At 42.0% G+C, this 288,358-nt stretch overlaps 8 protein-coding genes across 10 annotated transcripts; 5 read left to right on the top strand and 3 right to left on the bottom strand.

Moving 5' to 3' along the window:
• Window positions 1-17,527: 17,527 nt before the first annotated feature.
• Window positions 17,528-27,803, top strand: GHITM (growth hormone inducible transmembrane protein). The gene is made up of 9 exons (XM_082285957.1): window positions 17,528-17,639; window positions 19,009-19,168; window positions 20,691-20,790; window positions 21,022-21,133; window positions 22,389-22,530; window positions 23,575-23,683; window positions 24,785-24,973; window positions 25,545-25,716; window positions 26,542-27,803. Exons 2-9 carry the CDS (start codon window positions 19,040-19,042, stop codon window positions 26,627-26,629), a joined length of 1,041 nt encoding a protein of 346 aa, XP_082142083.1. The 5' UTR covers window positions 17,528-17,639; window positions 19,009-19,039; the 3' UTR covers window positions 26,630-27,803.
• A 26,709-nt stretch (window positions 27,804-54,512) lies between these two features.
• CDHR1 (cadherin related family member 1) lies at window positions 54,513-97,522 on the top strand (the record flags this gene model as incomplete). Its single annotated transcript, XM_082286671.1, has 17 exons — window positions 54,513-54,573; window positions 55,349-55,444; window positions 63,621-63,766; window positions 64,599-64,649; window positions 65,469-65,558; window positions 66,051-66,137; window positions 67,831-67,947; window positions 69,535-69,678; window positions 72,004-72,082; window positions 74,923-75,023; window positions 76,748-76,951; window positions 79,969-80,121; window positions 84,250-84,414; window positions 86,503-86,570; window positions 89,077-89,305; window positions 90,223-90,477; window positions 96,971-97,522. The coding sequence occupies 17 exons, from the start codon at window positions 54,513-54,515 to the stop codon at window positions 97,520-97,522; spliced, it is 2,598 nt and encodes an 865-aa protein (XP_082142797.1).
• A 4,829-nt stretch (window positions 97,523-102,351) lies between these two features.
• LRIT2 (leucine rich repeat, Ig-like and transmembrane domains 2) lies at window positions 102,352-105,884 on the bottom strand (the record flags this gene model as incomplete). The annotated part of the gene is made up of 3 exons (XM_082286344.1): window positions 102,352-103,163; window positions 104,603-105,384; window positions 105,775-105,884. The coding sequence occupies 3 exons, from the start codon at window positions 105,882-105,884 to the stop codon at window positions 102,352-102,354; spliced, it is 1,704 nt and encodes a 567-aa protein (XP_082142470.1).
• Window positions 105,885-112,266: 6,382 nt separating this feature from the next.
• LRIT1 (leucine rich repeat, Ig-like and transmembrane domains 1) lies at window positions 112,267-167,382 on the bottom strand (the record flags this gene model as incomplete). The annotated part of the gene is made up of 5 exons (XM_082285695.1): window positions 167,231-167,382; window positions 122,193-122,320; window positions 119,230-119,696; window positions 115,599-115,904; window positions 112,267-113,252 (listed from the first exon to the last, which is right to left on the bottom strand). The coding sequence occupies exons 2-5, from the start codon at window positions 122,312-122,314 to the stop codon at window positions 112,267-112,269; spliced, it is 1,881 nt and encodes a 626-aa protein (XP_082141821.1). The 5' UTR covers window positions 122,315-122,320; window positions 167,231-167,382.
• On the top strand, window positions 132,505-145,872 carry RGR (retinal G protein coupled receptor; the record flags this gene model as incomplete). The annotated part of the gene is made up of 7 exons (XM_082286214.1): window positions 132,505-132,583; window positions 135,398-135,554; window positions 136,273-136,394; window positions 142,403-142,556; window positions 143,131-143,248; window positions 144,697-144,810; window positions 145,729-145,872. The coding sequence occupies 7 exons, from the start codon at window positions 132,505-132,507 to the stop codon at window positions 145,870-145,872; spliced, it is 888 nt and encodes a 295-aa protein (XP_082142340.1).
• An 11,406-nt stretch (window positions 167,383-178,788) lies between the features above and the next one.
• On the top strand, window positions 178,789-180,375 carry SLC18A3 (solute carrier family 18 member A3; the record flags this gene model as incomplete). Its single annotated transcript, XM_082286677.1, has 1 exon — window positions 178,789-180,375. The coding sequence occupies one exon, from the start codon at window positions 178,789-178,791 to the stop codon at window positions 180,373-180,375; it is 1,587 nt and encodes a 528-aa protein (XP_082142803.1).
• Window positions 180,376-185,571: 5,196 nt separating this feature from the next.
• On the top strand, window positions 185,572-212,392 carry CHAT (choline O-acetyltransferase; the record flags this gene model as incomplete). Its single annotated transcript, XM_082285784.1, has 14 exons — window positions 185,572-185,634; window positions 187,543-187,734; window positions 189,829-189,947; window positions 191,374-191,427; window positions 192,963-193,143; window positions 194,135-194,312; window positions 198,752-198,921; window positions 200,881-200,981; window positions 201,114-201,242; window positions 202,486-202,608; window positions 204,073-204,214; window positions 207,326-207,388; window positions 210,320-210,457; window positions 212,123-212,392. The coding sequence occupies 14 exons, from the start codon at window positions 185,572-185,574 to the stop codon at window positions 212,390-212,392; spliced, it is 1,923 nt and encodes a 640-aa protein (XP_082141910.1).
• Window positions 212,393-231,420: 19,028 nt separating this feature from the next.
• On the bottom strand, window positions 231,421-275,078 carry OGDHL (oxoglutarate dehydrogenase L; the record flags this gene model as incomplete). 3 transcript variants are annotated; one of them, XM_082285660.1, is made up of 22 exons in its annotated part: window positions 231,421-231,544; window positions 232,263-232,417; window positions 232,968-233,131; window positions 235,157-235,229; window positions 235,844-235,969; window positions 237,279-237,350; window positions 241,033-241,211; window positions 247,523-247,650; window positions 249,702-249,852; window positions 251,852-251,980; window positions 252,578-252,680; window positions 253,996-254,148; window positions 254,417-254,596; window positions 254,975-255,103; window positions 255,485-255,664; window positions 256,160-256,250; window positions 256,840-256,986; window positions 259,598-259,752; window positions 261,444-261,610; window positions 264,833-264,935; window positions 268,126-268,305; window positions 274,872-275,078. In XM_082285660.1, 22 exons carry the CDS (start codon window positions 275,076-275,078, stop codon window positions 231,421-231,423), a joined length of 3,096 nt encoding a protein of 1,031 aa, XP_082141786.1. The 3 variants fall into 3 exon arrangements, with proteins under 3 accessions (XP_082141786.1, XP_082141787.1, XP_082141788.1); XM_082285661.1 differs by having other exon boundaries at window positions 261,444-261,559; XM_082285662.1 differs by lacking the exon at window positions 268,126-268,305 and having other exon boundaries at window positions 261,444-261,559; window positions 274,872-274,913.
• Between the last annotated feature and the right edge of the window lie 13,280 nt (window positions 275,079-288,358).

Raw genomic sequence — 288,358 nt, 5'->3', positions numbered from 1 at the left:
ACGCACTTTCTTTGAACTAAGGGGTTTTTATTGTCAAGATCCCTCAGGATCATAGTTTCTCATAAACTTCATGCAAGTTAAAAACCTACTTGAGTCTTTTCTTGGTGCTGGTACTTAAACAAGGCAGATTTCTTCAATTATTTAATTTCTATTTCCTACTAGCAGTGACTGGCTTCATTTTTTCTTTCAGCTGTTTGGTTTTGTTGCACCTCTGAAACCCTGGTATTGCAGGGTTTTAGATTGGGGTTTGTTGTTAGACAATTTTTTTTCTGAGGGTCACACCAAGGATAGCTCATCATATTGAAAAGCGACGCACTTAGCAGCTTACCTTCCCCCTCAGACTCTGAGTGAATAAAAACAAATCTAGAAAGACATTTAATTCTGGCACCTAGTGGCACGCCAGGACCAGTCACACACTACATACCAGATAAAGCAACAGCCACAACTGGGTGAAGGGGATGGGTCTCAAAATGAAGGGGTCTTTTTAATGTTCTTGTTGTTGCAGAACACCACAAAATATTAATAGAGACCAGTAAAGAAATAGTATCACTTCTATCAGGAAAATGAAAACCAAGTTCATTGCACAGTCACATGACTCTCATTAAGGGCTTAATAGAGATTCCCTTTACTGCTGGATCATGCTATAAATAAGCAGATGGTGATGATTTTGGGTCCAAATTGCTGGATTTACATACAAAATGTCTTTGGATAGCAGGAAAAAAGGTTGAATAGCTTCAAATTAAACAATAAAAGCATGCTGTATTTAAAAAAAGAAAAAAAAAAGATGGAAGCAAAAGCAACAATACTATCAGTATGAAAAGCCTCAAAGCCTGCAGTTCTGGCAATGTTTTAAAGCTGAGTGAGATAATACATAGTTAAGATTACTCAAATACAGTAAATTGGAAAATCAGTGGAGTCTTGCTGATTTATAGCAATAGAGTTTTGCTCTTACAATTTTATTTTCAAGGTAAGACTTCAAATACTCTCATTTAAAAATATTTAAAAAGCTGTAGCCATAAGCCTATTTTGGATGGTTCTAGTTACACAGCTTGCATCTGAAGTTTTAGGTAAGTAATATTTGTTTTTTGACTTACTTTTCAATCATTGATGAAAACCTCCCTACCATGATTTACACCCTCAGAAGGATTTGTGCCATAAGATCACTCCTGCCTGGTGTTGTAGTATGATCCTCCCCCAGCTCTAAAAGCACACACAAGTGGATAAACTCACGACAGTGTTGCCTACCTGATTGACTTCAGTCCTGAGCAGCAGTGCCTACTTACAAAGAGCTTTGTGCCAATGAAAAACCACGTTATATCGATGCCTTTTGCTTCTCTGGATTAATTGTGTCTCGCGTGGATGTCGCCTGGATGCTTCTACATCTAGATACTGATACAGTGTTTTCTAGAAGTATTAAGTATGCAGTATTTGAGAGCAGCGTGGGCAATAGCACATGGAGCATTTGTCTTGGAGTTCTGGCTGGTCTCCTTGCCATGAGAGTGACCCCACAGCTGCACCATGACCACTGTCAGTGCCTCTCTTAAACCATCTCAAGGAGGACTTGGACTTTCCCCTCTCCCTGTGACCCCAAAAGCAGATTGGTTCTCCTGATTTGCGGAAGCTCTAATCCAAAGGCTTTCCCAGGCGAGTGCCAGGCTTTCTCACAGACTCTTCAGTCAACAAAACTATTACATACAAATCTTCTTGGCAAGGAGCTGCCCAGAGCAAGCCACAGCAGTGCCTGGTCCCTGGTGCTCTGGGGTCCCCCAGGCACGGGACCGCAGTTCCTGTGCTGAAGGCTCAGTGGCAGCTGCAGGGCCAGCTGTGTCCATGGCAGAGCTTGCATTGCATCGCTTCTTATGAGGAGCTCTCTCAGCTCCTTCCTCGCCCAGGCCTCAGCAGCAGCAGCCTCACGTCCCTGTTACATCCAGGTGTAGCCATCCCTCTCAGCGCTGCCCTCGGATCTTCTCAGGGTCACAGTACTGAACTTCAGCGCCTTCAACTGAGGTACAATGAAGACCATCAAGAAGGTCACTTTGTATGCTGAATCCAGAGATGTGCTGGCATTAGCTTCACTTCCAGCCTCAGGGACAGCCTGTTAGAATTAGTCTGTTGGAGGGGTAGCCCTGTGTGCATGAGTTGAACACGGAGGCTGAGAGGAGGGGACTCATGGACCCGTTCAGACACCCTTGAATGACAAACTGACCCTCCAAGAGGGACGAAATGGGAAGGCAGCCACACAACCAAGACAGGATAACCCTGCCCAGCATCCCTCTGCAGCTCATGGCTAAATACCACATGTTGTTGCAGAGGAAGGTTGCTTGTAGCAGCTTATGTTCTCATACAGAGGATAAAACTACTTTGCCTGTCCTCCCAAGCATGAGCCTTGTGACCTCTTGAGAAGGGGACAGTGTTGCCTACATCTGCTGTTTTCATTTGGGTAGTTAAATTCCAAATGAAAGTAAACTACTGGAGGGGAGCAGGGAAGCCAGAGTTTGTCCAGGTAAATACTGGAATGTAATAATTGCAAGTGAGCTTATGTTTTCTTCTCTGGGAACAGTTCATGAAACTCATGCGCAGGCTTTGCCTTACCCACAGCTTAAATGCAGCTGTCTTGAGGGAAATATGGAGGTTATTTAATAGTGCCCAGCAATGACACAAAACAACTTAGGGCAGGAAGAGAAGGCACCATATTAAATTAAAACTGCACAAAGCAAAATTTAGGGAGACAGAATGTAATTACTCAGCTTGGACTGTGACCAAGGCACTGATGCTAACACCTTTATTATTAAAAAGAAGGAAAAAATGCCATGAGAGCCAGGAAAATCAAAAAGAGATGAGACCTTGCTTTCAAGTCTCTTTTCTGAAAGATGGCACCTCAAGCAGCACAGTGCCCGTTAGCACTATGCCAGCGTATTGATTCAGTACCTACTAAGAAAGAAGAAGGCCACCCACTGAAGAACATGCATAATTAAAGCTAAAAAATGAGCTGCTTTCTCTCTGAAATACAGAGTTCTCATAGCAGTGTTTCTCCAGGAATACACCATCAAGAAAAAAAAAATAGTTTGCCCTCCAGCTCCAAGGAATTTTGCAAAGGTCTAGCACTAGAGCCAGCTGGATGCATTATTTAGTGACTTGACCATTTTATTACTGAATATTTCATTGGGTTTGTTTTTACAATCAACTATTTCTGTTCGTGTTAAAAGGAGCTACCACTAAATCCCATTTTTACTGTGGTAGACAGTGAGACAGAGACAGCCAAAGGAAGCAGATATAACCAGCTGTCCTTGATGTTCAGCAGCTTCCAGTTCCTTTGGGTTCCTTCAGCAGCTCTCACCTTCCAGTGAGTTTCTCAGTGGTATTCTAAAAGTTTGCAACAGAAATCAGGATCCTTGAAGCTGCCCAGCAGAATTACTGCAAATGTGTTCTGCAGAAGTACTCCAAATTACACCCTGAGGTCCTGAAGATACATCATCAAGTACTTGCAAGGTTCCATGGGCATATGGGATAGGGAAAGAGAGAAAATGAGTTGAAGTCAGGTGCTGTGGTGGGAGCATAGTTTTATATTCTCTGTGCAAGCTAGAGACATACAGACTGGAAGTGACCCATATGTTCATCACAGTTATGATTTCAGCCACGCACTCAAATTCAATCTGGATGTAGCCATTTACCTTTTATAGAAAGTGTGTCTTCCTAAAGGAAAATCCAGAGATTTTACCTTGATCAGAAGTTCCATAGCTGACTGAGAAATCATTTGAGACTTTAAAGCCCGTGTTGTACACAAGTCCTTTTCAGGCTAAAATTCAATAAACCTGTCTAAGTTGGTTACTCAAATACATTTTTGATCTTCACCACTCCATTGTGCTGTTTTGCTGAATGGGTAGACCTAGAGTTGTAGGAAAACAGATGCAGAAGGTATAGATATTTCAGGTTCAAAAATATGGGCACCATTTATCTCAATTTCTTGCATGTTTACTTGGTTTGGTTTGGTTTTTTTGCTACTAGGATATTTCAGCTTTCCTGGGTGCATGCCAAATTATTTGTAAGATCCAAACTGCAGAGCAGAGCCTGCCTTTTATGAATAAATACTATTAAGCACACATTATCTAGTTATGCTAAGTCTTCACGGGCAGCAGCTTCCACTGTATAGCTTTTCTATATAATACGCCCTTCAGAGCCTGTGCATTTACCAATATGAGTTTACAGGTATCTGTAGTAAAGTGGAACATTTTAGATTAATAAATTACATAGCAGCATTATTATGAGCAGCTTGTGTTTGCTCCACAGTTACAGCTGAGAATGACTTGCCACTGTAAACCCAAAAAACATTGCCCCCTTTATATAATTAGAAAAGCTTTATCCACTTCAAGTTATGTGTAAGTAAAAAGTCATAGGACACAGGACAGGAGCATAAGAGGCTCTGTCTTCCTTGGGCCTCATCTTAAATGCAGAATTCTACACTGAGCTGAAAGAATTTCAGAATATAACAAATATAGCCAGAATATACTTACAATATCTGAGGAGAAAATTCTGCAATTAAAAGTGATTTTTGCAAACATAGATTTGCATGGGTCCTGCATGAGCAGGTCCTTAATACCATTAAGAACTTTTGTTTGAAAAACCACTGTATGTTTTCAATATTTATGATTTATCATGGAAGAAAGGTTTTTCTCTCCACAAGACGATTTCTCAACTTTTGGTAGCTCTTATTTTGATCAGTGCTGACCACTTTTCAGAGTCCTTACCTGTGATGTCTGCATGAAAAGAAACACAAACGTTTAATCAATCTTCCTTACATACAGAGTCTTCCTTTGTTAATGAGTAGAAAAGGCTAGAATGCTTTTCTCTTAATCATATAGTAATTTCACTAATTCCAGCCTTCTTAGTGATCATACTACAAGCCACAAGAAGATGTACTTTAAATTTCTTACGAGACAAAGAGAATACTGTATATGGTCTTCATTAAGATCTCAGGTGCTACCCATTAATGATGAAACATCATTAAAAAATGAGTGAATATGTTTGTAACCTTCTTGGCCAGTAGCACACAATTACTGCAAGCATATAAAAAGAAAAATAATGATCTGATGCTGCAGCATCACCGTGTGTACCAGAGATATGGATGTACACAGTGAGTCAAGATCCATTTTACATGTTGTCATTGCTCCGTTTGGAGCTTGGATGTGCAGGGGTTTCTGACAGCCTGACAGTGACAAAAAGGCAGCTTTGGTTCATAGCTCTGAGTTGGGATAACTTAGCTGGCTTGTCATCCACAGTGAAGACTCACCCCAGCCCTCCACAGTGCCTCTGCTGTGGAGCTCTTCTGCCATGCCCAAAGACAGCGTGCAGGAAGCTCCACAGATACTCGTACTTTTCATCCTACATTAGCACATGGAGGGTTGATAGTCCCAAAATGATCCTTTTCCTCATCGTAGCACCAAGCTATCCTACAGCAGGTTCTAGCAAAGCCATTCAGAGGGGACCGACCTCTGAACCATAGCCAGCCACTCCTGCTGCTGCGTGGGATGGCTGCAACATGGCCTCTGAACTATAGAAGCAATGCTTAAGAAGATAGTGACAAAAAAATATATGCAAAATCCATATATTGGGATTGCTCTAGAGGCTTCTTCAAGATTTTTTTTTTTTTTACAAGTTAAGTTCTTTCACAAAAGTGATCAATGCAAAAACATCACATTTTGTTGAAGAGGTACCATCATGGAAAAGGAGGTAGATGAGGGTACAGCCACATTCATACTTCAGAGTGATTGGGTTGGCATCATGCTCGGTATTTAAAGTAGAGGGAAGAAGGAGGAATGGAGGGATATTTGGAATGATGGTGTTTGTCTTCCCAAGTAACTGCTGGCTGTGATGGAGCCCTGCTTCCCTGGGGACAGCTGATTACCTGCTTGCGCATGGGAAGTGTTAAATTAATTTAGTGCTTTTTCTTTCCTTGCTTGTGTGGCTTTTACTTTCCCTGTTAAATTGCCTATATCTCAACCCATGAGTTCTCCAGCTTTTACCCATCTGATTGTTCCCCCGATCCTGCTGTTGGGGAAGTGAGTGAGTGCCTGTGTGGGGCTTGGCTGCTGGCTGGGGTTAAACCAGGACAAGGTTACTCCCTACCCAAAGAATAGCCCTGATTCAGCTAAAACTGTCACTCCCATAAAGAGGAAAATACTAGCTTTTCTCTGAGTCTTGGGATTTTCTTATTACTATTGATTTAATAATCACCTTTTCAGATACTGTGGTGACAAGAAAAAAATGACAAAGGGGGTAGATAATAGGTAGTATCCAGTCCAGGATTTCATCTGATTTCTTTCAGTCTGTTGTAGAGTGATGCAGCAAGATAATAGGACTGAATTCAGTGCAACCCACTGCAGTAGGGTGGAGAGTCAGAGCCAGTAACCTTCTCATGATAGCTGTATCAGCTCTAGTAAGTACTCCAGTATGCACTAAAAGAAGAAATCCCTCCTTGTCTTCTTTCTGGTGTTTTGTATCTTTTAGTTATGAACAAAAATGTAAAGAGCTTTGGTTGCCTTATTTTCCCAAAAGGAATGATTCTAAAGAAAACATCCAGTACTGCTTACTCTTTAACTAGATGTTATTCCCAAGTGCTGTGTAATCATTAAGTGAGCTTTAATTTAACAAGTGTGCTGCTGTTAGCACATTTTTACTTATGTAGTAGTAAATTAACTATAACAGATTGTAACTGTTCTCCATCATTTAGCAATAAGTAAGGCTTCCCATAAATATCTTTAAAACTAACCAAGGTATTTTTATGGCACTTGCTCACCACTCGTTCTTATTTCTCATCACAGCTTAAACAATATCCATTTCAAAGAAAAGATTATTTTTCATGCTGAGATTCAAAATTTGAGTTCATTTGCTTTCTGCTTACTGGGGAGGAAACTGCACCACCTGAGGTATGTCTCACCTGGCCACCTCTGGTAGATGAGCAATGCTTTGATAACAGGGATGGGAACACTTCAGTGGCCTAAGTGAATTTGCTGGATCAATGAGGCATCGCTGCATTTCCACAGTGATTTCTTTCAGTGTCTCATAGTTTCACACATTTATATCACAGATTTTGCTTTGGTAGTAATCAGCAGCAAGTTTCTGAACTACTACAATGCTAAGGGCCAGATCCTAAAAATACAGTAACCAAACCAGAGCCTGATATTTAGAGGAGCTCTCACCTTTTTTACCTGCAGCCTTCTGAGTGTGTGTTAAGTCAAGCCTCTATGCTTGTGTCTAAAGGGGGAAAACTCCTTCTGAAAGACTGTCCTTATGTGACACTTCTCTCTGTCTGCTGTCTATACAGATAGGGAATGACCATGATTAATTAGAATAGCTACTGAAGTAATTTCTTGAGAACAATGATGATATTTAACTTGAATATTGTTTTCTCCAGGGCTTTGCCCTGATCCTTTAGGATTGTGCACTTCAAAGGGAAAAAATGGATCTGGCACTTATATTTATGCTAGGCTGACATTGTTGGTTTGCTGCCAAAGAGGCAAATCACAGAGGCACCAGCTGAGGGATCTCAGCCACTGAACCTTGGTGCTAGCCTTACAAGAAATCACTTCAATGGTGACACGGAATATCTCTGTCCATTTTGTCCTTACAGTTACAGAAATGCCATCCCAAGTTAAGTTAAATCACAGCTTTCTCATATAGGTACATGACCCTTCAGAATCAAATTGATGCCATCAGCTTGTTTCACATTTCACAACCTGAAGCAAAGTCTTAGAGGAAGAAAATTTTGCTTAGAAAAATCCTGCTCTAGCTTCACCCTCTTATTGGCCCCTGCATATCACAGACCTCTTCAGAGGACATTATCCTTTTTCTGGAGTTTTCTATACTGTGGCTTTGTTTGGATTTTTAAGGGCAAAAATAAATATGACATTAAAAATAACTGTTATTCTTCTGACCTCAGAAAAAAAATGGGTTTGCATTCTAAAATAATTAAATTTTTATTTGAAAACTGTTTAACCATAATGGCCTCTTGTCAGTATTCTCACTCAGAAATGTTCTTCTGATTCTTTGACACCTCTTTCTCTCTCAGTTCATGGAGATTTCAGTCTCTAGCAGAAACCACCAGAGAACAAAATAGCTAAAAGAGGCTAGTGGAATTTGAGTTTCACAGGGCTGTTACATTAATTATTTTTCGAGTAAGTTCATATGTTCTTCTAAATATACAGAATGATGGCATTAGATGGGTAATAATAAGTGATTTCTCTCAGTAGTTTTAGCTGAACTATGGGATAGAATTGTTCCCTGGAAGCCTATTTTCACTTGGCAAAAGGAAATACCTTCATCTAGTCATGCAATGGCAAAAGCAAAACAGAACAGGAATTTGGCCAGCATTTTCAACACTTCCATTTTTTAACATGTAGAAACTTCTTTTTTTCTTTATATGCATCATCAGAACAAAGTCTTTCTTTTGGAATTTGGGAATTTTTTTGAGGGAGGGTGTTTTGGAAGTGGCCCACTGTCACTAGAAAATTCAATAAATAATGCTGTATTTAGAACCTGGATTTCTGTCTGGGTAATTTGTATGTACAACAGTACTCTGTCCACTCTTCTTAAGGATTTTATTTTGTCAATCCATGTTATTTAGATCTTTATTATTTCAGTTCTTATGCTATTCTGAAAATAGAGAGAAATATTTGTAGAGCATCTTATTTTTTCAAATATAAACATTTCTCATTTGTAAACAGTACCCCTTAGAGTCTGTAGAGAAAGGCATATGTGAGCAAGTCTAAGACAAGTTATTTTGCTCCTGCATCTCCATAATATAACCGTGTTCTCAGTTCATGTGATGCCTCTGTTTGTCTTGCCCCAGTGTATTAAGCTATGTCAGCAGAGGTTTGATCTGTGTGTATTATGTTTATGTGGCTCTGCTTAAAGTTACAAAAGGGCAAGTTCTTCAGGACAAACTTCTCTCAGTAGTGGTGCTTGTTTTACAATACTTTGAGAGCATGTGTGTTTCCCTCTCAGTCTTCTCATTGATAGCCACATGTCATGGAGTGCTGCAAGCAGATAGCCCAGAGTCATTAGAGGTATCCTGGTGATAAGACTGTGTTATGACTCTGATTGTAAAAAGATTTGAAATTTTCATCAGATATGTAATATTAAAAGCATGCTGGATAAATTATGAAAAGAAAAATGGAAAGTAGCTGAGTTGTTTAACACCTTAAATAAAAGGAGGAAAAACAGGTGGACCAAAGAAGCCTAAAAAGCAAGTCTGTTTGCTCTTTTTTCATCAGATGTTACTTGGATCCCAGGGGGTTTCATTATCCAGATGGAAAGTACGGGGCTTGTTTATCAGTGCTGAGGCTTACACTGAAATGACAGCCTGGCCTGCAATGCCCATGGGATGGTGTGGGCAGAGGCATGGCAGGGGTGAGCTCACTGACGCCTCGCCTAGAAGCCCTGGTCGCAATGTTCAACTCTTCACACTCTGTTTCCTCAGCCCTTCACTGAGAACAGGGCCTTTGACTGCAAACCCCTTTCACCAGCCTTTGAGCTCTTGTCTGCACCATGTGGCTGCTATCAGTATACAAATAAAGAAAAATTAAAATTGGTCTATGAGCTATTATAACCGAGTTCTGCTATTAGCTAGGTCTAAATGTTTTCATATATTCCACACCTCTGCTGCCCTTTGAGATTTTTAACTGTTGTTTTCTTGTACATTAATAATTTCCTTGTATAATTGTTCCCAAGAGAATGAGCTGAAAGAATTATGAATTAATTTGCATCTTTTAATGTACTAATAAACTTTGCAAGAAGAAAATTTCACTCCATCCAGGTGGAAACCAATCACTTTAAATCAAAGCTTACTGAATTTCAAATAGTTTTGGTTTTCAAGAAGTTGCAGAAGAACAGTGCTCTGCATGTTAGAAGTAATTAGAAAGCACAAAGAGCAATTTCAGAAAAAGCCCTGGGTCATTTTTTGCTGCAGTATAGAGTTCACAGGGACTCAGGAAAATGAGTATTTTTTGTATTTAAACAAAATGAATAGCAATTTCTTGAAGGCTGAGAGGCCTCAGGCTGTAAATGTAGGTTTCACCCTCTCACTGAAAAATATTTTTAAACTGTTTTAGTGGTTTTTGTTGTCTGATGTAAATCAATAATTCATGCTATAGCCTTTAAAACAGGGTTCAAGAAAAAGAAATGTCCTTTTATGTACAATTTATTCAAATAGAATCTTGAGTGAACAAAATGTTTTATCTCATGTATTCATTTATAACCGAACAATGTCAGGTCCTTGTTCACCAAAGCACCTGATTTTCATCTTCATTTATCTCTGAGCACTTGAGAAACCAAAGCTCTTCTCCTGAGTAACTAAAGAAACAGGTTCTGAGCACCTACTCTTAAGTTTAATATACACATAGTTACTCACAGGCTTAAGCAATTTACTGAACTGGTGATTTGACATCCAAGTTTATTTACTTTCATGTATTGTAGCCTTGGTTAAATCTGGGAATAGAAATGCATGCTCTAGCCCCCACTTTCCAAATGAGACACAAAATATATAATCAATGGAAAAGATACATCTTGATATCAAGCTTCTGATTTTGTAAGTTTATTTTAGTAGTTGATAAAGTTTAGCTCTACCATCTGACAGGGGGAAAGATCCATTTGTTTAAATAGCTACAAACTGTCAGGGCCAGAATGCATCCCAGCTGGTATGGGAAAGGGGGGACAGAGCAGAAGGGGGAAGGGACTGATGAAGGTCAGAGAGAAAGCAGGGATACAACACAGCAGGTTTGGAAGTAGGAAGAAGACTGCTGGAATCGTGACCCAGGCGAGGCCTGCGGGAATGTCACAAGAAGTGAGAAAAGGCCAGGTGGGCACTTGCTGGGGAAAGATGCAGAGAGGAAATGGGGGTGCTAGGCCAAACAAGGGGGCACTGCTAATAAGGCCAAGGGAGCTGTGCCTCTTCCCTAAGGGAGCAGATGCAGCTTCATCAGGATTATTGATATGGTCATAGAGAATCAAACCTACCAAAAAATGTTCACTACAACCTGGGTGATGTTTCCTCTCAGCAAAACAAAGTGAATGCAAGAATTTTTCAGTAGATCTGGATGTTTAGACTTTTTTCCCCCCTTAGGGCTTTGAAGAGCATAAGCTTCTTTATCAACACAGCTTGATGTGATGCTCCTTTCTTTAGCATGCCCAACAAGGAAAACATTGCATTGACTGAAGAAGCCCCCAACAGAACCTGTTTCCCCCATAAAGCTACCCCATGACTCACAGGTTTCCACACATTCTACCTGAAAGTGTTTTCCTGTTGTAAGTTTGAAGTTTGCAGAGTGCTTGCAGAGCAAACTTGTATGTGTGCTCAGAGCACTGTGTGTCATGAAAAGTACTGACAACAGCCAAACACCTCTAGCAGTATGAAAATGCACATTTAAAACTGATGCTATTTTTATTCTTTGAGATGGATTTTTTCATTTTCAGGCTGTTGCAGAGATTGCAAATAGATATATTGTTTGGTTTCCCTTTTTAAATTATTTTTTACACAACTGTATATGTAAATTAATTTTTTTAATGTCTGTGGTAATTAAAGGCTATTTTTCCTGTGCTCAAAACAGCATTTTTACACACAAAAACATCCAGCTATCCCTTAAACAGCCCAGAAGACACTATTTGACACCCGAAGTGTCTGCCATGATGGATTCATTTTATTTTAGCAACACATAAAACATTTTAAATTCTTCATAGCTGGTGCTTGTTATGACTGTGCGTAGGGAATTTTCTCACAAACACAGACAAACTTTCTCCAATTCCAGACTGGAATTACTTTTGCTTAATGTAAATATATATACAAGTCCTCAAAATACACAAGCTGCAGTACAAATTTCAGTGCAATGCTTTTTAAAACAAGCAAGGTGCAAACTTTGTAACAGAAAGAAGGCACATCTGCGTCAGCACAGTTCATTACCAATGAAATGAGGTTACTGTCTGTTTGAAATGTTTTGAGATCTGGCCAAATAATCCAAGACCCTGAAAATTATCACACCTGCAAAAATATGGATGCTGCTTCGCTTCTGGCACATTCCAGCCTGCTCTTGTTGCACAAATTCCTGCATGGAGGAGTCATTCTTCCATGGTAAAGCAATACTCTATTTAATGACATTTTTTTCTTGCCAGGCTTAAAGAAAGTCATCAGTACAGTCTTCCCAAATTCCCTCCACACTGCAGCGTTTAATGGTATCTAAAGTAAGAACATGTTGCTTAATGAATATGCATTTTTTTACATGAATACTAGGAACAGATTAAGTCCAAAAGTCCCCTCTAATCTACTGGGAGAGATATGAGGAGTGCTGGAGTCAGCACAGCCAGAAAACCTTCAAAATACTTTTCTTCAGCTCTAATTTGAAAACTTCAATGGCAAAGTTTACCCTAAGGAGAAATGGTGCTAAGCACAGATTTGTTTATTTCCTGCTGATGAACACAGCCATGTGAACAACTGAGATGTTTTTTCTTGCAGGAGGGTGCCAGAGCTGCCGAGTTAAAAGTTTAAGCTTCAAAATTGACATTGACCCTATTTATTAGCACAATAATGGGCTTGTTGTGGCTCCCGTGGCTTTCCAGGATTGCAGAGGCCTATATGTAAGTGTGTTTTTGCTGCCCCAATGCAGGGGGCTGGCAAGGCAGGGTGCATGGTTGAAAATACACCCCATGGTGCCTCCTGGAAGATGACTGCATTGCTCGTGATCCTCACCTTCAGGGCAAGGCAACAAAATCCCTTCAGAATTTATCCCTAAGAACAGGCTGGCTTTATTTTTTGAAAACACATGATGTTTCTCCTGCAGGACTTGGGGAGCAGAGCTTGGATGAGTCTCTTTTGGAGTCAGGCAGTCAGATCAGCTTCTCCTTTGGGCATGGCAGCTGGAGGCCACCATCCCTAAGCCCTGGAAACAGCCATTTATGGGGAATTTCACTGCTGGGAACTAGCAGGGCTGGGAAGCAGGTGAAGAAGAGGTGAAGAGAGGGCTTCTTCTCACCTGGTTCCTGCCTGGAAGAGAGGCAGGGTTTGGAGCCTGACTTCACACTTTCCTTCAGGATATTCAAGTCCTCTCACAATGGCATTTTCTGATCTTGCAGAATATCTAATTAGAAGTTAACCCTCTAACATCAAACTGTACTTGATCTTGTCAAAAGAAACGTAAGACTTCCAACAAATGCAAAACATGCTGTTGAAAACATGGCCTATTGAAAAATTTTAAGAAATTTTTATGTCAGTACAAGTTTTCCTATTTATATTTTTGATTAATGAGGAACTGTCCACCTATTTTCAAAAAACAGTATCTTCATGAAGTTTCTTTTTTATTATTACTATTTTTGTTGCTTTGAAAAGAATTTTTCTTTACATACTGCCTGGAGACAATGTTTACTGTTTTCCAAAAACCTCTTATTGGTGCATATCAGTCATAAAAACCAAAAGTGTTTCAGATCCTTCAGGAATCATCAATACTTCATAGACTGATAGAATAGCTGAGGCTGGCAGGGACCTCTGGAGATGATCTAGGCAGGTTGCTCAGGACTGTGTCCAGTCAGCTTTTGAAAATCTCCATAGAAGGACTCCACAATGCTCTGAGCAACCTGTCCTACTGTTCAACCACTCTTACTGTAAAAAAGAAAAAAAATCACAAAAAAATCCTTACGTTTAAAAAAAAAAAACCCTTGTATTTCAGTTTAGATCCATTGCCTATTGTCCTGTCACCAGAAATCGCTGAGAAGAGTCTGGCTCCTTCTCCTTTACTCCCTGCCATCAGCTATTTATACACTGATAAAGTGCCCTAAGCCCTCTCTTCTTCTGATGGAGCAGCCCCACCTTTCTCAGCCTGTCCTTGCCAGCCAATCACCCCTGTGGCCCTTTGTGGACTCTCTCCAGCGTGCCTGTATTTTTCTACTCTCCAGCTGGAGAGCCCCAGCCTGTGCTGGTGGATGGGATGTTCCTCCCCCAGTGCAGGGCTTTGCATTTCCTTCTGCTGAAGTGCAAGACATTCCTGTTTGCCCAATTCCCCGGCCAGTCGACCTCCCTCTGGATGGCAGCACAACCACCCGGTGCAGCACCCACCACCCCTTCGAGTTCTGTACCACCTGCAAACCTGAGGGCACCTCGGTGCCATCACCCCGGTCCTTAACAAAGGCACTGAGCAGCGCCAGATCCAGGTGCTGGCTGCATTTGAACGCGGTCCCATGAAGGAGCAGTGCACTGGAGTTAAAAAGCGGGTTTTTATGTGTGCATTTGGCTGCCATCTCCCCGCCAAGCCTCTCTGTCCTGCTGTTATCCCTGTTCTTGTCGGCAGGAGCTCCAAGTTCTGCAAAAAGCACAGCCGGCTGCTCGGCAGCTCTGCAGCATTCCCAGGTGGCACAGGGACTGGGGCACATCGCCTTCTTGCACCAGAGAGAGGTGCAGTGGTGCCAGCAGACAGGACCCAGCCTGCTGCTTCCAGCTGAGAAACTCCTCAGGACATCAGAGGCCACTGCTGCCCCGCTCACACACGGACTGGCCAGCATTTACAGGTGTTCACCATCTAGAAGGAAAGGAGTATCTCTTAGCAGGCAAATTTCTGTGAGAAGGCTTCAACTGCTGAGTTTGCTGCAGGGTGGGCCCTGTGTAGATTTGGGTTGCTTCTGACAAAATTATCTATTTAAGAAACAGTTTGGGGAAAAGCTAGGATGAGTATCTTATTTGAAAGTCTCAGGAGAGTTCTTTACATGATTATATGCTGTAGTAAAAGAGGTAAGTTTGATTCCTTGCATAAATTATTACTATTAATAACTTAATTAAAAATTTAAATATTAATTATTATAATGAATCCTTTAGTACCTAACAATTATAGAGTGTTACAAACTCTGAAATAAGCACTACAAGTCTCTAAATAAACAACATATTCATGGCCTGAAACTGACATTTTTTTTCTTGCATTGTAGGAGACCTCAATACAATAGACAGCAAAGCTCTGGATTTTCACTTACTCCAATAGAAAGCAAACAAGTGTCAGAGTAAGAATCAGATCTCAAACCCCAGTAGGTTTGGCCCCCTCTGATGGAATTTTCACCCTTCTGTCATGTATTCTTCTGCTTCATTCTTCTGAATTCAAATTCTTCTTCAAGATCTTACATGCTGGTGCACTTTCAGACCTCTTCCGTATCTGATCTCTCTTATCTTGACTTTCATTTTGTGAACTAGCAGCTCACTGTATTTCCTTTCTTATAGTTTAAACAAGAAGGCTCTGAGATACAGAAAGGTTAATCTCACAATTCTCAAAACCGTATCTGTCTTACTCTATTTCTGGCCTTAATTCTGTATTCAACACATCTTTTTTATTATATTTGTCTTTGATCCTGCTAAAGACTCTCACAGTCTGTTTTACTTGGCAGTGAAGAACCACAGCCATATTTAGCGTTAAGGCTGAAAGAAACTACAGAGCTGTGGCTGGAGTGGAGCTGGAAAAGGGCTCCCAAAGTAAAATTTGCTATAAATTTGAGGAATTGATAGTCCAGGGAAGTGCTGCTCTGCCCTTCCTAAGGCTCAGTTTAGGATTAGTTTTAAACTTGGAAAAAATCTCAGAGCTCTATTTGGAGAGAGGCTGGAAGGAAGCTGCCAGTAGAGAAACAGTTTAGGCCAAAGGGGAATGCTTAGCCCTGGGAAGGGCTGTGGAGCACGCCTGCAAGGCTGGGATTAGAGTCGGCATCGTCCATTTCTGTAATTTATGTACACAGCCCTGTATTTTGTGCTCATCTGGCATGTGAGCGCCAGCCTTAGAGCATGTACTATATCCACAAGGAAGAGAAGTGTGTATCTCCAAAGAGAGGTTACAGAGGGGGAGATTTACCTCCCGCTTCTAGAGTGCTGTGCTGCAAGGGAAGGAAATGCCAAGGTCCTGAGCTTTCTGACACACTGGCAAGGACAAATTCACACGCAGCGAGTGGCAGAGGTGGCGGAGGCCGTGAGCTGGGTGCAGGCAGTGTCAGCGAGCTGGCACTGTAGCACTCCTGGAACACTCACCTGCCGTGTCACACCGATACAGTGCTCCACTGCTCCTCTCACTGCCGTGTCACACCGATACACTGCTCCACTGCTCCTCTCTCTGCCGTGTCACACCCATACACTGCTCCACTGCTCCTCACTCACCTGCCGTGTCACACCCATACACTGCTCCACTGCTCCTCTCACTGCCGTGTCACACCCATACACTGCTCCACTGCTCCTCTCACTGCCCTGTCACACCCATACACTGCTCCTCTCTCACTGCCCTGTCACACCCATACACTGCTCCTCACTCACTGCCCTGTCACACCCATAGACTGCTCCTGTCTCACTGCCCTGTCACACCCATACACTGCTCCTCTCTCTGCCGTGTCACACCCATACACTGCTCCACTGCTCCTCACTCACCTGCCGTGTCACACCCATACACTGCTCCTCTCTCACTGCCCTGTCACACCCGTACACTGCTCCACTGCTCCTGTCTCACTCTCTCACACCCGTACACTGCTCCTGTCTCACTCTCTCACACCCGTACACTGCTCCTGTCTCACTCTCTCACACCCGTACACTGCTCCTGTCTCACTCTCTCACACCCGTACACTGCTCCTGTCTCACTCTCACACCCGTACACTGCTCCTGTCTCACTCTCTCACACCCGTACACTGCTCCTGTCTCACTCTCTCACACCCGTACACTGCTCCTCTCTCACTCTCACACCCGTACACTGCTCCTCTCACTCTCTCACACCCGTACACTGCTGCTCTCTCACTCTCTCACACCCGTACACTGCTCCTCTCTCACTCTCTCACACCCGTACACTGCTCCTCTCTCACTCTCTCACACCCGTACACTGCTCCTCTCACTCTCTCACACCCGTACACTGCTCCTCTCACTCTCACACCCGTACACTGCTCCTCTCACTCTCTCACACCCCTACACTGCTCCTCTCTCACTCTCTCACACCCCTACACTGCTCCTCTCTCACTCTCTCACACCCCTACACTGCTCCTGTCTCACTCTCTCACACCCGTACACTGCTCCTCTCTCACTCTCACACCCGTACACTGCTCCTCTCACTCTCTCACACCCGTACACTGCTGCTCTCTCACTCTCTCACACCCGTACACTGCTCCTCTCTCACTCTCACACCCGTACACTGCTCCTCTCTCACTCTCTCACACCCGTACACTGCTCCTCTCACTCTCTCACACCCGTACACTGCTCCTCTCTCACTCTCACACCCGTACACTGCTCCTCTCTCACTCTCTCACACCCGTACACTGCTCCTCTCACTCTCTCACACCCGTACACTGCTCCACTGCTCCTCTCCCACTGCCCCCCCCGTCCATCCCCGTACCCCCGGCCCCGCGCGCGCGCGCCCCCTGCCGGCCCGGCCAACCGCGGCCTTCCAGAACCTTCGCTGCCCTGGCCAAAGATGGCCGCCGCGCGCCGCGTCACCGCCCCCGCCGGCCAATGGCGCCCGCGGGCCCCGGGGTCACGTGGCGGGAGCGAGCCGGTCGCGGGGGCGCGCGGGGCGGCCTGGCGTCACTTCCGCTGCCGGGGGCCGGGCGCAGCGGGGCCGAGCGCGCAGGAGGCCGCGGGGACTGCGCGGGGCGGCTCGGGCCAGGTGCGGGGCTGGGGTGGGGCTGGAGCGGGGCTGGAGCGGGGCTGGAGCCGCTGGCCGGGCGTGGGCTGAAAACGGGAGAGGGCCTAGTCCGGGCTGAGGCGGGCACCGGCCGCCGCCGCCCTGCCGGGGCTGGGAGGGGTTTCTGCGTGCTGTGGTGCGGCAGTGACTCTGCAGCGCTACGTTACGCGTTTGCCAGTTAATATGTGGGAGTGTTGTTCTGTTTTTAGCTCTCGGGTCTCTGCTCTCCTTGCTCTTGACGAAGCGCTTGAAGTTACCTTGCTCTAAGTACTAGTTTCCAGACAGAAAAGTTACAATCACTGAGTTGGCCCTGTCAGTTCCTGCAGGCCGTGTCATCCCAGTGGAAGAGCTGCGTTTAGTGGCACAGTCAGGATGTACCTCATAAACTACTTCCAGTTACAAAAGCAGCATTTCGTAACTGCGCCGCAGAGCAAAATGACTTCCTAGCAGGCGGATTATGTTCTCTGTCGCTCTTCTGTGATTAATGCGAGCTGAGCAGCGCTGTGCGTGCTTGTTTCTCACCCGTGCTTGAATCTGCTTTTCTTTAGAATACTCTTAGGTTCTATTGGACACTGCACACGTAAGGAATGAGCGGTCGTTTGAAAAAAGGCACTGGTAGTTGGGGTGTTCTGTGAGATCAGGGGTTGTGTGTAATTGTAGTTAAAGTACACGTGCCTCTAAGGCCTTGGGGTGTTTCGTATTACGTGCACCATTTGTGGCAGTGAGCTGGCAGTTTTCGTGCTCCCAGTGGAACACACAGGCTGGTTCTGCTGGTGCTGCCCATTTACCCTTGAGTGGTGTCACTGTTCTCTTTGCTCAGGACGACCTGAGCTTGTGTTCTGGGCTGTGACCCTGACTGAATGCTGTGCCCATAAAGCTAACCGATTCTTTAAAGCATGGCTTACAATCTCTCTCCAGGTGTTTTCCCACCACGTATATTGTGCTGTTTGCTCATTTGGGTTTAGGCTTAGATAGAGTTTAAGTAAGTTTGGAGAGCAGAGTAGTCATGCAGTGTTGTGTCTCAAAAAGAAGGTTAGTTGCTAAAGCAACTCAAATGTAAGTATGTAAAGGGTGTTGATTTAATTCATATGTATGAAAAGTGGCCTGTTCTCCTCTTTTTGAGTAAACTGTGAGAGAGGAGTCTCTGATGAAACTGGGAAACACACAGGTAAAGCAAGGTTAAATAGTGTATTTAAGAAGGTTCTGCCTTCTGTTATACTGGTTTTACTCCAAGTTTTGTTTGTTTGGGGTTTTTTACTACTTTTACTGTAGTTGAGAATGAGTAGTAAGTGTACCTTGTCTGAAAACCCTGTAACAAAACAGTAAACGACATTTTCTTGTGCATTTGCAGGAACACAGTGTGTTAAGTTATCTCAGCAACCATGCTGGCTGCCAGGCTGGTGTGCCTGAGGGCACTGCCATGCCAGACTATCCGCCCCACCCTTACTCAGGCTCCCCCAGCCTTGAGGAGCTCCACTATAAAAGCACACAGGCTGTGGCAGCCTAGCCAGGTAAGGTAATTCTCTTTCTGATGGCCCTGACTGCACGTATTGTAAAGGGTTGAGTGTATTGCCAAAAGAATCACTTTGCATGGAGTACCTGCTGTAAATGAGCATGAGCCTTCTGCTTGTTTGAGGTACCTGCTCTAATTTACTGAAGGAAGAATGTTGCTCAGGGGTTTTAGAGCAATTGAAGTGAAATCTTCTGTTCCAATGACTGACCTGTGTCTTGGAAATTAATGGGCAAAAGAGCTTAAAAGAGGTAGTTAGGGATGGACAGGCCTTACTAAGTAAGGTGGGAGGAACAGAAATTCTTGTCCTGTCTCCCTGTTCCCAAATTAGAGTCTTAACTATAACATTAAGATAAACACTTTTCAATTGTTTTAGTCCCAATATGTGTTTAGAGCTGTAACCTAGGTTAGAGCAATTTCTGAGCTATGGCAGGACAATCACAGGTCTAACCAACTTTTTTAAAAACCAGACTGTCGTTATCCTGAGACACTGTTTATTCTTCATTGAGAGAGGAAGTCACAGACCTGCAACTCACAACTATTAGGGGCTGTTGTTGCTCTTCTGTCACTGTGATGGAAGTGCTAGTGGCAATTCTTCACCTCCTTTGTGTTTTCCTCTTAAGCATTTTAAGCTTGTAGGTGCATTGAGGGGTTTTTGTGTAAGTTTTCTAGCATTGGGCTGGATTTCATTAGTTGCTAAACACAACCACGCTGAAGGGCTCTGGTAAACCTCCTGAACTGTAGTGCTCTAATGGCTGATGAGAGTAATGCTTGTAGGTTTTGTGTTTTAGTGTTGAAACAAACTCACAGCTTGATGTGAGTCCTTGGCTGCTCAGATGCAATTTTAGTTTAAAAAAATCTTGTAAAAAATTGTCAGAAGACTTCAAAAGTTGTTCTTGGAGTTAAATATGACTGTATTCTGTGTTGCTCTTGCAACTCACTAAGACTTTGAGTAGAATACTATAATTACTTGGAGCCTGTCAGCCTTAAAAACCTTGAGTTTCTAGGCCTTTATTCAAGGTTTGTTCTATAAATCCATCTTAGACTTGAAAGCAAAAAATATTGTGCTGCTTTTCCAGCTGTAGTGTCTGTATAGTATAAGTATTGTGCAAGAATATTTTTTACATTAAAGTGTTTGCATGAAGAGTGTTTTAACATAGGAAACAAAATACTTTATTACAAACTAAAAAAGTAAAGGTTATGTTTTCATATTTAACAAAAAGGCTTGTGGCAGCGTTTAGTATGGTGGGACTAGAGTAGAAGAAATGCAGGCTGAAAATCCCAGCTTCTGGAATTCACTACACTGGTTCTCTACTTCTAGAATATGTGGATGTTTTTTCACTAAGATTCCTAAACTTGAATGTTCACTTGTTTTCCTTGAGCACAGTTGCTTCGTATGTATGAAAGTAAGCACAGATTAATAAAAGATTAATTGACAATTTTATGTGTTGCAAGTAAGTTGATAAGAATATCTTCTATTTTATTTCATTATATATTTCTTAAGTTATTTCTGAATTTAACAGAGTTATGCCACCAGAGTAAGAACGGGTGCAAGGCGTGGAAAACTCGGCCAGGAAGTGAAAGAAGCAGCATTTGAGCCATCTGCAGAAACTGCACTTAAAGGTTGAGTAGCTCTGCTTTAAATACTGAGAATTTTTGAAACTTAACTTAAAACTTCCTCGAAGGCATGTTTCCTTCAAACCATTGAAACTGACTTGAAATTAAAGTGGAGCTTTAAGAAAAAGACTAACATGGATCAGCTCTTGCAGATAAATCAAAATTCACATGAGGATGTCGTTAACTATCCAAGGAGAAGCCTAAATGAGAGTGTGTATTTTTTATTTCTTTATACAGCTGATCGCCTGGGGAAGTTCATTGTTGCTGGAGGGGCTGCTGTTGGCCTGGGAGCCCTTGGCTACTATGGGATGGGCATGTCCAGTGAGATTGGAGCTATTGAAAGAGCTGCGTAAGTAAGATGGCTTACTTCTCTAATGAAGCAAATCTCCTCCTCTTTATCTGTCTCTTCTTTAGCTGCTATCACCCAGTGTACACTCAGCTTATGCTTTTCTAAGCTGTGAAGAGAAGACCCCCCTACCTATGTTTCTGCAGGTTTTTAAAGCAAAATTAGAATTATTTGGCCTTAAATGGATAGTAACCTGAGTGAGTTTGTTTTGCTAAATCTTACACAAAGAGTATATGAATCTGTCTTACGAGGTGTGCTCCAGATAAGGAAGTGTGGTCTTCTGAAAAGCATTGCTGAGACCAGTTTCCCCAGTGTTCCTGTAAGACTGCTCATTAAACTTTAATACAGCTGTTGGAAAAAGTTTTCATTAAACACAATATCTTGGCTCAAGCTTTGACAAACATGTTCTTAAAATTTTGGTGAATTGCTTTTTGGTCAAAAAAAACCTGGCTGATGGCAAAACTATACTTAGACTTAAAAGATGTGTAGTAATAAGCATGGGCTTGGGAGAAATGTGTGTTGGAGACGTTTTACTTTATTTTGCATTTGTATTTGGAAGTGGCTGTCTGCATTTATACTGTGTGTGCTACTTGTGTCTATGAGAAGCTTGTCATAGAGCTGTGTCTAATTTTTTTTCTCCACGAGGTTTGAATAACAGGTCAAAAGAGTGAAATGGGAAAAAATGTGTGCGCTATGTTTAAATCTAGCGTTAACAGAGAAGCTTTTTGTCTGTAGTGTGAGCAAATGATACTGCACAAACTCATGTCCAGGTCTGTTGCTATTGTTAGAGCTCTCAAAATGACATTTGTGTCCTGTGGTGTCAGATAATCATGTGCACTGTGACTCAGCAATTTGGGAGCTGCTCAGCAGGCTGCTTAGTGCCCGTACATATTCTGTAGACCTTTTTCCTGAAACCAGTTTGTTATATTTAAACACCAGTCTCTTCTGGTGAGAAGAGATTTTTTTCTGTAGTTAAAAGCATTCATTATTCTGTTTTCAATGCATGCTTCTTCCTTCAAATTGAATTATAGTTAGCATTATGTATCATTTTCTACTGAGTTAACAGTAGACTAAACCAGCAAGATTGACAAGTTCAGTCCCCATTTTAAACTCGTGGCAGAAGTTGCTAGACACACTATTATGAAATCTCCCTTATATCCATAGCTACAAATGCATTTAACAGCTTGATTGTATTTTTAGCTGCTCTCCATCCTGAACCTGGTAACTGCACAGCTCTGTATGACTGCTTATTTTTCAGTATTTGGCCACAGTATGTGAAGGACAGAATTCAGTCTACGTACATGTACTTTGCGGGCAGCATTGGCATGACAGCTCTGTCTGCTGCAGCAGTGAGCAGATCTCCTGCACTCATGAACCTCATGACAAAGGGCTCCTGGCTGGTAAGCTTTGTTATAAAAACAGAAGTATTTATTGAGAAATGCCCCCTAATGTAATGGTTGGTATAAAAAAAATGCAAAATGTAAACTACTTGGTGGAAAGTAAGGCAAACTTTACCCTGCATTAGCATCCTTATCCATAAAGACTATTCAGGTATCCTAATGACACTTTGTGATGTAAGAGTTGGATTCTAGTCACATTCTAACATCCTTTTTCTATACTACTTTGATGGTTTGTCAAAGACAAACTGCATGACAAAAAAACCGCTGTGCTATCCTTAACAGCTGTATATATGGAAGTAAGAACCTCTTAGAAATAGCTACCTAAAGCTAATGGCACAGTTTCTGTTGCTGTCTGTAAACAGGCACGGAGGTCCCTGTGCATTCTTACTCCTCCCTGTGCTCTCCTATGTAGCTCTTTGAAAGCTGTCTCCTGTTTGCCAGGGAGGAAACAACATTGGTGGGTTTAGTACATATTCAGTGTGTTAAGTGGAGTGAAACAATAACAGTTAAATGCCAACACCTACATAACTGAGGGAGATTTATAAAGCATCATTGGTGATAAAAGTTGTACAGTTCTGACCAGTTTGGTAGATGCTGGATGATTCTGCTTGAAATCATCGGTAAGAAGAGGCAGTGAGGTTAAAAAAATCATTGGTAGCAAAAGCCTGTAAACTAGGTGTTGGCTTTGGGTGGAGAAACATACAAGAAAAGAAGGAAGGCTAACACATTTTAGGTGCCTTAATGAGAGTGAGGAGCAGAACTATGGGTTTTCCTTCTCTTACTTTACACAGCCAAGAGATTGTTGCCAACTTAACCATTAAATTTGGATTTCTAGAAAACTGAGTAAAAATAAAATGAAAATAACTGCAAGCTAAGATCTGCAAAGATTTGACTGTAACCTTACAGGAGTAAAATCAGTGAATACTCCCAACTGTGATTAGGTTGCTGTTTTCAGAATTCCAGTGTTGACTTTTACACTAGGAGATTAGAATGGAGGCCATATGTCCATATGCCAACTTCAGCTCTGTAATGCTGTTTCTTCAGGCAATTGGTGCAACTTTTGCAGCTATGATTGGTGCTGGAATGTTGGTCAGGTCCATATCCTATGAAGGTAATCCAGTAGCTAAACATGCAGCGTGGATGATGCATTCAGGTATGTGGTTTTAGTGTTTGTTGTAGAGTTGTCTGTGCTTCAGTGTGACCAGATGCTTGCTTTAACAAAACCTTGGCTTTAAAGTAAATTTTTATATATTGCTATAGGAGAGTTGAGATTTTTCAGAGATCAACAAGAACTCCTGAATGTCAGGGAAAGATGTCTTAAGTGTCCTTAACAGAACTCTAATGTTTTTCATAATCTAAAAGTCATGCTCAAGTTAAATTTGATGTATGTATGCTCCACATTGGGTAGAACTAGATGTTTTCATAACTGCTTTGGTTTTGTGACTGCCTGCTAATACTACAGCTTCTGCAAGCACTCTTGCCTACAGTAACCATTCTTCAGCTGTGCAGGATAGGAAGTATTTGAAAACCTGACTAGAAAAAAAAAGATATTTTAGTATCAGTTTACTTCTGAGATGTCTGTCCCTCAGGTATTTAAACTGTGAGCACAGATAAATTTCTCACTAACAACAGCTAATTCAGGTAACAGTGGCTCTCATTTTTCAAAACTTTTTTGCCAGAAATATTTTGTAGTTCAGAAAAGACATGTGGATGTTGGGCACTGGAATCATATTTGCCTCTCCAGAGCTAACATGTCTGGCAAGAAGAAGTTATGTTTATTTTAGTGATTGTTATTAAGTAAAACAACCTAATGTGATATTAATGACTAGATAGACATTTCCTACGAGACTCTAGCAAAAAATTACTTACTTGCCTAAGCAGTTGTTGAATCAGAAATCTGTCCTGCTTTTCAGTGTTCCATGCTCCTAATGCCACTTTGTAGTTGATTAGTCTGTGCTAAGTATCTCTTCTTACCAGCTCTGTTTTGAAACAATCAGTATGTTGACTTTTGTTAGTCGTTTTTTCCCAAGATGAGCTCCCTGAAGTATTCCAGTGCTAAATGAAAGTACATAGTGGAATTTAAGGTTGCTAATTTATTGTGCTCCCTTCTAGATAAGAGCACAGTCAAGTGCATTGGTGTTTTGTCGTGCATGGATCAGTTTGAGCCATGCCATCTGATTGGAGATGAAATAATCAAGTGGGTTTGGCATCTGGTGTTCCAAGTGTTATATGTGTTCTGTTTTCCTTTGCCTAGGTGTCATGGGTGCAGTGGTGGCTCCTCTGGCCTTCCTTGGGGGTCCTCTGCTGATCAGAGCTGCCTGGTACACTGCTGGAATCGTCGGGGGGCTCTCAACTGTGGCCATGTGTGCTCCAAGTGAAAAATTCCTGAACATGGGAGGACCACTTGGCATAGGCTTAGGCTTTGTTATTGCCTCTTCAATCGGTAAGATACTGTTTCAATACTGTCATACAAAGTAGTTTTTACAGTTAAGCTACTAAGGTGCAATTCACAGTTAGTTGCAGGCTGGTCTGTATAGTTAAGATTTGCCTTAAATATAGTCCTTGCTACTCCAGCACAGCAGAAAATACTCTGTCATATTTGTTCTTGAAAACAAATGTGAAGTTAAGGTTCTTGCAGATGTTAATCTGACAAACGGCTGATAGCGGTGCCTTGTATTTTAGTTACTGCCAGTCAGTATGGAAGGCAGTAAATGTGATCTTGGTTCTTGATCCACTTGTTTTCCTTCATGTGTTTTGAGGCATTGGTGTAGTCACAGGTTCTTTCACCTGAAGAAAAATACACAGTTCCCCTAGGGTGTTCAAAATTACTGGATCACATTGTGTATGTGACATCTTCAGTGTGCATGCTAAAACTCTTGGTATCAAAAACATACCACAAAGTGAGAATTGATTGCTTACTGAAAAATGTGTGCTCCAGTGACTGAAGTTTGACCTGACTCAGAGTAGCAGATACAACACAGTTACCTTTAACACTACTGTGCATTCCTCTCCAGGATCCATGTTCTTGCCTCCCACCTCTGCTTTTGGCGCTGGCTTGTATTCAGTAGCAGTCTATGGTGGCCTGGTGCTCTTCAGCATGTTCCTGCTCTATGATACACAGCTGGTGGTCAAACGGGCAGAAACTCTGCCCTTTTACGGAGTGACTAAATACGACCCCATCAATGCGTAAGTGTTCTCTTACCACAGCTGAGCTCAGTGTCTGGGTAAGAATTTCCCTCACGTTAGATTGAACTATGCTTTAAAAATAGCCTTTTGTGTATTGTTCAAAAGCGTATTGCTGTTAAATGTGAAAAATCACAGGGTTTGAAAACAACAATTAGAAAATAGCTACTAAAGTTAAAACTGAAATTGTTGTGAGAAACAGAATTGAGTGTGTGGTGTCACATGCCTCCAGCAGTACATTCTAAAAAGTATTTTTGTTTTCTAAAGCACTGCTGGCAGAATTTATAGCTGCTTTCTGAAAATAACTGTCAGCATCAGTTGAGAGAAAAAAAAAGTTAACCTTTCCATAGTCATTTAATATTTATTAGTCTTTGGCACTAAATAAAAAAGCTGCAATGGTGTGATAGATAGGGAAGGAAGGATTGACTCTCAGTAAAGACCAAGTCTAATAAGTAACTTTTGTATACATGTCTGTCTGATTCTAGGTGAATTCTTACCTCCTTGGTTCTGTTTTAGTCTAATTAATTTAGAATTATACCCACCTTCTTCAAAATTCTTGGAGATAAACAGATCAAAGTTCATTATAAGAGCAGAGGCTCCTGTATGAGAGCAGTATACTGTCTGTTAGGATTTCTGTAAATAGCTGTTGCTGGCAGAGGTGGTAGAAAAAAGTACAGGTGTTCTTTGACATACAAAGCACTGAGGACAGTCATAGCTGGGTTTTGTTACAGATGGTTCATGCAGGCTCTTAAAATGAAGTATAATGGTGTGAAACACCAAATAATTCTGTCTGTTAAACAGTACTAACTGTGATTTCTTGTTTCCTAGATGCATGGGTATCTACACCGATACACTGAACATCTTCATTCGTGTGGCCACCATGCTTGCAGGTGGTGGAGGTGGCAGGAAAAAGTAAACAGAGACTCCCCTTTGCAACTGATTGACAACCTACCTAGTGCACATATTAAATAAACACTCATGGTTAAAGCAGTAATGCTCCAAGTGAGAATTTTAAAGCATTTCAGCATATTGGTTCAGTGCAATGTGATTCAGTCTTTAGTTTTTCTTCAAACACTTTCCAGCTCTATGTTTAAAATAGTCTGAATTGCTTCTAATTGTTACATTATTTTGGGAAAGTAAATTATTTTTAATATATGAATAAAATAGTCCTATTTGCTTTTTAATGGGTTTGATGGCAGTTCAACTCCTTTTTTTTTTTTTTTTTTTTTTTTTTTACTGTTGTTGCATAGTAAAGAAAGTCATTTTTGAACTGATATCCCATTGGCAGATAGGGGCACAAGCTACTTCATGGGATGTTGCTTAGATGCATCAATTTTCAGTTAAGTTTCATAAAGTTTATTTCAGTGACATCTTCAGAAGAACTGAATAAATTGCATATGGCACTAAATGCAATCATGACTTTGGCCTGGGCAGAAATTTCAGAAAGGTTTAAGTAGTTGTCGGAAATGCATTGGATTTGACAGGTTAGCTGACCAAAAAGTCTAAAGGAGACAAGATGTGGGAACTATGCAGCATTTGTCCCATATGAACTTCAGTCTCTTTCTGGAGAAAGACATGAGAATTCCTTGCTTTAATGTTGACTGGCTATAATAGCTAGCTTATTTTGATACTAGATGTATAAAACTGTTGAATGGCAATATAGCTGTGTCTTTATTCTGGTGGCTTAATTTCTGTATTGTGGATGAAGGTCTCTCCTTCAGGAGAGCTCCTAGTGGTCGTCTCTTGGAAGCTTGTACAATTGGCACAGAAACTGGGAACTGAGGATGGCATGCTGTAAACCCCAGGATCATAAATTTGCCATATTGTTGTGTGCTTTAGTCTGTTTAACTCTTCTCCAAATTTATATGTTAAACTTGGTCTAAAAGATATGTTCCCTAACAGTGAAATTGGTTTAACAGTAAAAAATTTATACTTTGCAAACTCTATTGCTATATGGTGAAATAAAAGGTGAGTTCTTGGGCCAAGAAAATTTCGACCTAATGTCAACAGCTCAGATTTTCAGTTTCTGGTAAATATGCTATGTTTATGTATTGACCTATGAACAATAAAATTCTAGCCTCACAAGCTGACTACTTTGACTTTCCCTGTGTTAACAGAAATACTTTTTTCTGCAACTAAAAACTTGGTGAAGAGTAGTACAAATATTTTTTTGGTTATGGTTACAATCTCCTTTGTAAGAGAGTATATATTCTTCTGTGAAAAAATCTGCAAAGATGATGCTCAGTTTCACTGGCTAGCACCTTTTTGGGGGTGTTTCCCCAGTTGGAAGATAGTGAGTATACTTGAAATTGTTCTGTTGGTGTAACCTGTTGGCCACTGTTGCAGCCAATGCTGCTTTTATGTCTGTCACACACTGTAGTATTTTTTGACTCTTGAAACAGAGGGAAGAAAGAGTGGATTGTGAAGAACCTTGTTGCAGCTCCTTTGTGCCCAAAGATTATAAACACAGTCTAGTTCCTGGCACTATTACAGCTGGAGGGACATCTTTAGTCCTTAGAAGGAAGAAATCTCTGGTGGATCATGTCAGTTTTAAGTAGCCTGTTCAGAGAGTTTTATCTTTTTAAGCAATTTGATACCTGTAATTTATAAATACTGTTACTGTAGCTGAACACAGCAGTGTGCTTGTCCTCAAATTCTGAAATCTGCAGGGAGCTGTCTTAAAATTTGAACATTTGTGCTTGTTACAAAAGACCTTTTGTCTACATTCTGAGGCTGAAGTTTTAGAGGTTGACTATGAACCAAGGGAGGGATTGTGGACTGTTAGGAATAGTGAGGTGTAGAAATCAACACACTGCTTGCAGGAGGTGTTTGCATGGAAAGTGACCTGACCAACAGGAAATGTAAGAACCTTTTGAGAAATAGTGCCTGAAGAAACATGAGCATCACTTGTGCTCAATCTTGTGGAAATGTGTGATTTGGCTTCTGTGGATGAGATGACAGCACTAGCAGTATTTTCCTAGTGTTGGTCTCCAAAAAAGGAAAAAAAGTGGTGTTCTTTTACATTTGAAGTCTTTAGTCAAAAGCGAAGCTTTATCTTAATTAAGGCAGCTCTGATTTGATGGAAGATGAAAATCTAAAGCCAGTACTACAGTCAGTGACACTTGGCACACCTTACAGTCATAAAACTGGGCTTTCTTGCAGGTCCAGGCATGACTCATTGAGACATAAATCGATTCTGGCTAAAAATTCCCCACCTTTTACAGCAATTCCTTACTGTGTGTGCCAAAGGACATTAAAGGCATAAACATTATGTTTAGTCCACAATTTAATTAAATTCTGATCCTTGCTACTGATTATAGCTGGTTTCTAAGGATTTTCATGATGTTTCAAGTAATTCTCCTTTTAAATCATCATCTAAATAAGCGGCTACATAATATTTAATCATTTACTTGAATTTTATCAGGAACATAAACCAATTATTTTCATAAGAAAGTGTCCTTCACAGTCAGCTAGTATAATTAAGAATGCCAGATCTTACTGACACGTATTTTAAGTTTGCATAGCAGAATGCAACATGAAGTTTAGATCTCACCTCATTAAATTATTTAATGTAATTAGCTTTGCAATTTTCATCCAGTTTGCCCCACGTCTAATGCTGCTGAAGGCTGTCAGGCAATGCGCACTACTTTCATAAAACCTTTAGAACAGTTCACCTATAGCACAGTAACAGGTCATGCCTGGTGTCTTTATGCAACTCGAATTGGTCCCAAGAAGAAGATTATTCCTTCCTGTTCTTGCTGTCATTAAAGAGCAGAAAAAAAATTTTTTTAACTCTTCAATATTTGAAAATAATTCAGTAATGTAGCGTAATTTTCCTTGAACTTCAGTTTATAGCAAACTTGGAATTTAGAAATTGTTGCCATAAGTTCACTTCAAATTTTGGAATAGACCATCTGGAAATAAAAAAGAGGAATTCATTTAAATAACCCCTCAACATAGTATTTAAGAACTGGATTTTTATTTCAATATTCAGCCGTCTTGGTGACCTTTAGTCATCGTGAGAAAGTGAGATGGGGAAAGCAAGACAGACTCTTGCAACACAGGAAATGATCCATCAGTCTGGCAGCCACAGTGGGGGTGGCTGTTCAGACCTGTCACCTGGCACTGGAGGGGTAGCTGAGGCATGTGACCTTGTGGCACAAGGTGTGACATCAGGCACCAGCCCAGCATTCACCTGCCCTGTTCTCCCAAATAAGACACAGAACTGATACTGTTGAAACACAAAACTAACACGTCTGAGAGTGCTGGCTGTTGGATCTAACCACCTCTCCTTTGCCAATGATGAATAGGAATAATTCCTTCACTCAGTTTTGACACCATTAGGTGTGCTCCTGCAGACATCATTAAGCTTCTGAATCAATCTTTAGTACTGCTGTAAGGCATTTCTTTTATGAGCTTGTACACAGGAGTTAAGCCTTTACTGCAATGTAGTGGTGTTTGTTTTTCCTAGTATGAATGAGCAACCATGTAATACATTATGTATTACATAATTATATTTTGTATTCTTGCTGGTGAAGAACACCAAAAAGAACTACTGAAACTGTTTTTTTTAATTATCACAGTTTCCTTTAAAGAAAAAGCATGACAGCATGTTCTTGGAAGGTTGGCCAACAAAAAATTTAAGTGGGATAGGGAAGAAAACAAAAAGCTTCTAACCACTATCAGAGAAATTTAATAAAAATTTTAACTGGAAATATAACTCCCATGAAAAATACTAACTATCCCATTTTATAGATGGCGTGGGGGTCTGGGTATCAATGGATGTACCAGACTTCTTCTGAGACAGTAACTCAGCAGCACTGCAATGGTGAGATAGCAGAGGTATGATAATGTATCAAAGTAATGGCCTTGGAGTTACAGGTCTTCCTTTATTGAGTGCAAGTCTAAAATCATTGCATCATCCCACCTAGACTGGACACAGGGTGTTGCACATCTACTGACCCTACCAACTCACCTTATTCCTGACTGTAGTGATGGTCCACTCAAAGATGAGGATCACTTTTTTCTTCCCAGGCAGTGCAATACGTCCTCATCCATCACCATCTTTTCTAAGAAAAATGATGCTGTAAGTTAAAAAAATCCAACAAACTGCAAAACCAAACGTGAATTGCATGTCTTGTAGCACTACATTCCTTCAGGACTTCTGAAGAACTTGTAGGAGCAAGAGCCACTGATCAGATTTCCTCTTCCTGCCAAAGACAATGTTAGCAAACAAAATTCCACGTGTTTACAAATTATATTTGAGTCCCAAGGGTTTGAGAAGAACTCCCAGCTAATGTGAAACGCAAAAATCTCACTCTTCTGTCATTTATGGCTTATAAACAGATGGATTCATACAAAACTTGGTCTCTTAAAAGCTTCAGCAGAGTTCTCCTGTCCCATCAAACTTCTACCTAAAAGTAAGCCATTGCTGATTGTAGGATCAGGGGTGTTCAGTCTGGACCGGGCGTAGACGGATGGTGACGGGTGGAGATGGATGGTGACGAGAGATCTCTGTAGTCAGATCTTGGAACATGCGGTTTATTGCAAAGGGCGTGGGTACAGGGGCACTGCTTAGAGCTGCAGCTGGCAGCTCTGAGCAGGCCCAAGAGAGCAAGAGAGTAAGCAGGTAAGTAAAGAGAGAATAGTAAGAGTCTACAGTAAGAGTGTATAGTAAGAGTGTATAGTAAGAGAGAGCATGAGTGTCTGAAGTCCTGGTTACAATACAATAAATCATCTTCTGTACTGAATATTCTAATTGTCACTAACCAATCTAATACAAGATACAAATCCTATAGCATTTACATACAGCCTATAAGAGTTCTTATATTACCATAGAGTGTTACATCTTAACTTCTAAAAACTACTCTTTGGACCCCTTCTGCTGAGCTAGTAGGGTCTGCTCTGACCCTTGGACCTGCCTGCAAGCAGAGGGTATTGTTCAATCAAGAGGGGATTACCTTCAGTCGGCCATACCATTGTTTTCCAGTTGTTCAGTAACTAAGACTTGGTATCTCAAAGGTGGCTTTCATTTCGATGTCGCTTATAGTTTTCATATTCCCAAAATCTTTTGTCAGGCAATCATATTTATAAGGCTTTCCTGTTTCATCTTCCCCAACAGCTGATGATGAAGTCTTTTTTCTTCTACTCCTTCCTAGTCACATTAAGTACAACTGAGGTAACCATAAATGCTTTGGGGGACAGACTGTGTTCAGTGCATTGAAATGGTGCTCAGTAAACTGGATCATGGGATTAGCAAGATGACACTGAATAAACAATAGAACGTTCTCCTCAAATACCTCTCTGTAGGACGTGGCAGGAAGAAGAAAAGTTGAGATTCATACCCCTATAGAAATGGAAAGATCTTTAGCCTCTCCATTCCCTAGTTCAAGTTCTGGACATTATTACCAACTAATGTTGCTTGTATTAAATGATTAGCATGTCTACAATCTACAGAATAACCAGAAGTGACATGGCCAGGTAACAGCATCAGGACAAAAGACTTATTTATTATCATTGTTATCTGTGCAACCACCTCCTATCAGATAGCAGAGACAGGGCTTATTCAAGTTTTTAAGAAAGAGATGAATTTTAAGAACAATCTCAAGATCTTTCCAAAAGCCTAGGGGCTGACATCTGCACAGTATTTTCTGTTCTGGAGGCTTGCCAGCTGAAGTAAACACCTTATCTAGTCAGGAAGAAGAGTGAGATGCCTGCCCAGACATCTGTCAGTGTACCACTTCACTTCCTCTTACCAAGTTTTCTGGAACTAAGCATTGGGCAATGAGACTAGTTACTTTGTACAGAAGACCAGATAGACTGCATATCCTTTATCATCTTTCTGAAAGAGAAAGCAAAAAGTGCGGAGTGAAACAAGGATGAATCCTTTAGAGCCATGGTAAGTGGCAAGAGGGATAACCTTCCCTGCTTAGGTGCCTGTCTTTTCCCTACTTTGGGGGAAGTAACATGCAGTGGGAACAGATCTGCCCCCATAATGAGAAGGTTACATTCCATAATGAGAAGGTTACACAGCTCCTCTCATCACCCTGTCATGGAAGTGTGAGCTCTGGCAGATTAACTGTCAAAAACAGTCTCTTAAATCACATCTTGCCTGAACTAGAAGACTGGGCTACCACAAGAAAGGTTTCCATCATGCATGGCACACTGAGCACTGCATCCAATGTAAATGTTTCTGGCCTGAACCCTTGCCTCGTTTCATTATGCTGTTTAAGAGCCTACAGCAACCTCTATAAACCTCATCACATTTAAGACTTTGAAAAGCTAGAGAGAGACCACATTAAGTAAATAGGGGGAAAGGGGATGCATGTGTTGTTCCACCTTTACCACATTGCCAGCAGGAGAAAAGTTAAAACTAAGCAAAATAAGAAGAGCTGCAAGTTCCACTTTAATAGGACTATCCAGGACAGTGACCTGTGAGGAGAATGGAGTGAGCACAGAGAGCCTTACACCCTGAACAGCCCACGAGACTCACAGACACACCAGCTGGCAGCTCTGCAGAGGCTTTTACTTGCAGGCACAATCTGAGGAGTGTCAGGACACTTGTTGAAAAAGCTGTGTCAAAGATGCTATAAACCATGTTCCAGGACAGTCTTAAAAGTGTTTTATCAGCTCAGTATAAGCTGCTAGGAGAAATTATAACCTCGCTCTTCATTCTGATCTTTGTTAGTTAATGTATTGCAGATGTTGTCATTACTGTCTTTCATATAGACTCCTAGTACAGCCTTCAATTTCTACACTATGTTCCCTCCTTCAAAAACAGGCCAGCACATGCTCCTGGATAACTAGGTTGGTTCACCATAACTTGTCTATGTTGGATTAAATTGACTTTGTATCCTGAAAATTCTTAATGTTTCCTCCCTTCTCACAGCTCAAAAGTTAGTTTCATTTAGCTCTAAATTTAACAAGACCATTTGCTCCAACTGTGTTATTCTCCTTATGTTGCAAACAGCTGCTTCAACCTGGTTAAAAGAAATTTTCTTATACAAAATGCAGATTCTTTTTAGAATGGCGTGACCTTTAAAAAATATTAATGAATGCTATAGTAACATACCAGCTCCAGAAATAATGACTTTATGAAGATTGCAAATTTAAGAGTTTATCTAGTTTCTTTTTGGCAAGCACAAAAGGGGACTCTGGATCATGCCTTAATTTAATGTTAAGAAATCAAACTGCTTTCTTTAAGATTTTGAGAGCCTCTTATGTGGCTTTTGAACACCAGGTATTAATGCAAACATAATGCAAATCTCGGGATGCATCCCTTATTTGCCTGAATGACACAGAAATATCTCTGCACTCAGTTTCCTTCCCAGCCTTTTTTCCACTGAAGAGACGTACAGCAGCTATTGCTCCTTTCATAAAATCAATGCCTTAAAGAAGACTATCATACAGATGCCTCAGACTTCCAGCTGACAGCCTCTAAGGGCACAGGTTAGCAGGCTATTTAGTAATCTGTGTTTTTATTCCATCTCCAGTCTCCAGCCACGCCCTTGACACAGTTCTGTCTTATTATTTTGTATATTCTGCAACCTTATTTGGTAAAAACTTTTATCTCAGGACAAGTCTAAAGATTATGCTAGGTCATTGCTGCTAGTCTTCCATTTTCAGTTTGCTTAACTTTTCCTTTAATGTTAGCATTCATAGAAGCATATGAAACAGAGCATTAAGAATTAGAGGGTTCAGCCACAGCACTGATCAGCTTTTACAGTCTGAAATTTTAAGATATAAAGCACTTAAATTTCTTCTGAAGGTGTTCCATTTAGGAGAAAAAAAAATCTTCCTCAGCTGTGTTTGCTCTCAAAACTGCTAAGGAGGACATATTGCATGGACCCCAATACCTACTCAGAGGAATCTCTCAAGGTTTGCAACTAGACCTCTCACTTGGTGAAAATAAATAAATTGCTTACAATATCCTCACCCCAATAACTTCTATTGATAAATTCATACAGTATTTTAGTTTTAGAAAGTTTTCAGGTTTTCTTTTTGCGTTCCAAGACAAGCCTGACAGTAAGCCAGCACAAACCCTCCAATAGATGCTGTCCTTGAAAAAATAGGCATCTGTTCTTGTTCCAGTGAAACCCCTCTCTGGGGTTTTTGGGTGTGCGGTGATGACTGTACAGGTGTGCCTCATTTCCCATCACAGTAGCTGGAAGGCTTGGATTGCTGTAACAGGAGACCAAGTAGGAGCCTGCCTCTTCCACACAGAAAGCAAGTGGGGCATTCAGTTGGTACATGCTGTTCTCTTGCTTGGGGTGATTGGTAAAGTTACAGTGCAGTTATGTATATTTAGAAAAACAAGTCTTTGTAAATACTTCAGTTGCCAATATTATGTTGTAAATACTGCAGAAGAAAGATGGGGAGATTTGAGGTAGGTGTTGGCAGCACCTGTAGTACATTTAACATTCCAGCACTTTTTTGTTTAAATGAGCATAGTTGGAAATGTCAGTAGCCATCATGTGATGAGGTTCTGTTTTGCGAGTCCATCTCCCATCATACCTGGTTACTTTTCTGTATTCATTTTTTTATTTCTTATCATGCACACAGGAAGAGAAGGTGATCCTCCAAGTTAAGGCTAAAAAGACATGAAAAATAATTTGGGTATTGTTGTGGTTTAACCCCAGCGGGCAACTAGGCCCCATACAGCCATTCACTCACTTCCCCCAGTATGTGAGCTTGCCTAGAACTTTCTCAGAAAGTGTAATGAAGATAAAATACTGTAGTCACCAAGTGAGATACTTGCTTCAGTGCTACCACTACTCAGGCTGATTGAATGTTGCAGAAAAATTACTCTCCTACCAACCCTTTCATGTTCCTTATTGACATTTCAGATCTTCTGCAAACCTTTGTGAGTAGGCTGACCAGCTCCATTTTACATGCTCAGTTTATGTTGGGATTTATGTTATTTGATTCTGTGTTAACCAACAAAAGTGTTGACTTTAAAAGTACAAAATGAGGACTCACACATACATGTTTCAATATTCAAAAGAAGCCTGAGATTGATGCATGAAGATTTTTTGCCTTTTCTTTTATACCCCTGTTATCCCTTTTTACAACTTTTGTATTCCTAGTGCTTTTTGCCTACATTCTTAGACTTGTTTGTCAAGCTGAGAGACTCAACATTTTAGAAGCTTCATAGCTAGGGATCAGTGTGCCCCAGACCCCAAGGTCCTCTCCAGAACATATTCTGTAAACCAAGATAGAACCATCCAGGGGAAGGTTCCTTGGGGAGGGGGGCTCACTTGAGCCTCTCATTGGGGAATCTTTGATAGATCTGCTCATTAGTAAAATCTATAATGTTACACCCAATCTTTGGGGATACACTTGGCTGGGTGCATCTCGATGCACATGACCTGGACGTGTGCACCTAAGGATCCTTAAAATAAATACCAAGGTAAAATCCCTTTTCCCCTTCTAACCGTGTATGACTCTTGATTTTAAGACCAGGAAAAGGCATTGAGATCATAAAAACAACATTGCTGCTCTGTTGTCATTCATTTTTCTCTGCATTGACTGAACTGTAAAAAGTCCTTCCTGGCATGCTCAGCAGAGATGTGAACTAAAGGCCTTACTACAGGCTGAACAAGTGAGGTGTGCCAGTGGTGAGGAAGGGCTTTCTTAAAGCACTTTGAATATAGTACTATCTTGTAGCAAATTTTGTTAGTGATCTGATTCTTGAACCTTGCTGACGCCAGCCTTGGCAAACAAGAAAGGCTGTCAGGCATTAGCAATCTTCACAACATAGGACCGCAGAAATAAGCTTTTGGAGTTAAATTTGGTTAGATAAAGGGGCGACCCAATTTGGAAGGCTGCTGATACAGTGCAAGAAATGAGCCAAATCCCAAACCTGAAATAGGAAACCTTTGAAATTGGGGGTGGGGGCAATATATATGCACCAGAATGAAGCCTTCTATCCTGCTGTAATTCCAAGTCTGGATGGCTTGCAGATACTGCACCCACCTTTTAAGGCTACATATCTTATAACATATTCTGCTATTAGAGAATTAAAACTTATCAGATTAAGCTGTGAGAATTGGATGTAGCCAAACCTGAACTTTTTGCCTTTTTTAAGAGACTCTGCTCTGTAGTTTTTCCCTCCTTGAAGAACTTTTTTTTTTTTTCAAAGTACACTCTGTGAACCTTGATACTATGTTGAATTGATGACTTCTTAATCTTAACTGTTAGCTGGAATCTCCATAACTTAATTATTCAGATATAATAGATACTGAGAAGTTAATAATAAACTCAGAAATCTGCTGCTTAGCCAGCTGTCTTGTTAATTATGTTAGCAGCACACTGGCAATTTCTTTGATTGAAACAACCTGGGTTTGGTTTGCCTTTCAGGCCCCGATCACTGTCCATGCAGACTCAGTTCAGCTGTGCTCTCTGCCCTTCCAAGCATGCAGAGAAGCACACCAGGTCCCCTGGAGAGGCTAAAGTGAAGCACAGGACAAGGACTCTGCCTCAGAGCATCCCTGCATACTTTTAATACTCCAAGCTCCTCTGTAACTTGCAGGGGACTCGCTGCGCTGCCTGATTCTGAGTAAATTGCTTCTTGAAATAGGAAGTGCTGTTTCTTATCATCTATTGAAGTGCAATACAAAGGCCAAATCTCCACCCATTCTGAACATAACATTCCTTTTGCTCCATCTTATAAAAAGGTGAGGTTGGGCTGGAGGAGACCAGGACACTCCTTCAGCTTCCTTGGAAACATCTCGTGACTAGTTGGAAGCATGAAGCTCCTGGCACTTTGTGGCTTTTTGTTTGTCTGTCTTTTGTGCCTCAATGTCTTTGCTGCAGAAGGTATGGTATATATAATCTTCTAACACAGGTTTCTCTTCTCCCATTCTTTCAATTTTTGATATAAAATGCTTATTTACTATGTTGATTTTAATTAAGAGAAACAAACAGAGCTTGACAATGAAAAGAAAGATTGAACTTATAAAAGGACTTGGACTGCAGAATGTGGTAGCATATCAGTGCTTTGGTTTGTACAGTAGTGTTTCATCTGTTATTGTCTGTTGCCTGTAGTACAGAATGATTAACTTTTACCTTAATCTGTGTTCTGAAACCTGCTTTTCTGAAAATACTTCCTGTTATATTTTCCCAGTAGATAACCACCTACCAATCTAAGAATAATATAATTCTCTCAATAGTGGGAAATGTGTTAGTGGAAAAAGTTTCTACCCTAACTAAACAAGGCAACACGAATCAGGTCAACAGAGTATATGAGAAGTTCTTTTATAAAACAGTGAAACAGGTGAGAGTATCTCTTCTGACCTTCAATCAGTCTAAGGTTTTTTTCCTTTGTTTTTTTGTTGGTTGGTTGAGTTTTTTAAAGCTGATATTCCACACTTCAGTTGTACTACCCTGAGGCACTTAGTTACTTTTTGTAGTATTCCAAATTCACAGAGCAGTTAAAATCTTAAAAACAGATGATTTTCCATCTGTCTATAGCCACATCTTTGCAGATGTCATTCTGCATTTGCAGGAGAACAGTTTAGTAGATTTTTTTTTTAATTGAGAGGTCCAATCTAGAGTTACCTGTGCAGATTTGAGGTTTGATATTGTAAATCTCTGAGAATCACCATGATTTTTCACAGTGTGTATTTTAATACAAGATTTAGAAAATAAATGTGAGATAAGGGAAAACAAATAAGCTAAGTGTCCAGAGGTCAGAAACAGCAGACTTGCCATGCTTGATATTTCCTAGAAACCTTCTAAGAATTGCTTTGTGTATAAATACAAACATGGAGAAACATGTGGAAGCTGTTTTGTGATTGGTTGTCAGCTGCCCGGTTTTCTCGTTTACTGGAGTCTGTTCTGAATGGCAGAGCAATTTGCCAGAGCAGTGGTAGCCGAAGTCCTTCTGCTCCCTTTGCCTTTTCTACTTTTTATTCAAGTTTTTCCATGACCCTTAAAGAAAACTTAAGGACCAGTGCAAAGGGAGATGGAGAATTTCTAGATGTGTTTTCAGGAGCATAAAGGAAGCCTTTCCAGGAAGGACAGGAGATGGCCATATCAATAAAACACATGAATACCTGCAAGATCCTGTAATAGTGTTCCCTTTTTGTTTATGTGCATGGTACTTCAGTGAATCAGAAGGTGGGGAGGAAGCATGCAAAGGACACTGTTCCTTATCTGTAAGCACTGATGTGAAAGTAAAAGTGTCTGGGCTTGCAAGATAAATGTACTTTGCATGTTAAACCTGTTACATCAGAAGTAAATTATGATGACAAGACAGCTGAGCCTCCATCACCAGCCTTGGCTGTAAACTGTGCGTCAGTGATTTCCTGAAACATTAACCATATGTTAGATTTTGTTGATGAGAAATCACCTGCCTCTGTCCTTTCTGCTCCACCTCAGCTCCAGAGTAAACCTTTTTTTTTTTCCCCTTTATTGTGTCCAGCACGTACTATGTCAACTGCAGTCAACAGCTCACTTATTTAGGTGTGGTAGGGAAGGAATATTTCAGTGCTTTGGTCCATCCAAAGCAATTTATTCTACACTCCTGTGCATCTGGACACAGAGATGCTCTTTTTTCCTGCTGGCAATTTTTAATGTTTTCTTAAAGTGGTGTAACAGTAATTGTATTGCCTGCCAATGTGACATTTCAAAGGATGAAGAAATCTTCACAACGTATCTGATGTATCTATGAGTAATGATGGAAAAGAGCAAATAAGTTCCTGTTCCACACTAGGGACAAAGCAGAGATCTAAAAATCAGTCATGATAATCCTTTGTTTTACAGATCTCTCCATACAAGAATGTCAGTGGTAAATACAGTAATCAAAACGTCTGTGGACTCTGACACATTTAATGTATATGTAGTTATTTGCATTACCTGTCTCCACTGATAATGTATTATTTTTCACCCTTAGATCAGGTTAAAAGAATCTGCTGCTCAAAAGCATCCAAACTCAAGAAAAAAGCACATAAAGGTAAGCAGGTTTACGGTTTCATTACATGAATTAGGTAATCATTAGAGATAAATCACAGCACTCTGGGTTCTTTCCATCTGCAAACTTCACAAAATTTTCCATGCAGGTAAATATTATCTTCATTGTATCACTGAGAAATTGTTCTCTTTTTCTCAGGAAACTTACTGAGTATTTGGATCAGGAAGAAATAAAATTAGAAGAAATTAGAATCCATTTAATGCCCGTAGTGTAAAACAATCAAGAGAAATATGATCAAGTCTGATTAAAGGAGTATCAATGTTCCTCATTGATAAGAACAGCTGCAAAAGTGAAATATTATCCTGGCTTTGCCTGGTTGTATTCCATCACCATCCATCTGTGGCTGCATTCATCCTCATCTATTGAGAGATGAACCAAAGTGTGATTCTATAAATTCCCAAAAATCCAATTTTTGAACCCACAGCTCTACCAGGAACAAGAATTAACTGAGATTAAATTTGTCCTAAATATGTGTCTAAAGACTGCGAAAGTTAAAGTTCATAATATCCCTGGTTTCAGTAAGACCCCAGTGAAAAAAAATTAAACCATGAGCAAGTCTAGGATAAAAGGATTAGTATGCTCTTTAGAATCTTAACATCTTAAATCTTAATGTTTCTAAATGCAATAAAATGCCTAGCTGATAACTTTTGTTAAACTCTAAAGATAAAGAATTTGATCTAAAATAGTCTATTTCCTATTTCTAATCTTTTAACCATAAAATTACTAATTTGAAGTTCCAAGAAAATTCATTCTAGCTGATAAAATATCTTAAATGCTTTATTACTTTTTATATTTAGATAACTTAGGTGGAAATCTTTGTGTTTCTCTACAGTTTTCCTTTAAGTGGAGCCTTTCCTTCCCATCCAGTCTCCAAGTGCTGAATCATGGGCTCTGTTTTATAGGCAGAATCCCATTGGTACCAGGAGGAGTGAACAAATTGCAGCATTATTATGGGTTAGGGGTTTATAGCTGTCTGGGGCCCCTCATTTAATCAGCACATGTAGTAGCAGCTGAGGGCTTGAGCAATAGCAGGTTCCCAGTTGGCCCACAAGGCCTGGGTAGTGCAGTGCCAGAGGCACAGTGGTGGCTTCTGTCACTCCTGGCCTGACCTGGATCACACGTGCTGCTGCCTGCCTGATCCTGTCCCTTTTCCATGTTACTGAGACGTCGTGTGATAAGCACAGCTGTTACTTTTCAATCTGAGTACCTCCTGCTATCTGACAAAACAGGGGGTGTTTCAGGGTTTTTTACATGCAACAGGCATGAAATCTCTCTGATAAAAGTGCTTGCAAAGAGAATGTTCCTTTGAAAGCAGGCTGCTGTTTCCTGTGGATGAATTCAGTACACTGATGCTGGTCTCACAGAGCAATGGAAGGTACTGTGCTGAAGGGGAGAAAGGAGTACAAAGAAGCATTCCATTAAAACCTGTAAATTCACCACAGAGATCTCCTACAAAGGGAATCTGAAATGCTTTCCTCTGTTGCAAGCACAGAAATACTTTACAGTCTTTGCTAGTCCTGTTACACTCTGCCCTGCTCCCCTGAGCAGTCCAATATGCTTACTGTAATCGTCTCCTGTCCTTACCAGCAGCCAAACATTTTTTTAGGTCAGGGATTGTTGTTTATTTGCTTCCATATAGGGTGCATCTTTCTGCTGCAAATGACTTCCTCAGATCTGCTTGTGTCAAAATGCTTGATCTGAATTGGTTTCTGCTCTTACTGAGAGGCAGATGTGAAAGTTGGGCCTAATGCAGCAACTGCCCAAAGCTCAACTCTTCTGTTTAATGTGCAGTTCAGGACTGGAATTGTACAATGTTTGTTTTGTGTTGTTGCTATGAGATTTCTGGGTGACTTGTGCTGTCTTTTCTAGGGGGATGTTACTTGCTTTATAGTCTGCAGGCAAAGCACAGGGACTGTTTCTCAGCATTGCTCTGCCCTGTTCTTTGTACTGGGCATGTGCCATGGGCAAACTGCAAAGCCACTTGGAGGCCAACTCAGTGTAGCTTGAGGAGGGGGTTAATATAACCACACTGGTTACTTCTTTTGACGCAAAACCACTGATTCCCTAGGATGCTGTCATTCCATCAGAAATGACTGCTGTCCCAGAAAGCAAATGCTTCAAGCCAATGTCAGTTTGTGGCTTCTGTCCAGGAAATAGGGAGAATGTGATGATGGTACAGGGAAGATACTGTTTAATGTGTCAGTTGCAGAATTCAAGCTCTGAAAAGACAGTAGCATCATTCTATGTGTATGAAGACCTTCACCTGACTATGGAAACTTCCAGCAGCTGCAAACTTGCAGTGATTGTGTGCCTTCACTAAGAGAAAATAGGCTGCTGGGAGTCAGTGACCTCCAGCAACCTAATGAAAAGAAAAAAAAATGCCATCACATCCATCCCTTTCTATTTTCAGATCACTGCTGATCTAAGCCTGCCCATACAAACATGGCTGAACTTCAGATATTAAAGTTCTGTGCTACTGTACACACTCCCAATTAAACAAATCTCTCCATTTTCTGTCTTTTCCATGTTTGTTTTACAGGTACAAGTTTTAAAATTACTCAACTGGTAAAAAGGAAATACTGCAAGCCTTGTCCTCGGCCAGTCCCTCTGGTGATTTCTGGACCACTTCCACAGCTAAAATGAGCAGACTGAGTGGAGGGTGAAAAGCATCTGCCCACATGCCCAACTCACAGTGCTTTGCTTGAGGACCCTCCTTTCACAGATAGGACATGAGTGTATATTGCTGTTTTCTTTGGGGAAAGGCTTCGGTACTGTTTATTCATTCCCTCACTCAGGCACCTTTGTTAGTATTAACCTGGCAGAAAGAGCCAGGCAAAGCTGTCTGGCTGCCACCAGACTTTGTGTCAGTTGAATATGCCTCTGCACCAAACAGGGATTTAGCTCCTCAAGTAAGAGAATGAAGAGAGCTGGTTGAAGAGGTGGCTGAATTGTACTGGTTTGTATTTCTAGATTGCCTAAGAGGTGGCAAAAGGTTGATGCTTTGGTTTCTAGTTACCAGTATACATGCGTATTTAACCTTTTCTTTGAATGATTTATTTTATATTAACAAAGGTGTTTGTTTGTAGCCAGGCATCGATGATTTTTCCTGCAGCCTTTGTGCTTTGTGCCTGCAATCCACTTGGAAGTAGATTTCTACAAATGATAAAATTCTCATCATTTAGAAAGGGCTGAGAAACTAGATAAGCAGGTTGCTAAAATAGTGGGGATGGGCCAGATTCAAGTAAGCTTTTCAATATGTCTTCCAAGGGGGCTAAATCTGACTTTAAAATCAAAGTGGCCTGGTTCTTAACTTCCTTAAGAGTGTCTTCAGGTGGTTATTAAAGAACATACTGGAAAGATATGAAACCTAATCAGATTTCGTCTGTTCCTCTGAAGCCAGAAGACAGCTGTTCTTTCAAGACACCGGAGTTGTGTGATCACCTCAATAAACAAAGCTTACTGGAGCATGAAATAAATGCTAAGAATAATACCAAAGGGCTGAATAACAGAGACACTGAAGCACCTGCTGATACTTTACTCATGTATCTTCTGTCCTTTCCTAACTGTCCTCTGCATTGCTGCTATTTCTCTGCCTGGGGGAGAGTCCTTAAAACTGAATTACTTTTGTTCATAAATTCAGTTTTCCTTCTAGTGAATGTGAGGAGGAGTAGAAACCTTTTCTGCTGCTGGGAAAATTGCAGATTACAAATAGTAATTTTTCCCTCAGTACTCATAGTACTACTCTTTCTCTTAACATAATTGTCAGTATGATAGAAATTATTTCTGTGCCCTTCACAATTTGGGGGAGTTGAATGGGAACACTCAGAGATCTGTTGTAACACACACAGGCAAATGCAATTCTGAAAGGTCAAGTTTATGGGCACTTATTCACTGTCCTGCTCTTATTGAGAATGTTTCTATTGTACTGAGCAATTCTGGGTCTTCTGTGTGCTTGCTCTTACATTATTTTCATATTGGTTTTGAGAGTAGGTAGATCTGACACTCAGCTTCCTCTTTTTGAGACCTGACCATGCATAGCACTTTTATATCAAAGATAAAGGAGCTGCCAGTCCTCCTTGCAAGACCTCTGAATCAGGAGGTTGGTGAAGGAACTGTGTTTCATTGTTCTGTTGCTGGTCAGGCGGCCAACGTATTTTATTTCTATTGTTTTGTGGAGCTCACAGAAAGAATCTGTATAATATAAATGACAAGTAAATGTAAAAAGCATTTTTGGTATTGTTTGCAGCAGGGTTTTACTCTGTAAAATATGGCCATGTGTTTACAGCTCTGTACAAAGCACCACTAACAGATTTGAAGACTCTTTTCTCTAATGGGAGTTTAAGCCCTTCTCTTTTATATCTGAAAAATGCTGAATGATTTTCCTCTTTGCCTTACACCCTCCAAACAGCATTCTCCAACCTCTCCAACCCTCCTTCAGGAAAATTGTTCCCTCTGATAACAAAAGCATAAGCCCCAGAGACCATTAACACAATTATTACAGAAATACCCTGGATCTCTGGAGAGATCCCAGGAGATAATTTAATGCACTTAATTATTTTTACTCACCAAGTTTCCCAGACTGGCTTCAATCCCTGGTTGGGGGCTATTCAAGTTAAAGATGCTACTTGTGTGAGGTCCTAGGCTTGGCTGAGTAGACTAAAGCAGGAATCTCCAAATTATTTCAGCATGGATTGTGACTGCTGCCCAAATGATTTGTTGCTTCATATAGAGGTATCAGAATGTTGTGTGTCCTCTTGAAAGTAATTCCCCAACAGAGTTTGACTCTTATGTACCAGGCCATTTCCCCATGTGGTAGGACACAGCTACCATCTGATCATAGCTTCACTTACAGGCATCTGCTCTTCCTTTTGTTTTCCTTTCACTTCTACATGTATTTGTCTGGCATTACCAGAAGAGAAACATATTTGCTCAATGGCTTTTCAAAATACACAACCTGTATGCTTATATAAAGTAGTAAATTTATCTTGTCCAAGCTGACAAATGCATTTTTTTTGTGGTTTTGTGTGCATTCGGCTCTCAAGCAAGAAAATTGCCCAGCCCTTAAGTTGCAATAAGGATGTTTCTGAAGTGCCTCTATGCCTGACAGAACAGATGTTGAATCCTGGTCTGACCTTGTCAATTAAGTGAGCCAGGTGGCTCCTCACTTTGTTTACAGCTTAATACCACCAGCTAACACCAAATCAGTCTGTTTTATTTGGCACTATGACTGTGAATTGTCGGGAGCACAGGAAAAATGATCCCTGCTGACAGGGAGTATTGGTGTAGAAGTAAGTTTTGGGATTCCTTTTTTTTTTAAGTGGGTAGTAGGAGAAATAAAAATATGTATTTTTTTATACAAAATACTATCCCAAAAGTTGTAATGGGGGCTCTTGATGTTGGCTTTTCAGCCCTCTAGACTGTGTGGCTCACAACTGATGCAGGGACCCAGGTAGCCTCAAGGAAATCAGGATTTTGGCTCTGGAGAAGTTCTCTTTATCCAAAGCATGGACTACAGGGGCACAACTTCTTGTGATTCCATTTGCCAAGGAAAACTACAGTCCTCCATGAACTAGGTCATCTCAAACAATAAACTCAGCTGAAATATAAAAGCAGAAGGATAAATACTTCCTGTCTAGATACACAGCTAACTCTTGCCAAAGCTGAGTAAGAGACTCATGGTGGCTTCAGTATTCATTGACCAAGTCTGATGACCTGTTGCCTGACTCTGTTTTGTCGGAAGTTACTGCTAACTACTCCCTCATGAATAGCTTTAGGAAAATACTGAGAGATTGTGGAGTGCACATTTTACTGAAGTTTTTTCTGAGAAGAATTTATCCAAAGCTTGTCTCTTTTGTCCCTTGTTAGGTTGAGGGAAAAACCCACTTACACCGTCATTTTTTTACCTCAGTTGTTATTAGATGTAAGCAGTTTTCTTGACCATAGCTAATTGCTCTGCAGGACTCATTTTTTTAATTGCTGTTGGGGAGCAGAGAGAGCTCCCTAATGGCAGGAGCAAGGGCGTTGGTTCCACTCCACATATGCCTGTGGTTCACAGTAGCCTTCAGTATTATAAGACTTACAGCAGCCGTTGGATAATCTACCTTGGTTTTGAAAACATAACTGTTCTTTCATGCTTTGTCTTCTGATCTTAGGGCAGGGCTATTGGCTCAGAAGGAATTCCCAAAAATTACTTCTGTCTTCAATGGTGCATTGGTGGGATCTCTGCTAGAGTTCAGTGTCTGGATATGGATTTGTTCAAGTTGCCATTCAACATTTGTTTGTGTGTTTCAGATGTACTGACTGTGAATATCTTCCAAGTGTTAGGGATTTAATTCCACATTTTCAGGCTGATGCTCCACAAGGGAGCTAAGGACAGATTTCCTGTAGGTTAAGCACCTTACACTCACAATGCCATCTGGTCAGGCTCTGAACAGGTTATCAGGGAAATCAGGTCACTATGAGTGATCCTCAGGTGAACGTGACTGGTCCGGCTTCTGCAGCCTGAGAGCCACAACCACCTCAGTTCTCCCAAGAAGCTCTTGTACCAGGCCCAGTTTCTGTCAGACACTCAGGCTGCAGCTGGGATGTTCCTTTAAGAGCTGATTGCTCCCAGCTGCTGGTACAGCACAGGTACTCAGGGCTGGTGATTTACACCTGGTCTAGGAGGCACTGGAGTCTGAGCATTCAAAGGCACCGCACACAAAAATGCCTGGTCCTTAACTGCCCACCAGGCACCTGTATAATCATTTAACCCCATTGCTGTGTGCTCCATTTGTGATAAGCCTGGTGGAGTCACAGCAATGGATGCATCCTGGCTAAAGGATCTCCAGGTGCAAAAGCCAAACAGCAGCAGGGTTTCCTTCAAGCACGTGACAAGCAAGATGCTGCTTAGTCAGTGAAGAAGAGTGCTTTTCTGCTGGGTTTTGTCATGTTGTTTGGTCTTCAGTGCTGATGCCAACCTCAGGGGGAAAACAGACATATTCCTGAGGCACCCTTTGGTGTTTGCCTAATCTCTGAAAATCAAATCTCTGTAGAATGTGCTTCCAATTGTTTCCCAAAACTGAAGTGCACTGGAAAATTCTGTCTTTGCTAGGTGGGTCCTCCACGCAAAGCTTCCCGTTTGCATTGTCCCAGAACCCTGTGTCACGGTCAGTGCCAGTTGTGTGGCCTGTTCACCAAGCAGTGCTAAAACCTATCTGCATCACAGATTTCTCCCCAAGAGATCAATATGCCTGTAAAGGAAGATGTCTTCATAGGAAAAAAAAACGTGTGAAGAAGTCTATCTGTTTATGAATGCTATCAGAGAAACAGTGAGGTGGTTAAAAACAAGATTCTGTGTGAGCTGAGATAATGCAACAGTGTCTTCAAGTCCCTCTTTAAAGAATTCTTTTTGACTCAGTGGCTTTCCAGTTGTTTAACTTCCATTACTTGGGAAACAATAAATGATGGCAATTGTCACTGAGCTATTTAATGTTCTTTGAATGTACCAAGGTTAAACAATTCAGCATTTTCCTTTTACTTAGTTAGATATATACCAATACTGCTGCTTTATTCTGCACACATCTTCAGGTGTGTGGTTGATGAAAAGAGAGAAAGCACTATGTGCATGTTGACCTTAACCTCATAAGCTCCACCCTTGATAGTCTTTGAAAGGAACTCCTCTTAAATTTCCATTTAAATCAAGACTCAGCAGTTTTTAAAAAAGATCCTTGAGTCTGAGCAGTAAAGTCAACCTGCTCTTCATAATTTTATTATAAAATGTACTTTGCACTTTTTCATGTCTCTTGAACAGAACTTTCTATTTCCTTCCTCAACATTGTTTCCATGCTTTCTTTTGTTCCTAAACATGTCAATTTTCCTCCTTGTTGGTTCTCACTGAATAGGAAATTAATATTTTGTCTCTTGGCATGATGGTGCCCCACCCATTCTTTGTCTGTGTGGGATCTCAAAGAAATTATTCTGCTGTCTGAATTTCCTCAAGTGCTGAACTACATTAATTTGTCTCCATTAATTTCTGTCCATGAGACTGACTGGAGTGTACATTTTCAACAAATACGTTATAAAATGGTGCTGCATTGCCTTGTTTGTTTTCAGACATTAATTTTGTACCAAGGACACTTACAGGATTTGAACATCTCCATTTCGAGGCACCATATAATCATCTTAAAGCCACAGTATGAAAAGGGATTTTTACGTCATTTAATTTGTATTTCAGCATTCACTGCAATAACTTTGGATTATGTAATCTTAGCCGATGTGGAAGTCTCTTCTCAGGTATTTTATTCATTCTTCAACTTAACATCTATTGCTGAGATTCTTGCTATGTAGTTTTCTTGATTTATCTTATTGATAGATTGTTCAAACAAAAAAGGTAAGTAAGTACATCATTTTGAGATAAAGTACTGGAAATTGTGGAAGGAGACAGCGAAAGCACAGTGCTCACAGGTAGAGCTAGTAGAATGAAGAGACAATCTTTGGGCTCTAAACAGGTTAAACTACTTGATTTGAGAACCATCATACACACACTGATTGTAGAAATCTCTCCAGGCAAAGAGTAGATAGTTGATGTAAGTGGGAATAGAGTGATAGTCCCACATGTTTTGGAGGTAAATTACTTCAAAGCTGAGTATTTAATGTTCCTGTAATAGAAAATTTGTTGACATATATCTTGTTTTATAGGTTAAGGACAAGCACTGCTTTAGTGTAAGGTTGCCTGGATACTCAGGTTTCCTCTGGACACAGCAATCCAAGGGAAAGGCTGGAGTATGTCCTGGCCAGTTGGATCTCCATGTCCTAACAAGGTAAGTACCTCGTCACTTAGTCCAGCATGAGAGTTGCTGAGTTGTGGGATTCCCTTTTGAGAATGGTTTAAGGCACACCTCTGCATTCCCAAGAGAGGTCACAGGAAGAGCCACCTGTAGTCACAGTGTCATACATTTACCTGAGTAAAATCCAGGGCCTGCATCAGCCCCTGTGGCCCAAGTGCTGGTGTGGTCCAGAGCTGATCTCCAGCGAGGGCTTTCATTCACCTGTAGTGTTTGCATTCGTGCCATTCCTGTACTGAACAGCTGAGTTTGGTTAGACATGGCAGTGCAAGGAGCATGTCTCACTTTCATACGTCCCCTGGTTCAACAAGTCGTGTTACAGTCTTGTAAGCAGGACATCCACACAGGGATGTCCATGGCCTGCACACCAGCCAGGAGATTTATGGGGAGAACACAAGTGTTTCTTTGCTCTGCCTAAACAAGCCTTGTTAAATTTCTCAGCCACACTGAGTAAACTATAGAATTTTGATTTATTCATTATTCACACCCCAACTCTGAGTTATATGTATAATTTTTACAGGCAAAACAATGAACAATACTAGTTCTTCCATAAATAACTTGGACTGCATGTCTGCTGCTAAATGGCATCCTTCACACAGATCTGTGTCATGCTCCATGGCACCACATCCATCAGAGATAATGCTGCTGAAGTGAATGTAGGTTATCTAAATATACCTGGATATTCTAAGGACTATTTGTTCATTTTCTATCCCTGTCAAAAGAAGACAAGGTGAGTTGTTGCAGTGAACTATGAGTGATTCGTGGCTTCTAAAGAAGCAAAGTTACTGAATTGTAAATGGATTTTGCAGTGGTCTTTAAAAGCCTCTAAGCTAGTAAAATGGATATCAGGAACTTTAATTACTTAGCAGCTGCAGAAAATGTTCCCCTTTCTTCAGTTACCTGCAGCACCTTTTTTGCAAATGCTATAAAACACTTTTTGGCAGACTAAAACCAGGAGAAGCTGTATCTGAGATGAAGTTACTTCTTTTTCCCAGGAATTCCCCAAACCTCTGCTGCCACCCACAGTGAATGACAATAACTCATGATAAATCATGCAGGCAAATGCTCTGAGATTTTTGGTGTGCAAACTAGCATTTTTTTCTGCCGGGATGAAAGTGCCATATCTTTACCTGTGTGGAAAAAATTCCCACCACATTTTGTTTGGAAAGCACTTTGTTGTCTGTTTTAAAGCCACTGTGGAAATGCTAAAATTGCTGGATACTTGGTGTCTGCTCTCCCTCTGTTTTCCTGACATTGTAATTTCTTAATTCCTTTGGAGATAAGGAAATCATGGCTGAGTGTTTCTGTTCTTGTTATCCTAAAAAAGGGGGGTTCAAATCCAAGGGGTTTAAGGTGATGTAATTCTTGTAGTCACCTTTCTAAATCTTGGTTTTCCTTTCCATGCATGAGGAATGTTTTCCTTCTTCTGCTTTGTGGGTGTATCTTCCTGATACACCTGAATCAGTTGAGTTACAAAGTCTTTTTCATGCTATGTCTTTTATCAGACTAACTTTTTTCTGATGAGGGTGGTGAAATACTGGCTGCCCTGAGAAGCTGTAGATGCCCTGTCCCTGGAAACATTCAGGAGCAACCTGATCTAGTTGAAGATGTTCCTGCCCATTGCAGGGATTTGGACCAGATGAGCTTTAAAGGTCCCTTCCAACACAAACCATTCTGTGATACTACCTAGGTTTCACCATTCTCCTGCACACTGCTGAAGTTTAGCATAGCTGCTTAGTGGAGCTGCAATATAAAAAAGGATGTGTAAACAGCTGAATTACAACTCATGTTGTTTGCTAAAGTCCTTAAACCAAACAGTACAGTGTCACTTTCAGCCTGGAATTACTAAGCTAGGAGAGGTTTATAAATTTAACCAAGATCACTAATGATCACATCACTATCTTTTGATTACTTTTATGTAAATTTAATGATCTTGGGCTGACTATTTATAGACTGTCTGTGCTAGATATGAAAACTGAACTTAGACCTCCATGTGTCAGAACTGTAACAATGAGCTCATTTCCTTTTAGAATGTTAAATTCATTCAATTAATAACAAGAGAATAACAGTGAGAGGGAGAAGGAAGTGTTTATTGGTTTGCATTTTAATCTGTCATGACTACCAAAAATTCCATGTCATTTTAACAAATTTGCATAGCCCAAGTGATGAGAGTGGCCTCATTTTATTTTTCTCACTATTTTTAAATTGCAAATGCATGTAAGCATCCAAAAAACTGATTGAAATGCAACTCATGAAAACTGCCATTAATATGCCGAGCAGGCGTTCCCCAGGTGGGCAGCTCTAATGTGATCGCCCTGAGGTGGAAGGGCCACCCACCATGTGGGAAGAGTGATTTCTCTCCATGCCCCCTGCCAGCACGGGTGGCAGCAGGTGCCAGCTGGGATTCCAGTGACACAACAGGGCACTCAGTCCCTCAGCTGTGAACTGGCCTCCTCCCGCCCCCACCCTGAGCTCCTGGTGGCATTGCTGTGTTGTGCGAGTGGCTGTGCTCCTGGGGCACTTTAGGTGCCATTCTTTGTTGGCATCTGCTGCCAGTTCTAGTCTGGCCAACATTTTAGGCTGTGCTTTGGGACTGGGCTCAAGAGCAGCTGTCTTTGTGGGGCCCACAATTGCCCCATTCAGGGCTGTGTAAACAGAAAAAGTGGAGCTCTTGGTACTGGTGAAAGCCCCTTTCTTGTCAGCCAAGAAAGGTTAAGGAAGACTGCTAGTCTTAGGCTTAAGGTTTAGGGCTAAATAAGTGAACATGGTGGGACCCAGGTTCTTCCAAGATTCTCAAAGGCTCAGAGAGATGAAAGATAACAGGGCAGGAGCTGGCAGGGCCTTGTGTGTGGCTGATCTTGTGTCTCGCCCCTGTGCCCAGCAATGATTTAGTTTCATGTTGGGAAGTAGCTTTGTCTTAGGGGAAGAAAAGTCTCCACGGCTCAGGGCATCCTAGGGGGCTTCACAAAAGCTCCAGTAGATATTGCTAATCAGTGACCCAAACCCAGAAATTCTGTTCTGAAGATATTCAATCTTTTCTGGATGTTTTTCATACTGAATACTAAACAAACAGCATCCTGGGAAACCAGTTGGTTCAGGTCAGGTGGGTATATTTGAGATCAGATGGGTATATTTCATTCTTCTTTTATGTTTCTTGCTACTTGATATATTAAAAATGTATGAAATAGAAAGTTTCTTCTACATAGAGAGAGGGATCCTTCCATTCCCAAAAATGTTGGGACAGAAGGTACTGCTTTCCTGAAACCTCCTCCTTCCCCTTTTCTTCCAAAGGAGAAAATGCATCAAAATAAGCCTGGGTCCATGAGCTGTGTTGGTTTTGATCAAAGTATATTTTCTGACAGAAAAACATACTCTGTCGAATGTTGCTGTGTTAGGTATGGATCTGACTGTGCACAGACACATATTAGCTAGGTTTTCAAACTGTAAGGGGATTAAGAGCTCAAACTCATTGAAATTCAGGAGGGAAACATTTTGCTTCCTTGGAGATGCAGACCCTAGAGATTCAGATCCCCAGGGGATGCAACCAGGGGAACAGACAGCTATTAACTTTGACAAGAGCTCTCCATCACTTGTTCTAGGAAAATACTCAGTAGAAAAAAAAGAGTGCTTTTAGTTCTGGATTGAGGAGGCAGATGAGAGGACATTTAGGTGCTATTTATGTTTCCTTTTGGGCACCATGCAGGTCTATTTCTGTAATTTTATCAGTGGTTTAATGCTACTTTTGACAGAGGTGGGATGATTAAATCTGCACCAGGGACTAAATTTATACCCATCTTCTATATATGTATCTGCTCCCACACAGTTTTCAGCTTTGGATCCCCACATCATGAATTTAAATGCACTAAAAATACATTTGTTTTTCCTAGTTGCCTGCTGCAGGTTTCCCTGAGCTTTACAGGCCACTGCTGCAGTCACAGATTGGTTCAACATGGAGCTTCTGTAAATAGTGCTCTACAGGAATAGTCATACAGAGTCAGAGCAAAGGTCTGATCGCGTAGGAGATGGTTAGAAAGAGATCAAGATGACAAAGGGCCTTCCCCTGGTTTAACTTCCAAGCTTCTGGCAGGTGGTAATGCAGTGCTCTACTGAACCAGGTTTTGTATCTGTGTCATCACATTTGCTAGTCATCAGTGAACCCAGTCTTCATTAATTTGTCTGATCCATTTGCAGCCTTTTTTAGTCTTTCGCTCTCGGTCCCATTCTCTGGCAAGTTCCATTATGGGTGATGAGTTTTGTTAATATTGCCCCACGAGTTTTGCTTTTCTCCTTCTGAGAGCCTTTCAGTTGCTTTGTTCTGCAGGCAGAGGTGTCCTTCCAGCAGCACTGTAGGTCCCAGGGGATCTGCAGGTGCAGACAAGCCCTGTGCACAGCATGGGAGCAGCACAGCACTGTGTCTGCAGCAAAGGCCTCTCCCATGGCCCCTCCAGCATTTGTTCCCTCTGCCGAGGTCAGGGTAAGATACACAATAAATGTGTGACAGGATCTAACTGCCAGCTCCCTCTGTAGGAAAAATATATAGAAACTGCCCAGCCTGTCCCTCCCATCCATGAGTGATGAAAGCTATCCCTGGAGCACTGCCCATCTTCAGCTCTGCCCCTGCAGGCCAGGGCTAGGAGGGGAGACTCTGTCTGTGGGATTATGTCTAGGGAGCAATGACCTGCTCCCTTCTGAAACTTTAGCAAACAGTGATAAAACATGTGGTTGAATGAGGGAGCCAAAACCCTCCACTGTTGCCCTGTGTGAAGCTGCTTCCTGGCTCTGCACCTGCTTTCAGTGTCTCCACTGCATGTGCCCACCTCACCTGTGCCACTGCAGCCACCCAGCGAGGGTCACTGCCAGGCAGCATGTGCAGCTTCTGCCACTTCTTAAAGCACTGCAATGGGGAACTCTTTGACTGATTAATTTCTTAGACATTTCTTTCACTCTGACTGTTAATTAAATAACCCAGAAAACTCCATTAACACATCCTTAAAGGGCAAGTGCTTTGCTGCAGGTCAGGTTTAAACAGCTCAGCTCCAACGTAGACATCTCCGCGCTTGGCAGCCAAGTACTGCAGAATCACAGAATAGTCTGAGCTGGAAGGGACCACAAGGGTCATTGAGTCACATTTTGTCACTGATGGAGCTCCTTTCAAGCAGGTTTATCTGTGAACTTCCTCCCGGAGTGCCTGATTTTCAACCATATAGTGTATTGCATGATGTATATTTTAAGTTAGTGGAAACACCTTCTAAATGTCAAAACAAGCAATTAAAAAAAGCCACTCTGTTAACTTTTTCGATGTGTTGATGGTTAAACACACTTTTTAGTATGTTGAAAATTGCCTGCTGAAAGTAAAAGATGCTTTCAGCAATTCATGCAGTTTAAGAATTAAATGATCAGGCCAACTCATAAAAAGAACACTTTTACTTGTGCATTTTTAATATGCAATGTTGTGTATTTTTTTGCTATCATGTTTTCTTCGAAATGGTAACACTCATTTCTATTGTTTTTGCTAATATTATATTTTCTTCTGTTGTAGTTTCTTGAGATTACCAAAGCTAAAATAAAAATAAACTTCTTTTAGCTCTCATAAACAGAGAACTGGCTTAGAGAATTAAAGATAGAGTTCAGAAAGAAAACAAATTTCTACTTTACCTTCTCCCTGACTTGTGAGTTTGGACAGCAGAAATACAGTACCAACAGCAAAACATGAGAGTTACACTGATTCCTCCAAATCTTGTCTCAGAGATGAGTCCCACAGCTCCCTGCAAAGTAATTGGTCTAATTAGGTGGTAGGAAGGAGCTTCTTTAAATTCCTCAGAAATTAAGACGTGTCATCCGCTTAACATCTTAGCATCTGTTACTGCCTCTTCCACATTTCTCTGCTACATCAGTCTGAAGGGCACTTTCCTGCACATTTGAGAGAGATTAAAAAAAAAAAATAAAACCAACAAAAGCCAAGCCCTTAAAACATGGAAGAAGTTGGCTCTTTCTTCAGTGGGATGAAGCATGTAAGGCATTTCACCCCCTCCTTATTTCTCAGTTTGGTGCATGTTTGCCTGGGTGAGTACAATAATCACTTTGTTAAGTAAAAATATAGGAGAGTACAAGCATAACCTTGAATCCTGTAGTTATCCTTACTGATGTGGTAATCTTGTTCTGAAATATTTTCCTTGGCAACTGGTCCTTGTGTAAGTGTTATCCTCTGTGTTTAGGTACTTGCAGTTTTGCTTCAAGTGGGCTATTTTGAATCTCTAACAGTCAGTCAGTAGAATGACAACTAATTTGTTGTTTCTTGTTTTGTTTTTGTTTTTTTTTTTAACTTTGCTGTTGTCTGGCAGCAAGTAAGTAACTATTTAATTATGGCTCATTGCTCATATAGTAGGCATAATTTTACAGCAGGATGTGCTTAGAACACTGGGTAAGAATACTGGGTAAGGTACTGAGGCACTGGGCAAGTTTCAGACCTGTATGTGTAGAGTAGGGGAGAGGTGTTCCATCACTGTGAGCTGAAAAGGTTAATTTTTCAGTGAAGCTGTCTGGAACTGGTTGAGATTTTTTAGGGAGATCTTGCTACTTGTTTTGTTTCTGTTGGTTTGGAGGTTTTTATATACTCTCTCTATTTCCTGCAGTGTGAATACTGGCACAGTGGCAAGTAATTTTATTAAAAATATCCATACAGATACAGTTCTGAGGGTCCATTGCAGCAACTGGGTGTGTTATGCACTCATAGTATTCCCAAAACAGCTCCTGTTTACTGAGTCAGGTAACTGAGCCAGCCAAATAACTGCCACCTACAAAATGCTTTTGTTTGGCTTCTGTTTTGTTTTAATTGCAGTTCAGGCAAATTATGCCCCCTATTTCTTTGATAATGGAGCCAGAAGCACAAACGGGAACATGGCACTTCTCAGCCTTTCGGAGGACACGCCTGTTGGTCAGTATTAAAATTTGTATGTTTAAACTGTGAAACTGAAGTTGCTCGCTCTTATGATTAACATATATATTTGCTTGTAGATTGTTGCTATATACTGTGATCTTACATGTTTTTCTCTCTAGCTTCTAATTGGCCTCAATTTAAAATGACATGTTTGAATTGTAGCTGCAATTTAAAACATCAATTCTAGCTCCCTTTATTTTTGGCCCACCAATCTATTCACAGCTTCAGAGCACAGACCTTTGGGGTCAGAAATAAATTCATGCTGAGAGGCTTCTTACCAATTCTGTAAATTCTTATGAGAAGAAAGCCTAGTTGCCAAGAATTCTATCAGCCTTGATAAAAGCAAGCTGTACATTGAAAAGTAAGAGGCATGATTTTCTTTGAACACATTTTTAATGTTTATGTTAAACTAGTAGAAAATGTTTTTCCACTTGCAGTGAAAATTGCTTTGTCTAAATAACTGATGCTTTTTAAAAAGGTTTCGTTTTGTTTTATTGAAAACCCCCAAAATTAATACAGTTTTCAGATCTCAGCACTCTGAGGCAGGTCTATTTATGCTGCTTTTAACTGTAGTCGCACTAAGAAAAGTTAAATAAGAACAAAAGGTGATTTATAATCAATATTGTCTGTGGGGGAGAAATAATCTAACACCTAAACAATTATATAAAAATATATATTAAGTGATGAACATCACCTTTTCTTTGAACTTGGCACTGAGATTTTATTTAGGATTTTCTTCTGTTCATCTGTAGCTTTCACAGGCTAAATCAGAAAAATATTTGATGCAAACTGGTTACTGAAGCACCCCTTTACTCATGCCTCATGCAGAGAGGAGCGATATGGCTGCACAGGGGGTGCACCCAAACACCCCCACCAGAGCTTAGGCAGATGGAGAAGGCCAGGATGAGGGAGGGAGCAGAGGGCACAGCCTGCTCTGAAAGCCTGACATTGCCACCCACGACTTCTTAAACCTGACCAAGGTCACTCTGCTCTAGGAAGCAGCTGCCTGGGTTTGCTCAAAATCTTCATTCCTGACCCAGTGGTGTTAATGTCATCCAAGACCCATGCTGGGCCTGCCAGAGGGCGGGGGAGGGGTATTTGGAAGCAGCAAATTCTCCTTTACCTGCTCAGCATAAGAGGAGGGGGAGAAGGCAGCACATAGTGTAGAAGCGACATATCTTGACAACAAAAGGAGTTTGCTTGTGATGCAGCAGGAATTTGCTATAAGTTTGGTCATGCTCAAGTGGAAACCTCAGTTTGAAGGCCAACAGTAATGTAGGAATGTAGTGGCACTTGCAAAAGCCAGTGGCAGACCTAGGAGCTGTAATTTTTGCTGTACTTCTCCCTGGATTCTCATGGAAACTACATTTAGTTCAGTCTTGGCAATCCCTATCGTTCTGCTGATTGCTGGAGTTAGATTAGCCAGTGGAATCACTTGTCCAAGTGTAGATAAGGCTTGTAATGCCAGACAGCCACAAAATGGGACCCCAACTCCGTTTGTTTGGGGTGGTGCTTGCCAACTCCACCAGTGACACCGCAGGCAGTACAACTCACTTGCCGTCCAACTCCCACTCCGTGGTGTGGTGCCAGCCCGCAGACATTTCCAGAGAACCAGCCTCTCCTTGCCACCACTGGGAGCCTCCAGGCACCTGCATGGGGATGAGGAGCTAAAGATGGCACAGAGCCACAACATGGGCAAAAACATCCTTCCTGTCAGGGCTGCAGCACCACATGGTCTCTCCTCATATGATAGCACACCCTGCGGCAGTGAAGTACAGCAGCAATTTCCACTGCATCTGATCTGGTGCTCCAGCAGCCAAAAAAAAGGACAGTGTGCCTCAACAGCAAAATAGCAGTGTGAGGGATCAGAACCTGTGTTAGTGCTCTCCTAATTAGCCTGAGTAAGAATAATGAGACATATGTGATGGGCTTACATATGTGATTTTGTAACGTTAGCAACCAGACTAGGTACACAGAGGTCTCTGGAGAGTTTGTGCTTTGCTTGCAGCAGTGATAAAGCTCAGGCTGCTCTGTCTTGAGTGCTGCTGTGCCTCCTGCCTACTAGCTTCATCCAGAATGTGCCTACATGTGTTGAAATTGGCTGGCTTGTATTTCTAATTTGATGTATAAATGTGGTTTAAAAGACAAGAGAGAAGCAGCCTCTCTCTGAAAGCTCCAAAAGACCTGTAGAAACCCTTGGGAAAGAGAGAGAAGACCTTGCTTTTGAGAAGTCCAAATGTGGTTGCTTTGTCACACAGCTTCCAGTGCTCCTTTGTGCTAATTCCCAGAACACCTTGACAAACAGCTGTAAGTACTGCAAGGTCCTGTCTTCTGAAAGCACTTTTGGAAGTTCCATTGGAACATGGTTGCTTGGGATTTGCTTAATGCAAACTGCTGCTGCCCATGTCAGCACAGCCACTCCTCGGGGAGGCTTTGGCACAGACTCACAGAGAAGGGCACAAGCAGCACTGACACTTCAGTGCTGGGTGTGCTTTCAGCTTTGTACAGGGCAAGAGGACCAGAGTTCCCATCAGACCACATCAAGAACTTTGTGCCAGAGCTCAGTGCTAAATGGCTGCCAGGCTGGCCCTTTTCTGTGGCCCCAGTGATGGGTGCTGCACTGCAGAGGAGGCTGTTGTTCTTCATCACTTGCTCTGATCTCCTCCAGAAGCAGGAGCAGGAATCTGGTCTCCTATGTCCATGTGCAGTCCCAAGCATCCACACTCCAGCAGTCGTCTCTCAGGTTGAGCAGGATGATCAGTGACAAAACAGGGGAACCAAAACTTCCATATGTTTGATTCTGGATGGCTTCACTCAGGCTTATGTGCTGCAAACATGGGCAGGTTGCTATTAGGTCTTCCCTGTCCTTACATAAAATTTGGAGTCATGGGCAGGATGCTTTTCTTGGCAGCAGCTGGTGCTTGATCTGTGCAATGCCACGGACAGCAGCTTTAATAAACCTCCAGAAATTTTACAGTTTTTGGCCCTGCTGAGATTGCAAGTGGTTGGCAGAGTAGTATGTGTTAGTTATATTCCCAGGCATCTGTAGGCAAGGGACATGCAACATTTGGGAACGCTGAAAGGAGATGATGGATTCTCTGTGTGGCTGTAGAAAGAGAAATTGCAGTGCTGCAGCTGTGAGAACACATCAAATTCATTGCCATTCTCCTGTCATCCTTAACTTGATCTTCTTTTCCCTTGACCAGTTTTGCTTATTTATGGATAGTTGTAACTTGTCTACCAAGTTGCATACATTGTACCATAAGTTACCCTAAAACCAGCAAATACTTTTTCTGTGTGAATGCTTGAAAGTATCTGCAGATTCCCAGATGCTATTTATTGCTGCAGGGCATGAGACCCCTCAAGGTAAGAGGGGCCAGAACAGCAGCCCCTTTCAGTGCCAGATTTAAGAAGAATGGGTGAAGTTATAAACTGAAACAGCAGTTGGGGTTTGTGGTTTTGCAGGGCAGGTGGGTAATTAGCTCTTTGCATGTGTACATACAAAATGTGCATGTGCTCCTAATCAAGGTCTTAAGGCTGGAGTGGGGTGCTATTTCAGGTTGTTTGTTTCATCTTACCTCATAATCCCTATAAGCCTCATAGTGGGGACAGAGTGGGGCTGGGAACAGCTGCAGAGCAGGGGATTGAAGCATACTTAGAAGGCCTAAGTTCATTACTCTCTCAAAGCCCAAATATCATCAATGCTCTGAAGATCTCTGAAGATCTCTGCATCTTGCATTTTCCTTTCTGGTTTTTCACTTGCCCCCAAATAGGCACTCCTCCCATTAAAAGTCAGTTTGCAGTGGCAATTCTTTGATCAAAGCTACAGCTGCCAGCTACCCACCTGGTGACTGACCCCATTCAGATCCCTCCATCCTTCAAGCTTCCCCTGTTCCTACACACTCCTGGTCTCATTCCTTTCCATCATTCACAGGTGACTGTGGAGAACCTTCTTGTCTCCTGTGGTACCCATCATTCTTGCCTTGTTTCTGTCACCCTGGTCCACTTCTAGAAAAGCTGGGAGCTATTAGAAGCTGTGTTAAACACAGCTTGCCTTCTGCACCCCTGCAGCAGTGCCAGCAGTGCACAGAACAAAGCTCCCTGCAAAGCCAAGCACTGCACAGAGATGCTTTGAGGACTCACAGGTGTTACAGCCTTCAGTTAATTTTTAATTTAATTCTTTAATTCTTCTGACAGAAACTGCAGATACATCAGAAAATTGCACTCAGATGGCTTCTCCTTGGAGTTGGTTGCTGTGGGTGCTGCTGTCCATGGGGTGATGGTCCAGGCCCCGTGCTGAGCACTTGCTGCCGTATCCCACCTCTCCACAACAGGCCCTGGCAGCTGCAGGGCTTGTTTCGGCTGCTGCTGTAGCAGCCATGGCTTTTGGGCTGCTGATCCTGCCATGCCTGTGTTTTGCCAGCCAGCTGGTGCACCAGGGAGCAGGGAGGGAGCAGGAGTTGCCTGGGCATGGTCCGGAAGGAGCAGTAGCCAACAGTGAATGGGAAAGGAGCCGGCTTTGGGGTAGTCATGGTGTGTGATCCATGTCCCCCAGGAGCCTGAGCTCCCCTGTGCTTGGGGTGAGCTTGGAGTGAAAACAGCCATCTGTAGGCTTTGTGTTAACTGTCCATCTCCTTTTCTGCTCGGGAAATGGGTCCTTGGCTGAGACAGGTGGAGAGCAGGCATGTGACCCTGGGCAAGGTAATATTTGCTGTGACATTAGGAACAGAGGTGTCTCATCCTGGGAGCGTGGCCATGCATGGCTCTCTCAGCATCTTGTTAACAGATGCCAGCTGTTGGTGGCAAAGGGCAACGGCGGGACTGAGCATGAATCCAAAATGGGCTTGGCTTGTTTAACTGACAGGGAAGGGATCTGATTGCTGAGTGTTGCACAGCAGAGAGGGAGAGCGTGTCTTCAATGAGAAAGCAAAACCAGCCCCAGAACCCAGGGCAGAGACTGGCTGGGATTAAATTTGCGTCAAAAATGAAGTAAAATGGAGCAATGGCATCATGAGACAGCCATTCAGCCCAAGTGGCAGGAGCCAAGAGCAAATGATTTTTAAGATGGAATAGGAAAACGGAGTGAAAAAGCCTGGCATGGCTCCTGGGATGAAGCCATAGCAGGAAGCAGCAAGAAGCTCCCTAGGACTCCCCTGTCCCAGCCTGCTTCATCATCCCCTCAGTACTCAGAGTATCCAGGTCTTCTAACTATGGCATTTGCCATATCCTCACGTAAAGACTCTTCTATTCCCATATTTTTATGACAGGGAGAGGCTGTTTACTTGGTATCCTCTGACAAGATTTTAGCTCTCTTTTTCATTTATTTCCTTTTCAGCAAGTAGAGGCAGCACACTGAGAACAGATTTTTAATTGGCATTAACACTGTGCTGAGGAGTGTTCCTGGGGGTGTTAATGATATGGAGAGTACTGTGCAGTGAAATTACAGTTTGGAAAAAATAAGGAATTATAATGATTTAGAAAATAAATTTTGATCCACAATCTAATTTAAAAGGAATGCAAATGTTCTGTATTATGAAAAATGAAGTATCAGCTTTAGCTAAAAAGCAAACAGTCCAGTGTAAAGATCAATGAAGTCTGTCATTACTTGCTCAGAAAGCTCAGTAATCTCAGCCTGTACCAATATCAATGTTTCTTCTCACATTAAGCAGCAAGAAAGTTCCGGTCTTCCTTATAAGAAAATTCTAAGAAAATGTAGGAAAGAAAACTGTGAGCTTGAAAAAACAAGCCCAGGTTCAAATGGGTTCACATAAACTTTGCCAGTCTGTTCTTCTCCAGCCCTGTGCCCCTGAGGAGTGGTTTGCATTTGTGTACTGCTGGTATTGGTATTTCAGGGCAGCCACAGCCACAGCAGAGACCTTGTGCCTGGTGGTTGCTCTCAGGCTCCAAGAGAGCCCAGATGTGGTGTCCATCCTGTTTCTCCATGGCACAGAGAGCACCGCTCAGCAGCTGCTGCAGACATCCACACAAGCTAGAAACAGGCAGGACAGCCAGCAGTATGGCAAGTGCAAGGGACAGGAAAAGTTAGTAAGAAGGGCAGAAAAGCAACTGAGAAGTAGAAACAACTAATGACCAAAAAAAGCAGTATATTTATAACGATGTCAGTGAAATGCTGACAATTTACACCTTAAGTCTCCAACTGGACCCAGCTGTGATATTAAGACAAAGCTTTTGAAAAACAAGAATAAATGAGTCAGTGCTGGTGCTGCAGAACCCTCCACAGTTTTCAGATTTCTGTCTCTTATATGGATAGTTGTATCAGGAAGCAGGTGTCCTCTCAGGATACTATTTTATATCAGTCCTAGTTAATCCCTCTCCTTTCATTTCCTTGTACTTAGAGAGTTGTTACAGTGTCTCATCATACCCTCATTGTCTTTCCCTAATAATTTTTGGGGGTCACAGTTATAGATATGTTGTTATTTTCCACTCTGTTTTGTGGGAAAAGTGCAATAAAAATGTGGAAAATGTTTTGTAGTTTTGTGAACTGTTTTGCAAGTCTTGATTATCTGTTGGCTGGCTGAACCAGCTCGTCACAAGGTTTCTTGTTTGTGCTCTTGTGGGTGCATTGGTTTTTGCAACGTGAACATTTTTCTGAACAAAGTTGCCCAAATATTGCCCTGGTAATTATCATAAGAGAGTTTACTCATAAGTGAGCACAGATTCCACATGGTTTGGTATAATCTCTTGCTATGACAAGAAGACAGCCATGCTTTCCAAATATCACCACTGATGGCTGGATGTCCCATGTCCATTAAGGCCCCTGAGCAGCTTCACAGTTGGCATGACACGGAAGAAGTAAATGAGGTCCAAAAGGTTGCCCTGCAAAACTGAGGAAATCTTTGATAAGCTGACCTGTCAGTGGTGTGGGCAAAGCTCTAGAATTAAACACAAACTTATAGATCTGGTCAGTGATCTCTGCTACTGAAGAGAGGAGATGAGAAAAACATTATCACTTTTGAGTACTGAATTAAAAATCTCTCAAACTCGGGGCCAGAGTAGTTCAAAACTGAGAGTCTTAAGTGTTCTTTCTTAACTATATGCTAACTTTCTTAGCAGGGATCCTTCCATCCTGTATTTGGGTTGCATGCACAAGCAAAACTAGTAACTAGTGAGTCACTTAGCTACAGTATTTTCAGTGCAGAAGGCTTTGTTAGATGTAAAGCACAGTTTCTGTCCTTAACCTCTGCAGCTTGAATATCTAAGGTAATTTACCCAAGGCACAGCAGATTGGAAGGAAACAACCACAGTGGTTTATATTTCAGGCTCAGTTAACTGGTGTTTGTGAACTGCTTGAAGTTATTTGGATTAAGGTATTGTAGCAGAATGACATGTAAGTTTAAAAAATAATACTAATAAACACTCTCACCATGCTTTGAAAATATGGGTGTTATAACTCCCCCAGGAATTATCATTTATAATACACGAAGTCAGTTTACTGGAAAAACTGACACCAACTTCTCAATGTTTAAAAATAGAAATAACAGTCTTTCTCCAGCTTCTGAAGGAAATACATTGATGAATTTGAAAAATTTATTAATTGGTATGAGCATGAGTGGGTGTGTCAAGTAAGGAATTTAATGAGAGCGAGCCAATGAGTGGGAGTGAAGTAGGAAAGAAGATTTTGCATCGATTAATTCTGAAAGTGAGGAAGTATGAAAATGTCCTTGCACATCCTGAGTTCCAGAGCTTGGGTCCCATCCTGTGGGAGCTCTCCCTGAAGGGAGATTGCCAGATTCTCTGCCTGCTAGTTTGCAATTCTGTTGTTCCCACAAAGAAGAGGTCTGTGAGGGCCTTTTGGTACTGCTGAGGTTGTCATGCAGTTGTACAACAGCATCACTTCTTGGCTGAGAGCTGGCCAGGAGCTAGTCACCTATGTAAACCCTTGGATATGAACAGTACTGACCTGGGAGCAGCTCCACTGCAAAGGGCCTGAAGTGACAGAAACCAGCACTGATAAACTCAATTTAACCAGTTGGCTAAAAATTTGCCATCAGGACTGTTGAACTATCTGCTTATCCTTATTCCCCAGTAAGTGGGTTTGATTGACAAAACCTTTTCCTGCTGCAGGGTAGCCAAGTTCCTAAGGAACAGACCAGTGAAATACTCACTGATTGAAGTAACCACAGGGAAATGGTGTTGAATATCAATTTTTCAGGTACCCATGTGTACACTCTGAATGGAACTGATCCAGAAGGAGATCCCGTGACATATGACCTGACCTATGAAGCTGGATCAAGACGCTACTTTTCTGTTGACAAGAATCTTGGAAATGTTACTCTGATCGAGGAGCTTGACAGAGAGGTACAATCAAATGGCACCACGCCAGCTGTTTGTGGACTTTATTCCAGTTTAATTTGATCTGAGGCTTTGAGGGACAATGCCAGTTTATTTGCCCCTGAAGCATGTAATATACTTTAGAACTCTAAGACATTATACTTCACTTGTCATGTTGAATTCCAGTTGACTCGTGCCACTAACATTGCTATCAAATTTTTCAGCTGCTGTCTATCCACCTTTTGCAAAAGAGAAGTTTATTCTTTATTTCTATCTTTCCCACCCACACCCCATCAAGAGCTTAGGGGCAGCTACAGTCATCAAATCCTCAGACAGGGGACTCTCCTATCATTAGGAAGAAGCAGAGGTATGTGTAAGCAGTGTTCCAGGACACTCCTCTAGTGCGTCACAGCCCTTTAGCCAATGTAACCATGTTGGTTAAAGATGCCTAAAGGCAGCCTTATTCTGGCAACACAGGCATTGAACCCTTCATATCTCCTCACAGAGAAGCTTACACAATATTTGGTAAACTCTTTAAAATTCTGTATACTGAGACAGAAGAATTTTGTATCAAAGTGCCACTTTAGGGAACATGTCTTGAAAAAAGGTGACTGATTTTTATTAGCACTTTTAGAAGCAACAGGGATTACCAGAGCAACCATCTCCTGACAGTAGCCACAGGAGGTTCAAGGAGCCTGTGGCTGGAGCTTCTGAGGAGTCTTCCTGGCCTCTGCTGGGATTGCTTTGTGGTATTAGTTGTTGCTTTCATCTGCCTGCCGAGACATGTTTAAATCTGCAGCCCCTTTTCCAGTCAGGACAAACACCATCTCTCTAACAAAAGAATTTTCTTCATTTACAGAAGGAAGATGAGATTGAAGTTATTGTCAGTATTTCAGATGGCCTGAGTACAGTAAGTATTTAATTGTGGTGTGGCTTGTCAAACTGTCTGTCCTCACATACCTACTCCTATTAAATTACCTTAAAGGGACCATCTCATTTGATCAGAAAACATAATCTCATTACCTCCTGTCCCAAGAGCCACTGAACTCACAGTTACTCAAGTCTCACTTCATCTCCTTGCTCAGCTATTTGAGGATAATTACAATGTAGTGTGAGCTGAAATAGTGACTTAGCAGCCTGCAGAATTACAGCAGCTTCCTATGAAGTTTCACTGCCAGCACTGTAGGATTCATGCCTAAGATCTGGAGGCTTTTTGGAGAAATGTGTGACATTATAGGAACTAGTGCTGGGCACCCAAGAGCTGCCTGTCCCCCACCCCCCACTGTTTCTCTAGCATGACGTTAAGAAGATCTTCTTAGGCTAATGTGGTGGGGGTTTTCTTGTCTGCTTCTAGATAAAGCTTTGTTCACATCTAATCATTAAGGACTTATCTGAGGCACTGAGCATCCAGTCCTACTTCCACAGATTGTCTTGGCATTTTCAGTTTACAGACTGATGCTGTCACAGCCAGGATAGCAGTCTTCCAGTAGGAGGATATGGGCTTCCTCACTAGAGATACCACAAAAGTGGGACCCTCTTCTTATCCACAAGACTGGATAAATCTAGAGCTCTTCCTCATCTCAAACAAATTAATTGAGATTATTACAAGAAATGTTTGGGAGGTTCCCGCATCCTACCAGCACAACTGCCCTAGAAACCTCTGTAAACAGGAAATAATGGGATTCATAAATAATGGGACTCATAATATGTTCTTCATATTCTACTCCAGGTTTCTGAAAAAGTCAGGATCCTTGTCATGGATGCCAATGATGAGAGCCCAGAGTTCATCAATACACCTTACATAGTCGAAGTCCCAGAGGTTGGTGAAGTTCCTTTGCATGCTAGAAATACACTTTTGTGGGATGTAAGGAGGGGCTTATATGTTTTCAATAAAATAAAAAATAAATTTAAAAAAATTTAGGCAGGATAAACTTGCATTTTTTTGGTTTAGGGTTTGGGTAGATATATAATATTCACTGCAAACTTGGGGAATAAGTCTGTAGGTACTTAAGGTGTGCTATTTTTGGGGTAAGCTCCAAGATGTGAGTCGTCGTGAGTTTTTAGAATTGACTACAGTGGGAATAGGATACACCCTGTCTCAGCTAAAATTTTCTGTTATTTTTATTTCACAAAGTGTTTCTTTCTTCTTGTTTTCCAGTTTTAACCTCTTCCCTCTTTCCTTTCTGTTCTTCAGTTCCCTCTTTCTACCTTCACTCTCTTTTTCTGCCTCCCTGCATGCTCATTTTTCACTTCTTTTAACTCACCTGGTTTTCTGCTTCTTTGTGACTCTGGTAACTCTTTCTGGTCACAGAACACTCCCTCCAGCAGCAGTATCTTTAAGACTGAGGCAATAGATAAAGACACGGGTTCTGGAGGAAGCATCACCTACTTCTTGCAGGTAAGGTATTGTCTGTACCTTCACAAATTGTCTCTTACTAAATGAGACTTCACAAAGCAGATTTTAAAAAGATTTGGGGGGGGTTGAGCCTGCTGCTAGTGCCTATAGGACCAATTTTTTACCCCGCACAAGAAACTAAGTACTGGCTGAAGGGATGTTGTCTGATTGCAAGCAGCCAGGAGTGGTCCAGCAGGCAGGAACGGGAACTGGAGTTGCCACTGACACTCCTGTGATTGCCAGCAGGACCCCTCATGGCAGGGCTCTTACTGGCCCTTCCTTTGGAATGACAGGGAGAGCAAGATTAGCTCATAATCTTGTATGCTTATGGGATTTCTAAAGCACGAAATAGCTTTCTTTAGGAAGCAAAACACACTGGAAATCCATATGTGGTCTTTAGTGTAGCAGGCTGGTGCATAATTGACATGGGGATCACAGTATGAAATGAGAGGTACTAAATCTTCTCCCAGACAAAGCAGTGACTGCCTGGAACCAGCCTTTCAGTTGCTGCCCACTGGTGAAGAACTGAAAGGGCTCCAGATTTAAAGCTGAACTTCTGTATTACAGATCTTCTGTATGCCACAAGGGCAATTTTTTGCATTATGTCCTTCAAATTCCTTCTTCCTGCGGGCAGTTTCATCCAGATTATCTGCAGTTCCCCTTATTCAAGAGGAAGCATGAAAAAAAGCAAGCAAATTTGTTGCAATATTTAATTTTGGATACAAATATGGAGACAAGTTAGAAGATATTTACATAGCACTAAAGCTAATCCTGTTAAGAGCTTGGGCATACCATGAAAGAACACTTGAGTGCCTTGTTTAGCTTTGTTTTCACAAATTGTGATCCATGTGCAGGATTCAATTTTGCACAGGGCTTTTTCCAGAGGGCTGATAGTCTATGAGCCAAGGGACAGAAATTTCAAAATTCTGTGTCTAGTTTGTAATATATTTGTGTGGCAAAAAGGATATTAAGTATGTGTACTGGTTGAAAAAATCTTGCCATGTCTTTGGGCACAGTCTCTGAGAATTCTCAAGTTGCACAGAAAAAACCTCTCCACAAGTCTGATGTAGGCAGGTGGTGATGTCTTCTGGAATGGCCAAGATTATCTGACAGTGGCCATTGTTTCTGGATACAGGAACAGAGGTGTTTGTACAGATATCTCCAGTTCAGAAGAATGGAGGGAGGCATTTTTTAGGCCTCTTTTAAAATCAGATGTCTTTTAGATTTTGTTTGTACATTACAAAAATCACCAGACCACTACTGTGTTTGACAATAAGCTATGCATGCAAATTTCCTGCTTTTTTTTAAGCCAGTAAAACTTTGAAACACTAAGGGGTAGCACCTTTTCTTTTTTTCTTCCTTTTCACTTCATCTTTTTTTTCTGTTAAATCTCCCTATCTCTTTCCATGCAATTAACTGAGTTAACCAAAGTTTAAGTTTTCACAATGAAATATAAAAGATTAAAAATAACTACATTACAAGTAACTGATTTATTCTGCATAATGAGAGACTTGTGGTTGGTTCATGAATTGTTCATAAACACACAGAGGTGAAATTCATCAAATACATTATTCACCCAAACCGTATCATTATTCTAGTCTTCTCCCTTAGCAGATGAAATAAAAGATGAATCCCTATGGCAATCTTATTTCCATACCTGTAATCTCTGGCTGTTTCTTCTTTTCTTTTCTTCTAGAACATCCATGCTAATAAGTTTACAATAGACCGTCACAGTGGTGTCCTGCGCATCAAAACAGGGGTCACCCTGGACTATGAGAAATCGAGAACACATTTTGTTGTCGTCGTAGCCAAGGTAAAAGCCTTTTATGTGAGACTAGAGGAGGTGGGGTGTTGTGTTTGAGTGGGACCAATTAGTTCAAATACAAGTGCTGCTGAAACATGAAGGCAGCAGAGTAACTCCTGCTGTAACATCTGGAGGCATGGGAAAAGTAAGGGAAGAAAGGTAGCTGGTGTCTGCTGCTGAGCAACATCTGCTCAGCAGATTTGGAGGATTGGGAATGGGGTTTCCCACATTTTGTTCATGTCAGCTGTGTCATGAGACTCACCTAGAAGTGAAGGGTTGGTGTATCCAGGCCTGGCTTCAAGAAGCATCAGCCTGTGAGCTCAGGGCTCCTCATGATGCCCAGGGCACAGCCCTACCCCCACAAGGAAAAACCCCTGGCAGGCAGACGGGCCACAGTCATTACCCACAGTAAGGCACAGGGCACAGCTAGACCCAGCACAGCACAAGTGATGGATTTCTTTTCTGGAAATATCTGTGGATGTTTCTTTCTTTCACTTCTCTGCTGCCTCATGGCAGTAGCTTATGTAAATCCTGCAAATATTGCTGCACATCCCTTCTTGCCTGACGTTCCCAGCAGTGCTGTGCCTGTGACTTGCCTGAGGATTCATAACAGGCATTAAAAGTTTAGAGATTCTGAAGTCTCTCACAATCCTGTGGGGACCTGTCACTCAGACAGACTCACGTGGGTGGAAAGAGGGCAATTTTGCTGTAACTTATGGGGACTTCGAGTTTCTCATATTTTTTGCAAAATGTACTGACCTTTTCATGTATTTTTTAGCCAAGGTTCATTTGAGGAGAAGTAACAAAATTTGGCTTAAATTCTGTCTTTGGGGCAGTAAGGAAGAAAAAAAATCAGTGTATCTTTTCAAAAAAATTGGCATTTTTAGAATTGGTACTGCAGGCGTGTTGAACAATTCACACTCTTACACACCAGCATGACTGCTGACCTACAGCTGGTGCTCTGAGACTGAGCATGTTAAAACCTTCTGAAACAGCGAGTCATCTTCCTACTTGGCTCTGCTGTACCAGTCATGCAGAGCTGGTTGTAGCCAAGTCCCCAGACTGTTTACACACACAGTGTGACTGTCTCGCAGGTTTTGGCTGCACAGCTCCTCTGTGCTTGCACTTTCTCACATAGGAGCTCCCAGGAGACTATGAGCATGTACACTGTTTATTTCCCCCTAGAGATGCACTACCATGCTGCTGGGCACTGTGTTGTGCTCATGACAAGACTATATGTGGCATGAAAAGGTCGCTAACTTTTTGCATCAGTTTCTAGTGTTCTTTTTTCCCCAAAAAAACCCCTTGAATTCCCTGTCCCCTCTCTAAAGATCATTTATGACTGCATATATTGGCTCAATCACTTTTAATATAAGAAATTACTTATGAGGCACTGCAAGCTGTCTTCCTAATCAGAGAGAGAGCAAGAAAAATGGCAAAGAGAAGGGAATAGGGCAGCACAGATTAATCGGTGTGTTGAGAGAGAGAAAGAATTCCTGGAATTGTGCTTCTGAAGGCTCATGAGGTCCATGCAATGCCTAAGCTGATTTGCAGGCATGCTTCAGCAGAGGCATCTGATGATAACTTCTTTTTTAGGATGGTGGTGGGAAGCTCAGGGGAGACAACAAAGTGTTTTCAGCCACAACAACAGTTACTATCAATGTGGAGGATGTTCAGGACACTCCTCCTATGTTCATCGGGACTCCCTACTATGGATATGTCTATGAGGACACGCTCGCAGTAAGTTCTGGTTTTCGTCTATGGGAGAACAAGTGCAGCCTTTCCCATCTCAGTCAGGGTGGTCCGAAGGTTTCTAGCACAGGCTTTACTGGAAATGGGACCTAAACTCTGATTTGACTCCTAGGTGAAATGAGCTGACCAAATCTCAGACTTGTTCTTACTTATGTCTACTGTGAATTTGCCATAGAAGGCCTCCTGTTGTTTTCATTAAAATCAAAAAGGATTCTGCCCATTTACATTGGTCTAAGCCCAGACAGTGCCTAAGAGCTCTTCTGTAGCTCAGGCTTCCAGAGGCACTTGGCTGAAGGCTTAAGCAGGCTGCCAGCCACCTCACCTGAACATGTTATGGTAGAAGCCTTCATGTGTTTGTCTGCTGAGCGGTCTCACAGTGCTTCTATTTTCTAGCTCTGGTCAGTCTGGTACCAACAGTTGGTTGTACAAGGTGTGGATAGAATTTATGCCCAAATACTTCAGACTCTCTGTGTTGTCCCATGGACATCACCTGGGGACAAACAACCCTGACATCCCCAAAATGCGGGACGCTTTCTGCTAAGTGATGGCCGGTTAGGCAGAATGGGCCAGGAAGACCTCCTAGGCCTAAACACCAACCACATTATCAGCCAAGCAGGGACATGGTTAGGAGAACTGGTTATTTTCAGCCACATATTGTTGAAGCTGCAAACTAGTAAGTTTTCTCTATATCTAGGCAGTGACATGATTGTGTATGGATCAGCTTTCGCCCTGATATATAAGATTTAATTAAAATTTTCTTCATATATTGGACAAGAAATGGTATCTACCCATGAAATTACCCAACATTAGGCTATTGATCAGTTTAGCAGTGTGATTGCACTCTGTTCATCTGACCTTCCCTTGAGTTTCAGGAAAGATTGCGTCTTACCTTTCTGTCCAGAAATGTACACTGCAGTCTGTGCATGAGTATGTACTGCAGTTCACTGCAGAGGCTGTTACATTTCAGCAGGGCAGAGAAATAATGCTCATGTACTTTGCAGGTGTTTCGAATGAATGATATTACGTATATTGATTTATTCTGCATCATTACATATAGATCTTGAAATAACTATCAGGTGCACACAGGAGTTAGTGTTTACTATGGAAATGAGAATCAATAAATGTTAATTACATCCAGCTTGAGCTCATAACTTACACCATTATGATATAATGATGGAAGCACGAATCAGTCCTTCCCAGTGTGGGTTGTGTCATTAGAATGAACTCCACAGAGAAAGAGGCAATAGCTGATTTTCGTGGTGTTTGAGAATTTGGTGTTAATTTTGTAAACTTGCTTCTTTTCTCCTTGGTGGAGTTGTCAGGATTTACAAGTACTCTGTCACCTTCAAAGGGGCTGCACTGCGTTTTGCCCAGTAGGCAGATTTTATTGCTGCTTCCAGCATAAACGATAATAAATACAGTTCTGTATTTCCTGTTGCTCTAACAGACCCTTGCTCTTGTTTGAAAAATTCACTCAAGGGTTGTCATGAAAATGTTCCTTGTTGCCATTTGTGATTCACTGACAGTTACTTCAGTGTTCCCTGGTTTTGCAGCCCCAAACAGTAACATTTTAGTTCAGAGGCCTGAATTGCACAGCTCACTGCCACTTGAGCGAGCATTTTAATGTGACACTCATCATCCCTCTGAGCTGATAGGAGCAGTCACATGAGCAAATGGTCCCCAGTACACGACTTCTGTACGTATGGCCCACAGCCACGTAACTTGTGCAGAAAGACAAACAGTGAAGGTTTAAGGGCAGCTAAATCACCACCATTTTCATCACAATTTTATGCCCTAAATGTTCTGTGGGCCAAGTTGCTTTGTGATCTCTGTTTGCTTCTACTGCCTGTCTGAATTTCATTAGGAAGGACCAGAGTGACCCCATGACTCCTTGGCAGCTGCCTGTGTCTCAGCACACTGTGTGGCCATGGGGCACAGAAGCCTACACAGAAGCAACCAGAGGGAATCTTGGTACTGCCCCAAACTAAACCTTGGGTTTCAGATTGGCTGCTCCAAATCCTCTGTCCATATCTGTGGCTCCAGGCAGGTGTCCTTTGCTACAACTTCCAACTATTCCTGCAACCAGTCAGCCCCCAGGGCTGAGGCACCCTTGGCCATGCAGGTCTGCAGCTATTTCACACCCAGAGCAGTGGGCACCAGCCCTTTTTGTGTTCCCCATACAGCACAAGCACAAGTACCCACTCTGCCCCCAGCACTTCACTGCAGAAAGACTTACAGGAGTTCAGTTTATTAATGTGCAATTTCACTGCTCTGATCTCAGCACACACACTGTGATTTCCCATTTCTCCCCAGGGCTCTGAGGTCCTTACTGTTGTTGCTCTTGATGGAGACAGAGGAAAGCCTAACAGTATTCATTACTGCATCGTGAATGGTGAGTAGGCTTGTCTTATATGAAATTTGAAGGGCATTCAAAACTAGATCTGGCATTAAATTAGAATAGAATATGCTAGAGTTTAATAAACCTGAGGCAAAACCTCAGGAATCTCAGGAAATAATGCCAGGTACCTCAAACAACTTCAGGGCCCTGTCTACCAGAGAATAGCCAAGATTCAATTCAGTGAGTTTTAGTATCTTCTTCACAGAACTGCGCTTGGAGCTGTTAATGCTGCTGATTTGTTAGGCATCAGTAGCCTGCTTGTCATTTCAGAAAACATGAAGGGAGATGCATTCACTCTTCTGAGCATCTCTATCACTTAATCTGGGAGGTGAGATAATTCATTGGGAGACCCAGACATGGCATTTGGAGGGATATTTTTATTAATACAGTGGTTAAAGTGGCTAAACAGTCAAACCTCTGATTTCTTGGAAGAAATTATATTTACCAGTGAAGAGACACTGGCTGTACACTGAAGTGGAAGAAAACAGATGTTATCAGAAGATTAATGCTTTCTGTCAGCTATTCTGAGAGTGTCTGTTGCACGTCTTTTAATAGCATAAATGTGAAACTTAGCTGAATTGATGATTCATTAGGTGGTGAAGACAACAACTTAGAGCAACTAAACTCCAGGCTACAACTTAGGTTTTATGGTTTCTATACTCTCTTCCTCCAAAACAAGGCTTCCTAACTGGGCACCCCAGCTCACAGGTGTGAAAGCTCCCAAAACTTCCTAAGAGAAATCTGAGGTGTAGCTGCAGAGCTATGGAGTAAGTGCTTCATTGTGCTACATGATCTAAACAGCCAGAACAGAGAGATACTCACAGCTGAGTTTTTGTGTTGGTGTAGGATGAGACCCATGCTGAGCTTCCTTCTTAATGTGAGGGAACAGACAGGTAAAAGAAAGGTAGAAATATTGAGGAAAAAAGGGTTGCAGAAGACAAGAGATAGAAAATGAGAAGAGATAAAAAGAAAGGTGTAAAATGAGCAGCAAAAACAAGCAAGTGGGATAAAAATATGCTAAACGGGAGAAATTAAGTAAGGAGAATAAGTGAAGACAAAAGAACCACGGAAAATGTCAAGGGGAAATAAGATTAATGAGGTAAGATATTGGATTTCCAAAGAAAATAGAGAAGGACCAAAAGGGCTCTCTGGGATAAAAAAAGGGTATGTTTTAGGAAAGACTGGGAAAGGAAGATGGAAGGGGATGACAGGTAAGTAGAACAAAATATGGCTTAATGGGGAGTAGGCCTTTCTCATGCACATTAACAAAGGGTTTTGTTTGTGTGAAATGGAAAAGACAGGAAAGGAATATGCTTCTAGTGCACAGAAAGTTGAAAAACAGAGAACAAAAGATTGCAACAGGTTTCTGCCCCTGCACCTCAGACACTGGCATTAATTTTGACAAGCCATTATTCCAATAACTACAGGCTGGGATTTCAAAGGAAAAGAAAACACTTAACAGCAAATAGGAAATTGTTCTTAATAAGCATTTCTTATCCAGGGAGTGTAGGATAATAATAGGAAATGCTCCAATCCTCTGAGTGTGCTGTATGGAGGAACACATGTACTGCTACACATACTCCAGGTTACCAATTTACCTGGGATAACTAGACAATAACATGAAGTATAGTGGTTTGCAAACACTATTGACTTAAACTTCTTCTCAGGCAGAACATACCTTGCAGGCCAATGTATCTTAATAATTGGGTATTGTGAGTCAATATCTGTTCAATGTTGTGTCTAGAGTGCTTTAATGAAGTTGCAGTTATTGTGGGTATTAGCAAAAGAGGATATTTAAAAATCAGTATTGGAAATGAGTTTGAGAAAAAGAAAAACAACTGGGCTTTCAGGTCATCATCCTTTATTTCTGAAGGCTTGATCTCCTGCATTTAAAAGGATTTCCTCTCTTTTCCTTTCAATGGTAGACTTTGCCACGAAGCACAGGTTGTAGCCAATACTGTACATGAGGCAGCGTGCAGGGCTGCCCTTCCTGGGTACCAGCCTGCCCTTTGGTGTGATGTGAGATGGTTCCTGACATCCTGGTGAGATGCTGCTGCCTCTCTGCAAGCTGCCATTTGCTTCAGCACAAATTTACCAATCTCAAGCAACTGCTGCCTGGAACTGGTATTCTTTCCAGACCAGTGGAAGTTGGGTGGTGGTAGCAAAGTCAGCCTGCAGCCCTGTCCTGCCTGTGTCAGACTCCGCCTCAGTGCAGAAACCTTGGGGTTTACCCCAGATACTCCAAAAAACTCTTTTTGTTCAGGACAACCTTACAACAGGCACAAAGCTTTTTTTAACAACTGAATGTTTAAGACCAGAAGACGCTTCTCTAGAGAAGTGACTATGTTTCTTTGAGGCAGATTGTCAGACTTCTCACCTTAGCTGATACTAGTGAGAGAAATGTCCTTGTTTCTCAGAGACCTAATTATGCATTTGCTAATTACAATGACAAATGTCTATTTTTGTCTAAACCAGCATATAAAGAAGACAGCATAATAAAAATTAATACCAAATTTACATGCCTGGATGCTGAGGCTTTAGGGGAGCTTGACCAGGATTGGAAGAGGAAATTGGTGATAGTTGCCCATAAGGGCAGAACTCCACTAAGATGTTCCTAGGGGAGGAAACCCTTTTTGGCCCTCATCTGTGTTTTCATTTCACTGTGACCAGCCACAGAAATGCTTCATTTTTGAAGAGTGGCTTCAGATCTACTGATAGATATGGATACACATATGGGCAAGGACGTGCTTAATGAAGCGTATAGTTGATTTGCTCATGCTTGTTCAGAGAAAGAAAGTGTGGCATGTAACCAGAGCATCTTGGTTTTATTGCAGGAAGTGAAGGTTCCTTTGAAATCAGCAACACAACTGGAGCCATTTCTGTGATAAAGAGCCCAAATCAGCTCAAGAAAGAAGTGTATGAACTAAAAGTTAAGGTAGGTACTGTGGCCACTTTAAGATTATTGGTCTAAAATGCCATCAATAGGCATGATTGTCTAAAATTGTTCAATTTATAGCTGATTTTACCTGTTTCAGAAACTACCTCCTATATTTGAGCAGAGTATCAGATAGTATAAATCAGAACTAATTGCTTTTGTTGGGATGTTGGGGTATTGTTGTTGGGATATTTAGTATTTCAAATCACTTCTTTCAAATGAGATCATCTTGTCCTAATTTCATCTCTGAGACTAGAGAATCAATAGATACCTGTTCTCTATGTTTCCAGATTTTATTGCTAGGCTGGGAATGAATGTCTTGAAACCTCCATGTTATGAGATAGGTAACAGTCAGTCTATGATTAGTAATAGGACTGGGACAGATCATGCAGTGGCATATCAGCATCCACTCCTGAGGCACTGATCAGCCACGTACAAATACATGCTTACACCTTGATGAGCTAACACCTTGATGAGCCAGTACTCATATGACAGGCTGCATTATTTCAAGCAGTTTCTAAAGAAAAAGTTTTTTAAAATGAAGAATTAAACTGTGAAGATGGTATCATTTTTCTTCAGCATATTGGAAATGCATATTATTGTTGTGGTAAGGACAATACCAGCTAAAGGCAGCTTTGAGGAATTGCACACTGCCAGAACCAGTGTGTTCCCCAAGGGCACTTGCTCCTCCTGGGCTCAAGCAGTGTGCTGTACCTGGGAGAACATGGAGTTCTCATGGGCTGAGTTAAACTCAGGCACCATTTCTCCCTCTATCAGCTCTGCTTCACTGCAGTCTGCTACCGCTCCCCAGATGCAGAATGGGTTAAAGCCTTGCAAGTTTTCCTGATCTCCTCACTATGTATGTGGTGACCCAGAGCTCATGCAGGCTGAAAAATGTGCTAGAGGCACCAAAAGGGTGTTATATTACCCAGCGTACGTAGTGACAGGCACCTCAGTTGCCAGACTAGCATCTTCAGAGAAATTGCCTTTGGTTTTGAGCCCTTTGAGCAAAAAGGCATGTTAGATATAGCTGTTGTTACCAGCCAGTTTCTGTCCTGGCAGAGGAAATGTCTTAGGTTCAATCCAGTGAATCAGGCTGCATGTTGCAGTTGTTGAAATCCAGACAGATCTGTTCTTTCGGTTCAGAAAAACACCAGCTAGGTTTGCCTGTCTGTCTAAACTATATCCACTTTAAATTAAGCTTATCTAAACATCACAGCAGAACTGTGAATCAGAGACTAAATCTCAAAAAAAATGTACCTTTTCGAATATTTACCTAAATGCCACAAGTACATTTTTTCTCACAGTATTCAAGGCTGCAGTCCTTGCAGCAATGAGACAATGAACTGCTTGTGGTACCACAGCAAATTTAAACATTGTCTTCCTTTTCTATTCTATCAACACTTTAGGCAAGCAATTACCTTGCCTCTATTGGATTATTTGTTTTTAGAGAACTGTTTTCACCTAGAGTGAGTAAACTAGGATCACAAAATTAGAAGGAGAATCAACTGGGGTTTTGTTGGGACTGGTTTATTACCATAATTTTCTAATCATCATAAACTTCAGTGTGAAATGGACTGAGGTTTTAGGGAAATATAAGTCTGTGAATCTTCCTACAAGTTAATGGGTTAGAGTGCTTTGTAAATGTGGAATAATACCTGAACACAAATTTGAAGAAAGAGAAAACACCCTCATCATTCTTTTCTTCCTCCTGCCTGCTGCAGGCATCGGAAATCAGCCAGGAAGGTGACACCTCTGACCATGTATTTGCCATGGTGGTCATACGGGTGGTCGACCTCAACAACCATCCACCAACATTCTATGGAGAAAATGGTCCCCAGAACAGGTTTGAACTGACCATGTACGAGCATCCCCCGGAGGGTGAAATCTTAAGAGGATTGAAGATTACAGTCAATGATTCAGATCAGGTAAATGGAAACTATGAGGACTTTCAGTATTCCTGTCCTATTTTCCCAAAGACTAGAAAGAGCTGTCCAATGGGGAAATGTCATTTTAGAAACTCACCTGTTTCACCTGCATTCCCTAAAAGCCTAGGACAGACAAAGTAGTTGCAGGGTCCAATACCACAGAGAGCCTGGACCCAGGAGTACAGTTAGTCTGTCATATACTGCTGTGTCAATGGGAAGGGTGGTCCTAAACCTGCAGCCCAGTTCTTTTGGCAACCGAAGTTGAACAGTCCTTACGAAATTCCCCAACTAATGGTTGTGTTCAGTTGTTACCAGTGTATTGTCCAAGAACGTACTCCCTTTGAAGATTTTCTTGGAGATTTCAAGCCCTGTAGTAATTTCAGGTGCAATTGCTGTCTGTATCTTCTTCTGGCCCTTATGTTACAGTCAGGGTCTGCAGTGCATGCTTTGATAAGTCATTCCCACTGGAGTGATATTTTTAGGAAGCCTTAAAAATTATGCCAGAGCCAAACTAAGTCTAACCAGATAAAGGAAAAGGAAAGAAGACTCCATCCATCTCAGCCTGCTGTCTAACTGACCTGTGATGCCTGTAGGTACTATGGCAATGGTTGCTATAGGGACCCCTAAGCTAAATACTGTATGAATGACATCCATCTGAGTTAGCCTCAGGTTAGATAGTGACAAGAAAAAACTTAATGCATCTGAGAATTGTATTACTATTGGAAAGAGCTCTCTTCAGTAACTGTGCTCAGTATTGTGCTGGTTTGATGGTATTGTACTTTATCAAACCCACTGGCTTCTTCCCCCTCCCTCCTGCTGCTCTGCAGCAAGCAGATAAATGACTGCTTTCAAAGCAGCGCTACGTCTATCCTGCTATTGACACAGGGGATGGTGCTGCAGAAGGGGAGAAACAAAACCCATCTCTTCCCTTTAGAGACAAAATATATATCTAGGCTGACAAAATATTCAGGCTGCAAGTTAGGCTATAAAATAAGCAGAAAACACTGATAAATACACTGTATAGATTTCTCAAGAAGCTTCCTAGTACAGTGTAAGGCATCACTCTAGGGGGGATGGGTTGCTTTTCTTTTAAGGCAAAAAATGCAATGTTTTCCCTTCCATGCAAGATGACTATGTAGAGAAGAAAATTAAACATGTCTCTGTCACAGCTACTAGAGACTCTTTCTTCTGGGGGAGTAGATGATACAAGTGAGGAGGAGGAAGCTGTGGTGAAGGTCTGGTTTAGGCCTACAGTTCGACGGAAATGCCATGCTTACTTGCAAGAAAATTATACAGAAACTTCTTCCCCAGACCTTTTTGACAGGGCTTAGGGCTCAGTGCTGCTGTTCCTCCAGCCATTCCTGTGTCCCATGGCTGTCTGCTCGGAGACAGGTTCAATGGGCATCACTGGCAGCAATCACTCAGCTGTTGGAGGGAGGCAGTTCTCTCTCTATCCCATGCCACCCTTCTAGTCATGTACAGTCCCATGTGCAGAGGACTTTATATTGTCAGATTGTCCACTCTTCCCATCAGCACTATTTTCCATAGTCCAGCAGCTCTGGCTTTGTGTGTTTGGCTTTACTATCCAGCAAAAGAGAGCCTGTTATCATCTCTGTGGCTGGGGGGTGCGTTCATGTGACCAGACAACACAGACCACTGAGTTTGGATCCAAGGTCATTCTGTTTTCCTTAAGGGACTACTGCTGTAAACTTTTTCTCTTGACATGAGCTAGGGCTGCTCAAGAACTGCTCATAACAAGCTCTCCAGGGATACAGCTGAAAGTAAAGTTGTCCTGTTTGAAAGTTATTATTAGAAATTCATCATCTCAAGATTCATGCTACAGGGAGAACGTGGCACCAGGCAGGCAGTGAATCTGGCTTTTTGTCACAGTGTAAACATGACACTGAGAAATTAGTGAACCCAGAGAGTTTGGTGAGGTAGGCTCAGCTCATTTTCACATCTTCCCTGTAAGGCAGAAATATGAGAATCCCCCTTTCATCTTTTCTCTCACGTGCTCTAGTTTGGTTTAAAATAATTAGCCTTGGCCAGTTGGCTCTGGCTCACTCTTCCCAACCTGCACACAAGTGGTGGTAACCTTTTAGATACTGCTGCTTCCCATGTACTCTCTGGCTAGAAGGTTTATCTGTGTAATTGGGATTTCCCTTCTCACTTCACCTGGAGCTGTCAAGTGTGTGTCGGATTTTATTCTCCACAAGTGGAGCTCCACTCTTTCCACAAGTGCATCAACTTCCAAAAGATTTAGTGTTTGCATCTCTGGGCTGGCTTAATCCAGTCAGTGCAAAATGTGGAGTACCACCTCTGTTTGGAAATTGCATATCTTTGCGATTCTGCATCTTCATCATGCAGAATGCACAAAGAACAACTTACACAGCATTTGAGTTCTTAGAACACAAGCTGGACACTGGAAGTGTTCGAGGCCAGGCTGGATGGGGCTCTGAGCAACCTGGTCTAGCAGAAGGTGTCCCTGCCTGTGGCAGGGGGATTGAAATGTGGTGATCTTAAAGGTCCCTTCCAAGCAAACCATTCTGTGAGACTGGGTTTGTGAGGGTTGCGCTGTCCTTACTCGAGCAGTTAAGTTGTCTTTCTTTGGTAGGAAGCAGGAAGAGGCAGGACTTCGCTGCCAATATGCACGTGGTGTCATCTCTGTCTAGTTCCCAGTGTGTGGCACGAAGCCCAAGGCTGCTTGCCACAAGATTCCTCTCTTAGCCAGGCCTGCTGCAGGGTTTTTCCATTATGACTGAAAGAATAACCAAGCTTGTCAATCTATTTCAAGAAAAGCTGTGTCTGTCTTGTGACTAGGGCTGGAGGGATTATACAGCTAAGCTTCTTAGCAGTCTCCTGTCCAGGGGATGGAGAGCAGAGGGCTCTCAGTAAGACTCATTCTCATTTTATATAGTTTGAAAAAACAGAGCAATCTAGGCTGTAAGATGGCTGAAAAAAATTCATGAAAACCATTCACTGAAAACAATCAGTGCCATATCTGCTTTTATTCACAGGGAGCCAACGCTAAATTCAACCTCCGTCTTGTTGGACCTGGTGGCATCTTCCGAGTGGTTCCTCAAACTGTCCTGAATGAGGCTCAGGTTACAATAATAGTGGAAAATTCTGCTGCTATTGACTACGAAAGCTCCAAGGTGTTAACCTTCAAGGTACTTCTGCTTTCCAGGTTCTCTTTTTCAGTGTATACACTATGTGTATGATGGCTTTTGTATCTGATCTGATTTAGCTTCTTAATCCACCTGGAGCTGCCTGATGCAGTATCAGTGACATGATATTCCATGTAAGGAAAACTCATTTCTGACTCTGGTTCACCACCTTCAAAAAAGGTTTAATGGATGCACCAGTGGACTGATTTAGTCCAGTCAGTGCAAAATGTTGATTTTTATCTCCCTCTGGAAACTGTACATGTTGGTGGCTCTGAATCATCCTACACTGAACCCTGAGGGTTATTTCTGCACTCACAATGATAAATTCACAGGACTAAATCCTAATTTCTCTGCAGCTAGAACTTTACCTGCTTAGTGCTAAGTACTTTCATTCATGATCATGCTTTTGAATGTTGGCAGCCTGAAGACCCCAGCTGACTGGAAGATAATTCCCCAAAATTGCTCACTGCCTTTGTCAGAGTCTATCTATCTATATGGCCATTTGTAGGCTGACCTGAAGCTCACCCATGCTCTAAGCCAGCCATGCAAGAACCAGTTTCATCCAAAAGCTGGAATTTTGCATTATCACCTTCCCTGATGGATTCTTTGGCTCATCAACAAGATAATTAAGTAGTCTGGTTTTCTGTCAGCTGCCTCTGAACATGAGTGTAGATGTTTCAGTTCTGCAAAGAATTGCATAGACAATCTCTGTAATCATTTAAAAAAAATTTGCCAAAACTGTCAAGCTAAGTATTAACATATGCTAGTTTTGTAATGTACAGAGAGTGGCAATTTTTGCACAGTCCAAAAGCCACAATTCCAGAGTTTTGTTCTCCCCCTTGCCATATGGTTTGCTTTGTGTCTTTAGCAAGTTTCACTTCAGTATGTTTCAGGTCTCTTCTTGTAATGTTCCTAACACATTTTGAGCTTTATAGGTTATAGATGCTACAAAAATATGAGGCATCATTACTGTATTAAAGTGGAAGATTCTGAAAGGGCCATAAAGTGCTACTGAAACTAATTCTAATAAGCGCACATTTATTCAGGTTAAACTATCAAAAGACCAGTGAAGGAGTTACACATGGGCTTCTCATGAATACCAATAGAAATCAAAGTAGTTAATGTGATTGCCATGAATACCAAAAGAATTAATTACCAGGAAAAAGGGTATATATTTTTATAGCTTAAGCAGTTATTCGCCTTTTTTTTTTCTTTTTGAAATTATTTCTACTGAAGAAAGACTTTCCAAAATTATTTCTACTGGAGACCCTAAGACTTTGCTTTAAAAGTGCAGCCTTTGTCTGGATTCCAAATGGAGAAGGTGCAGCTGGATGATATGGTAGCAATATACGGCAGCAAATACTTTATAAAGACCTCATTGCTGGCTGCATTTCCCTGCAAAGTTCAAATTACTTCCTATCCAGTTTTAGTTGTCAGTATAGTCATTCTGGTTAGAATTTTGGACGAAATATATTTCTATTTAATGTGTATCTCACAGCAGTTTTGAGAGGTTATTTTCAGGTTTTTTGTTTTTTTCTGTAAGCAATGATCCCTCCCCTCTAGTTTGTGTTTAAAGAGTAAAATGCCAAAGAGCAATTAAAGCTAATTTGACTGGCTGATGCACTGAAAAACTTTCTGAAGCAAAGGCTACTAGAGAAACCTATTTTCCATTTAGTGCTGGCTCTTAAATGTAGTTGGTAGTCAGGACTTCCTTCATTTTCAGCTGTCCACGAGCTCAAATGGGTTTCCCAAAGTATGGCAGCTATGGTAATTCACACATCTCCAGTGGCCAATTGAGAGATTGGCCAGATATTACTGTCCCACCTTGTTATGGGCTGCCATGCTTTGGGGGCAAACCTCCTGCCTCCCTCTCCTTCGGCTCAGAGCACATCGTGCCCTGACAGGAGCCTGGACATGCTGCAGACGCTCACAGACTGGGACCGGGTGAGGCTGCAACTATCTTCAGTTGCCAAAATCTAACTCTACTTTAAAAATTTACCTACCACTTTTAAGATTACATGTCAGTTTGCTCTTCTGGCACTTAAGTATTAGTTGTTGATATGTAATCCTGTGAAGTAATAGTTTTATGATATTTTTTTTCTCTCTGCATAAAACAAAAATACAGGTCTGCATAAGACACTGCAGGCAAGTAAGCTGACGAAATTTCCTCCCTGAAGGAAGACATTGTCAGTAGATGTTGTTGACATAGCAGGACTATGGCTGCTAAAAGGAGAGGGAATAAAAAATGAGTGTAGAAAACAAAGTAAAAATACTAAGCTTTCATAAGGTATACTAAGATGGGCTGATTGCAGCAGCAAAGGCAATTTAACTGCAAATGTTATAATTTAATTATAGCTCCATGTGTACAATCAGCACTAAGATTTTTACCTCTGTACTGCCTTAGGAGCTGAGATTTCTCATGAAGAGGTTTTTGCTGATGTCTGTATGGCTGTCCCTTCAAAAATTTCTTTTGCTGTAACACCACCTCAGACTCCCAAACACAAAAGTTAGCACAGCAATGTGGTGACCAGGCTCCCCTTTTAGAGCAGATGTGTCCTGCAGTAATTGCAAGCAATCCTTCGAGGTTCATTTCTTCTCTTTATTTCCAACCATTATAAATGTTCACACAGCCGGAGCAGCTCCAGGAGACGACACTGAGATAGCCTTTTCCCTGTCCACTTGAACAGCTCCCCACCCTCCCCTTTCACCTCGAGGTGCTACAAATGTGTCCAAATCTGGCAGAGCAGAGGCTGGAGCACAGCGTGTGTCCCCCAGCCAGAGGGCAGTGCCACTGCTGATGAGCATCACCCGGCTGCCCCGCGGGACCTGCGGCGCGGAACGAGGAGCTCCCACAGCCGCGGCACCAGGGCAGCAGGGCGTGCTGTGGCAGCCCTGCTTCTCCTTCCGAAGTTCACTTAGGCACTCCCCCTCTTTGGGGGAGCTCCTGGAACACGTCTCCTGCGAATTAAAACCCACAGCCTGATTTTTCAGCTGAGCCTCTTATATCTCAGTTCACGTCCTGCTCGCTAGTCTGTTAGCGGTGTGCTGTCTTCCTAGAGCCCTCCTGCTTTGTGTTAACTAGGTTTCTGCCCAAGCATGAAAACCAAACATTATACCACTGTTAGCCATTTGGGCTCAGCCCCTACAGAGCCCAAGAATGATGTCCTAGTGCTGATCCTGTGTGATGCAGCCACCCGTGGAACAGACATCCGGGACAGACACTGTGAAGGTGCCACTGTGTCTCAGTACCCATCGCTGAAATTGGTCTCTCTTGCTCAGCCACACACCACCTGAGCTTGCTGCTCTACCAGCTGAGGCATCCTACTGATGCTCCCCAAATCCAATACATTTTGCTCAGTAAGGAGCAAGTAGATACCATAGAGACACTCAGTTTGCTCTATGGGATTGCCTGTCCTTTCAGATGAGCAGTTACAAGAATGTGTGATGTCAGAGAGCTCTGTTCTCATCAGAGACAGTGAGGCAATTCAGAAGCCCCCATGAGTATCTGATAAAGTCCTAATCAGCATGAGGCAATGAGGGTAGAAGTCCCACGAAGTCAGTGGTAGGAGTCCTCACAATCTTTGGGAAATGGGATTCTGCTGTAAATTCCTGATGCCTGACCATCCAGCATTTGGGGTGGGGTAATGCTGCTTAAAAACAACTGGTTCTCTCATCTTTTTACCCTGTTTGGTGCACATTATTGCTCCTGGCTTCTTTCCTGATAAAAAACCTCCTCTACAAAAGATCACGATTAAACTTGTGTGGTTATTCCAAATAATTCAGTGCTTATGTTTCCCAAAGTTCTAGGAGCTGCCCAGGGATGATTGTTTGTAGGCTTCTATTATGGCTTTTGGATGTGTGTTGGTTAATTATGACTAATCACATCTGTCACATGAAGTCCAATATGAATACACAGGTCTGAAGGCCTCTTCCCACAGCTTGATTGCCCATCACAACAAGCACGCACAAACAAGCCAAGGCCGCACGCTGACCTGGCTCTTCATCTCCCTGGTTCTGAGCTGCCTGGTCCAACCAGGCTAAAATGCACCAATGTGCCATGGGTGGTGGAGGAAGCTCCTTTAAGAAAACTAATAGCTGCTTTGTAGTGATCTCCTGTTTTTCTGTTCTTAGCTTCTTGCAATAGAGGTGAACACACCAGAGAAATTCAGCTCAACAGCTGACGTAGTGATTCGCTTGCTGGACACCAATGACAATGTCCCGAAGTTCTCCTCTGACTACTACATTGCCAGGATCCCAGAGAACTCCCCAGGGGGCTCAAATGTAGTTGCTGTTACAGTAAGTTTCATTCACCTCTTAAGATATGTTCTTTTTTCTGGGTGTCTGTGGAAACAGTTCAAGTACCTTAAAAATAGTGGACGGGGGCAAGTAGCAAATCTTACTCTGCCATTTGACTTCCGGACCAAACTCCAATTCCTTTCCAGAATCAACAGCAAAAAAAAAATCACTTGGGGGAAAAAAAAAGTTTTAGACTTTTTAAAAATATAATTTAAATATTATTTAGAACAACAAGGGCCATCTGCTTTTAAGACAAATCACATGGCCTTTGAGTATTAAGAAAGCCCCAGCCAAATCAGTGTCCAGAGGGAAGATTCAGTTATAGCTAAGTGGAATTGGATTTACTGGATTTGCTTGCTTAAGTATAAGTGAAAAGAAAACAAGATGGCTGCTTAGTCTCCTCCTCTTGGGAGGAACCTGGCTGCTAAAGGCGTAATTAAAGAGTCAGTGAAGGCCAGGATATAAAATTAAAATGCTTAGGGCTGGGAAAAAGAGATCCCTATGTATGTATCTTCTCACAGTGGGACAAGTATCCCTATAGATTTTCCAGTATCTTGCACTTTCATAGAAAGACACTCAGGGTATTAGATGGGCCCTGAGTGCTGGAGGAGCATTTCCAGCTGTCTCCCTCTAATGCAACTGCTGGGACTGGAAACAGCCCTCATGTCACGAAGCCAAGAAAGCTCCTGGCTACCTGGGGCTCAGTGGGTGATGCAAGTCACCTTGCAGAGGCCCCACAGGTAAGGATGATGGAGGCAGGTTGCCAGAGATCTCCAGCACAAGCTGGCAACAAGTAAGAAAGAAAATTAAATAATCAGAATAATAAAGTGCTGAAGGCAAATTTTAGCGATGGAAGAATCAAAGAAGTGAAGCATAAAAAATAGAGGAAAGGTTATTACATGAAACTACTAGGAAAGCTATTAGAGGCTCTTAAACATTAGTATATTTGAGGTAATAGAAATTAAAAAATTCTAGGAGGTGAACAGCATAAAAAAAAAGAGATTTAAAAAATTTTTGCAGAAGCAACAAGACTTCTGAGCCAAAGTGCACAGGACCATGTAGCTGAGTAGGCCATGTAAAATTTAGTCATGTGCTGTCAACTCAGTACTTGACCCAGATTCACAACTATATGTGAAAAACTAAGATGTTGCAAGTACTCAGAATGGCAATTCTGGAGGAAGTCCCAGATATGCAAATGTTTTAAGTAAAGTTAGACAGTACTAAAGTAGGCTGTGGTCAAAATCATGGGGTGGGAGAATCTGACAAGCTCATGCCAAAGAACAAAACAACACCTATCAGTAGGGCTGCAGGTGTGTTATGTTAATCATGCAGTAATCAAAGACATTGTTCCAGTTCTCAAATATTTAAACAGGAAGATGAATGAATCAACCAGTGCTACCATGAATTTTGATAGCCAGATGTAACAGGATAACACTCCTCAGAGCTATCAGAGAAGCAGGAGCTTATGGAAATAACTGCTACCAAATCAATAGCTTTCCTAATCCGTAGCTAAGAAAGGAAGTCAACAAGAGTATGAAACAAAGATATCATCCGGTGTAGTATTTGCATTATTAAAAGTCACACAGGCACAAGAGTGATTAAAATATAAACAAAGCTGAAATACAACGTATAGATTGAAACATTTGTTATTTATTACTTTAAATTGAATCAATTAAACAAGCAGAAGCTTAAAAATACTCTATATAAAAGTAAATAATTTTGTCTAGGGAATATTCGTTAATGTTTAACTGATAATTAGGAAGGTTTGAGAGCTGGCAGTGTTTTCATGTCATTGAGATTATCTCCATCTCTATCAAAGGAGCGTGAGGTAACTGTGGATGGATGGGGCCATCTAGCGTCACTCTCCCTGCCAGAGCCCCCGGGCAGGGACAGCCTGCCTGGGGCTGGAAGTGACACTTCCTGCTGATAGGCTGTGCACTTTGTAGGTTCATATTTGCTCATGCAGTTTCCCACTAAAAATGTGACAGCAAAGGGAGTGAAAAGCATTTGGGCCTGTTGTTAAAAGAAAAATGAAACCTTTCTTTTTGCATTTTAGGAAAGTAAAACTCTTCTTTTTCTTTTCTTAAGGCTACAGATCCAGATTCAGGGCTTTGGGGAGAAATCAAGTACTCTATCTACGGAACAGGAGCAGATCTGTAAGTAACAAGTAAATAAATAAAACCACATTACCTCTAAGCAGAGTTCTACAAGAATTTCAAAAGAAAGCTGGCAGGGTCACTCTTGATCTGCTCATTTCCAAGAGCATTCATGCCATGTTCTTTGTGAGTTCTGTGAACACAACAACAGTAAAGCTAGTGTCATCATTAAACATCTGCTTCATGAACCCAAGGAATTCTACCCACAAACCCCCAAAGAGATATAAGGCAGCTGAAGTGTCAATACACAGGATTTGTTCAATCAACATTTGAAAAGCACTTGTTAGCGAAAGAGAGGCTTTGGTCTAGTTGTGAAAAGCCAGTTCTATAGAAAAAGAATCTCTTGTTCTTTCCACTTCCCTTTCCACATGGCTGTACAAATAGCTCTTGTCAAAATAAATCAAGGAAGACAAGATATTCAAGGATATAAACTTCAGCTTTGGAGGTCAGCTGCGTTGGGTGTTAAAAGCCTTTCATATATTTAAACATCATAGTCCTGCATCAGGAAAGAAGGGAATCCGATGCTTACTTGATTTGTTAATAATGCCTCCCTCCCTTTCCCTCTCTTTGGGGACAGTGCTGGGGGTAGAACATCTTGAAACACTGGTTCCTTCACACCATGTGCATCCCAGCTCCCAAACGTGGCTGGGATCAGTAACACGGCTGCCACAGATATTCCTGCTGAAACCTGCAGCTGCTGGATGTTGCAGGGCTGCAGGGCAGAACGCTGGAAATGAATGAGTTTTTCGGGCACTCATCCCCAGAATCTGTTTTTCTCTGTACATTATCCACCTGGAGCTAAAGCTGAACTCTTCTTGTTAAGGTGAAAGCCGTTTAGGAGGCACAATCAAAGTCCAAAATCCAAGATGTTAAGGGTGAACCTCTTCTGTAGCCAGAAGGACACACATATTTCCACTATGGATTATTTTGAGCTCTTCACTAAGTCTTTAAGCTAGCTGCTAACTGCACAGAGAGAAGCAAGCAAAGGTCATGTCATGCAGGCAGACCTCTTAGGTTTAGAATGTAGCAGCTGGTGGAAAGAAACTTGAGAAGGTTGTTGACAAAGGATTTACGGGAAAAAATGTAAGCACAACTTTATTCTGATTGGCATTATGGGGATGCTCAGACTCACTGTTCTTACACTGTTGAATGAAAAAATTATGATGTGAACTTTTTCCTTCTTAAGTATTTTTGTTTGTTTTCCTCGTGCCAGAATGGCATAGCTCTGCAAGGCTGGATTGATTTTCTAGCCCTGGCACCTCCAGATCTGCTGAACACACAGTTCAATGCAGATAGGAGAACTTCAATTAGAGGCACAATGATTCTGTCTTGCATATTACATCAGTGGGTGTGCAGTTGCATGGGCAGAAAGATGAGTTATACTGGAGTAAGAGAAATAGTGTTAACAGTTGAAGATGAAACCAATACGATGGTAATCCTCCTTTGGTAATCCAAGCTGCCAGTGGAAGCACTTCTATTTTTCCATGAAAATGGGAATGATGAGAGTGCTGTTTGCATGGTTAGGCTGGGCTGTGTGCTGAGGGGACACTTAGCACGGGCACTGTCTCCTACACAGCTATTTCCACCTCCACATCTTGGATTTCATCAAAACTTTGTATTTAACAGGCTTATGAGAACAACTGAAGATTCTGGATTGCTAAATGCCTCTTTTATAATCACTCTCAATTGCATTCACAGTTGGAACACAGACAATATTTTGCTACCCTGTACATTGATCAAAGGGTATATAAAAACTTTCATCTGTTAAAAGCTCCACTGCTTGGAGCCTACACCGGCAGTCCATTTTAAAGACACTGTGTTGGTATCTTCTCTATAAATCCAGACTTTGGGCTGACACTTTTGACAGTGTCTCTGTAATTACAAATGTGTAAAATTGAACTTGCAACAGATAAATCTGAACACCCACTCTATCCCAGTGTCAGTCTATGAAAAAATGATTATTTTTGGAGAAGATAATTTGCCCTGTAGTTTGGGAGGTTTGAGAGCAGATTTTTTCCTACCCATTCTGAGAAGTGAAGAGCCTAAATATGATACATATCACACTTCTTTTAGCTATTTAGGTGATATTAATCAATCTTAATTTATGCAGGACATAATCTATTACACTGTACTTTTAAACTGAAAAAAAAGTAAAAATAGGTTCAATGTTCTTCCTTTTCATGCAAGGAAATCACTCTGGGCGAAGGCCATCCCACTGAGCATTTACTGAGGACAAAGACTTTAAATGGAAAATGCAGCTAAAATGGCTAAGGCACAAGAGAGAGAAAACTATGAGACACTAATAGTTCTCTGGTTTTCAAGCCTAAAGGAACTAGACAAAAACTAGGTAGAGTGAAGGATTTGGAAACAGCCAGAGAGGAATTAGGTGGAGAGTACCAGTGTCTGGGCACAGGATTTCAGTGTTCACAGCCTGGAGCAAAGGTGGGCTGTAAACACACATTAAGTGACCGAAAAACCCAAAAGTCTTATCATGCTTCTTTTCCAGGTTCCTAATCCACCCATCAACAGGTATAATTTACACCCAGCCCTGGGCGGTACTAGATGCTGAAGTGAACTCAAAGTATAATTTCTATGTGAAAGCAGAGGACACAGATGGGAAATACAGCTTGGCTGAAGTGTTTATCACCGTGCTAGATGTCAATGACCACTCTCCAGAGTTCAATGAAAACATCCAGGAAAAGACGATGATCATTGGGTCACCAGTGAAGATAGAGGTGAGAGATGGCACCGTGTGTCACAAAGCAGGGGCACTGTGGGTCACAAAGCAGAGTGCTTTGGAAAAGCCCTGGCTCTGCTGTTTACTCTCAGGGGTCACGATGAATGTCTGAAAGATGCCTTTTCCTGCAGTGTTATTTTGCACATCCATTTGGATGTACCAAATGGATTAAAGTGTGAATTATAGTATTTACTGACTGCTGAGAAGGAGAAATAAATTCTATAGACAGAATAAAAAGCCCTGTTACAATATTTGAATGATCAGCTGATGGACGATCCTGGATTATACAGTGATCACAAGAAGCCCAAATAAGTCAATGAAAGTACAGGGTTTTGAACACTTAACCTTCTTGACACCCCTTTGTGTTCAACCACACAACTTAGTTCCCTTCATTTTGTAGAACTGTATTCATTGAGCCAGTGTGGAACAGGAGGTGAAAAAATGCAGTAACAATTCCCAGGCAAACGAGCAGAACATCCTATGTTACACACATTTGAATGCATATCATGAAGTCTGATCACACAGCACCTAATGTTAGTAGAATTAATACCACAGCACGAAAATTGAAGCAGCAATAGTTTATGGCATGGAGCTAATCCCATTGTTCTTTATCACTTCACATTTGTCCCCCACTCTGTGTGAGAAGCTCCCCAGCTGAGGACCATTTGCATTCTACAGATAGGTTACAGTTCAGTTTTTCCTCTGATTTTATTTCATTTCAAATAGAAATCACTTATAAAGAAAGAAGCCTAGTCCTGCTGTTTTTCACTAGAAAATGTAGCATCGCTTCCAAGATCAAATGAAAGCAGCCCAGTCATGGCACAGATACTATCACAAGTGAACACTCAGAAGGTTTCTGTCCTCAGGCAAAGATACAAACAGTAACACCTTTGTTTTTTACACTTCCCCTGCCAGGCTATAGACCAAGATGCAGAAGAACCCAACAACATTGTGGATTATTCCATCATGCAAGCAGATCCAGCCAACGTGTTTGACATAGACCAAAGCACTGGGGAAATCAAGCTGAAATCCTATATCCGTTCTCTGGACATCATCCACAACATCACAAAAAATAAAGACTGCATATGGTCATTGGTGGTCCAGGCCAAAGACCGAGGCTCCCCGTCCTTCAGTACCACGGCAGTTCTGAAGATTGATATCACAGAAGAGGTAAGCAAGTGTTTTAGAAAAATCCTTATGGGAGACGAATCCTGAGAGGCACGAAGGAGTAGACATTGCTTGCTCCATTTCCGAGACTTTCTCGCCAGCTCTGTTTTGTAGAGTGTTTCTAGAGCCTTGTGGTGAAGTTGGATTCTACAGCCACAAATGTGAAAGATAGTTTGATCAGAAATATTGCAAAGATAGAAAGGTAGGCGCATAATGTAACTGGGAGATGAGGTTTTTGTTAGAGATTGTTAGACATGAATTAAGGTCTATAGACTTCTGAGAGTAAAGATAAATCCCAACTGCTAAATTTCTGCTTTTTTATTTTCATCCAGGAGAAGGAAAAAATCTTTTTCATTTACTAAAAATGGTGGAAAATAGCTGGGGTCAGAGTGAAATAAATCAGATAAATCAACCTAAGTGACATAAGAAAAGTGAGAAAAAACTTTACAGAAATGCTTTAAAGTACATAGAACTTTGGCTGTGAGTTTAATAATTGCAGTATTATTAGCAGATGAAACAAGAAGACTGTAAAAGAGTCTTGCACAACACATAAAAGGTTGAGATTTTTCTTAGTCCAGCTTTTACATCAGCTGAAGAACAAGCAGCGATTTATGGTGCGCAGCGCATGCTTGCACGATTCTTATTTATTGTAACTGCCTTGCCATGCCTTTAAGTAGGTACCAGCAGGGAGGAAATGGACTTTAAAGTAGATGAGAAACACATCATTAGCCTGACAGTCTCTGGACCACACACATACTGGGCAAAGATGTAAATCTCATCCTACAGACAGCAGCTGGCCTTCTCTTTGTTTGGTCACAATGCTCCCACTGCTCTTTTGTTCGTTATAATCCTTCTCTGTTTTCTCCGTTCCCTCTTATTCCACTGATACTCCTTATGAGGCACATTCGTATGGTAGTTTTTGTACACAGTTCAGAGCCTGCTGGACTGCCAGGGCACTTGGGTCTGCCCTAGCAGGGCAGTGCCTGGCATGGGGCTGCCTGTGGGGGCCAGCCAGCCATGTGGGCGTGGGCTGGGCTTGCTGCTGCAAGGCTCTGACATGTGGAGTTGGGGGACTCTGCATGCTGGGTGTCTGTGGTAAGTGTAGAGATTTAGCCATTCTTACAGATACTAAGGAAATGAACTGCTTAACACTTGGATTTCTCATGGAAACAAAGTTTTGGTGGGTTTTACACAAAAAACAAGAATTGCTGCCTGCAGCCAACAGTGGGAGTACTTGCCCTTCCTGCCTTGCTTCCATGCTTCTCAGAGGCTGCACATTTCAGGAGTGTGTGGCACTAGGTGGACACAGGCACTGTCCTCAGGCACTGTCCTCAGGCACTGTCCTCAGGCACTGTCCCTGCTGGTGGCTGCCAGCCTTTCCTTCCTTCCCAGGTGAGCTGGAAACCTCTCTGTCAGCGTGTGGGGCTGATGGGTGTGAGTGGCAGAGGGTGCCCCACACCTCCTCTGCTGGGGGCCGTACCTGGTGAAAGATGGTGTCTTGTAGGAAGTCACCTGTCTGCCTCCTTTTCTCCCCCTCCAGGGGTACCTATTTGGCACAAAGTGAGGGAGAGCCCTCCTCATGAAGTGTAAAGGGGAAGCAGAGAGGGCTGTGATGACACGGATTTATTTCCTCGCACACAGATTTTTCCTTCTTCCTCTTCTTGATGCCAAGTCCCAACAGAGAGTCTGAGATAGCAGAAGAGTAGGTCTCTTCAGCAAGATCTGGGCTACTAATCTGGTGTCACATCCTCTGTAACCTTTTGTACATCTCCATTACTTCTTCCATTGCTTGCAACAATTTGGGTTGGTTGGGTTGGGTTTTTTTATCCCATAGCACCACATCTTTTTTGCAGAAACAGATTTTAGTTTGCATGTATGTGAGATGCAGTGCCAGTGTCCAAAACCCTTGGTCACTCCCTGTGTCCCAGGACAGCACAGTCACTGCTAACACTTTGTGAAGCAAACAATCTCTTCATGTAGGGATATTGCATACACACACCTTCTCTCTTTCTCTGAGGCTGCTACAAATGTGCATTTCATCCCTCTGTGCTCCAGCTGTACAAAGGCTCTTATTTCGCTGTTTGGTGGACATTCATGTATTACTGATTTTGATAAGGAGGATATTTTTGAATGCATCCTCTAGAGGTTTCCTGCAGTGTTAATCACAGTAAGTAATTAAACAGGCATATTTTCTGATTAAGGTTTACCATTGCAATTAGCACAAGTCTGTGCTCTTCGAGATGGATGCCTTGTGGCTAAGTTCAGCAGTATTGCACATCAAAAGGGCCTTCTTCTCTTGGAATAATACAGTGCTAAAAAAATCCAAAGGCCTTTTAATTTAACCAAGTCTGATTTTATGGAAATTGGTATTGAGGGGCATCTGTTAATATCCTATCCTTTCACAATAAATAAAACATATCTTTTCACAGAATAAAAAACATATGCTGGAAAAGCCAGTCTTTTCCATCCATATGTCTCACTCAGAAATCTATTCCTGCTGCCTGAGATTTTCAGAGAAGGCTGATTCCCACTCCTGACCCTGAAGGTCGGCCTGATGGGGACATCCCTCGGCCTCTTGATGACTCCATTGAGGTTCTGCAAATGTAGAGGGGGGGTTTATTTACACCTCTTCATGGACTGAGGCTTAGGTCCATATTTAGACAGCATAATCTGTAGTTCTTGATAGCTTTGGCCACTCATTTAGACTTCTAAATATAGCTGGTGAGTCTCAGTTTTAGATTCTCCTAACTGAAAGGTTTGACAAAAATCTTTGAAGTAACATGGAGATCTTCTCCTCTCTCGTACTAACTGCAACCATGGGAACTGTTGTTGATGGTACTGAACAGCCCTTGCCAAATTTGCAGAGCAGTAAGCCTCTTCTTTCCACAGTTCCATGGACTTAAAAAAAAGATGGGTTTGATTTGAGAACTCTTGCCTTGTGCTGGTGCCTGTATTGCAAAGTGATGCAAACACAGCCTTCATGTACAGTGATAGCACTGAGCTTTGGGATAAGCACTCCAGGGGCAGCTTGTGTTCTACCTCGGATCAGGAGTCACTTCTGCAGCAAATCTCCTCATAACCCCACATACACATGTGGGATGGCCTGTGCCTCACATAGCTCCAAGCACACAAGGTGGACTTCTTTCAGAGGAAAATGTGTTTGGGGAGCACACCTTGTGTGCCTGCGCACTAACAGGCAGTCCCTCCCTGCAACCAGGCTAGAACAAAACCCCAGAAACACTGAATGTGGGGAAGTGGGCTCCTCAGAACCAGCTGGTTTATTTTACAGATGCACTTCCTCAAGTCCACGTAGCCCAAGTTGTCTGTGACACAACCATTGAATCATTTAAGATCGAGTCCAACTGTTAACCCAGCACTGCCAAGTCCATTACAAAACCATGTCCCTTAAGTGCCACATCTACAAATAATCTGCAATAGCTTGGGCTCTTAACAGGTTTGCCTAGGTAAACCTTAACAGGTTTACTTAGACTCCTAAATATAGCTGGTGAGCCTTAGCTGCTCTTGTGGTTGAACAGCTCAACCACATTCCTGTTGGGTCCAGCTTCTGGGTACTTGGCCCACGTGCTCTGCTCACTGCAGCCCATGCATTAGGATGGCTCTTGAGAAGCTGCCAGAGAAAAAAAAAAAACCAGCAGAGCATTATCTTCTGTGAGCAGTGATATTTTAACTCCTTTGATGGCTGTTAAGAAAGAGAATGTTTCTTCCAGGTCCTGGCCTACAGAGATAGAACAGCTCTCATCATGTATCTGCTTTTATTTTATGTTTACCAGAAAAACCAGTACTCTTCAAAATGCAGCATGCCTTTTAGGAAAAAACAACAGCTTCAGCAATTGCAAAGTGGCACTATTTGTTGAGGCGCCTCTGTGGCACTGCTGGTAATCAACACAAGGACTTGAAGATGTTTTAAATGTGCACTTCCCATAAGTCCCTCTGCAGCCTGGCTAAGATGATGACATTCCTGGCTTGTATTGCAAGTTATTCCTCCTATTTATCCTGTCAGTGTCATGGCCATGACAAACAGAAACTCCCACTGTGTGCTTACCAAATGCCGGATGTTTTTATGCAGAACAGTTGTTGTCCAAGGCTAGTTCCAGGTAAAGCTTTGTATAGTAGAGGTCAAGTAACTAGAATAGAGGCTGAACCAGCTGTTAATGGGTTTAGTTTTGGTATTAATCATCTCTTCATCATTGAAATCTCTGAACAGATGCCAGACTTGCTGAGACCATGGGATTGAACAAAGCCAAATGCCAAAACTCTCCATACAATTTTCATCTGTTCTTACCTCTGCAGCCATAGCACACGGATAACATGTACTTCTGTCTAATCTCATTTCTTCAAGGTTTTCAAATACCTAGTCAAATACTCTTCAGCCATTGGTGCCTTCCTATAAAATAGATTTTGACAAAACTCGTAGCAGGTGGACTCAGGTCATGTACTACTTAGCAGGGTTTATCTGACACTTAATTCATCTGACTTTCACATGAAGTTAAGTAAGCCAGGTTAGAATTTCTATCATCTGATGGGATTTAAGTACAAAAAAATCCATGTAATGCAGAACAGCAAAGCTGATGTGGATCTAAGCTCCACCAGAGTTATGGGCTGCTTTGCTTTTGGTTTCTAGTTCAGGTCCACTGCTAATTAAATACTGGAAGAACTCTCTGCACAGCAAAATTATGAAAATTCATCCCTACCTGCCCGATGACAAGGTCTGTGAGTTTCACTAACATTTCTTTGCCCCTTTCTTGTTAGCAATGGGACACATTCAGGGTAGGAGAAGAGTGGGCTTGATAATGTGTTTGAGATAGGTTGTGAAAACACAGAAATGAAGACAAGGAGGTGTTTATTAGTTAATTTACATGCCCCAAGTTTATGGATGTGACATTAATGACAAGAGGTACTCTAAAGCACACTCAGGGATACTTTCAGTCATCTTCCTCCAGAGACTGGGGAGGGCAAAGAGATGGGTGTCCCAGTTTAGAGTCATACAGGGAAATCCATCTGATCTACAAGTCAGAGGTTCAAGTTCAAGCTAGTCACAAGGCTCTCCTTATACACACTGTCTTTGATATCTATTTTAGCATATGGTGACTACTGCTCCAGAGGTGTCCTTTTCTCCACATTGACCAAAAGCTTGGAGCTTAGACCTCTCACTAAAACACAGATCACCTGTTACTAGACATGTGAAGTTTGGGTGAGGATTCCCCCATGGAGCACAGTGGGTAGCCCTGTCTTTCTGCAGCCACACATCACTTTATGACCAACCCTCAGTAAACAAACCTGCATATGAATGTGCCATTTCTGAAGGATCTCCTGGCCTTGCATAGCACTACTGTCTCTTCAGATACCACCTGTATTCACAATGAACTTCTCTTGGAAATGTAGTCCAAGGATGGACAACCACGCCCTGAATAAGGGTGATCTATGTGCCATGCCTCTACCCTTTATTCCCCAATCAGCCAGGTGCTTATATGTGCTTCCTAACTTCTTTTACTGTTTCTGGATTCAGTTCAACATCATTGCAGCTGCCTCCTCTCCTGTGCCTAGTTCAACACGTAGCTCCCTTTATTTTATAGGCTCTCTATCCTGTACACATTTCAGCCTAGTTCCCCAGCTGTACTTATAATAGATACTGGCCTCTTTCAAATATAACCACGTGAGGGTTGACCATTTCTCTTATTTTTGATATTTCCAGATCAAGTCCAGGGTAAAATCCTATATTTTAGGCCTCAAGAAGCGTCCATGGACAATATATGGAATATGCATGAGTGGCGTCCTTTCCACCATTTCTGTTACAATGGTGATCTCCACCATCATGTACTGGAAAAGTGTGAAAAGATCCAAGCTCCATCCGCAGGGCAAAATCCGCAAAATTATACGGGGACCTCCAAGACGCACAGTGTGCTAAGCTGGGAAGTGAACTGGCCATTCATTTGTCCTTAATATGCCATATGTAGCTTATGTCATTGCTGATTTCTTTTCTTTCTACAAACAAAGCTCTTTAGCTCCACTTATCTCCCCTACCTCAAAGAGTTTTGTTATGTCTGTAAAAGAGTACTGGAAAACAGAATGCAGCACGTATCTGCTAACTACTCATTTGTACACTGACATTTTATAAACAGAAGTTTTCCCCTAATCCTTTTCAATGCCATGCTCAATAATTGAGCCAATTATTTTCTTGCTCCATTCTTGCAAGTTAAACACTATGGTGACATGCAGGAATCTGTCCTAATTTGGTGGCAATACTTCTGTAAGCTTTTGTGTTCAAGTCATCTACCTCACAGTACTATAATGTTTGCCCAGTCTCCAGCCCCATCTAAATTCTCCACCCCTGCACTGGCTCTGTGACTCTCATGTTTTTTTAGAGACAACTTCCATCCATCAGTTCTGCTTGTAACATATTTTGGACAAATGAAATTTCTGGGTCACTGTCTGTCCCTTAGAGTAAGTCATGTGTTTTCTTTGTACTCCTTTACAGACTCTTCACAAAGGGCCTATGGCCGCCTTTTTGATGCAAACTAAAGATAACCCCATGAAAGCCTTAGGAGTGCTAGCTGGTGTCATGGGCATAATGGTGCTGATAACTATCATGATCTCTACTGCCATGTTCTGGCGCAACAAGCGGTCCAACAAAGTCATGCCAGTGAGAAGGATCATAAAAAAGAGGCAGATGCCGCCATCCCGGACAGTCAGGATGGAGTGGCTGAAGTTCAAGAGGCCCAGCAATGCTGCAGAGAAGTTTGTCATTGAAGAGGAGGTCAAGAGCCTACACAATGAGAACAGCAACAACAACATCCAGGTTGTCCCCATGCCACCGGCATCCCCCCTGCCCCCGCCACCCCCCGCCCTGGCTCCCAGGAGCGATGCCCCAGGGTGGCAGGTGCCAACTGTGTCTGGCTCCCTCACTCCCAAGCATGTAATCAAGCCACAGAAGAACAAATGTCACGGCAGCACCCACAATGCCCTCGTGTCAGAGCTCAAAATGAGATTTGAGAAGAGAAATGCAGCTTTTGGGGAGCCCCACATCTAGGTGCTCTCTACAGCCCCCAGAGACTGCAGACTGTGGCTAGGCATGGATGTTTTTATGTGCTGTCTCTTTCCCGTGTGTGTCAGCACCCCATGAACCAGAGCAGCTTCTCACTGTGATAGCCACCCCTCACCCTCTGCAAGTACCATGTGCTACAGAGTCACCCCACCCGCAGAAGCGCTGCAGTCCGGGTCCAGTCGCGACTGCATTTCCTTCGGCCGTGCAGCTGTGCCTGACCACAGTGCTGAGTGTGCCAGCCACAGTCTCCCCAAGTGAACAGGGCTCCAAGTTGCCCCTGGTTTGGAGGTGTCTACCCAGAGTTTGGGTTTTCAAACAAGATGCTCTGCAGCCAAGGCCCTGGGGGATGCTGCTTCTGACCTGGTCTGGCAGGTGGGTTTGAGGTGTCCGAAAATCCATCACTTTAAACCCCAGGCCCACTTTTGAAGACATTGGCCTGGCTGTGGCAGTAGCACTGACTCGAGGTGCAGGTCTCCTACAGCAGTGACACTCTCCTGTCCCCAGAGCACAGTGTGCTTTGCAGTAGCTGGCGGAGCGATGTGCTCGTGGCCTGAGTACCTTCATTCCCAAAAGGTAAGCAGGCAGGCTTGGAGAAGTTCTTCATTTTCCTGCAGCTTATGCTGGGTTTTGCCAGAGCACATCGACATGATGCTGTGCTTTGCTTCTGCCCTGGACTTGCCTGCTGAGGAGGGACAGGAGGGACACTTCAGCCTTCCCTGGACCAGCGGGGGCAAGATTTGAGCACAGAAGTTCAATAGCAGCGCTCACTCAGCACTGCCTCCTTCTGACACGGCGCCCCAAAATAGCGGGAGCCCAGCAGGAGAAGGACATGAATAAAAACACAGGGAAGACAAGGTAAAACTGAGAGGCAAATGATAACTGGAACGTAGAGACAAGTGCTGGAAAGTTGCATATGTTGGTCAGGGAAGTGTCTGGAAAGATCATGTGGTGTTGTACACTGCTAGCAGAAGGTGTCAAGGAATATATTCCATCACCTCTCCTGGCTTGTTTCAGGAACTGGTGTGTGCAAAAGGAGGTTTCCATAAAATATTCTGGTTTTCCTTATCAGTATTTTTGAGTGAATTACGCAACAGTTAATGGGAGGGGATTGGGAGGGCAGCTGACAGGTTTTTTTCCTGTTACGTGACAGTAAAAAGGCACCGAGAGCAGAGCACTTTTTTCACTGGATCTATCCCACAGATTCCCCCTCATGTTTGTTTCTGAGGGAATGTTTTTCAGCTGGGCCTGGCTGTTTGCCATCCCCTGGGGAGAAGGCAGCACCGAACACGCTGGCTGGGGAGCAGCACCCTCTCTCTGAGCTCCGGCCCTGCAGAGAAGCTGTGCTGTCGTGGTACCAGGAACATCAAGATGGGGAACAAACCTGACAGGACACACCGTGTTGATTCAAGGGGTTCATGAGACCTCTCCAGCTGTCATTTCAGTTGAACAGCAGACCTGGCCCTCAGGATCTCCTCTCCAGTATCTGAAATAATTCCCTTTTTTGCACCAGGACTTCATCAGTTTAGGGGATAGCTGGTTGAACAAGAAATTACCCACTTACAAGGAAAATCTTGTCTTTTTTAACTTCAGTTCAATCTGCCTAGAAGCTAGAGGGCTCATGGCTCATGTCACCCGTGAGCTGAGCCAGCAGCTGTAGCCAAGAGGTGCAGCAGAGTCCCAGCTGCCTCTCCTGTCACACCTTTCCTTTTCTCCACTGTTTTCTTGCTTATCCTTCCCCCTGGGGCACTGTGGCGTGAGGCCCAGGTTCTCACCTGTCCAATCACCTCATCTTTGTCCCTTGGCCATAAGTTGGCTGGAGGGAGGGGACATGCAGCCCCTGATCCCACTCCTGCTGCCCTGTGCAAGGACCCACCTTCTGCTGGCAGAGTGTCTGCAGGTTCTGCAATGTTCCCCAAAGATTCATTCCCTGTACCACTGTCTTCCCAGTTTTGTGTTATTGCCGGTATTCACTGTACATTCTCTAATGAGGAAAGCCTATAAAGACCATTCAATTAAGTGAGATTTAACAGGAATTACAAGCTTATAGTTTTAGAGATTATATTTAAGAGGCAATAAAGATGTTTTATTACTATGTTGTGAGACTCTTTCCCAGTTACTCTGTATTTCAACTTCAAGGAGTTTTTTTAATAAATAAATTTTTTAAAAATCTGCAAAAGGTGCTTCTGTGCATGGTGTGCTTCTGCTGGCAACGATGCCTTGTCATTGCTTGTTACGTGACCAGACAGGCACAGGCAGCCTGGCGGCTTTATAGGACGACCAAATGGACCCTTCTGCAGGCTGCAAGTCAGCAGAGGGGCTGTGTGGATTTTGGACACCACCAGGCTGGAAGGAGACGAGGTGAGAAGCGGGATGCCATTGGCACAGGCCATGGGCAGGGTCACAGAGAGCCTCTGGCCAAGCTCCCGTCATGCAGCCCACTGCAGCACAGCCCCGGGGGCAGGAAGGAGCAGGTTCAGTCTGATGCCAGTGTCCAGAGTCCGCGATTTGTTATGAACTACCTCCACGTGGTCCTCCAGGGGATGTTTTGTCTTTCCCTGGCTGTTTCCTCACAGTGATTCAGCAGCTCTCTCTGGTCTCCACAATGTGCTGTTGTCCCTCCCTATTGACTAGGGTGGAAGAAGGTCGGTCATTACTGACAGTGCTTTGTTTTTTCCGCCCCCTCACCCACGGCTCCACGCTGGTCTTCAAGCAGCATCAGCTCTTGCTTCACTGTTCACAGTGCTTAACTGTGTCTGTGGGTGGCTTTCCCAGGACAAGGTTTTCCTGCTTGGCCAGCTGCTTCTGCCCCTTCCTCACCACTCTAGACCCCCGTGACCTGTGCTGTAGCTACCCAGCCCCTCCATCCCTGCAGCCAAACCCCGGAGCTCCTTGGAATCCAGGTGTCCTGGGGTGACGTTCTGAAGCCGCTTTATTCCTTACCCGTCCGCTCCGTGCCCAAGGCCGCTGTGCCTTTAAGCCGGACCCGGGGCCGGGCGGAGCCAGGGCCGGTGCGGGGCGGTTGAACGGCTCAGCCCAGCGGCCCGGGGGCTCCGGGAGCGCTGTGCTGCTTTTCTGGGATTCCTTTGTGTTCCAGCCAGCTGGGAAAAGGTTCTGTTGGTTTTTTTCTTGTTCTTTTTTCCCTTTCCTTCCCCTTGCCTCACTGCCTCCCTTCCCTCCTCGCCGGTGCGGGGAGCCTGCAGGGGCGGCCCCAGCGGGCCCGCGGGGTGGCCCCGGCTGGTCCGAGCCCATGTGTCTGTTCCCTCTCCGGGGATTTGCTGTATTTTGAGGGGTTTTTTTATCCTGTTCTACTCTCTTTTGTTCGTGTGTTAATAAACAGTTTGGTTTCTTTTTCCCACTTTCACTCCTTGTGACCTATTTGTCTCATTGATGGAAGAAAAGGGGAGGAACACTCAGTCCGGAGTGTTTCCTCCTGAAGTTTTGTCTCAAAAACCAAGACACCAGGTTTCTTTGCAATTTGTAAGTGTAAAAGGCCAGAGATGAAGCAGAGGACCTCTGTGTATTCTGAAAATCTGTCGTGTTTATTGCTTTGACACTAAAAGACTGACAAGACTAGGAAGTCCTGTAAAGTATTAACAGCAAGAGTCAGCAGGGACAAAACAAAGCTCTGTTCAAAAGCTGGGGGAGGAATCATAGGCCCTGAGGAGAGACAGCATGGAAAACACACACCAAAACCCAAAATACAATTAGAAAGCCAAGCTACTACAGCATGAAGCTCACAATAGGCTCTATCTCTGCTTACAGCTGGGGTGTCTACTCTAGATTTTTCTTTTAAATCTATAACACATATAACAAGAGCTGTGGATCTATAGGCCACATGCTTTGGTTGTGCTGGAAAGCATGAGGTCAAAAAAAGAAAAATAGTAAGTCACATGTCCTCAGACCCCTGAGAATTACAGCACTGAGCTGCTCCACAAGCAGGAGGCAGTCACTTTTACATGTGTCTTTGGGCTTTTTTGCCTCTGGCAAAGAGGAGAGCTTTGGTTTCAAAGCAGCAGGATGGGCAGGCACTTGTCTGCTTTTAGGGAATGTGCCTGGCTTGCATCTTCAGCTCCCAACCGCCTGCTCCACTGTGTTCTCTGCCTCTGCCCCTGCCCACTTGTCCCACCAGACTGCTTCAAGCACTTGCACTTGTCCTGTTTGTGGTACAACCAAAGCTGTCAATCTCTTAGGGCTGCGTAAACCTTAAGGAGGAGTAAGAAAGAAAATGCAAAACAAACAAAAAAACCCACCCCCAAAACCAACACTTCTGGTCAAAATAATTTTTTCTCCAAGTAAAATAAAATCTCTCCATCATGTTGACCCAATCCTCCCCACCACTTGTTGTTGCTAGGCTGTGACCACAGCCGTGCCCAGCTCCCCTGTCTGTTCCCTGGAGCTGGCACCTGGCAGAGCTGCAGACACACATAAACAGCTAAAGACACACCTGTGTGGGTGAGTGAGGGGACACCTCTGGCCTTTGGCCACAAGCATTAGTATCGGTTCGGGGGTTGTTTTTTTGTCAGTGCTGGTTTGCTTGGTGTGTCAGTGTGCGTTGCTCCACGACAGTCCTGCGGGGGAAGCCCGGGGCTACGGAGGCGCAGCTCCACACCTGTGGCCGGACACCCCGGGCACCTCCATTCCCAGGGCTCCCCAAGCCTGCCGCAAATACTGGCGGTGCGCCCGCCGTGCCCCGAGCCCTCGCAGCCCAGAGCCGCCCAGGCACGGCCCTTCCAGAACAGCAGCACCCGCTGCGGCCCGAGCGGGCGTGTGGAAGGTGCCGCGGCGGCCGCGCCCTCAGGGCGGGCAGGGCCGGGCTAGTAGAGGTCGGCGCTGTTCCTGTGGGGCGGCCGCGCCTTGTCGGGCTCCTCGCGGGCCGGAGGCCGTCGTGCGCCGCGGCCGCCGTCGGGGCGGCAGAGCCCGTCCTCGCTGCCGGCGGGCAGGCTGTCCAGCGTGCTCTCCTTGCTGCCCGCGGCCTGCGCCGAGCCCCCGCGGCGGCGGCGCGGGCAGGCGCTGGGGCAGCGGGCTAGGCAGCCGGGCAGCGCCTCGGCCGTGCAGGCGTACATGCCGGCTGGCACGGCCAGCACCATGGCGCACACGATGACCACGATGTGGATGAGCTTCTCTCGCTGCTCCATCTGGCTGACGTCGCTGCCCGTGACGAAGACGACGCACTGGCCCTTGCGGGGAGCCTGGTTGCGCACGGCCACGCACACCTCGTACTTGGTGGCGGGCAGCAGGTCGGTCACCGAGTAGGTGTTGACCCCGGGCCCGATGTAGATGGTGTCCTTCTGGGCGGCGTCGTAGCGGCCCACTAGGAGGGTGTACCAGGTCTCCCCCGGCTCCGCCGCCGCCGCCGCCGCCGCGAACCACTCCAGGGTGATGCCGTAGACCGTCTGCTTGGCGATGCGCACCTCCACATGAGCACCCGGCTCCGCGGGGCCCATGGGCGCCCAGCCGCGGGGGGTGGTGGACGCCCACGGGGCCACCACGCGGAGGTTGATGGCCACCGAGGCGTTGCCCAGGAAGTTTGCGGCGGTGCAGGTGTAGTTGCCGGCGTCTGCTGGCCGTGCGGCCGGGATCAGCAGCTCCGAGCGCACGGTGTCCTCGCTGATGGGCTCCGTGGTCACTGCGGGCAGAGGTGAGGGGGTCAGCAAGGGGCCACCGTGCCCTGGGGCAGCCCCAAGGCCGGTGTGGGATGGGGCCCACTCAGGACCCGCCCTGCCCAGGGAGAAAGGAAGAGGGGCACAGGAATGTGCCAGACCCCACTGAGATGGCAGCGAAGTGTTCGCTTGTTGGCTGGCTGAAAGGCAAGAAACGCATTGGGACACCCAAGCATGGGAGACATGGAGTGTGTCTGACCTGTGTCCCAGTACAAGCAGCTGGAGAAGCTGCTGTGGGCAGAGGCCGAGCTGCCCATCTGCCCATCAGCATTCTTAGGTCAGGGCAAACCAGGAGAGGCATTGAGGAGATACAGCTACATTTTGGGCACACGTTCTATCCTCTGTTAGAATTAAAAATGTCAGTCTCAAGAGGATCTGCCCAACATAAGTGTATGAAGACAGGAAGTGTTGGGCTGGAAGTGAAACACAGTTTTAAGAACAGAATGAAACCCGGTCATCTACCCAAACAGCGGTGTGTGCCTGTGGTTGAGAAAAACTTGTATGTAATTAATCAGCATGTGCTTGTAGAGACACACAAGTGCTGCTACAGCGCTGCAACTGAAGCAAATACCAGCCCAGGATTAAGGGCTAATGCTATCCTAGTTAGCTAGTTGGCTTATTAGGAACACACAGAACCTGTGTGCTGGCTGCCTGTATGCCTTATTACCTTACCTGATGAAAATAGCAACTTGTCCTATTGAAGGCTCTTAGTAAAAATAAATGTGAGGGAGAACAGATTGGGAGGAAGAGGAAAAGGTGTCATATTACAACGCCTTTGGTAAAGAATATAAATAAGCTAGACTTCAGGAAAACAACCACCTCAGTTTCAGTTGGTAGAACATGAGTGGACACACAGGAAACAGGTCTGCACAGTTTTGTGTTTTGGGTGGTATTTCTTGAGGGAATACATGGGAATAATATAGGAACATACAAGTCTGTGTTTATGTGTGTGGGCTCATACAAACCCACTTTAATGCAAATATAATTATACGGAGTGTTTCATATATATATGTAGAATATATACTACATATACATGCATATTTAGATAACTATGTATTTATTAAATATGTACAACTAATACAGGATTCGTAGCTCCTATATCATGTGTCATGAGGAAAGAGCTGCTACTTAAAATCCACAAGTAACATAATTGGGTAAAAATGAGGCCATGCTCCTTTCATCTTTGACTGATATCCTGCATGAAGCAGCTCTTCTTATGCTGGTCAGATGTGCGTAGATGCACAGGATGATTAAGATCATTTGGATTATTGCAACCACAATAACTGGTACTCTAAAGGGGCTGGGTTGCTGTGGTGACTGTGATGGCCTGCAGACCTACATAAGTAGAATAGCACAGCATAAATTTTTAATTTAAAAAAAAAAGAAGAAAAAAAGCTTTGCTTACCATTAAATGCCCTTAAAAGTTTGAGTGCATAGGTCCACCAGACAGCTGGGGAAGGGCTGGCTCGCACAAAGCAGGTCAGGGTGATGTTTAACCCTGCTGGGACTGTCAGGTTGGTATCAAGGGCTGAGGTCAGGGGCTTCGTGCAGCTGTTAAGCTCCACTTCATGAAAAAACTTCCCTGTCCTGAATTTCGGGCCTGAGCAAGTTAAATAGGAATTCATCAGAATAATAGGTGGGCCCACAGACTTGATAAACTGGACAAATCCCCGCAGGCGACAGTCACAAATCCAGGGGTTGTCATGGAGGGCCAGGACGGCATTGGAAATAGCTTCTAGCGGCCCCTCTGTCCTCTGGCTTCTCTGGTAGACGGGCCAGTTGTAGAAGACATCCCTGGATATGATGGTAAGCTGATTTGAGGATAGATCTAAGTAGGTCAGGTTGGGCAGATAGCGGAGTGCGTGTTCAGGAAGGACATCCAGCCGGTTGTGCTTCAGATCCAGGATTTTCAGAGTCGGGGTGTCTTGAAATGCTGTCCATGGCACCGAACTTAATTTGTTCCCTTGCAAGCGCAGCTCCTTCAGAGCTGGCAGATATTCCAGGCTCTTGATGTGCATCACTGTGATGTTGTTAAAATTGAGCCAGAGATACTCCAAGGCACTAACGTTCTCAAAAGACCCCCGAGGCAATTCTGTTAGGTGAGAATTTTCTATTCTGATTTTCCGGATGTCCTGAGGGATGTTTGCAGGGATCTGCCTGAGCAATGCAGACATGCAGAGCAAACTCCTAGGGAGGAAACCAGAAAATTTTCCAGGTCACACACCACGTTTGAGGCCAATAAACCAGTTCCCCATGCAGGTCTACAGGCACTTGAATAATTATAAGGTATTGTATATAGGGCATGCATAAGCTGTCCGTCCATCCTTCCCTGGGGTTTACACCAATTTTTCCATAAAGAGTGCAATTAAGTCATAAAAATGGCTATGTGTGTAACTACATATCTCAGGGAAATAAGAGAAATCTCATTCTATGCTCAAGATAGTACAATTCAAGTATTAGAGGTGGCACTCCATGCATCAGTCTGCTTGGTTTTGGTGCTCACAGCATCCGCAAGCTCCTGTTGGGGCTGTCTGAGCCTCTTCACTGGTGCTACAACAGGGGTAACAGTGTTCTTACCTTCCAAAGCTGTCCTGAGAACAAGAACATCCTGTGATGCAAGATGAAACAGATGGGTTTATCTTGTGGAAGGCCAGAAGAAGAAGAAAAATATGACAGATAGGGTCCATATTCTCCTTTAAGAAAGCACTGCGCAGGGGTTTGCACCAAACACACCAACAGCCTCCAAGAAGCAAATCCTATTAGCTGTAATCTTCCTTGACGCAGAAATAAATCCTGCTGGAGACCCAGCCCTAAGGAAGACATGTAGTGGGGCTCTCAGTCTTTGTCCAAGTGCTAAAAATCACCCCCAGGACCACTCTTGGCGTTTGTCCTCCAGCTGAGGGGATTGTGACAGACATACTTATTTGGTTGGGAATATGAAGATGGAGCCGAAACCACTTCTTTTGCCAAGCCCTTGCAAGTAATTAACCAGGCCAAGTTGGGCTTTTTTTCTTTTTAATTACAAGGGATCTGTCTCTATCTCCTGTATTTTAATGGCATTTATCAAGGCAGAAAGCCACAGTAAGGGCCAGATTTCACAGCTGTAATTTGCCATCGTGCCTAATGGCACAATCCATCCTCCTCCCAAATCCTGCCCGCAGCACTGTGCAGGGTGTGTTCTGCTCGTGGTGAGCACAAAACCTGCTCTCCAGACTAGGATGTTACGGCATGGAAGCATAATTATGATGCCTTTTTCTTCTGAAACGAGCTCAGTTCTTACACATTGGTAGTGAAAATGGCAACATAGCTGTGGCCAGTCCATGGCTTTCTCTGAGAAGAGTATCTCGGAAGCCAACCTCTTCCATATAAATATAAAATTTCAGTGCTATTCTCTGGCTTCCCTCATAAGACACGTGCCAGCTGCCTTTCAGTCCTCTTGAAAATCTAAGCTGTTCTGAGAAGGGGTTTTAGGTAACCAAATGTACTGATCTCTTTTAACCCAAAATAGCAGGTTTCAGCTATGCTTTCCAAGGAGTTTTGTGTTCTCCTGGGGCCATCTAGTGGCTTCACTACAGCCTGCACGGGAGCATGCCTGGGAAAAGGGCTACACCTCACTGCCCGTGTGTGTGACACTGGGTCACAAAGCAAGATTAGCCCGAACCTACTTAACCTCCAACCTATGGGACCAGGATAGAAAAATATTTATAGTGTGGGGGCTTAGAGCTATATGTGGCTCTCAGGGTTGTGCTGCTGTCAGCCTGCAGAAGACATAGGCTAGATTCTACAGTGTTTAAATTGACAGGAGCTTTTATTTCATGGCAGATCAGCGAAATGAACTGGTAGGGAAGCTTCTGGGGACTGGTACAGTGCTCTGTTTCTGTCCCCCATGTACAGGGAGCAGACCACAAGGACTGGGTCTGTGGGGATGCTGTTGCTGGCAGTGCCTCACATCTAACCAGAGGCATATGGGATTTTTATGGTTTGGGTTTTTTAACTGAAATATTCCTTATTTGTCCATGGTGCAATATTTGATTTTTCAACAACTGCCCTACATTTAAACCTGTCAGTGAGCCGGGAGTGAAGGAAAGGCTGCTGCTAGTATGTAGCACAGCAGATGCAGCGGCTGTAAATCCCCCAGCAGGAGGGTGGTGGCTGCTGAGGAGTTTCTTGGTGAAGCTGCTGCTCTTGCACTACAGCTCCTGTCACCTGGGACACTCACTCCTGCACTTTCCACATAACCAAAGCAGTAGAAGGGACACCCATTAGCAGGGCTGGCTGGCTAAACTGAGGGTGTTGCAGGAGCAACAGTGGCAGCTGCCATGGGAGGGTGAGTCCTTCCCTGTCATCCATCAGCCACTGAAGCACTCAGGGACCCCCCCCACTCCCACCCAGCAAATGCCACAGTCACCAGTGCCTTCTTCTGTGGTTTGCCATGAAAATATTCCCTAATAAAACAATTTTATTATTTTATTATAATAACTTTATATTTTTACAGTTTGAAATAATAATATAATTTTACAATGGCAAGATAATATAAAATAAAATAATATAAAACAAAATAATAAGTAACATAGTTTAGTATAATATATACTAGTATAAGTAAATAATAATACAATGAAGTAAATAATAAAAAATAATTTTGCTATAATAAAGGTATGTAATTTTACCCATTACAATAGGCAATAACAGTAACAAACCATTTATGGTGTAGTTAGTTAGAAAATTCCTGGGTGACAGGAGCAAATGCTGGAGTTTGCCCATGCTTGAGCTGCAGGGCCTGGGAGAAGAAAGTTTTCAGCAGAGGCAGAAGAAAATCAGTGCCTTGGTGTGTTTGGCTTTAGAGGTGATGGGACACCTCCCCATGATGGGATAAATGGCTGAAGTCCCCCCAGATCGTTGGCTTGTTCAGTCATGCTGGACCGGTAGGAGCCACAAGGGATGGAGACACCCATCAATGCCTGGGATTTGAGGCAGATGGGATCACAAACTGCACCCATGGCACCAGGGAGGCCCTGGGTTGGGATGCTTTGGCTGTCCCAATGGCACCAGAAGGCGCAGCAGAAGGGATTCACCACCTTTAAGGTCCAAAAACCTCCTTTGCTTGAAAGGAAGGGGGCCTTCTTTGCCACCTTCACACCCCTCCTCCATGGCCCACAGGAAGGGTCTTAAAGTACATGGCAGCTGAGTCACATCTTCAAAAAGTCTTTCATGAAAAGTGAAGTGTTATTTATTTACAGGTTTATGTGCAGAGTAAAAACTACTGGAGTTTCCCTCCATGTACATCTTCAGGCACAGAATAGGTGCACAATGCCTCATGTCCTTTAAATAATTGATTTGCTTAGCATAAAAAATAATAAAAAAGAATTGCAGTTGTATTCTCACATGAGAATTCCTGCCAATCCCACCTATCTTCTATAGAGCTGGAAAACGGCCTTTCAAAGAGTGATGTTAGTCAGTACTATGAGCCAATGCTTTGGCTGTTTTACAGCTGATACTTATTTGCTGCTTGAGAGGGCATTTATCTAAATATATCCAAACTCCAAGTGTACTCAGAAGGTTCAGTATTAACCTGAGAGTTCAGTGGTGAATTACTTATCAAAGTCGGAAGAATTAGGGTGGAGAGAAGGGGGAGGAGAAGGGAGGAGGGGGAAGTAAGGGAAATAAATCCCCCAGTGTTTGCCACAGGCATTATGCTTATGTTCCCTACTGGAGTGGGATTTTGCTGCCTTTTTAATTTAGCCTAGTTTCTGCCTGCTTGTAAATTTAATGGTCACTATTGTGACAGCAGATGTCCCCTCAGTTCAGCTGCTCTTTAACATCATGTGGCATCCTGGCTGAAGCCAAAATGCAGAACAAGCTGAAACTCAAGCTGTCGAAATAAATCTCCACAGAGACAGTGTCTGCTAGTCTATGGGAAGTGCAGTTTCAGAGACTGCACTGATTGCCAAAGCACATGCCAAGAGATCACCCACTGTGTGCTCCCAGCTACGGCCAGAGTCAAACTCCATCTTGAAATGACATTTCTTCTTGTAAGAAATCAAGTCTGGGCTGATGCTTTTCAATTAGTCCCTTGGCCATGGCTTTCAGTGTTAGAAATCACTGCTGGGCAGGACATAAGTGTTGAAGGCTGCAGTTGGGTGTTTCAGAAAGTGCATGTATCAGAGTGTTTAAAAATGAGTTGATGGTTTAGTGGGTGTGGTGATATCAGTCCAAGCTTGTTAAAAGGGAGTGCAATAGCAGATGTTGGCTTTGGTTCTTACAGCACATCTTGAGAATTGACTTTAACCAAGAAAGGAATTGTTGGCAGGGATAAAAATATTCTCCTTATCCTTCTGAAACTAGGTGCCTAACAGCCCTGCCATGACAAGAAAACAGAAAATCCAGTGAGATATTTATCTTTACGTCTGATACCACTGAAAATCTGACCCAGAGCTTTGAAGTCACATCAGCTTCCTTAATGGTTTGAAATTTCACTCACAGTTTAGCAAATACACCAGATGAGACAGAGCTTGTACAGGTTTGTACCTATTGCCTACCCTGTATGAACCACCAGTTCACAGAGAAAGACTTTTCTTGAACAGCAGCAGCTGAGATGATAAACTGCGATGCCTCATCTATGAGACAGTGAGAGTGGACACAGGAATGACAAAAGAAGAATCACGTTTATTCTATTTGGGATTACCATTCAAAGTACAAAAAATACCCAGTAGAGTCTGTAAAATTGAACCCATTCACCGTGGATGCCCCAGGATGATCCCTCCATCCTTCCCTCCTCACAAGCAAAGAGTGCCAGTGCTGGCCCAGCTGGTGCCTTTTCCACAGCCAGCTCACAGACCGAGGGTCTCAGCGGGTGAGAGCTGCTCCTCACCAGCGCTGGGTGCAGCAAATGAGCCAGCTCATGTCTCCAGTCAGCTGAAAAGTGACTATTTCTGGTTCCCAGTCAGCTCCTGCAGGCATGACTTACAGGAAAGTCCTCGAGCAGTAGGTGCACTCCGTTCACCACAGGAAAACGTCAGGACAGCCTTGGTTCTTAGGAGCTTATCCATCCAGGGCCATGGCAGGCTGAGTTCTGCACAGCCCAGTGTTCCTGATGCACATGTAGGCAGGAGCCAGGCTTACATACAGCAAGCCTTGCAACTCAGCACAAAAACTGCTACAGGAAGGACAGTTTTTTCCTGACTCTAGTAATCAGGCTGGGACAAATGAACTTTATAAATAAGGAACGGATGTGTTATGTACCACATTTCGTGAGTTAATTTGTTGCATTAAAATACACAATTTTATAAAACTTTATTTGTAAATCTAAAAATCTACACAGTCCAGTGATAGCAGTAGCATGAATTATGGGGGATAATTCAGGGATTGACAAATTCTCCCAGTACAAGAGAATTTCCTTATCATTAATGTAAGGAATACAGGGAGTGCTATCAGAAGCTATTGTGATGTACCCCCTGTTGCTGGTATTTATGTTGAGATCAGATGACTTGCTTTTTCCATCAGGCCAAGTAATCTGACATAACTGAAACCCTGCTGTACAAGGAAGACTTGCAGAACCCATACAGAGCTCCATTCCAACCAGTGAATTTTCTTAACCCACACTGTACATACACATCCAGAATGTGAGTGGAAGTCTTTCCAATAAATTTACAAACACACATTTCAGAACAATTCAGCAAGCTTTATCTGTTACCATTTCAACTTGGCTGGATCTTTCCCATCCAACATTTGGCAGAATATATATAATTTTCTTCATTAATAATATTTATTACAAAGAGAAAAATGTTATTTACTACTACATGAGGACTTGAGTGGAAAATTACACATCTGGGAATTACTTTGTGATAAGCACTCAGATCCAAATTCCAGTGAAGCTGCAGAACTTAAATGACATTTAGATTAATATTAGACAGGTTTTTTCCAGGGTGCTTGAACTTGTAAAATGTTTGAAACCCAAAAGTCTGTACTGAGCCACTGCCACCACTGAGACCATAATCAGGAATGGCTGATGTGTGCATGGCCAGTAGTCAGACACCACATCACTTTCTGCTGCTCTGCACAGAGCAACTCCTTTCTGTGACCAAGTCACAAGTGCCTGGCTGATGGTGTGGGTCTTCACCGTCAGTTTTGCCAGAAGCACAGGCAGCAATGACAGGGCTGGTTTGGAAGATTTTTACAAAACTGTAATGTAGGTTGTCCAGTATGGTTACAAAGCATTACACCACCACACACCATGTGCAAAGTAGGCTATTGTATGATTTTTATCTAGCACAACTGGTATAAAACATACTCTGTTAACTACAGTACAGATACAAAATGCCAGCTAGAACTGATATTTAAAGACCCTTGCTCTTGTTCAATACTATTTTAAGAATAGAGTTTAGGACCAAAATGCAATCAGAAAATGTTCTCTATTATGCATTCTTAGGAGGGGATTGGGTTTTGGTTCTTGATTTCTATCTCCTTTGCACATTTCTCTGAATTCAGAGCATAGAGTTGTGATTATGTTGAACATATTAGAAAGGGTTTCTGCACATCTGTATTTAGTGATTTATTAAGCATCAAGCTGCACATTTCATGCAAACATGGGGGATGTAAAAGGTGAGACTCTCAATATTCACCTTCTCAGATATTTTTATCAAAATTACTAAACCCTCCCATTTGTCAACCAAAAAAAACCATAAAAAGAGCTGAGAATAATGTACTTTGCATATTGCAGAGCAGGTCCTAAATAACACCAAGCAGAGCACACTCAGAAATGCTGCTTAATGTCCTCACACACAGTGTGCACACTTCATTTTACAGGAAAAAAAACCAAAAAGAAGTGGTCCAGGAGAATGAGGCCATTATCACAGAAGCTTTTGACTGGGTACAAAGCAGCAAACCCCAAGTGGTGTGAGCAGCATGTTTCTGTAAAGCTTGGGCACCATCTACCCTCTTGCATCCTGTTCCAGAAAAAGTCAGAGACAGAAGCATGGACGGGGTGGCGTGCAGTGCTGGAGCAGAGTCACAGAGCCACAGATACAGCCACGTGTTTTCCACTGGGTGAGCTGGCAGTCAGCCTCAGTACTGTCAGCAGAAGTATTCATTGGGCTGTCCCTCAATCTTTGGTATGGCTTCCGAGTCCACGCTGGAGCGGGCAGACAGCAGCCTGTTCGACTCGTCGGGGGTGTGCCTGGTCAAGTATTCTCCTTCCACGCCTTTTGCCTTGGCCCCAGGAGACAGGCTTTCAAAGGTGACGTAGGATTCCTGAATTTCCTTGGGTTTTCGCACAAAGCATTTTTTGCAGCGCCGTTTCAGTGCTCCACAGCAGACCACCAGTGTCAGAGGAACAGCAATGACACAGGCCACGCTGATGACAACCACATTGATGAGCTTCTGCGTCCCTCCCGCACTGAAAACTTCATCTGTGGAAAATATGATGCACTGCTCCTTCCTGGGGATCAGCCCTTTCACACAGACACACACGATGTATTTGGTCTTTGGCAGCAGCCCGTAAACAGTGACCTTGGTCTTCCCTGGCTCCACGTTGATCCGCCGCATGTCCCTCTCTCCAAAGACAGCATAAAGGACACTGAACACCGTGGTGTTCTTTGCCATAGGTGCCTTCCAGGCCAGGGTGATGCCCTGGTCGGTGTCCCCTATCACCCTGACGGACCTCACCATCCTCTCTGGCTCCTGCTGGCCCATGGTGGGGCTCACCAGCAGATTCTGGGGGTTGCTGTCTTGTGCCATGTCTGGGAGGAGAAGCCCATCTCCAGTGCCTGCTCCAGCCCCCAGGGTGGGCACAGTGGAGGTGGTGATGATGTACCTTGCCACCAGTTCGTCATTGTAGGCAGCTGCCTGCATCCCACTCGCCTTCCCATTCCACGTGCCTTTGCCATTAGAGGTAGGGTCATCCGTGCTTTCTGAGTCTGTGATGATGAGTGAGATGAACGCCTCTGTTGCCCCCAGGAAATTCTTTGCTTTACAGATGTACTCTCCAGAGTCAAGGTAAGACACTACAGGCAGGCCCAGGATAGACCAGCTCATCCCATCACTGGAAATCTCTTGGTGAACTGCAAGGCAGGAGAAATGTTAAATAAATAGGCAATAATAAATGGAATTAATACCATGTTTGTAAAATATTAAGACTCCATCACCAAATATCTGCTCAATAAAGTATACGATAAAGAGTCATCATTTCTGCTTGCCACCAAGAACATTACAAAATCAAAGTGAATCTAAGAAAAGGACAGTAACACTATAATTAGATTATGTCAGGATTTAAACTGCTTCCAAGTGAACGTGAAATATTTGATACTATTTCCTCCAAATGGATATACAGCTTGAAAATATAACAGGAAAGGATCTTCCATTTAAAATAAAAGCTTGAAAATTCTTACGTAGGTACAATACTTAAAAGAGTGGAAGGAGCAGGCAGTAACATGATCTATTGGAGCATTAGATGCAGACCTTGGAGGCAAAGAAAATACAAACAGTGGAGATTTTATTGTAATAAACATACATGGACTAACCTAGAGTATATGGAAAAACAGTTGGAAGATAATATCCTTGTCTACTGCTTAATTATTGCAGGTGTTTATCTTTACACAGGTGTGATCACTTACCACCAAATGGTATGTACACAGCTGAGTGTTGATTTGCTCACTTGATTCATTTGGAGGCTAAAACTAGGGGGCTTTTTGTCTTTTTCTATTGGTGCAGAGAAAAAAAAAAAAGAAGAGTTGGGATCTTGTGGAAGGATGAAGCACCCTCTTCATTATTTAACCAGCCTCCTTAGGATGGGCATACACTGTCCCAGCCCTTTCCCACTAAAAGGTAAACTAGAGAGATATCTGAAAGGCAAAGGTAAGAGGATGCAGACTTCTCCCAAGCCCTCCTGGGGTCAGGATCCAGCCTTGGCTACCGGGACCCCTTCCAGTGGCAGCGAAATCAAGGTAGCAGAAGTTACTTTTGCAGTTTAAGTATTTACTGAATGTGTATATTAAAAAACACGAAGCCATGGGTCTACCTATGGCAATTACCTGCACATACAGATTGTGGGCTATTTCTCATTCCTTTCTGTTCAGAACACCAGCATTTCAAATAGTCACATTATAGCATTGGCACAGAAGCTGCCATTGTTGAGAAATAACCTATCTTTTCAGCAAACTTTTTTCTGAAAGGTGCTAGCATCTGATTTAATGGGGCACAAAATACATCATTCTCAGTTGTAGCTCAAAGTAAACTCAACATAGGCTTTCAGGAAATCATCCCCTGTTGTATGTTTTGTGGTGGCTCTTTCTAGTGTATGAGGGATGTTTGCGGCATGGTGGGTGCACGTTATCGTTATGAGGAGCAGCTCTGCTACATCCTGCACATCGTGTACAACAGAGCAGTAACTTGTCCAGATCTCAGAAAATTACATTTAGTCCAAATGGTTCTACTGCTGTGAAAGAAAATTGCTCTCTTCCCTGTTCTGTGCACTGAGGAGCCCTGTAACCCTTTGAAGATCAGACTCCATACTTAGCAATTTGTCTGCTGAGTTTAGATCCTCTATGAAAGTCAGGGCAGGACTAGGATGCAGGAGTATTCAGGGCAGGTTGGAAGTAAGAAGGGTCAGATCATGACTGAAAACTTGTAGGACAAAAAGCTAAGGACAACTGTCTTCAGTAGAGCAAAGGTTTCTTCCCTAAATTCCCCACACATTCAAGGACCAACATTGCAATTATAGCTCCAAACATTCTTGTGAATGGAAATGAAAACATGATCAGTCACAAAACCAGTGTCTGTTTGAAAGCTTCCCCCACAGGAGGGTTTAGCTCAGAAGAGGTGCTGAGACCAGGTGGTCAGGGTTTCTTCCACAGAGCATTTTCCCCAGGAGACCTTGTCAATCTGTCAGAAGGGGATGATTCCTTGGGGACATTCCCACTGAAGTGTTGTATCCTTCAGCAGTTTAGTGGCTTTTTGGTCTTAATATCAGTCATGTTGTATGTTTGCAACCTTTTCTTGCTTCTACAGCAGATCAACTCCCAGTTGAATACACATCAGACATCTCTCTGCCAGAGATGTTTGCTAATTGATTAGCAATAGAATAGATTAATAGAATATAGAATAATTTAGTGGGAAGCCTTCTCAGTGGCTGAATAACTAACTGAAAACAGCTTATTGCTACAGTTGGAAATATTTCATTTCTTTAGTTCCAACAGATTTGCAGAAAATCCCTTGACTTATCTCACCACCACAACTGCTATGAAACAAAGCAAAACCAACTTCTTACACATGATAATATACATTTATCTGATAATATTTAGATCAGCATGTAAGTAGTTTTATAGTCTATAGAAAATCACAATGCAAGAGTGGATTACACCTGCTACAGGTCTGCCTCACTCATTCCACGTGTGCAGAACCAAACCCACCTGTGCCGTTCAGCTGAGCCCCATCAGCTCTCCTCCAGCTGAGCTCGGGGATGGGCACGCCCGTGGTCCCGCACCGCAGCAGCACCGTGCTGCCCAGGATGGTCTTCACCTTGGCTACAGACGTGTGCACAACGGGGCTCTGACACTTCCTCAGCTCCACCTGGCTGAAGAAGACTCCTGCGAGGCTCCGGGGGGTGAAGCATTTCAGCCTGGGCTCAATGAAGGCTATGTTAGGAGACTGGAAATTTAGGAAATGGACCATTTCATACAGACTGCAGTCACACACCCAAGGATTGTCTTGCAAGCCTGTTAAAAAGAAATCGGGGCACTAAGTCACTCCAACAGCTCCTTTTGTTTCTGTTTTTCAGCAAGACAAAGTGTGATAGGCTCCCAGTCTGCTCTGCAAGAGCTGTCTGTACAGGAATATGTGGGGTGGGGGTGTTACCCCCCCACTGCTGTTGGCTGAGCCTGATGGATCCCACAGTTGCCAAAACGGAATAAATATAGCTTGCTAAAGTATCTCAAAATCTGGATCTGAAATAATATTCTTTCAAGTTCAAAGCAGGATTATTAATATCATGAAAACATTGTGATTCGTGCAGCTAAAGAATCAAAACAAGTTGTTATTATAAACACATTTAGTTCCAGGATGAAAAAAACAAGTACTCATGGGAGAAGGGGTGTGGATTCTTTTGGCATGAGGAGACTATAAACTCCCTTTCTTAGACATGCCAGAAAATTATTCTCACTGGACATTCTTAAAATATTAGCCAGATTGTCATGCCACTTTCACACCTGCAATAGCTGTAGCTGATTTTACTTGCCTGCCATAGTTCTCTTCCAGCCCTGTTATTCTAAGTTATTTTCATTGTTTTGGTAATCAATTGTTTTTCCTGAAATGCTAATTTATACTGGATAAAATGAAAGAACTGTTTTAAGAATTAAACTGAAGAGTATGCCTGTTATGGTATATAAAAAGACATAGACCATAACTATATTAAGGCTATACACACAGAACAAGGTATATTGAAAAACACACTCCTGTTTAAGAGTGTTGGAATGTTTCTCTTCTTCTTTATTCTGCTCTCCCAGTTTGCACCTATTGAATTCCAATTCTGAAAAAATTAGACATTATTAAAAATAGATCTGTGAAAATAGTACTGAAAAAGCAAACTTGGAACTAGAGTAATGCATATCCATGAACAGAAGTTGCTGTATTCTGATTAAATCTGTGTCATCCTACTTACAAGTGTTCGCATCCAGCTGTGCTGTGGACAGGTTGTGGTCTCTAATGATTTTAGCTAGCAGAACTGGCACTAGGGATATTAATGCCATCTAACCCCAGGCACACATTTGAAGCCTAAGCCAGGAGCATGGCTCCCAGGCCTCCTGCCTGCCACAGGAGTGAGCTCTGCTCCCTCCAAGGGGGCTTTGCCTGCTCTGTTCCATGCACAGCCCAAGGACGTGCCTTGGGGCTGGCACCTGCCTGAAAGTGAAGAGTACTAATATTCCCTCAAACTGTTTTAAAGATGCTGCTGAAAAACTTCTTCTGAGTGCATTCCGTATCTTCTTCCCTGGGCTTAGAAGAGGATCTGAAAATGATGAGTCTTGGCAGGAGGTCAATTCTTATCAATTAATATGTTAAAGTGAAGGGGACTAAGTAAATAATGAACGTTCAGCTTGGCTTTGTTGTTTTATGGCATTTTTGCTAGCAGCTCACTTCTAGTTCATGCACTAGATAACCAATGATCCCAGATTCCTGGCAGGTGCCCCAGCTCCAGCTGAAGCTGCAGCACCCACAAAGCCCCAGTGAGGCCTTTGCTGCCCTGCACAGCACAGTTCTGTGGGCTCACATGGGCAGTTCTCACATGGAAAAGCTTGCACCCTCGGCACAGACTATTAGCCAGCAACTCAGCAGAGAATTACTTCTTCTTGAAGGAGTTTGCAAGCAGGGGCTCTGAAGAGGAGTCACAGTGATGCATTGCAGACAAAGGAATGGATTGGGCTGACTCTTTTTATTATTCATGATTTTTTATGCCTCCATGAGAAACAGTCATGAGCAGAGTGAAGCAGAAACACGCAGCTGTGTTTCCCAACTTGCTCCTTTGAGAGACAGGCATTTTATCTACCTGGTTCCTATGGGTGTCCACAGGATAGGACCTAGAAGCTGTTGTGTCTATACATTACTGAGTTAATTTTAGCATTATACTCGTATGCCTACATGAATTTTTTAGGATCCTGACACAATCAACCTGTGCACAGCTGGATACTACTCAGTTTGGCCACGTGCATCAAGGCATGATCTGTTCTTCTTGATAAAATGGTCTCCTAATCTATACTGGATGGAATAACATTTTTACACGTAACTTGACTCTAAAAATAAAAAGGGAAAAGTAAGATCTAGGCAGTCTTGCCACGAATGAAATGGGCAATCCCAAACTGCCAGTTTTGGCTTAAAGAACTTGTTACTATGTCTGGCAAAATGGGATAATGAAACACCTGCTCCTTTCTCTCCTGATGCTAGTGAAACCTTCAGCAACATCTGCTAAGGACACTAAAAGCTTTGTAGGTGGCATTTTGTATCTTTTTAAAGTCTTCTTTCTCTTTCCACTGCAATCTGGTTTTAAAAACGTTACCTCCCTGATTTTTCAAGGGAACAAAGAGCAGCAGGTACTTGCCAGAGTGAGAGGAAACTTGCAGTGCCTCTGCTGAGATTATCAGCAGGTGGCTGAACTCGCACCCTTGGCTGCAGAGGCCGTACATGGAGATGCCCACACCTCAGTGACCAAACACAGTCAGTGGGGCTGGGTCAGCACACGGCAAGTGAAGATGGCAGATGGCAACAACTCTGAACCATCATCAGCCTGCCATGGATTTGAACAGTGAACAATGGCTAAAAGACCGTGTAGTAACCCCCTGAACTAGGAAATGTGCTCAAAACCTCACCTGGGCATCCTACAGCTGAGAGTCAGCTGTGAAATACCCTGACACAAAAATGGATAATTGCCCCAAAGCCATACCTCTGAGGAGCCTACAACTGCCACAAAAAAGGGTATTCTTGGAGCTTCATAGCTGCCCTTCAAGGCAGCACTATCTTGGTGGGTTTGGGTAGACTAGGGTTTAATTCTGTGTGAACAGTTAAACAAGGCTCTGGGAAGAGAGAAACTGGCAGCTCTGACCCAGATTTTATGCTCAGCCATGGCATTATTCCTCTTTAATTCGGGCATAATAAATTATCCATCCTTTTATTTAGTTCTGCTTAAAATGGGTCAATTCCATACACTGTTATTAGAAAAGAGCACACAAATGATGAAGAGCTGTAAACATATTTGTATTTCTATCCAAAATGGTGGTGGCAATAACTAAAAAAGCCTTGACCAAGAGTCACCCATTTTGTGCTACAAAGATTCAAGAAATGATCAAATTTATGGCATAATAAGCCGGGTGTGATGAGCCTGAGGTGAGATTGTTAATATGCAAATAAATTTACACACATTATTTGGGGTATTAAATTGTATACATATAATAGCAGTGTACTTGCTATGGTAACCACAGTGGGTGAAAATGCTGCAATAAGATGAGGAACTCTTGACATTTGTGCCCCCTGAAAACTGGCAGGCACTTCTCTTACCTAGGATGATCTTGGAGTTATCATTGGGAAAGTAGGGAACAGCCTGGAGGTTGGCCCAGGTGGCAATGAGAGCCTGAGGAAGAGTCATCAGCTTGTTGCTAGACAGATCCAGGTATGTGATATTCTTGACATAACGAGCAGCATCTGGAGGGATTGAGGTGAGTTCGTTATTGTGTAAATCCAGAAGCCTCAGCTGTGGCATGCCAGCCAGGCTTTCCCAGGGGAATGATACTAAATTGTTCCCATCCAGCCTCAGCTCCTGCAGACGACGAAGGCCCTTGAAGGGGATGCCACTGAGGCTGGCCAAGGAGTTATAGGGCATCCAGAGGTACTCGAGGTTGTGAAGCAGGTGGAAAGCCTCTCCTGGCACCCTGCGGATGGCTGTCTTTTCTATCCGCAGCTTGGTTGTATCGACAGGGATGTTCACAGGAGGGAGGGTCATCTCTGGGTCATTACACAGCACTGTCCTGGTGGGGAAAGACACAGATAAGCAAAGATGTGACTTTCTTTTATTTTGAAAAGGTTTTGAAACCTTATTTTAATGCAAGATTTTGATCTGCCTTTCTTTTTTCCCAAGACTTACTGTCATTTCTTACTTGCTGCTGAACATCATCACCATAAATACATAAACTTGCAGTAATTCTGTACCTTCTGACTGCAGAGATCACAGTGTTTTGCCTCTCCTGGAGTGGTGTGTCTGAATCTAGTGTTCCTGTTAGTTTTTGCTTTCAATTTTTTAGAGTACTTATGATAGGCAGCAGTGACAACATTCATGCACGACAGAGGATTCTAGTGCAAGTTAAACAAAGGGATCCATAAATTGAACTATAAAAGCCATACAAAAAGAAGCCTTACTGACATGTGGGAGAGCAAGAAGTTACACCGATTAAATATGACATGGGAACTCTGGTTTGAGAAATGAGGATAAGAAAGCCAGCTAACAACTCGTTGGAAATACTCTGGAGTAAGCTTTGCTTTACTATGGAAGGTGTGTAGAGATGGTAGCAGTCACTGCACCACAGGCACACATAGTCATGAGAGTGAAAGCACGGAAAATTAACTCTTTGGAAAATGCTATACTGAAAGCAAGGCAGATTTATGTGTTTTAATCATTTCTCCCTATTTCTTATCTCTAGAGGTCAAAACATGAAAAGCCTTTGCTGTGTTTTTGCAGCCTCCATACAAGAAATTGTGACTTGGGATCATAGAGAGCCATGAGAAATGAAGGGAGACAAAACAGATCTCTCTGACTGAATTTTAATTTGCCTATCAGCAAGTAGGGGAAGGCAAGTTCTTAACAAAAGACCAAGCCACCTGCAAAAGGTGTCAGGTTAGATAGGCATGTTCTGCTCCACATGCTGAACAAGACACCACAAGAAATGTAATGTGATCAGTCAAGTAACATTTTCTTATCACACTGCCTCTATAAACTGAATATTAAAAAGCTGTCAAAACCAGATTGGTTTTGGCAGAAAGCAATTATTCCTCCACTATCAACCAAAAGATACAACATTGCTGAACTGCTCAGGCAGACTTCCCAGATTTAAATGCTATTTGAGCCTACAGTTAAATTGTTAATTTATAATCAAAAAACAGTACATTACTCTCACCAAACACTTTCATTGTGGCATTAAATCTTGCCCACCCTCTGCTGAAAGGTGAGATTTTGAGGAAGATAAAAATCTGTCAAATAAGGAAAATCCAGAAATCCTCTTTCAGTAAAACTATTTTTTTTTTTGTGTAGTCATGTCACAAAATGTTTACTAACAGAAGCATCATGGCAGTAAAGCAGAATGCTTCTCATAGCGTCCCTAAGCTCTGTCAGTGAGCACTAAACAATCTGTGGGATAATCTCCTTCTAGTGAGAAATATGAATCATAATGCAGAAAAAAGGTGGCATTATGCTCCTTAAGGGACTAATGGATATTTGCTTTATTATATATCTTACTGAAATGCACAACAGCTTTTTCCAGTCACTGAGAGGAAATTCCCCTGGGAACCGTGACATTTATGGAGCAATAATTGGCTCTCATGCTATTGCACTCCCTTTTAAGAATTGCAGGCTACTTGTGTCTCTAGCATGCTTCTTCTTACTGGGAAAGTTTCTTGTGTTAAATCTATAGCACCATAAAAGAGATAAGAAAGTAGAGATATTTCATGGGGTTCCAAAATACTTCATTTCAGTAATGAAAAAATAGTTCAGTCTAGGAAAGTTTATTACAAAGGATTTTGCAAATACTGTATCTGTCACAAAACCTCCTCTGCTGTGAACCACACCTTATGAAAATACGGCCTCTATTTTCTTTTAAGTCAGATACTTTGTGATTACCCCTTCAGAAGGACTCTTTTATAACAGTCCTCCACAGGCATGTATGTACAATGGTTTTGCATTCAAAGATGGATGTCCTTCTAGTCTTCTCTTGTAATGGAAAGTTTCCAATCTGAGAATGAACTTTTATTTCTTTTGTTGTTGTTGTTGTTACTGTCTGTTTTTTTAGTTCATTCTTGTCTAAAGTCTATTGCTATGCCTAAAATCTCCAGCTGAAGGGGTTTTTAAGTAAATTGCTGGGTTTGGTACCACAATGTTAATTAAATCTAATCACGCTTTAGCAACAAACCAGCAGAGCAGAGTAAATAAAACCTTTTAGAACCAGAACTTTCAGCATAAAGGTTAAAAATAAAAAAAGTTGTTTAAATTTTATTCTTTTTTTGCTGTTACATCAGCAATAATTATGTCACTTCTGTTCTCACAGAGGAGATGGCCGAACACTTTCTCTGAAATCAGCTTACTGTGTTTTCAGAAGCTAATCCTCTGCAAATATAGCTAGAGCGCAGAGCAACTGGAAAAATAATGGCCACAAAGTCCAGACACAATATTTTCTCTGCGAGCATCCTTCCAGAGGAGCAGAAAGACCCCCCGACCCCGCTGCGAGAGCGGCGGCCCCGCGGAGCGCCCGGCGTACCTGGCTTTGGTGCCCTCGCCGAGGCTGTGGAAGGAGCAGCTGCACTGCGAGGGGCAGGAGCCGCCCGCCCGGGGCAGCCCCGCCAGCGCCGAGCAGCACAGCAGAGCCACCGCCACCCACATGGCGACCTGGGCATGGAGCACACCTGGCTCTAGGCAGCGTGGAGGGCTTCGCCTATTGTTTTATCCATCGGCCGGTCACATCTTGTTAACTCCCTTTGTTTTCAGCCACACTGTGATCTTCCAGCCCGCGCTGAGTCCATCAGATAAAACAGGATAGACAGGGATTAAGGATGGGGACTTGAGTTATTTTCATGAAGGTGCTTATTGCTTCCTGGAACCATACTAACAGCATTTCTTCCTTCAGCAGCCCCTTCAAAACACCCTCCTCAGGCAGTCTGTGGCTCTCGTGCAAGGAAAAAACAAATGTATTTGGAGGGGACCTACATCAAAGGCAAGATAACTGTTATCTGACGAGGAATTAGCAATAATTTACTTCCTCACAGAGGTATTGGGAAGATTTAAAACAGTTATTTGTGCTAATGGAATGTAAGCCTTCTGTCTAAGAATACTAAAATATATATAGTGATGCTATTAAAAGGCTGTATTTTCTTTTAAAAACTCCTAGTTTGATAAAGCAACTATTGAACTGTTGGCAACAAGCCTGATATTGATAAACAGTTAATAACCCAGTAAATATGTACATATTTCAGCTTATGCCAGGGCTAGCACACACCTGCAGGACTGACCACTGTGCTCTGACTCGCTGGCACAGCAAAGCTCAGATAAGGGACCCTTTTGGGGAGTGCCACCTGATGCAGGGCTGTGTGGCAGCTTCAAGAATGCTAAGAAAAGCTCAGCTCTGTCTTAAGGTCAGCCAATGACTCATCTCACTTTTCCAGCATTCCTCCCTGTTGCAGACCTGTTGGTTCTGCTTTTCCTTTTGAAATATATAATCAGGAGTTACCACTCAGAAGTGCAGCAGTAACACACCTACCTACAAACAAACTACCTGAAGGTTAATGACTATGCTACATCAGTGTTGTTCTAACAAAGATTGCTCGCCAGGATTTCTGAGCTCTTCTCATGCACAATTCATCCTGTGTTCAGAATGAGATTACACTGGCAATTTCTCAATAATTCTGGGGAAGGAACTTTCAAAGTTTCATGGTAATCTAGATGTGGTTTTGGGGCTAACTATTAAACAGACATTTTATGGTGCCATGGTTTCACATGAGCTTGTTTCACAAGTTACTCTGATAATTAATTAAGGCTTGCAGAAATCATTTATTGAGAGGATGACCCAAAGGATTACTTTTTCCCCTGCTAGTTTCACATTCTACATGTACTGTTGTTCAAAGAGAAATACAAGTATCTCATTATTTATTTCTGAAGAGATGAGAACATGATGCAGTGCTGCTCATTAAATATCCATAGTTGTTCTCTCATTGACTTCCATTAGGTCCCATTTCTACCTTTAACGATTTCTCAGTTCCCTTAATGATCTCCAAGCTAAGACCAAGCTTATTGGTTTTTTTAGTGTACTCATTGGTCAACTTGCCTTGCTGCCCAGAGTCTGCCTCAGTTCAATACTCACAACATTGACTGAAACATGTGAAGTTAAATTCTACTTGAGAAGGCAATGCAACATAATTAACCTCTTGCATCTATATTTTTTTCAATGCATCTGATTAAAGTAGTTTTCCTCCATTGGAGCTCTTGGATAATAAACTTGTAGAAAGCAGAACTGTATTGTAAGGTTTGCTTTTGTGAACCTCAATTTTGCCTCACTAATGAAACATCTAAGTTACAACTAAATGCCAGGAGCAGTAGAAGTAAACTTAATTTGTAAAAATCAACAGCAATCAATAAAGCATGCCTTAGCAGCAGCAGCTAATGCTCTGCACTTTGTCAAGAAAGCTGCTATTTACTTAACATGACAGAGTCACTTCTGAACGAGAAAGAGAAAGACCAGAGTTAGGCTGAGAGATTAAAAAGCCAGATAAATAAAAGAGGTAACATTAACAGGTTTCACAACTTGGAGTGTATTCACAAGTATGTCTTTAAAAGGAGGAGAAGGGAGGGAAAAGGACCAGTCAACTAATAACCCAGTTATGTTTTATCAGCACTTACATGTTGGAGTTTTCCCTCCCTGTTGACTGTATTATTTTACAATCTGTCATCGATACATCACCACCAAATGATGCAAATGACAGGTTAAGTGTCAAGCCACAGATACAGCCATGTTAAGCTTGATCTGAGCAGTCAAGAGAGTGGGACTGCCCTCATCCTGAGGAAACTCGACAAAAGGTTCATCAGGAGGTGTGGAAACCAGCTCAGGTAGGCTTTGGCCATAAGGAACTGGAGGAGAAAGAAGTGGAGGAGGAAGGCCTTGGTGCACAGGCAGCAGATGTATTCCCTTGGTTCACAGGCTTCATAGACCATAGAATCACACAATGGTTTGATTTGGTTTGGAAGGGACCTTAAAGATAATGAGGTTCCAAACTTGCTGTAGTGGGCAAGGACAACTCCCACTAGAACCGGTTGCTCCAAGCCCCATCCAACCTGGCCTTGAACACTTCCAGGGATGGGGCATCCACACCTTCTGTGGCCGTTCTGTTCCAGTGCTTCACTGCTTCAGAAACAGTAAAGAATTTCTTCCTAGTATATAATCTAAACCTGTCCTCTGCCAGTTTAAAGTGGTTCCCTCTTGTCCTGTCACTACATGCCCTTGTGCAAAAAGTCTCTCCAGCTTTTTTTGTAGGCTCCCTTTAGGTACTGGAAGGCTGCTCCAAGGCCTCCCAGAACCTTTTGTTCTCCAGGCTGAACAACACCAATTTTCTCATCTTGTCTTCATAGGAGAGGTGCTCCAGCCTCTGATCATCTTTATGACCCTGCTCTGGACTTGTTTCAGCAGGTCCAGGTGCTTCTTTTGTTGGGATTCCCTGAACTGGATGCAGTACTCAAGCTGAAGTCTCTGAATGGAGCAAGCAGAAGAGAACAGAGAGAATTAGTGGGAAAAAAAAGGAAATGAAATGAGATCCTTAAAACTGTAAGGGTAGATGTTTGTGCCAGTACCTGCACTTCAAGGAGTACATGAGGCAGCATTGATGAGTGGGCTGCAAGAAAATGCTTCTTTTGCTTATATCCATGCTTCCTCCTTAATTCAGGGAGATGGAAGAAATAAAGCTGGAAGCAAAATCTGGTTACTGTGTTCAACAGACTATGAATTCACTTCTACACAAAATTCTGGTTTGTCCTGAAGCACTGTTTGCAGTACAACAGCTTTCTAGATTTTCATGGTATTTTTAAGGCTTAAGTGTATTACCTCCTCCCAACTACTGAACAGTTACTCACTCATTATGCTATTTAATGTAAAATGAGCACTCATTAGATAATTTCCTTGTAAGTGCAGGTGATATTTATTTGAGACTTTAAAATTAATACTACCTTTTGCAGTGCAGAGTAGAAAACATTTTTTTTCATGACAGACAATTCCATTCCATAATGAAACTAGTGGGAGTTAGGCTCTTCACTTACATTCTGCACTCCAAATCATAAAAATTGTGCTCCATGCTGTTTACTTAGGAAGGGAAGTAAACAGTTTCTTCTCTGCACCAAACTAAAAATATCAGTTGTAGGAAAAAACATACAAAGAAGCATTCAGCAAGTGTCATTCATCTGAAGTGTAAGAATTTGTTTTGCATTCCCTGAGAAGAACCAGATCTCCTGTTTATATTTTTGGTGTAAGAAAATGCAAAGCAAATGGGGTCAAAGTCTACTGTCAGCAAAGTTCAGCACATGGCAATCATTCTTATCTTTCTTAGGTGGGGTTATAATTCAGAGAAAAAATTTTGCTTTGTATTTAATAAGATTAAGTTAATTATTTGACATTAGTTTCCATTTTTTTCCCTATATAGATATTTTGAAGCCAGAAATCACACAGAATCAGAAGATTCTCCTCATGAGCTCTAGAGCGAAACCTGAGTGACAAACGCAGCATGCTCCACTAAGTCACTCATTTTTAATATGGCAATTGGACAGAATTTATTTTTACTTCTTTTCTCCATGTACTTAGAAAAATATGGCATAAAGCAAATCAAACAGCATATATTAACATAAATGAAAGCCATAAAATACCTTATTATCATGATTTTGTATGAAATACTTTATTAGCAGGCAACACAGACCAGACACTAAATCATTTTCATTAGGTAAATGCATCTCCAAGAAGCTTCTGGCAGGGCACATGTTGTAAAGTGGAAAAACCTTCCCACTGATGCAAGTCGAGAGCACGTGAATGCGTTACGTCATTCTAAATTGGATCTTGCACTTAATGCTGATGAAGGCAGCTCCTCCAGACCTGTAGGACCAAAGTCATTAACAGGCCTCTGGACATGCTGAAGAGATAAAACAAACCCACACAGCTTTTGGCATGCAACATTACAAGTGGTAATTCTTTTGTGCATATTTACCTTGGTTGTCACAGCCAGTGCAGAAGAGCAGACGTGAGGGCAGACCTCTGGCCCACGGGGGAGATAAACTCACACACCTCCCTCACGAATGCCACACTTGACCCATTTCTGTCCACGCAGCAGCAGCCACCCCACAAGGCCCCACTGTGGTCAGCAGTGCCCAGTGAGGCAAAGCCTGGCAGAGGATGGAAGGGTGTAAACCAACCCACCTGGTGTCTCCCTGTCTGCTCCCTCTGGGCTCGGGCACCGAGAGAGGCCTTGTCTTCACAAATGTGAAGTGCTGGGTGCCCATGACACTGCTGCAGAACCTACAGGTCCCATGGCACAAGGAGCCCCTCAGCAAACAGTAAGGTAAGCTGGACACTAACTGATTATCAAGGAGTTACCAAACATACACCTAGAATAGCATACATTCTGTCCAGCAGCATCATTCTCACTGAAAAAAAGTACTATTCTTCTCTGAGATGCCTCGGCCAAATACAAGTCCACTATAGTCCAGTTTACTGACTGGACATACCATGGTCATATCTGACATATTTTAAACGAGTGAAGCTTTCTTAGGTTTATATTCCTGGCCACATATCTCTACTGTACTTTCATTGCCTAAAATTCAGTACAATAGTTCCCTCAGTTCAACGAAATCAGCTAACTTTGGGCTTAGCATCCTTAGCATGACAGAAGGAGTCACGCAGCAATATTGCTGACTGCAACCACCTTTTCTGATTTGGACCTTAATAGTCCTAGTCTAAGCCCTGCGGAATCACCTCTGCTTAGGAAACAGTGGCTGTTTTATTTTGCTTCTTCAGGCATGCAAGAAGAACTTCCAGCATTGTTTATCTGGCTCCTGAGTACAGATGGAGCACAGTGTTTTACACAGCAACCCTCTGCCCCCTTGCCAGTCTGACAATCACCAGCTTTCCTACTCTGACTTACCTGAATACAGCCCCGAGATTTTGCAGGCTGAGTACATACCCTTGTGGCAGTTCTAGTAAAGTTCCTGGAAGCTGCAAGTCTTACACGGACCACGAGAAAAGGAAAGCTTTTACCTTGTGTATTTTTATTCTCTTAAGGTTATTCTTCTCTGCCCATTCCATCCTGTAGCAGTAAAGAAAGCATAGCTTAGACTAGATAATTTACACATTTGGGTTTTATATGAGAAAAAATTTAGATGTGATTAATCCCTCTAAAAGTGAACACAGATCTTACACTGAAGTTGAGGAAAGCTATGCAGAATTCCGGCTTAGGTTATGTTTGTGAGGGAAATATCAGCAGGACATCTGGGGAAACCCTGGCACCCAGACACTGGTAGAAGACTGCTAAGATGAACAAAATATACAATACCACAGTGACAGGAAAAAAGATATCCTTATGTCATATGTGCTCTAGAAGTTCATTTACATACATGGTCAGTAGCATAGACTCATTGAGGAATGGTTCAGAGAGAATCACATTGCTTGAAAATCAAGTTGCTTTTTACAAAAGCACTAATAAACAGGAGAGCTGGTGTGCAAATCCTTTCTTAATACAAAGAAACATAAACCCTGCTTGAAAGCAGAGGGTTTCTTGATAACTGGGTACTGGTCTTTGAACTGCAATCCCTGGAGGAGTGATTCTTCTGCAGTGGAAAGGTCTCAACCCCAAGGGGGAAATACACTAACATTTTTAGCTATACCCTGCATTCTATAAGACTGCCTTCTCCTTCAAAGTCCTGAAATATGTCACTATTCAGCAGAGAGAGATAGAATATTTCATTATACTGTGAATATGTATAGGACCCTAAAACGAGTAGGCTGACTGAAAGCAAAACACATTTATAGGTGTCTAAAATGCATTTTGAGGGACGGGTAACAGATATGGGCAACAATTATATATATTTGATAACAATCATGATTGGTACATCCAGCAAAGACTAAGAAGTCTAGGATGCAATAAATGTTCTAGTAACTTCATTAATTTTCTAGCCTGGGTGGATATCCATGTATTTATCAAATCTGTATTCAATTTACAGTGAATTAAGCTACCTGCCTCTAGAGAGGTAACTCAAACAGTAGAGGCAATGCTCCTCAGCTCTACAGCAAGTTCTCACTCTCTAAAGACTGAGGTGCAGCAGTGGGCAGGAAAGCCACTCCCAGTGCTGCTGGGTCCCAGGCACTGCATCCTCACGGAGCCAATCACAGGGCTAATATGTGACATTTGGGGAGCACGTGATGGAGCTGTGTCCTTTTTTTGAAGAGCCTTTCACACAGCATTGCTCTGCCTCTGACGTTGCCCCTTCTGGCTTTCTCACTTCCCACTGAGTTTACAGCTCCTTCATTTTCGCTCAGCATGGCCAAGGAGCTTTCCTGGCTATTATCCCTGACCTTGAAGCTCTGTACTTGCAAGTAAGCCCTTTCCTCTACCTTCCTCTGCACAGACAGCACCTCCCACCCCTGGTCCCCATCCTGCTCTGGGTTCCTTGTACCCTCCCCACCACACCTGGGGCTGCCACCCTTGCTCCCGAAAAGCAGAGGCACTGGCTCCTGCCTGCCCCCAGCTTCCTTGGCCCTGCCCAGGCCTTCACCACTACATCTTCTCCAACAGCTCTGAGGCAGCTGCCGAGAAAATCAGATTGAGCAGAATGTTACACTGCCAGAGTGTTGAGAAGAAGGGTTTTTATATGGGCTGCGGGCATTTTCTAAGGGCTGATGCCTGTCCACACACTGGTGTGATGATTTTTTCCATGCATCATCCCTCCTATGGCCAACATGAGGCACCTATTTACAATCTGGGTCACAGTCCCTATCACTCCTACAAAACTGAAACAAATTTACACAACTGCAACTGGAAGGTCTCCAGACAATACGCTTTCTGTTTCCTTTCCTTGGCAAGAAGCCTTTCCCATGAGGACCAAGATTACCACTCATTTCTGTGCTACCAAACTGCAGTTCTGGGTGGCTGCATTACCAGCCTGCTTCTGCTGAAATGTTGCAGTTTTTCATTTAAAGGCATATTTCAACATAAAAAGTCAAATTTGGCTAAACCTGAATCAGAAGAAAGGATTAGGATGGCAGAGGAATAATAATACATCAATTTAGCAAAGTTCTTGCTGTGAATATAAATACTGCATCAGTAATCAGCATTGATTGCTTGAAGAAAATTCAGAGTGCATGAGCGCTCTGTTATCTTTGCACTGCACCTTTTCTTGTTGTGCTTGTACCAATGCATATTTTACAAAGATTAATATGCTCTCACCAAATCCATACAGTTCTATGAAACCCATAAGGACATCTGGCAAGAACTGATCACATCTTTTTTCTGCATATTCCTTGCAAACAGATTAGTAACCAGTGAAATATTCTTAAGTGAGAGGGTAAAAGAAAATGGATGTGTTATTGACGCAGAAAGGAAATCAGTGGAATTCAAATTATGAAGTTACAACATAACATCAGGTTGAGCAAAAGACCTTTCCCCCGAATTTGGAAAGAGCAAGTAGCTGTTGAAAGAGTGCATAAAGTAGAAAGGGATCACTAAAAACTTCATTGCTAAGGAGTTAATGAATGTCTTTGGCAAACCTGTTATCATTTGCATGTTTTCCCTGACTTCACAGGAATACATGGTGTGAGGTTATGTCTTACATAAAAAGGACAGAAAGGAAATGAATGCAGCTTTGTTTTACCAACTGGAAAAAGAACTATCATCAGAAGATTCTATCAAAGTCAATAATTTATTCCTTATTTGCACCTCCTCTTTGCTTGAAGAAAACCATTTATAACCTGAACTTACAACTGAAGTTATACCTTGTATCATTCCATACTATCTCAACGTACCATTAGAAAGTCAGCTTAACACAGCATCAGCAAAGGCATTAAGAGACCCATGCATATAGTTTCTGGTGACATGGATTTCACTTCAGTCAGACACTGAACCACTCCTGGAAAGTTTGCCTATGACTGACTTGTGTAATTAGACTCTGCACTGATACATTAAATGAGATTTAGACATGAAAATTGTTAAGATACTTGAAGAAAAGCAGTCAACAAGTTAATAATAATCATTCTAATAAAGGTCTGTTAAATTCAAGGGGGCTGGAGGGTAGTAGCCTACTTTCATGGAAGAAATAGTTTTGGAATGAGCAAAGTCTGCCCCACAGGCTTTAATGCATGCCACAAAAACTACCAGCAATGTAACACATTTGGGAGATTTGCTTGGGAGTGAAGTACAGTGGCAGGAAACCAAGAGTACCTGACAGCCCTCAGGAGGGCAGTTCAAACATCTGTGTCCTTTATCCCCAGTCTAGAAGAGCTGTGCAGCTTTATGTTGACAAGCATTACAATGATCCATCCATTTTCAGAACTATCACACTAGAAAGATTTACAGCACATTTAAAAAATCTAGCACTAATTTTTTGCAAGAACATACAATGGATCACTATTAAAACACAGGTTTGGATCACTCATTTGCCCTGCTAGGAGGCAGGACTGTCACCTTCTTTGTCATCAAGACGTGTAGGTGAGTGAGAGGCAAACATAACAATGGATTTATGTGGTGCAATGTAATTGTACTCTGCTTAAACCACACATCTGTATAGCCTAACATATATCATGCCCTCCTGAATTCTACTTCAAAATCCAAGAGCATATCCATCAAGGCAATTACCTACATCAAAAAGAGCTGTAAATTGAATACCAGAGATCAAAAAACACAGCAAGATGGTTTCACAACAGCCTTGAAGCTCTAATCATTCTCCTGGGCATCACAGCCTGTAAAGCACAGATTTCAGGAAAACTGCAAAAACCCACCACTATTTCAACCAACAGCACTGACCACAAATGCACCTTCACCATGTAGTGAGGAGACCTGAACAAGCTCTGATGGCATCTGGAGCAAATTCACACTGCCTGAAACCTCAATCAACTGGGAGCCAGGTCAGCACAGTGTGGGGCCTGAGATGGGGGAAGCTAATATCCCCTGTGCTTCAGCTCCCTTTTTGCTGCCATTTTGCAGTAGGATTATCAGGATGAAGAAAGTTACGTATCAAGGAAGCAACGACCATGCTAGTGGCACCTTGTTAAGTCAATGAGCTGGAGGCTGGACAGGCTGCACACTGCACATACTCCAGAGCCACTGTACACTCAGACTCCAGTCCCCAAACATCTCCAAAAGGACAGTAAGGTGATTCCTGTGAGTGCTCACCACTGAGCAACTCACTCACATCCCTGTATGTTTAGGGCCCCAAAACAGTAATTTGTGTTTGCCTTTAAACAGGCTGTGCCAGTGTGCACATTAATTTAAGCCTCAGTTACAAAGAAGAAATATGTTAATATAGAGAACAGTCATTGCCAGAAAAATACGCTGGCCAGTTTCTAAAAACATGTGTGAGGGGAAGATCTACAAGCTGCAGAAATTATTGGTTCATACTTTTCCTCTAATTATCAACTCAATGAGTGCCCCTTTGTTTTTCAGGTCACTCCCCAATTACATGTTTCCTTTGTCCCACAACCTTTAATTCTTTTCCAGTGTTGCAAAATTAACTGGACAGGTTTCTTAATCTTGTGTCTACAAAGAACTTGTTGTAATTGCAATGAATGCTTTCATTTTGCTGGTGTCTGAAATACGATTTGCAGGGGAAGGGGGAGTATGGGTTGATGCTATTCCCATCACTAATAACATTCCTGCAGGGATTGTAGTGGCAGGAGAAAAAAACCCCAAAGCTTTTATATAATAACAGCATGTGTTTGCACGTGAGCTGCTCCTTTAAGAAGCCTTGGGCTACTGAAAGTAGAGGGATCCAGAGAAAAGGCAGCCCTACAGCTATAACAGAGGGCAGAGGTTAAATCTTTTGGAATATTTATCATAAAAATGGTCACTGCACACTCTCTCCCTGAAGGCTTCACTGAAATAGAAGTGTTTGCCATTGGCACTGCCCTGCTGGTAGAAGGTAAGTTCGGTGTGGGACCTCGGTAGCAATAAGATTTTTTCCTCCTATTATCTTTGGTGAGAGGGGGAAAGGAAAATTGAAGTAAACAGCAGCATTTGTGGTATGCTGACCCTGGTTACTGTGGCTACATCACCAGTACTTCTGGTGAGTAAATCAGTGAGCTGCAAGCTCTATGCATAGCTGTGGCAGTGAAGTACTTGCTACTCAGCTCTCTTTTCAAGAATTTGGGATGTAAGTTTTTGGGGTTTTTTTTTTACTTTTAAGGGCAATTTTATATTCCTCTGGGGAAAGAAGTTGAAATGACTGATAATCTCTCAATAAAATTGTACTGTTTGTTTTGTGGGTTGTGATGGCTGTCTTATAATCGAACATGATAGCTCCAAAAAAACCTATAAACTGTTAGCATACATCCAGACTACATTAGTAGCACTTCAATTAATGGCTGCTGGGTAAAAGGTAACAAATCATATCAATTTAATTTAGCCACTGTGATCTTTTCTTGTGATATGCCACTTGTTGTGAGACTGCAACAAAACTGTGAATTTTTATCTACCTTGCAGCTAGGAAAGGCTTGTAGCTGGGATTATGCTGGTGTCAGTCCCAGGGCCTGGGATCCCATCCTGCATAGTGCTGCTCAGAGGGGGATGTGGGAATCATGGGGCCCAACAGCAGAGGAGGAGAAGCTGTAAGCACCATCAGAATGAGCTCATTAACTCACCCCATGAACATGGACCAAGGGTGCTCACCTTCCCCTTGCAGCCAGGCTCATATCTGGCCACAAAGGAAAGCTGGAAATGCTGTCAGACACTCTTCCTTGGAAGAGAAAGGAAAAAGCTTCTATTTCTTGCCCAGGGGCAGGTTGCTGCCTAAAGAGAGTCCAGGGCTAAGCCTGGCTGACAGTCCCTGAGCCATGTGCACAGCCTGGCAGGGGCTGGCAGGTTCTGCACTCCAATCCTGAGGGGTGGGAAGCAGCAGGAGGACAGGGACAGCACTGGGTGCTGGCAGGACCTGCTCGTGGCACCACAGCCCTGCCAGCCCTGACCTGCGCCGGGGTCTGCAGCCTGCTGGGGACCTGCAGCTGTGCAAGTTCAAGCAAAGCACTCCCTGGTAACCTTCAGTTTAAACTAGCTATAGTCTAATACATTTATGTTGTACTAAACACAAGTATTTTCCATAGGGTTTTAGGCAGTATGTGCCCAATAGATTGGCAATAAAACTTTATTATTGTCATTTGGGTTAGAAGACCAAGCTAAATAATCAAGGATTAATTCACTTTCTGAAACATTCTGAGACAAAGGCAATAGGACCTCTCCTTTTTTTATGGCAGCGTCTAAGTGCAGTTTGCAAAAAAAGGTTGTGGTGAAGAGCTACATTCACTTTATTAAGTGGACACATTTGCTGATCTAAAAACAAAAATTCAAAGCTTTTTTTCTTTTAATTTAGTAAGTTGTCTATTTGTACACTCATGCTGACCTTCAAGATAGCAGAATCTGATAAAGCCTGAGGCTTCCAAAAACACGGAAAAGATAGAAAAAAAAAAAAAAGCTGATATAGTAATAACTCTCAGCTCTACTCTAAATATGCTCAGAACATATCTCTCCTAAAGGCTTCTCTGCACTTGGGAAAGCTGACAGCAGTTTTACCCTGTGGGTGGGAGGTAATCTGACAGGGAGGAAATAAAAACAGCCGATCTCAAATGGCTCCAAACTTTTCTCCTGGAAATATTTTGTTATATGTTGTGTAATGATAGACACACATCAGCTGTTACTATGGTTATGCCATCAGCCATTAATGCAATTAAGGTAGAAGCAGGATTTTTGACTAGAAAAAAATCATCCATCTTATGTAACTGCAGAATTAAGACAAGAAGCATAAGTAACTACACTACTTTACAGAATTAGGGGATATGAATTTTTTCTGTGCTACATCATTTCTTTTTCCAAGAAGAACACAAAGAAAAAGACATAGTGCCTCTCATCTAACTGAAACTTAGAGACTGGATGTTGAGTCAGAGCCTCATCAGAGCTAAAATAATTCAGGTCGCCTTGAAAAGGGCATTAAAGGACAAAGCCTGAGTTTAAACCAGTGAAGGATGGATTTCAGGGTGGCACAGCTCTGTGCTGGGTGAATAGCTTGGGTTGCTTGGATCCCTCTCTGAGTACCAACATAAACTTATTTTTTTAAAATCTATCAGTGACTGCTTTTCATAATTAGATTATTCCTTTTCATGTATAGTCTATTGACATGGGGCAGTAATGAGATTGAGCTGGTGTGATTCAAGCACTGTGTAGACTTCCCTGAGACAGAAGCCCAAAGGGAGGCAGGCTGACTGAAACATAGCTGAGGGATTTCTGTGCTTAAACAAAAAAGAATGTTTTAATTCATATTAAATACAAACCATTTCTCTATCAAAGTCAGGCCTGGATATGTGTACACCAGCAGCACGTGCAGGCTCTCAGCTCTCCTGAAACTGCCTCCTCTACATCTCCCTTGCTCTGAACCCTGAACCATGTGTCCCTGCATGGAGCCTGACAATCCAGTTTCTCTTATTATAACAAAAGGCAGAATTACAAATACGATCAAACCAGTTCTGCCCCACATGACTGATGAAGTCTGAAGCACTGGCTTGAGCTGTCACCTACAACTTCTCTTCTGAAAGCCTTTGTAACTTGTGTGCAGACTGACCACTACAGATCTATTCCCTGAGCATAAGATTCCACTTTAATTACTGTTCTCTCATCAAAGAAAACAGCAGCGTCATTGTAGATATTTTCCATGTCCAGTTGAATCACACCAAACAATTCTGTCTTTCAGCCCTGCTTGGTTTCTGTCTCAATGGCTTGACAATTATTTCTTTCCGAAAAATCAAAGAGCTCCGAACTCCCAGCAATCTTCTGGTTCTCAGCATTGCCCTGGCCGACTGCGGCATCTGCATCAATGCCTTCATCGCTGCCTTTTCCAGCTTCCTCAGGTATGGCAGAAGGGTTTTCCTGAAGCATGCTCAGGAGAACCACATGAAAATTAACAGCTTACGTTCTAAGAGGTCTAACTAATTAAATATTGCTCTTCCTACCGTAACACGTAGCCAACCTTCTCATTCCCTCAATCTGAAACAGCAAAACAAAACTCTATGTGGTTCTATCAGGCAAGTAGAAAAGCAGATTTTACTGCATATAATTGTTGACAGATTATAAGACTGACTAGAGAAGACATTTAACCAGACAGCTTTACCAGTTATAGAAGCTACTTGAGTATCAAAATATCACTTCACTAAACCTCTAGATTGACCCCAAATTTGTCTGCAAGTCTGTATCTATTTGTTGTGTTGCACTGACTTGCACAAATTGACAAATTGGCTCCTCACAAAGAGGGCAAATCTTGAAGACCTAGATAATTGGATGAAACGTACATTTCAAATTTTAAAACCCCAACTTTTCAATACACAGATGCAGGGTTATATTTTCTTCTCAGTATTAAGAATACAAATAGCTGTTGTACTGTAACAGACACCACAGCAAGAAAAATGCTGGCAGATGCCTAAAAGCAAGCACAGTAACATCTTTCACAGTGTTTCTCAGACAGATAGCATAAGCACAGGCTATCGTTTTACCCTCTCTGTTAATGCAATTTCCAAGCATGCCTTCACCTTTCTCTGTCGTTTTCTTAATATATTCCTTGTTTGTTGACAGATACTGGCCCTATGGCTCCGATGGCTGTCAAATCCATGGATTCCATGGCTTCCTGACAGCACTGGCCAGCATTAGCTCCAGCGCTGCCGTCGCCTGGGACCGATACCATCACTACTGTACAAGTAAGGGCTTCAATTTACCTCACAACCTTACCCACATCCTGCAAAAATCTGGCTTAGATTTCTGAGAATCAAAGCAAGCACACAGTTATTATTTGTGTATCTCATATAGAAGTTTGTTTATCTTACACACTAGATAGAGCAAATGTAAAAAGTTTCTCCAAAGGACTTCTTCCCATACAGGAGGCAATCATCAACCACCTGCAGGAGACATTTCCTCATCATCATTGCATCCAGTTTGTGACCCTCTTGCCATGCTTTCTCTTAACCCATTGGTAATCTTTAAAACAAAATCCCCCCAAAAAATCCAACCCCTCATACTGAAGAAAAATCTATTCATCTTGGGCTTTCATCCAACACCCTGCTGTGCACCAAACAGATCATCATGTCCATGCAGAGTTTACTAATTATAGAGAAATTTGGTGTAAGCAGAGAGCTGCCTCTGCAGAGATGGTGACTGGAACAGAGCCCATGCAGAGGCATGATCGGGCAGACAGAGCTCAGCAGCCCCTTTGTGCAACACACAGGTATTTTGGGGTGCAAGAGACATCTATACCCACACAGCCTTTCAGGCACAGCCTACGTGTGATTTTAGCAGCAAATGGCAAAACACACCCAAACCACACAGGGAATATAGTCAGTCTGATGATCCTGCTGAGGGTGGAAAGGCTGCCAACATTTTTGTTCTGCAATTTTTACAGGAATTCAGCTCAGAAAAAGATATGTATTTTTTCATGTCTAGACAAAGGCCCCAAATAATGCAGGCTGTGAGCGAAATCCACACTAACACCCCTTGGACACTGAAATGCATTTGGAGCTGGGAGAGGAGCATCTGTATTTTACAAGAGAGCCTGAAAATAAGCATGTCTGGGAAAGACATTTTACTCTGCCACATTGGCTTTAATGCTTTTGTGTCATGCACTCCTCCAGTCAAGAGCATACAGTACATTAAGAGCACAGGCAGAAGAACCCTAAGGGCACGAGCTTCTTTACTTTGCTCCAATTGTTACAAACTGATAGCCAAACATGGCTCCTATAGTGAACATTTTGAACAACAAAACAAAACCAGAAACCCAGAAGATGCTCATGCCCTGTGGTTATTCCAGTAAAACCAGCCCCTGCTAGTTCAATTCTTCACATGCTGATTGCAAAAAAGATTAAGTCATATTTCATAGATATGCCATACCAAGCCTACAGGCTATACTGTGTTCTCAATCCATACATTAAACTCTTGTTGACACTGGTGAGAGTTGCATGCCTGTACAGAAGGTACAAAATAGCTTTACCTAAAAATCAAAGCTATCAGCCTTTTATCTTCATTCCCCAGTATCTGGTACTCCTTCCAGACTCAATTACATCATCCCCAGGCTTTTTTGTTATGTCCAAACTGTTTCCCAAAAACAACTTTGTTGTGGCATTCCTCAGCTTGGCACTTGATTATCCACTATCCATATTTCTGGGAAGAAAGAGCTGATGAGAATGTGAGAGATTACTATGATGATAGGATAACTTGGAAGTTTACAACCATTCTGTATGCTAATAACACAAATTTGCTCACCAACATTCTGAAAATTGACCAGGTTTTTAGATTTGGAAGTCAGCACAACCCTAAGTGACAAAGCACTACCTTTAAAGTGTATTGGTAACTAGACAAGTCACCCACCAGAAATCAGGTTGACATTGCTTGGCATATGGAAGAAAATAGTATTATCACCCCATATGACAGAGAAGGTCAAGATATTTTATTCTCCCCTCCCTTGGTTTTTTTTTAACTTCCAGGCAACCATACTGGGCAACTCTCTTTTCATCCCCTAAGTGTGGTTCTGGGGTTTATGAGATGCTACTTTCACAGCAAAGAGGAGAGAACTACAGAAATAACCTAAAACTATGCAATGAGAGTAGAAAAAGCAGGGGATTCTGAAGGGTATCAATGTCAATCTCTAGCAAGATGGGAAAAAAAGCTTTTAAAATTTGATCACTGGGGGCAAAGGAGAAAACTGAAGTAGTTTTATGTTAGTGCCTGATGGTGAAGAAGAAAAGCACAAATTCTGAGGAAGCTGCCTCTCAGCAGCCAAGTATTCAGGAGAGAAGGTGGCAATTCAAATCAAGGTAGACATTGTCAGTTCTCCCTCTCTGGCCATTCGTGCTGCCATCAGAAGTTTGTGAAGAGGAGAAGGATCCTGGTCAGTTCATAAGTACAGCATACAGTTACAGAATTAAAAGAAAAGAAAAAAACACAGAAGATTTTTAACTTGCATTTAAGAATTATGAGGAAACAGTAAATCTAAAGTGATTTATATCAGTACTTCTCTCAATATTTTAAAAGAGAAGACAAACAAAACTAGCAGGGATTTCACAGCAGCACTCAATTTCAAAAAGTAGAGTTATAGTGACTTTTATCTAATCCTTAACAACCAAGGTAACCTGGGTTGCTCCAATTGAAGCTGTCAGCTCTGTCAAATTAGGAGTAAATCCTAGACTCCTGTCACACTGCAGCCACCCTGCCACATTCCCTTCATCTAGCTTTGCACCTGTATCAGTTTTCCCTGACAAGATGTCGATGTTTATACAGATCTTGCATTTTTCTCTGAAGCAGGAGGCAATCACCAAGACAGTTCTAAGATCATGGAGAACCACAGGAAAAAAAAATCCCTTAATTAAGTTATTTTAAAGGGCTTTTTATAATTATATGCACAAAAGTAGCTGTTACACATTACAGCTTTCTTATTCCTACAAAAAATGAATACTTGTGAGCACCAGTGACTGGTGCTTTTTGCACTGCAGATGAAGTAGGTACTAACACCTATTTTACTTATGACTGATATATATTCTTGATTAGCAGATTTTCAGATATTTCTGTCTTTGACAAACTTAGCTAATTTTAAATTATGCATGCCACAAAGTTTGGTATAAGCCATACTGTCCTGGAACATATTGTAACTTAATATTATACAGTTATAATAACTTAACCATTTGCAAGAATGAGGAAAAGGGACTTTTTTCCCCTCCATCATAGAAAATCCTGTTGACCTTTTACTTGAGACACTGCTTTTGAACAGCAGACTGAAATCTAGCTGAAAGTTAGCCACAGTGTCAGAGATGTGCAAAAATCAGCTGAATGTTTGAATAAATCATAAATCTTAAAAAAAAGAAAAATCATAAATGTTTCCACAAACTAAACATGGAGATACAGTTTATGATTACATCACTAAAAACTGGCCATCATGATCAAAAGGATTAAGGTTCCCTGCTCTATATAGAACTTCCTAAAAGTTCAGCTTTTGGCATTACAATTTTAGCAATCTTTGAATGATGGGGGAGCACTCTTTCTGTTCCAAAGCAATTAGAGAAATCATTTTCAATTCCCTGTATTAATATTTCACTGTGTGGAAAAGAGAGGCTTCCTTTTTGCTTTTCAAAGAGAGAAAACCAGAGCACAAGAGCGATTAGACTTAAAAGGACCAAACTGCCAGCACTGGGCCCTAATTAGGAATTATATCTGTAAGCATATGCTGAACTCCCTACATGTGATTTAATTGAATTCAGACCTACACAGCTATTACATTAAATTTTATCAGGCCAAGAGAAGGCATTTAAGGTAAAGCAATGGCCTACTGTGCACAAAAACCACTGAACTGCTCTCAACTTGAGCTCTTGCTCTTGGCTTTCTCAGGGGAGGACATTTTTGCCACGTGAACACAGCAGGATTCTTTCACTGTTCTTGTACTGAAAGCGTTTTTTCTGAGTAAAACCAAAATAATCTCAAGCTTGTGTAATTTTACATTCACACATTTTTAGCTACTTCTGATGTGTGTGTAAATATTTTCTGGAGGGTCAACCAGCAGCTGATTTCACCAGGTCTGCTTCACCATTAATCTCATTTTGCAAAAGGTCAAAGCCAAAAGGAAAAATTTAATTTTGTTAGTTCTGATTCTCTCCTCTTTGAGCATCGAAAGTAGGCCCCTTAAGTGTGAGAGGAAAGAAAAGATGAGCTCAGCCCCAGAAATGAGCTTTCCAAAGGCAGGCTGTTGAGACATGCCTGGTGCCAGCCTCCATTACTGCATAGTTCTTTTATTCTGCATCTATAAGAAAATTATGATCCCTAACTCCCATGGAAAAGTAACTAAAATAAACTTTTCCTCACAGTTTTTCACAGAAAAGGCACAAACACTAAAGTAAGAAGGTGCTTAGGCTACATTGCTTCTTTGGATTGGAAATTTAACAATAATTACAAATTACTAAGAAGTTGCACTTGTATTTCTAGTCCCCTAAATCAAAAGCTATTATTTTATTTTCATCTATGTAATTCTAGAGTCATATTATGCCAGTACTACAAAGCAATATTTAAGCCTTTGCAGCCAAAGTATATCTTCTATGTAGTAATCATACAAAAGACAGATATTAGTCCTTATCAATAATTCTTCATTAGTAATTATTCCAAAATAATGTTTTAAATTACTAAAAAAGTAAAATGTTTTTTGCAACTACCAAATATAAAACCTAGACTATTTCATACAAAGGATTTTAATTCTCCTTTGTATTTAAATTGCAATGTGTACAACTGTCTTTTCCCATTATTAATTTTGAACACCTGCACCAAACAAATTTTCCAAGTTGATTTTTAATGCAATTCAAACTTTAATTTTTTTCCCCTGAAGAACCTCTGGAAGATAAGAAAAAGGAGAGGGATGGAATCAGAACTCCTGTAAAAGGGCAGTTTCACTAACACCCTTTATTTTCCTTTTTTAAAATATACAAGAACAGTACAACACAAAATAGCTACTGTAGAGTTTGTGGTTCTTCCTGGAGCTGCTCCCTTATGGGGATCTCCAGCCTGCGAGGCCCCCACATGTCCTTCACCCACGAGTCAGCCACGTGTGACCCCATGGCAGGGACTCACCTCATGCACCTCATCCCCCGTCCTTCACCTCTGAGGGAAAGTTCAGAACTGGCCTGAATCTTCCTGCCTCCTGTCATGATGCTGCTGTCTAAGGGCAGACAAAAAGATTGCTTCCCAGCCTCAGTGAAAATTGCATCACTACTTGTCCGTAATGGGAGATTTGATTAGAAAGGAGTGCTGAGGAAAGTCACTGTTCTCCTTGCTGGTGCTGCTGGCGTCATGGGCTGCTCAGCACAGCCATGATGACAGACGTGGGCCTCTGTAACAAAATTATCCAGACCTTTTTACATGCAAGCAGCAAGACTAGCACAACATCCTGCAGCAGCAAGGAATCCTGCCTGCCTTCTCCATGAATAAATACTTCCTGTGTCTTCTGAAGTTTCCAATCTTTCATTTCATTTCATTCCTATGGTATTTGATGGAACTGGATGAGATGGGCACAAGGGAACACTTTATTATAAAATTAGAAAAAAAAATTACTAATGCTGAGCTTCACATTTCCTAGGATAAGTGATGATCTTAGGGGAAAAATTACTTGTCCAGCAGTAGTTTTAGAACAAGCTCTGTTGTCAGGTTGTATATTTATATACACACACATGTATATTGATGACCAGTAATTTTAGAACAGGGTGTATTAGATATCCCCACGTGCCCTGCACTCCTGGCCAGGCAGGAAGGAAGTAGGCAGGGGCTGGGGAGTGTGTGCAGAGTCACGTTTCTGATCTGACCCACACTCTGCAATGGGACTCTGTTTCTTCAAACGCTATTTATTGCATCACCCTGTTCATTCTACTCTCTGCCTCATCTGTGTCCTTAAACACATTCCCAAAACACAAGAATATATGTTCATAATATGCTGTATCTCCAGCATGGTGCAAAACTGAGCAGCAATACAGCATTTGTCCAAGTAAAACACACAAAAGGGAAGTACAGTTTGCTGTTTCCTAAAAGCTTCCTTCATATTTTATGCAAGACTGATTCCTCCAGACTCGGGTCAGCTTCAGGATACAAAACACAGACACCTGCTTGTTTCTGCCTGAGGCCCAAGGGCCTGACAGCTGTTTCCAGTGGTTTTGTTCGGGGCATGGAGAGCCTTTTTTCTCTTCCACAGGGAGCAGGCTGCAGTGGAGCACGGCTGCCTCCATGATGGTGTTTGCATGGCTGTTTGCTGCCTTCTGGTCCATAATGCCCTTACTGGGGTGGGGAGAATACAACTACGAACCCCTCCGAACCTGCTGCACCCTGGACTACAGCAAAGGGGACAGGTGAGGGCCAGGGCCAGCTCCCACAGGAGCAGAGTGGAGGCTGTCATCCCCTAGGATGGTCTCAGTGGCACACAAAACCCCCAGCTGTGCCCACCACAGTTGCTGGGGGAGATGTCCCTGCCCAGCAGCTGGGACAAGCCAGGCATCACCCAAGGCTGCCTGGACTTGCATGGTGGCATGTGGAACAGCTAAAGTCAGCTACCTCTGTGGGAAAGGAGGGTGCTCAGCTTTCTGAAACTCCCTCACTCATCTATACGCTGCATCTTTTCTGGGTTTAGGGCTTGAAACTCTTTCAGAATGCTTTTGGCTTTATGCAGTCCAGCACAGATGTCCACGTAGGGGTGTTTGAGTTTAGAATACAAACAGCTGTTGTGATTTTCGACAACACAATCCATCCCACACACAACAGCATGGCTTAACTGGCCATCAGCAAATGCTGCACCTGAAGCACATTGACAAAACTGGTTTTACCAATTTAAAAATACAATTTGGTACATACTTACAGCAAGTTTACAGAGATGCACTCAAGAGAAATTAACACCCTCTTTTTTCTTTCCCTCCTCACCTTTTCCAGAAACTATGTCACATTCCTTTTTGCTCTGTCCACTTTCAATTTCATGATCCCAGGCTTCATCATGATGACGGCTTATCAGTCCATACACCAAAAGTTCAGGAAAACTGGGCACTTTAAGGTAAGAAAGCTCCCTCAGCCCCTGCAATCACCTTGCCTGCATCCAGTAGAGACAAAGACCTTAAAAAAACCCAATTTCTTTCACAAAGACTTTGACTCAGCTCCTTCTGTACTAACTCCCCAGTGCTACTTAAGTAGGAGGGTAGAGCAACACAGGATGAGGCCATTCAGAAAGTTCATGGAAACACCATCCTTGGAGATGTCAGCATTTTACCAGATGGCCACATCTGCCCTGACGTAGTGCTGATTCCCCATCAAAGAGGGGAGTTGGACCAGTCATCCTGAAGATTTCCTTCCATCAACACTGGTCCAACTCTCCTCAAAAAACAAACACAGAGCTTACAGAATATTTGCCAATAGCATATCAATATTTATCCAGATAAATTTATCTCTGGTAGGATTGCTAGTTCCTGCTTTGCTACAGGCCTCTGGTTTATGGTTGAGGAAGTCAGACAGAACTGCAGCTCTGCAAGGAAACACACAGGCACCCCATGGGGGAGAAGGGCCTGCACGTACACACTGTGTTTACACTTGGCTGAGGAAATTCAGAAATCTTTATGAGCTGGAAACAAAGGAATGGTTCTGGTGTGGCAGGTTTATGGGAATGTAATGTGGTGATTATATGAGTTGTTTGCTGAGGTGCAGGCCATACAGTCTGGGGCACTACACATGGCTGGTGGTCACAGCCTGACCCATGCACTCAGTAAAGACAGCCAGTTCTCAAGAGAAATGTTATATCGACAGAGACAGCCAGGCAGACTTGTTTGTAGCTGACTGGAATAAATACATGTGCCCTCTATATATTTATTGAACAAATCTCAGTGTTCCTTATTATGTTTATTACTTTTTTCCAGAGAGTTTAATGCACTAGAATGTGATTTCTTCCTCACGATGTTCTGTAGCTGTGCAGACAAGTTGCAATACAGAAAATTTAAGGATAAAATTATCACTTCCTTAGTCATTAATATTTGTAAGATACTTGGGAACAGCTGGCCATGAACACCATGGATAGGGCCCTAGCATGAAGGACAGAGGAATCTTACTACCACAACACAGCTACTGCATGCATCTGTTGCACCACCATAGCAGTGGCTTCACACAGTTTGTCTGCAAGACCATCTAAGAAGTCAGCAAAATATCATTCCTTTTAATCTGCTTTTCGATTTTCACACTGCTCTCTCCTCTCAGCAGCAATTACTGGCCACGGCTTCTATATCTAGCACACACTGATTTGTCTGATATACCCTAAGGTGTTTTGCCACCTCTGCCACTCCCGACCCATGCCCAGGATCAAGGCCTTGGTGCTGCTGCACGGTGCTATCCCATATCCTGTTGGCTGATCCTCTCCTGCTGCTGAACACAAACCACGGTCTCACAGGACCTCTCCCACCCATTTGTTGTAGCGTGTGATTGTGAAACAAAAAGAAACCTATTGCTCTTGTTTTTCAGTTTAATACTGGTTTACCATTGAAGACGCTGGTCATTTGCTGGGGTCCCTATTGCCTCCTGTGCTCCTATGCAGCAGTGGAAAATGTGATGTTCATTCCACCAAAATACCGCATGGTACGTCGGTGCCACCTCAGAACCCAAACAATGGCATTCTCCTTACTCTCCTCTCTCTGTCTCTATGAACAATGCTAGTTTACTGATAACTGGGTTTACCTGTAAAAACATATGTAAGAAGTAGTCCTTTTCCTCAAAGCATTCTGTTCGTCTACCATTTTTTAGTGAAAACAGGTAAGCACAGTGATATAACAGGCATTGCATTACTGCTTTGATCAAGCAAAAATGTAGGAAGTCGGGGTATTTTTCTTCAGCACTTAGTCAGGGGTCTGTAGCCTGTACTGTTCTATGCCATGTAGGAGCTTTTTGTGTCCTTCCCAGAGTGAGGCACCAGCTCAGAATTTTCAGTTATAAAGAAACTGTTTGTCTCATTCATATTTCTAATACTTCTCTCTCCTCAAGGAAGCTGTAATTAATCACTCCTAAGGTTATGCTGCCTCATTTTCCCCCTTTCTTTTATGAGTCTTGGCTCCAAAACCACTATTGGGACTCAGTAATATCCCATCAAACCTTTCAGCTTTCATTCAGTGCCCCAAAATCAGCCCAGTTTCAGGTCACCAAATGCATTACTGTAATCAGTATCCCACATTAAATGTGTTAGCAACATCAGCCTCTTCATCCATCGGTCCAAAGGTGTCCATGGCACACCTTCCACTCCTCCTAAGTGTTTGTATTCACTCTCAACTGAACTATCCCTGTTTCAGGCAATGCCAACCAAAATTCTTCCTCCTGGAGACTATAATTTCCTGAGTAGGACTTGCAAGCAGCCAAACTGCTTTAACCTCTCTCTGGGAGTAGCAAGCTAATGCCATTGGAAACAGGCTTTTTTTTGGTAAAGGGAAACTGAACATAGGCTGAAATCAGCCCATTGGCTTCTCGGTGTGTTTTCCTAGTAATAAGCATTGTGTCTCATGACAGATTCCTGCCCTTATTGCCAAGACTGTGCCAACGGTGGATGCCTTTGTATATGCCCTGGGAAATGAGAACTACAGAGGAGGAATATGGCAGTTCCTCACAGGACAGAAGATTGAGAAAGCAGAGGTTGATAACAAAACTAAATAACCCATTATGGCATTAAACAAAATTACTGTGAGTACATCGCTGAAAGCAAAATTCAAGAGAAAACTGAGTGCATTCTCTGATATGTATGTGCAAAGGTGGTTCCACATTGGAAAGGCTGTGCATTGGCTACACACAATGAAGGATGGAAAGAAAGCCCTCCAGATAACTGTCCAAACCATCATGAGCTGCTTGTCAAACAAGCTGCCTTAAACCCATGTTGATTGCCATCAGTCTCATTTTATATGTCACTGCGAATAAAATATGTGCTGGAAAGCATTTATTTTCTCCTCATAAAAGCTATCATAAAGCTCAGCAAATTAACTGAAGTAGGATATTCATTTATCCAGTGAGGCCTCATCAGATCAATCTGTGCAGGTCGTCCATATGGTAATGTCTGGATTACTAAAAGATTAAACCAGTAGCCAGTATTAACCACATGTCTGTATAAATAGCTTGTTCATCTGAACAACTCATTTTCAATGCACCCAGAACAGGAGTTTCCAAATTTCTATTATGAATCTGACATCCTAGTTCCATAAAAACATTTTAGTGAGCATATTTCCCCAGTAAGGAATATTAGCTTGGCTCCCATTCAAATGAATCACTGGGTGACATTCAGCTTTGTCACACACTAAACTACATCAGATTTTGCAGCTGCTGCCTAGCAGGACAATCAAAAGCTTATAGTCCATCATAAACATTCATCTTTTTGTTGAACATTGAGCGAGAACTAAAGGGAGGTATGAGTCAGATTCTGTTCAAAAAATGTCATAAGAATAAAAATAACTTCACATCTTCTGTTAAATTCCCCTATGGTCTACGTAAGTGAAAGCAATCACTGAATCAGTTGTGATTAAAGAATCTGAGCAATTAAAAAGTCACTTTCATAATTATCAGAATTCATATGTATTTTAAACTACCAGAAATGTCCATTTTAAACACTTGTATTTGCTCATGTTGCTCATATTGCTCATGGAATGAAAAACTGTCAGTTGATGTTGTCTGTTATTACAAGATGCGTCTCAGAATTGCCCATTTGTAAAAAAATACATGCACAACACAGATTAGGAGAGATAGTGTGTACAAAAAAAGCAAACCTAATTGGTACTTACAGGGGTCATATGGTTCATTTCCAAGCATTGACAGTGAAAGGGTTTTTGAAACTAACCAAGGAAAAAATTAATCCATCCTTTTGATGCCTTCCAACATACTTAAAGGGAAACCAGTTGTTTATGGGTTACAAAAGGGTGGATGGTACAATCCTGAAAGCTAAACAGTTGGTGGGTAGAAGGGACATTCCTCTTATGTCTAGAGATAGGGAATAAATGTCATTTTGTCAGCAGTCAACCAGCAGGATCCCATTCAGAGATGTGCTTTGGGACTTTGTGAGGCTCAATCTGGTCACAAACTACCTGACAGAGCACTGAATAATGCCATGACAAAATTATGCAGAATAATGACATCTAAAGCTGACAGCTAAGACTTACATCTTAGGTACACATAATATAAAGAGAGCAGATGACAAAATGTTTGCACTGATAAGTGCAAAAGAATGTGTCTGGGCGCAAAATTACCTTTAACTATGTATCTACAGTGACAGGCTCTGAATGTGCAATTATCTGTTTCTCAGGGAAGAGGCCTGAGTAGGTCTTGCAATCACCAGCTGACTTGTCAGCGGGGTCACACTGACAAATCCCAGCAGAATGCTAAAAAACACTAAAAAAGGAATTGGTAACAAAAGAGGACACACAGTCACACCATTTGAAAACCACTAATTCAGACTTAGTGAATAGGGTGCATAGTTTGGGTCATTCCAACTCAGAGAGGATAAACTAGAAAAGCGCCACAGAGATGATCAAACACAGGCAGAAGCTTGAATGCAGTAGGGAGGAAATGAAGGAGAGTGTTGGCTCAGAAGAGGTGGCTGGTGAGGAGAACAGAGAGAGCATTATTAAACCAGGGATTCAGGGGATGAGAGACAGAATGATTGTTTGCTGCTCCCAGTAGCACAAGAACAATGGGACATACAGCAAAATTAATTTGAGATCTGCATTGTCTGAAGTTCATAGTTTGAGGAGTGTTCATCACATCTGCCTACTGAAACACATTATGACTTACACAGAAAGACTGTATTAATGTAATAAATAACAGCTAAAGACATCTGGTTAGGGACTGAGTCCCCTTGGCTTAAAGGAAACATACAGCAGAAGCCTCAGGCTTTGGCTCTTAGACCATTTGCAGACTGATGTTTGACTTGCTCTTACTACAAACTTTCTAATGTGGGAGTAGAAAGCAGCAGAGCTGTTTCTTCATTCTGTTGAACAGCTACAAATCTAAATGTGCCTCTGCTTAGGTTTATGCATTCTTTTTCATATTGATTACTGAAAACTAGTGATGGATAAAGCTGAATATCATGACTTAGAGAGCATAATGTTGGTAAATTGTATTCAAGCCTTGAGATGAATGGGGCCTCTGTCCCGAGCAGCAACCAAAGCTGTCCTCTACAGCCCCACTGAAGAAATGCAAGGTAACAAGGTCACTGAAAACTTTCAGACCTAGGGATGGTGCAAAACTTACAGATGGACTGTGAAGAACACAGGACATGTTCATATAGCCCAGCATAGTACTATAAGCTTGGGAATAAGCAGATGCAGTACAGTGCACTACAGTGAGATGAGAACAGCCTGTCCCACCCAAGAGAGAGACACCTCACCACAGATGGTTTCCTGTGCACTGTTGCTCCCATCTGGTCAGAAATCCCACCTGGTTTCACTGTGCACCTCCAAACCTAAAGATGTACATAAAACCTGAATCCTTTCTCCTGTCATTTATCTCCACCCTAAATATTTTCAACAAATGCTTCTCATCCAGTCAGGCCCGTAGCTGTCCCAGCCTGAGGGCTCCTTCATACAAGTTACAAAAGCTCCTTACTGAGTGGAGAGAGAGAAACAAAGCATTTGAACAAACTGTTCAAATTTTAGTTCATAGCCTTGGTTGCTGTCTTTCTGCCAAAGAGTGGAGGAACTGAGGCTGCTCGTGGCTCTTTAATTGGATCATGGATTCTCTCACTCTCGCCACAAAAAAAAATAAAAAATTAAAAAAAATAAAAATAAAAAAAATTGAAACAAAGAAAGACATGCAATTAAACATGAGAGTTTTCAGGGACTGGTCACCAAGATCTAGCAGTACCTGATACCTGGTCACTCTTCTAGCTGTGACTAGTTCTCACCACGGATTATCCACATTAAGAAGTGGCTGATGACCACTAACAAGGGCCTAAACAAGTGTGCTGTGCTTCAGGAAAATGTCTGAAAGCAAACTGAAGTGCATCAAGAAGCCCAACACGTCCAGTTATTTACACAGCTTATCCTTAGCATAGTCAGCCTTCACCACAATGTGCTGGCCCAGTTCCCTGTGGTGCTGTTGGTTGTCCGGGTCTTGCCAATGGGTGTCTGTTACCATCCTGATAACACCTGTCACAACAAGGTGTTATCTTGAGTAGTTTACACTGAAGCATACAAAATGCCAAAACGCTTTTGCACTCTGGAGAATCCCAGATGGCTAGAAACAGGATTTACATTACCCTAACCAAAGTACAGGCCAGGGGGTTATCCAGAGGTGTAAGACACTCCTATACACGTAGTATTCCACCTATTCTCTAAAGCAAACTGTGTAAGAACAAAAAAATGGAGACTCAGCTTATGCCAGTACAGCCAATAGGAACACCAGTGATTAATACCTGTCCTGTCACTAAAGATGAGAGTGACTACAACAACAGCATGCCCACTGTTAAAAATAATTAAATGACACCTCAGGTTACATCACATTAGCCACTGCAGCTCTTTGTTGGAAAGGTTTTGAAGACAACCAAAACAGAAGAGGAAGGTGTGGCTCTCCTTAGGGTTCAATTACTTGATTCAGCATCCAACCACTCTTAACACCCAGTGATCTGCAGTATTATATCCGATACCACTTAACCACCCTACTATCCTTCTTACAGGCAAACCAATTCTGCTCATTTGTGTTTTGACACACTGATGAAAAATAGACTTTCAAAGAAAAATCAGAAGGCAATTTTTCCTCCTTATCTCTAGATACAAAGCATAATTTCTTCAGGTTTTCTTCCAGCAGACATAAATGCCTCACACCTTACATAGCATTTCTTGCAGTTCTATTTTCAAGGTTATTAAACACCCACAACTCCAAACGAAGTTACTGTGTCCTCAAGAACGCTGGAAAATCCAGATCTTGCTGACTCAGCTTTCCCACACTGCCCACACTTAGAAACACCCCACAGTTCAGTAAAAGGGAGTCAGGTTTTTCTGCAGTGCACGTTCTTCATGTGCTTCACACACACTCTGATGTGTTTTTCCCAGAACTCCAGTACAGCTGATGGGAGCATTACACAACAATTCAGCAACAGGGTCAGAGGAGGAATCTGCACTTTCCCAGTCTATCATCACGCCTCTTTGAATTGCATTACTGTAAAACAGTGCAGTGAGCTGGTTTTGTCATCACAGAGGAAAAAATGGACTGCCAAATTCTTAAAGATGAGCCCAAGTGTTAATGATTGGTTTGGTTCAACAAGGTGGGATACAAATAAAAAAAGTGTAACGTAAGATCCTTATAATATGATGAATGGCAAGTGTTAGTCACAAGTACTCATCCTTCCTGTTATGTCTCACTTAAATTTCTGTTCATGTTTCACCTGTGAGGATCACAAAGTAGAGGCTCACACCTCAGCCTATGACAGTGAGAGTTTGCACATTGGACCTAAACTGCAAAGCTATTTGGTACCATCTGCCTTTTTATACATGTTCACACTCAAGATTGTTCATCAGAGGATTACAGTCAATGGTCTATATGAGCTACCCTGGCCAGGCTAGCACAGTAAACACTCAGAAGCCTTTTTGTTATGAAAAGAGGCATTCCACTTGCCGCAGAGAAAAAGGGAGGATGGACCTGGTGCATTAATATTATGTAAAATAATAAGAATTTTCAAATGGTGAACACACATGCCTACACATCTATATTAGGTGTTGTTTGGAAGTTTACTAATTTAATCTTTTTTGTATATCATTAAAAGACAAAAGGATCCAATAACAGCACTGCGAAGCACAAAAATGCTTCTCAATGAGATGCAAGTCTGAATGATTATTAATACAATTGAAATTGTACATGTAAGATTTAAGAAATGGGTTTTTAGCACTCTGAGACCCTTGGATTTCCACAGACTGTAATTTCTTCCAGTGTTAGCCATGTATGAAATTTTCCAAACAAGGTTTTGTTTGGAACAGAGCATCAGACCACGAAACTGTCAGAAGACGAGAGGTAGTGCTGTGGAAATGGGCTGTGCTGGGTACAGGTTTTCCTTGTTTCAGAAGAAGCAAGAGATAAGCACAGGGCTCCTTGGTTAGTGATAGCACCCCTTAACAGTGCCAGAGAGGTGACACAAAGGGAGCTGCAGAGAGCTGCTACCTCCCTTGAGACTCTGACCCATAGAAGTGGTCAAGACAATTAATATTTTGCACCTAAATGTCAATTTAGTGTTGAGAAGTATTTCAGATGCAAATCCAATTACCTGTTTTAAAGGAATCTAATTTTAATTAACCCAGGTCTCAAATTAATGCAAATTAATTAAACACTGTTTAGAAATATGTGTCAGAAGACAATACCTAGTTCAGTAGGTTTTTAATGGTAGAAAATGTGCTTTCTTTACTAACAATTTGTTCTTAGGAATTGGAAAAATAATTGTGCCACTACAAAGTAGGAGCTAATATTTTTCACAGTGCTATCAAAAGTCAAGTTTTAAAAATAATTATTTCTAATTATTGTAGCACAACAATGTGACTCTAGGAAGACAAACATCTGCATCCTACAAGCATATATATCTTATTTTTAAAGAAAGGACTGAAATGGTGACAGCAATAGTTAACTTACATATAGGCCAGGTTGGATGGGGTTCTGAATAACCTGGTCTAGTTAAAGGTGTCATTGCTTAAGGCAGAGGGCTTGGAACTAGATGACCTTTAAGATCCCTTCCAAACCAAATCAAGCCATTCTATGATTCTGTGATATAAAAACAACAAAGAATATTATGTAAGTGGAAGCAGAGAAAAAACTTGCAAGTGCTACAGCAAGAGTGCTAAATTTTCAATGTGCTTTAGATCTTGACAGTGAAAACAAAGCATATTTTGACAGGCGACAGTTGAAGGCTATAATTGCTGGAGAAGCCACTCTTTTAATTTTCCTGGTGAACAATGAGAAAACAGATTTTTTTTCTTGGTGTTCATTGATTCGTGTCCACTTCCCCAAGATTTCTTCCACTTAACTACACCATGAGGTGCTACAGCAACATTCTTGATTTCTCTATCAATAAGCTGACCCACCATTCAAAGATAAGCAGTTTTCCAAGCAAATTATATCACATTGTATGAGAGACCATTGTGCTGAAATCAACTGTAGAAACAACAGCTTAAGGATGCTATTAAGTACAGATGGGGCAGGGAAAATGCCATCAAACAAATAGAAGGAAAGCAAACCCAGTGCAGTGGTGGCAATATTTGTCAGCTCTTTCACTACTGAACCTGAGTCAGTTCAAACTTTGAAGCTGATCAGCACTCTGCAGTTATGCTTCTGTCTCAGCAGGTCATTGAGTGGCAGCATGTCCTAGATATCACACGGAATGGTGCCTCTGATGTATGGATTAAATGCTGCATTTCCCAGAGGACTTTCAAGCCTTTCCTTTACTGGGAAAGTTTCAACTTTCTTGAAATAGATAACAAACAAAATATCTTAATGGACACAAGACAGTGGGCTGATTTACTGTTAGCCCTTTATCTACAAAGAATCTACGCGTGATCATCAGCGTGTGATATATCAGCTCCAGGAGGATGGTCTCCAAGCCTGAGTTTGGTACATAAGCTCTCCCCAGAAGTGGAATCCACACAGAAAGTAAGGAAAAACACCTTAAACAGACTATAAATCTGAAAAGAGGGGGGGATTTTTGTTTCATATCCTTTGTCAGCACATTGAGTCACTTCACTGCAGCCTGTTTTCAGCAAGGATTCAAAACCTGGGACTAGGCAACTCAGCATCATTGAATCATTTAAGCCAGAAAAGACCTTCCTAGAATCACATGCTTGTACTACCAATTAGGAATAATTATTTTTAATTAATGGCTGGACCTGGTTTTGCCAACTGAATGAGAACAATTTGGAAATTATTTGACTTGACTAGATGTAAAGAAATTTAGATCATGATATTTGTTTCCAGGACAAAATGCAAAGACTCATGTGTTCCTAGTGAAAACTTGAGTTTCTCCAGCATACTTGTAAAGTAAAATACAGCTAATTATACCTTTTATGGAATTACCACATAACATGTTCTATGAACTGAATACTAGGCTACTGGCCGATCTTGAAATGCAGATCATAGACAGATACCACTGAATAGGGACATTTTTAAACCAGAGACTTTTTCTTGATTGACTTTTTGGTTTTGCTTCTCTATGTTACAGTCTCCTGTTTAGGTGCCATAAAACCATGTGGGGTAGTAACTAAGAGATAGATGGGTACATGAGCCTTCAGGGTAAGCAGTTGTAACCTGCAAAAATGTATTTTGGTAAGATCAAGTGTTTGAGATCCAAGAATGGCAGTTGCTTATATTTACATGATAGAAGACTTTGCTTTGAAAAACAGAGCTCAGAAAAGGATTTAGGGGTCATTATAGATAATCGCCTCAATGTAAGCTGTCTGGGCAATGCTGTTGCAAAAAGGACTAATGAGATTCTTGAATATGGGTGGGGGAGAATAATATGAAGCAGAAATAATGAAGGATTTCAGCATCATTTGGCAGCATTGCCAAGACCCTTAGTACGTTACAGAATCCTGTCCTAGTGTCTGCATTTTAAGAGGATTTGAAGTCTTTGGACAGAGTTCAAGTGAGTGTCACAAATGAATTCTCTGGCTTTAAAAAAAAGCCTGTGCCTTCTGATGGGATGGGTAAGAAGCTCAGCATATTCAGCTCACTGAGAGAAAGCACAGACATACCTTCATCACGCTGTGTAGGTAATTGCTCTTGAGGAAGACAAACGTGAGGAGCTTTCCAATCTGACTGACAAAGACTCAATGAATAAAAGTTGAAGTCAGAAAAATTCAACCTTGAAATAAGAGGAAATTTCCCAGCAATTAAGTAAGACAACAAAAGACAGAAACAGCTTATCAGGGGAACTAGTGAAACCACCATCACTTGCAACCTTTTAGACAAAGACAGATACCTCTGAAGATACACGTTTGGCCTAGTTTCAGCCCAGGTTGTCATTCCTGGCTCAGTAAGCTCTGACTCCTTAGTTCCCCTATGCACAGTTTATTTCCTCAGTCCTTGGTGAAACAGGACTGCCTACACTGTAATCAATGTCCTTGCAATGCTTCCACAAAGGATCAAATGATGCTACAGGGGTTATGACTGGCAAGGATGCAGGATTAGCATCGTGGAGGCACACTGACCTCATGGTCAGGGAGAAGGGGTAACCTTATGTCCTGTTGTGACATAGACAATCAGGTAAGGTTTTGATAGCAGATGTTTGAGAGATCATAATCCATTCCTAAGGATGCAAACCAAGTGTAAAATCTTGGGTAGCAGTGAAGAGTGGTCAACCCTTGTGAAATTACGAATGCTTTCCCATTAAGGCCAAAACTATTTTGAAACGTTCCACTGCTTTCTCCAAACTCATCCACAGAGCACTTGGAAAGTGGAGCACATCAGAGATATGGTCAGATCTCATCCCAGTGTGCTTGCTGAAGGGAGTCATGGTAGCCAACCTCAGTGGTCTAAAAATTTAGAAGGCACCAGGTGCTTATTCAGAGGCAGGATCCTCCAGGGGAAACTGCACACTGGAGGGCATTGCAGGGAGACAGATACACCTGCTGTGGGATAGACAGGTGGGGAGAGCAGAGTATCAGCACCTCTGACACAATTACATAAAGATGGCATTTGGAATCAAATGTATATAGCAGCCATACTTATAAATACAACACATGAAGCAGCAATGAGTTTCAACCTGAAGCATCAGTGAAAAAAAAATGGATCTTGACTCCAGTGGAAACCCATTCAGCAGCTGAAATTAGAAACATTAATCCCATGGCATTGCCCATAATTAAAGGCTCCATCTACCACCAAACAGCTGTGTAACTACTGCTGGCTGAACCTCACTGCTTTGAAATAGGATTAGGAGGAAATTAAAAGAGAAACAAGCATTGCAAGCCTCAGTAAGACAAGAAATACCTTAGTATGTCTTTTATTACATGGACCAAATGATAAAATTGGTGTCCTTTTGCAATTACTTTTTCTCAGAATTCATTACCAGAAAAAATGAGAGTTTTACAAACAAAACTAAGGAATTCCGGACTAGAGGCATGTCAGAATCCTATCACCCAACAGTCTATGCTTACATTGAGCATTTATTAACTTCTTTTCACTACGACATTTCCAAGGCCTGAGCTTGCCACTTGTTCTGGTTTTGGCTGGGTTAGAATTAATTTTCTTCATAGCAGCTGGTATACAGCAATGTTTTGGATTCAGTGTTTATAACACAGGGATGTTTTCCTTATGGCTGATCAGCACTTACACTGCTTACACTGATTAAAGACCCAAGGCCTTTTCTGCTCCTCACCCCACCCCACCAGTGAGGAGGCTGGGGATGAACAAGGAGTTGGGAGAGGACATAACCAGGACAGCTGGCACCAGCTGACCTAAGGGATATTCCAGACCGTATCACATCATGCTCAATATATGAAGCTGGGAGAAGAAGGAAGAGGGGGACATTCAGAGCAATGGCATTTTACTGTCCAAGTAACTGTTACATGTGAGGAAGCTCGGCTCTCCTGGGGATGGCTGAACACCTGCCTGCCCATGGGATGTGGGGAATGAATTCCTTGTTTTGCTCTGCTTACAGACATGGCTTTTGTTTTACTTATTAAACTGTCTTTATCTCCACCCACGATTCTCTCACTTTTACTCTTCCAATTCCTCCCCATCCCACTGCAGGGGGAGTGAGTGAGCAGCTGTGTGGGGCTTAGTTGCCAGCTGGGGTTAAACCAGGACACCACTGAAATCTACTCCACTGCTTTACCACCACAAGAGAACACAATGTCTCAGACAAAGATTTACAAATAATTATGCAAAGGGATGGTGTTCTCTCCTTGGGTGTCTTCAAATGGTGCCTGTTGTTTTTCTGGCTGAAAACTATTTGTAAATATGGACAAATGACAGGATAGCAACAAGAAAGTGTCATCCTGTGAGAAAGGTGCCATATGGTACACAAATCCCATTAAGAGGGTTTAATTGTTATTTAAAAGCCTGCAGACAAGCAGGAATAAAAGGGAGCCCAGTTCAGATATTCTCTGGATTCCAATTTTGCTTAGGTTTCGGTTGCAGTCAGAATGCAAGATCCGTCCCTCCTCCTGCTGGTAGCCATTAAATATGACTGGAAGAATGCAGAATTACCCCCAGTAAGCCAGTGCTGTGCATGATATCTCACCAAGTCACCAGGCTCCTGCAGTGCCTGGGTGCTAGCAGCCAATTTAACTCAGAGAAGCTGGTTCATCTATAACACAGTGATGGGAATTCCATGGTTTACAATTTTTTGTGTCTCTTTTCAGAAGTAGCCCACCCTCCTGCCAGAGCCATAAGGCCATGCCTGCAAACAACATTACTTGGCACTAGTCTATTTCTTCTTTTTTCTTTATTCCAGGTGATGGAAAATAAAATTAACTGGGAGATCTTTTCAGGCGAGATGGCTATACTGTGACCAAGGGGCAGTACTGGAGCTGCAGAGCTGCAATCTGCACTGGTTCCTCATATCCCAGGCTGGGCTTTCTTGTCACTGTCATGGAGGAAAAAAATACAGATGAGGAGCTGGCTAACTACCACCTCCAGCAATCAAAAATAATGGCAAAGAGCTGGCTTGCCAAACTTCAGGCAGTGGAAAAAGCTGACCTCTGAAAATGTATTCTGACTGTTCCATCAAGGGTATAACTGAAGTGTCTGGTTTGATTTTATTAAATTGGTGTATGGAAATAGTACATCATTTAGAATCATAGGCTTTGGTTAAAGCTGTGATTGCAAGGTTTTAAGCAGGTCAGAGGCCCAATTTAAAAAATTAAGTCCACAAAATTTAATCCCTCTGTACTTTTTTGCTTCAATGTGACTCTTGTTAACTCCCTAAAATTAGATTTTAATCTCAGATTGGCACCCCATTCTCTGCCACTCAAGTAACACAAGCAGTGAGAAGATTATGGCCACTTATGTAGTATCTATTTTCCTATAATCCTTTTAGCACCATAAATGCTAAATATAGCATCCAGTTTAAATTAACTTTAACCTCAAGTTGACTCCAGTTAACCATGCAGGAACAGTCAGTTTAAAAAAAGCAGAAACAAACCGTGCCCCAAAGAAAGCTAGAAAGAGGTAGAAATATACCCACACTTAAAAAAAAAAAAAAAGTAAGCTGTTCAGTGCCTATTAGCAGATGACCACAAGAGGGGTGAATTATCAACAGCTTTTTGAAAACGTGGCACTTGTGAGCCATTAGTCTGCCACACGAGTATGTTGGTCACAGTACTCACCCCTACAAACAGCCATCCCTAAAAGCACAACAAGAAATTGGGGCTGCTCCTGCAGCTCCTTTATCCCGGCTATAGTTACAAATCATTAACACTGAACATGGAGGCATTTCTGTGAATCAAATCACACTAGTTTTTCCAAGACTACCCTTTGTAGGCATCATGAGACCTTCACAAGGAAAACTGATATATCCCCTGATGAGGGGAGGACCACCATTGTAAGTCAGCAGCGAGAAGAGCTAAAACAGGCTCAAAACCTACAACAAGAATGACTTCAGTAAAACAACTGCAGAGAACCCTGCCTCTTGCTTGGCAATTGCTGCAGGAAGAAATAAGTCCTCAGAACCAAAGCAGGGGCTTCAGGAGGTCTCCCACACTCAGAGAGGGATATCCCTGAGGGGTCCCAGGGAGTGGGTCCCAGCTCCTGCTGACCACAGCCAGCTTTACAGCTGCCAGGGCCAGATCACTCCAGGCATTTTACCGTGGACATTTGTAGGTTACATACTTACTCGTTAGCCTGTATGTTCTATTTCTGCCTCTGCAACAGCACTTATTCTGACCAGCTCTGTTTTTTCACCAGCTAGTTTGCCTGAGGAGCGTAAGAGCAAATGAATCCCAATAACCAAATCATCCTGAAGTAAACAACCTTGAGGTGCAACACCATTAAATTTACAGGTTCCTCTCAAAACTTAATACTGATTTCATAAGGCTGCAAGTTTCTCTACTTCTCACTTTTGCCCTTTTCAAACACCACATAGGCACAAGGGAAGCTCACCCTCAGCAAGCCTGGCATTTTTTTCATACTGCAGAGACAGAATGACTACCAAACCCTACCCTGGCATGGGAAACGTCAAAGAGATGTAAATTTTAAAATATTCTGATTGTGTCTGCCTGTCCATTTTGCTTCAGCTTATTAGGAACAATTAAACAGATGCCTAATGCTGAGCTGTAAAATGAGTACCCAGGAACTCTTCCCAGAGTTTTCCTCCTTCACTTGGAGGACTGCCACATACACAGATTGTGACATTCTCAAATGTTCATTATTGAGACACACTCATCTGTTAAATACAGACTAGAATGAGAGGATAGACAGAGCTGGTTAAAGGAGAAATAATGAATCAGGAAATGTTCGTGTGTACTGTCACAGCCACTACCAAAACATGTGGTGAGCTTCTGTTTAAAAAAGCTATGAAATCCCAGCAAAATAAACAAACACATTGATAAAATGGAACTGGGGTTCTACATCAAAAGAATCAAATTGGCTGCAGGCAGGAACTCCAGAGCCCATGGTACCCTCATGCTGCTCAGAGTGTTTTTCCTTAAGAAGCATCAAATTTCTTTTGTTTTCTGGAAAAGTTGTATAGTTAAAGAGTAAACAAAACCTTTTCAACTACACCTGGCTACAGAACCAAGGAGCAATACCATAGCAGCCAGGATAGAACATATCTGGAGAAAATATAAATTCCAGGTATTTATTTTGAGCCTCCTGAGGCTAGACTGAGCACCTCATGGACCACAGCAGGAGTATCACTGCCTGAGGAGCACTTGGTGTCACTGAGACATGAGGGGAGAAGCAGCACCACAGAGAGCAGGGGGGATACAGAGGTGAAAGGCAACGACACAGTGGTAGAATCACATATGTAGGGCAGAAATTTATTCAGTTTCACTATATCACATTTGCAAACCTATTCAGCTCTTGACTTCAGCAATTTCTTTCACTCGGGACCAAACTCCCTACAGTAGGTGATGGACAAACAGCCCAAGCAGGTTACACAAGAAGTTACCTGGCTTTCATACACTTGGCCCTTTGGAATAAAATCTTTCTGATTACTTTCATTCTGCAGAATTCTTAAAACTCGCTCACTGGTACTTTTGAAGTGATTAGCAAGTTCAGCAATTACCTAAGCTCTCATTTCCTCATGAAATGAGGTGGATAAAACAGGTTAGTTAAATCTTCTTAGGCTCTGCAATGGTACTATGGGACATAGTTATAGTCTGAAATAACAACCAATCCAGATGAGGAGGCTGTAAAGGTTTTGCTCTCCTCTTTATTCTTAAAAACAAATAAAAACCAAGACCTCATCATAACATAAGAAAGCCCAATCTCTGAAATTGGAAGAGATTAATGTTATTATGCAAGTGGGGCCATGGCCTGCAACAGTGAAGAGTTGGCATATCTTAGACACATATCCCAGGTTAGGACAACAATACATGCACTCCGTGTGTGACAGTGACAGTCACAGCAATCACTTGCTGCAGCAGCTGAGCCAGAGGGGTGCTGTGGTGACCAAAGCACAGCGGTGACACCAGTGATGTCCTCAGGCTGTGCAGTGTAACACTGCTCAGGGCTGGCTCTGTACTGTGCTTCCCTGGTACTGCAGCCTCTGAGGAAAACTCAGTACTAGTTTATTCTAGTTCACTGCCTGCACTAGCATTGGTGGGGGACATAGGAATAACAACACTGATCACAACTAGTGTGCAAATTAAAACTCTTCTTCCTCACTCATCAAATTCTCTTCATTCATACCCATGTTACCATGACCAGAGTAGTGAAATGGCAAAGTCCCACCAGAGGGGCAAAATAAGTGGCCCTATGCCAAGTCACCCCTTCCTATGCCCACAGCCAGCAAAGATGCACAACTGGTGCACACCTGAGATTGCCTAATGACATTTCCCATCACTGCAGCAGTTTTAGTGGGACCCAAGGAAACCTCAGTCAATCCTGTTTTTCTTAGTTGATTTTTTTCCTGTCATAAAAAACTTCAAAACTGGAAGTGTAATGAGAAAAATATTTCTTCAATACTGAACTAAGATTTTAGGCTTAGCCAATGCCCAGGCACTTCCTAATGTCCCCAGTTCTGCAAGTCCCCTGACAAGAGCACTGGATTTTCTTCTCCATTTTTTATCATGGCATGGATAGGGATGAATCAATTTCACATTAGATTTTTCGTCACCTTCCACTCAAGACAGCATTGAAATCAAACTCATATCACATTGATTTTATTTGTAATGAAACAACAGGTCTGTGTGTTGAGGACTACTGAGTACTCCTCATATATAAGTATATACTCATGTACAAGTATGTGAGTAACTTGTTTAACTTCTGCAAGGACCTGCCAGGTTCTGCCAGGGGCTCACAGCCTCTTCAGGCAGGAGATACACGGCAGAGGCTAAAGGATGTGTGGCCATTTGATCTGCTCAGCCTGTGACAATCTCACAGCCAGGAAAAAAAAATCACCAGACATTTCTTGGTCCTGCTGTTTCTGAAAAGTCAACATTCCTACCATATTATTTCTCTCTTGTTACAGAAGGAGAATCACAAAGCCTCTGTTCACCCAGCATGTGCACAGAGCATGCCAGGGTACATACTCAGATGTAACCTGCCCAAGGTGTTAGAAAGCCCCTTCCCACAGCCCACCAGGACAGGTTTACCACACTTGGTGAAAGGATTTGGGACAAGTACCCACAAGGCACAGCAGAGGCAGATATTCATCTCAACGACTGCAGGGCATCTGATGCCCATGCCACTGTTTGAGACCCTCATTGTTTCTTTAGTGCAACTGTCCAAGCAGCACTGGCCAAGTATGCCAAGAGAAAAGGCCTTTTCTCCTACCATGGCATCCCTGGAAGAGAAAAGCATTGGCAGTTTGTATTGCTGTTAGTTTTCCAGGTTGTCTCTCACTCCAGAAGCACATGCATTTAGGCATGGGAGCCAAAGACAGGGAATTGTACCCCCTTGGCTGTTTCCAGCTCAAGAGTACCTGCATTCCCTAGCAAGCACCATCCTCCCAGTCCTGGAGATATATTAAACCTCTTAGGGACCTCTCCTGTCATTACTTCCAAGTAACGATAAAATAATTTCTTCAATAAACTGTTTCTAGTAAGAATAAAGTGTTGGAGAGAGAGAACAGTCCCTGCATCTCTTGCTGAGGGGATCTGCTGAGTACACTCCAGTCCATTTAATACAGTGACCTGTTCCCATTTACTGAATTGATTTGGCATATGAATGTTTACACTGCTGAGTGTATTTAAACTAATGGCTGCTAAAGCAGCTTATGTGACTTTTTAATCTAGCTTTTCCATAGAGTCATTTGTGGAATGACTGTTTGAAACAGACAAGAAATTGGGGCAAAACTTACGCTGACAGACACTGAAAATGGGATGATGTGTCCCCAGCAGTCACACAAGCAGATTTGTGGCTCATTCATTACCATCAGACTGTTTCCCACAGCTGAGCTTTTCCACAGGCCACCTTACCAGAGGCACAGCCTGTGAGGAGACCTCAGGCAAGCCCTGAACATCCTGCACTTTACAAAATTAATTTCATCCTCTGAAGCAGAAAATACAAATTCCTCTTTCTCCCTGAGGAAAGGGGCTGGTGGGGAATGTGACTAGTTAAAAAGAGAGGCCCAGCTGGGTAGCTCCTTCCCCTATGCTCTCAAGGGTTTTGACTTGATGATCTCAAAGATCTTTTTCAACCTAGCTGATTCTGTGATTCACACAGCTGTTTAAAAGATTCTATGTGAATTACAGGGAGCCTCAAAAGTTGCCACAGGTAGTTCTGTGTGGCTATCATTAAGCACTGAGGCAAAAGGACAACTGGCTACTGAAAGACAGTTTTAAGGGCATTCTGCAATGTACAGAGACTGGCTCTGATCACAGATTACCTGATTTATTGAGCAGGTGTAATATTCTGTGTCACTGATGGTAGAAGTCTTTGTGCCATTTTCCTGTAGAAAAAAATAATGTTGATCTCTTACAAAACACTAAGATATGTTGATCTGTCACCAAATATATCTGTATCATACTATTTTCCTTTTCAAAGTCTTCCATGCCTTTTTATAGTAATTAAGCATGCCACATCAAAAATCAAATCAGTGCAAAATCAAACTGACCCCCCAACGAGTCAGACAACTCATGTTGTTTCAGCATATGATGGAAAAAGTTAATCAAGGGACAGTAAGCAGTCTTTGCAAGAGTAATAATTAGATTTACTTTGCCTAATTCCTTGCACATGACCTTCTGATGTGCACTGCAGGCTCATCTACCCACCACACGGCAGCCCAGCAGACAACACAGGACCAAGTCTAGGTATTCTTCCATAACTTCTTCACAGGCCCTCTTGTAGGCATTGCCACTGCTGTTTTAAATGATCAATAAATTCACATCATGTTCATTTTAAAAATGAGCATTGTGTCAGGCTGCTATTCTGACACTGATATATCCTTACCAACACTGGTACAAACATTGCTTCAAAATTAGAGACAAAAACCCCAAAAAAACTCCTTCAAGGGGACTGATGCTCCCTGTCCCATCAAATATCTCTACATGCACATTCCCCCACAGAGCCAGGGCTGGTCTCACAATCACAGATCCCTGGTGACTGTCCCACTGCACTCAAAACTCTGCTCAGAGCAGAGTGTTTGTGATCCAAGATACAGAGATAAGAAAATGAGATGGGAAGGGATACATAATCACAATTATGGTTCCCATCTTTAGTTTCCTGAAGAAAACCCTATTCTGTCAGTGTGACTTCGAAGGTGAAGAGTCAGTTCCCATCACCTGTCACAGCAAGAAAAGAAAAAAAATCACCTTTGGGTAATCTCATTTTGGGGATAATCACGTTAGCTCAGCCTGACAGCCACTGCAGATCTGAGAGGCAGGAGGAGCAAATGCAGCATGATGTGGCCAGCCCAGCTCTTCACAAAAGCCACCTTCACTCCTGGGTAGTTGAAGCCATGCTCTGGGCAGGGCTGTCCACTTTTCTGGGCATCCCACCTCCTCACAGCAATGGCAGCATCTGACTTCTGCTGCAGCATCCAAAACTACGGAAGGAAATTGCACGATCTCCTTAAAGATCCACCCGGCAGTGGATTTCTGAGTGATTATCACATACCTCTGGTTACCCGCGGACTTTAATCACCCAAGAAGTGTGACAACCCCCAAAATGCACGCCCCAGTGTGTCTTATCAGTGGCAGAAATTACAGCGATGCATGAACAATGAGTTGTCCTTTCCACGCGTGCTTGGATCGGGCATGAATCCCGGGAGCCAACTCATGCCCTCTGCTGGGTCAAGTGCAGAAATCGCCTCTCTTCTTTCACCACTGCCAGCTCAAAGGCATGCCACAAGGTCATCTCCAAACACACCATACCGAGTATTTGCTGACTAGATACTTGGATTCTCAGCTGGGAAATGAAAGGTCATTCAGTGCTGTGCCTCCTCTCAAAAAGTAATATTACTTGGAAGAGAGCTGCTGAATGTAGCTCATCAGTCCCACACTGACAGTACAAAGTGGCAGAAAGCCGAGCAATGAGAAGGGGAAGCCAGGGGACTCTGTGATAACTGTATCTTCCGTTTCAGAAATTGCTTTGATGTTCTCCCAACAGGGGACAGATTCCATTTCCTTCAGTCTTTGCTGAAGCTTTAGTAGAAACATTGGCTGTTTCTGTTGGATGTTTAATTGGAAGTGGACTATATGATTTCCTGCAGAAACTAGGGTGTCCTCTCTCAGCACCCATCATGAAAAGGAAGGTTGGATAAGTAAGACCAGAACCAAAGGGGTGCCTAAAAACACAGAAGATATTCCTTGGAAGAAGGCAAAGACACAGAGGTGCATTCAGGCTGTAGTTACAAAATAATGGAAACCTCTACAGGCCTGGCTGGCTCCTGTATTGAGCACCTTGTCTAAGGAGCCCGGCCATGGCTCAGCTTGTGATTTATTTTAGACATCCAGACAGAGCTGACTGTGACAAGTCAGAGGGACATTCATTATCTGGTTTCTCCAGGCCGATGGCCACTGGCAGCACACACCTCACTGCAGCTTAATCGACTCTAAGCAGCCCAGACAGCAGCTGCCATTTGCTTTGTGCTCTTGCATAAATGCTGTGGATTTTGCGCTGAAATCTGGATTTGACAAACTGAGAACAAATAAAGATAGCTGATGGTGATACCCAAGCATCTGAGCAGGCTAACCTTAACAGAAAATACCTATGCCAGGAAAAAATTTGTTTCTTATATTTTTAAGATTTCTATTTTTGTTCGCTGTTCCCCAAACAGATAATTTGAACAATGTTAATCTCTTACATTGTGACCCATCTTCATTGACATAATCTTCATGTATTACTGGAGTTACAATAGAAAGAAATAAAAAAAGCCCAAAAGACAATGTCACAAGTGAATTAATATTTGACCCACTGATCATAAACCACAGTGTACACATCCTTGAAGAGAGGAAGCTTTTATCAGGATCCTCATGAAGTGTTTAGAGAGTACAAACCTAGGACTTCCTCCTACAAAATTCCTGTTGAAGCCAATAACTTTAAGGTGGTTCCTAAGTGAGGAAGAAATTGCTTAATGTTCTGTCAAGTATGAAGACACCAACATTTGTCAAGTAATGTTTTACTTTTTAGGTCAAAAACACTGCCTTGTACTTCTTAATTCTTTCTTTCAAATAGTTCTACCACTAAACACATGCCATTAGCCTACACATAATCTAGTGAAAATATATAACATTTAGTACCAAACTTTCTAAACATATACAACTGCCATCAGAGTCTCAGAGCTATCAAATCAGACAGTTGATGTTTCTGTGCAGAATTCAGTGTCAGCGTGCTTCAGCCAAGAACAACACTTGCTAAAGCAGCAAATCAGGGTTTATAGTGGTAAGCAACAGAGAATTAAGTTTTTATATCAAACCATCTAAGAAACAAGAGTAAACATTAAATAAGTGCACTCTGTCATCCTGAAGGTGGAATTCATTTCTCGGTATGCCCCAATAACTAAGTTCCTTCTCACTTCACAAAAACCTGTTTTTTACATGCAAAAGGTGGCATCAGATCTTTGTGAAAGGAATGAAAAATCAGAAGTTGTTCCATAGCTCAAACATGAAAATAAAATATTTTTTCCCACAAAAAAAAAGGAGACATGCAGAGATTCTCTGTTGTCAGTAACAATAAAAATATTCTCTAGAAAATAGACATGAATTACAGTAAATAGAGGGAACCCCATTCCCTGCCAGGCTGCATCTCCTGTAGCAACTGGGATATGTGCAAAGTGAAATTAGATTCTATCAAACAATGCTTCTCGGGCTGCTTACACTCGCTTCTTCTGTGCTCTCTTTCTCCTTTGCGGTTAAAAACTTCCCTAAAGGCTAGGCACTAGATAAAGGGATGCAGGGCTGAGCTGAAGAAGAAAAGGGCTTTTTTCCCCCCAAAACAGACGCTACCTTTGCACCCCCTACTGGGGAAACAGCCACGAGCAAACAGCCTGCAGAGTCTCACCACGGAGATCTGTCCCCCATCACCCAAATGTAACCACAGAGGAGCAGTTTTCATCCTAAACAGGTCATTTCTTCTAACGCCGTCATATCAGTTCGAGTCTACTCATAATATTTATTGACTTTAACTGCAGCCAGTGAAAAGTTTACACATAGGACTAATGCATAGTAAAAGAAGATCATGAAAATCCTTTATTTATCACATGCTTTCACAGTAACCAAATTCTTTTCTTTTTGTAAGGAAGGAGTTCTTGTATGCTGAGTAGAAAGGCCATTTAAACACCAAAAAAAAAAAAAAAAAAAAAAAAAAAAAAAAAAAAAAAAAAAAAAAGCTCTAGTAGCAATATATCATTAAATTATTTGTCCAGAGGACAAACGGACAAACATTTGTCAGCTACTGAAAATCGGGCTTTTGCTACTGACACACAGAAATGGCTGTGGCAGGTTTTTCGGTTAGCGAGGCTGGCGAGCCCTTTTCCAGAACCTTGACTCTCTAAGGTCAGCAGCAGATCACAATTTAATATTTTTGTTCTTATCTTTATTATATTTTTTATTAATACAAACAGTAATCCAAGGGAAAATTTTCATGTTATTCAGTAGAAAAAGGCGTTAAAATAAAAATATCCAGGAAAGCCACCAAAGAAGTTAGGTATTTGTTATCCCAGTTTATCAAAGGCAGCAATAAGCCCATTAGGAGCAGCTCTGCTGTTACATTTACAACCAGAAGGTGGCATTGAATGGCCACAAATTTGCTCCCAGTGTCCTGAACTGCTGCCTGCCAGAGCCGAGCAGGGAAGGGTCCTGGGCACTTCACGCAGCATAAATCTGAAATTTAGTCTACCACTCGCATAAACTCCCCTGGAGTTAGAGCAATGTAGCCAATAACTAATTCGTGTTACACTAGCAGCAAAAATACTTTATTTCTTCCCTCATGTCTCTTCCCCCTCGTGCAACCAACCCTTGGTATAACTGCCCTGGCCTTTTTGAAGACCACTGAAACCACAGAACTCAGAAGGACTCCACACCCCTTCGTGTGTACAATATGTGCAATACTCTCATGTGGAGCAGTGGAGCAGAATCTCAAGAGTTCAGGAGAATTTCAAAGGAGCGGGTACCCATGATCCTTACCACTTACTCACATCATCTCTAATGAAAAAGGTCCCACTATAGAAACTGGGGATGTGGCTGAATCCTGGGTTGGTTTCCAGCAATTCTGAAGGCCACGCTGCCACCTTGCCTCTCCTACAATGTTTCTGTACAGCTTCAGGGACGCGCCTCTATGGATGGCCCAGGCAGCAGCTTGCCAGGTTTTACTTCAGACAAAGTCCTGTCAGGACCTGGTGCACAGAGCGGAGCCCTGCCGGAGCAAGGGAAAGCTGCCCCGTGCAGCTGGGCGCCCATCGAAAGCATCCCTCACGTGGTTGTAGTCTCGGGAAGAAAAACCCACACACGCACACCTGCACATTGACACCAAAGAGAGCCTCAGAGCCCCGAGTTTCCTGCACGTGGTTCAGTGGAGCAGGAGCTCGATTCCCTCCCGCACTGCCCTGGATCCGCACCGCTCCCCTCAGTCCGCGGGTGCCACGCACTCCGGAGCGGTGGCACACCCTGGGGCCACCACTGCTCTGGCTGCACCACCACCTGTCTGTCACGGCTGCGGAAGAGCTGCCCCGTGACACGAAAAAGTCGAGGTTGAAGGGATGCTGGGAGCAGCCCCCACCCTGCGCTGCACGCACAGTGAGCAGCGGGGCCAGGGAGCAGCACTGGGGACACGCACAGGCGCAGGTTGCCTGGCTCCAAGCTGCCCCTCGGCACAGTGGATTTCCAAGTGGACTGCAGGAAACAGCAGAGAAGGAACAGAAGAGCCAGGGCCCTGCTCCCCTTGGTCTGCCACATCCCCTCATCATGTTGCAGTCCTGTCATCTCTTTGAAGGAGAGGGCTTTGCTGTCAATCAGTCATACTAACACCATGCAAACACATAGTACTCTGCCAGGAACAGTAGCTGTCTCAACACAGCTCTGGTACACTGACAGAAAAGAAACTAGAAACAAATAAAAATTTACCTTTTTTTTTTTTTTTTTTTTTTACTAAGACAGCTCAACATGGCTGTTTCATTTACTATTTTTAACTAGTTGGTCATTACTCCTTTCAGTGAAGCTTTGTCTTATTTATTCTAGTGTTAGCCCCAGCCCACCAAAAAGAACACATTTGGGAGAAGAAAATGCCATTTACTAAAATAGTACAACAGGGGGAAAAAAAACCAACAAAAAAACAAAAACCAAAAAAACCCAACAGCCATCCAAAATTGCAGAATGGAAGGATCAACTATTCAGGATATTACAACTGTAGTGCAGGATAGGGTGACGAGGTGGATACTGGGATTTCCTTCCTTCTGTGATCATTTGCATGCAAACGCAAAAGGAGACTCTTACAAGGAACAATCCAGTTGTTGGAATCACTCTGTATCTACACAGGATAAGTAGCAATTCTCTCAATGAGCTTTGACCTTATCTCAAACTTTATGTGTAGCTTTGTTTAGAAAAGAAATAAAGATAAAAATAATGTATTTTTATTCCTGTATTTCAGATAAATAATACAGAGGTTTCTGAGTATTTGGAGATCTATTTGTTTTGAAGAGAAGGGGCTCCAATTATGGACATTTAAAGAAGAGATCAGTTTTGTCAACACTCATGGCAGCCCAGACAAAATGAATATATGCGTGCAGAGGGAAAGCAGAGAAATAAAACTCAGGGTTGGAAGAAACCTTGCCATTTGGACTGCCAGTCATCTGGATCAGCAGAGCTTCCTGACAGCCTGTAGATCTGCATTTCCTGTTCCTGGGGCTTGGTAGTTGAAGGACAGAGAGGACAGGCTGAGACCAGCTCCCAGCATGACATGAGCTAGATGTGGTCCTGAGTCACACCTGGACATAACAGTATAAACGTGGTGTGTGTTCTTGGGAGTGCTTAGGTGTGAGCCCTGTTACTGCTGCCTCAGAAAACCTAAGGTGGGAAAGGGTTTGGAGTGAACAGACAAGGGCAGGTCGATCCAAGCAAAAGCACAGTGATGCTCAGTTTGTAGCACATGAAACTGCTGAAAGATTGAGTGCTACAAGAGACTGAGGGAAATGCAAGCAGAGCCCCTGGAGGGGAACCATTTTTCAGCAGGTCATGAGCAAGCCAATAATGATTTCCACTTCATTTGTGTGTGTGCTAAACATACTTGGCATTACTTCAGAGACTGGGGTCAAAAGTTCGATGATTGCTAAAGGCATTGTGCTAGAAGATGCATCTGGATAGCTGCTAGGGGAGGGTCAAAGCCAGGTTTGCACTAACCCTTACCCCTGCCCTGTCCTGGTAGGGTTTCCCAGCTGAGATCCATTATATATGCAACTGGTACCCTGAAAAATGGTCACAAAGTTTATCTTGTATGTTACCTCACTGCCAGGATGCTTCAAAACTGGAAGCAGAAAGCAGAGCAACTAGGGTCAGCATTTCTTTTGCCTCTCTCAATAGCCTTTCCATGCTGCTGGTCTCCTGAGTCAGCAAGAGCCTTTCTTTACTCCTGACCCTCTTCAGCATGTCCACCAAAAACATATCTAAGCACAACAAACACAAAAATTGAGTCGTGCATACATGAGCAGGGGGAGCAGCTCCCTCAACCAACCATTGCCACGGCCCTCTGGAAATGGAGGACACTGCACCATCAGCTGCTCACTGCTGGCTTTGCTGTAATGCAGCAGCAGCAGTAATGCAGTCCCAGCACTACCTGATATGCCTTGAGCCAAGGGACACACTTAGCAAGCAAAGGGCTGGACAGCCAATAACTTAATTTCTTGGAGACACCACCAGCATTTTAGCCTCACTCTTCAAGCTTTGGTGGTCTGGTGGACTCACAGTGTCAACATCACGTGCTCTGAGATACATGGTGGAGTTTTCCCCCACCTCCAAAGAACTCCTTGAACTCCATGATGTCCTTATGGTCCCAGTAACACTTCACTGTTGCTGCTTGGGGATAAGCTGAAAAGAAAACTATTTGCAAGCAGAGCTTTCTCTGCCTGAAGACAGTAACAAAGCTGCAGCAAAAAAAAAAGAGGGTCAAGTACACAAACACAATGTTGTGAGTGCCCCTTTCCACCAGCTCTCGATTTCTTCTTGACTCTCTTGCCTTTCTCTGAAACACACCTGTGTGAAAGAGACTCTCACAACTTTGTGAGTTTCAGCACAGTTTGACTTTCTTTGCATTGAACTGGCAGGAAAGGAGGAGGTTTATGTTGGTCCTGGGTGCATTATACTGACTGTATTTTCCAGGCACAAGTAGCCCCACAGAAATCTTCTGGGGAAACTGCAAACAGATTCAAAGGAAATGGAGAACCAGAGGCTTCCATTAACTCACACAGGGGCGTGGCTGAACTGGATTCAGGTACTGATTACTAGCTGGGCAAGATAGAGGCTCATTTTTCAAGGATCTCTGTGCAACTGCCTTGAACTTGAATAGGAGCTTGCAATGCATGCTCTAAGGCTGTAAGACTGATAGGTATGCATTGTCAATTTGACTTTTCACAAGGTGGGGAGAAGTAAAGGAAAAAAAACCATTTCTTTTTTTAGCAACCCTCCCCTGCCTTTTTTGTAATCAAATTCACCATAATGACCACTGTACTAAATCTAATAAGAAATCTGAGTTTCTGGTTTCCATTGGCAGCCATTTGCACAGCTCAATTTAGGCAACTCACTAAAGCATAAGAACAGTATTCGTAGACAACCTTCTTGAGTCAGTAAGAAGAAAAGCTTACCTAGACAGTATTAAATCACTAAAATTGACTGTACCCTATTGCTTATGCTCTGATTCCACTGGCAGGAAGGCTCTGAGCTGGCTTATTTACACACACACTAGTGAACTCGTTCACACACAGCTGCTTTCCACCTCAGAGCAATAAAAGTTAATAAAAATAATTAAACCTCATCAGCCTTCAAGCATTTGGAAACCCCAGAGCCCCATTGCCAGATCCTCTGCAAATGCATCAGCCTTCCCATGAGAGAGACTGGGGCTCAATTCCTGCAGGGACTGGCTGCCAGAACTACCACAGTGCCTGGTCATCACACTCCAGCAACAGATTATTCCACGCTATCGACCCCCCTGCTCTGGGTTAATTCTTTTAATTGTCTCACCACATCTTTTCCCATTAGGCTGATGTAACTTGTTTAAGCATACACAGATTGATTTATGACAGCACTAGGGATGTTAATCAGATGCTTGCTCTCCAGTTAATGCATGCTCAGTGAGAGATGCAGGACAGCAGTCTCCCATATGGGAGCTCCAGCCTTTTGCCTTGAAATCAAAGGCAGCCTCCCAGTGAGAGCAGAATTACAGTGCTCCAAGAATAGTGGCTTCCACTGGCGTTATAGGTAAGGCAAGGTCACCGCATCCTGCTCTCAATTCTCAAGTGCCATCTTCTTTAAATATAGCAGCAATCAAGGAAGTGCAAAATCTCTTTAAAAGTTCACTGTTAGGAAATTACTGGAGCCTATTGAATTCCTAAAATTTTGTCAGGAGGTAAAGGGTTCCCTTCAAATGCAACCTCATTTGTCTCCAATTAGAATCAGTTTCCTTCACAGTGTATGTTCAACATCCTTTAGCTCATTGCTGCATGTTCCCTGCATTTCCCTTTTACTCCAGGGATGTGCACATAGTACAGAAACCTGCACAGAACAGCCTTCTGTTCCATACATACAGTTTAGGTCATGAAAAGCACAGAATACATAATGCTCATATACTGTGAGTTGAAAAACAGAGTTCTCAACAGTACCAATAAAAATTTGCAAAACTTTGGGGAAAAAAATAGGATATCCCACAGAACCAAAGTACATTTCATTCTGTTGCCATGATCACAATTAAAACAATTGGGTACATTAAAAAAGAATTAAGTTCATCTGCAGGTGCCACCATCTAACTGAAAGTCAAAGAAAACTTGCACTGTAATTTTGTGTTTCTGGGACAAAAAAAACCCAAACAAATAAACAGTAAAACAAACAAAAGAAACTCCCACACATCCACTGTGCCAAACTGCTTAAGGAGACTGGAATTCTGATTCTGAATCTAACCTACATAACCAAGCATTCTTTAGGATCACCAGTCCCATCACATCTTAACAGCAAATCCCATGCATTTTCCCACCAGCAAGAGGGCTCAGAGCAGAAGCTCTCTCTGCTCTCAGTTTCTCCCAGGTACTCCTCCTGCTACCCAGCTGGTCCTGCCTTGGTTAGCAGCAAATGGACTTCATCTCCTTGGATTTTCAAATCCTCCAGAGAGCTTTCAGTACAATTTCTAAACACAAATTTACTACATGAGCTGACTTCTCCTGAAGTTTATTCCACTTATGGTCTACTCTTCTCAGTTTGGGGGGCATAGACATGCTCAGGATGAGACACCAGGAAAGAGAGGGGAAACTAACACTAATTCCATGTGCTTCCAGTCCAAGCAGGGAAGCAACAGGAGGTGCTCCGCTCCTGAGAGCCATTCAGTGCAGTCCAGATTTCTAATGTTGGGCACCTCATACTTGCAGCAAGTTCTCTGAGAACAACCTTCATGCTGAGAGCAACTTACAGTATTTTCAAACAAAATAAGAGACAACTGTACAAGTACCTTCAGATGGTTCGTGAACAAAGAGAAAAAAAAAAAAGTCTAATGTATTATTTAGGACAGATTATTATTCAACTTTATTCAAAAATACCAAAGGCTGCTTTGATAGATCTAAAAGCACCAGCAGGAGCCACTGCCCTTTATATCTTGTAAAGAAGAGCCCCCAGCTGACAAGGGCCACGTGGACTATATACTGCTCTGAAGCTGCAGTGGCAACAGAGACTTCAGCAGACACTCCAAATGACAAAAAGCACCACAAAATCAGCACCTTCACTCTTATGCCTCTAGTGACAATTTCAAGCATTCACTCCAACTGCAGCTTCACAATGACACCAGGTCACACCATCCCAAGACCAGCCTCAGGTCAGCAGGCTAAGAATCAGTCTTGTAATGAGGTAGGAGGCATGATGCACACCTGATTTCCCTTCCTAAATTTGTGTGAATACTAATCCCACACACCCTTAAGGACCTACAAGGTGGCTTCAGTCTCCACTGGTTTTATCTCTGCTGTAGAAAGGAGCATTTTCCCCCCTGTTTACAAGCAGTTTTCAATGCTTTGAAATGCCACAGCTATTCAAAATGTTAATGCAGAGAATGAAAGCCATAGAAACATAACTTCTCATGAACTAAACAGTGCACTGGGAAGAGATGGGCAAGGCTGGTGGCAAACACTGCCACAAACCTAACGTATAATATAGGCACATGAGTAAATATCTAAGGTTTAGATATTTAGATACATTAGATGTAGATGTACATGAGTAATTATCTACGTTTACCTTTTCTGATTTCCTTAGGTCACATGGAAAAGTAGGATCCACTACAACTTTATGTTGTTTGTCTCCAGACACCAATGCCTAGCTCATACTTACAATTTTCTCCTTGGCAATAATTTTGTAGAAAGGCATTACAAAATTGCCAATCTGACACCACTCTTAAAGCCACAGATGCCTGAGCTTTTCTTGACAGAGAAATTTTACTTAAATAGTTAGAAGATACACGCTGACTGACGTATCCTGTCACAGGGATATGTCACTTACAATATGTCTTGCCAACATATATTTAATTATTTGCCAAGATATTTGCCTCCCCCTTTAAGTAAAACATTCATATTCAATTCATTCTGCTTTGGACAAATGAATGTCTTTGCAGATTATCAACCCAAAATATCTGACAGGTTTTTTGAAATATCTTTCTTCTGTAGTCAGCATGAGGAGAATGTCCAGCATGATGGAAACGCACATTTGAACTGTCAGCAAACTAGATTGCCAATCTGACACCACTCTTAAAGCCACAGAAACTATTTGTGAGCATATGGAAGATGTGTTTCCTGCTGTCACAGTTCTGAGAGGCTATTAAGCAATGAGGAATTTGATTTGGACTGCAGCAAAGCCCCAAACAGTGAGCAGAGATGAGTAGCTAGTGGAGAAGCACATTAAGAATCAGGAGTATCAAACATTCTTTCAGCTCCTGTTCCCCGCAAAATTGGATTAGAAATGAGTGCATGTATGAACTTGAGGAGTCTTGGAGCAAGGATAAATTCTGTATTTTTACAACTGAAAAGATGAAAACCAGGATAACTTTGGGGAAAAAAACATACTTTTGTGGTTGGTTGGAGAACATTTTGACAGGCTTCCGCAAAAGAGCAGAAAAAGACATGATGGACAAAAATGGTGTTCAAGGACTAGGAAGAGAAGCAGTCCTTGGGAGGAACAGCATCTTCCCAGATTTTATAGCTGCTTCTTGCATCTCAAAGATGGACACCACTTGTCATGCTCATGTAGCCTGGAACGAACATAGCAAATGTTTGAAGGATATAAAGAAGAGAAAAATGCGGTTTGAGGTGATGCACACAGTAGACATAGGCTTAGTGGGAACAAAACAGGAAAAGAAATTTCAAACTTAATGTCAGGAGACTACTCAAGCCCTGAATTTTATTGGACAGATAAGTATTCTCCAAGAGGGAAAGTGGAAATTCCATTCACTGAGCTATTTATGTGTTCAAACACGACTTCATCATAGAGAATGCCCTGTACTTTTAGAGTTGGAAGACACACCATCATTTACTAGCTCTCTTTAACTGAAAAATTGTATATTACAACTATCAAGAACACCAACTATTGCTAGAGCTGACATAAGCTTAGACACAAATCCTTGAATAGCTTTTTCCCTTATTTTTCACATCTATTTTTCCTCTCTCTCTAAGCATTATTTCCATAGAATGAAGCAGCATGAAGTATGGGTGTAAAATTAGTTTTAAAAATCCACCCTGGTCATTTTATCATTCCTCAAAGTATGACAACCATTTATAAAAACCAGATTTGCTTATTGAACAAAGATTTTACAGAAATGGAAGGGCACATTTTCATGTCCAGTCCCCATCCCACATTACACCTGTTGCACACATGAAGTTTTGACAGAGACTTACAAGACACACAGTCCCCGCAGAAGGCTGCGCCTGGTGGCTAATCCTGCTCATGCCAAAACTACCATTGGCTGGAGGGGCTAAGGCTTGTCCAGCCAGGACTGCCAACCAGCCCAGCTGGAACCCAAAGCAGGACCAGCAGAGGGCACCAAGCCTTGCCTGGCATGCCCCTGCCCAGTGCCACCTCATGGCACCAGCAGCCACGGGGTCTGCCAGCCACTGGCAGGACTCCCCCTTTCCTCTGCTCTCCAAAGCTCCTCTGCGTGCCTTCATGTGCTTCTGACTGTGCTGTGTCTCCATCTGCCTTGGCAACAAAGGTTTTAGAGCCCAACAGGAAGAGCAGAAACCTCAGCTATTACCGACATACAGGAGTATGTTAATGGATAATGCAAAATACCAAAATAATGAGTTGTTTTCTCAGTAATTACATTCATGACAATAACTTACTGGCTGCCATTTAACAGCCTGACCATTTTCTGCACAAAAATGCATTTGAAATTAAGTTGCTGAAAATTGACCTTACCTTCTATCTCTTCCCTCTTCCTCTACCACACTTCTAAAGATTGTAACATACCTGTCAAACTAGGTGAGCTTCTCCTATTTGGAGAATCAGATTAGCAGGTGTTTTAATCGAAAAAGAAACACATAGTTAGTTTAGTCCTAAATGCTAAAAGGTATTGCCATATCCTTAAGGGGGCAAGACTCTCTATTGCAGACATTAAGTACTTAGGCTATTAAGAGTATTAATATGTTGCAGACCTGTGGAACTCTAACTCTCTGATTCACTGTGTTTGGATACCTCATAGCAAAAACTTTTTCTCCTGTGAAAGAAAGGCTCCTAAGGATGCTCAATTAACTCAGTTCCATTCCTGACAGCTGACTGCATCCCAGCTTCTCTCCCTCTCTCTCTCTCTTTGTAAAATCACCCTGATAGAGCATCAAAAACAACTGTCATTTCAAAGCACAAGGACTATCTATTCAGTAGGTACCAGGACAAGAAAGAGCAGAATGTACACAAGTAATTTTATCTTTTTAACCACTCATATATTTATTTTGATGTTTGGAGAGAAACCTCTCTCACTTTTCCAAAATTTCCAATGTAGGTAGGTCTTCCTTTTTAAAATGAGTGTTAGAAATGTGATCAACTGGTCATACTAAACCTCACTTTATCCTCCCATTCAACTTAAACTGATATCATCATCATCATCATACATGAAGGTTCGTATACTCATATGTGTTATATATTCTCTAGAATATTTTTCTGAAGTCTTGAAGATCCTAAGTATAATTTCTCTTCCTGGGCCATGGGCTTTTTTGGATTCAATAATAAATTGCATTTTATTGCCAAGCAGTCATCCTGAGCTACTTTTCCTTCATCTACAGCCTCTACAACAAAGAAAGTGGTAAAAGCCCTGGTGCAGTAAACTCTGTTCTTTACACAGATCCAAAATCTTCTCTATCTCCTTGACATTAACAGTGGTTTTCCAAATCCACATGCTCTGCACTGGAGGACAAATGAAGTACATCACCTCCTCCGCATTTCTCTTCTCAGACTAAATAATTGTCACATCTCTGGGCTTTGGGATAAAAGCACAAAATTTTAAAAGTCATCTCATCTCACCTTAAAGTCCCTTCCCAAATATAATTATAAATTTCTAAGCCAAACACCAGGGAGACTTTTTTTAAACTTTAATTTACTGTGGGTCCATCAACTTTGACCACACTTGAAGGTACATTTTCTCCCCATTAGTTCTGTCTAGTCAAAGAAGCTCACGTAGCGATGACGCATCTCTTGCAGATAAGGGTATCTGCTGATTTGATTTACTAAGGAAGCTAAATTTATTATGCAACATTTTACAAGTATAATTCTGCTTTCTCTTGATGGTAATAAATTCAATATCAACTCCCATGAGACAAGAGAACCAGTGCTTTTATTATCCAGACATGACCCCCAGAGCCAGATTCCATTTTAGAGACGGGAAATGACCATATCTCTGATTAAAAGGGAAACTTTAATCAAATAAAGTGCCTCATCAAGCGAGAGCCAAGATTCCAATACTCCTGACTGCAGCACAGCAATGATCCAAAGTCATATCTGCCCCCAACCCATTACCGCCTACTGCAAACGTGATATCCATCCCAAACAGGAGGTGCATCCTTCAGCCATTTCCTCATCATCTGGGTAGCTGCTCCTCCCACGCTCGCAGTCCTGTGCAGAGACGTTCCCAGGCAGCTACCCCAGGGTCTGTTTGAGGAATCAGAAGAGGATGGAGTTGGTAGTGTTTGGTTTGATTTTTTCCCAACTAAATCAGTCTCACAGGTGACAAGTATCTTGACACCGTGCAGCCAGGTGCAGCAGCCTTGGCTTTCAGCTCAGTACCCTTCCAGTAAGACTCTTCTATTCCTTCAGACACTTTCCTTCTACACCCTGAATTAGCTTTCGAAGCATTTAGGATAATAGCTTATTTAGAGTCCCAAGTCAAGATCTTTGTCCCGACTGTCACTGGTGCATGTTTGCAGTTTTACAGTGGATGCAGTAAATGAATAACAAATAACGGTAACAACGAAAATATGGATCTCTCGGAGTACTGTTATTTTAAATATGCTCTAAGATTCCACTTCTGTGTAAGCACAATTGGATCTGTGTGCCACTCCATGCAGGGATCCATCTTAAAGTCTTTCTGACCATCTAGAATGTTTTCTTGCAACAGAGCAAGATACAGCAACTGACAGATAAATCATCTCCCTTTCAGCTGTGGAAGCCCAGGTATGCAAGCAAATGAAGTTGCCCAAAATCCACATTTACTCAGGAAGCGCTCGGCTGAGAGATGCGGTTATTTCATACAGCCTTCTGCAGAGATCCTCCTTGGATCAGCCCGCATGTCACTTCTGCTACAGGAGTAATGATATGCTGCTTTATGCTAAAGAGTATCTTCTCGATACCAAAGCCTCTGCACCGAGTGAGGCCCCCTGCTCTGCAATGCTTCCAGCTGCCGCACTGGCCCGGCAAAATGCGGGCAGTGTGTAACACAACCGCACTTGAAGATTATTTCCCTGGTGTTTGTCTGAGTGTTAGACACATGCTCGCAGGCAGGAAGATAGTTACTGTGTTGCTCTCTGATTACCAATGAAGATTCCATGGTATGACGCCCTCCACCCGAGGCAGGGCAGGGCTCAGCCCAGCCCGGACTAGCCCCGTTCCCGATTAGCCCAAGTGCCCCCGAGGGCCCCACACCCTGCCCTGGCCCGGCTACGCCGTCGCGGGCGGACCCGCGCCGCGTGTTCCCGACCAGCCCCGAGCAGCTCTCGGGTTAGACGGCGGTAGGACAGCGGCAGAGCCCGTAATCGCCGACCTCCGCAAGCGAGCCGGGCTCTGCTGAGGCAGCGCCGACGCGGGCCCGAGAGGACACGGCACCGCTGCCCGCAGCACCGGCGGGCGCACATCGCACCCGGGCCCTGCCGCCCAGGCCCAGGGGGAAGCAACGGAGAGCTCCGTGAGGCTGGCAGAGAGCCGGGCTCGCTTCCAGCGCTGCCCGGGCGTCCGCGGCCAGCCGGGCCGTCGGGCCGCCACCTCGGGGGCGGTGCCGCGTCCCCGCCGCCCCCCCCAGGCACACCCCCGGGGCGGGGAGCCCCGGCGGCACCCCCGCCCCGCAGCCCCCTTACCGCGGCGGGCAGGGCTGCCGTCGCCGGCGCGGTGCAGCGGGGCGGGGCGCGGGGACGGGCGGGCGAGCGGCGGGGCCGGCGCGGTGGCGGGGGCGGGTGGGGTTTCCGTGCGCGGCGCTTATTAGTGTGGTGATGGAGGACCGGCCCCTCGGAGCCGCCTCGCAGCGGCGGCGCGGACTGACGGCAGCCGCCCGGAGGTGAGCGGCGGCGGCTCGGGCGGCCGAGGCGGCGGGGCCGCCCCCGCCGTGCCCCATGCGGGCGGCGGGGCGGCGGCGGCGCTGCTGAGGGCGATGTCGGAGGCGGGGGGCGCGGGCCGGGCGCGGGCCGCCGTGGAGCGGCTCTCGGAGGCGGTGGGCGAGCGGCGGCGGCAGCTGGGCACCGCCATGGGGGAGGCGCGGCGGCAGCGGCGGCTGCTGCTGGTGGTGGTGTGCGTGGCGCTGCTGCTGGACAACATGCTCTACATGGTCATCGTGCCCATCATCCCCGACTACATCGCGGCCATGCGCGGCGGCGGGGGCACCGCCGGCCCGTCCGCGCCCGCGGGGGGCAACGGGAGCGGCGGCGGCAACCGGAGCCTTCTGCCGGCGCGGTACCCGCCGGCCTCGGGGGGCAACGAGGACGTGCAGATCGGGGTGCTGTTCGCTTCCAAAGCCATGCTGCAGCTGCTGGTGAACCCCCTCAGCGGCACCCTCATCGACCGCGTGGGCTACGAGGCGCCGCTGCTGGCCGGGCTGGCCGTCATGTTCCTCTCCACCGCCACCTTCGCCTTCGCCGAGAACTACGCGACGCTGTTCGCGGCGCGCAGTCTGCAGGGGCTGGGCTCTGCCTTTGCCGACACCGCCGGCATCGCCCTCATCGCCGACCGCTACGCCGAGGAGCCGGCGCGGAGCCGCGCCCTGGGCACGGCGCTGGCCTGCATCTCCTTCGGCAGCCTGGCCGCCCCCCCCTTCGGCGGTGTCCTCTACGAGTTCGCGGGCAAGCGGGTGCCCTTCCTGGTGCTGGCCTGCGTCTGCCTCCTCGACGGGCTGCTGCTGCTGGTCCTGGCGCCGCCCGGCGGCACGGGGGCACGGGCCAACATGCCTGTCGGCACCCCCATCCACCGCCTCATGATTGACCCCTACATTGCCGTGGTGGCAGGGGCCCTGGCCACCTGCAACATCCCCCTGGCCTTCCTGGAGCCCACCATCGCCAACTGGATGAAGGATTCCATGGGGGCTAGCGAGTGGGAGGTGGGCCTCACCTGGCTGCCCGCCTTCTTCCCCCACGTGCTGGGCGTCTACGTCACCGTCCGACTGGCTGCTGCGTACCCCCACCTGCAGTGGTTTTACGGGGCCCTGGGCATGGCCATCATCGGTGCCAGCTCCTGCTTGGTGCCAGCCTGCAGGAATTTCGGACAGGTCATCATTCCCCTCTGTGGCATCTGCTTTGGCATCGCCCTGGTGGACACAGCCCTGCTGCCCACCCTGGCTTTCCTGGTGGACGTGCGTCACGTCTCTGTCTATGGCAGTGTCTACGCCATTGCGGACATCTCCTACTCCGTGGCATATGCCCTGGGGCCCATTGTGGCCGGCCAGATTGTGCACACCATGGGCTTTGCACAGCTCAACCTGGGCATGGGGCTTGCCAACGTGCTTTATGCCCCTGTCCTCCTCTTTCTCAAAAATGTCTGCCAAATGAAACCCTCTCACTCAGAGAGGAACATCCTCCTTGAGGAAGGACCTAAGGGACTCTACGACACCATCAAAATGGAGGAGCGCAAAGGTGTGGGGAAAAGCCTCCAGCCAGCAGGAGGGATGGATGAGAATGGCATGGACTCTTATCACAGAGACCTGAAAGGGGTATCTGAGGAGGACTCATCAGACTATGAGTACAGTTAGGTTCCCCCACGTGGCCCAGACCCAGGAGCAAGGAGAGACGTATGGGAGAGAGACAGAGCGGGGGATGAAAACGTTACTGCATTATGTTTCTGTACTGATGTGCAATATATACAGTTTAACCCTTTGTCATGATGTAATGGCTTTCTTCTAGACTTACTTTTAATCAGTATTTCCCTCAGCGTTCTGGCAAGGTGGAGGGGGTGGGGAATGTGAGACAGACCTGAAGAAAATTATTGCAGTAATCATTAGCAGAAATCTGAGGGGATCTTTCAGAAAAAAAAAAAAACACCAAAAAGAAAACAAAAAACCCAACAGCCTTGTAGCTGGGGTATAATTGTGCAGAGTATTCTCGAGCTGAAACTGTGTGTGACATACTGTATATCTCTGTAAAAATTACAAGAAAAGCAAAAAAAGTATGTGTAAAATTTCAAATGGTGTATTCAGGGACTTAGTAAATCTTGTGTACATGTACTCAGACTTTCAGTTGGTTTCATATATTTAAGAAGAGCAACATCTGTCTCATTTTATTCTTCCTTGGGAATAAACTGAACTATTGTACTTTTTTTTTTTTTCTCTTTTGTGCTGCTCTCCGGTAAGTGCAATATGCTGTATTATGTTGAAGTCCAAGTTACAAGAATAATACGATCTGAATAAACAGAATTGAAGGGGATCGATTGTCTTTCGTTTTGTTGTTGAGGGCTGCTTCAGGGAGGGAGCTGGTAGTACTCAGTATAGCCCCTAAGATAACAATTCCCCAGAGCACAATTCTCACTAGCTACCAAAATCGCATAGGAGGAAACCCCAGTACAAAATGTTCTCATTCATTCTTCACAACCTAACGGCTCTGAGCAAACAACATCGCGCTGCAACCGTGCTACTGCTTGCCTAAAACCAGCTCCTTGAATTCTTATGCGAATTCAACTTTTATTCCCCACAATCATGAATTTAAATTTTCTAATCTTTCAAAAATTACATCACCAGCAGTTAGAGGTACGTTACTAGAAGGTGCCTTTCTCGGTGCTAAATGCTGCCCCAATTGAAAGGCACCCACCTCAGTTAGTCGACAGGGATTAAACAAAAACAAAAGATGGTGAAATGCTTCATTCAAACATTTGCAAAGAGTGGAAACCTTCGATCCACTCACAAGGGACCCAGACTGCATAATTTTCCCTGTAAATTTCTCTTAATATAAAATAAAGTCGTTTGTTTTAATTCCTAATCCATTAGGAAACAAAATAAATTATTTGTAATCGCAAAATGGGGGGAAAGACATTTACAAGCGGCCATAGCACCTATTAAGGGCTCCCAGCCGTCCCTGGGGATCTGGGCGCCGCGAGGGAGCCGCGGAGCAGCGGCCGGTCAGTTCCGCCGAGCTGCGCGGGACGCGTGACCCCGCAGCTCCCGCCGGGGCCGTCGAGTCGCTGCTCAAGCGGCGCAAAACTCATGAAAACAGCGGGATGGCGCTTCGGCACGGGGGTTCGGCGAAGGAGCAATGGCGGTGGGAGGTGAGACCCGCTCCCTTTAACCGCAGCCGCTCCTTTGTGGAAAGCGGCAAAAGCGGAGCCTCCTGCGCTCCGCCGCCCGCGCTGCCGCCCCGGGCCGCTGCTGCTGCCGACCCCATGGCAGCTCCTACAGAGCCGGGCCCTCCCCCGGGACCGCTGCCGCCCCGTCGCGGCTTCCACCCCTCCCGGCCGTGGTACCGGCAGTGCCGCCCGCCCCTGTTCGGCTACCGAGCTTTCAGGAGCCGCAGATGCCCCAAGGCGACACTTCTCGACACTAGCGACAACCCCCGTGGAAACGCGGGTCTGCGAGCACAGTAGCCCCTTGGGGCTGCCCTTGCCGCGGCCAAGGCTGACCCCTCACGGAACACGGCCAGCACGGGGCGAGCCGGCGCAGCTGCAAGCCCCGGGCGCAGCAGCCGCAGGGGCACCGCGGGCGGGAGCAGCGCAGGCAGCAACGCCTGTTGCGCGCAGCGGGAGGGGCGGTGGGGCAGGGCCGGGCCGGGCCGGGCCGGGCGGTGCGGGGCGGGGAGGAGCCAGCGGCGGCAGAGTCGAGCCGCCCTCCTCACGCCCCCACCCAGAGGGGACCTGGCCGCGGAGGAGGCGGCGGTACCTTGGACAGAGCCGCCGCGACTGGCAGAGCCCGCCCGGCAGCCGCTCCGGAGCTCCCCGACGAGCAGGTACGGGCGGGCGGGCTGCGCGCCCCGCGCTTGCCGCTGCCCCGACGGCGCGGCTGCGGGAGAGCCAGGGGCCGGGGAGAGCGGGAGCGGGGGCGGCGAATCTCTCGGAGAGGAGCCGAGCAAGCTCCCCTCGCCAAACTCCGCGGCATCGGCGGCAACCCACAGGGCCGCCCCTTTTGCCGCCGGCCGAGTGTCCCGCCGCGAAGGGCGGCTCGGGAGGGAAAGGGCTCCCTCGGGTCTGAGGCTTAGGAAGGTCTCGGGACGTGCCGGCAGCTTCAGGCGGAGCGTGAGCGCTCCCCGACGGGTTCGGCGCTACCATACCCCTCAAGGAGCTCACGGCCGGCGACAGGGCGGCTCCTGGCTCCGCTCGCAATGTCCACAGCCGCAGCAGTGCGAGCTTCACACGTGTATTCCTGACAACGCGTACATCCCTCTTAACTTCAAGCATAGATTTCTGAGAACTTTAAGCTTACCTTCCTGATAAGACTGAGAGTGAGGATGAATAGATGGGGGCTGAATGTATTGCCCCAACAACATTATATACTGCAAGCTGCCTCCCGAGTCCACCGTGTCAGGAGAACTCAAGTATAAGCACATGGGCTTATTTTGGTCCTTCTCTGCTATCTGCTAACGGAGAGATCAGTGCCTTTTGTTGTGGATTTGAGTTGCTGCTTTGAGCTGTGGGGAAGGCCACCCGGCTTCCCAGCCTGCTGTGACTCGCAGCGACCGTGCTAAGCCGCTCACCCTGGCCCTCTAGCTAAGCCAGCTGTAAATAAAAACAGCTAGGATTATTTTTTTCTTTTTTTGCCTAATAACTTTGACAATGTACCTCACAGCTTTCTAGTGAGAAACTTTGAAGCCATCTTGAATTTCTGCAGGATTTTCTCCTGTGTCAGTTTTCCTGTCCTTTATTAAGCAAATACAGGATTGGGTGTGATGCTAAGCTGTCAGCGCTTGAACCAGAGACAAAGCCTCCGTTCATCTCCGCAACAGAGAAAAGCACAGTTCAGGCTACCACCTCCAAACTCTTTATCACACTGTTTTTACAGATATGCAGGGCTGTTAGTAGTAGCATTTCCCACAGACACAGAGCCAATATAGACTTTTAGTCAGTGTGACACTATATTGTGGTTTGACAAAAAAAACATAAGGAAAGAAAGAACAAAAGTCCCAGCAAAAAGAATACCAGCAAGATTTTTCCTTTGGGGAATACAGTTTGAGGGGCTCTAAAGACAAAATGGCTGCTCCGTGTTTGAATGCAGGTGGGGGGCTGAGGCCAGCCCATAAACAGCTGGGCAAGCCAACAGTCTTCCAAGAGTTACAGGACGTGTGCATTATTTGAGGTGCTTTGAACTTGCGTTTTAGGAATAGAGTGCCTGGCTAAGTGATGAGACCTGTGCCACACACGAGAGGGAGCAGAGCAGTGGAATGGGTTAAGGCGGCCTCTGCATGAGGGAAATCGCCTCTCACCTGGGTTGAAATTGTGAGCAGATGATAGATCAACACGAGTTTGCTGTGTGGCTCATTGCAGGGCCCCAGGGACATCTCTCAGCCTTATACAACCTATTTCACAGCACATGGCCCCACTGACAGCCAGTGCAGGACAGGGAGAGGACAGGATCGACACAAGGTGTCAGTGACCACATACACATTGGCAGAGCCATGCTAAAGCTGCAAGGCTGGAATAGCCAAGCTAATTCCTCATGAGAGGAATAATCCACAGCCATCTCTGCCCGTTGCTAAACAAACCTCCTCAACTCACTTTCATACACTGTAGGGTTTAATCCAAATTGTTCTTAAAAGCTGTTGCAGAAACAATTCCAGTTCCCTGAATGTAATAATTCCAAAGACTACAGAAAAAAAATTATTTTCTACAGTCAACATGTTATCTTTTATATTTTGTGTACACACAGTGCAAAGTAATTAAAAGAAAACCAAAAAACCTCTAATCCATCAAGACCTGATTGGACACAAAAAATTCACTCTGCTTTAGCTGTAATTGCATATTGTCATAATTGAAGGACAATCTCTTGGTGTGGTCACTAGTATATCAGAAGAAATATTTGTGTCAGATAGCTTATTCCTGCACGGAAAAGGAGCTAGAGGCATCTTTAGAAGTGAAAACCAGGATAAGCACAGTACCAGAGAGACAGGAGTGGAAGTATTTGCTCTGTCACAGATTACTTTTGTGGCTTTTGGCAGATTAAGCCATCTCCCTGGATAGGTATATGCTGTTTGGAAAGACTGCTCTACAAAGTGGCTCAAATCCAGTGTACAGCACCCCTGCCAGTCCTCCCACAGCCTTCACAGGCAGGCTCACAAGGTCCCCCAGCCCAGACCTATGCCCCAAAGCATTCATATCCTGTGAGATTCTAGGCTGCAGAGGGCAAAGGCACATCTCCATCAAGCTCCTTTTTACATCTTCCAGCATGGCACCTCACTGTACCCATGGAACAGTGCCATGAAAAACACATTTAAAGACTGTGGTGCTTTCATATAAAATGGTAAGGGGAGAAAATATAAGATCCTAATATAGAAAACTGCAACATTACTATTACCTGTGTCAATGTAAGTGCATTGAAAGAAAAGTCCCCTCTTTCTTCCAGCTAACATATAACAGTAATACAAAGCACACAGATCATGCCACAATAAATTGCAAAGTAAATTACAGTGACAAAATAAACCATGCTGAGGAGGGATCTTTTATGAGCATCAGATAGTTCTGAATAAATAAATTTATAGCAAAATGAGACAAACAGAATGTCAGAGCAATCTCCACAGGGCTCAGTTCAGCTGCTTTGAATGTTATACTTCTATTTCTCTTCAGGTTTGCATTCTGAGGCTTCTGTGTATGTTTGTGCAGGGAATACTCCCCTCGTACATTTGGTTATAAATAATGGGTACTGACAGGACTTTAAATCTTTTCTATTTCCAGAACTGAGGCATCAGGCTCCATAAGTGCACCCAAGTGACTTCAGTTTCTATCCTCAACGAAAGATACCAAAAGAAATGCAGGAATGCCTGACCTAGAAAAAGACATGCAGAAGAAAGAGAAAGATACATGCAGTAAAGATGAAAGAGTAAGTAACTTTTTCCGGGACAATAAAAAGGAAAAAAAAGATGACTTAACAACTTCTAATTCTGTAAATTAATACCATAATTGTAACCCAAGCTCTGTTCCAGAGCCAATTTCTTCATTTCAGGGAATACCAGTTATCCTGCAACAGTTTGTAGTCAGGAACCTTGATCTAACACTAGTGCTTCTCATATCCAAATACACTCTTTCTCCCAACATCCTCTGAAGAATTCCAGTAAATTAAATATTATTATACAACAAATATTTTTATACTACAAAGTCAAAGATGGCATGAAATTATTCATGCTAGTACAGCACTATCAAACTATCACATATGATTCATTTTCAAGCTGGTTTAGGAGGTGCTGGGTGTGTATGCCTGTAAGTAGTCAGCCTCCAGGGTTTAAAGATTTTTTTCCTAAGCAGAGTCATGAACTGCACAGTAATCTTACCCAGAAAGATAGGGCTGAAGCCAGGTATCAAAAAGAAATACTAGTTAGCACATCTGTTTCCACTGACCAAGAAATCAGTGACAGAAGAAATATGTCTTGGCTAAACATAGCTTGAAACTGTAGAATTGCTGTTCTTTTATTTCTGGGTGTATTACAGGCTAAACTGGATTTGCATTTCCATTAGTAACAGGTAATCCTATGACACTTTTCATGAGTATCTAAAATCTTTAGTTTCTAGATAGGGAACATAATGCAGCACTGACTTTTCTGTGGATGTCTAAAGGCAGAGCTGGTATTTGAGCTCAGAGGACACTCAGTCCCTGAGCTACTCAGAGCACTTCCTCCACACTCTCCCTCCCTGCCTGCACTGGCCAAGGAGCTTGCAGCTAGACTAGCTCGGAGCAGCAAGTGGGACAAGGTAACTGCTAATCCTTTCTTCACACTATGGCCTGCAATCCTGTGAAAATGAATGCCCATTACAGCAAGAGCTAGCAAAAAAATCTGAACGCTGCCTACTTTAGGAGATGGGCAAAAATCAAATTAGAAAAATAAAGCCTCCAAAAGTTTATGGCCTACACTAATCACTAATGGACAAGCATAGCTGCATTAGATGACCATTTCTCAACTAGGAGACACAGCTACCTCCCTGAGCAACCATGCTTAGAGCATCACAGCCTCTTGCAATTCCCCAGCCTTTCATGAATTACCTCCTTGCTTGATTTTCCCCACTGCCCCCATAATTGCTCTGGCTTTTAAATGACTAATTACACTTCACTTGGTTAATTCTACATTAAAAAACAAAGGAAACTTAATTATGTGGACAGCATGGAACTCTTTTCTTCCCAGATACTATTGCTCAAACTGGGTAAGGATAAAGGAAGTATAAACAGAAACGTTTTATCAAGCCTTCTGGGGGGTTCCAGACTGACTGGCAGCAGAGCTTTGGCAGGGTAAAATATGGGTTTATTGAGGACTGTACATAGTCAGTAATAAAGAACAGGTAGACCAGCATATTTTCTACATCTATAATTTTATAAATACTCATATTACCAATCAGACAAGTATTAACCCATGGTTTTACTAATCATAAGCTAAATTCACTTCTTTACTAATGAAATACCTGCTCTTAAGATATTATTTTATTATTTTGTAATGTATTTGCAGATTTCCTAGAGTTTAGCTCAGAGTATTTGCTTGCACCATGCCTCTTTATCCTAGGATTTCTAGAATTTTTACCAAGGAGTATTCTCCTCAATAATTTTCCACTAGTTCCCTGCTCTATGCATTTGAAAGCCATCAAACAGTACATTTGTAGTAATCAGACCTCTCAATTTCTAAAAAAGAATAAATTAATTTAAAAATGGATGTAACATATTAATCAGCAACAAAAGAAAAAAAAAGAGGACATATTGGGAACAAGTAGAATTACTCACTAATATATATTTCTTCTTAATGACTAGGAAGTGCCAAAACTTCCAGTTCCACCACTGCAACAGACATTACGCATGTATCTACAGTGCATGAAACACTTGGTGCCAGAGGAGCAATTTAAAAAGACCAAGGTCATTGTGGAGCAATTTGGAAGTGCAGGAGGCCTGGGGGAATCCTTGCAGCAAATGCTTGAGGAAAGAAGTGAAAAGACAATGAACTGGGTAAGCAAATGCAGCGGAAAAAAAAAAAAATGCTGTGTTCCATGATGCTTATTTACAAGTTCTTTCTGATGTTCTATGTGCAATCACAGTTTTCTTCCAGCAGGTCAATGCAAACAGGGATCATTCTGACAATGAATATTTCAGACGTAATAGGCTAGATTTTTCAAGTTATGTCAAAAACCATGTCATTATTATGTTTTCAGTTCAATATTTTGTTGACATAAATATGGACATTCATTCACCTCCAGTTCAGGCACAGAAGTGTCACAACACCTGTAGGAAACACATCTTTTGGATGCAATTACTTCCTTTGCCTTAAATAACAGGATTTAGAATTTTTATTAGAGTGAAAAATACTTTCTGATAGGGCTTTAAAAGTGCCTTGCATAGCCATCTACCCAAAGTTCTGATCCACTCCAATTATTCTGGAATGGAATACTTAATGACAGGAATTCATCTTTTAAAATTGAACTATTATTTGTCATTCATTGTCATGCTATACCAATGTAGTTACCCTAAAGTAGTTACTTTGCCAAATATGCACATACTTGTATATACATGTATATCTATCACACAGACCTTGCTTAGACCTCTGCCTTTAAAATAGTTCAGCTTTCTGCTTCCCAAGGCAGGAAAATTAAATAAGCCATAGTTAAAGCAGATTTTATCATTCCACAAAGTCGCAGTTCATTCTGCCTACATTAGCAACATTAGAATATGGCAGCCGAATATTAGAGTTTTATTGAAGTCTTTCTATCCCAACAAGGAAGATGATTTTATGGATTCAGTGAAATCCTGCAGGCTTTTTACTGATGTCAGTGAATTGTGGTTCTCCCTTTTGTGTGACACACAAAAAAACTCCATCAACTTGCTGCTATCGTCAGGGAAAAAAGCCTACAGTGCTGTCAGTGCTTTCATTTTAAAAACAGTGCCTAATTTCTGAACAAAATGCTGCCCAATCTTGTTTTCGTATTGTGATCATACAACTTCATGGTGGCTAAACTAACCAGCATTTAAGTAGTGCTCCTGATAGGAAATAGTGTTCCAGAAGACAACTCCTCATTTGAACACTTATAGCATGAAAATTACAGAGGAAGGATGCATAAGCATCTTCTGAAATCATGACAATTTTAAATACTGGTTATTAAAATAAATACCTGATTCTTAGGATAAATCAGAAATGGTTTTATTTGGAATTTAACTTGCCAGGAGCATAGCTCTAGCATGTTCCCCTGAAGACTCCAGAGACTGTGGGGGAAGCATCTGTTCTAACAGCAATGAAATATCTCGGAGGAAAACTTCTTCAACTGATGCATGCATTTGTAATTATTTTTGCATAATTTTGTTGTTGTTTATAGTTACCATATGCAAAGCCTGCCCTCTCAGAAAGACCATTTGATCTTTTCATAAAAGCCTCCGTTTTCCAAATCATGATTCTTCAGTCTCTGCTCAGACATAAAGGAATGCAGCTACTGTTCATCTGTGATTTCAATAAAAATGGTTAGAAATTTAATGTGTGTCTGTCTGGGTCAAGAATCAGCAATCTGCATTTGTGTCAGTGGACACAGAAGGAATTCTCCAGGGGCCCTATCCACATGCCACTATCTGCAGGACCGAACCATTCAGCATGGGACATTCTTTTCCCATTCTGTCTTGCTACAGGACAGTATCTGATGGCAAACAATGGAGCATCTTGGCATCACTGACAAATATTTGAAGCCCCCCAAGAAAAGGCATCACTAGTAAAACCCTCTCTATCTCTAATTGCAATGCAAGAGTTAACATGTTGTACTCAAACATTTGCTGATTGTAGAGAGAAGCAAACAACAAAATACCCGAAGCACCACAGTCTGGAGCTTGTTTAGTTTTTAATGGAACACACTGTAAATTGCCATTGATTGAGAAATAGGATTATGGAATTGCGGCTGACTTCAGCTGAGCTAAGGTCACAGAGCCCAGACTCAAAATGCTCAGCAGCTCCATTAATCAGAGCCCATGCCTGACACCAGGAGCACCAGACACTGTCCCCTCACCCCCCGACTGCTTTTCTGTGTGCTGTTTGCAGCTTTAAGATGTCATGTCCCCTTCCCTCAGGTGCTTAACTACTGGCTGGATGACATGTACCTCAACAACCGGCTGGCTCTTCCAGTCAATTCCAGCCCTGCAATTATCTTTGCTCGTCAGTATTTCGAAGATGTAAATGACCAGCTGAGGTAATGTATTACAACTTTGCAGCTTTTGCTAAATGAAAGGATATTTTAAATGTACTGCTTTTGCAAAAAGACAATCAACTTTCATTAAAAAATAAGGGCTGTAGCCATTAAAGTGATTTCCTATTAGGCCTACTGACTGAGGGCAGTGTTTCTGGGCTAACTCATACTGATATTCAGAAAGAAAAATGTTGTCACTATTACATTTAGTGAATGAAAAAAATGCCATGGGATTTATATTTTTAAGGAATATTTACAAAGCTTTTTACTGTACGTAATTCAAGTAAACCACTTAGTGATGAAAAAAATAAATACTAATTTCTGACACATAGTTTGAAGGAAAATAATCTTTAACATGGCTTCACTACGACTCATAGCCACCCTGCAAACTGAAAAGGCCACGCTGGCATTAAATTGTCTCTCTAAGATGCACAAAAGGGCACCAGAAACACGGGAGATCTAAGAATAAGAATTCAGAAATCATTCTTCCCCAAGAATACTGCTTCCTTCAGTCCCATCAGACCCAGCCCTGAACTGGTCTTTTTGCTTTGAGCTGTTGTGCACAATTACTATCATTTAAAAAGCGAGAAGGTAAGCACGTAGCCAAGCACAGAATATACCTCCCCAGACACCCTTAAAACAGGATTCCATTCTTCAGCCTTTGCCAAAACATTCTTCCTTTTAAAACAGTAAAAATCTACCTTCATATAGTGCAATTTTCCTCTTTGCTTTTAGCACTCTCTGGCTGCTCATTACTGAAATAATTAACTGCATGTGAATTTATGCTATTATAAAACAGCCTTGGAACCTTGAAACCAATATGCATTATTTTAACATTTTGCATAGACAGCTAATGCATCTTTTTACTTTAAACATAACTATAAATGCTTCCATTCATTACTGACTAAATTTACTGTGCACACAGCTTTCAAAAAAACTCCACTTTGCATTTTTTAATGCACGTGCTTTAACGAGGAAATATTTTTCTCAGAGCCTCCCATTCTGACACAGCACAAATGGACAGTGTCAGGAAATAATACACCTGCCCACAGCTCTGCAAAAAGAATATCTGCTTAGGACAGGAAGTACTCTAATACTGGACAGGTTATGAGTATTGATATTGAAACCCATGTGAGGATTCTATTAAATATTCAGTCTCTGCTCCCATTCTCTAAATAAGCACTTTCAGGCTTCCTCCTGTGGTAGTCTGTTTAACCATTTGAAGGGACTGTCTCTAGTATTTCATATTTCTCTTGACTTGAATTAATTTAGGTTTTGGATGGGGGCAGGGAGCTCTTCTTGCCAAGCCAGAAGACTTTCTCTCCTTATGCTGTGTCATCAATCATTCAGGCTTTCCTCTGTCTCCCCGAAACAGCCCAGTGTTGCCAAATGACAAAGGACTGATATTTCTTCTCTCTGCTACTTGCAGGTTTGCCGCCAATCTCATTTCAGGAGTGCAGGACTACAAAGCTTTACTGGACACGTAAGTAGCTTGGAAGGAGAGCTTGAGTATCCACAGGGCTTCTGATTCAAGGCTGCTCTCAGAACAAAGTCAGGCTGTATTGTACCTCTCCACCACTGGGAAGGGCAGGGGCTCCAGCATGCTTCAGGGCAAGTGCTTCAGCAATTTTCTATGCCCTTTCTGCTGTATTCCTGCAGTGTAACAGCCTGAAGAAGGATCCTTTTTGATGGCTGACAGTCATCACTCCGACAGGCACAGCGCAGCCCAAAAGGACACGCACAATTTGCCTAACAGAGTCACTGAGAACACAAGAGGAAGCTGGTGCTCCCCACACCAGAGAGCAGCAGCACTGTGGTTACACAGCCTGCACACCCTTCCTGGAACTCTTCACATACTCCACTTAGGACAACACTGTCCCACCTCCCTCCCCCCAGAGAAATAACACATCCCAGCAGGGGAGGGAAGTCTCACTACAGACAGGCTGGCTCCGTAGCTAGGAAAAATAAGCTACTGATGCTCTTGTTACTTTCTGAATAAAAACACAGGGGAAATACATGATTCTTTAAGTCCTGTATGTATTATGCACCTCTACATGGAAATAAGTGATACAGAGAATTTGAGAGTTGAGAACTAAAGTGAACATCCCTGGTTTAGAACTGCGGCAGTTCTAAAGACATGGTTAACCAAGATAAACTAGCACAAAACATTATCCCTTATCAGCTGTATGAGACTAAACCTCCTTGCCTGCTTCTTCACTCCTGCCTCTGACAAGTTGGAAGCTTAGTCCTCTTTTGCTAAAGGAAAATCTCTGCACTGTTAAGATCTTCCTCCTCCTGCGGTCTCTGCAGCCTCTCCTGACCAGTCACACCATTATTTCCTGCTGCAGTGTCAGTGGGGTATTTTACAATCCATAATCATAATTATGACTCTGATAACTTTTTTTTTCCTGGCCACTGAAGAAGCCTTTTAAGAGATGCTGGTTTCACCTGCTTCCAATCAAAAAGGAATAGGCTTTCAGCACATACTATTCCATAGGTCTAAGTTAAAATTAACACGAAAACAAGGATCTGTAGAAAACAGAAATTCCCTCTGTATTACCCAAGTCATTCCTGTTTGTCAGGCAAGGCCCTCACACATTCTCTAACCAGTCAGCACAGTACAGGGCTGCTGTGATTTGCAGGGAATTTCATCAGTACCTTTTTTCAAGGTGCTGGTGTTTCCCAGCTGTTCTGCTGACTTCTGTCCTGCCAAGCTTCTGGGATGCCATCTAGGCAGGCTTCCTATACACAGTGCAAAGCTGCTTGTGACCTGCTATTTCCATTTCCACTAGATGATAATACAATTGCTTAATGAATATGCATGAAGCTGCCAAGAATGATGTATTTAACTTTGGTATGGGAATTAATCTATTTCCCTTATACTGTAATCTCATTTTATTATTCAATTTGTGTTATACCTGATCTAATTGTAACAGAACAAAGGACAGATTAGATTTCTTTTCCTTTCTGTCTCTCTCCCCTCTTTTCCTCTGGCTTTGTTTTTCTCCTTCTCTGCAGCCATGCTTTACCTACTGATTTTTCTCGTGGACAGCTGTCTGGTCATCCTCTCTGTATGAAGCAATACTATGGACTCTTTTCTTCCTATCGTCTTCCAGGACGTACCAAAGATACCCTTGTGGCCCAGAAAAGCAATGTAATGCCAGAACCAGAGCACATCATTGTTGCTTGTAACAATCAGGTAAATTAGTTTTCTTTTTTTATACCTTTCTGTATTTCTTAATTTGCTTAAATTCACTCCAGAAGAGCCTAATCTAATCTCTGTTCAGAAATGCAATTAACATGCTACATATGAGCTCACTTCTTACCAAGCATTTGTGGTCAATATTTCCAAAATATGCTTCTGCAGCATTTTTGTCCTTGGCCCACATTATGTTCCAAGTACAGCAATGCAGAAAGGAGGAATGTGGCAGAATTCATTTGCTTTCTTTTTCAAACAAAAATGTTTAATAAACAAAGATGAAACCACAGAGAAAAAAGAATCCTATTAGAGTGCATTTGCCTGAAGTGCTCTTCTCTTGACAGTCAAGTGTTGTCACACAATGCATGGCAACTATACCACCATCATACCTATGCATGGCATAGACACCATGTAGGGGCCCTAAGCTATGCCTGAAGAAGTTAGCACAGGTGCAGGCAGAAATACTGACGTGTTAGAGTGAATGTGCCCCAACCAGTAATTGCCAGGGAGCAGCAGAGTCTATTTTCTGGGCATCATACCTTATAGCCCAGCTTGACTATTTGCAGTACTGGAGCCATGCCTGCAGGCCCTCTTGGAATGAAGAGGTAGGTTCCAGTGAAGTGCTTTCCGCTTTTCTGGGAAGTGCAGGAAATTTTCTAGGTTCTCTAGGTTATGTTTAAACAAATAATACCCTGAAAATTATTTACTTGCTTCCTGATTTTATCTCTCCAAGTTTTTTAAAGCTTATTCAAATAGTGTATATTCTACTTGAGTCCAGTACACAATATAAGTCCGCTATGGCAACTGGCATTACATTGGTGTTAAAACACTGGCCATTCCCCAGTGCTTTTGTGTTCCATTGCCTGCAAGCCTGGCTCTCCAGGCAGGACTTCAGCATCTCAACGCCTACCCAGGTGATAGCAAAATGTTGGACCACAAAGGGTCCAACCCACCTCTGACTGATCTTCTGACTTCTGTCATTTTTTTGCAGTTTTTTGTTTTGGATGTTGTCATTAATTTCCGTCGTCTCAGTGAGGGAGATCTTTTCACTCAGTTACAAAAGATAGCAAAAATGGCAGAGAATGAAGAAGAAATGCTGCCTCCAATTGGCCTGCTGACAACAGACGGAAGAACAGAGTGGGCAGAGGCCAGGATGATCCTTATGAAAGGTTAGCAGCAGCAATCCCAGCTTTCTCTTCTTCATCATCTTCCTTCTCACCATCAATGACTTATTTTGCTGAGAGCAAATATCACAGCAAACACAAGACTGAATGTGCAACCTCACTGCTGAATTTTTCCAGAAGTAGGAAACTCAGTACGTGTAAGATGTGTGTTGCCAGGGGAGCAGCAGAAATGGCTTGATCCTTTGGCTGTGTATGTTTAAGTGTTATGCCATGTAATAACTCTCACTCCATTCTTTGTTTTTCATCACGTAAATTACATCACATCAGATTTTGTCATTTGTCTCTTTCTTCATATCCATTTTGTACCAATAGGAATGATGTATCCTCTTAGCTTTTGGCAACTATTTGACATTATTGATCTTATCTAACAAAAGGATATGAAAGTTAAACACCTACTGAATCTAGCTCTATCTAGCCAATGGAGAAGGTACCAGGGCTGATTCAACCAATTCTTAAGTAAGTATCTAGGAAAGATGACACCAGGTATTATCTGGGACCGCTCTCTCTCTCTTTTCCAACAGGCAGCATTTAGCTGTCTCAGATTCTGGACTTGAATGTCAAACTTGTAAACAGATGAAAATAAAGAGTGGGGTTAGTGACCTCTATCACATCACACCTTGTGTGTTTTACACTGAAGCTAAGTGATATAAATACATTCTTTTTGCCATTCTACATGTCTTAAGTATTTACTTTTTCCTCCTGAGGAAAACATTAATTCATCTCTTTATCTCCAGTTCAGCAGTGCTACAGAAAATATTGCTGTTTTACCAATGCCCTGGAATATTCAAGAGTTGCCAATAGTCTCAAAATACATTTACCATGCTAAGGAAGATTCCCCTTTTCTTATTCAAGTTTATCTGTGCTTATAAAAACTTAGTATAGACACACCCATACACACACACACAGAGTCCTGGCCATTATTTCAGCAATATTATATAGCACTAGCCTCATCTTTAAGCTTTCCCTTCCTCGTCCCATCATTTCTTTTTAAAGGAAGAGACAAAAAAAATAACTTATTTTAATGAAAATTGAGGTAAACACCTAATCATTTGTTTTCATGCTATACTAAGTAAAACAGTCAATCCTTAACTTGCAGCAAAATTATCTTTGTTAACCTACATCATCCAAAAGAAAAACACAAAAAGAAAAATCAACAAAAACTAGCAAAACCCTCTCCATAGTGTTTTCAGATTGCCTGGAATTTACCAAAATATTCATTTTAATCAGGAGGCAAACCAACTCAGTTATGCAGCTGAAAAAAACAGATTCTGCACCAGTAAATCTCATAGCACCATGATGTGAGCCTTCTCTAATCTAAGCAGGAATCCCATCCCAGACCATTCATGTTAGCAGAGCTCCTCTATATAGGTGAATGCATTGCTGTTACACATGGATAAATGATTATTAACAGCTCTCTTTCTTTCTTATCTGTGGTGGTGAAATGTTCATGCAACAATAAATAACCAAGGAAGAGAAAATCTGGGAAGCAGTGTGGGTGAAAGGGTCACTCCACAGCTGGTCTGTACTGGACAGGGCAAGAGAGGATGCTTCAGAACAGGAAACCTGTGCAGTGCATTGCAGAGGCTATGAAGGAGCTATAGCCATCGGCCTCCCTAGACCTGCAAGTAGAGCATAGGTCTTCTAGGTGAGAAAATGTCCAAGATACTGTAATAAACCCAGCCATCACTGATTTATAAACACATTCAGTATTGGAACTGCCTTCAGGCTGCAGAACTAGCTCACTCAGTTCCTAAGTACAGGAAGGGAATTCTGTATGAAGTGACTGGCTACAGTCCCATGCATACTAATCTGAATTTGATTCAAAACTGTCTTCTCATATTTTCCTTTCTAAAACCAAATCAAAAAACCCCAACTAACCAACACTTGGCTGGCCAATTCAATGCAATTGTGCATTAGAAAGGAAAAGTGTCTTGTCAGGGCTTTAGGCTTGGTCTTAATCTTTTCTGTTTTAGCTCTTCCTGCAGATATTTTCCATCCCAAGTCATGGTTCATGAGCTCTTGTGCAATTCATTGCCTGCTTCACATGATAATTTTTCAGTGTTTGATCAGCCCTCTGGATATGCCTGTTTCCTTCTGTAAAGGCATATTTCCCCTACTTTTCTGTTTCTAGCAGAGCTTAATTTTATTCACTCTAATACCTAGGCTCCAGATACCCTGAAGCCATATGTCAGACTAAGGGCTTCGTATCTGTCAAAGATGTGTGGGTAGCAGCCACAATGCAATATATATAAACCTATCAAACAGCGTAAAGCAGAATGCTGAGCAAGCTGTGAGCAGTTTGTAAATCACTGTCCAAGCTGGTTTTCCTCAAAGGTGCCTGTCTGCAAACACCAGAAGCTGCTGTATATGGGGCAGCTTCCATTCCATTCCAAAAAGGATCTTTTCAGCCTTTGCATCGAGGCACCCAGACCATCAATAAAAAATACCACGATTATGGTCAGCCCTGCAAGTGTGAGATACTGGAAAGCTTTACAGCCAAGTGGACAGGGATGGGTCTTCTCTCTTATAAAGCTTCTGAATGCTTTTGAAGACACTCAGAAGGGGCTCTGGTGTTCACATTTTGCAGGACAGCAACCTCTGCATGCCCCATCGAACACAATCTCCTGGCTCAAGCCTTTGTAGGAGCTGGCAGGTGCTCCAGCTGCTTTCCCTAGGACTCCGCTTCTGTTGGCAAGGGGAGACAACACACTCTGCACTCCACCAGGTCCCCAGGGAGCCTGCAAGAAGTCAGGCTGACCATCTCTGTCCCTTGGGCTCCTGGCTGCTAATGCTGCCTCGCAGGAGCCACTAAACAGCAATAGGCAGTACTTTATCATAGCCTGCAAAAGGCCACAGCTCTCCCCCTCTTCCTTCTCACCCACTGCTATCCCTTGCCTCTCCTTCTCTTGATACATTTTTAATTTCTTGCATATTTGGTCTCTTTTTCACTACACAGTATTTGGAGAATTAAGCTGGAGGGTAACAAGCATCTGTTTTTTTCTAGCTCCTGACTATCCTATGTTACTCCTTCTGGAAAGGTGCATTATTTCTTACTATGAAAAATGCTGTTCTTTCAGAGAATCAAGCTAGTTTACATATTTGCAAACCTTAAAAACATTCGCATATTGAAATGTACCCATATTTCAAATGCAAATCAGAATTGCTTCATTTTAATTTTTCTTTCCATTCTTTCAGCTAAAGTAATTTTCTGAATTGAGCACATATTTGTTGAACTTAGCCTAGACTTGAAGTAAGTTTTGATCAATCTGAATTCATATCTTTTGTTGAGAACATTCTGAAACATCATTGTGAAAAATCATTTACACTACAATCTAGCAAAACCATCAGATGAAAGCTGATCTGTTAAGAACAAAAGAAATTTTATGTTGAAGCTTGGAAGCCCTTTTTCCTTTGATCCTGTTAACAACCATATAACAGCAATTAATAATCTTGTATGTTTTTAAATGAAATAAGTTCTTGCTATAGGTTGCACACTTCTATCTTTTCAATGAAGAACTGTATTATGTGCTCACAATTAAATATCTCCTATGCTTCAAACTGGTTCTCAGATACAAACAAACCTTTAACCTTTGTAATATATGAGTTAGACAAGCTGAGAAGAAAAAACTAAAACTCATAAATACACCATCAATAAGGAGGAAAGCACTGAGGACAAGGTAAAAATACCTCCAATAATCCAACCATATAAGCAAGTGTCGTGATAGGGAAAAGGAACAGAAAGAGATCCACAAAAGCCCATTTTATTCAGCTGTACACTAGTGACAGGAGAGCAGTGTAATGTGGCAACCCATGATTTTGGCAAAACCATGTTCAAAAACTAAACCTCAAAACCTCATCTGAAGATGTTTCTTCATGTGATGTAGGCATAAGCTAATGATCAGGGACAGGAGAGACAGGAGGGTTTTAATACAAGACAAAACCAACATGGGCCCTGCTGTTCCTTGTTCTGAAAAGGGTTTTCATGGGAGAACAACACAAAAACACTCTAAGCTCTGCTGTTTCAGAGCAGAATACTGCAGCAATAGCGTGAGCTCTGAAATTTTCTATTTTCCCCCTGTCCTCTGTAACTGTTATATATAAAATAAGTAAGCAATGCTGGCTTTAAGAGTAAAATAGATCTATTTTGTAATATAATTACTTCAGGAAATGAAAGGCAGAAAAAGAAAGTGGTTATTATTGAATCATGTGAGAGATACACAGTTACAAAAGTTAACACATGAATTAATGCCGTGGTATAATGCTCCCTCGCACTGAGATGATCTGCAGCTGAGAGAAGCTCTGCAGACACCAGCTCATTGCAGGGTCAGGGTCAGATCTTCCATGCTCTCCAAGGCAGAGGGTTCCCCATCCAGTGTTGTACTTAGAGGTAAGAGGATGTGAACGTTTCACTCTCTTATCCCCAGACTCCACCAACCGTGACTCTCTGGACATGATTGAACGCTGCATATGCCTGGTGTGCCTGGACAGCCCCAGTGGGGTGGAACTCAACAACACAAACATGGCATTTCAGATGCTGCATGGAGGAGGCTACCATAAAAACGGGGCCAATCGTTGGTATGACAAACCTATGCAGGTAAAAACCTTACAGCACTGTGACATTACTTGCACGTTGCCTTATGGTGGGGACCATTTAGAGTCAGGTGGGAGAAAGAAGGGAAGGTGGTGTCAGCATCTACCTGGGCAGGTTTGGTGTGAGCAAGGGTGTCCCTTGCAAGGCAGGGTAGCAGGGACACTTCCACCTTTTCCAAAGCTGCCCTTTGCACTTGAGGAGATAACACAGATATAGAGATGTATGAGTAGGTAGACACTGGATATAAAAAACCAATGGATTTTACTACACTGAGTCAAAAGAAATTAAAATGCTGGCCTAATATCCCAGAATGAAAAAGAAAAGCACAATATTTTTCTCCATTTCCTCTTCTTGCACATTTTCCTGACATCCTAGAGATGCAACTGCTTATAATTTGGCATGTGTTTAAGTCCTCATTTAACAGACTGTTTACTCAATTAATGACATCCTTGTTGAGACTTTCCTTAAGTATTGACTTCCCCAGCCTTTTTCCCAATCAGATTTTGGTTGTCATATTTTAAAGGGTTGCACTGTTATTTCCACGCTTTGCAATAGACCCAGAGTGAAGTGATGTATTAATCTCCAACTGTCAACAATGTTGACAGCTTATGAAAAATTGAAAAAACCCTGACTGATCCATTGCTTGCATAATTCTTGTTGTTCTTGCCATATCTAAGAACAGCAGCATGAAAAGAGAAACCCCTAAAATAATTTCACTTGCACCAACTTACCCAGAAGCAAATACATTTCAGTAATCATTCCTGATTAATGCCACTGCAAATGACATTATTAGCAGACTCTTTTGAAGAACAAACCATTTGTCTTTAGTTAGAACCCTGTTATTTGCAGGGTCAAGTGTTGAGATATTTCAAGCAGATGAGAATAAACAACATTTTCTTTTTGTCTACTATCATAAGGTAGCAGAAAGCAAATTAAATTGCATAGTGTGAGAGAGCTTAATCTGTCCAGATGTATTCAGGCCAAAATAGTTTAAAGGTGAAGAGAAATTCTTAGGGAAATAAGATCCCATTTCCTTTTATGCAAACACAGATTATGTAGGAAGCCATTCTCACAGTAGGACTTGTTCTTTCTCTCCAAATTCTTCTTCACCTTTGCAGTAAGGCTTCAGAAGATGGCCACGTGAACTTTTTGCATCATGCCCACTCTCTGAAAACCTCATGGAAAGCAGGGAGGCAGGATGTGTGTGATACAAATGTGCAAGAGAGAACTAAGTGGGTGAAGTCCAGCCAAATGCACTTCAAAACAAGTGTGGGGAAAAACCCAGAAAAAGGACAGGAAAACTGCAGTATTGTCCTAGACATCTGCTTTTGTATGAGATGCAGAAGTAACAATTTGCATAGGTGTATCACAGAACTGGAGTGCAGCAGGTTGTTACCAGCAGAGCCACGTGCACACAGTGAAATTAAGAATGAAGACAAGTAAGAGGGAAATGAAATGAAGAAAGCATCTCAAAAAAAAAAAAAAAAAAAAAAAAAAAAGGTTCAAAATAAGCTATGAGAAAGCTATCAAATAAGGATGAGTTTTGTAATAAGTAGGGATCCTAAGGATTTCCCAGATACAGATGTTTTACTGCCCCCAAAAGCAGGAGAACCCTGGCCTGTCTTTCTGCTGATGGGTTTTCTGTACCATAAAGCAGATGCTAAATCAAATTTTCAGATTCCATCAGGAATTGCTAAAATTTACATTCTCACAGGATTCAGTCCAAAACAGCAGCATGAAAGGGATTCAGTGCAACACCTTTCACAGGACAAGCAAGTCTCCTGCAATAAGTCTGTAAGTCACCCACTTAGAGACCCACATAGGGCGAGGAAGCTCCTGATATGAGCAATAAGAAAACCACAGGGGAACGGTAACACCTTTGTCAGGTTGCCTTCATGGATAACTTATCCAGGACGTGATTTATTCCCTGCATATGTTGCACCTGTTCTTTTCCTTGTTTAGTTTGTGGTAGGAAGAGACGGACTGTGCGGGACTGTGTGCGAACACTCCCCTTTCGATGGCATCGTAATGGTGCAGTGCACCGAATACCTGCTCAGGCACATGTGAGCTCCCTTTCTGTACATTTTATACCCACTCCAGCCCCTGGGAAGCAGTAATTTACCTGCTAAAAGAGCAGTGTTTAACAAATGGATTATTCCTGTGACCTTAACGACTTCTGTCTCACATACCAACAGGAAAGAAAGTTCCAAGAAATTACTCCGAGCTGATTCAGTGAGTGAGCTTCCCGCTCCACGGAGACTAAGATGGAAGTGTTCCCCTGATATTCAGATGTATTTGGCATCAGCAGCAGAAAAACTCCAAAGGTAGAACAGATGCCTCATTTTTCTCAGCAGTGACTGCAAGCTGGAACACATTGTGTGCAGGCATGGGCTCCCTCCTAGGGGGCCTCCTGTCTTCCTGCTCCTCCTCCTCTTACCAGGCTGCACACACCTAGCATCTCTCTGCAGGATAGGACCCTTATGGGCTGGAGCTACTTGTCCGTATTCAGGAATTGTTTTACTATTTTTTCCTTTCATGTAAATTCTAGGAAATCTAAAAACCACTGGAAAAACAGCTTACCCATACTTGCACAGGATGCAAACAATGCAGGGCTTCTGTTTTTGTGGATGTCTTTTATGGGTTTGAGCTGACTCAGTCTGAAGTCAGGGTGATAGGGGTACATATAGGGGACAGTAGAATACAACTGGTTTGAATAAACAATTTGAATTTAGCAATCTCATTTGTTTACATTCATATTGCTCCTACAGAGCCTAGTTTTTCTGACTCTGTTTCCAGGCTGTCAAAGATTTGCATGATCTTTGGGGTTGGGGGTGGCAATAAGAATTTTTTTTTTCCTCAACACTCAGGCCTGTGATCGCTCTGTAGGGAATTAACACATTGTCTGCATGATCAGCTCTAAGTATGTCCAGTGTGGCTACATTAGATAAGAACTCAATGTGGCTAGAAAGATACATAAGAGTGAGAACATTCAAGATGCAGTATAATTCCTTTTTGTTTTTAAATAAAGGTAGTAGTCCTCTAAATTGAATCTTGCTAAGAGCTTAAGGCCTACATCAGGTTCTAAATGCACCCAATTCTCACACCAGTAAATCTCTCAGAAATTTGTCAAGAACAAAGGAGACCCTTAAGGGTGGAAACACTAAGGTTGGGGAGAGGTTGCCAGTTTGTTTGTTTGTTTGTTTGTTTTTTTAAAAAGGGTGTCTTACTTAAATGAACAGACTTGAGTGCCATAGCTAAGGCTGCAGATAACAAGCCTGGTGTAGAATCTGTATGAATAAGTTACTGACTAGGAACAAGTTACCAAGACCAGGACTGTCTGCAAGCAGGAGAGCAGGAGGCCACTCACCTCCAAGATGCTACAGTCAGGAAAAGCTCTCTGGGTTTTATTTGCAAACAGGAAATGGGACAGAATATGGTTTAGTGGTGAACAAGGTAGGGTAGGTTAATGGTTGGACTTGGTGATCTAAGAGTTCTTTTCCAACTTTAACAATTCTATGAGATTCTTACATCTACTCTTGCAATAACTGCCTTCTGCTTGTTTTCCAGGGTAGTGGGAAATCTGGATTTTATTGCCTACAAGTTTGAGCACTATGGAAAGGAATTTATTAAGAAACAAAAAGTTAGCCCAGATGCCTACATTCAAGTAGCACTTCAGCTGGCATTCTACAGGTAAAGTTAATTCAATTCATAGGAATAAGGTACGCAAGGCAGTGGCTTTTCATACAGAGGGTCCATTTTCTTCCTCAACATTCAAACAAATGCCTCTTGCATGGAAATGAGTGACCTTGCCTAATGGCTGTTGGACAGACAAGATGGGAATTGATACCTGGCTCTGAGAGAGAGCACTCTTTTTCTTCATTCCCTTTCCCTATTCTTGCTGTACCTTCCCATCCCAGTGTCCCACACAGGCCATTGCCAGCCAGTACCTTCCTGACAGCTGTCCCTGTGCTTGGCATAGAGAAGGTGAGGGAATATGGCAGGGATGGCAGGGCTATCTGTAGCAGCAGCAGCTGGGGAGCCCAGGTCCCTGGGGCAGAAGCACCACTGCATTGCCACTGTGGGTAGCTTGGGAGGAGCCATGGCAGTAATCACACATGCATCTCTGGCACCACAGGCTGAAAAGCATCCACAGGGGAGAATACTACAGCAGCATATCAGGCTAGAGTTCCTACACAGAACAGTTACTACTGCTGTTCCCTTCTTCACAGGCATCACAAGATTTGAGAATATCCCCTAATTTCCATGGTCTTATCAAAGTTAAAAGCTCCTTTCTACATTGCCAGAACTCCAGGCTAGAGTAGAGATGGGTTGCCTGGTTTCCTGCAGAACAGCCTAGTACACAAACAATTCTTTAACACATCAAATTAAATCCCAGAGTGGTCTTTACCTGGTCAAGACCAGAGATGCTTAACACATTTCATGTACTCCATGAACATCTGTTGAACATCCATTTTGCATATTCCATTAATAAAACTTCAACAATGACCTAGCCCAAGATTTTCATCTGGATCCCAGCCATTATATAAATCCCATGTTTGCAACAAAAACCTTAGGGGACAGTTATGTTCTGAGACCACCTGCTTCAACTGAAAGACACAGTCTGTCTCCTGAAGCAAAGAATAGTAGCTGTATACCTGGACCCAAATTAAACAACAGTTTTCATACTCTGTTGTAATCACTATGTGGGTTTTCATTCCAGCTCACAAAAAACACCCTTTTAGTTTTCTGCTTTTCACTCACACAGTGCATTTTCTCTTGTTTTAAATAAAACATATTTCAAGCCCATAAGTAAATGATTAATTACACAATTATTTTATTATGCAGTACAAATAAAACATTCTGTGAGATCTTTCAGTAAATTTTAGTTTTACTAGCCTTGTTTTTACACAACAAGTCATTTTTTTACTGGCAATGCATAACTGAAACATATACAGCTGTATGCAGCTCTTCATATTAGAAAGGAGTGAGCATCCATCTTTTTTAAGTTTCTTACAGAATTCTATCAACATTAAGATGAATACTGTGCAAGAAATAAAAATGTGGCTGTAACAATAAAATGTACCAAGCCTATATTTCTCTTGGTCTTTATGACTATTTGATTATTCTTTGTTTTTTCTTCCTTTACTCTATCAGGTGCCACAGGAGGCTTGTCCCAACCTATGAAAGTGCTTCCCTGCGCCGATTCGATGAGGGCCGGGTTGAGAATATTAGGTCTGCTACCTCAGAAGCGCTTGCTTTTGTCAGAGCAATGGCAGGTGACAAGACAGCTGTGTCGGTATGTTGGGCTGGCTCCCTCTGTCTTCTTTGCCAAAACACTAAGTAAATAATGCATTCATGGTCCCAAGTCTCTCACTTTTTAACTGTTAACTGAGAACATAAAGGCATAGGGCAGGGTAGCAAGCATTACAGGATTTTGCTTTTTCTACAGACCAACCATTAAGCTAAATCTAATATTCCCTTATTTTTATTTAAGCATCCAAAAGATTCAGAGGTGCCTAAACATGACGTTATAAGAAACATAATATCTAATTTTAGATTTAGTACTGTCTTATGAATGTTCTATCATCAGATCCAAATTCAGCTCCCCGGAGAGATCTAGGCTGAACATGCAAAGTTCAGGATCATTAAACTGCCACACCAGGGGAGTTTCCTGGCAGGTCTCCTGCAGTGGTTAGTTCTGCTGCAGACTGCAATATGTGATGTAATTCCCATGCTTTCATTTCTGGATATGTGGATATGTTCTGGCTGATCTTTTTTGTTTTAAAGGGATGTTTCTACCAAATAGACTAAGTCTTATGGGATCCTCAAGGGAGCTGAACCTTAATGATGAAAAACTTCATCAAGCTAACCAAACAACTCTCTGAACTGTCCTGATATCATACTGCAAAAAGAAAAATTAAAATTGCCTTTCTTTGAGACACCACCATCTGTTTGCCAGAAGCATGAGTGCTGTACAGAGTAGATGGGGATGTAAAGAGGTACAGCTGAGAGCAGAGCTGCACAAACAGCCCTGTGCCCTGTCCCTCCCGCTGTCCCTGGAGAGCCTCCCTCAATGTCTCTGTGCCACTTCCACCCACTGCACTGCGCTGCTGTACAGTGAATTTCCAGGTGGCTGCTTAGATGCAAAATGCTGCCACAATATAGATTATTTTTCACAGTAAGCCCATTCCAGTGGCAACAACCCACGTGGCTATTCTTTAGAATTTAGCATAACATTGCTAGAAGCATTGCTGGGCTGTAGATTAGGTGTAAATTAATGAAATAATATAAACCAAGATCTAACGTCCCAGAGGATGATGAAAATTTGTCCAGAGAAGTCCTCCCTTAATCCATCCACTGCTTCTTCAATCTCCTTAAGGTTAAGAATTTAGCTCCTGATGAACAAAGCTTAAATAAGTTCCATGGTAAAATGGTAACTTAAAAAACCTGAAATAATTCCCTCTGCTGAGTGGGTAATTCATGGCAGATTATGACCATACTATTGCACATAATAGTGACTACCACACAGCAGGCAAGAAGAGGCTGTTGTTATTTGTTATTAATGTCCTGTCAGAGGAGACAGTTCTCATCACATTTCATGAGAAGTTCCTGTTGTCCGTGCACACTTTCCTCTCCACACCTGGGCACTCAGCATAGTTCCACCCCATGCTGTGGCACACTGACTATGCTCCTGGGAGGAGCCAGCCTGCTCCTACAATGCTGTTTCAACAGATCCTTCTAGCTCCTTGCAACTATCTCTTCCCTCCTTCCTTTCTCCAACACTTACTGATTTCTGCAGCTCTCCCAAAGCTTCAGCATTTCTCACCTTTTTCCCACCCAAATCTGAGATCGTGCTGCCCTTTCACAGCACCCTAAAGTGTACTGTTTCACACAAGCAAGCTGAAGAATGCCATGTGTGTCTAGATGCAGCTCAGTCTCAGCCCCCATATCTTTCTACTGCATGCCTTGGTCCTACAGAATAGGGGGAATAATGGTTTCATTTCCCCTGGAAAACCTGTAATCATAGCGTGAACGAATCCACTGATCGTTTTCCTGGCCTCTTCTCCACCAAGAGAAACAAAAGACATTTATACTGGTCTGTGATTGGTCTTTCCAACAGACATTAATAAATCTTTGTTTTGATGTGAACATCTTCATACTTCCATTCAAAACTACATATATATATTAGTATCACAGAAACATTAGAAAATTAATTTAATACAATCCTATTCCAAGGTGATTTCTCAGACCTATGAATTGCTCTGAATGTGAAAGGGTTAATTTTTTTTTTTTTGGACAAAGATGCACCACTTGGTTTAAGTAGCCTTGAACTCCCCAAAATACTGTTTGTTAATAGCCATTAATTCAAATCCAATTAAAAAACATTTTCCTTCTGATACAAATAAAAATTATCCTCAAATGATAGCTTGAACAGTCACCAAAGATTGATTGAGTCAGATTGATTCTTCAGCAGGAGAAGTATCTCATGCATTTGACACTTGCTGTAAAAGCAGCAGCTACTGACACTAGAGATTGCTTGAATAGCTGTAAATTAATCAGATTTAAAGACTGCATTTGGTAATTTAATCTCTACAAGGGAACTAAGGCCTAACTCTAGCCTTGTGAAAAAATATCAGACTTTGTATTTTGAAGGTCCCTGATGGTAACCTTGACTTGCTTCTGAAATGAATTCTTTGTTCAAAAGATCATTCATCGTCCATAGGAGCTGAAGGTCCCCTGTTTATCTGGAGACCCAGTCATTTTTGGCTGTTTCAGGGTCTCCCAAAGTTTCAGTGTTGGACTTGATGTACAGCAGTGCAGCATTTCTTAAGATCATTCCCTTAATATAAAAGGCTGCCATTTGACAGGAGTCAAAATTTACTAGCTTGTTATCTGAAATGTGAGGTATCTGTGGAGGGTACAGCAGCCTTGGAAAATTGTAGATGCCCTTTCACACACAGGAGTAATTTTTTGACTGGCTAGTAAAATATCAGTAATGGCTTTCATTAATGTCACTGTCGTTGTCTAGATAAACCATTCTGGAGAAGATACACTGCCTGTCTGTTTTGAAAACACTGAATTACACTAGGCAATTATTTTCCCTGCTCTAAACAGAGTGATTCTATTGGTAATAATCTACGCCCCCAAAATCCATGGAGGGAATCCACAAAAGGAACTGCAAACTTTTTCTTGACTTCAAACAAACCACCACCAATAATCCTGTTCAACCCTTGCACAGCCAGGTGCTGGTGCTGATCAGGACATTGACTGGTGTGGCTGTTCATTCATCAGAGTGCTTACACCTGAGCCAAGAGCAAAGGACATTTGAGCTCCTTGCTTTTTGATGGAAGATGCTATTTCTTTGAGAGTTTATTCAATAATACATATATTCTGATTACCCCAACAGGATTCTGAGAAGATGCAGAGATTTAAGGATGCAATTGCAGCTCAGACTAATTACTCTGTTCTGGTGAGTAAAACACTGCCTGAGTAAGAACTAGTCAGCTTTTTCAAGAAAAGTATGAAGATACAGTCATTAGCTATTTAAGCACTAGAAAAATGTAGGTATCTCTAAATAGGAAAGTATGTCACACTTATGAACATTTCTAATGGCCCAAATAGCCATATTCAACTAACCTCAACTAAAAAACCTAACCCTAAAACTAACCATCTATGCATTTTCTTATATTTCTCTTCACTAGAGGACAGAGGTCCCTATCTGGAACCTGATCCTCAGATGGACTGGTATTCTGGAAGATATATTCTGGTATTCCAAAGTGCCATTTCTAATAAAGATCATTAACAATGAAGGAATGATTATAGTAAGTTTTCTTTTAAAGACCTGAATGCAGCATCTAATAAAAGGAAGAGATGCCCTCCAGTGAAGAAATCAGTTTAATATCAAATATGACTCATTTTCTATTGATTAAAAATGAGACACTTCAGTCTGGGTAATGTTTTACATCCCACTGTGCCAAGACAAAGCACAGACTTGTTTTATAAACTTAGTCATACCACTCATGAAATTAATAAATATTAATAACCAGCTACGATAAGTGAATTTGCTACCTATGGTTTTGCCTCAGACCATTGCCTAATAAACCCATATTGTTGATTACTCTTTGGATATTCATAATATTCAAGAAATCATTCACCTTCAGAGGTGGTTTAAAGGTATATTCAGAGCACTGGAGAGGCAAAGTGTTGCTTTCAGGCGGGACTGTGAAGCAAAAGAAGCAGGGAAGAAAAACAATTCTGTGTTTCAAGCCTTGTGCTGAGAACCCACATCTTAGAAGCTGAGACTTCACGTATTCTGTAAAGTGAAGTCAAGTCTTACTTCAGGGCAACTGCCTCACCTGAACCATCTCAGGCTAACCTCACAATGAACACAACATACTGCAGGTCTACTAGGTCACAACCAATGGAATTTCTATACAACAGCTCTCAAAAAAAAAAAAAAAAAAGTGAGAGAAAAAAAGTCCATTACTTCTCCCCTCCAAGTCATTTCAGATCCAGAAACTGTTACAAAATTCAGCCTCCAGTGTAGCTCATGGGAAAATATTAAAACTGCTGTTGGAAAAATAATTTATCTTTAAATTTAAAAAGCTCTCCAGGTACTTCTACTCACCAAGTTCCCCCTCCTTTCTCAGAATAGCAAAATGTAATCATTGTGGCTTTAAACTCTGGATAAGACTTAGATGGTCTGACTAAATTGTGTGTAACAGACTGAAATGTAATAGCTCCTAAGGAAAACAAAAAAAAATCTACTTCATAAAACAAAAAGCAATTTAATGATTTTATTTCCCCTTGTTAAGGCTTACTAGTAGCATTGCTATCTTAAATGTGGAGCTCTGAAATTCAATTTAGCCCAGTTTTTTCCTATGTGTTGACTCACAGTTTATTTCGTTAGCCCGTCTCGGCCTCTCTTCAGACATGACATTGATCTATGTTGCAAAAATGTCATTGCTAACAGCCTTATAAATCTTGTGTGATAGCAAAATATTTCCTTTGATTATCAAGTCAGTTTCCCTGTATGGGAAAAAGAACATAAACACAACCCTGATGTATGCTACATTTTTGTGAGCATCCTTGCTCTGTCTGGGCTGATGAACAAATAGCCCTTTAACCAATGGATGCCTAGTTCTTAATAAGCCAAACCAGGCTATGCACTCCCAACCCCCTGCTTCAGGCACTTACCAGTGGCTAAAATTATTCTCCTCATAAGAGAAGAAGTAAACTTGTGCTTTCCTTTTATGTCTTTTTAATCCTTAAGAGGAAAACCAAGCTTGTGCTCTTTTTTAAATCCTGCCTTCTCTCAGGCTGTTCGTTTCCCTTGTTACAAGGGTCCTGTGCCACAGGGGTATCAGCTCTGCTCTCAGGGCAATACAATGTCTCTAGTTCAGCATTTCCTTCCTACGTGACTTCAGCCTGGACCAGGGAAGAGCTACAGGTCAGTCTACAAAATCAGTGCTTTTACCTGCAAGAACAAACCTAGACTGAAGGATTTTGAACACACTTATTTCTCTGAGGCAATTCCTGCGTGGTTGGAACAAATTTTGATTTGGTTTCCTAAAGAAACAAAACTCATAACTATCCTGGTCTGCCAATCCCCCACTGCTGACTTTTGATCCCTTTAGCCATCTTCAATCACATTTACTAGTAGGGCAAGGCTCTTAAAGCTAATAAATGCCTCAAGTCTAGAGCATTATGTAGCTGCACAGAGCAGAGACCTGAGCATAGGCAGCTGATGGCAGGGACTTGCTGCAGGCTCAGCAGCAGCTCCTGTGAGCTGCCACTGCTGCTTCTGTGTCCCTAACCCCAGTTTTCTCAAGCAGTGGGATTTGCTCATACACCTGTGACAGATTTGCCAGTAATCTGTTATTCTGTTAAGCCTGTTGCAGACACCTACCAGATCCTTGGATCTGAATTCGATGGAATGACATATGCTTTAACTGCCAGAGGGAGATGCAGGCAGCAAGGCAATGGAAGATTAATTTGCTCCAATTTGGAAGTGTTTTGGAGCCCTACACTTTGAAACATAATCCAAATGATGTACAGAAAATTCCAAAACATGCTTAGAAATTTCTGCTGTCCCATAGGCTCCCCTCAGCATCTCTAGAAGCCCAGCCCATGATATTCAGCTCTGAGAGACATGAACATCCAGATAACATCAGCACATAGTACATCTCAAGACTGTCTCCTTCCTAATTTTTACATCTTCAGAGCACCAAATTAATTTCTAGTTATTGATCTTCAGCAAATACTCAGAATAATATCTGACCATTACAGGCTTTACCTCACTCAAACCAAGTTCATCATCTCTGACCAGAACACTAGGCAGTAATAGTCAAAATGCCTCCAAGCTCAGTTAAAAGCTGTTGTCTTATCACATTGTACACAGGCTGTTACTGGAATGGCAATAGACAATCACCTGCTAGGGCTCAGAGAGGTGGCACGGGAACACTACAAGGAACTGCCAGAGATATTTACAGATGAGACTTATCTGACAAGCAATCGATTCATCCTCTCAACTAGCCAGGTGAGTTTCTCCTGTTCACTGGTCCTGACAAGCAAAAGATAATTCATTTGTGTTCTGCCAGACCTTGTAGCTCACAGTGAGAGCAATGTAAAAAAGGCAAGCAAACAAAAGCAGTATCATCAAGAAGTCTGCAAATTGCTCCACATTTTCAATCCTGTTTCAGTTCATCAGCACAGTAAATACTGACTACAGTTATCACTTTATATACAACATTCCAAAGTCCTTTGCAGAAATTCTGGAAATGCACACAAACACACTCAGTAAAATTCACATGATGGCTCAGTTTCCTCAATTTCCAAACTACATATGTTCCCAGTCCCCTTCTTTTCCTCCTTCCCATAAGATGACAGCTCTAGTGAGCAGTGTTTACTCCAGTGACAGTACAGCCACAAGCCAGAAGGGCTGCTGCTCTGAGCAACAAAAAGCCAAGAGCCATGAGGAAATTTTACTGTTAAAAGTAGCTATGTTTGAGATCTTTGAGAGCCTTCTGTTATTTGCTGCAAGACAACAGCCCATGCAGGCATGCAACATAGACTTACAGACGTTTTAGACAGGTACAGACATTTACAGATTTACAGTTATTTACAAAGATACTCTAAGAGTCAATACTCCCTACATTTAATGTTCTGAATAAGGAAGCATCTTTATGGCATACAGCTTAAAAATTAAATGTTTTGTTGCATGTAGTAGCAGTCCTAATGAAAGAAGAAATCTATGTAGGAATTCATTAACTGAAATGCTAACCCAGCTGCAACAGATTGGGACTATGCAACAAAAGAGACTTACAATATCATGCTACAGCATAAAACCTTAATAAGTAATTTGATCTTGTCATAATGTTTGTAGGCTTTCAGACATGAGTGAATATAACCAACATACTACTACATAAATTCTCCAAGAAACTATCCATGAGCAAAGAGTGCTTCTGAATAGCTTTATGGCCTTCGGCTGTTGCACAGCAAATTCATCTGACAATTCTATGGCTCTATTAGCAGAACTAATGGCCTGTTCTACACCATTAAAAAGGCAAATGTCATTTGTGAAGGCCCATGTATACAAAGTCTGAAACATATAGATTTCTAACACATCTTTTATTTTCTGCAGGAGAAAGTGTTGCACTGCCATATTATACCATGATTAAACTGGGGTCTAATAGAATGCCTAGTTGCATTGAAGTGTTTTTATACAGCGTCACAATTATAAACTGTTATTAGAAATGGGCAATGCTAATTTCTCTAATTTAGTGCAGTCTTCACATTACAAGTTTAAAATAACCTTAAGAAATTAAAAACCTTAGAGAAGCTTTACGTATCCATTTTATGTACAAGGATTACATAAAATTCCTATCTATCAACAACAAATCTTATAGCTTTTAAATATCTATACAAATTGAGCAAATGCATTACAGTCACCTCAAATTATACCAGTTTTTAAACCATAGTGAACAAGCAGAGCAACCAAATTCTATACTGAGATCAGCTTTTGCCTTCCAAGGTAAATCGTCTCCAGGTCTGGACTTCTGAAGGTAGTGATACTCCACAAGGCTGGATTCACCACATTACCAGCATTTGTAGAATTTCTTTCTCTTTTTCCTAATTCCTAAGCAGCTGATTTCAGGTGCCCTGATTAATCAGAGATCACTCCTTCCCTTCTCCCTGCAACCAGGTTCCAACTACTATGGAAATGTTCTGCTGCTATGGGCCTGTGGTGCCCAATGGATATGGGGCATGTTACAACCCTCAGCCAGAGCATATATTATTTTGCATCTCAAGCTTTAAAGAATGTAAGGAAACCTCCTCAAACATGTTTGCAAAAGCTGTGGAAGACAGTCTCCTAGCAATGAGAGATCTGTGCATCAAATGCAGTTCTACTACAGCAAAGCCACCTGCTAAACAAGATGCAGCCACACAGCTGCAGAGTGACCACCAGTGCTAAGAGGCTGTGGGAATTATCCTCCTCAATCCACCTTATGAAGAAATATGACATAGTTGTTCAAAGGCAGGATAGTACTAGTAATTATAATAGTGTAGAACCAAAATGTCATTTGTTTCTCATTGTTGCCAACATTTACAACTCTGTGTACTAAATCTACCATTTCTTGCCTGAGAATCAGCGAAAAAAAGATTTGGTCTCACTGGCTGAATTGAAGGAGGAAGTCATACAAGTATGTGTTGTACTACCATTTCTAACCATAATTAGCTTGTGCCATTTTATCACCTAAAAAATTGAGTAAGTTTATATATGACATAAATTAAATACTAAGGCACACCAATTAATTAATATCCCCCGCAAGTAGTTCTAAAATATTCATATCTATTACTACAAGATTTGCATGTAAAGAAAAGAAGAAATTTCCCCTATTGGGAATTTTGAGAGTAACACTGTAAATAATAGGCTGATACCATTATATCTTAAACATTTGCATGAAGAGGATTTAATACCACCAGTCTATTTACCATATAAGAAAAAACTGATTATTTTTAAAAGAGTGGCCCCTGTGCATTTCCACAAAGTTTAGGAAGATAACACGAGCGTTTGCATGTTTCCCCCAATTCAAAAATGCTGCAGAAATAATTTAGTCTTTATTCTGGTTTGCACTGGTCTCAAGCACAGTCCTGTTCTGAAAGCAGCATATTGGAGACATGATCCATCACAGAGAACAGGGAGAATTTTGTCCCTAATGAATTGACTTAACTATTTCTTTCTATCAGTGAGCAAAATCCAGCCTGACAGAGTGGCAAAGCACAAAACATAAGTACTATTCAGTCCTACTTAAGGCCTTTTCTGTTTGCATTGGAATTCATTTAGTCACTGTGACAAGCAGGAGAGTGAATGCAACCATACAAAATCAAAGAGCAATAACTAGAATGAAGAGGTAAATTTGCAATATAAGGAAGTCTTCAAGCTGGAGTTATAAATACCAGTACTGGTACTCATATCAGCTTTGCATCATCCCACTTTGAGGGATTTATATTTTATATTTTTTAATAGCAGATGTAGGGTATCATATTCTGCAATATACAGTAAATTCAACCAGGAAAATAATATAGTAGCTGGTAATTCCCATTTTATATGAGTGTTTTCTCATTATCTGTTTCATTCCCTACAAACCCTTCCAAAGACTGATATTTTCAGTTACTTTCTTGTGAGGTGAAATATGCTGCCTTACTTAGAGCTGTGCAGTTATCATTGTTAGAATACAACTTACTCACTGACTAAAGACACTTATTTCCAAACTCCAGTGCAGATCCCATGCTGCACAAGCTAGAGCACACTCTGAGGCCTCGCCAGGGAATGCTTCCTTGCCTGTGGAGAGTTGGAGATGTTCTCTCTTCCTTTGTAGACCAATCACATGCTTGAGCACTCTGAAGCCTAAAAGCAGAACAAATTTAGTGCAATAACCTAGAGATGCAGATACATTTCTGTTTAAGAACTCTAGATAGAGATTCAGGAGATTCTGTGTATCCATGATTATTTTACTGCCTCTTAAGAGTTGCATACATGCAATTAAGAAGTCTGCTGGGTAAAGAATATCCACAACCCCCTATATGAAAGCACAGTGGGCCTGGTAATCAATTAGCAGCTATGTTGGAGTAAATTATGATGATTTACAGACATGAAGAGCTGGGCTATTTTTTTTTAAAGTTAGTATATTTCACTGAAGAATATATATGTTTTATTACTCCATGAGCTGTGGTTCAAATCAAAGATGAAATCTGGTTTTAGATTACATAAATAATATTATAGCATAAAAGCTGCCCCAAAGTTATCATAGAATGGTTTAGGTTGGAAGGGATCATAAAGATCATCTTGCTCCCACTTTCCTGCCATGGGCAGGGACACCTTCCACTAGACCAGGTTGCTCCAAGCCCCATCCAACCTGGCCTTGAAAACGTCCAGGGATGCAGCATCCACAACTTCTCTGGGCAACCTGTTCCAGTGCCTCACTGCCCTCACAATAAAGAACTTCTTCCTAACATCTGATCTAGTTTAAAAGTTAACATGTAAAAACACATAAACAAAAATCAAGAAAACTTTTAGCCAGACCAAAAGTTTGCTTAAGGAATACACTGCTCAAAATAAAACTTTAAATTGTTCCTATACTATAATTATGAAAATTACTTTGAAACATTCCCATAATTTTGCTTTGCCTCATTTCACTACAAAAGCATTCTGCATTTCCAAAATACATGTAGCACTGCAGATTTTTTGTGGAATTATATGCTTAAAATTATAATTGTATTTTAAGTATATAAAAATACTGTGAATAGTTATTTAATAATTTACTGATGTTCTTCTAATTAAATATATTATTTTATTTTGTATTCCTAGTTACATAAGTACTGATAGTTACCTGCAAATATTACCTGTATCTCATTTTACTTTTTCGTCTGGAATCTTAACAGTAGCTCAGACACTGCGCTCAACAGTCACTGAGAACTCAGGATGGATCTACACCCACACCTGATATTTTTTACCAATTTATCATTAAGAGCCCCTTAGTTGTCTACAGCTGCTGTAACAGGTGTTTTGCATTCTCCAGCTCTGGAAACTACTAGTGGTGGAAATACTGACTATATTTTACTTGAGGACCAGTGACCACCCATACTTCCTATTTATTTAGCTAACCATTTCATACTTGTACCTTACTGATCTGGTTTTAGTGTTCAGCCTGCAAATCTGAAAGGAGCAGCTTTGACGAGCTCAGTCCCTGCAGAGGAAGCCTTTTGCATACAGGCTTTACCTCTGCCATTACCTGTGCTGAAAGCACTATCTGCAAGGTACCTGACTTTGTGCAAGAACCTTCAGGATCAGTTCAGGTCTGTTTAAATTGGAGGGTTCTGGTTAAATTACAGATGGATAAAAATTCACAAGCATTACAAGCTCGTCTGACAGCAGGAGCTTCACAAGGGACTGTACTGCTTCTCAGTGGACAGAATTCCCTACACCTATGTGGTATGATCCCATGCTGTATCTAATAAGGATTTCAAGAAATAGGTTTTCTTAAGTTCTTATTTAAAATTATCTGCATTATACAAATGAAGTTCATTTATGAAGTTTAAAAATACATGCTTTTATGCACTTACGGAAACCAAACATGAAGCTTTAAAAATGTTTCTTATCAGAATAGTGTGGAATAGATTGTTCAGTATAAAAAGAGAGAAAATTTTGATTGACCAACTAAGTGTAATTACATTAATGTAACAAGTGGCTATGATTTAATGAGCCCTCTTGGTGGGACCCGGGGCACACAACCCCCTGCAAGAGAACTTCCAGAAGGTAATTGCTTCACTGTCCGCGTGGGTGTACACTAACGTACATGCAGTGCTGGGGTGCAGAAATTAAAAAGCCAATATTTAATGAAATTCCATGTTCACAGTGATCAAAAGTAAAAGACGTTCGACTTCAAAACAGCGTTGTTTCAAGGGTGTAAGAACCCGACCTCGCTTTTTTGACAGGAGTGCTGCCAGAGCCCCTGTGCCACGGGTAATTTGGCAGGACACGGCTGTGACAACACAGCGTGAGTTACAGAAGACAGAGAAATATTTTAGTGATACTTTTATTTTTATAAAAAAGTATATATTTATGACAAATGTAAATGTGTATTTATAGCACATGTTGTTCCTGTTATGTTTTGTCTCTACTGAAATATATTTATCTGTCTATATCGCTATATACGCCCTGAAGTGTACACTGGTAACGCGCATTCAGCTCCTTCACGGACGCAGCTCCGCACCGCAAATAAAAGTCACCAGAGGAAAGGCCGTGTCGTCTCTTTGTGCCGGGCAGCCCCGGCCCCTCGAGCGCACCGGGCCCCGCGGGGAGGGAGCCGAGGCCGGGACCGCAGGGCCCGCGGGGAGGGAGCCGAGGCCGGGACCGCACGGCCCGCGGGGAGGGAGCCGAGGCCGGGACCGCACGGCCCGCGGCTCCCCTGCCCCGTCCCGGCCGGGCGTGCGCACCGACCCCGCCCTGCCCGAGGGAGGAGGCGCGGGCGGATCGCGCGGGACTCCCGACGTAGAATCGTGGAATATCACGAGCTGGAAGGGACCCACAAGGGTCATCGAGTCCCAACTCCTGGCCCTGCACGGGACAGCCCCGACCATCCCCGCATGGGCCTGAGAGCGTTGTGCAAACACTTCTTGAGCTCTGTCAGGCTGCTGCTGTGACCACTGCGCTGGGGAGCCTGTTCCAGTGCCTGACCACCCTCTGGGTGAAGAGCCTTTTCCTGATATCCAGCCTCCACCTCCCCTGACGCAGCTTCAGGCCGTTCCCTCGGCTCCTGTCCCTGCTCACAGATTCCCTGTGCCCAAGGCTCGCGGTGTTGCAAGGCTGGCAGGCTGCGAAGGGGGCTCCAGCAGCTGTGAGACAAGGGAGAGGGCTGCTCCTCAAACGCGCCTCAGAAAGCACAAACACCTCCATCTTTTGTGTTTGCTAAAATAAGCTTGCATTAGTGTGTTTATATTTTCCAGTTACACAAATCTCATTAAAAACACAGACTGAAATAAACACATAAACCAAAGCTGAAAACATTTAAAACCCAAATGTTGTTGTAAAGCGAAGTATTTGGGAGTAGAGTTACATTTGCTGCTTACAGCTCAGCTATTATTTCCAGGAGCCAACAGAATGTAGGCAGCAGGGGCCCCCAGGGTCGGGGCAGTTGTGCCACGTTTTGGAGCAGAGCTGCTCCGACCTCCCACATCCTCAGGTGAGGGACCGAGGCAGCTGTGCAGCTTGGGGCACTGCTGCAGGGTTTGAAATGGATCCACGGCAGCTCTGACAGAAGAGCAGTGCCTCGGGGCTTTACAGAGTTTGCAAGTGCTGCAGAACTTCACTACCCATACCTAAAGGTGCAGTGATGTATTGCCCACAGAGGAGGGTTGTAGCTAATTTTTTCTCATTCATTTCATTAAGAACCGGTGGAGTCTATTTCCTGTTTATGAGGGAATGACCAACACTTTTCGTCTGCTCCAATGTTCTCCAGCTGTAATACTAAATATTTCTGCCCAGCAAAATTAATCTAAGTTTGCAAGACAAATCAAACTGCATGCACATGATCTCAAGTATTCAAATAAGTACAATTTTGTGAATTTAAAGGTTTTAGATAACATAGAGGCACTCAAAAAAAAAATAAACTCAGTATCAGACAAATGCCTATTTGCTTGACACTGAAAACTTATAAATAGGATGCAATATGTGGGCTACTGGCAACTCATTCTAATTCTTTCACTGGGGCAGGTAGATCATTGCAATGTACTTGTCATGGCCCTAACCTGGGCAAACTGATCAGGTGGACTTTTTAATTTAGAGCCCACAGTATAAAGATGTCATCTCTCTCACCCATTTTATAAATGTGAATTAATTGTCTGAGATTGCCATCAAAGCTTCCTAGAAAGCCATGAGAGCTGTCTGATGAGGATGGCAAAACAGCAGCAGAAGCTGAAGGCTTGCTGCTTTATGAAACAGACTCTTTCCTCAGCCACTTTTCCTACTTCAGGAAGCTGAATTAAAATACTGCAAGCAGCTCTCACAGGTGGACACAGTTAGGTTAAATGTTTGAGAAACGCCGACCATTGCAAATCATACAGCTACAGTGGAACTGGGATAGAGAAAGTACCTCCACCTGCCAAAATAACTGAGGTGTCAGTACAGCCTTAACACGGCTGATAGAAACCTGGAAAAGTGAGACCCTGAATGTTTGATTGTACAGGCTTCTGCCTTGGAAAACAGCTCGATAGAAAGCAATGAGTTAAAACAAATTTAAATCTAGGGCGTGGCCAGGCAAGTACTTGGCATTTCTGTATTGCTGGAACTGTGTTATCAGCCAGTTTTCTTATTTCCCCAGTTCTGATTAATTTAACATTATACAGTGTACCATAATAAACCTAAAAGGCACCTAATTCATCGAACAAAATACGTGGATCAAGAGATTATTTTGTCCATTCTGGTTTGATTCTCACCTTCACAAAAATCTCAAGTCTTTAATGTCCTGAGAAATTACTCTTTCAGTAGAAGAAAAATGAATTATGCGTCAATGAACAATTGGGTTATCAAGGTTGTTCACTTAATGTTCCAGCTGTTCTATAACACCATCTTAATGCTTACTGGAGAATTCTTTTGAATTTAATCTTATTCTATGGTACTTACAAATAAATACATTGTGTTTCTTACAGCTGCTCTGCCAGTTAATAGCAAATACAAGTACAAAATTAATTTCTTGCCTTTTACCCCTAGACTTAGAAATGACAGAGGGGGGAGGCTTCATTCAAAGGAGATCCATTAATGTAATAATAGTGAAGCCAGAGATTAAAGCTGATAGGCTTTGTGGGGAGTTTTGTATGGCACTTAACTACATTAACACTGGGTTTTTCTCCTCCTCAAAAGTTCTAAAACTTAGATATACTCAAAATTCACTGGAAACCAAGCAACTACAGTACTGGCCACTGCTTCTTTGCCCTTTTCCAGCTATCCTGAAGGCAGATGGACATCACGTTATTCAGGAAGTGGTAACAGACTGGAATGCTGTAGGTGGTTGATAGGGAGATTGTATTTCATTGTAACATCCATGACCTGGATTTTGGTAACTCCTGAGTTTTATTTATTGCGGTCTCTCCAAAAGGACTTGCATTTTGAAACGAGTGCTTCCTAAGGCATAAACAGTCCAGGTTCCATCAACATTTACACTTGTAAGCTCTGTACTGCTTTATATTCAAGGCAGTTGGAAAGGCACAGTCAGGAACAGAGAATGGCTTGGGAGTTAAGGCCATGCTTGCCCGAGCACTGTCCCAGGCCATCCCACATGCACCAGCATGCGACCACAAGAAAACCTGCTAAGTTTTGGTCCACAGAGGTATTAGGGCTTCCCTCTGCTTTCAAAATAGAAATTTTTATTTTGTTTGAGCCTTAAGTTTCTTTGCTGTTTATTGGTGTGGGGTTTTTTTGTCTTCCTCTCCTCTTCCCCAGCAAGACATAGGTAATACCATTTCAAAGTTGCCTTGCAGAGGGTAATTTTGTTATCATTTCTTTGCTGCGGGTGCGACCAGGAGTTTGGGGCTTAAGTTTTTTCATCTCCTGTCCAATGGCTTGCAGAAAAAGGCTGAAAGCCCCTTCTTCTCCCTTTCCCACTTTTCAACAGCCTCCCTAGGACTGGAGACAGTTGTTAAGAAAAAGCAGCAAACTGACCAAGGACAATGGATTTTCCAGCACCACAGCCCAGCTGGTTTGAATCTTCCTGAAAGCAAGGCAGACAGATCAGAAACTGGGAGGTTCCAGTTGGAAATATGCAACAAAAGACTGATTCCTTTTGTTCCAATCCTAGACTTATGCTGGACAGTGAAGTACTGGCTATCAGGCCTTGCTGCTGCCTGCAGAATGGCCTGCACTGCTGCATCCACGCCTTGCTCTGTTTCAACTCCAGATCAAGGCTGAATCCATCTCCAATTACAGAGTTAACCACAGCAGAGCCAAGCTCTGTCCAAGCACTGTGAGGAAGAACACAAAGGACTATAGGTGTTGGAGTAAGAAGTAGAAATGTGAAAGGTAAATACATTTACTTGCATTTATTTTCTAAGTTGTGGTTTTCTCCCTTAGGAGGTAATGGCAAGTTAGATCCATGTTGTGAAGAAGCCAGAAAAGCAGTGTTAAATGCTTAACAATTTACAAGGACACTTTCCCTTTAATCTTGAGTTTCTGTCAGGCAGTTTACTTGCATCACAAAGATATTACCAATTGGTTCTTTACACTTCTAGGTCTCTTAATGAAGGGGATAATCTTGTTATACCCCCATGTCAACCAAATAAGAATATAGCACCTTTTCCAGAACCAGTCAGATGTTACTACCCTGGATATCGCAAATACGTGTAGAACTGACTTGTATGTAGTGTTAATAATTTGAATTTAGTTAAAAGAAGAGTAAAACTCCTGGGTGTCTTTCCTTCTTTCAACTCTATAAAGTTTCCTATGTAAAAGATACTTTCAAAGTCATTCATAGTTGATAATACTTATTTTTACAGTTGTACCAGTTGTGCTCTTCTCGTGGCGACAAACATCTCGGAGAATGTTTGTACATCCCTAGGGAATCCAAAAGTAGAGAGAAAGAAGTTGGCATAGCCATAAGGACAGGACTAAAACAGACTGGGTGTTATCACAACTGATATTCCAGGTACCCCAAAAATAATTAGACTAAGAGGCTTCATTTATGCTCCTTATTTGTCAACATACACTCAACTTCAATGTATTTTTAAAAACAATTTACACTTAGGCAAATTCAACAGCTTGCAAATAATCATATGCCAGAATGCTGGTACCCTGAGAAAGATTCAGTTTGGCCCATAATTAGTTATGAAAGAAGGAAGTGTTAATCTTTGCATACTAACAGAGGGGTTTGAGCCAAGAAACACAAGGATTTGCTGAGGCCCAGGAGCACCAGGAAGCAAAGCTGCAGTTTCCAGCAGGGCTGCAGGAGAGCAGGCTGCCCAGCATAAAACCAAAACCCAAAGAGAACCTGTCATTCAGTATCTTCTACCAGCTGAAATCTGCAGTGAGACAGCAAACCACATTTACAATAACCCTGATCCAACACAAAAGCGTGTCAAAATAACACTATCACTATGTCCAGATTCAGTCCCCTTCCCTAGAGGTGACAGAGGCATTAAACCAATATTCTTTAGTAAGAAAAACAATAGTCAAAGTTGAGCAAAGTAGGAATTCTACTGTCCCTGTAGAAGACTGAAACATTTTTGCTTTCTACAACTCTGATAAAACAAGATTAGAAAGTGGGAGCATCCAGACTGGATTGAGAAGATCAATACAATTAAGTTTGGCACAACTGGCCAAGGAGCACTTTTTGCAGCAAGCATTCACACAGACAGTAAACTGGGTTTTCAGCACCTGCCCTGGACAGCAGAAGTTTGTGGACACCTTGCTGTCACCCTGACCCTCCCTGCCACTACTGAGCAGGTTGTCCTGCCCATAACCCAGCTCCAGTGCAGCTGCCAGCACAGGCAGGGCTTTCTCAAACCCACCTGCTGCATTCGTCACTGGGACACCAACAAATGGCTTCCTGCTCTGGCAGTAAATTGTTTAGTGGTCTCTTAGGTAAATGCAAATTAATTAGACTAACTTAGTTTAAATAATGCTAGTTCTGGGCAGGATTTACTCCCAAAAATAGCAAACTAAACTCCCCAGATCTCCTGAGCATGGAAAGCTGTGAACATTACTGGAAACACTGCAAGCAGATAAGCTCACTAGTGTGACTAGTCTTGGGGTAGATTTTTTTGTTTTATTTTGGTTTTTTGTTGAGTGGATTAATTTTGCTCTATTTGGTGCCCTCTTTAACAACACTTTGAGAACATTTCTGACATACCTCCAAGTTAAAATAACAGCAGTTTTGCAGGGAAATATTAAGCCTTAATAGATCAACATGTTTAGCTGGAGTAAATACAAACAAGCTTTGAGGAACACAAAACTGCAGATTTGAAACAGCAAGCTTTCAAGACAAGCGTGAGTTGAGGGCAACTGCTCTGACTTTGCTTTAGAGTAATATTATGACCAAATTGTGAGCATGAGACAAAAAGTCAGCTGCACCTAAAAGAGATCTCATAGTTCCACATAAAAAGAACTCAATTCCCATTACTATGTATTGGTTACATAAGGAAGAAATAAATATGGATTTGTAGTAGCCCTTCCAGTCTGGTACCTGTCCCCCAAACACTACCTGCAGTTAGGTTCCACAGCACTAGCAGGCAGCTGGATAGGCACTACAGTAGCCACTTGGACAAAGGCATGTAAATTTTTTATAATTAATACCCACTTTTTTCCCCCTCAAATTCTTCCTCATTTTTAAGGGGATTATCTGCCCTGTAGATAATCATGGCCATTTGAAAACTGAATTTAGCCTCCAAGTCTTCTCTACAGCAACTTTCAGACAGACCCTTGTGATAAAGTCAAATCAGGAAGAAGCAAGCAGCCGCAGCAAATTATTCCAGTAGTAACACCAACTAAATTGCTGTGCAGCTTTTATGGTTTGACTAATCGTCTCATTAAGGCACATTTCTGATCACTGAAATGGATCTCAAGTATTATTAATCACTGAAAAAACTGTACCACTAAGAGCCTCTCTCCCTCCTATCCTTGGCACTCTTTGCAATGGAAAAGGCTCCCAGGCTCCCGTTGATTGGAGCCCCGCCGCTGCACAGTTGGCAGTCAAACAGTACTAATGGCACAATAACCCAATATAACTAAAATAGTTATGTCTTTCACAGTAACAATCTCTTATAACATGATTAAGCTCCATCATGTGCATTTCCTCGTGTTTTGCAAATGGCTCAGAAAAATCTGACAATTTTTCCAGTAATTTCTTCAAAAGGAGAGGGAAAATATACATAAAATACATTAGCTATCAAGAAACAAATTTAAAACATTCAAAATTTTTTTTAAAAAAGATTAAAACAACTGCAGCAAGTATGGACTGCACAGCAGCATGGTTGTGTGGCACCCAGTCCACTCCCCCCTTGCAGAACACACCTCCAAAGACTGAGTTTGTCAGTTATTTGCAGGCACTTCAGTGAACCTTAGTTAGGAGCTGGCTTGCCCTGGGCTACCTCTGGAACTGCTGGAGAGAGGCACCTCCACAAAGCAGTTCAGATCTCTACAGACTGTAGCATCTCTGGGCTCCTAATCTTGGTACTCTTTATTGGTGTTTGGTTTCAAACAATATTAGGAAAGATGAGGCTTCTTCCTCATATAAGGAGCACATTTAAAAAAGAGCAAATTGGCATTATCCAAGTCACCACTCTTCATGCTCAGCAAACAGGAGGACTTTGGCCATCACTCCCAGTGGCTGCACAAGCCATACACTGCAGCAGGACAGTTGCCCTTACAAGGGGAAGCCTCCAGGTGTTTATCCCATACATTATCATATTAAAGACAGCAGACATTTAATTTCCAAGGAGGTAATTTTCAGAAGCCTAATTCAAAAGTGGCACAGCTATTTGCTGCAAGACATACGTACTTTCATGGTTACCAGCTTGATCAAGGGGAAAATAAAAGGCCACAAAGGCCTGGGAGCTCTTCTGTGGAGACAGAAGTGGTGCATGGGAAGGAAATTACAACAGTAATCCTCAGTATAGGCTCCTTCAAGTGAGAGAGAAGATGCATCACTAATTTGAAATTAATTTTAAATTGATATGAAATGCAGCTGTTTGCTTGCTACAGCTTTCAGTTTTGCAAGGCAGTTTTAAGAAAAGACAAGAGTTGTCCTGCACCAACACGCAGGCACTTTTCAGGCACATAAATAGTTGCTCACATATAGGTGTATATGCAAATGTGCCCAGGAACAACCCACTGAGGTCATATGAAGTATAGCCAGAAACACTGCAAACAAGTGTTCTTTATTGTAGGCTTTGGAATTAATTCTGGAGAACAGAATGTGGCTACGGAGCTCTCCTTCCCTTTGGGCTTTGTTACAGAGACAGGTACCACAAAGTTGAAATCTACATAAATTAAATATATTGAGCTTATGAGCTGTGCAATATTGTGCTCACTATGACAAAATAATATTTTACTGATAAGTCTAATGAGGGACCTCAGCATTGTGATAAAGGCCTAATGAAATAAAAATGGAAGTAACAAAAATAATCACACTTCATATAGCATGTCCCTAATTTTTTAATGTACATAAATACCAGAACGGTAATGCTGAAAATAAGGAAAAATACCAGATTTTTTTTTTCTGGCAGTCTCTTCAGAAGCTATTTATGAGCAATCATAAACTGACATGAACATTCAGATATATTTTCCTGAAGCCTGTAGAGTTTTGTTTAAGCAAAAGCCTTAGAATATGTGTGTGTAAATAAATGAAAGACTGTCTGGTTTATAATGAGAAGGGTGTATTGTGACATAAATATTGCAGACCACATTAAATAAACATGGTCACATATGACCAGGTATCTATTAAATGAGCACATCACAGGAGAAGTTAATTATCTAAGAGTGTAACTAGGAACTGTTTAGAATCACTGGAGATTAAGTTGCTTTATTTCTGTTTATCTTTCCTTCTGAATAGACAGTAGGTTGTTGCAAGGAAGAGTCCCTAAGCAACACAGAGCTTCAGTTCTTCATCAACTCCAAGATGACAGTTTTGTCAACACCAGTTTGAAGTCAGGATAAGCCAAAAATTTTACTCAATGTAATTTTGTGCATACTGGTAAAAACCAGTATTTTAAGATGTAAAAGAACAAAATATTTACAGATACCTTATGCTGTTCAGGGGAAAGAGGAAAACTTAAATGCTCAGTATATATTTGTTGCACATACTGCAGCCTAAAAAAAGTACATAACGACTTCTTCAAAACTGATTTGTAATGTCAGCAGCTAGTGTCCTGAGAGTAACATACAACTTTACCATAATAATAGGATTTTTCTAGACTTGACAAGTTACTGTGTTTCGGTCCACATGCAAAAACATCAGTGTTGATGGAATTTGATTTTGCTTGGGCCGTGAAACTCACAAAGAAAACTGTCCACTATTCATCCTATACAATATAACCAACATTGCAAACACGGACTAACTAAGGATATGTTTGGGCAAACTGCTGTAGCACAAAGAGCAACTGATGAAGGAGGATTTAATCACATAAAATTATTGAAAGCAAGATGAAGCCAATCCCCTTAAATTACTTAAGTACTGCTTAAACTCTGTAATTAACATATAGTAATAAATATTTCATCTTTAACAAGCCTACTGGGAGCAGTTTGTTAAACATTTATTTCTGGTCACGGTAAATTATGTACAGTCATTTTATCATGTTCTATATTAGACAATTTTATTTTAGCCTCTTTATTTTACCCCCAGCAGTGGATATGCTCATTTGAGGAAATATAATCGTTCCTCTAATGTGTATGAAACATACTCTTCCTTCATATGTCTTTTGGCTTTTACTAATTAACTTTGCCCTTGCAAAGTCCTGGCCAGCACACAGTGGCTGCTCATATTTACTTCCCAGCCTTTCCTGTGGAACTGACTCACTCCAGATAGAAGAGCTTTAGTGGGAACCCCAGCAAGACTACCCAGGGCATCACTGCAGAGTTAACCTCACAGCCTGGGCGAGGTCACTTAGGGACAGCAGAGAGAAGAACCAGGTCTCCTCTACAGCACAGCCAAGCCCCAAACACAGGGTGCCAGTGGTGTGTTTTCAGGCAGCTTCTAGCACTGATCTGCACTTTTTCCTTCAGCCTGGGTAGCATCCCAGGTGCATGGGGAATTCTTTGGGAGTACTAAACATCACTACCCTTCAACCAAGTCTGTGTGCAGACAGCTGTTATTCCACTGCAGGTGGAATTCAAGCGAAATGCAGTCACTCAAACCAGTACTAAAACAAACCCATTACAGGGATACTCTAACCACCCAAGGAAAATAACTGAGACCCAAGCTAAGCACTCACACAGACCTCCTCCTCTTGTGGCAGGCTCCTCTCCTGAAGGGGAGGGGAATTTAACATTGGCTGTGTATGACATGGCCAGAAAGCGTCTATGTGCTCGTTTATAAGAGTAGCAGTGAATTTATGGGCTACTGAACAGGAAGTAAAGATTTCTGAAATTATATTTCAGGGTTTCACACAGCATCTTTAGTGATGACTATAACTGTTTTCCTCTCTAAACAAATTAGATTTCCATTTGCCATTAATGACCGAATCACTTAAGTATCACAAAGGAACTGCCTGGTGCGCTTATTAATAATTGAAAACTTTGAGGAAATCTGTGAAACATTTTCAATCAAAGCTAATAATTCTCTAAAATATTTTTCCTGAATAATTACTCCTTTTGTTCTTTTATTCCTTTTGGATAATAGGCTACATTTTAAATAACGGCATTAAAAAAACCTGAAATAACAGTTAAGAGGTATCTAAAACCAGAAGTGGTTTCAATGTTAAAAAGCATGAATTAGAAAAGAAAAAAATATTCCTGTTTCCTTCTAGCAAGTATGTTGAATCCCTATTTTAGACTGCATGCTGTTTCCTGATATCTTACACCAATGATTAAGAAAATGTACCCACTTAATCTCTGTCCTTGTTCTGCATAAAAATGAAGAAAAACTTTTAATTATCTTTTTAATCAGTAGAGTCCATGAATTCAAGACTCCTGTTGCTACACAACTGGACTTTGCAGAACTATTAAAAAGCCAAAAGCAACAAAGAATAAAAAACCCACAAAACTTTCTTATCAGTGCCAATAGGAATCTTGAATGCTTTCTGCCATTCTGTAGTTATTCTACTCAGTAACCTTTACTACTCAAGAACAAAGGCAGAAAGATATGTGCAAAATTACTCACAGCTGCAAAGATTTTTTTGGTGTCTAAAATGGCACATTTTTATCAGCACAGGAAGGTTGTATGACAGGTGCTGACCAAAGCTCCAAGACCTGCAATCTTGTCCACAAGACATGGAAAGAGGGAGAAGCAGAGGTTCCGTGTCTGTCCATCCCAGCAGGTCTCACCTGGAGATGATGGCTGCAGCCTGGAAAAAGCCGGGTCATTCTACACCTCTCCCGAGGGAAGAATAATTAGCTTAAGCGTTTGCTTTATTGAGTTTTTTCAAACAGAACAAAATGCATTTCTTTACCACCCAAAGGTCCCCCTACGTTTTCCAAACCAGCCTCACTGCACTCACAATGCAAGTGGCAGTATTTTATAGCCCGAGCAGCTTTCACCACTGGCTCACCTCAGAAATCCACAGCCATGCCAGGTTCTTTACTCTCGGCCTTACAGTCCTCAGCAGCTCTGACAGCAATTCACAGAACAACGTTCCCTTCACCCCAGGGGCAGGACAAGACATCCTTACCCAGTTCCCAGTTTCTTACCTACCCGCAGAAAGTCCAAGTATCTGGGAGCCTGAGGCCTCCTTTCACTCCTGAGCTTTTCCCAGCAGCCGTCCCTTGTTCCCCGCACCTTAGCTCAGTAACTCCCTCCTGCTGCGGAAATGGCAGCGATGCTCACAGGGCCCACAGAGGGCACGGCCACAGCCCTCCATTCTAGGAAAAGACGGTGAAGTGCTTGAGGTGTTACGGGGACAACAACAAATTAGAGAGAGATGGGCCAGCTGTGGCCAAAACCTGGGCTTTAACCCCCACAGCTCACAGGCCAGTCCTATCAGCCATAATTAATTATCCCCTGCTGGGCTGCTTGTTAGCCTGGCAGGGGCCCTGATGCCCCTCATCGCATCCCAGAGCCCTGCACCAACCTGAGGAGCTGCCTATAAAATCAAAGCATTCTGAATTCACTGAACCAATATAAAAGACAACACTGGACTTTTTTCTTCCATCTTTGACCAGACTTGTTAAGTTTACAAATGTATTCTATCTGCGTTTTGGGCTGTTCTGGCTTTATGTGATTATTGTGTCTCTATTTCATGTTTTAAACAATGTCATCTATGCCAACAGCAATTAAAAGGATATACACATATACATATATATATAAAATATATATATAGATACATGTATGTGTGAAAGCATAGAGTAGAGGTTCCCAAGCTTTCATTTTGTTGTTATTATTAGCAGCAGTGGGTATTCTCATCTCTGTATCAGAGACAGCACATCTGCTGGTTGTACACCCAGCTAAGAGCTACCCAGAGCTCTTGGAACAGCAGCCAGAGAGTCTAGCAAGGGATACTTAAACCAAAACAAAACGAAACAGACAACACCCCTCAAGGCACACACTTTCATCTACTCAGTTCAAACAATGCACACACATTCCTGTTTTTTGCCTAGTCTCACACATTAATTTTTACCTCCTGGAACAAACAGAATGGTTTCTTTTCTGGAGAACAGGTTACTCCTCTGCTCTAGCACAGACTCCAACTGTACCATGGGCAGAGCAAAGGTTTCCACCAAGCACACTCCTGCTGTCAGTGCAGCTTATCAGGAATGAAGAACAGTGACAGAAGCTGATTGTCTTAGCAAGTCTTGCTGCTGTGGGCATGCACAGTATGGTGTATCCCCAAGTAGATGAAGTCAGGTCACTCTCACTTTTGCTGTTTCTTCCAAGTTGCAAAGCTGTCATTTGAATTTCAATGCTGACTTTTTTCAGAAGAGGTCCATAAAATACTTCAGTCCTTTTCAAACATTCTACAAAGATTAATGACTTAGAATGTTTAGAAATTAGATGTTAATTCCAGTCTAGTTTCAGTGTTTTAAAAACTCTCCTTGAAATAAAAACACATTCACGTGTTATTTCAAAAAATTAGCGAATAATAAACAAAGTGTTCTAATATAACCTCAATGTTATTGTCAATTTTGACTCAATGGTTTTGAGTAATTATCTTTTTCTAGTTCATATGCTGTCTCTCTCACTACTTCTATATTTAAATAAGCCACCATTGAGGAAACAAACAGAAAACAGAAAAATGAGCTGTCCTAGCACTCTTACAAATGGGTTGTTAATGTCCCCACTCAAAGGAGAAATTGTCAAAAAGAAAAGCCATAACAGAGAATTTTCTTCTTACGCACTTTTATTTTATTGGGGTTTTTTACATCTTTGATAGAATTTTTATGCAACTATTATGCCACAATCTATGATACACAATGAGAGCAGAAATCTGTCATTTACCATTTATATTTCTATGTTAATTTTGTTTTCTACCTCTGCATATACTGTGGCATAAGTGCATTTATCATATTTCATGCAGCACTGACTGCCTTATGCAAACTGAGGATACAATAAACAGAGCCAGCAATATTTAGCTGCACTCAATTCTTGCTACAGAAACAAGCATTCATAAAAGCATTAAAATACTTCGGGGGATGGTTACTCTCTATCAGCTTAATGTTTTGAGCTATAGAAAGGGATAGGAGACAATATTTGTGGCTGTCAACTGCAGTACTTTCCAAGTTCATTAGGTTTTCAAAGACTGAATTAGCTTAAATGCTTAAGTGAGAGAAAAAGCCCAGGGCAACCAGTCTGATTTAAAAGGATGCTACAGAGTTTCACAAACATTAGACTAAGTTCAGTTCTGGATGCCATGGTAAGTACCTTACCACATCAATTCTACACTGACAGAAGGCCTTTTTGGAAACCTGCCTGGGTATGTAGTACCTGATCATAGCTAAAAGTTTTTAATTACAAGTTTTTATTTTGATGAGACAAGAAGCTTTCCAGCATCACCCGACTCTTTGAATCAGACATAAGCTGCCATGCTTTGTTATGTCACAGTCCATACAGCAGCAGCAGGGCAAAAGGTACTCCCAGAGCAAAAGCATGTCCAAGGAGCATGCTCAGGACAGGCAAGTGGAGATGGGGTGAAGTCTCATCTCTGTTTTAGAGTCACTTCTTATGCTGTCTCCAGGTGGCTGCTCAGCACATCCAGCCTGACCCTCCCTCAGGGCACTGCTGGGGCACAGGGCTTTGTGCAGCTGCTTACAGCTCCCTGCTCCAGCACACACGTGGCCATTCCTCTGTACCCCACTGACACTGCTCACCTCACCATTCCCTCTGCCAGCCAGCACAAAGATGGCAAAAAGTCTCCTGCCACTACATAGGTTAGCGCTGCAGAAACCTGCAGTCACAAGGTCCACTCAGAGCCAGGTTCTCCTGGGGCAGAGGGAACAGGACTTCTTATATCAAGAGGGGAGAGGAAAGCTGGGCTCACCTGCCTTCTAGCACTGTGGAGGAAGCACAAGCAATGGTTCTCAGACCATCCTGCCATGCAGTGCCTCCCCAGAAGCCAAGCATTACCACCCAGGAAGAGAAACAGCCACTGCTGCTCTCTCCCCTCCCGCATCTCCTGTTCATCAGCCCCATGACACAGAGCAGCTCTTGAGGTGGCTCACTATTATGTCCAAACTGAAAGTACATAGCAATTGATACCCTAAATTGACAAATAAACATAAGGGACCAAAAATAACCATTACTACTTGTGCAAAATCACAGCATGTGCTTTTGGTAAATCAGCAGCGGTTGCTTGCCCACCTTCCTTTAAAAAAGGGTGAGTAAATCAGGAATAGCCACTTCAGAGCTGAATTATTATCAGCAAGGAGCTGTGAGGTAGGGAATAGCACAGGAGAAAGCTGAGAACCTACTGCTTGTTGCAAAAACAGAGATTTCTCATCCAAACAAAATCTTGTAATGGTCAAAGAACAGCAGATCTTAGTGGTATGGTAAGGGAAAGAGTGTTCATCCAAAACAAGGATGTTTACAGGACCCCACAATTCCCTAATACCACACAGCATCAAAGCAGGCAGCCCAGCACCTTACTTTTGAAGTTGTTTGATGCTGAATTCTCCTGGTGATCACCCACTGCTCTGTCAGCTGTGGTCTCATGTACACTTCCTCCCTCCTCAGCTATCCCCAAACAACCTTTTCTTGGCCCCTTTTACTTCTGTCCTCCTTGATCCCATATCTAAGTGGTTCACATTACTTACTGTTATGCCCCAGTTGAACAACTTTGTAATGTGACTCCCTATTTCCAGTCTCCTCCTCACATCTCCACGTTACCTCACCATCTCCTTCCAACAAACACTGCTGGCACATTTCTCTACCAAAACCATCTACCAACTCTGCTTTTCAGTTTCATCACTCTTCTCTGATATATAGACAGAAGTAAGTAATTTATTTTCCTTGTGTGCATAACTATGGTGCTGTCCATGCGTGCTCTACTTTCTTACAGTACTTAGACAGTGCCCATAGACTGAGATATGAGCCTCACCAAGCCAGACATTGCATCTTAGGATAGAATAAGCTTCTTGTGTCAAAGACATCCCAATTTAAATAGACAAGTGACAAAAAATGGTAGAAGGTAAGTTGGAATTGTTTTCTCCTTATAAACTGGGGAGCAAGGTACACAGTAATGAAGTCAGCTGCTGGATCCTTTTATTTGGTAAAGCAAAATTACATAATTTCCAGTATTCTCCCCACTTTCCTTTCAGATGCAGTGTTTTAAGAGACTACCAGTCAGAGACAGGTCAGTGCCCTGCAGTTAGAATGTCTTTCCCTCAAAGGCCTCCAGGTTGAAAGCTGTATCCAAGAATCTTCGGAGTGACACCAGATGCATGTTCTTGTTGCCTGTGGCAGCTGCAGCAGCAGGCTCTCGGCCAACATACCTGCATGACAAAAAGAATTGGGCAGACAAATGAGGTGAAAAGAGAGACTATTTTGACAATAACAAGCATGAGAGCATGCTGTTTAATGCATTCAAGTCAGCTTGGCAGATTTGGAAATTTAGTCATCAATCTTTCTTAAATAAAAATCAATCTAAGTTGTACTAAGTTATACCTTCTGGTCAGCTTCCCTCTCTTTCCCCCCTGCCATCATTGTTAAGCTGTGTCTTCTCCCCCATCCCTCCCAGGAGAGCCAGGTACACTATCTCATAATTAGATAATTTGCTTTTGGTAATGAAGACTCTCATTCCTTTGACAGCTGCACAGGCAGATCTGAGTCAATCATCTAAAATAAATGCAAAGGTGCCTGGACTGAGCTCTTACAACAGCTGTTTCCTCCAGAAACCTAACATCTGGAATAAAATTCTTTAAAAAGACAGCATCTTAGACAAAAGAGAGCTAAGTGCTGTGCTAAGTAGCAATAAATACAGACCTAGTTGCTACTGATTTTCCTTTAGATCTACAAGAAGGAGCAATATGTGCATGTTGTATTTGAGAAATAGTAGTCTAGACATTTCCCTCCCTCACCCAAGAACCCAGATTCAGGGGTTTTGATTTGTGAAGAACCTGACTAACCCATGAATACCTGAAAACAACCCCAAGGAAATTTAAAAGCAAACAAATAAGCCCAGGAGACAGAGCAATTGTTAAAGTCTCATACCAGATAGGTCGAGTGTGGTTCACAATAGTGCGGAAACGAGGTTTGACATAATCGTAATAGCCACTGTTTTTGTGCTCCTCCTGACACCAAACTAGATCAGCAGTTGGATACTTATCAAGTTCTTCTTTTAGCAAGTCAAAGGGGAATGGTGAGATCTGGAAAAAGAGGGTAATAATTGGAAATGCTCTCTCTTACGTGATATTAGCCCATGGTGAGTCATTCCTTTTTCACGGAGAGTGACTCATGTTTCTCTAATTGATTTAATGCTCAGAAATGAATACACAAGTATTTTATAGTTGTACTGGTATGAACAGAAGTAGGTCATAGTCCAGACCACCTGCACTCCTACAGCTTTTTTAGTGAAGTAGCTGTAGCCTGTCCTTAACCAGTGAATGATAATATAGCTTCAAAGTGTACTATTCCCAGCATTTTAACCTAGCAGACTGCATATACAAATTTAAGGCACTACCATATTGTAATCTTCACTTTGTTCTGTTGTTCTGGAAAAGTTGTCGTGCCTTCTGGGTCTCATTGTCCAGTATGCTATTGATGTGTTCCTTCTCCACAAGGCCATGATGGATTAGAATATGTCTTCTAAGATGCCAAGTGCTAGAAAAATGCTATCACCATTGATTCTAGGAGGAGTGTCTATTTAAAAGCACAGGAACCCAACTGACCCTGTCTTCTGAGGATCAGGGAGCTCACCTGTTCAAGTCTGGTTATAGCTACTTGTTTCTCCAGGTCCTGGTTCTTCCTCTCTTTCACAAGGTCATAGTACACTTTTCCTGTGCAGAAAATCACTCGCTTGACCTCATGTGGTGCCTGAGCTGCCAGCCCATTCTCAGGAATCACACGTTGGAAAGTTGTACCTAGTTAGATTAGATTACCAAATTAGAAAAAGTGCTCTCAGGGGACCTGACATTTCAATAAAGCAGCCCAAGAAACAGTCTTTTAGTCCTTTACTGAGCAAGCAAGAGGTTGCAGTGATCAAAGGGTTCTCCTGCCTCTCTGGTCCCACTTTCCAGACTGGTAACTTGGCTAAAACGACTTTCAGCAGTTCAGTTTCAAGAAGTTAGAAGACTGTCAACAATCCAGTCTTTCACCACTAGACAGAATCACATTAACAGGTTTTTAGCTTTGTGTTGTGTATTACATCTTTTAAATTGATTGGACAGCTCAGCTTTGCTTCCAGTTTGGGGTTTTTTTCAGAGCATCACCTGAAATAATGTTTCTTCTTCCCAAGATGATCTCAACCATGTAACATTAATACAGCTTTACAAAATTTCAGAATATTCTTCTAGAAAAACAAAACATATCCATAATGCAACTAAATCTGGCAACTGCAGAAATATTTTCCCAAGCACACACATTACTGCTGTATATTTGATTTAAACCTCTGTTTGACAGCCAAAGCAAGAATTAGCACAGAGCTGAACCATATGTATAAGTGATAATGTGTAAGTACAATTTCAGATGCATATCTTCACTGTTACCACCTCCCAGGAATACAATTTACTTGGGATACATGAAACTAGAAGAGGGACTTGAAGGTTTCTTTGCTCTCATATATGATTGAGTAGAACTATTTCCACATTAAACGACTGCAGAGTAGCAGACAGCTGCACAACCTCCTATTCTGAATCAGCACACCCACTTACCAGGAGAATAAGCTCCTGTTTGAACCATTTATCTCGGGGAAGAAAAGCAACAGCACAAACATATCAAAGAGGAACTGATTTATGTCAGAATTATCCTGTCCCACTGAACAGCAAAATTCATCATTAAAAAAGACTGAATCTGTGCTTCACTGGGTCAGCTGGAGTCAAGTCTTGCTCTCTCTCAGCTTTCTATTAAAAGCAGAGCAAAAAGGGTTAGCTGAGAGTCAGAAACACTTTAGTACCTGCTGTCCTCTTCAGAAGAAACATGAAAGTATGTCAGAATTCAATGTTAATTACGAGCTTGGCCACTATTGAGGTTAGCCTGAAGTAGAGGAGACTCCCAAGTCCAAGTGACAAATCACAGAGCCTACAGAATTTCTAATCTGACCCATTCTGCAACGCTTTTAAACAGTAATAAAAACAGCAAATGCCTTTGCTTGAGAAGCATATTTTACACACTTAAAAAAAGAAGATAATGCAATATTTAAGTACACTTATACCGTGTAAGTTGCTTTTAAAAACCTGAGCAGTTGTTCTCTTCTGACACCAGTCAAGACACTGAGTGGAACTGGAGACAGCCCAGCACATCTATGCCCACATTCTCACTCTGAACAGTCACTAATTCCCCACTCGTTACATGTCACTGCATTTCTTGATGCCACTCCAACACAGTCTAACCAGTACAAGGCAGGACAAAACCACTGCAGTGTTTGGTGTTCCCCCTGCAGTAACTGTGTATCTCTTGGTGCTGATGGCATGCCAACAGCAGCTCTGAACTCACTGATCTCACTTTAGATCACTGGTGTGACACAGCAGCCCCAAAACCGAGCATTGTAACAAGAACTGGGCGCCTTATTCTTCCAAATGGTCCCAGTGTAATTACAATCTATCCCTCAATCTTGGTCAGGAGGCATGGGCAGTACACAAAACAAGTAAATTTTTATAAGAGAAAAAGACCAGAGGAACATAGCAGCCTCTTGAGGGGAACATCCCTGCAGAGACGGGAATGCACTTTCCATTAAGATTAATGGCTGGTTATAAGGTAAGCCTGTTAAAATTAAAAATCTATATGTGAAAGCGAATTTTTCAGCAAAAGTCCCTGCTAGATCTCACTATGACAGCTGAAATTATGCTGAAAGAAAAGACAAACTCTGCAGAGCAGATTCTGTTCTTCACAGTCTGACATGCAACTTGGTATAGCTAATTATTTCTCCACAATACTTTGAGGTGACCTACCAGACACCATTTCATCAAAACTGGATTTAGCTTCTGGATGCCTCAGCAGTGACTTGGGTGTCAAAACAATCAGCTGTAAGACAAAGTTTTCCAACACTCAGGAGCTGCTTTACCTACATCATTACATGCAACATCTGTAATACTGTGCACACAAAACCCACAAACTGAGTATGATATAGAATAAATTAATATGAATAGCAAACACAGTAAATTTTTTTCCTGTTTTGAGAACCATAAAAGTTTCAAAATTATTCAGAAGATTTGGGTGGTCTACTCCTTTTACAGGTTCTCAAAATTCACTGCTGATGCTTCTTTTTGACAACAAAAGCAAATCACAGGCTATGAACCAGTAAAACATTCAACAGCTGTATCTTGGGTCTTTGAAGTTCCAGCAGTTAGACATGCAGGTAATGGCTCTGCAACCCGTTAGCTACATCATTAATATCTTGACAAGCTCATCTGAAGATCTGCACAGCCAGATGGAAGCAAAGCTGAAAATCAAGTTTTAGAGCCATAGTAAGTCAGAGCTGAGTTTCTTTCTATCAAACTGGCAACTTCAACCTGTGTTCAGTTAAGGTTTTTCACCAGCAATCCTTATTCTTTTCAGCAGTGTGTCATATGCAAAGACCACTCCTTGCTGGAGGGCTAATTTACCTGGAATAATCAAGTCCATTAATGCAACCTTACCGGCTTTCTGAATGGCAGCAAGATCTGCCTTCGGAGGACATGGAAGTAATTGGCTGGAGTTGAACAATTCACCACAATCCAGTTGCATTCATACAGCTGGGAAACTTCAAACTGCTCACTGAACTCCTGAGAGAAACATTAAAGGCATTAGAAAAATGTCTAAAAGATCAGAAAAAAGGCTTGAAAGCCATCCTTCTATTTCTGATTCTCAGCAACTCCCTTCCTCAAAAAATTTATTTAGCAGCTCTCAGCTGAGATTGTTTTATTAGCTAGGGAAGCATCCCTACAAATCATTCCCTTCTGTTTCTACTTCTTATTAAAAATTCATGCAAATAAACACAAAAAGTTTCCATTAATTCAGAAAAGATAGGAAGTCCAGGAAGGAAGATTGATGAGGACTAGGACATCAGCAGATGGAAGACACAAAATAGAACCTCTTTGAAAGAATGTTAAACTATAATTCAACTTTTAAGTGTACAGTTAGTTTTCACTCTCCCATTTTTTTGGTAGGTATTCCATTCTCTTGTACCATTTTATTACATAAGTTGAATATGTTTTCTGTTTACATATCTTATGAACATAGGGAGTTTTTATCCATAGCTACAAATGTATATATTAGGTAAGCATAGGTATAGGCACAATTATATTATAGCACAATAATCTAATTACAGATTGGTACAGCATTTAACACAACCTCCTGGTCTGTGGCTTGAACTTCTACCTTCTACAAAGAAAGTTATAACTTCCTTATTATGTGCCAGTGGCAGTGCTTAACTATAGTCAATCAAACAGGTCCTTAATCTGCCAGTACAATGACAAAAAATCACTTTTAGATGAGGAGGAACATGGCTTTGAGACGATCCTTGCCCCAAGGATAAGAAAGTCAGGGACAAAACTGAAATATCCATTTTATTTTGCTTAATTGGTGGACTTTTCTATTAATGCATGGCAGTGTTTCTTAGGAAATCTGCAGTGGGAAGTGGATGCCCAGCACCCTGTAGAGTTATGTAATTTATTTGTAGAAATGAATGACCAATCTATGAAAGTCTTAGCCCAATCAAAATTAGAAGTTGCTTATTTTCATGCTCCCAGCAATACAATTTAGCTCCATTGCAAAGAGCCAGGGTAGTCTCACTTGACCTCCTTTAGAAATTGGCTAGGCACCTATTTGCAGTACACACAGCAACATAAACAAGCAGGATCACTGGCCCTGAGGAACAGCCATAAAAAGATCATGCTGCCAGAGATTAATTGTATATGACCTCAGCTTTGCAATGAGCAGCAATGCTGCATGCTTCCATTACTTTTACTGGGATCAAGTTAATGTTACACCAAGACTTGAAGCTAAATTTTAACCTGCTATACCTAGCTAAAAGGATGCTTCTAACAAAAAAATCTCAGATGTGAAAAGCAAGAAAAGGACAAGACTACTTACTGGATAGGCATCAGAATCGTCATTGCTCATCTGCAGGAACCTCTCAGGCCTGGCTGATGAATGCTCTGGACCCTGGTAAAGGTATCATATAAAGCAATGTTAAAAGGCCAAATAAGCAGTAAGACATCAGTCTAGATCAGTCACTGCATGAGTACCTCCTGTCCCCCTGGCAGCTCTGCACCAGCTGCACACCTGCCCCCCAGCCAAAGGCATCAACAGCCACAGTGAGAGAGAGCACACACCACAGAACAGGAATTCCTTGTCTTCTGTTTTCATAGGAGATCAGGTTTCACATGTATTTCCAATGTTTCTACCAGCTACAAGTGATTTCTACCCTCAGTCTAGCTGCACAATGGAGACCAGTGGAAAGGCAGTGGATCCATGTGGGCACAAGAATGACCTTGCCAATGCAGAGCAAACAGGAGCACGAGGAATGCCAGGAAGAGAAACACTGGGTGCCTCAGAGTACTGCAGTGACTCACACTTCGTGCATGCTGAAGAGGAGCAAACACAAAGTTAACTGCTGACTACTTTTGCTATCTTAGCAACAAAAACAGACACAGGATCTCTCCTACCATTGTTCACTGTTCGGTACAGGACCAAATACCTAGATGAATGCTTTAGCTAAAATGGATCAAAATACACAGGCACATTATCTGCCAGACTAACCTATGATTAATTTCTGCCTCCTCAGGAGGTATTTTATGTTCTGTCATTACTGAACACTCCCATCCACTGTCTCACTAGCAGTACCCACGGCAATTTCTTGAATTGCACAAACACTGTTAGCTCCATTTTACGTTAGCAAAACATGCATGCTGGCCACAGAAATTATCTGGAATAAGGAATGTAGCAGAAGCTATTATTTTTCCTTTTCATCTCCTTGTTTATAAAGGATCAGAGAAAGCTGTGAGGAGTGTGAGAATGCAGTGTGTTTTTTTATGTATTGCTAGTGCTGATAGCCTTGGCTTGTGCAAGTGACAGGTAGCTGTTAGGAAGGACTTTTATTTTGCACACAGCTGTGAAATATTTTAACCCAAACACAAACTATTACACCTCTCAACTCTCTCCATGTCTCCTAAGCTAATAATGTTCATAATGAGATTTTTTTCTTTTCTTGCTGGCCACCTCTCATCATAACTTCTTCTGTCAAAATCTTAATATATGATCTCCAGTATCAGTCATTATTCTGACAACTAGTAGTCCACCTTATTGAACACATCATCCTTCCTAATTTCAAGTGCAGGATTCCAGATCCATAGGAGGGACACAAAGATCATAAGAGGACTGGAGCACCTCTCCTATCATGCCAGGCTGAGAGAGCCTGGGGAAGAGATGGTTCCAGGGAGACCTTTTACAGCACCTTCCAGTACCTAAAGGGGACCTACAGGAAAGCTGGAGAGCAACTTTTTACAAGGGCAAGCAGTGATAGGACAAGAGGGAAGGGCTTTAGGCTGCAAGAGAGCAAGTATAGGTTTGATACAAGGAAGAAAATCTTTGCTGTGAGGGTGGTGAGGCACTGGCACAGGTTGCTCAGAGCAGTTGTAGGTACCCCATCCCTGGAAGTGTGCAAGGCCAGGCTGGATGGGGCTTTGAGCAGCCTGGTCTAGTGAAAGGTTCCCTGCCATGGTGAGGGGGTTTGAATTAGATGGTCTTTACAGTCCTTTCCAACCCAAACCTGTGAAGTAGACTGAATCAGACTCTGTGATTCAGTCTACTTCATGGACTAAAGGGAATTCAAAGGATAAAAACATTCTGTTGGGAACAAAGGTGTAACACAAACAGCCTAGAACTGTGCTTTGTATCACTGTTCCTTTGAAGTCTGCCTCCACTTTGGAGGTACCAAGTAATCTGGTCACAGACAGTTAAGGACTTGAAAGCAAGGAGCAAAGCTGCACAGAACTATGGTGCACAGTAACAGCCCAGTTTAGTGTACCACAGCAGCAGCCCAGTTTATCATAGCACCTCTGCAGTTCACATGTTTGTAAATCAAATCCTGCACTAAGCAAGGCATACACAGCACAAACCCAGTGCTGCACAAGCACACTGCAGTCAGTACACTGGGAACAGAGATGTTACCAGCACACAATTACAGGAGAGACAGGTGAGGCTTCCCCACCACTCACACACTGCCCCAGCAACAACCTCAGTCCAGAGCCTCAATGTTCACATCCATCTTTGGCTTCTGTGCTGACACCACCAATCAGACTGCCAGCAACTGCTGCGTGGGATGGGGTAGGGTTTATTTCTACTGTGACCACCTATCTAGTGAGACTTACACTGAATCCATTAGCTACTTTCAGATGAGTCCCCAAGGAGCCATTAGGCTGCAGAGTCTTTCAATCACAGCCAACTTGCCTGTGAATGCATGACCTAGAGGTGAAGGGATCCATATCCCATTAAAAATCCTTCCCCAAATCATCTTGTCCCCAACACTGTAGTTATAGAAAGACCAGCCCTCCTGTAATGAAAAGGTCCTCTGGGAAGATAAAAGATTTCGACAGCCTGGTGGGATTCTTAAATATTCCAAAAACAGCTAACACTAGTAGCAAAATAAGCATGTTTCAGAAGACCTGTGCAAATCTTTGCTGCCAAGTGGCTACAGGAAAAGAAAGATTAAATGTATTGTAAGTAGCAGAGAACCAGCCCCTTAAACTGAGTGCTTCCCTGCAGAGGACCACACCTCCTGCTGAGGGCTCATTCAGGCTCTCTCCTCAGGATTCAGTTAAAAAAAAAATTATCAAAACCCTTATGAACAGCATCAGACCCTTTATTCTTTAAGTACAATGGAATGGAAAGCCATTCATAAGATATGAATGCACCCCAGTGTATCAGGACAGGATCATAATAGAATGGAAATAAACTAAATTGTTTGTGAGAACAGAAATGACAGAGTTTGTGGTGAAAAGGTCTAAAGCATTTATACAGATGGAGATTGCCACTGTGGCACATATGATGCTTTTTTAATAGAAAACTAGAAACATGCATGCAACAATTAATGAAGGTTAATGTATTGAAAAGGAGAAAATTAACCTTGCCTGACATGATGTGCATGTAATCTTAAAAATAATTTAAAATATTTGAAGAACTATTCTACTGCTGATATGAACTTCACATAACTCTATGCATAGGGCGTGCCCACGCCCTTTCCCTCTAAGATGTTGTCTAGTTCCTCCTACTAGCTGCCAAAGAAAAGACAGTCAACAGCTGGTAGAAACATTTTCCTTTCCAGAAAGAGGGAGATTTCTTATTATATCAAAATTAACCAAGGTCAGTATTTTTGAAGAAGTTTTAAAGTTGTTTTATATCACTTCATGGCAAGAGAATTTAGTGCAGAGTTTACACAGACATACTTTATGCAAAATAAAACCAAGCAAGCAATCCTAGACATGATTTCTTTCTTATTGTACACTGAGAATGAAGCTTTCTAGGGGAAAGATGGCAGTATGTTAAGGAAAGACACCACAAAAGAGAGAGAAAAAAAGGAAAAAAAACGGGGGAAAGTGGTACAGGCCATAAGAAGGACAGGAAGATAAGAGCACAGAAATATTCCTCAGGGTTTTTTGGTTTTTACCAGTCAATCTATCTACATTCTTCTCTGTCACACTGAGGCAGTCCCACATGCTTAACAGTGCCTTCCCGCCCTGGGCTCCCATCACCACTGGATCCCCAAGACACCTTTGGCTTTTACAGCTGCAGAGAAGGAACTGCAGTCAGCATTTCCCTCCTGCAAGTGACAGCCAGTAGCCCTCACCATTCCTTCCATCCCGTGTGGCAGGAGCAGGACGATCCCGTTGTGCCGAACCCACTTGGCCTGGCCGGAGCTGATGAACTGGTCTATTATACACTGAGCTGTGTTGTGAAAGTCCCCAAACTGGGCTTCCCAGCACACCAGGGCATTGGGACTCGCCATAGCAAAGCCAAGTTCAAAACCTGACAAGCAAACAAGTAGGAGAATTAGAAAATAAACAGATTTCCTGAAAGTTCTGTTAATTCCTTGTTAAAAATTAAAAAGAAAACAAACCCAAAATTAGAGCATGAACTGGATTTTTGTAGCCCTGTTATAAATCACACAGTTTTCAATAGTACCATTTCCAAGCCTGACTTCAATCCTTCAAACTTTTCCTCAAACACTTCAACATCATAGGAGTTTTTAAACAAACCAGACCCGCCTCCCTCAGCTCCAGCTTTAATGTAATGTTTCCCTAAGAGCTCATTCCTATCTTCTCCTGTAAACATCCACTTACAGCCCAAAAGTTGTTTATTAATTTTAATACTTCCACAGCCCTACACAACATTGTCTTTCTTTCCCACCCTCTCATACACAGATGCTGAAGAAAATTACTGGTGACATCAATTTTCAGTCTACAGACAGGATAATAGTCTTCAGATCTTCCAAAAAGCTTGAATATAATAGCTGCATGATAAACAGATCTGGGACTTGGATAAACAATCCCTTCTTAGGCAGGGTTAAGGACCCTTTAGGTTTCTGCTTCAGTGTCAAAGTATTTGATCTCTGTTCATATTTTCCCTTGACCCTTTGATAGAGCAGAGCCTGGAGTGCCGAATGAATACCTGTACTCAGATCCTCCACCTATAGCTTGGAATGATTGTAACCAAAAAGGCTAAAGCTCTCAGAAAAAGCAGAGCTATATAGCACTACTCTGGGCATAGAGGTTCTCACTAAGGCAAAACTGATTCAATACACAGAGAATAAAACTTTTAATTGATAGATACAATTCATGTTGAAGCTCTACACAGATTATAATGATCTGGTTTCAAATACAGAACTTCAATATAGGAATATTGTCAGTGACATTTACCCCAGCAGATCCACTAACTTTTGGGTCTTCATCGTCTACTCCTTGGTAATTCCAACCCAGTTTTTAACTTACCATCCCCATGGCAATAAATCTTTGAGTCACTTGGCTTTTGGACTGCTGATCTCTGAACAGTCCATCCATGACTCCAGCAGACGCTCATGGTCCCACCAAAAGGCAACTGATACATTAGAGGCCAAAAGAAGACTGGTAAGTCAGACAGATGGCCCTTTGCCTGTGAGTTCCCATGACAGGTCTTTACCAAAGGGAATGACTTTTGCTGGCCTTGCCTTTGGCCTGACTGTCTGAACAGCCTTTCCTCCATCTCTGGCCTCCTCATTTCTGTAGTTCTGTTGTTCTTAACACAGTGAAAACAGTGGAAAAATTACACAACTCCAATCATATTCCCAAAGGTATCTGAAAAATAGATTTCCCTAGATAGGCTTGAATCCCATTCTAATTTTACACAAGCATTAAGAGACCATTTCTACTGATTGGGTGACATGGTTGAGAAAATATGCAATATGTTCAAGACTTATTTGTGCATATGCTGCTCTCTGTAAGGGTGGGGTAATCCAGATTTTAGAGAAGCACAAGCTGAGGTCTTGACCACTCAGAGTTATCAATAATCAAACAGCGCTTTTCCAGGAGTATGGAGCTCAATGCATACTTAAAATTTGGTCACAGTGCACACATAATTCTACTTCATCTATGAAAGATCACCCCTAAAACTCACATGGTGAGAAGAGTATAATTTCTCATTTCCTATCTTGTCGACAACTTTATGCTAAGCTCCACAATGTAACAATGTTCTAGGTGAAGCTGTATCAGAAAATGTGATCTTAGCACAGATACCATTTGCAAGCTTTTTGACAGCCATAAAAATATCTAGGAAAATATATCCAAATGTAATCTATACATTCTGATTAGTATTTTGAGATTAATGTTGCCAGGACTACTATATCATGGCATATGTGTCTGTGGTATACACATCTTTGGTATACCAAAACTCAATTTTCCACAAGGGAAACGGCAGTGAGAGTTGCTAACATTAAAACTATTCCAATCATTATTGTAGCAGTGGAATAGTTTTGACAGACTAAGTAGACTGTCAAGAATTACTACTACTACCTTCACAGGGAGAAAAATCACTTAAAGAACACGATCTGAACTGGTAAAGTTAAAAAAAAATGGTCGTGGAAAGAGATCTAGACAGATGCAAGATAAACAACCCAGGAGAGGGTGAGGGGCTCTCCTTAAAGGGAATTGTTGGGGCACCAAAGTCAAGGTCAGGGAAGGTGACATGAACTAGAAAGTCTCCACCATTCTAGAGATAGGACACGAACTGCAGGGGAGCAGGCTCCTATACAGGTCCCTCATGAGGGCTCAACCTCAGACCAGAATAAAGAATTTTTTAAAAAAACAAAGAAAAAATACAGCAGAGATTAATTGCAAACTTAATTGTTTGCATCTGCAGAAACAAGAACTGATCATTTCTTTAGAATGCTGTGCAAATTTTGTGGGTTTAAAGGATTAACTCTTACACAGCTAGAAACAGACAACAGGTTGAAGCTGTGAGGAAATCCAAGAAAACCAGGCAGCAACTTTAAAAGAATGTCAGGTAAGGAATCTGCACACCCAAAGGGTGTTGGAGAGCAACCAGCCAACTCCAAACAGCAGGCAGCTGCTCAGGGCTCAGTGCACACCAGGGCACAGGGAACCAGGAACCAGCACAGCAGTTTGGTAAACTTCTACACTGAGGAGACAATGGGAAGAAAAATACACAGCACTTGATTAAGGCTGCAAAACTAATGTTTTAATTGCTGGAGTTCATTAAGGTCCCTAGATGACAGGCCTAGCAGAAATGCTTGTTTCTATTAGTCCAGTGCCTGCTGTGCTCCCTCACTGTTCTTTCGTCACTCTGGCACAGAAAGAAGTGTCGTCAAGCAAAGTGGCAGCTTACACAGCATACTGTGCTGTGTTTTCCCCCACAGCATTTTCATGATTATCATAGGAACTGCAGTTTTTCAATTAATGTAAGGCTACAGCCATAACTTAATTCAATATGATTTAGAAGGACGTAGGGCACAAATGTTAACTAATGGCTAAAAGGGCTTATCAGTGCAAGGATTTTATGCCAGAAGGAGGAAAGTTATAAAGACAGAGTTTTGCTATGTTTAATGGAAATTCTAAGCACAGGGACCACAGAGGGATACGCATCCTTTCACAAACCCAAACACAGCTCAGGACAAAGTGAAGTTAATACCCATCTGGTGGCTGACTCTATTAAACAGGAAGACTGATGCCTTCTCAGAACTCCATGCAGATGCCATTGATTACTACAGTCTGTCCTAGTTCCTAACACAATTTCTGACAGGTAATTGTATTTGCTACCCCCCACCTTAAAAATACATTGTTCTGATAAGCAGTAATACTACATACATCATCCAAGGTGTGTATCGCAAAAAAATAATTTTACATCAACACCTGTCTTCTTCCTTTCATCTTTTGCTTTAAACTCGACTTTTTCCCTTGAAAAAGCTATACTCCAGTCCTATGGTTGAGGAATTTCCTGAACTACACACTAGTTTCAAGTCTATCTTGCCTGATGTTCCTTGGAAGCTCCCAGTATGGGATGCCACAGCCCAAGACCTCTCAAAGGCAGTACAGAATCTGACAAAGAACTTCACCTCCTGGATAGAAACTCAACACTACACAAGCCATTCTGAGGGCTGTAAAGAAAGACAGGAAATCCTTTCAAGTATTTAAAAAATGTTGAAGAGGTAGAATGGAGCATCTGTAAATTACTTTTGGTTTTCTCCTCTATCCTAATCAGCAAATAAATTCAGACAAACTTCTTTTGCTTAAATGACTTCTCACAGCCATCACTTGTACTTCCAGATACTCAGTTTCAGTAAAAGGGAAAAATTACAGGAAGTCAAGTGGATACACAACTAAATTATAATAATCTGGGTATAACTAAAAATAGTAGACATAGGATATCAAAGTTTTCAGAGGTTATTAAATGCTCTAAATTATCAGAGATTGTTAAGTACTCTGATTTAATGCCCAGGTTACACATACTCCAGAGCTTCCTGTAGACAAAACATAAGCAGTTGTCTGAACTACAATTTAACAAGACTGCCTTTGTTTTATTTCTAAGTGAAATCAATCTTGTCAGAGTATCATTTTAATGAAGCAATGGCTCCCCAGGTGTTCCTAACTAGCTCAACTATAACTTGGTGCAAAGCTCACAGCTCTGAACAGATACCAGCTCTCGGCTTATGCACCTGCCAAGGAAATAATCTGTAGTTAAATCATGCTGGGCTGTTTAATCCATTTTTACTTAGCTTTCCCTCACAGAAATGAAGGGAATTCCCAAAATGCTTCTGAGGTGTTGCATGTTAACACAGTCATAAAATAAAATCCGAACACTTTTTCACCTTTTTTCCCTTTTATATTATCTCACAACTCTCCCTACCACCACCAAACACTTCAGTGCACTAATTCTAAACTGCTTCTTTTAGCAGAATTAGATAGTAGAAACAGCAGTTAGAGAAAATAAAGTGTTCAGGGGTTTTGATTCTCCTGAAGAACCAACTCCATGAACTGCACCCTTCATGTCTTCCACGTACTAAAAAGGAGACCCAGTGATGTTGCCAGCCAAATAAATATCAATTCTAATAGCTCCTCTTTGACTCAGAGCCTTAACTAGAGGAGACATGTTTACAGACTGCTGCTTATCCCAACACTGTCTCTCTAAGGAGACAATACACAAGAGTAAAAACGTTGGAAAAGGTCAATATATAAAAGCCAGCAAGGGAGAGAAAACTTCGTTATAAAATCACTTCAACACAGAACATGGCATTTTAGTTCAAAAAAACCCAACAAAGACACAAAAAGCCACATTATCAACTGTTTCTATCAATTTAATCTCCTTTACTGTCAGAAAACATCTCAAACATAAGGAATTTAAAGTTCTTGAAAATTAAAAGTATCTATATTATTAGTTTTGAAGAAGCTGTCATCCCATCTGCTGAAGCAGAAGTGCACAGAAATTGTATTCTTGTTTTCAGCATACAAACAAACCCTTATTTTACCCTATTCCTTGTATTCAATGACTTTTATTAAATCAACTTCCACCTATCTTTTGCTGGGTAAGGTGGAAGGGCAATAGTGAGAAGGAGATCAAGAAAGAGAAAGAAAGAGAACCCACTTGTTAGTTTTTTAAAGAATGGAATTGTGACAGTAAATTGCCTTCACACCATATCAATACTAGGCTTCCTACTGAGGTGTTATTTTTGGAAAAAAATCAGATTTCAACCATATCCAGACATTTGTCACCATCATTTGGATGTAAAAAAAACAAATCCAGAAACCTATGACCCACTTACCCACAAGATTTGCAGCAACACTGTAAACAGGCTCAAATTAAGAAACCCCAGAATACACTGTGAGAAACAATAGGAAATTGGAAACAATCATTCTCTGAAATTAAATTCTTGATTTTTATTTATGCCAACTCTTTTCCTCTTGTTCATACACATCCTTGCTTGCACTCTCCTATTTAGAGTTTACCTTTACATGTTAGTGATACAAAAACCGTGATTCTGTTCACACCAATTCTGCCACAGAGCTAACAAAAATATCTAAAAAATCTGGTCTTCAAGCCCATGCTCCAACTGTACAATTTTATACCACTTTAATTGTACCACTTTAAATTAAAGTTTAATTAAATTAAACCACTTTAATTAAAGTTTAATATTATTAGCAATAGGTAATATGTACCATTGTAAAAATGACTAAGTAATCAAATATTTCTGGAATTTTGAAGAAAGCAGGTATTGACTATCACCTTTATCTATGACAATGTTTCAAGTTTTTCCTTCACACAATATTTTATTATCCATAGGATCAGTAATGCTTTTGATAAATTATTAGATGTATTTGTTTCATGCTCCACATTCCTCTTGCCACCCTCATCACGTCAGAGTAAGGTTATCCATTCTCTGGGGCTGAAGGTAAAATAATTCACTATGATTAATGCTATCCCTAAAAATAATTTGTTTTCTTGAAATAGCACATTCAGAATAGCAGTTCAGATAAGACCAGGGTGGATTTTTTTATCTTTATGACAAACAGTCCCTGGTTTTCTTGTCATTTCCTCCCCTTTTAAGAAAGCATCAGGTGCATGTTCCAGCACTGCCAAGATCAACAATAGCAGATGGATGCTTTTAACTGAATCCCAGAATTGTAAAATGTGAGGATGCTTGTTTAAGAGATGCCAGAATCTGAGAGGAAGAGCTTTGGTACCTGTTTCATACATAACCATTTTACAGCTTTCTTTTTTCCCCATTCTGTTCCTTGCTGAGCTCTGCTTCTTGTACAACAGCCCTACCAAACCCTAGGCAGATGGAGACGTACCCAAGACCCCGTACTCGGAAAGGGAGCTGTTGCACACGGTATAGGGGGCCTGCTGCTCCCAGAGGTGATTCATGGGAACACAAGTTCTCTTGTCAACTTCTTGATCATGAAGCACATGGTGACGATGGCTGCAAAGAGTTGTTAAAACAGATTTATTAGCCAAGAATCACTTTGGGCTTCAACAGAGCTATTGCCAAAGCTAAAGCATCAACGCTGTGTTCTGGAAAGCAAGTAAGCACCATGGCTATCTTTGCTGCACACAACAGCCTGGTTTGGGTGAAACCATGGGAAATACCATCACATGTCTAAATGTAACTGCTGCACTGTAAGAACTTTCACTGACTATCCAGGCTTCTCAAGCACTCACAGAAACTACAAATACCTCATCACTAGTAGAACTGGGGGGAAAGAGAAAAGGATGGGGAAGGCGTTGCTATAAAACAATTATTAAAGAAACTCAGAGGAACAAATTGTTATTAAAAACATTTTGTTCTGCCTTTCTCACAAATTCTAGTATTTTCCTTGAAACAATTGTTGTTTGTCTTTAATGGAAAAAAATGTAATCTAATCTAATTTCAGCACTGAAACTTGAAGGAGTTGTATCCTCTTTCCTGCTATTTCCATTCACATGCACCATTTACAGTTCTCTAGAACACCATTAATCAGCATTAGAATAGGGCACCAAGGAATACTACCAAAACAGAGATGACTGAAGTAATTACTGCAATCCATTAACTCTCTGAGCAGACTGAGTGAATCACAGCAATATGTCCAACTTTACAACTGCTAACATAAGGACAGCTATTGTACTGGTAACAATACTGTGTGTTGTAGAGCTGCCAACACTGAAGTCTGAATCTTTTTGCACTTCCCTTTGCTATAATAAACACTAGCAAAAGGGCTCTGAAATTCATCTAGAACTCAACAATGTAAAGCCAGAAAAAGACAGAACCTTTGAAGAGGAGCACAGAGAGGAAAGTAGAGAGAAAGGGGGAAATTCACATACCAGACAGCTGTTTGGCAGGAATCATTTTTGCCACTGTAATTTTGATTTTATCATTCAGTCAAAGACAGAAGGCTTAGCTAGATGTTAACCTTTTGGGCAAAAAAGTTTTGTGTTTCCCTAGCAGAAGGTGATTAAGATGAGCACAGATGGAAGTTTCACATGTGCAATTGTCAGACTTAATGACATCAAACCAGTACAGAATCAAGTCTGCCCCCCTTCCCTCCATTCTCTCAACAGTTTGTCTCCAAAAGGAGAAGGGGTCTGGTGCTTCTGTCTGCAGCTGTGGCTAGCATCTATCTATTGATAGTGTTGAGGACTGAAACAGAAAGAAAACAAGCCATCACGTGGAATATTGAAAGAAAGAACTATTTTCTAGACAGCACTTCAGAATACCCAAAATAGTGAAAGCACCCCATCATGTTGTTTTATTATGGCAACACGGTATATTCAGTTCTTCCCAAATTCTAGCCAATACTATACCAGAGAAGACAGGCACCAAGATTTATTTCTCTCTTCTGCAAGCATTCACAATGAAGCACAGTGCAGCATTCACCCCAGGAACTGGCATCACATCAAAGGTTTCAATTAAATACATCATTAACATTTTACTCCACAGAGAATCAGGTAAGGCAGCAAACTGTATAGATTTTACCAAGTGATGAGATCCTGCTTTCATACCTGCTCCATAGGCACTAAAAGTCTCAGTACAAAGGATGTTATTTCACTTTAAAAAGCCTCGATAACTGGCAACTTGTTTGTTCACAGGGTATACAAGTTCCAAGCAGCCACCACTGTGGTATTTAAAAGACTCAGGATCTGCTGCAGCAAGTACCCTCTCTTACTTCTCAGCAATTAGATGGAATGCAACTGTACTTTTTGTTAGAAAGCAGGAGCAAAGATGCCATTTCTGCTTTTCACTGAGCGAAGGTGGAAAGTGTCTAAAAATCTTTGTTCTGCCTTAAATATTATACTTTAAAATGCTGCTTACAGATACACAGGAAATTTAATTATTATTGACTGCTAGAACCTATAACATTCAGATTAATGCTGAACAGCCCCAACTTCCCCCTCCCTGCAGAAGACCATATTTTTTAACAAACTGTTTAAAGTTGTTTCTTTAAGTGTGGGACTTAAATACTTTTAACAGCATTTAACAGTTATCTCAGTACTCACCTGAAAGTACCTCTCTCCACATCCTGCCCACTTAGTCGGACATGGATCCCTTCTTTGAGAACAGAGCCAAAAGCCATGTATTCTGCTAAGGCCCAGTCAACAACCCTGTTCTTGGTCATTTCCGAGCGGGCTTTCAAAATCCGGGAGAGTCCTACATTGGCATAAAGATCAGAAACAAATGCCTCTACTTCAGAGAAATTCTATGTTCACATTACATTCACCATTCTCCTTCCTCATGGGCTAAGCTAAGAACAGATACCAAATCCAGTCTACAAATTGTTTTATTTTCTAGAACTGAACTGCTAGCAAAACAAAGCAACTTGCTTCCTGAGCAAACAGTTGTGTAATGTTCATACCTTGTTTTTGAAGAGGAAAGTAAGGTTTACTGGGTCAGAAACTACTGAGGACAATTAAAAAGACCCATGGTGAAATTCTTCTTCCTCAAGATTTATTTTCACATCTACAACACCAAGTACTGTTTTATAAGAGACTGAAAATATCAGCAGATGGGTTTCTGATTTTTTTTCTTCCTTCCTTTTCTCATTTTTTCTTGGCATTTGTCTTATTGGACTTCTGGAGATGTTATACAGTGAAACAGGCTGGACTGATCAATACTACAAATATCATACAAATAGAAAAACTGTAGCAGCTGCCAATGGTTTTCAGTTGGTAACCAAAAGCTGATTTTTTTCAGTGAAGATTTTATAAACTTGTGAGCCAAAACACAAATCACAACACTGTAACTTTCAAAGGGAACAAAACTTCACAGCTGCACACAGGTGCTTTGAGGCCAGGTGTCTCCTGCATTCACTGTCACTTGACACCATCTTATTTTCACATCTGCACTGATGATTTCGGTAAGATGTCCCATACGTTATTTTCCCATATTTCTCTTTCCTTACTTCCCACAATTTTACAGAAAACCAGTCACCTTCTTTCCACATAAAACTCTCATTGAAATTGCCACATTTTAAGTAAAGAAAAAAGTCTTGAAAAATTTTCCCTTTAGAATGCACTAAACATTGAATAAAACAAAATAATCCTCCCATTGTTTGTTGCAAGACTATATGATATTAAGCTGTTTCACTCTTGTGAAAGGACAAAGTACTTTAAATTTCTATTTCTCTCCCCTTCTATTTCTCCACAAATTCTCTCTCATGGCCTTTTAAACTGCATAAAAGAATCTAACATACCATAATTGTTTTGAACCATAAGTCTACCTTATATACTGGCAAGTGTTCCCCAGTGTCAATGGTTAACCAACTTATTAACGAGAGACCAATTTACCTTTTTAATTAGAATGTCTAATACTAAATTTTATTGGGTGACTATAATTCTTAATTTATCAGTGTCACAACAAAGTGCACAGATGTGTAGAAGAGTTTTAAATTTATCCATTAATTGTATCTGCTCAACAAGCCTGCGATTGAGAACTGGGAATGCCCTACCACCATTACTTGTGTTTCATTTCCCAAAGGAACACAAACACATAGAATATTTACAGAAGACAAACTTTATTCCTTTATGGATGACTCTCAGAGGATTAGCTAGAGATTTTAAAGAGAACAAAGCTCTTTATTCCTTATCTTTAGTACGTACCCTACAAGTCAACAAAAGAAAAAAGATCCCTAAACAAAGGGTCTCCACATTTCCCCATAGAATGAGCAGGTTAGTGCTCCCAACAGTTGCTAGACTTCATCCTGACCAGGAAGTAAAACTATATCAGAACTCTGACACAGTGTTAGGGCTCCCCAGTGAGACAGGCACTTAATGTAACAGATGCCAAAGTGAGAACTGAATCTTTTCAGAACAAAAGCCAAGACTTTTTGGAAAAAAAAATGCAAGGACTTGAAGGTAATAACTCCTTTCATTCTTAAGGTTGCAAGGAGACTTCTACCTCCCTCAGAGAAAAATGTATTTTAATTAGGTATTGAACAAAAGTGATGTGATACTGAAAGAATATTATGCTGAGAACAAGTAAGAGGAACTTAAATGTCACATTCTCCTCACCCATAGAGTGGAAAAGTAAAAGTAAAAAAAGTCACAGGCATTTTCTTCTTTGAGAAAAGGCCCAAGAATAATTTCTGCGCAGAAATACAGAAATGAAGCAAGACACAAAGCCAGTAGGAGACACAAAGCCTTCAGCTGACCTGAGTGTATTTTGAAGTCTTCAACTGGCACTGAACTAGCAACGTTGCCAATGTGAGTCAGCAGCTCCTCCGAAATGCCCGTCGGAGGGCAAGACATGCTCTTGGGTTCTCCGTCCATGTTAAAGAAGCCTGGAAGGAAAAGATTTGATTAGATGTTCAAAGGACTGTTTAGGAGATATGCATATGATCTACAACTTATTTAACAACTCAAATGACATTCTAAGCAGCAGACTAAGCCTAGTTCTTCCCCTTTTGCTGGGAAACAAAAATTTTGATTGCCTGCATGACAACAGAAGCTGATCTTACAGGCACACAATAATCTATTTTGTTTCTGCTTTCACTCCCTGTGAAGTCCAACTATGTGGGCAGAAGCAGCCAATAAAAGGCCTATGGCACCTCAATCCCTCAAAAAATAAATAACATAAGACACACTCCTTCTTCCTAACAGCACAGACAGTTAACAGTACAGGAAAACCACTCCTCTGCTAAACTGGAAAAATTGCTTTTTCAAAGTCACACCCTACTCTGCATGTTTTTTAATACAAGCACTTATATCAAGTTGATCTGGCAGAATGCTGTATTTGCTATTAACAGGGGCAAATCATAGGTCATATATTCCATTTTAAAGGAACGCTGTCTGATAAAATCTATTTAAATCCTAAATTTTGGACTCAAAATAAAAGCACACTTGGATAACACTAGGGTAAGTGAAAGGACACTCCTTACCCGGCCAAGGTGAATCAAGCCAGTGCTTGATGTGAAGGATCTTATTATCCTTAGATCTAGTATATGCTTCTTCACATATTCTATCATACTTTGCAATTTCTTCCTGTAGAACAAGGAGTTTTTTAAAATGGATAAACATAACAGCCTTATATCTTACAGATGACACCTCTCATTCAGCAGGATATTTAATTCCCTGAGAAAATTTAGTTACAGTAACTCAAATAAATAGAATTAATTTTATCTAGGATCAAACTGCCTTTTAGAAACATGCTCACACACATTACATAAATCATTTTGTTCATTGGAGAGGTGTTACAGAGGAGTGTACCAAGAGCTGAAGCTGCAAGCATTGCTCTAGAATGAGACAGAAGTGAAATACCAAATATGATTTACAGTCATACTTCTATGATCAAAACCATCCAGCTCTCATACTCCTGGCTACAAAAGCCACCAAAGTTTGGAAAAGAAATTTCAAAAAAATTAGTCTGTCTGAGAGAGTCTAGCAAAGAATCTGCTGGCCACACCTCTCAATGGCAACAGATAGATTGCCACATTCTGTAGACGCAGAATGCCTCTGCAACACCTGTGTTTCATTCCAGAGCCACACACTCAAATCACTGAGCTAGATAATCTTTAAAGGAATTAACAGCAATGTTGAAGTCTGTCTGTACAGCCAAATATCCATCCAGGATCCTAGATCTAGTGCCTCTACGGGCACACTCTTACAATAAATAATTCAGGAAAGCTACTTCTGCATGAGGTATGATCATTTTTACAGACAACAGAATGTACCTACACAAACTGCTTTTTTATTGATCTGCAATATCATGTCACTACACCTTCTCAGAAGGTCCTTTGTTTCATGTGCACTCTAAACACCCATTCTCAAAAAAACTAAAGTGAAGACCTAACCAGTTTAATACAGACACCAGGCTCTACACCTCATCTTTCTGGAATACTTCAAATGATCTCTGAACTTGGTTGAATTCTTTCAAGAAAATAAGGAAGTTAAATTGGTTCTATTGCATCACTGCTGGACACAAGCCTGCCAACATTAGCAATATGAAGCTATCAACGGGAGTGTTCAAATACGGTCTTGTTGCTGAATCAAGGTTCTAGAGATGAAGAACAGCTGACAAATGCCTCTATTTTCCAATGTTCTCATTTAATCACCTTTACCCTCAGAACTGAAGCAATTTTTTATGTGCAATACATATTAATTACTTCAGAACACTTCCAGTCCTTTTGTTACAACAATAGTATTTTACATAAAAATCCAAGCCAAATTGAAACACAAATTGTCAAAGGCTGAAGACTTACCACAGTAAGGAAGTTTCAAGCAGGCAACATACAGTGACAGTTGTATCTATCTTTCTCCCTACAACTCCTTAGGTTACTTTAACTCTGCTGGCATGTACCTCAAACTCCTGCAGTGTCACAGTTCCATCTGCAATCAGTTTGTCAGCGTACTTCTTCAGCACCGGCACCTGCTTATGGATCTGCTTGTACATCAGAGGCTGGGTGAACATGGGCTCATCCATTTCATTGTGCCCCCTCCTACGGTAACAAACCTACAAAGGGAAACACTGCTGTTGTTGATAAGGAAAAATGTAAAATGGAGTATTTCCATTTCAAAATTTTACAGAGATTTTAAGTGGTTTATTGCATAAAAAACATTAATGGTTTCTTGCGGGTCTGTTAGTTGCTTGGTCTTTTAAAACGAAGAAACTAAACACCTTTAAAATCAAATACATTTTCTTGATAGGACCTTCCAAGCTGCTAAAAAATAAGAGAAGTACATAATGCACAGAATGAAAAGTTAAGAAAACCAAGACTTACCAAGTCAACGACCACATCTTTATTGAAAGTGTTTCGCCACTCCGCAGCTACGCTGCACACGTACATCACTGCTTCAGGGTCATCAGCATTCACATGGAAAATGGGAGCATTGACCACACGAGCAACATCAGTGGGATATGGGGATGAACGGGCCATACGGGGGTCTGTGGTGAAGCCAATCTAAAAATTCCAGAAACTTCTATTAAAATAATTTGGGGACCACTTCCCTCTACTCTGTTTTGAACAATGTCTGTGTTTAATAGCCATTCGCACAGCAACAGCATCAGCTTTTCATTTTGGCTAGCTAGCTTCTTTTTGCTTCCTTAAAAACCAAAGCAAGCCTAATCCAATTAAGTATTACAAATTGGAAGGAACACATGTAAGTGATAAAATATTATCCACTCAAGAGTTGTTAGATACTAGGATCACTTGCAGAAACATCCCAACCATTCTAATGACCAGAGGAGACAAGTAACCCAGTTAATAACCAACAGTAAAAAGAGATAGATGAGGAAATATTCAGCAGAGAAGTTGATTGGAAAAGGCTCTACTTGTTACCTGGTTGTTGACCACAACATGAATAGTGCCATTTGTGGTGTAGGATGGGAGGTCACTAAGGTGAAATGTCTCATAAACCACTCCTTGTCCTGCAAAGGCAGCATCCCCATGTAATAATATGGACATAACCTAAGAGGGAGAATTATACACACATATCCACACATATATTAGAAAAGAAAACTGCAATTTAAGCTTCTCAGCAGGATTTCTTGGCTCCATATTTCTGCAGTGCTTATAAAATAAAACAGTAATTTTTTAATAAACCATAAATTTCTCAGCATTCTGCTGTCTTTGCTCAGTTTGCAAATAAAATAAAGCTTTAAGCCTACTTTCTGAAGTTACCTTTGAGGTATCATGTCAGAAACCTTACCTAGTTCAACAGGTGATATACCCCTTTTGTGAAGGAGGAAAAGAGAAAGATTCTGGGATATGAAACTACTGGCAAACTATTTTTACTGGAAATACCATGAAAAACTACCATTAAAAGTTACTATATTAAACAATCTTTACCTTTTTCCCTGCCGTATCCCCTCGATAAAACTGCTCAGCTTTTGTTTTCCCTTGCACAACAGGATCAACTGCTTCCAAGTGAGAAGGGTTAGCCATCAGGGACAGAGTGATTTTCTTGTTTGTTACTCGGTTGATCCTCTCATGGTACATTCCCAGATGATATTTCACATCCCCGGATCCCTAATATGAAAGATATAATCATGATTCAGAAATGTCATTCAGACCTTCTCCATCTGATTCACTAGGCTTAAAATTCATCCTTCAGCCTGAAAAATGCATCTGGTTACCTGACCATCAGTGAGCACTATGGGTTTGATACCATAATTTCAAACTGGGATGCTGTTCCTATTCTATTATCTTACTGTTGTCATCTAATGTTAGATAAATACTTACAGCATATAAATACTGTTCATTTACACAAAACAAAAAGAGATGCTTAGAGATTAGGAACTCTGTCAAATGGAACTTATTTATCTACAGTCACTCCTGAGAGGCCTTCTGCATGTTAGAAGTATAACATAATTTTTGAATTTATTAAGAAATTTCACCGAATCATATTCCTCAAACTAGAAAAGAAGGCAATGCAGCTGATAATGCTGTTTTCATAGTAACTGTGACCAAAGCAACTCTTGAATGTTGACCTCTCTATGCAGATCTGTTGAAAAAGCATCTTACCTCATCAGCTGCTTCAAGTTTGGGATCAAACTGACAGAAGATCTGCTCCAGCTCTTTTCGGATTACATTAGCCAATACATTCAGCCGACCTCTAAGAAAATTCCAAACAGGGTTATGTCTCAAAAATTAGTACTAACAGAGTCAACAGTATAAAACTTACAAAATCTGCAAACCACCCTGTCAGAAATTTGCAAATGTTCTCTTCAAACTTTTGAGCCTGAAACCCTTGATTCAACCCTTTTTCCCATTACAAAGTTCCTCCAACACATTCCCTCAGACATTTTAGAACACCTAGTTATCCAAGTAAATTTTGTAGCTATCTAGCAATTTTTATACAAAATCACATTAAAAATTAATTAAGGCAGACTGCAAAAGTAAGTTCAAAACTATCTCACTTTTCCCAGTTCTAGACTCTGTGCAATGGCAGAGATACCACGGCTGCTGCCACATTTGCTTGCAGCTTCAAAGTACACTGAGGAGACTTTCTCTACCATTTACCTGTGAAGCCTGTAGCATCTTACTGACAGGCAATTGTTACAGTTCTGTGTTCCCATTACTTCCTATGATTGACTCTTGCTACCTCAGCTTCTCTAATATCAACCTTGTAAGTAAAATTCTAGAACACAAAACTTGTCTTAACACAGTAAGCCCATTTGTTGGGGTGTTTCCATTGGCATTACCTATGAGGCATTCCCATTATAACATATTCAATTCCCATTTCACTGGATTTATCAATGATGGTCTTAAGTGCAGGAATCATTACTTCACATCCTTCCAAACCAAATCTCTTTTCAGAAGACCACTTGCGAGCAAGGAAGTCCTCAAATCTTTGACAAAAAGAAACAAAAAACCAAGAGAAATTATTTGTACTAAGGTAGTGTAGCAAATATTTGTTGTCTACCATCTTATAGCAAATAAAATGATATTAAACTGTTTTAAAACATCTATGAATACAAGTTTTTAGGCTTCTGGAATTAAGTCACACACGGGGAGGGAAACACAGGAGAGAATTCAGTCTTCTTTCTCCCCCATCTGAAAAGTATTTACTGGGACTTTGAAACAATTAAGAGTCCCCACCTCAGACAAAATTCACTTCCTAAGTTAAACTCTGTTCTCATGTACACAGACACTGACCACTGGATAGGTAGAGTCACAGCAAAGAAGACTTCTATGAATTGAAGAATATAACACAGAACCTGTATTTTCTAATACTTGCAAAAAACCCAGAGTAGAAAGCACACCTATTCCATAGGTCTCATTCAATAGCAAGGCTCCTCAGACTGCGTGATGTAACAGTTGGGAATGGGCCAAGAACCAGGACACTGGTATCTCTGCCTCAGCTTCAGCAGCAGAATGATGTCAATCCCTGACAGCTCTAAGCTCTTTTATTCTTTAATGCATTTGGGCCAGAGGCAATGTGAGTGGTTAGAAGTACCTTTTAACAAACACTGAAAGGATTATACATTGTAAAGCTTGGAGATACAAAAGGCAAAGAAAATACATCTGATTCATGAAAGTAACTGTATTGGTTACATCATCTGTGCAGTGCCTCCACTCATAACACTGCCATAATCCATTAATACTCAGCTTATTCTTCACTTAGAACGCTGACATTTACCTCTTTAGACTGAAGTCCTAAAAGCAGTGATATGAATTGTTGCCAAAAGTCTCTCCTAGCTCACCCATCAATACCTTACAATCCAGCCATCTAAGCAACAAGCCAGACCCTCAGCTGAGCTATTCTGCCAGAATTCCCCAGGGGAGTCTGTGGGGCTATGCCAGTTTTTATATAAAGGGAAAGTGGCATCCCATGTGAACAGCGGGTCCCACAGGGTGAATGAAACCAGTGCCAATTTCCTCCTCTTTGCAGCAGAAAGTTAAGCCAGTACTGGACAAGCAGCTAGTTCATTCCTTGAGGCAAACTGCCACTAAGTGTGCAGAGCTACAGCATTGCACAGTCACACCTTGCCAGTCCCCCACATGCCACTGTGAGTCACAAAAGCTCAGCCCCTGTCACTGCATGCATTCAGTATCCAGTGAGGAATACATCAGATGAAAGCCGGTTGCTCTCAGAAGGGATAACCTGGAAATGCTTGATCCTGCCCAGATCAGGCTCCACATCAGGGTCTAACATGTTTACTAACGTGTTACAAAGCAGCTCAAAAATACACAATGAGTATTTTACATAAGGAGGAGTTAAAAATTACCCTTTGTTCAATAACCTCTCAGTGAAAACCACAAGGGAGGAGAAATCCAACTTTAAAATTCAGTTTCAAGTACCTGAAATCTGTAGTACTTGGAATGACCATTTTTGAAAATAGTGTTCTTAAGCAAAACAATGAAAACCTGCTTTACAAAGCCACAAATCTCGAGGACAACCAGTTTTCCACAAAACCAGACTTCTTTCCTAGGTCATTTTCAAACAATAAAACAAAAAGCACTCTAAAAATAGCTGGATAGAAATTTTTGTAAAACTTTTTTCTTCCCTTTTCAGCAGACAATTAATTTGGCAAAAGATGAACATTAGGCTCCCACATGCTACAAGAAACTCCAGATTTTTCCACAGCTTAGGCAGGAATAAAAGCACAAATTCTTGTCTTAGGATAAATGAACACAGTTCATACTGAGGGCCTGTTAAACAAACTTACTCAAATGTAATATTCACTTGCCCATTAAGTGACATTTTTGTTTCTGTTTAAATGAAACTTTAATGAGACACTATAACACTGGCAAACAAAACACCTGACAAAAATATCTTTTGTCACCTCCAATGAGCACTTCATTTTTAGGTCTTTGAAAATAGACTCTTAACCAAAAAGCATGCCTTTATAAATCTCTGACTCTTGTGTTTAACAAAGGACATACACACTGTTTCAGGTTGTAGGGACTGAAATAAATCTCGTGTCTGAGAAGCCTTGTTCCAGGGGTAAGAGGATAATTCAGTCTGGGATCACAGTAGTTCCACACAGATAGCCACAATGAGAGCAGTCAATAAGCTGTTTCCAAATGTGCTGTCATATATTGCAGAGGCTAAAACTGCTGCTGCCAGGTCATGCAACAGTACAGCACATCTTGGCACATCTCAAAATGAAAAGGGCCAGAACAGTACTTGAAATCACACACCAACATTGTTCTGACACTTATTTACTGAATCTTTAACACAAATGTAGATTACTAGTGTGTTGAAACAACTTTTTCCCAGTTTACCTCCTCAAGCCAATGAAAACATTGCCAGGCATGCCACTAAAGGTCTTTTAAGATAACAGAATACTAAGCGGCAACACAGACCCTGACGGCGTCCTCACAGCACACACCTTCCTTTGCTGCGGCAGCCAGGTTAACTACACCCACCTGGACTCCAGATTTCAGTGAGACTGTTCTCCCCCATGTGAGCAGCTCCAGACCACAGAGCAGTGTCCCAGCCCCAGCCCAGCATACCTCATGGAGCGCACCAGCCTCGCCAGCAAAGTCCTTTTTTCCTCGTTTGTGAACTTCATAACTCCCGGCGTCTCAAACTTCTGACGGATCCACTGGCACTGCTCCACATCATTGATGAACATATACTCCAGGCCAATGTGTTGGCAATAGGTATACTAGCAATTGAAAACACCAACAGAGAAGCTTTAGGAGCTAGTGGGTCACAAAGAAACTAATATATTTTTTAAATTATATTCTGTTACTCTCCTGAAAGCTACCTTGTCTTCCTCTTCCACAGTACCTTCCCCAAAGTATTTCTATAAGTGAATAAATTATTTTACTGAATCTAGTTTTGTACCAAAAAACTTTCTCTACAAAGTAACATTTCAAAATCTTAAAACTGAAAGATTCTCATTTGGTGGTACACCCAAAGTAGGCCAGTAAACCAGCCTGGCACATTTCACCTCACTCAGTGCTGTTCTTACAGGCATAGCACACTTCTTCAAATGCACCAGCAAAGATTTCAAGTGATTTATCAAAATTTGTGTCTTTTATCACATCTTATTTAAATGTCACCTTAAATCAAGCAATAAAGACAGTCTAATGCAAATTATCTGATAACTGTCAAGTTTCAGAAACCTGGAAATGCAAAAAAGAATCCAAGCAGCTGAGAGCAGAGAAAGGACAGGAAGAAATGCAGAGACACAACAGAAATTTTATCTCCTTGTTAATTTTTTTAATTTTCTATTTCTTACCTTAAAAAAGAGCATTTCATTAGGAAAAATACGTCCACAATACAAGTCAACAGAAGTAATACCTACTGTGAGTTTGAGACAAAACTACTCTCAGCATAGTGCGTGCTCGCTACTGCGTTTAAGAAAGCATTGAATGTTAACCTCAATCAAAAAAAAATAAAAACCAAAGCTCTAGAGTGAAGAGGAAAGCAGAGGGTTCTCTCTCCTTAACACAAATCAGTTGCTCAAGGCTTTTAGATTTTGTTACTGATTTTGTCCTTTTATTTGCACATTACAATTTTAAAGATTATCTCTTGAAAATTGCTACACAGATAAGCCAGAAGTACAAAACCAAAACAAAAAACCCCAATCAAATATCGAGCTCAAATGCACAGCAGAGATAATGTGGTTTAACAATTTACCATGCCTCAGCTAAGCCAACATAAAAGTCAAACAACTGGGAATATCCAGCAATGACTCACTCGGCAGTCTATAAATTCATTACCATTCCTACTTGCTGCTTTGCTATTTGGAGCTCGCCTCTAATGATATTTATTCCTTCAAATTAGTTTTCCTTTGAATTATTTTAGCTTTGATGACTTCCTATGGCATAAACCATGTCACCTGTCAGATAATGAAACTCTGGAAAAAAGACTGGAAAACAAAGACCATCATTGTCTACAAGCTACAGCTGGGCTTGAATTTGGTACCCAGCCTTCGTATTTTTCCTCAAGTAAAGGTCTCACTAGAGATGGGGATCTGAAAGCAACCCCTGAACATCCTGAGCACAGTGTACACAGGTGTTTTATCTGTGGTACAACACTTAGAAGACAATTTCTAAAGGCTCTCCTCCTTTTAAACAATATCAGTTTTTTCCAGAATGAGGGCTGGCATTAGTATTCTACCACATTCACCTGTTATCCTTAATCTAGGCATTTCCAGTATCCAGCTAATTGCACCAATAGTGCTGCTACCTCTAGAATTAGTACAAAGGTTATTTTTAATGCTGTTGGAATCCTTTACGTGCTCTATTAATAACTGGCAAATGATAAGGAGGTTTTGTGACTGACACCTGGATAAAGTTCACTTTGGTCTGAATGAAAAAAATCACAAATGAAAAATGTCCCACTGACCTCCAAGCGTTTGATGATCTCTCGTAAAGAAAGACTGTTCTCGTTTCCTCCTATGAAGGTGGTTGTTGGCAGCTGAAAGACTTTGTCCAAATCTGATTCATGCAAACCATAAAACCCTACAACAGGTACATTATTGATTTGCAAAGTAGAACAGAAGACAAAAAGGAAACCAGCATTGTTTTTTAAACCATGGCAATCATATTTAATAAAGCAATATTAAGGAAGAAGGTACCAGATTAAAAATTGAAAGTGTGAATATTTTGAAGGTATCCATTAGTAAAATTGACTTTAATCTGGATTTTAAAGTGAATATTTTAATTAGTCATTGTTGGATTCTTTCTTAAATGCTCAGATGAAACAATTGAAATTAGAATCATCCAAGCCTTCCTTATATTTTAGCATATTAAGACATGTCATCAATTTTCCACACTTCTTGCAGCTCACTGTTTTATTTAACAACCTATTCTATCACGAGCAACAAACACAAAAAGAATCCCTTCTCACAGACAGAACCAGTTGGTTGGAAGCATATTACATTAATAGATAGAGAAAATGCACAACAGGTTCAATAAAATGCTGTACAAGCACTCTGGAGAATTTTCAAGGCGTTTCTATTCACCCTCTCTTTTTAGGAAAATTTGTTTGAAATAGCCTGTAGAGCTCTAGTTCCCAGGCAGTGACCCCTTATAAAACACATAGATTTCCACAACCCCATCATCTAAAACTTGTTTAACCACATTGACCCATCTTGATTTGGACATACCTCAACTTGTTCTGGCTGAGAATATTATTTAAGAAAATATTTAACCTAACTATTATGCAGTTTCAAGAGACAAAATATACAACAGACAAGACTGAAAGACTGGTATCAATGCAAGTTAAAGGCCTTGTATGATAGAAGTTTAACCTAGACCTGTCAAATGAAGGAAGGAAAAACAGTTTCTTATAGTTGGAAGAAGCAAATATACAACATTTATAGTACACATTACACACAGTCATTATAGAACCTTATATATACATTAAAACTACATATGTGCCTACACATGTAAAAGTATTTGAAAAATTAAAAACAGCTTCTCTGTTTTTAACTTTGAACTCTTTATCTTGTTTCCAGATAAGCTGCAGACATCCACTTTAATACTGATATGACAGCATGCACATAACTCTTAAATCAATAAAGTGCTTAAATGTTAAGTGATTTTTCTGAAGATAAAAGCAAAGCAGTAATTTAAAGATGAAATAATAACAGCACCTAAGAGTTGAAGTCAGGCCATGGGACTGCACTGCCACCACTTCTACTATACAGCTCTGTAAGTAAGTAACACGTTTTGTGTTTTAAAAATAATATATTTTAAAATGTAAATTTTGGTTTCAATAAGAATTATAATACTATATTAAAATTTCAAACCTGGAGTGGCCAAAAAAAAGCATAGGTACCACTACTTCTCCTTTTTGGCACTGTAACCTGTTTTTTCCCAGCAGGAGAGGAGAGTGACACAGGGGATAACAGGGCCTTAGTGTCATTTGAAACAAAGCAGTGCATTTATTTCTTTGCTTTTGCTGACTTTCCCTCAGACTTCAAAGGCTCCTGATGTCCTCTCATGCATAAACCAGAACACGTACAGGAGCGATTCGGGCACACACAGAACATCTGTGCTTTGTGCCACAGCACCACATATTTACTGAAGCATCACCTCGTGTTTAAAGGGATACAACCTTATTGAAATCCCAAAAGCAATTCTACAGTGTGACTCAGGCAGTAGGTGCATCTCTAACTAACTGCATTTATAGAGGCAACTCTCAGAAGAAATTTCCTACCACAAGATTTCTCAAAAAGAAACCAGAAGATGGGACAAAGGAAATGCACAGAAAAATCAAACATTAAAATACTTTCTGTCCTGCCAAAGACCTTTCGTAAGTTTCCTGCCTGGAACATTCAAGGATAGGCATTTGAGATCTTCCTCTATTTTTGCTGTGCCAAGACTGGGTTATAAATTTTGTTTTCCCTAACGAACTGAAATCTCCAGGGTTACACTCTCAAACACATCCCCCCATCTCATTCAGATGTCTGGCATATTTTTCCTATGGGCATGAGGGCTTCAGCAGATGCCTTCTGACCAGTCACAACACCCTGTACTAAACTATCTGTAGAGTTTAAAGGAATATGTACTCATGTGCTAGCAGTCACCCATGCTCCAAATTAATTATATTTGCTCAGTAAATGTCTCATGTATTTTCTAGTAGGTGTTTTTCCTTAATTAAAGCTGACAAACTTCAGAGAGAAGACCCAATCTGTGTAAGCATCTCTTTATTTAGTCTTAAGCACCCAATTCCTTTATATGATCAGAACTGTTTCTTTCCCTACACCAGAAATAGAAAACAGAGCAGCAAAGAGGCAGTAGATATGCTTACAGAAAAATTAAGCAGAATGTGTATTATTTACTTCCTGCACTGTGTTTTATGTCTTATTGAAAAAGCTTCCCTACACATCAAAGAAAAATTGATTCAGTGTCTTCATCAAGTAGAAAACCATATTTTAAACGAACCAGGTAGATTGAAGAGCAGAGAAAAATCAATCAGGTGTTTTTTTTATTCAACTAGAGAGAGGCAAAGAAATTGATCAGTGCAATTTCTCAGACACGAGCCCTTCCAACAATAAGAACAACCTTTGCAAAAGCAGACCCTGGTGCACTACACTCTTACAGCAGTAAACTGAAGATTATAATAGAAGACATAATCACCATTGGATTATATCCACAGGTAAAGAATTCTACACTTTTAATTTTTTTTCTGATAACTTCAAACAGTCTTCTTCAAGATTACAGAAGGAATAAGTATCAGACATTAGAATCCAAATTTGGTAAGAAATTTGCTTAAGTTCCTCTGTCCAGTGCTTTCTTTATTGCTTGGCCTCCCTATTGACTAGCCTTCAGATGTCCCCAGTTCAAACAAGTATGAACTGTAATGCTATAAGAGTAATTTAGATTAGCAGAATCTTGGCCCAATGTATTGATTAGTATTAATTTCTGTTGTGGTTCAAAAATAAAACATTTAGGGGGTTTGTAGAGTGTTTATAATCATCATTGATCAGATGATGAATTCACAGGAACCCCACCCATTATCTCAGAGTAGAAATTCCATTATCCTGAAATTTTAGCCTCCTTACAGATGCTCAAAAGTACTATATCATGACACCAGCAAGCAGAAAAGATAGAAACTTCCCTGAAATGTGGCAACCCTGCCTATAGAGGGGAGTTGGAACTAGGTGATCTTTAAGGTCTCTTCCAACCCAAGACTTTCCATTAATCTGTGAAATGTCCTATTAAATCACCTCAGCCCAATGATACACAAATGAGCATTGCAAATAAGAAGGCACACAGCTTACACACCAAGTTTATCAATTGTGGTAATAAGGTCAGATGGAATAAACGAATCCAAATCTGCATCCAGAATTCCAAGGGGATCTAGCTGAGCCACATGATGGCCACGGATCTGAAAAAGGAGGAAAGTAAGAGCAAAATGAAATCACACTAACAAAAGTCAGATAAATGGAAAAAGTCAGTGACATCTCTCCATAGGATATATATCAGCCATTAAGTTGAACAAGCAAACACCATTAATGTGATGACAGGGCTACATATTCCCCAAGTAGTCCCATAAGAACAAAAAACAAGCATTATATCACTGAATCCATATATACCTCACACACTACAACATAATCTTTATTATGTCTGACACACAATTTAACTGGAATTACACTGGAGTTAAAGTGAAGAAGGTTACTATAGAGTACATTTTCAGTCTCTGGGTAAAATTAAGAAATTATGATGAGCCTATAGAACCTACCCTCTGCCAATTCAGTCATTTTATATATTTGCCTGAATCCTCTCTTCTGCACCTGAAGTACATTAAAATACAGCATTGCTGACTTAAAAAAGATTGGTGCTGAAGTAGTTTATATTGGCAATGAAGGGATCACTCTTCCTAAGCTCTGCTCCACATCAGATAGCATCTGACAGCATCTACTTTCACTCATGAAATTTCAGAAATTTGATCCATGACAGAATTGATATTCAAGACACTGAAGAGCACAAATTGAGTGGGAAATTTAGCCAGCTTTCAGTGATCAGTGTGACTGGTGTTAATGCATGGCACAAGCAGCTATAAACTAGTGCATTATCATATAACATTGCTACAGAAGAAAGAACTAACTGATCCAACAGAGCCACAAATATAAAACAATTTTAATATGCCTCTTATGTGTGACTTTCACATAGCAAATTAACTCATTAAAAGCTTTGTATAGATGAATATATTACTAATTTCTCCTAATAATTTTTCTTTTTAACAACAAATTTGCACCCCTTGGGTAGAATTTCATTCACACTACTAGTATCTTAATTGTCCCTGAAAAAAACCTAGAAATTATAAAGTGCAGTATTAACAGTGAAGTGCATCACACAGTAATAGAATATGATTAGAGTGTGGTTCATCAAGAAGGGACCTGTAAAAACACTGTTCAATTATTGTATATTTGCAGGAGAGTTTATAACAAAATGGTTTCCAGTCATAAGAAACCAGAAACACAGCATCTTTTTTGGAACTGCCAGCCCTGTAAACTCAGCCTGATTTCTGTGATTCTTTGCATCTCATGAATCATCAGTAATGAAACTCTGACAGGCCAAATGATGCCCACAGCAACATCTGTGCCATCTGACTGTTTACAGCAGCACTAAGTTTATCTGACTGGAACAAAGCAAACAATTCTGTCTCAAACATAATCAACAGGAAAGAATTCACCTCCCTAAGTTACATCTGCTCTTCAGTATTAACAGGAAGAGGAAGAAGATCAGCAAGAATGCCAAAACCCAGAATGGCAGATCAGTCAATGCTTATTATTCCAGGAGCAGTTTGGTCTTTAACTAAAAGACATATTTTCCTCAATATCAAGCTATTTTTCAATTCTATTACTTTCACTGAATACAGAAAACAGTAACATCTGCAGAAGTCAGAGATCAACCTTTTGAAAACACATACATAAAAAATTTTCATCAATTTCCATAACTTTGATTAAATGCAAGTACAGACTGCCAGAAACTAGACCTTGATTCCTCTGGCCTCGCTTTTGCTAAGCACACAGAACTCACTGAAAATCCTTCTTTCAGTGTGCCCAGGGCTCTCTGTTAGAACAAGCAATAGATTAACTGCCTTCTCAGAAGACCAGCTCAACAGACCACAAAGCAGTTTACCACAAAAACCATAAAACACTGACAGGTTTGAGAAATGAAAATTCTGTATCCTTCTCCATTTCATTTCATTATCAGGCAAAGGAAGGTCACAAATTACCATAGCACTTCAACACTGGATTTAGAGGGTACTAAATACCTTTTAAAAAGCAGATAGTTGCCTTAGGCAATCCTCTGTGACTGTTTGTTGCAGACACATGGGTGCCTGCCATTTATACAGACATTTCTGTTCCATCACTTGACAAATACAGGGAGCAAAATGGCAACCCCTGAACCATTTTCAAGTAAATTGTCTTAAAGCAGCCTAACATTCTCCAATTTTCTCTAATACTTCACCAAATTTTTACTGCAAAAGTGGTTATTTTCTACATATCTATTTCTAAGCAAATTTCACATATTCTTTATATTCCCAAACATTTTCACTCTTTTACAACAGCCCTCCAACTCAATGGTAACAATGCGATGTGTACAAAAGAAAAAGGTCTTTTAAGAAGTTCCTCTTCTATTTGTCTCATGACACCAAACAGAATTTAAAATACTTAGGGCAAGGAGGAACAGATCTGCTCAAACCAAACCGTAGGAAACTAAGTTACTCATTTAAAAAACACTTGTGGAATATTTGTTAAATACAGATCTAGTTTTATGGGTTGGTTATTTTGGGGGGGGGGGGGGGGGGGGTGTTCCATCATTTTTAAGCTTTTTATTGAAATTAAGATACTAGATACAAGTCTAAAAAAAAAATTTCAACTTGTTTTTCATTTGGAAAACATCTAACAAAACCCACTGTCCTATTTCCAAATTACTACTTCTTTTAGAGGAAAAATAATGAAATTAAGACTTAATTTCTTAGTTTAATAAAAGGGTTAAAAAATCAGAGTGTGAAACAAAGTCAATTTGGATGAACAGCTCTCTAAAAGAAATCCATCAAAGCTAACCCAAACTCAGTACTGTCAGCCTCCCAAAATTCAGTTTCTGGTTAATTCATCATTTCTCCTCTCTCTTTTTTTTCCTATAATCCTGCTCAAATCAGGAATCTCAAAATTCACTTTAGATGTATGAGAAGGCAAGTACATTTTGTTCTTTCCTAAAGAAAGACTGTAACATTTAGAACTGTAATACAAACATTCCCAGAAGTGAAGGTAGACTTTCACAAACCACTATTTCCACAAAAGTCCTTCCAGGCTAAGTCAGATGACCAACATCAGGTCTGTGGGTAGTGTGAATTATGAGTGTGCTAAACCAAGGGATCACCCCAGTCTGAATGCAACACTTCCATGTTTAGACACTGTGCTGGAAAGGAAAAGCTGTCTAGTTCAAGGCATTTTGGATTAGATGCAAGACAATAGTTAAGACAAGAAACCAAACGTGAACACAAAAAGGAAGAAGGTTGTTTGTAAAGGAGAGGCCTTCTTACACCCACCCCAGAGTACACTTACTTGGTATGCTCTTATCAATGACTGCACAGCAAGGTGGTCCTCAACAACCTTTTCAGCTTTCCCCGGTGTTGGGGCCAGGCCGTGGCTCTGCAGAAATGATGCCTTTCCTTCCAGCTGAGCTGGTAGATGGGGATCACGCGTTTGGCCAGCGTTAGCACTTCGGAAAAACACATCCCAGGACTAGACACGTGTACAGAGGAGAAAAATTTAGTACCCCAAATGAAAGTCTAAACCAAAGCAGCTCTTTCAAGCTGCAAATAGAACCTCACTGGATTACAGTGCCTTAAAACACCACTAATAGACAGCAAAAAAAAGAGCACTGATATGTCCCAATCTCGGTAGCAACTTTGTGTTTATTTACACAGAACACTTTTCCTCTCACTTCTTACACTGAGCTTGCTCAGCAGAAAACCCTCCAGCACACAGGACTGTAAAGCATCTTCATACATTATCCATTCACACAGCTCTTTTTAATTGTGCTGTTCAGGCAGCCAAGAATGGCTATGATATTATCTTGCTGGTAAAGAGCTACCAAGCCTATAGAACAGAGAACCTTAATAAACTAAATGAATCCATTCCTTTAATGATACTTATAGAATTTATGGTACTTCAAGACACTCACTGATTACGCTAAATCAGAATCAGTCCTTAAGAGCTTTTCTTGAAGAAACTTTAAAAGCAATTAAAGGTTTTTTTGAGAGAGACTTTGATTCTAAAATCCTTTCCTCACCATCACCTTACTATGAAAGAAATGATGGGCCTGGTTTCAAGTGCAAGTCATAATTTTATAAAAGTACTTATCTCAGAAACTGAATCACAACAAACAAAAGTTTATTTTATTTCCTTCTGTGCTTTTACACAAGCTACTTCACTCACAAATGCCCAAATGTTGTTTTCCTGAACTGTTTCCATTCTGATGAGGTGGTCACTGTGCCAGGTTACAATGGTTTTAGATATATGAATGCTAACAGAGAGCAGCAGAATGGGTTAAAACATCTGAGACACTTAGACTCAACAAAGAAATGTAGATTTACACAGAAATCTGTGTAAAACACTTCTCTCCGTTGGCTAATTTCAGAAAACAAAAAGTAAGCTATTTAAAAACTTTCATATTTTTGTGACTGGAATAGAAGAACTGAAAGAGATAAATTTCTGTGAGGCTGCAAGTGCAGATTTCAATTACATTTCAAAGAACCAAGTGCCAGAAAAGAGAAAAAGTAGTCCAAAGCAACTCTTTTAAAAAGATTACTTAATATATGCATTACAGAACTCACCAAACAATCAAAATAATGTAATACAAACATGGCATGACAGAAAAATATGTACAAAATCCTGTTTTCATTAACAAAATGTCTTCATACTGAAATTTCTAAAAGCTTTAAGGTGTTCAGAAACACCATGAGAGGGGCAGCATAAAGGAGTTAACATCACCCAACCTTCCAAGTTCAAGTTGTGGAAGTGGGGGGATTCACTGAACCTGTGGGTGGGAACCTCATCGTTAGCGTGAGGACATTGCCCAAGAAACATTGCTTCAATGCACCCCTCTTACTTCTTTATTCATACAAAGCTGCATCGAACCAAATACAGTAAACTTAATTTATCACCCTGCTCTTACACAAGCTTATCTAAACATAGCCTGACTTTTATATGCCCTGACAAATTAAGGCAGACAGATCATGTGTGGTGGCCAGTTCCAGACCCACTATGAAGAATTCATTCCTCCTCCCTTCTCTTATTCATGCCCATTTCCTATATTATTCTTACCTTGACATCTTGGCAGCCACACAGATTAGAAGCCTGAATTTACATCCTCTAAGTGGTCTACAAGAGCCTACTAGTGTGACTGTATTTCAGCTGGGATTCCCTCTATACACCTTTCTTGCTCTGTTCTAAGAATGGTATTGTTATTCCATGCCTACACAGCACCCAGCTTGAGTGTCTGCAGACCCCTGACAGTGAAAAACAATCATAATCCCTTTTTTAACTACTAAAGTTACTTAGACTGGAGAAATTATTTGGGCAATACTCAGCTATTAATTGTCTTTAAACATTAAATTGTCTTTAAACATTAAATTAGGAAACTCCAAACCCACATTTGGATCCATGACATCTCTCACATTCGAAGTTTTAATAAAGAATTTGCTTTGTTTAAGGTTTCTTCCTTACTTTTTCCAATGTCATGATACACAAACAATGATGATAATAACTATCCCTTTGTTGAGTAAGATTTTGCCATTTAAATGTAAAAGTTATCACAGCACAGTCCCACAAACAACTGAATGTGTTTTTAGACAAGTGCTCTGTTGACAGAGTTGTTAACAAAATGCAAACAGACTCACCCAGCCAGTGATCTGTTTAAGGAGAATCAGTATACGGCTCTTTCTTCATGCAAACTCACAAATATAAAGAAAATGTTTCCATCTGAAGATGCAGCCAGCTGAGACAAAATGGACCCACAGTATTTTTTCCTATCACATTTTTGAACTTATTGATTTGTTGGACAGGCTTGACATTTAATCAGAGGGGAGGGAAAATACATCATTTGGCTACAGAAAATTAGTTTTTACTAGATACACATCCATCAAAGCCTTTACAAATTTCTATAGTGTCTTTCAAGATTGATACCAGATTATAGTCTTCAAGTTCTGTGTATCAATGTCAGTCTTTGGCAACAGCATTTGCCATGTGACTGAACAGAGAGAAGACCAGCTTGGTCTCACAGCAAACCTGAAGCTTCTCAACTGAATTAGTGAAGTTCTTCAAGAAGATGGTAGAGGAGATTTATAAAACAAAAAATACATTCACCAAAAAATATTACTACAGTGATAGATGATACATTTTTTATTCCTTCTGCCAGCAATTCTATATTGCAATTAAGCATTATTTTCTCAAGTAATATAACACAATTCAAGTGATTCAGTGGCAACATTTTACTGCCATATAGTAAACAGTGTTGCAAATAGAATAACAAGTAAAATATGCTTTATCTTGATGGTTTGAGGGGGTTTTTTTAGTACCATCACAATATTCATCAACTGCACTGAGGACAGTAAAGCCTTAGAAGACACACACTGAGCACCACTATATCATTTAAAAAAGAAAATGAATAAAATTAAGTCAAAGAAAAACAAACCCCCCCACTTTTCCCTAGTCCATAAGCCAAGGAGGTGATTACATGCTCACAGCAGAGTGGCTGCATACAGGATAACATGGCAGGCATTATGTACTCCATAGCCAACCATGCAGTTTTGTAATTAATCTTGTGATAGTAATAACTGAGCCTTGTCAAGCTTCTCTCTTATGATCTATGGCCCTGACACCAAGCTTCAAGGAGAAATAATGATGCCTTTTTCAGAGACCACATCATTTTATTCTGATTGTTGTTTTGGCTACTCTGACAATAGGAAATTCAAAGACAAGGAAAAGCAGGAAATCATTAGAAATGGATTTGTATGAAGAATAAAATCTCTTTTATATATATATATATATATATATATAGACATGCATATTCCTTGATATGCATAGAAAGGAGAAATTCTTAGAAACACTGAATATGCTCATTGCAATGTGACAGCCATATTTTATAGTTGTAAATAAGCATATGTGGGAAGATGTGCAGTCAAATCTTCTGAGAGGGAAATCAGTTCAGGAGCCCTGATTAATTGGATTTTCTAAGTACAAGTGAATAGAATAGGATTTTAAAGTCCAGGAAAAATCAAGCTTTTCCATCTAATCAATGAGGAGGCACAACCCCTCTGAAAAGGGACTATTTAAGAAGAAGAAACATGAGGAGAAATAGGATATAAAAAGGAAAATTAGGAAAGAGAATGCAGTATGTCAAAAAAGCACAAGCTGGTTCTCTAAACCATACTGGACATACTGAATAAAACAATGAAATATGAGTGGCCTGCAAAGAACCAAATTATTAACAATACCATAATCAACACCACGTGGTGTCTGACTTTTTTTCCAACGCTTCCACTCCTTTCCATACCAAAATGACAAGTGCACAACTTCACAGTCAAAATCACAGCATAAATTTTTCTGTATTTTTAAGAAAACAGGATTTCAACCCTTAACATTTTAAACTTGTTTCATGAAAGCTCAAATTGAACAATTTCTGTCAACAAAAATCTTGGGAAGGTATTTGTAGCTTTCAGCCAATGAAATGAGATGGTTTTCAAGAAACCAAAAATCAGTTTTGTTGATGAAACAAAGTAAAATTAATTGGCATTCTTCTGTCTCCCCCCATCCCCGCCTTCTCTTCATAGGCTGTGAAAAACCTAGTAATTTAGGCAAGAATAGCTGTAATCCATTCTTTCTATCCATCATATTCTTTTAAGCCTCATAAATCAGGAACACAGTGAATTTACTTCAGTTTGTTACTGTTGCAAGTTTATTAAACACAGTTAACCTAGAAAAGAATTCACACAATTTTATAATCGTGCTGGTTTTGGCTGGGGTAGTTAATTTACTGCACAGTAGCTGGTTTGGATTTGGAAATGGGGTTAGCAATATAGAGACGTTTTTGTTATTGCTGAGCAGAACTTACAGTGTCAAGGCCTTTCTGCCCCTCACCCAACCAGTGAGGAGGCTGGGGGTGCACAAGGAATTGGGAGGGACACAGGCAGGACAGCTGACCCCAGCTGACCAAAAGGATATTCCAGACCATATCATGCTCAGCATGGGGAAAGAAGAAGGAAGGGGGGGACATTCAGAGTGATGGAGTTTGTCTTCCCAAGTCATCATTACGTGTGATGGAGCCCTGCTGTCCTGGGGATGGCTGAACACCTGCCTGCTCATGGGAATCAGTGAATGAATTTCTTGTTTTGTTTTGCTTTGCTTGTTCATGCAGCTTTTGCTTTCCCTTTTAAACTACCTTTATCTCCATCCGAAAGTTTTCTCACTTCTACTTTTCACCATTCACACGTGTGTGTGAGAGAGAGCGCACATGCAGCTGCGTGGTTGCCAGATGAGGTTAAACCACGACAAAAATGCATCTTGAATCACCTGGGATCCACTCCCTAGGCCACACCCTACATTCCTCTGTCAACTCACTTGTGATGATTTACTGGTTGCTGTTCAACCCACAAGCTGCATCACCCCACCAGGATCCAGGATCAGACTGCGCCTGAACCCCCAGATGAATTGGATGGCCTTTCGGCAGGATTTTTAGCACTTCCGCCTACCCCGAGCACCAATCCTTAGCAGCCGCCGCTGCAGGTCCCAGCCGCCGTGGTTCAGCACCCTGGCCAGCTCCGGGCGGCGCCGGGCCCCGCGCTCCCCTGCCCGCACCGCGGGGAACTGCCCACCCACAGACGTGCTTGCAGGGCTCCCCAGCAGCAAAATGCACCCCACTGCAAAGGGGATGAACCAGGAATTTCATTCATCTGAAAGGAAAGAAGTTCGCCAGAAGCCAATGTAATGTAAATACAATAGAAGATGTCACCTTGATGTCACTACGCACACTCCTTATGCATGAGTTCATCCCTTCAGTGTCGCCAGTATAAAAGGGTTGATATCGATCTCCAGCCTTGACACATCATGAGGGCTTTGCAGAAATTAATTCAGTGCACCCTCACAATGTGCTACCCCACCCCACCCTGGTGGAGCTCAGCTGGCAGCTACAGGACAAGGGCTCAAAGTCAGATGAGAGAGCCACTGCTGGAGAAGGTTTCTCCATCCCAAGTTCAGGTGTAACATAAAAGACCTAGGATCTATCTGCTATGTGAACAACAGTCAGTCTTCAGAGCTGTCACTGTATATGTCAACTTTCAACAAGACTAAGTTCATACACAACATCCAAAAAAAAAAAAAAAACCAGCTACAAAACCACCCTTTCTGGTTTCTCCCCTCAGCACACAGTGACTTCCTCACACTCTAGACAGATTATGAGACTTAGAACAACAACTTCTAAGTGACATTTTGATATACGTGCCTCGAGAATAAGGGAACAGAGGACCAGTCTGGTAAACATTTTGGGCACAATTCACATTACTTCCTAGGAAATTATTTGTCTGTCTTAGAATGGATCAGACTTCTCATCAACTTCTTAAGTTACTGTACATGTATCACCATAACAGAGCCCTCCTTGTCAGCAGAAAGCTTGTTAAAAAATAAGCCTATGTATTTTGTCCACAAGAAAGGATTTGGGTAATAGAGTTTTTAGAAAAGCAAGCAAATGTATATTGCCTGGAGAGAGAAGGAGAGACACAAAACAAAATACTTTTCAAGATACTTAAGAAGAATTTTCTGATAATTTCAGATTCAGTTTTAAGGTTACAAATTCCACAGTTTAATCTAAAGAGAAGAACATTCATCTTCTTCAGACAGTTTAGAAGTACCAACATCAACACGTATTATTTAAATATAACATATTCTCCAATACAGCCTTATTATAAACCAAAAAATTAAATATATTTCATTCTTCGGTCTTCTTCTGGATGCAATTAATTACTGAACTGACTGCTTGACCAGCATTTTCATGGAGGAATAAAGTTCCAGAGCAGCTTTCTATTTCTGGTCTGGACTTATTCTTTCCGCTCTGCTCACCATGTCTGTGCCTCCTCTGTACTTTTACAGTTGCAGTATCACATCTTACAGCAATCAATAGGTGGGAAATTAATTTCATGTTTTTCATTTCACACAAGACCTTGTCCTGAACTTCTTATTAAAAAAGCAAGTTAAAAAGTAAAAGAAACCTATTCCACTCTTAACCCAGTATTACAGTCAAGTTTTAGACTTACCTTATGTACACTTCTAGGGTTTTCAAGCCATGCATAGTACATTTCCTCCACATAATTGGAATTACTCCCACTCAGGAATGGCTCTGAGGTTCCTGATGAAACATACCGTTGGCCATGTAAAAATGCCCTTCTGGCTATATCCTGCTTTTCCAGAAGTTTAAAGCCATGCCTCCTCAGCGTAGCTGCAAACAACTTCAGATGACTCATGTTTGTTTATTAGGCAGACAATCCAAGTCTATTAATAAAATAAAACCAAAATTAATCAGAAAAATAGCCAATGAATTGCAGATGCATTTCAGCCTCACAGAAAAACTGATGTTTCTGGCTACAGTGCTCTAGTACAGAGCTCAGGCCTAGGCATGAAGTTCCCTTCAGAGTTACAGTCACAGCAGTGGAGTAGCTGCTGATGGCCTTCCCCACATCAGTCAGTTCCTCTCACAGCTTCTGTAACTGCTGTCACCACCCTGCTCCCTGAAGCAATCACCATTTGTACCGCCAGCCCCTAAGCCCAGCTCCCTGGAACAAATGGGTTTGCTAATCATTGACCTCTCTGGAGCTCCTGGTAATCCTCTGCTGTCTCTCTGTTTAGAAAGCTGTGGCCTTTTACCCAGTCAGACTGGGGTGGGGTCAGCAAACAGTGTCAGCCACAGGTGCTGTGGATAACAAAAAGCAGCTACCTGCAATTTCTGCCACGAGTAATGGAGCTGACTAAACAATGAGAAGTGTTAGTTAAGTGTTCATATTGACATTAGCCTTCAACCAAACAGTGAAACACTGGGAAAAGGCTTGCTCTAATTTGTTTTCCTAACTAGCAACATTTATCTTGTGTTTCCAATGATCTCTTACGAGCTTTGTAACAAGGACAGCAGATTCCCTGCAATTTTGAATTGAGAAATTCAATTTTCCAATTCAGTTTTCCACAATGGGAAGAACAATAAGGGTTGAATCTTCTGAATGCTGAACACCATCAGCTCCAGTGCTAGCAAAGGAAAGCAGAGCTTACCTTCAAAATAAAAAAGAACAAATGCACCTTACAATTAGTCCTGAAATAATATAATCTTAATGCTGAAGTTGCTAAAACTGCAAAGAAAGAGGAATAATGTGAAAAGAAATTATTAGTTTCGTTTTCACTTTAAAAGTATTTAGAATGCTACAATAACATGAAGGATGAGGTATTAATTTAGAAAAAGTAAAATTCATATTTAACTCCCAGGTGTATCTCTTTTGTTTAGCTGTCCATCTAGAGAAATAATTTATTTGATCCAAGGTAAAACTCAACGTTTTTTGCTGCTTGGTGTGACTGAACAATTGCTAAAAACAAAAGTACTGAGCTGCCAAATCAACTTTTAATTATTTTTAAAAACAACACTGTCATTTTGAGTCATAAAACAAATTTTAATGTTACCTATTACATGTTAAGATTTCTTTATTTCTAATTCAAAAATAGATACCATAAAAAATGTCATGAACATTTTCTGTATATAATTCCCATTACTTTCTCATTGTTTTTCCTCTTACAGCCTCCTTTCAAGAAACAAAATATTTAGGTTATAAAATGCCTAATTCTGAGGGGTAGGAATAGCTATGTTTTTCATCATCCAATTTAAAAGTTGATATTGATTTAAAAAAAAAAAAGAAAAGAAAAAGGGCTCCTACTAAATAAAACGGTATTATTGCTTGTTCTTCTCTGGCATCACATTTTTAGCTCAACATGTATTTTAAATGCTGATGACTAGATCAGTTTCTTAGTCACTACCCTTAACTGTATCATCCCAGCAGTGAACTCTCCTTGATCATACCAGATTCCCTTGTCTCCTTTTTCAAGACTTCTACACCCGTTTCACTCTCATCCAGCAAACCCAACCCAAAGCTCCTAAGAGCAGCTGCTGTCATCCACTTACTGGATGTTCTAAACAAGCACTTGTCCACATTCTCCATGTGCCTGGACACATGGAGAGTATTCTGCCAAGGCTGCATCACTGAAACTAGCACACAGTCCTCATTTAAACCTATGAACTCCTCAAAACCACACACTCTCTAGAGCCACCTGGCATTTGCAGCAAATTGGAAACAGTTGGGCTACTGGTATGCTGAATCCCTATTCATCAGTGTTATTTCCTACCTACATATATTCCCTTGTCATTTTCCACTTCACGGATACAAAGCTTATTAGAACATGTGTGTCAACACCCCGTCTCTGACCAGGACTCCCTGGCAACTGGAGGAACACAACCACCATCAGCACCATTTCAGAAGCAGATTAAGTCCTGGAAGAGCTCAGTGACTGCAAGAGCACTGACAGAGCTCATATACTGTCTGCATATATAATTCTCTGTAAGATTTAACAGCAAGTATGCACGATGTTATTTTGCAAAACTGGGTGAGTTTTCAACATGTTATAACAGTAAGAACAGAGAGGTCACCACGGCACTTACAACTTTATGTCTGCGCCCATTCTGATAGAAATTATTATTCCACCTACCTTACTGCATGAAAATCTCACCCTCTGCCACAAAACCTTTGCACACATACACTCATTCCTAAGGGATTACCTACTCTCACTTAAAGTACATAGTAAAGACTTGGGAGGGAAGGGAATAAGAAGAATGTTTTTCTCAGTTTATTATACTGCAGTAGCAAGCTTCTTAAGTACAGGTAATTTTACGTTTTTTCTTCATAATATGTCTGCCTGAAGAATGTGTAGTTCTTTCTTCTACAAGTTAGTAAAGAACACATAACAGAATAACAAAAATTTGTCAGGGAGATTGGAAAATGGATGCAAATGACATAATATATAACAGAAACAGAGAGCTTGTAAGTGGTACCAGTCACTTCCCTCCAGCTCCATTTGAATTTCAAAATGGGGTCAGAGCCATACTCCAAGTAGTAACTACTGAATATGCAATCTATAGAAGCATACAGGAGCTACGTCACTCCAGCCAGATTCCAGTTACAGATTAATATGACTCAAAAAAACTGACTTCTTCGTAGTTCTTCCTTCTGCACACATCACTCTTCAGCACAGATGTCAGCTGTCAGCAGCTAAACAAACCAGAGACCACCAGCGTGATCATAGACCATCCCAGCCCACTCAGCCTTGAGACTGTCAGTCAGAAATCAGCACCCAGGACAGCAGGGAGGAATCAGGAAGAGTTAGAACTGTTCCACTTCACTATGTTTCCTAAACCAACCCTGAAATGAAAACAGTGATTGGAAAGGCATCAAGCTGAGCTAAGAGCAACCTTAAGGATAGTATTAATTAAATCTCTACCGGAGGTCAAAAATAAGAAAGAAGCAGTGAACCACAAGAATAACCTGATATTTAATGCACCACAGCACCCTCAAAAAGGTGGAAGTAAATGAAAGGCCTAAGCAGCCGAAAATTTTTGCAGCTGTTCTGTCTCAAGCAACAACCTAGCTTTCACCTTGGCCCTTCCAACTCTAGAAGTGCCCTAATGTCATGGACAGTCGTGGGAATTATTCTACCCAGGTTTCTAGAGGGTGACAGAAGCATGTGGAAAAGACAGCAGACACTTCTAATAACAAAGTTTTTATCCAGCTTTTATCAAAATCACTTTTATTATAAATATGTTGCACATATGAATCAATATCCTCCTGGTATTGTCAGTATCCTTATTGAGTTTCTTAACACATGGGAAGCCCTGGTGCCAATGTTAACAAATATCCTTCATGCTCTGCAGAAGCGGTCGTTAAAAAGCCTGGTCCATATTTCACAAAATTAGTCCTTCGTCCACTATCATGGCCATTTTCTCCTATACTCCCCACACAGCTTACTCTCAAAATTCTTTTTCAGACTGAATAATTCAAATAAAACAAGGCTGACAGTGAAAAAAAAAATGGATGAAGATGATAAAGTTCCTCCAAAAGATTATCATAGATAATTTAAATTAGAGATGCAGGGAATATCCTTATTAAATAAGGCTACTTCAGGGATACCTCCATGCACTAAATGTTGCTTTTCCCCCAGCACAGATGTGACACGCTGTATAGGGAATCCTAATTCTCCACCCATAAAGTTGACCTGCAGGAGGTTTTCGAGCGGCGCATTGGCCTCAAGGCGCACACCGCGAGTCCTGGGCACTGGAGGCACCTCGGTGCAATAAAACTTAACGGATTTATTACCCTACCCTCGAAGAAACGCCTTCAGCGGGTACCAGAGGGATACCACCACCACAGACTCCAGGCTACCAACGCGTTGTAGAAGAGCAGAGGGGAGGATCTGGGAAGGTCGGGTTTGTTCTCCGGCCCCTCCCCGTAGCGCCAGGACGCGGTGCCCTGGTCACCCTGGCCACCGGGGGCCGGAGCCTGCCAGGCTGTCAAGGCGCTCCCAGCTGCGACGGGGCTGAGGCATCACCGGAGCCCGGGCCAGGAGGGGCCGTCCCCGCTCACCCCACGCTCCGGGGCCCGGCCCAGCCCGGCCTGCGGCACGACCCCCCCTCAGCCGCACGACGAGAGGCCCCGCCGCGCCGGGGGCCTGCGCGGGGGACGGGCCGTGCACCGCGGCCAGGCCCGGCCTAGCTCCGCCGCCCCCCGCCCCTCACCGGCGCGGACAGACCTGCGGGGGCGCGGGAGCTCCGGCGCATCCGCGGAGTGCGGCAGGGAGAGCGCGGAGGGGAGGGAAGGGAAGGGAAGGAGCGCCGGGAGCGTCGGGAGCGGCGGGGCGGGGGCCGCACCTGCATCACGTGAGGCGCGCGCGCTGAGGTCACGGCGGGGCGGAGCCGCGGGCGCTGCACCGGCACCACCGCCCCGGGCACGCCCGGGACCCGCCCCGCCCCGAGACACGGGACACGGGACACGCCCGGGACCCGCCCCCGCCCCGAGACACGGGACACGCCCGGGACCCGCCCCCGCCCCGAGACACGGGACACGCCCGGGACCCGCCCCCGCCCGGAGACACGGGACACGCCCGGGACCCGCCCCGAGACACGGGACACACCCGGGACCCGCCCCCGCCCCGAGACACGGGACACGCCCGGGACCCGCCCCCGCCCCGAGACACGGGACACGCCCGGGACCCGCCCCCGCCCGGAGACACGGGACACGCCCGGGACCCGCCCCGAGACACGGGACACACCCGGGACCCGCCCCCGCCCCGAGACACGCCCGGGGACACGCCCGGGACCTGCCCCCGCCCCGAGACACAGGACACACCCCTCGGGACACGGGACACACCCCTCGGGACACGGGACACACTCCTCGGGACAAGGGACACACCCCTCGGGACACGCCCCCGCCCCTCGGGACACGGGACACACCCCTCGGGACACGGGACACACCCCTCGGGACACGGGACACACCCCTCGGGACACGGGACACACCCCTCGGGACACGCCCCCGCCCCTCGGGAAACCCGCACACCCCGGACACGCCCCCGGCTCCGCAGAGCCCGCGGCCCCGGAGCCACTGGGGTTCGGTGAGCGCGTTTCGGTGCTCCCGGCCCACAGCTCTCATCAAATGTGTAAACACAGGCGAGAGCACCGCGCCGGTGAGCACCCGTGACAGGGAACGCCTAAGGAAACCCATGCCGTGGATAAGTTGCTCGCACCGCTCCTGTGCAGGAGTGACGGGGAGTTTCACAAGGGACATACAAAGTGGCCCAAGGACACATGCGTTTGCTCTCCAAAATTTGTATAGAAAGTAGACTGAGCGTAGTAGACCTTGACAAAATTATAGTACGTGTATGTGAGCAATTTTTCAGAGTGAGTTATTGTCCCAGCTTATATGACCAAATATTAAATGAAAGACAATAGAATTTCAAGTGTTCCTTTGCTGGTAGAATTCTTATTTACCTCTTTCAAGTTTTCTTTTCTCCTGGTTGCCTTCAAATTACATGTCTGTCCATTTTCTTTCATAAATCAGAAATGACGTATTTTTTATTTCCCTGCTCTATTTAATAAAGTTACAACCAAGATCAAATGCCTATATATATGGTAAAATTGGTATTTCAGACAACTATTGACACCATCACACACATTCCAATGTTTGGTAACTTTCTGGGTAAATAATAAGATAAGATTGATGGGAAAATTGGGCACACCTTCAAAGCAAGGAAAAGACGAAGCTATAATTTGTTTTGTGCTAAGGATATAGTGCAAAAATCAGTTTATCAGGGTCAGGTGAGCAGAATTGGAAAGTAAAAACCATAGGAAAGAACACAACAGGCTTCATCTAGCATTTTGTTACCTAACGGTCACTCAGATTTTCTTGAGGCTTACTGGTTGATACAATTGTTGATTAGGGTAAAATTAATTTCTTCAAGATGAAAAAACCCTTAATCCTCACATAAATACATCAAAAACCTTATTATCATCTCAGCAGTTTTCCTAGCAGCTGTGCACCTTCAGGAGACCGATAAATACTGCAGAGCAAGGGTGTGAATGATGTGTTCATGTTTTTGTGATACAGTGTTTAGTGCAGGGAACAGATGGAGCAGGAATGGGGCACAGGGAACCCCCCAGGATGGCCCATTCCTCACTCAGTGCTCCCAGGGAGGGTGGCCCAGCATCCCCACAGAGGGAAATGGGTGCTGAACTGGTACCTGCAGCTGAACAGATGCTGCTTGAGCCTTCTGGCAAGTGGTGAAACATTGTTAGATGCTGCAACTACTAATTGAGTCTTAACCTTATTATGAGCAGACAGAAGCCATCTTTAGAGCAATCACGTTATGCTGACTGAACATAAATTCAATTAAAAATTATAGTGAGGACAAGCAGACCTCCCCTCCACTTTAGAGAGAAACCCACATGTCAAATCTGACTGTGAATACCATTGCAGGGTAAATTAAATATGCTTGGATAGACACAAAGATATTACAGTACATTTCAAGTGCTTATGTTGTTCCCAGAAGCCTTTGCCCAGTTTTACATTTATGGGTTTGGTTTTTTTCTTTTCCCTTTCTTTTTTTTTTTTTTCTTAAATTCTTCACACAATGGGATCTGTGTGCTTGTAACAGCAAGATTCTGGTTTATTGTGATTTGGAGCAGCTCCCAAATTGTCCAGTATTTATTGTGACTGGGTTGTCCCACCAGCCTGCCCCAGCAGCTTTTGGTGTGCTGAGCTATTGCCATACTGCTGCTGGCTTCTGGTGTCACTTTGTCACCAGTCCGCACCCCGGAGCAGCACCTTCTTACCACTCATCCATTTGCTCCCCAGTGAGCCCATGATGGACAATAAGCCATTTGCTCATGATTCCTGTTTAAATTCTTACAATTTCCATTTACAATTCACATTTACTTGCCCATTTATGTGAGCACTTGTATACTTACCTCTCCCTCCAGCCAGCCAAAGGGAGATCCATACACTGGTTTTGCTTCCTCCTAAACCATCACACTTTGAAATTGGCTGGAATGGATATTCCATCAGCAGAATGAAAGCTTTGAAAAAAATTGCAATTCCTAGCACACACAGTCAGGTGTGCCAGCTTGCTTCACATGGTTCTCATGCCAGCTCCATAGTGAGGAAGTGCTATGTGTTAGAAAAGTTTTGTACTGGATAAAATGTACAGCACAGAATAGTCACAACAGCACCCCTGTGCTGTCAGAGGTGAAATTGCCTGCTGTGCTGAAAGACACACTGCCTCGCCATGATTTATTTTTATATTTATCCTTACCTTTTGTAGCAGACCAGTGTGAATCTAACAAGTTTCCTGACTTATTTCTGCCTCATTTCTGGCTTAACTCAGGCACGAGTTAACAAAACTAGATCCAACCTGTTTAAACAACCCAAAGCATGTTTTAACAAAACTATAACCCAGCTGGTTTTGGAAACTCACTGTGCTGCCCACTGAGGGCACAATGTGCTTGCTCCAGGGTATGGTGCTGCACACCCCTCTAACGCCTTGCTCCTGTCTTCACTTGGGTTTGGTACCTGGTGGATCAGCAGCCACTTGCAATCAGCAGTGAGTTCCTGCGGTTAATTGCTCCACACAAGTCTCTCTCCAACACAGCGTGACTTCTCAGTGGGCTTGTTTTTTCAAAGGGTAATCTCATAGAAGGTGGTCTGGGTACAGGATTACTCGTAGAAGGACAATCTCATTAATAGCTTCCCCCCCTGAGATAGATACATTTATGTATTTTTGGCAACTCTTCATTGTTGTTGGTAATATAATTCCACTAGAGAGAATGTTTACCAGAAGTTCTCTTTAAGCCAAGCCAGAAACTCCATTTGCCTTTATTTCCTAACGTGTTTATTACACACACAGGCTACAAACTAACAGAGGTTCAAATCTAAAGCACCATCTCTTCTCAAAGCAAGGCAATTTGGAAACTGTAAGACCTGCTTTCGCTTCGAGCCTAACAATAAACACCACGGATGTCACACAGGACTCTGGTCATTATGTTTGTGTAACATTTAAATCTAAGACCTAAAAACCTTAGAGCACCCCAGACCAAACAGCTGCAACAAATGATTCAGTCAGTTTTCAAAGGAGAGGCTTTGGGAGGGTTTCCTGGGTATACATTTCAAGTAAGTGCTAAAACCCTTTTTTATTCTGGGTTGGGTTTTTTTTTGTCAACAAATAATATACCAAGCTTTTCTTCCTCCCCACTCCTACATAAGAGAAGTATTTTAATTACATTTGATACCTCCTACAGAAAAGTTTACAAGAAGAATTTCATACGGGTTATTTCTGTTCCCTTTGCTTTCTGAAACCTTGGCTCAGTAATAAGCTTCAGTAATATCCCTGACTTCCCTGAATAAACTTCCCATGGTAAAGGAGACGTGCTGCTGGATGTCTGAGGGACAGAAAAGTCAGTCCCACTTTCACATAGCTCCTTGCTTTGGGCAGGTTAAATGTGAGGCAGCAGGGAAAGCCAACAGCATGCTGGGCTGTGCCAACTGAAGCAGAGCCAGGAGCTGGAGGGAAGCAATGACTGCCCTTTCCTCAGACGCAGGGATAACCTGGGGGGGGGGGGGAGGGAGTTCAGCAGGAAGACAGAGCCAGCAAAGCCAGGCTCTTCACAGTGCTGCATGGCAGGAGGATGAGATGGTGAAATAGAAATGGTTCAATCTAGACAGGAGGAAAACATTTTCCACTCAGAGGATAAAAAACCATCACAATGGGGACCCAGAAACATGGTTCCATCTTTGGAGGCATCTGGACCCAGCTGAACAAAGCCCTGGACAGCCTGGTCTGACTCCAGTGTTGATCCTGCTTTGAGCCCTGGATGACCTCCAAGCTTCCTTCAAACCTGACTGAAGCACCAATGATTTGTACCAGTTTCACAACCCAAGTCATGTCAAACCTTAGGGTAAGCATGCCATCATTATTTGGTCAACAGACAAACTCATATCGATAGTTTTATATGGATAACAGCTATCTGGGGCTTAATTATTCTCTGTTCTAAAATTTCAGGCTGTGATGCTCTGGAGAAAACAGGTACAAGTACAGAGTGTTTTATTGGAAGACCAATAACACCCAAGACTGCTCGTTGATTGATTTTGGCCAACAGATTATTTCCAAGTGATTTTATTCTTCAAACATAGATCTGGATAGAATCAAACTGCCGGAGCCCATTTGGCTGGCCACAGATCTGTTAGAGAGAGACAAGCTAGACAATAGAGCTGACTGAAAATCAGGAAAACACAACTTCTACTTGGTGGTTTCACAAGTCTTTCCTAATAAACTAAACAAGTCTTTCCATTACATCTACAAGAACAAAAGCAACTGTTGCTGTAATTATTTCTTTGATACCTCACTGTATTTTCATTAAGTTCTTAGAGTAAACAATTAACTACAGTATATACAAAGCAGCGAGTTAGTGAGATGCGTAGGTTAAGCAGGAACTCTGGCACACAACATTTATTATAGCTGCCAAATAATGAATTCATGTGGAAATTAGCAAGAGCACTAAACTTAATTTGTCCCACTATTTTAATGGGAGATTAGTACATTGGCAGGCAAAACAGCAAGAAGTCTTCCCACTAACTGTGGAAACAGATCACCGGTGGTACTGCAAAAGAGCCTGCCAGCATTTGGCATGATGACAATGAACAAACCACTGCCAACTGCCCTTTCCTTAACCAAGAATGAATTGAAAATATCATTTTCTTCTATTCTACCAGGGGATTAGGAGAAAACTGCTAGAAAATACTTTTCAGTATTTGCAGGGGTTTCATTAGAGAATCCTAACAAAAATAGAAAAAATGAATTATTTTTGATATGCTTCTTTTGGCTACATCTAAAAGACACTGCATTTTGTTAGACTGTCGCTTTAGATGACAATAAAACATTAAGGTGCCCTGACTTCATCATATTCAACTGGAAAATTATCATCATCTCTTTACAACTATACCACTGGCTGTGTTTTCTTCAGGAGGATCTATTTTGATTTTTAATACTATTTATCTGGATGAAGGAATGTGTAATTATCTTTCCACTTCTTTCAATTGAAAGAAAATAAATAAGGCAAGACAGTTCTCCATCAGCTAAAACTTCTGGGGTATCTGAGATTTACAGCTCTCACTAGGAGCAGGGTTTGCTAATGAAGCTTTTGAAGCCACAGTGGCAGTGTCTGATTGTAATTGCTGAAAGGTGACTCTTGAGGAGCTTTATTTGCACTAATCAACACCACGTTGTGCCTCAAAGCTAGAGTTCCCTTAGAAGCACTGTCCCTACTGAGTTATTCTGCAATAACTAAATAGGCTTTTCCGTTTACTTCTGTTTTTCAGAAGTAGAAACTTATCTGTTTTTCAATGGGATTCTTTGGAGTTCCATTCCAAACCTGCTGTACAGTTAAAACTTCATAATTTCTTTCGAACACTTTCCTCTAGCATTCCCAACCCTTTCTCTTCTGGCGCCAGAGCCAAAGGGGACCATCTGCAAAAGTATTAATGTAAAATACCCCAGGGCTCAGGGATGGGCTGGGAATATCAAACCTGATAGATGTAGAGCCACAGTCATTTCTTATTTTCCTGATGGTGGCCATTTGGAAACATTGCATTCACAGTGCTGAACTCAGCTGGACAGTATTAGAGAGCTTCACAGCTGAAGCAGCTCTGTGCTTCCTTTATGTTTAGCTGCCAGCAACCTGCAATTGTTTTCCTGTAGAGAGGAGACACCTGAACTGAGTAGACATGTGAGCATCTCAGTTACCAAGGTGAGCTTACTGTTCATGCTTCATGGGGACTAGCAGCCACCATATCACCAAATACGTTTTCAAAAAACTAATGTTGGTGCCATAGAAAAAATGTCAACAACTCACCCCAAACTTGCCCCCAGTGTGTAGTTTTGTGTTTGTTTTATCAACTTGGAATAAATTGTTCAAACTTTGCTCTAAATTCCTTTCAGAATAGTTTGCTGTGCAGTCCATGCTGTCACATTACAGAGATCCCCCTATTTTACAAAGTCCTCACCCATCGATGCTGAGCTCACTGAATTGTTCTAATGCTTATTAAGAAGAGGCAGTTGTGGAGCTCAGGACACAGCACCATAGCAGTGTCCAGCTCTCCAGTCTCTGCAGGCCAGTTACCAGTGGATGTCTGGAACTGGGCTTGTGTCACTTACGTGAAAAGAGTATCTCTACAGCTCCACTTGAAGGCATTTTGAGCTGCATTAAATCCTAGTCTGGTGAATCATGGTATCACCTTCAATGCACAGAACACTACATGAAGAACAACATTACTAAGTGAAAGGCAGGACCCACGGCAAGATGACTTTTGGTTGTAATGATGCTAGGTTTGGAGTTTTAGTGCTATTGCTGTGGCAGCCTAAGGCAATTACAGATGTTGCCTTAACAAACAGACCTTTCCTGCACAGACCCATTCCCTGGATGTGCATAGTGCCTGTGGGAGGCTGTCACTGAAGCCAATTATAGAAAAATATTGAAAAGTCTGTAAAGGTGTCTGGCAAGTGAGAAATAAATCTTACCTGTCATTTCTTACTCAATCCTGCTAGCAAATCATGATCCTCGGTCATCACTACCTCAGAGCTTGTAGCACGGGAAGGATCTAGCTACAAAGAGCAAGGATTGCCCGTCACTTGGGTGACTGTGATTAGCCCAAGCCTTAAGTAAATGAGTTTGGATCTGGCAGTTCAGTCAATACTCTAAATCCACTAAGCACGTCTGGCACACGCGGTCCCCACCGGCGCTCCGCCTGCGACAGCGGCTTAGCAGGAGCGAGCCCCGAGGCTGAATTACGACTCCTCCTGCAGACAGGGTGAAGCTTTCGGGCGAGGCTGAGCTCATCGGCCAGACGCTGCTGAGGAGCCATCTGCCCAGAACTCTGATAGAAAGCAAGCACTTCAGTAAACAAAGAGGCTTTTGCAAGAAATGAACACCTTCTCAGGTGTGGGACAAAACACACATGGGCCTCAGCCACCAGGACTGGATTTATAGCAGTGTGTTTGACCTCCGTAAGGAAAACATGCTGCCTGTGTCTGCTGGGCACTGGCTGAGCAAGGGACAAGGGACACTCACGGGGGTCCCTCACCTTCCCCTGGCTCATTCTTCCCTTCAGCCCACTTCAGAGAATACCCCCCACCTGGGCGCATTACCAGTACTGGGTTTGGAAAGGCTTTAAGGAACAAACTACCAAATACAACATTGTGATACTTGGGCCACTAGTTGCTGCTTGTGTTATGTCCCAGCCCTGGGGAAATATTAAGGCAGCAGAGAATACCTGGAGTTATTTGACCTGGAGACCAGAATTCAAAGCTGGATTTAACTCCCTTAAGACATAGTTCAGTCACGTCATTGCCATATGAATTTTCAGAACAGAAAAGCCTTCCCCTGATCATTTCAATATACAAACGCCTTATTTTGGTCATAGATTAAGCATTTCTCATGGGTACAATTTTACATTGGACTGTAACAAAAACCAATCTCCGAGGAATTTATTGACATTTTGAGGCTCTCTGAAGGTCACATGTAATCAAGATCTGAGGCAAAAAGAAGGGGATCCTTGTCTAAAGCAAACAGAAATTCAATTAGCCTTGAAACCCTTCAAACTACTGGGGCCAAAGCCTGTCCTAACAGGCAAGGGAGGTTCCTGATGTAAGTCAGGGTAACAAACCCCTTCCAAAACTGACATGTAGAAGGTGCAGGTTCATCTGAGTGTTTCCAGCTCTCATGCCAATGACTGGAAACAATTTTAAGACTTCAAAAACTTCAAAACAAAATCAACCCAAAAAAATTCAGTCAAAAGATTTAGAGCCACCGATGCTGAAGTCATATGACTTTGGACGTGCTTAGTTGTCATTAGAAACATCTCATCCTCATGATTGCTCACAATCAAGTAGTCCAATTTCAGATAAGAAAAAAAAAAAGCTTCAAGTCTGTTGCATTTTAAATTCAATCTGCTGGGTTTGGCTGCTAGTTTTTGTCTACGTGGAATCAGCAGAATGAGGGAGGACTGGACTCAATCTATCAGTAGGTCTTTTTTTTCATCTGAAAGCTCAGGAAATTGTCATCACCAACAGTAAAGTCTAAATGCCACTTAGCTAAGATTTACAATGTGGATGAATTAGA

This window comes from Coloeus monedula (assembly GCF_965178545.1).
Source record: "Coloeus monedula genome assembly, chromosome: 8".
Taxonomy (NCBI): domain Eukaryota; kingdom Metazoa; phylum Chordata; class Aves; order Passeriformes; family Corvidae; genus Coloeus; species Coloeus monedula.
Note: the sequence above shows the minus strand (reverse complement) of the source record. Positions and strands in the feature narration are given on the sequence as shown.

Coding starts and splice junctions, on each gene's coding strand:
- GHITM (XM_082285957.1), top strand. CDS start 19,040: ATGCTGGCTGCCAGGCTGGTGTGCCTGAGGGCACTGCCATGCCAGACT. Junction 22,531..23,574: donor TGACAAAGGGCTCCTGGCTG/GTAAGCTTTGTT, acceptor CTGTTTCTTCAG/GCAATTGGTGCAACTTTTGC. Junction 25,717..26,541: donor AAATACGACCCCATCAATGC/GTAAGTGTTCTC, acceptor CTTGTTTCCTAG/ATGCATGGGTATCTACACCG.